The 225346-nt window shown below is 51.9% G+C and overlaps 35 protein-coding genes and 1 non-coding gene across 36 annotated transcripts in view; 14 read left to right on the forward strand and 22 right to left on the reverse strand.

Moving 5' to 3' along the window:
* Window positions 1-501: 501 nt before the first annotated feature.
* On the forward strand, window positions 502-4015 carry TGME49_261710 (ankyrin repeat-containing protein). Its single transcript, XM_002365262.1, has 8 exons — window positions 502-1023; window positions 1320-1464; window positions 1900-1969; window positions 2195-2345; window positions 2456-2567; window positions 2792-2928; window positions 3151-3192; window positions 3417-4015. Exons 2-8 carry the CDS (start codon window positions 1428-1430, stop codon window positions 3540-3542), a joined length of 675 nt encoding a protein of 224 aa, XP_002365303.1. The 5' UTR covers window positions 502-1023; window positions 1320-1427; the 3' UTR covers window positions 3543-4015.
* Window positions 4016-4287: 272 nt separating this feature from the next.
* On the forward strand, window positions 4288-5316 carry TGME49_261700 (hypothetical protein). Its single transcript, XM_018781271.1, has 3 exons — window positions 4288-4764; window positions 4818-4882; window positions 4939-5316. The coding sequence occupies exons 1-3, from the start codon at window positions 4414-4416 to the stop codon at window positions 5042-5044; spliced, it is 522 nt and encodes a 173-aa protein (XP_018637106.1). The 5' UTR covers window positions 4288-4413; the 3' UTR covers window positions 5045-5316.
* On the reverse strand, window positions 5241-7230 carry TGME49_261690 (hypothetical protein; the record flags this gene model as incomplete). The annotated part of the gene is made up of 4 exons (XM_002365260.2): window positions 5241-5845; window positions 5987-6203; window positions 6569-6702; window positions 6984-7230. The coding sequence occupies 4 exons, from the start codon at window positions 7228-7230 to the stop codon at window positions 5739-5741; spliced, it is 705 nt and encodes a 234-aa protein (XP_002365301.1). The 3' UTR covers window positions 5241-5738.
* A 2353-nt stretch (window positions 7231-9583) lies between these two features.
* TGME49_261680 (hypothetical protein) lies at window positions 9584-18529 on the reverse strand (the record flags this gene model as incomplete). The annotated part of the gene is made up of 11 exons (XM_018781270.1): window positions 9584-9697; window positions 10148-10519; window positions 10787-12201; window positions 12656-13413; window positions 13935-14045; window positions 14285-14393; window positions 14791-15008; window positions 15401-15487; window positions 16061-16170; window positions 16760-16892; window positions 17493-18529. 11 exons carry the CDS (start codon window positions 18527-18529, stop codon window positions 9584-9586), a joined length of 4464 nt encoding a protein of 1487 aa, XP_018637105.1.
* A 5192-nt stretch (window positions 18530-23721) lies between these two features.
* On the forward strand, window positions 23722-26128 carry TGME49_261670 (ribonuclease H1/H2 small subunit protein; the record flags this gene model as incomplete). Its single annotated transcript, XM_002365258.1, has 3 exons — window positions 23722-24899; window positions 25470-25548; window positions 25831-26128. 3 exons carry the CDS (start codon window positions 23722-23724, stop codon window positions 25879-25881), a joined length of 1308 nt encoding a protein of 435 aa, XP_002365299.1. The 3' UTR covers window positions 25882-26128.
* A 1816-nt stretch (window positions 26129-27944) lies between these two features.
* Window positions 27945-36698, reverse strand: TGME49_261660 (hypothetical protein; the record flags this gene model as incomplete). Its single annotated transcript, XM_018781269.1, has 5 exons — window positions 27945-28040; window positions 28505-28645; window positions 29396-33627; window positions 33948-34742; window positions 35300-36698. The coding sequence occupies 5 exons, from the start codon at window positions 36696-36698 to the stop codon at window positions 27945-27947; spliced, it is 6663 nt and encodes a 2220-aa protein (XP_018637104.1).
* A 3010-nt stretch (window positions 36699-39708) lies between these two features.
* Window positions 39709-47541, reverse strand: TGME49_261650 (hypothetical protein). The gene is made up of 10 exons (XM_018781268.1): window positions 47247-47541; window positions 46825-46962; window positions 46533-46603; window positions 46324-46384; window positions 45887-45952; window positions 44383-45704; window positions 42724-42819; window positions 42109-42172; window positions 41575-41675; window positions 39709-41400 (listed from the first exon to the last, which is right to left on the reverse strand). The coding sequence occupies exons 1-10, from the start codon at window positions 47392-47394 to the stop codon at window positions 40060-40062; spliced, it is 3408 nt and encodes a 1135-aa protein (XP_018637103.1). The 5' UTR covers window positions 47395-47541; the 3' UTR covers window positions 39709-40059.
* A 1211-nt stretch (window positions 47542-48752) lies between these two features.
* On the forward strand, window positions 48753-50805 carry TGME49_261630 (gamma interferon inducible lysosomal thiol reductase (GILT) protein). The gene is made up of 9 exons (XM_018781267.1): window positions 48753-48961; window positions 49021-49051; window positions 49107-49182; window positions 49246-49306; window positions 49362-49433; window positions 49485-49567; window positions 49626-49659; window positions 49719-49835; window positions 49892-50805. Exons 1-9 carry the CDS (start codon window positions 48819-48821, stop codon window positions 49998-50000), a joined length of 726 nt encoding a protein of 241 aa, XP_018637102.1. The 5' UTR covers window positions 48753-48818; the 3' UTR covers window positions 50001-50805.
* An 87-nt stretch (window positions 50806-50892) lies between these two features.
* On the reverse strand, window positions 50893-54342 carry TGME49_261620 (hypothetical protein). The gene is made up of 5 exons (XM_002365253.1): window positions 53136-54342; window positions 52572-52669; window positions 52128-52301; window positions 51655-51722; window positions 50893-51352 (listed from the first exon to the last, which is right to left on the reverse strand). The coding sequence occupies exons 1-5, from the start codon at window positions 53416-53418 to the stop codon at window positions 51211-51213; spliced, it is 765 nt and encodes a 254-aa protein (XP_002365294.1). The 5' UTR covers window positions 53419-54342; the 3' UTR covers window positions 50893-51210.
* A 1112-nt stretch (window positions 54343-55454) lies between these two features.
* TGME49_261610 (hypothetical protein) lies at window positions 55455-62494 on the forward strand (the record flags this gene model as incomplete). Its single annotated transcript, XM_018781266.1, has 5 exons — window positions 55455-55658; window positions 56328-56428; window positions 57530-58310; window positions 58822-61812; window positions 62237-62494. 5 exons carry the CDS (start codon window positions 55455-55457, stop codon window positions 62405-62407), a joined length of 4248 nt encoding a protein of 1415 aa, XP_018637101.1. The 3' UTR covers window positions 62408-62494.
* Window positions 62495-64561: 2067 nt separating this feature from the next.
* TGME49_261600 (creatinase domain-containing protein) lies at window positions 64562-72528 on the forward strand (the record flags this gene model as incomplete). The annotated part of the gene is made up of 13 exons (XM_002365251.2): window positions 64562-65396; window positions 65880-66143; window positions 66284-66360; window positions 66915-67069; window positions 67858-68191; window positions 68784-68954; window positions 69223-69293; window positions 69456-69615; window positions 70074-70182; window positions 70552-70622; window positions 71423-71535; window positions 71770-71878; window positions 72194-72528. The coding sequence occupies 13 exons, from the start codon at window positions 64562-64564 to the stop codon at window positions 72383-72385; spliced, it is 2661 nt and encodes an 886-aa protein (XP_002365292.2). The 3' UTR covers window positions 72386-72528.
* Window positions 72529-74501: 1973 nt separating this feature from the next.
* Window positions 74502-77161, forward strand: TGME49_261590 (ankyrin, putative; the record flags this gene model as incomplete). The annotated part of the gene is made up of 5 exons (XM_002365250.2): window positions 74502-74642; window positions 74874-74972; window positions 75563-75670; window positions 76209-76307; window positions 76766-77161. The coding sequence occupies 5 exons, from the start codon at window positions 74502-74504 to the stop codon at window positions 76883-76885; spliced, it is 567 nt and encodes a 188-aa protein (XP_002365291.1). The 3' UTR covers window positions 76886-77161.
* A 454-nt stretch (window positions 77162-77615) lies between these two features.
* On the reverse strand, window positions 77616-78023 carry TGME49_261580 (histone H2AX; the record flags this gene model as incomplete). The annotated part of the gene is made up of 1 exon (XM_002365249.1): window positions 77616-78023. The coding sequence occupies one exon, from the start codon at window positions 78021-78023 to the stop codon at window positions 77616-77618; it is 408 nt and encodes a 135-aa protein (XP_002365290.1).
* A 3420-nt stretch (window positions 78024-81443) lies between these two features.
* RPL7A (ribosomal protein RPL7A) lies at window positions 81444-84724 on the forward strand. The gene is made up of 5 exons (XM_002365248.2): window positions 81444-81599; window positions 82615-82793; window positions 83111-83483; window positions 83723-83818; window positions 84303-84724. The coding sequence occupies exons 1-5, from the start codon at window positions 81597-81599 to the stop codon at window positions 84480-84482; spliced, it is 831 nt and encodes a 276-aa protein (XP_002365289.1). The 5' UTR covers window positions 81444-81596; the 3' UTR covers window positions 84483-84724.
* A 3298-nt stretch (window positions 84725-88022) lies between these two features.
* TBPIP (Tat binding protein 1(TBP-1)-interacting protein TBPIP) lies at window positions 88023-90376 on the reverse strand (the record flags this gene model as incomplete). Its single annotated transcript, XM_002365247.2, has 7 exons — window positions 90259-90376; window positions 88859-90177; window positions 88699-88806; window positions 88563-88641; window positions 88479-88508; window positions 88327-88422; window positions 88023-88273 (listed from the first exon to the last, which is right to left on the reverse strand). Exons 2-7 carry the CDS (start codon window positions 90113-90115, stop codon window positions 88023-88025), a joined length of 1821 nt encoding a protein of 606 aa, XP_002365288.1. The 5' UTR covers window positions 90116-90177; window positions 90259-90376.
* Window positions 90377-91172: 796 nt separating this feature from the next.
* TGME49_261550 lies at window positions 91173-91245 on the reverse strand. Its single transcript has one exon. It is a non-coding gene; the product is annotated as a tRNA-Glu (tRNA).
* Window positions 91246-91501: 256 nt separating this feature from the next.
* TGME49_261540 (DNA-directed RNA polymerase I RPAC2) lies at window positions 91502-92469 on the forward strand. The gene is made up of 2 exons (XM_002365246.1): window positions 91502-92057; window positions 92236-92469. The coding sequence occupies exons 1-2, from the start codon at window positions 91805-91807 to the stop codon at window positions 92370-92372; spliced, it is 390 nt and encodes a 129-aa protein (XP_002365287.1). The 5' UTR covers window positions 91502-91804; the 3' UTR covers window positions 92373-92469.
* Window positions 92470-92921: 452 nt separating this feature from the next.
* Window positions 92922-99102, reverse strand: TGME49_261530 (eukaryotic aspartyl protease superfamily protein). The gene is made up of 4 exons (XM_018781265.1): window positions 98243-99102; window positions 97206-97296; window positions 96311-96418; window positions 92922-95360 (listed from the first exon to the last, which is right to left on the reverse strand). The coding sequence occupies exons 1-4, from the start codon at window positions 98838-98840 to the stop codon at window positions 93392-93394; spliced, it is 2766 nt and encodes a 921-aa protein (XP_018637100.1). The 5' UTR covers window positions 98841-99102; the 3' UTR covers window positions 92922-93391.
* A 2863-nt stretch (window positions 99103-101965) lies between these two features.
* On the reverse strand, window positions 101966-109785 carry TGME49_261520 (nucleolar GTP-binding protein 1, putative; the record flags this gene model as incomplete). Its single annotated transcript, XM_018781264.1, has 13 exons — window positions 101966-102351; window positions 102822-102987; window positions 103436-103561; window positions 103799-103971; window positions 104220-104322; window positions 104730-104989; window positions 105236-105428; window positions 105894-105983; window positions 106644-106774; window positions 107360-107462; window positions 108032-108232; window positions 108471-108668; window positions 109756-109785. The coding sequence occupies 13 exons, from the start codon at window positions 109783-109785 to the stop codon at window positions 101966-101968; spliced, it is 2160 nt and encodes a 719-aa protein (XP_018637099.1).
* A 3408-nt stretch (window positions 109786-113193) lies between these two features.
* Window positions 113194-116207, reverse strand: TGME49_261510 (hypothetical protein; the record flags this gene model as incomplete). Its single annotated transcript, XM_018781263.1, has 3 exons — window positions 113194-113349; window positions 113816-114675; window positions 115502-116207. 3 exons carry the CDS (start codon window positions 116205-116207, stop codon window positions 113194-113196), a joined length of 1722 nt encoding a protein of 573 aa, XP_018637098.1.
* Window positions 116208-119071: 2864 nt separating this feature from the next.
* Window positions 119072-123928, reverse strand: TGME49_261500 (hydrolase; the record flags this gene model as incomplete). The annotated part of the gene is made up of 7 exons (XM_002365242.1): window positions 119072-119872; window positions 120570-120793; window positions 121473-121574; window positions 122239-122469; window positions 122901-122990; window positions 123294-123492; window positions 123869-123928. The coding sequence occupies 7 exons, from the start codon at window positions 123926-123928 to the stop codon at window positions 119273-119275; spliced, it is 1506 nt and encodes a 501-aa protein (XP_002365283.1). The 3' UTR covers window positions 119072-119272.
* A 5396-nt stretch (window positions 123929-129324) lies between these two features.
* On the forward strand, window positions 129325-139831 carry TGME49_261490 (hypothetical protein; the record flags this gene model as incomplete). Its single annotated transcript, XM_018781262.1, has 7 exons — window positions 129325-129537; window positions 130038-130705; window positions 131015-136344; window positions 137147-137609; window positions 138034-138118; window positions 138486-138561; window positions 139274-139831. The coding sequence occupies 7 exons, from the start codon at window positions 129325-129327 to the stop codon at window positions 139507-139509; spliced, it is 7071 nt and encodes a 2356-aa protein (XP_018637097.1). The 3' UTR covers window positions 139510-139831.
* Window positions 139832-140986: 1155 nt separating this feature from the next.
* Window positions 140987-148344, reverse strand: TGME49_261480 (phosphatidyl serine synthase; the record flags this gene model as incomplete). Its single annotated transcript, XM_002365240.2, has 9 exons — window positions 140987-141402; window positions 141892-142015; window positions 142606-142824; window positions 143341-143681; window positions 144419-144583; window positions 145291-145398; window positions 145712-145862; window positions 146421-146528; window positions 147287-148344. The coding sequence occupies 9 exons, from the start codon at window positions 148342-148344 to the stop codon at window positions 141205-141207; spliced, it is 2472 nt and encodes an 823-aa protein (XP_002365281.2). The 3' UTR covers window positions 140987-141204.
* Window positions 148345-148775: 431 nt separating this feature from the next.
* Window positions 148776-150069, forward strand: TGME49_261475 (hypothetical protein; the record flags this gene model as incomplete). The annotated part of the gene is made up of 2 exons (XM_018781261.1): window positions 148776-149192; window positions 149764-150069. The coding sequence occupies 2 exons, from the start codon at window positions 148776-148778 to the stop codon at window positions 150067-150069; spliced, it is 723 nt and encodes a 240-aa protein (XP_018637096.1).
* Window positions 150070-152539: 2470 nt separating this feature from the next.
* TGME49_261470 (U6 snRNA-associated Sm family protein LSm6, putative) lies at window positions 152540-154056 on the reverse strand (the record flags this gene model as incomplete). Its single annotated transcript, XM_018781260.1, has 3 exons — window positions 152540-152577; window positions 153154-153267; window positions 153960-154056. 3 exons carry the CDS (start codon window positions 154054-154056, stop codon window positions 152540-152542), a joined length of 249 nt encoding a protein of 82 aa, XP_018637095.1.
* A 3228-nt stretch (window positions 154057-157284) lies between these two features.
* SSRP1 (transcriptional elongation factor FACT80) lies at window positions 157285-165844 on the reverse strand. The gene is made up of 12 exons (XM_002365238.1): window positions 165120-165844; window positions 164263-164454; window positions 163510-163615; window positions 162938-163061; window positions 162497-162590; window positions 162065-162237; window positions 161138-161328; window positions 159935-160121; window positions 159178-159310; window positions 158017-158164; window positions 157517-157626; window positions 157285-157340 (listed from the first exon to the last, which is right to left on the reverse strand). Exons 1-12 carry the CDS (start codon window positions 165237-165239, stop codon window positions 157299-157301), a joined length of 1620 nt encoding a protein of 539 aa, XP_002365279.1. The 5' UTR covers window positions 165240-165844; the 3' UTR covers window positions 157285-157298.
* Window positions 165845-168120: 2276 nt separating this feature from the next.
* TGME49_261450 (hypothetical protein) lies at window positions 168121-175235 on the reverse strand. The gene is made up of 8 exons (XM_002365237.1): window positions 174171-175235; window positions 173319-173492; window positions 172250-172801; window positions 171505-171671; window positions 170809-171075; window positions 170283-170413; window positions 168733-169779; window positions 168121-168233 (listed from the first exon to the last, which is right to left on the reverse strand). Exons 1-8 carry the CDS (start codon window positions 175066-175068, stop codon window positions 168134-168136), a joined length of 3336 nt encoding a protein of 1111 aa, XP_002365278.1. The 5' UTR covers window positions 175069-175235; the 3' UTR covers window positions 168121-168133.
* Window positions 175236-178104: 2869 nt separating this feature from the next.
* Window positions 178105-185843, forward strand: TGME49_261440 (ARM repeats containing protein). The gene is made up of 10 exons (XM_002365236.1): window positions 178105-179557; window positions 180160-180238; window positions 180832-180917; window positions 181263-181362; window positions 181847-181920; window positions 182205-182259; window positions 182469-182594; window positions 183005-183071; window positions 183346-183493; window positions 184891-185843. The coding sequence occupies exons 1-10, from the start codon at window positions 179528-179530 to the stop codon at window positions 184948-184950; spliced, it is 825 nt and encodes a 274-aa protein (XP_002365277.1). The 5' UTR covers window positions 178105-179527; the 3' UTR covers window positions 184951-185843.
* A 1361-nt stretch (window positions 185844-187204) lies between these two features.
* Window positions 187205-191196, reverse strand: TGME49_261430 (hypothetical protein; the record flags this gene model as incomplete). The annotated part of the gene is made up of 2 exons (XM_018781259.1): window positions 187205-189165; window positions 189939-191196. The coding sequence occupies 2 exons, from the start codon at window positions 191194-191196 to the stop codon at window positions 187205-187207; spliced, it is 3219 nt and encodes a 1072-aa protein (XP_018637094.1).
* A 1705-nt stretch (window positions 191197-192901) lies between these two features.
* Window positions 192902-197333, forward strand: TGME49_261410 (protein-tyrosine-phosphatase; the record flags this gene model as incomplete). The annotated part of the gene is made up of 6 exons (XM_002365233.2): window positions 192902-193886; window positions 194578-194628; window positions 195497-195585; window positions 196205-196284; window positions 196578-196635; window positions 197274-197333. 6 exons carry the CDS (start codon window positions 192902-192904, stop codon window positions 197331-197333), a joined length of 1323 nt encoding a protein of 440 aa, XP_002365274.1.
* A 390-nt stretch (window positions 197334-197723) lies between these two features.
* On the reverse strand, window positions 197724-204005 carry TGME49_261400 (hypothetical protein). Its single transcript, XM_002365232.2, has 4 exons — window positions 202424-204005; window positions 201525-201968; window positions 200376-200774; window positions 197724-199555 (listed from the first exon to the last, which is right to left on the reverse strand). Exons 1-4 carry the CDS (start codon window positions 202644-202646, stop codon window positions 199233-199235), a joined length of 1389 nt encoding a protein of 462 aa, XP_002365273.2. The 5' UTR covers window positions 202647-204005; the 3' UTR covers window positions 197724-199232.
* Window positions 202616-203362, forward strand: TGME49_261390 (hypothetical protein; the record flags this gene model as incomplete). The annotated part of the gene is made up of 1 exon (XM_002365231.1): window positions 202616-203362. The coding sequence occupies one exon, from the start codon at window positions 202616-202618 to the stop codon at window positions 203360-203362; it is 747 nt and encodes a 248-aa protein (XP_002365272.1).
* A 1966-nt stretch (window positions 204006-205971) lies between the features above and the next one.
* On the reverse strand, window positions 205972-208533 carry TGME49_261380 (ribosomal protein S8, putative). Its single transcript, XM_018781258.1, has 3 exons — window positions 207443-208533; window positions 206598-206843; window positions 205972-206130 (listed from the first exon to the last, which is right to left on the reverse strand). Exons 1-2 carry the CDS (start codon window positions 207623-207625, stop codon window positions 206637-206639), a joined length of 390 nt encoding a protein of 129 aa, XP_018637093.1. The 5' UTR covers window positions 207626-208533; the 3' UTR covers window positions 205972-206130; window positions 206598-206636.
* A 2147-nt stretch (window positions 208534-210680) lies between these two features.
* TGME49_261370 (hypothetical protein) lies at window positions 210681-219251 on the reverse strand (the record flags this gene model as incomplete). The annotated part of the gene is made up of 8 exons (XM_002365229.1): window positions 210681-211362; window positions 211895-212045; window positions 212446-212587; window positions 213146-213494; window positions 213952-214139; window positions 214589-214679; window positions 215107-215255; window positions 215602-219251. 8 exons carry the CDS (start codon window positions 219249-219251, stop codon window positions 211226-211228), a joined length of 4857 nt encoding a protein of 1618 aa, XP_002365270.1. The 3' UTR covers window positions 210681-211225.
* Window positions 219252-219406: 155 nt separating this feature from the next.
* On the reverse strand, window positions 219407-221330 carry TGME49_261300 (hypothetical protein; the record flags this gene model as incomplete). The annotated part of the gene is made up of 2 exons (XM_018781257.1): window positions 221109-221330; window positions 219407-219771 (listed from the first exon to the last, which is right to left on the reverse strand). The coding sequence occupies exons 1-2, from the start codon at window positions 221188-221190 to the stop codon at window positions 219407-219409; spliced, it is 447 nt and encodes a 148-aa protein (XP_018637092.1). The 5' UTR covers window positions 221191-221330.
* Window positions 221331-224158: 2828 nt separating this feature from the next.
* The window catches only part of JMJD6a (histone lysine demethylase JMJD6a), a gene marked incomplete at its 5' end in the record, with an annotated part of 6725 nt that continues 5537 nt past the window's right edge, over window positions 224159-225346 (reverse strand). The window contains one exon of the mRNA XM_002365228.1: window positions 224159-225088. Within this exon, the coding sequence (XP_002365269.1) occupies window positions 224350-225088 (739 nt within the window). The 3' untranslated portion in view covers window positions 224159-224349. The remainder of the gene's footprint in view (window positions 225089-225346) is intronic.

Below are 225346 nucleotides of genomic sequence, written 5' to 3' on the forward strand. Positions count from 1 at the left end.
CTGAGAGAAAAGCTCACAGAAAGCAGGTTTTTTTCGCAATGCAAAACGGCCAAGGGTGCTACATGGCAAGTGACACCTATGCTGCCGTCAACAAGCAGCTGCATTGGCAAACAGGCGTTGAAAAGGCACGCTAGTCGCACGACACACACGCAGGTACGGCCTGATGTCCGCAACGGCACACACACTGGGCGAAACTATAAAGATGAACCCAGGTTCTCGCTCCCCCCTTGCGCTTACGGCAATGCACGACTTGGTGTATGCACGGCTTTCTCCATGGAACGGTGCTTTCTGTTTTGGTAAGGAAAATGGAGAAATGCCCACTAGAGAAGGACTCTTTCAGTTTCCTAACAGACCATTGGTGACAGACCAACCGAGAGGAAGACGCGCTTCAAGTGTTCGCTCTCGAGTCCGGCGCGCCCGCGCTAACGCAACCCATGGACGTTTCACAATTACGCATGCTGCAACAGGTAGGTGGGTGCCTTCCGACCCAATCGAGCACCTGAGTTCCGAAAATGTAGTTGCGTAACCTACCCGCTGGGATTTTGTAGAACGCGGAAGGGTTATTGAGGTCACGTTTAGGATTGTTTACTGTTCTGAGACGTGTACCGGTTCGTGCTTGTGGCTGTTCCATACAGCGGGAATCCGCTTGTTGCTGGTCTGTGCTAGCCCACGGCGAATTTTTTGCCTGGCGAGCTGCTCGCAGCGTCATCCGTCCCAATCAAGAGAATCGTGATGAAGTCCGACAAACGGAAGCCGTTTCTTTTTTGTGGACGAACCATGTGCTGATCTTGTGGAAATTTGCTTTCGCAAAAGAGAAGCCCTGCTGAAGTGCCTGCGGTCGAAGAGCACATTCCAGCTCCTCTACCAAATCGCGTTTCCCACTGATGACTTGCAGCCGACTGTTTCGCGTCGATTGATTAAAGTACATTCTAATTGCTGGAACGCCCAGTTTTCTTTCTCACGTGCAAGAGGCCGCCGATTGTTGTGACGACGAGGAGACGCGTCAAAGCATGCAACTGACCAGTGCGGACCCGATCGTTTTCTTGGATCTGACGTGATAAGAACAGAATATTTCGTTGTAAACTTTTGTAACCGTGCGCCCGGCGCATGCTCTTCACGATATCGTATACTGCTTGATCAGGTGGGGAGTGGACAACCTTAGAAACCAGTGATTTTTTTACGCAGTTTCTTGCGAATCTCATTTCTTGCACACCCGTTCCTCCCCTGCTTTGGGTAGCCGTCTCGGGCAAGCCTACTGGGGTCGCGCCTGCGCTGAACGTTTTTGGGCAACATTATTGGTGTGATTGTCCCTGTCTCAGTCCGTAGTAACGTCATCAGTAAACAAAACGCAAAAGAAAGAACTTGGGTTATTCGAAGCCCCCAACCCGGCCAACTGAAGTGACGTTTTCTCCGCTTTCTGCTGCAAAATGGCGACCACACACCTCAACAAGTCCGTCATCGCGGGTGAGTGGAATCTCATGACGGTATAAGCCTTTTTCGGTCGTTTCTACACTGAATGTATCATGTTAAGGAATTGTCTGTGGTTGGTTTTCATCAATTAGAGATCCCTCTGTAATACCTCCACCGATTGCAGCTGGGACATTTGACCCGCAAGTCACCAGCTTTTATCTCGCTGTCAAGTGGGTTTCTTCGTGGAAATTTGAGTTTCCTCATCGTGAAGAGAGACTATGCAGCCGTGGCGGGTTTTATTCATGAATACAGTGGCCTTTGCGATGCAAAACCACTTTTTTGTCAGGAACTTTCCTCACTGGTGGCTGCCATTACGACAACACCGATCAGAGCTTTACCACTGTACGTTCTGTGTGCTCTGGTGTTGACACTGATCCAAGGAATGGTTCATAGTGAGCGTTTGTATCGGACCGGACCTTATATGCTCAGGCGGAAGTATCAAGACCATTAAAGCTCTCAAAAAGTATTGGAACTCGCCGGTGTCTGATATCGACGACAAGTAAGCTCGGAGAGCTCTACCGCATTCCCAACAGCGTGTGCGATAGAAGTGTTCGGTTGGTTTGTTTGCTAAACGGGCCCAGGCCTCATGTTCACTTCTTTGTGTATTCCCTAGTTGCCCGCGGAACGCAGCGACCAAGGATTCATCTAGGATGATATAAAATTCTGTGCTACGGTGCGAGTCATATCCGGAATGCCGTGGGTTTCTTCTGTGGTGTTGGTGCAGCTCGAGCGAGGCCAAGTATACCATGCTGCAGATGGCTATCCTTTTGAACAAGAAAAACGTCGTAGAGTATCTGATCTCGCAAAAAGACGTGGATTTGACTACCCGAGCCACAGACGGAACCACGGCGCTCATGACAGCTGTCGGGAAAAATGTAAGATACTCCGGAATCGAAACATGCCGTTGCTCCAGGCATCTGGCGGAAACACGCTTTTCCACTCGTACCATCTGTCCGCAATCCTGCCCATACTTTTTTGCCTGCAGGTTCCTGTAGATTGGATACGAGCGATGCTCGAACGTGGTGCGGCCGACAATATCAACGTAGAAGACAACGAGGGCCATACCGCTCTTGACAGATGTGAAAAGGACAGCGAGGGTGAGCTTCAAAATCCTTGCTATCTTCGCCGAACGTTCTGTTTCTTATCGTGTCAGTTATCCTTACAAACGCACACATCATCCGATAATGTGTTGCCGCTTTGCAGCCACCTTGAGCCGGTGTCTTTCTGACCAGGCATCTGGCAGATGAAGTAATTCAATGGTGAAAACGATGTGTTTCATATGTTGGCAAGGGTTAATTGTGTGTGGAGAATTCTGATTCAGTATACAAACTGCTCGTCCAACACGGAGCGCAGCCAAGACCTTCCCCTCCCCCTACGCCGCCGCCGGAGCCTGACGTGGCTGGTGGTGCGGGTTCTACGGACACCAATGCTGCAGGTCAAAACGGTGCTTCCAAACCGGTACGGTTCAATGCATTCGAGCTGTTACACCCACTTCTTAGACCTAAGAGAATTGTGTGAGTGTGAAATGGCTCACCAGGTGGATGGTCTGGCAAATCCGCAAGCGTGTCAGTGTTGTGGGGTTGTTGTGATGATGATAGTGGACTAGTATCCCCATGGAGGAGAGACGTGGTGCGTCAGTGGAATGCGTTTGTGTTTTTTTACTTGTGTGCTTTTTGGCAGGTGGACGGAATAACAGGAGTTGGTGGCATGTCTCCAGGCCTGGTATGTCTAGGCATGCATCCATCATGGCAGCGATGGTGCGAAATGCTTTTCGTAAAACATGAACCACCTGGCTTACAGATGTATTTGCACGTATCACTGTCGCTAACAGCACGCAGCGTGTTCATTCCATCTTTCGAGTCAGGATGCGAGAGTGGATGGACGCAGGTCAAAGCTGTTTTCTGTTGAATGCGCCAGCGTGGAATGTCCTTCTCGGCTTGTTTCAGGACGAGCACCCAGGCATATGGGCTACAATGTGCGGCTGCGGGGGACGGCAAGGAAAAAACGGAACCGAGGTTGTAGAAGTAGTCGACGCGGGTAAAGCGGAGCTGAACCCTGCTCAAGCTTCTTAGGATACACATCAAACTCGCCACAAAGAGGCAGAGTCTGCACCGGCTGCCGTGCCGACCGGTAAATCACCGGACACGGGGGATGTGTTTGGATTTCTTTTAGTAATATTGGCGTTTAACCGATGGTCTTAAGCTTTTGTGCTTTCGCAAGAGCGTTCATTCGCTAGTGAACTTGTCAATACCGTTGGTTGGTTCGTGGTCTTTCCTCGTTTGAGAGTTTTTCGTACGCCCGACGGGAGTGCACCGCAAAGGCCAAAACAAAGATTTGTCGCTCGCCTGAACGAAGTATGAAGAGTCAGTCGAGGCGGTTGTGCACGGGAAACTGGTGCTGGCTCTTACAGTGCATCGTACGGCCCTGCCTACGGAAACCTAGAGTTGTTAAGTTCTAAAGAGACCACCTCAACTACTTCTGCGTGGCGGTTGAAAGCTGTCAAAGACTCAAGCAGTTTCCTGCCCCCTAGGGCCTGGCGCCCAACGCAAGCCAATTTTGCGTGCGGAATACTGACTCAGTGTTGCAGAGTGTACCTCTCGAAAAAGGTGTCTGCGATTATCAAGAAACCCGCTGGTATAAATTATGTGTCTCAGCTCTTTTTTGCACCCTGTTTCAAGCAGGGCAACCTTCATGTGAAAGGATGCCTTGCGGCACTCTACGACAGCGAAGACATGAAACACGCAGGAAGCTGATCAGCTGCGATTAACGTTCGGTGTATGTACAGCTACTTCATTGTGTCCCAAGAGTGGCCTTGCTGAGATGATCCACAGTTGTGGTTAAAGCATTAATGTGCAAACACACCGAGACTGTTTTTGATACCGCTGTGGACAGCCCGTAGCTGCAACTTGATAACCTGGAAGTTTGCTTGTCCTAAGTGGGGCGATGACACAATTAGCAGAGAGCCGGCGGGCACTTGTGAACTGTTGGGGGATTCCAGTCGTCCTCTGGACTGCCGTCAATTTAATTGGTCTGTCTGTGTCCGCCGAATATAACCTGAGAACTGTTGCGGGTGGCCATATTCGAGAAAGGAATGATAGACAACATAATGCAGCACAGTTGCCGCGGCGTACCGAACCGACACCAGCTGCATTGCCAGTACTCGCCTACAGAGACGGCCGTCGCTTCCAACGAATCTCTCGTCACGATGTTGTTATGCAGTCGGCACGCGCGAAGGAGCTACCGAATGCTGACGTTACACCACCAGTGAAACCAGGGTTTCACCCCGTATCGCCGGTGAGCCGAGTAGTAACCTGAATATGCTACATATAGTCACATGGGCTCATAAGGAAGTGCAAGGTGAGATCAAGGAAGCTGAAGCAAGACAAGGAGAGAATCGAGATTTCAGAGATTGGTGAGCCCCTTGACTCAGCATTGGAGCTGAGAGGCCATCACACTCTCGCCCATCAGGGACATCGGATCTCACCATGACGTCGTGCAGAAGAATGAACATACACTGGGGGCCAAACCCCCTAACTCCAGTTTGGCTCGTGGCCTAGCTGGGGCAAAGCATTAACCGGCAGGTTTTGGTGACCCTTTTCACCGTTTCCTACCATTCTGTGAGTCAGCTTTAAACATTCATGGGTAACCATTTGCTGCGTCCCTGAGTGCACGTTAATAAACTTGGGATCGTTGTTACTGGTCTGCAGAAAAATACATTTTTCTGAGCTTCATCTTCCCTCAGAACATTTTCTGGATTGATGATGCATTAGCTGATGAACGCATCTTGTGCTTAGAGATCATTGGATTCACCCCCTGCTGCGTGCTTTGCTAATTAGTAGTGCTCCATTCTGGCATCAGTGTTGCCGTGTGCAAAGCACGTGAAAACTTGCCAGCTGAAGCGAGGGACTCACAAACGATAAATGTCCTCACTGGATCACGCACCGATGTCCAATCAATCTAGTAATTTGCCACTGCTACTTCCTGTGACACTTGGACTAACGATTTCCCCTGTGCGTAAACGCCACACAGGCGAGCACATCCTGATTCATTCCCTCAGCGTTGCTACGAGTAAGTTGTAGTTGATACGTCCGACAGATGATTTGTCGGAGGCTGCAGCTCTGCTTTGCTGCGAAAGATAAGACAAACCAAACAATAGGACTGACTCTGCCACACGGTGTGTAAGGCATCAGTTCTGTTCAGCAAATAAAATGCTTTCTCTGCCTGTCGGGGCAGAAAGCATATATTCATTGGAATTTCTCGAAGCGCTTTCATAACTCGTCTTTCTTTTTGTTATCGAACAAGGGGTCGCCTTCGTACATCGCTCTGATTCTCTTTGCCCTCTCGCCTTCGGTGAGATACGGCTCTGATCGCCCGGCTGCATGATCAAACAAAGCCGCAAACACGAGCTGACAAAAATGGTATTGGAACTCCCAACCGCGCCGAAGCATTCGGTTGACCTGTCCTCTGGCGATTGCGAGCAATCGATAGCTACAGCCGAACCTTTTTCCACACTTACGTGGGAAGAAGCGATTCCCATCTATCGTCCAGTAATCAACATCGGGTTGCTGTGCTAGAAAGCGCCGCACAATACCGATATCCGCAGTATTTCGGAGATTGATAATTGCTCGGGCTGACTCGACCGAATACACCCGGACATCAGCTTTTGCATTCTTCAGCATCGCCACCCATTTACTGAGAACGGCTCCTGTGAAGTCAGGGTCTCCGTACAGCTCCTGCATCCCGATAATCCCAGGCAAACAATGAGAAGTTCACAGCTCCAAGAACCATGTTTCATCCCCCGTACAGACGGAGCAACACAGTAGGCCTGTCAACAAGCCCACTTCCGCTCAAGCACCGCGGCGTTTGCATTCTGGCGTAAATCGCGATATGCCGGATACAGTGTCCAATTCCAACCATGATGGAGGAAATAAAGCAAGTTAGGAATGAACGATGTCGCAACAGCACCTTTTGAATTAACTGTTATCATGCAGCTCCACGGACGTCATGAAGGAACCTTTGCAAAGAAATGCACTACTAAACCGAACAAACCGTGTGAATCAGTTCTTCCATATTGCCTCTGAAAATGTGATATTCTTACGAATTCGCCGTCCAGCCTTAGATTGACAATAAGCAAGTGTTCTCCAAAGTGTGTGCCCATCGTTTGTGCCCAGTCACCTTCATCGTCCATATCAATTCGAAACGAGTCTGCTGGAGATGCGCTCCGGGGAAAATCTGACACAACAACAAGGAACCCGTAGCATCTACCAAGACCTTAAAAGGCAGTCCAGTTAGGCGAGCGTTAGCTTCACAGGTGGATACCGATGATAGCCTCAACTTCAAACCTCGCGTAGAAAGTGTCGTTCCATCCTCGCTCCTCCTGTCCCCTGCAATGGATCCAAAACATGCCTGTTGCACTGATTCGACACATCATCGTGAGACATACCGCCGAGATGAAACCTCGACTGGGCGTATCAAGCAAATCGTATCGCCGCCCTGGTACTGAGACGACCGACCTGGAGGCAGGTCGATCTGGTCGTCGTTAATATCTCCAACGTCCAGCTCCTCAATGTCCTTTGCAGCGTCTTCAATGATAAACTCCTTCCAATGTTTGCGTGGCGGTTGGTACTCTTCCGCGCGAGCACAAAAGTATTGAAGCCTGCCGGCGGTGCCGTTAGACAAGACGTTGAGCACGTGAAAAAGCAACGCCAAGACCACCCAGGCCTGTTCAGCCTGGCGGCCTTCTCTAGTCATGCGATCCATGAGAAGTCACAAAATTGGCAGGACGGATGAGGGACTTCGAGGAATTTTTTTTTAACGTCGCAGTCTTGAGACATCAAAACGGCGGTAGATGGCAGAGCGGCGTTCCTCAGTCAGATGTGGCAAATGACGAGTCGATCTCCCGCATATCAACTGTCCTTCTCATCCAAGGCTCACAACTTGAAAACGTTGCGCTGGAAACACACACTGCGTGTCTAACTCGTCGTCTGTGCGGTACACTCTTGTACAGGTCAACAAGATGTCGGCTAAGAATCCGCATGTACTCGCAGCTTGAGAGTCTGGACGGTAAAACACATGACATAGCAAAACGACGTGACTGCCGCGAGTTAACTCCCTCGGCTTGTTGAAGAGGACAACAGAAGCTTCATTACTAAATGGGACCACAACGCGGTCTGGTTCCACAACGGCTTTAAGCCTGGCTGAGGTGCTAGAGGGCGCACCACCTCTAGGTGCCAGGCAATCACGCGAAAGGCATGCACACGCCCAGCCCCAAGGCCGTTAAGGCCGGATTCCCTGTGCGTCCGCGAGCGTGGAACTTCTCCACGGCTTAGGTGTGGACGGAAAACTGGAGTACGAGTCTCCGCAGCATTTCCTTCCGAAGCGCACGAAACGGCAAAACGTGCACACCAGCGGCATGCACTTGCCTAATCGAGATGCTTCGACAGCTAGATAGGTCGCATGCAACATGCAACATTTTGCTGCGTCAATCGGTCCTTGGTAATCGATTCCTGTGAGTTGTTGTCAGCAAGAGTTCCCAGCGGCGTGTGCTCACTATTGTGCTCCGTTTTCTGCTGAATAAATTAGCCACAACTTCCGCATGTGGGATGAGGAATAGGCTGATGGTGCGCAGAAAACGGATGACGCCAGGTGAACGATCTGACCGTCTTTTCCATGCGCAGCTTGAAAGCGCCCTTCAAAACAATTTGTTTTTTTCTTCAGCAAGTCTTTTGGACTCTGAAACACAAGCTGACAAAGTCATCAACAGGTGTATCTCAAAGAAACAACCTACGAAGCAGGTACTCTCAAACAAGCAGCAGGGTCATTTTGTTTGTCACGAATCGAAAAAAACCCTGGATGTGGCAAAAGCATGCGGGGGCATAAAGAACTTGGATAGACACCACACTTTCCTTGCCAAAGAAAATCACTCCCGCATGCGACAGTGTGTGTGAGATAAGATGAATACCTGACAATGGTAGGCACCTAGTGAACCAGGCAGTGTACCTCAGAAGACTTCAAGGAAGCGCTCTTCAGTGGTGACCATCATGCGCTCTACTGGTTTGCTGGACCCGCGAAGATCTAAAATACTTGCCTCCTCTGCATAGATTATTTCGCCGAAAACTCGTGTTAACTGCGGGAATGCCACTGACTAAAATAGACAAAAATACACCAATAGCACACGTCATACTGACGGTTCTCGAGAGACGGCCGTGTGCAACATGATTTGTGTAGTTCTTTTAGCCAATATTTTTCCATGGTCAAGATTTTGTCTCTGTTTCGTGTTGGGATTCACATGTGTGCATCCAAAAGTGTCTGTTGCTCTGTTCGCCTACGGAGAAGAGACACTGTGGGAGGGCTCTCTGTATTTCGAGTGTGGCGATTCGACGGTGAAACCGGTGTTAAATCTACTGCCGCAATCTGGAGTAGAGGCAGAAGCTGTTGTGTCCCGAGACGCGATTGCAACAAGAAGCTTCTCCTGCCGTTCGGCCCGTGAAGGGAGCAGAACAAACAAGCAACACAGCAAGAACTCACGGACAGTAAAGGATCATTTCCACATCGAAATGTGTACCCACTCCTGCAAATATTGACGCAAGAACATAAAGCAGGAAATCCGCCTCAGCGACAGGGTTCGGGAATTTTCGTTCGCGACACGGACGAAATTCTCAATCGGCCGTCACGTGGGAAAAAGCCGTGAAGGGTTCCCTTGAAAAAAAAACGTTGCGAAACAAGAACGAACAACTTCGTGGCCATATCTCTCAGGAAGAGCGAATTCTTCGCCCTTCACATTTGCCGAAGCAAGTGAGTTCCCTGTCTTTGCGAGAGACGCACATCACGGAGGGTAGGTCGGTTCCGACGTGAAAACGTACCCTTTTCTCCCTCTGTATCCCATTGATCCATTTTCCCTCTTTATAAGGAGCCAACTGCTGAAAACAATTGCCAGAGTCGCGATGTGAGAAACAAGCGCATACAGTACCCCTTCGTCAGATAGCATTCATGCAAGCGCATATCCATGTGGACATGTTTATGCGACCGAGAATAACAGGTTGCGACTAGCAGAGCGAAACATGAGGGAGAAGCCAAAAGACAACTGTTCAATGACAAAAACGGAAAAGGCTTTTCAGGCCTCAAGTCCCCGAGTGAAGTGCTCCTCCAAGTCCGAGCTCATCAAGATAGGCTGGAGACGCTTGATGGCCGCCTCGATAAGGGCGGGTGACAGCTGCAACTCCCAAGCCTGAGAAAACGAACAGAAACAACACGCAAAAACAACCGCGACTCGCTTACGACCAGTCGCCTTCTTTTTCTAAAGTTGGAGGGATGGCGACAACCATGTGGGAGATTCGAGAAAAAAGGGCAGCTGCTGCGGCTGAACAGCAAAGCACGCCAGAGTCTACCTCTTTCAAGCAACACCCACTGCCGGAAGACAAAGAGGCTAATGTCCCTCGGCACCTTTTACCAAGTACGTAAGCAATTCAGATGCATCGAAACGGTGTCCCACCCCCATGGTATTTGCCTAGCTACAGGTCTGCCATCGCCTGAGTCACCGCTTCCTGTGCAGTGGGCACCGTTCTAATGATCGTAAAGCCGCATTTCAGTCTCCATATGGAGACTAGAAGTCATCGTCTGGGCACAGGTCAAGTGGTTTTTGGACACAAACTTTGCGTTTCCTCTGTCTCTTCGGTACCTGCTCTCGTTCAACAGTGAGTTTTGCCTTGAAAGCTCCGCCGGCGCCCGCGCCGCCTCCACCCATGCCGACAAAAAGCCCCCCCGAGCTTCTTCGCGGTCCTCCTCCGAACGGCCCGAAAGCCCCAAACCCCCGCGCGGAGCCGCCCCACATGCCCCCCTTCAAGGGACTTGAAAGCGAGGCGCCCGTGGCAGGGCTGGAGAGGCCCGAAAGGCCACTCGCGGCCCCAGACCCCAGCACGCCAGGTCGCTTCGGACGCATCAGCCCCATCTGCTCAAATGCCTCGAGCGCGTGCCTCCAACAACTCGTAGCCATGTGCTGACTCAAGAGATATCCGTTCTGGAGCTCTTGACAGAGCTGCCGGTACTGAACCTGAAGAGAGGGAAAAAGGGGGTAGTAAGAAGCAGAGAATCGGAAGGAGTGTGAGGTAGGCGACCTCCGTAGGTGCTTGAATCGACACCGCAGGTTCGAAGAAATTCAAGACTCAACCGGAAACCGGAACACGACTCACACCAAAATCGTTATCGCCGAGAAGTCTTATCATTTCCCTATTGCTGCGAGTGTCTTTTGCTTCTCGCCTTCTACTCACGCCGCCCCTCTCTCTTTGGGTTTTCGCTTCCCATTCTCTCGCCGTCTCACCTCTACGTCGGTGAATGTGATGTCGACGCTGCCTCCGCAACCCAGGAGTTGTTCTCTCTGTTGAGAGCTCACATTTTCTTGGCTGTGTCTCCCCGTTCCTCTCTCCTCCCTTCCGGTCGCGGGCTGCGACAGCCCCCCTGCGTTCGCCTCATGCACGCGCTTCAAGGCGCTTCGACAGGCGGCGAGGAGGTACACCTGGTGCATGAGAGGTAGGCCTTGGATTCTGGCCACGACGTTTTGCTGGTCGTTTCCAAAGACCGCACCCGCTCGCGCATTCATTTCTCCGACGCCGATCACTTGGGTGACACTCGCACGCCCTTCCCACGCGGCGTTAGGTCCCACCTCGCCCGACCGCCGACTCCCGCACCGGCCGCCGTTCTCGCCGCCGTGTGTGGTTTTTCCAGGCTTCACCTCTGCCGCCCCCCCTTCTCTCCCAGTCCTCCAGGTGTCTCCACTTTCTGAGGCGTTTCGCAGAACACCCCGGTTATCCCCCGACCGCGAAGGCTCCCGAGACGAGAGTGGCGAGTGGCTTGCGCGCGACGACGCCGAAAGAAGATGGTTAAGAGACGCTCCTTGCGACGAGGCACTCTTCAAATTCTGGATTTCTCGCAAGCCGAGAGAACGCGAAGGCGAAGAGCCGCTGCTGCAGCTCGAGGGCCGGCGGCTCTGTGGCGGATCGACGCTTCCTGGCGGCTCTTGCGGGGCCTGAAGAAGCTTCAGAGCAGACAGCTGGCTGCCCAGCCGCCTCCGGTGCCCGCTCCCTTGACTGTGAGAGCCTCGCGGCACCTGTCTGCCTGTGGCAGAAAAGAACGGCGACAGCGGCGGAGTCGCAGTCGTGGAGGGCGAGAACGACGAAAGAGACAGCGGAGATGGTGGAGAGGAAGGAAAGAAAGTCGCTGCAGGACACGCCCCCAAACTCCTGGGCTGCGTTGTCGACGCAGACAGCGGGGGGTCCACGGAGGCGAAGGACCGGACTGACGGCGACATAGACGCAGAGAGAAACGCCTCGGACCCAACTTGAGAGTCTCTACGAAGCTTCGGCTCTTGCAAATCCTCTCGCCGGCACGAACTCACGTCAGAAGAGACCCTGGGGAACCCTCGAACAGACTCCCGCCTCCGAGTCGACTGCCGGTGTCTGCCCTTTTTGTCCTTCTGCTCCACCTCGAGGCCATCGGCGCGGGGATCGGAACCCGAGCCCGAGCTCTTATCTTCACCCTCTTCACCCATCATTGTCTGTGCCTCGCCACCCTTCGCGGAAGAAAGGCACGCGACACATGGCAAGCTGTCCACCTCCATCTGGCTATCTGCGTCCAGAGGAGATTCGCCGGCCGGCGCATGCAGAGGAGACAGTCTCGCCACTTCCATGCATGCTTCAGACACCGGCGAACCGAGTTCAACGTGGGGAGAGTTCGCATCTGCGAAAAAAACAGACACTTGAATATCGTGTCAGACGTAGAGAATCAAGCGTCCCCGACCCTGAGAGAATCGGAGGCCATGGTGTACGTGGGAGGCGAAAACAGCATGCTGAAAAAAAAGTCTGTGCGTACTTCAGCACAACGCCACTGTCTCCCGGGCACAGAGCTATGCGGTAGGAATCTTCAATAGCAAGAAAAAGGTCTTGTCGGTGTCTCCAAAACGAGGGGGGTCTTATGCAGGGATTCATCTCTGTCCTTGAACCAGTACATCTTTTAGCTGTTTTGAAAAAAATACGATGTCAAAACAACGGATGACATGGTCGACACTCGACTTGTCTGTCTTTCTCAGACTTCGTTTTCCTTGGGAATCTGGTTGGATACGCTTTCCTTCTTCTAGCTTTGCCATGATTGCCCTAACAGTCCATCTGCGTCTCGTCTGTCTCGTCTGTCTCACCTGTGTAGCTTCCCGATCGTCTGGCGGTTTCTGTTGCTGCTCCATCGTCGCCTCCTCCTCTTGCAGCTTTGCGTGTCGCATGCATGCATTCTTGGGTGGCCCTTCGAGTGCGCGCGCATGTGCCACCCTCGACCCCTGCGTCCTGTTCGTCACTTCTCCACGAGAAATCCAAGTGTTTTCTGCGGGCGTCCTCCATCGTTTGCGAGAACCTTCCCGGAGAATGACAGGAGGAAGTGAGGGGAGAAAGCGACGACGTCGAGGCGGCTGTGGACGGGGAAGTTTGCTGCAGGTGCTGCGGCGTCTCGCCTGTCAGCACACTCCGATTGAGAAGAGCCGAAAATGAAGGCGTCGGCGCCTGTTGGCAGCCTTCCTTCTCCCCCTCTTCTTTCCGCGAAGGCAACGCGATGTGCTGCATCGGAAGCGCAGAAGAGGTCTTTTGTTTCGTCTGTGCCAGCGCAGCGGGAGAACCGGGGGCCTCGAGCTGCGTCCATGCATCATCGAGTTTACCCTTGCTCGGCGACGCCCCGGTGTCTGCCGGAGGCAACTGTGCGCCGCGTTTCCGAGATTTTGAGGCGACAGTGGAGTCTGGATCAGAAGGGAGAAGAGGCGAATCGGGAAATGCTTCGCCTGTCATCGACCGGCTCGGAGGAGCTGCTGTTGAACAGAGGGAAGCGCGAGATCGCGACCGAGAGGCTGCCGCTAGCAATGCCCGCGCTCGTTCCTCGTGCAGAGATCCCAGTTTGTCTTCAATTGCACGACTGCGAAGGCATTTGTAGACAAGTCGAAAGAGACAGAAAACATTCACGACATCCGGTCTGACAAAGGTACATGTTTGATCTACAGCGCAAGGGACCGAATTGATCCTTGCACCGCTTGTGCCTACTTGATTCCGCAGTTCGAGGTGAAGATACTTTGTTTTGAAGGATCAGGTTGTGTATTCTCTAAGAGTTGATTCAAAATTCGGATGTTTTTCGTGACGGGCGGTGAATTTTCTAGCAACGCAGCGGCAAAACTCTTGCGGATGAATCTGCTTTCTCTAGAATGGAAGCACCTCAACGCTGTCTCCCACGCCATCACAGTCATTGACTGGTAAAGCGCGTTGGGGTACACGCGTGATTTTCGCTTCATCTGCAGCGACGGGAGCACTGGAACGGGAGAGGCAAGGTGTCGCTTCTCTTTCGTCATGGTCAACAGCTCACGGATTCGGGGGTGGGAACAGGAACTTTTTCTTTCGTGAGCCCAGCTGATTCTACGACCTCATGCCGCGGCAAGTGCTCACCAGAAGCCACTGAGGGCCATGCGAAAGTCGCCGTAAGTGTTGGCAGCTTTGCGAGCAAAGACCAAAATCGCAGGCGCTGCGAAGCACTGCTGACCTCCCAGAACCTCGAGTCTGCACGCAGGTGTCGACCAAACGCACGACAGTTTGAAGCGCGGTGGTGACCGAAAGCTTGTCGCTTCACCGTTCCGTCCAAAGGCTCTTCCCCCCTTCACAGAGCACCTCAGATCTGGCGACGAACTTCTTTTCTTCATCCGAAAAAAACACGTGCGTCAGGAAGATCGCCTCAGCGCTAAAGCACGAATGACTGCTCTAAGTCTTCGACGTGAAGAAAGAAGAGAAAAACGACTTGCCTTTTCAAAAGTAGACTCGTCAGCTGGCGCTCGGTGTACGGACAGAAGGTGAGGGACGGAACAGGAAGCCCCGTGAAGTGCTGCGCGAGTTCCGAACTGTTGCTGATAGCTGGGGAGGCAGCGACAAACACCAAAACGAGGAAACGTTTTTCGCCCTCGTTTCGATCTTTGTCGCGTCCACAAACGCCGCGAGCGACCTGCGTGAAGCATCGCCTTCTTGCGTCTTCTTTCCACGCAAAAGAATCTCCGATCTCTTTGCCTCCTCCCTTAGCTGGAATTGAATGTTACTCCCCTTTTCTGTTGACGAGAGTTTGGTCTCCGCCAGACACTCAAGAAGACGCGTTTGACTCAACAGTGGGCAAATCAGAAAAAGCATCCGCCTGCAAGCGTCTCTGTACCTTGACCACCCATGTGCAAAAGTCTCGATTTGCTCACAGCCTGAGACGCGCCACTCCACACTACAGAGCTCCATGCACAACTACGGACCCAGTTCGTGTTCAACCTACCGACAACGACGATCTTTGACTGGGGATGCGTCGCCGCCAACGCGAGAGCCATGAGAATGTCCTGCTGTAAAGCATTTTTGTGGCTGGCAGATCCGCAAGTCGATCCATATCCTCGGCCTCCTGCACCACCCCCTGACCCTCTGCTTGGACAATCACGGACATCTGCACGAATCTTCCCCGTCGTCGTTAAAAAGTCAACCTCGTCCACAAGACAGAGCCTGGAGGGGACACGAAGAGACAGAAACGCACAAACGGAGATTCAAGAGAACTATGAACAGCTGCGGACAAGCCAGTACCACGGTTCGAAAAACGACTTCATATCGTACCTGAATGGTACCTGCTGGTAGAGTATGCGATATCGAACGTGTTGCTGTATCACAGATAGCTCTCTTGCATTCGAGACTTGTTCCGAACAACTCGCTCGTGTTGGCTAGGTGTTCAGACAGCTACACAAGAGGCAACAGCCGAAGAATGAGAGCATAGCGGAGAACAGTGGAATACCAACGGAGCCACGAATGCAGTTCACTCGACGGAGGCACTATGAGGGCAAAAATAAATTATGAAACGAAACGCTTTCAGCCACGTCGGATGCATGCGTTTGCAGGCTCACCAGAGCTTCTCGAATCTTTTCGTGAAATTCGTGAAACGCGTTACCAGCCCTCCAACGCCTTCCTTCAGTAGTGCAGACTTGAGGTCTCTGAAGGCAGGAAATAATTCACCGACAAACACAGAGGGGGATCCCACAACGATCACCGAAGTGGCGTTCAGCTACACCTCCTGAGTGGTTCGGGAACCCCTCAACAGGAAAACAGGTGCAGGGCAACGACGAGGATCTCACCAGATGTACTGACAATCTGTCCAGGTTGCGTACTCTCAGCTCACGAAAAAAGGCGTTTTTCAACCATGTCTCCGTCAGTGGAAAAACGTTTGTGGTACGTGAACAGCATACTATATCCTCACTTTTTTAAGCGCATCATCGACCTCTGACTGGTGGCGGTGAATAAGGAAATAAAGCATGCTGCCTCTCCGCGGATACAGGAGAATCCACATAAAGCATTGCATTGGACAACAAGCTTTGGCAGTCACACTGAAGGTATAGTCAACAGTGTGGATGAGAGGAGCAAAAGCCAAACCAGCAAGAAACTGAACCTCAAATGACCCTGCTATGGCCCGCTTGCTGTCAGCAGTTTGCTATGCATGAGCCTTCAGTGAGAAGCAGATGGGCAGCGGATCGAGAAACATACAGAAAAAGAGACGAGTGAAGACTTACGAGTAAAGTGCCCGTTCGCTTGGAAGACTCGAAGAAGGCAACATTCGCATGAGCATCTCGCAGAACAACTGAGCGTCCTTCTCGCGGTGTGCGCAGGAAACCGTCACCAGCTGAAACGCGGAATCGCGAGGAACAGGAATTCGCGAGTTAGACGATCAAGAAATTCAAGAAGGTGACCGTTCACTCGCCCGACACCAAAAGGTGGAGAAAACAAGGAAAAGAAGCAACTTTAAGCGAGGAAGCTACAGCTGAAGAGTTGCTAGAACGCACAGCCGCCATGCATCACAAGTGCGTCTCGGCCTTGGGCGTTTCCCGGAAACACGTACACCATGGTGTATCTTAAGGGGCTATCTGTGCTGTCGGTACAGCGGGAAACTCTGATTTGTCTCTTCGGTGTGCGGGCGAGAAGAGAACAGCATGCGCCGAAAGCCGTTTTAGAGCCTGCTGACCCTCCATAAACTTTGATCAAGGGCGATATCGACGGCCATCTTCTTTTCCACACTGCCGCTCTTCAATTAACTTGAACTCGCGGTGTTTTCCAGGCCGGTTTCGCACAAGAAAGGCGTCGCTCCACAGAGGCATGCTTGTCGGTTTTCCGGAACCTCCACACGCTGCCCTCTTCGTATGCCCTCGCCTCCCATGTCCCCAAACACACACAAACCTTTGCGGCGGCCCGCATGCGCGTTTTCTTCGCCGTACCTCTTTGTGGATTTTCCCGCGGTGCTTCGCCTCCTTCAGTTTCTGGTCGAGCACATGCAAGGCCGTGCATGTCTTCCCCGTTCCGCTGGCGCCGCACAGGTAGATCATGCCGCCGCGTTTTCGCGCCAAGAGTCTGGGAAGGCCACCATAGAATTTCGGCACTTTCGATCGAACTCGGAACGTGTTCGCCTAGCTCATGCATCGAACAGAAGGCGGGTACACGAGAGATGAGTCCAGTGCTCCACATATGTACCAGGCGAAAAACTTTCGCGAGTTACCAACTGGGCACCAGGCCAACCCAACTCCGACTTGACAATATTCCGTACAGACTGGAGACCTCAGCACACAAACTCCTGCCGTCGGGTGTCAGCAAAACTTGCCGACTGAAAAAGTGAAAACGAACGCTCGAAAGCACGAAACACACGTTGGCTGGACGTCTGGACTTCCCCGTCTGCAGATGTAACGGTCGTCAAGCCAGATACGTTTTGTGAAGCCTGAAGTCTGTACAGAATTCGCCAACTTTTTCTGACGCAGAGAAGACACGAAATACAACAGTGAAGCGTCTCTGGCGAGCCGAAATCCCGTGGGAATGGACGCTTCGTCTGAAACTGAGTTTGACGATGTTCGGCGCTTCTCACAAATTTACTTCATCTCCACACACAGGCCTTTCAGGAAATCAAAAGTTCCCAGTTCCCCCCCCCCCCCCCCCACCTCTCCCCGCCTGGGCTCTTACTTGTCGATATGGCAGCCGATAGCCTGGACACTTTCTTCCCGTTCTCCCGCGTAGTCTCCGACAGTGGGTCGCAGGAGACTGAGGGCCGCCTCAAACTTTTCGATCTGGCCATCGAGGTCCTGCAGCTTCAAGTCCTCCTCCGCTTCGGAGTCGAGGTCGGAGACGCCATCCAGGCCTTCTTGCGACGCTTCCTCCGGCGCCCTGCGCTGGCCGTCTTCCGGGCGCTTTGCAGGACTAGTCATTTCCACTTCCTCCTCTCCGAGAGCGTCTCCCGTTCTTCTTCTGTGCTCGCGGACGCGTTCGAGGCTGGTCGACCCTTTGAGCGCATGCAGTTCTCTGCGTTCTTCAGCTTCCCGCTGCGTGTCCCGCTGCTCGATGCAGCCACTCTTTCTCCCCCCTCTCCCTTGCTCTGCCCGCCCCCTCTCGCACTTCGCCTCTCCCGTCGCTCCTCGGCTACCTGCTGCCTTCTGCTGGGCCTCCAGATCTTCCTTCATCATCTGCCTTGTGACTCGGCGCGGGGGCGGAGTCTCGGCGCGCTCTGTATCGCTTTCCGGCGAGTCATTTTTGGACGGTGAAGACGGTCCGCCCACGGCGAGCCGCCCCTCTCCTCGGCCTTGCGACACACCGTCTGAGCGCTTGATGAGGGTCTCGGAGAGAGACGGGGGGAGGGAGAAGGAAGGAACGCCCTCGCGCGCTTCCTCGGAGCCTCCGTTCAGCGTGTGGCAATCGGTGCCCCCCGAGGAGAGCGAGAGGATGCGCGCTGTCGAGTTTCTTCTCTTCTTCGAGTCGGGGGCTTTCCGCTGAGACAGCGGCTCTTCCTCGACCTCAGAGTCCTGCGAACGAACTCCCAGCACAGGAGGCTCTCGCCTTTTCTTCGAACGGGAAGCGGCAGACAGCGGGGAAGACACAGATGCAACAACGGCTTGTTCCGAGACCGCGGCCTTCTTCCGGCAGCTTCGCTGAGTCGACAGGTGAGAACCAGGCGAAGTGGGCGCCGGGAGAACTCCCGTGGAGACGGGAAGCAGTCCTCGAGGCATGATGTCTAGACAGAATGCGAAATGACTGACAGAGGAAGGGCAAACGTGTGAGTCAAAGGGTTTGGGGAGGCGGCCGAAACCTGCACCGCTCTCGTCTGCACAGGGGCGAGCAACACAGAAGTGACAAGTAGCGGAAACGCTTCGTCAGAGGGCGCGAAGCGAAAAAAACTGTAAAAACTCATACCATTTTGCATGGGCAAGCTACGAAAGAGCGGCACGGGAAACGAGACACTCGACACAGTGACAAAAACCTACGAAGCCAAAGCTCCGAGATGCGGCGATAGACAATTAGTCAAGAAACGTTTTAACTTTTAGTGTTCAACTGCCATTGCAGGCTGGGGTGTAACGACTGGAGGAAACTCTACAGAGACGGCAGGGTCTCGTGCCGTGCAGGCCAAAGCAACGGGACAAGAAGACTTCCCCGAAAAAGAAAAGACAAAAAGAAGCGTATCCGTCTAAAGACAGACCGATTTATGTATGTGCATTGGTACACACCGAATGCTGCTGCTCAGACCGACTAGAGTTTGGTCTGCATGGGTCGGGGGGAAAGACTTAGCAGACAGCGACAGCAAAGCTTCGCTTGCGCGTGCGACAGCTCGCTTTCCTAAAGAACGATTCCCTCCAAAAGGTACGATCGAATGTGTCCCACTTAACGAGCCAAAAGCGAAAGAAAACGTGCATCTGGCATTCCCTAGGTAGTGGAAACGATGAGATTGTCAAGACGTTTGACGAAGACGATCCGAAAGGTGAGACTCCCACGCTACCTCCCTCGCTGCCTGCGATAAAACTGATGCAAGAAACTGCAGAGTGAAGCACGCCAATTCACAACAATCACACATGCAAGCCGCGAAAGTACGTGAAGCCCTTGGGCGGACGCACCCGGTGTCACTCTACAGGAACAGGTTTGGTATGACCCGCACCTGCCGCGAATGGTCCTGGCACTCTTTGCACCACAACTAGGTGATATCTGTACACGAACAGAACGACACAGTGGCCAGAGGGGTAATCAGAGTTTTCTGAAAACCATGATGACGCCCTCTCGCTTCCGAAGAAGCTGGGCCCGTGGACGGCCCGCCAATTGTGTAGGCAGTTGCTGCCCGCGGGAGCCTTTCGCGACCAGCGCCGTCGAAACGGTTGGCGTACCGCCCTCTTGCAAGTCTTCTGAGAAGTGTACACCTCGGAATGTCACGAGAAAGAGAAAGAAGTCCACTTTAACAAGGGTTTTTGGTGGCGCTTTCCACCAGGTCTCTGTACGAAGGGTGAGCAGAAGAGGAGGGCAGCTACCGTGCTGTAGTAGAGCGGTGGGTGTCACCCTGGAGAGCAACGCCAGACAAAGAATGATTCGCGCAGACACACCGAAAGGAGGATCGAGAAACGCTACGAAAAACGAGTCTTCACATTAAGAAATCGAGTTGGGAGACGAGGATTCTCGCAAAATACCGTTTTCCACACCACCCACCACCCACCACTCCCCCCAACCCTGGGTCAGCGTGGAGAGTTTCTCGCGCGATGACGGCCCGTCGGCACCTGAATTTCAATTTGCAAAAAAGCCGATACACTGTGTTCAAAGCCCCGGGTTTGGCGGCACTGTCACTGGGATCCACCGTTCCGTCTCGCAGAATCCCCGCCTCGACTGAAGGCCACGCACCTCGAGACACACCTGGTCGTGAAAACTGTTCACGGCATAAATCGACCTTGGGTCTTTGTGGACCGCGATAGAACAAAAATCCTCTCAGACACCCAGCACATTGTTCCAGTCGACCACACGGTGCTGGCTACGTTGCCAGCTGCAAAGCGACCGTCGAGAAGGAAAACGGTAATGAAATAGGCGGAAATGACTCACTTAACGGACTATCAGTTGATGCTGTCAGAGTTACGTTTTCTGTGGGGTTTCCGGGCTAATCCTTGTGTACGAGCTGCGGCGTTGTCGTAACCCGACGTGTCTCGTAACTGCCGCAGTCTTCGAAATCAGCCGCTGTTTGGACGGCATCCACGTCTTTCGGCCTGCCTTATGGGAAGGTTATTGGGCGGGCGTAGAACCGTGTAAAAGGTGGCCTGCGCTCCCTCTCTCTTGACTACCCTCAATGTGGCCGTGTTTGTGGAATTATACGAAGAAGCTTCCTCGCTGTAGCCTCCACGTTCGGCTTCCTCTGCTACCTGCAGTGACACATGATATACAAATGTTCACAAAATGTGCGCACAGACTCTTAGCTAGAGAAAGAGTGCCTTGCTCCGCTGCAACGTAGCTCCACAAGCAAGTCAACTAGTCACATAGAAATCAGGTACAGCGTACGCGGCAGCTGTAGAATAATGCTTACCAGTTGAATTCCAGTCTGTTTCTGGCTGTTTCCGTTCTCAAGGCAGCTATTAATCTTCGCCCCGAAGCTACAGGATTGTTTTGCCGAGTTCGTTAATGAAATATATTTCGTGCAAACATCAGGAAGTGCCAACAACGGAAGCTTTGAACGAATCGCATTGGGGATACGACCATTAGACAGGGATATTGCGGTGCGGGATCAAATGCCGCATCGTAAACTAGTTGTCTTTGTGGAAGTCTGCCCTAACGTCGCAGCCGAACCAGTTGAACATCAGTGTTTCACTCGTCCGCAGAAACCCGTGACTCTTCTGTTTCCTTTCCTTTCTCATTCAGTAATAATATTCCGTGGTCGGTGCAGCTTATGCAACAGCTTTGCAAAAATGCCTAAGGTTTTCTCAGCCGTTGTTCGATAAAAATGGTGCGCTTTTCGGTTGAGACATCACGGTTCACATCGGGAGCACAGGGGGCTGTAACACACCAATCGGTTTTCCAGTTCACGTTCGGCTCCGTCTGCTAACTTCTGGTGACGTTTAGCATGAACACACCATCGACAAGGAAACAGGGAGCAACAAACTGCGCGCGGTTGGCCAATAACATGTTCTTTTTATTTAGTTTCAAGCATGCACAGCAGGAACGAGCATTTTCGTGGATGCATTCTTACATGCAGCGCAGGATTCCCGCAAGAGGACGACATAAAGAGTAGATTGTCCCTGGTGCCATTGCCATTGATTACAGTGTCCACTCTGTCGATGGCGTATTTAAGAGTGCGAGTTCGCTCGTGCGTGGGCGCACGGCGTAAGAGTTCTTCCAGGCATATTGGTCGTATGTCTTCCTCGTTAAGTCAAGCAAGTCAACGTGAGGGCAGGACTAAAGAATAAGACCGGACCTACATGACGATACAGAATAAGTACATTCCTAAGGTCGTGGTTTGCTTGGCACTCGAACTTGTCGACATGTTTACCTGCCAGAAGAACTTTGTCTTCGTCCAGACGTAAACGGTTCACTTGGCCCCTAACTCGCTCAAGTGTCCCAGGGGTGCATGCCATAACCCGCTCAAGTGTCCCAGGGGTGCATGCCAGTGAATTAAGTTTGCCTTTCTACGATGAGCAGCTCATGCCCATCATACACCAGCAACCTCCAATCTAATCCTCCTTCTCTTGGCTACAATGCCGATCAAAGGAATTTCCAATGGACAACAAAGACGGTTTTCTTCACCATGGCCGGCGGACTGGACTGTGAAAATCTGTCGTGAGCTCCCGCAGCATGCGTAGGACGGGAAGCAGACAATCACACGAAAGGAAGCAAGAAATGAGTTCAGAGAAGTACGGTATCTCGCGAGCATTAGTTTTATCTTCGGCTCCGTACCCACTCTTCTGGACGGGACTGCGACAAAATTACTGCTGTGTGCGGAACGGCCATAGAACACTGATGTCGCAACACTCTCTCAATCCTCGCGAACTCGTGCGCTGCCACGCAGTCTAAATCTGGCATTTCCAATCTCTACACTTTTCCTCACCACAGGTGTGACTCCAACACTATTCGCACTCGATAATACAGTATCGATTGGTCTATCTTGAGAAGACATTTGGGAGGGGTAAATACTGACCCAGCTACACCCAATACGGACTTGTACGTTGGAAGTCTCAGAATGGGTCTTCGTGTGCATATGTAGTGTTCCGCGAGTGCCAGCGTTCCCCTTCGGCAATCAACACTTCTTGTTACTCGAGTGCCCGGATCGTGGTGGCAGCTCAAGTGACGTCGCTGGTTTGCTGTAGGCTGTGGTTAGTCACAGACCATAGGAAATTCCGACATGAAACTCCTGTTCCTCCGTATGGGTTCCAAAATCGAACGGTGCCGCTCAGGACGATCCTGGGATCCTACAAGGGACGCGAGGTCCAAAGCAAGTCTTCGCACCCAATCTTCCAGCTCTAAATACCCTGCACTTCTTCCCTGCATGTCTGGGGAAGGAAATTACTTTCAGCTCCCGTTTCGAAAGCATTTACCGTATGAGGTTTCAGCTGTAGCTACATTGTTTTTCTTTCGCTCCTTTCGTTTTGCCTGTAGATGACGGAAAGTTTTTCTTTCGATCTATATGTGATGAAGTAATTCGTGCGTGAGGGGCACGGCAGCTGGCGTTTTTCGCACAGCGGGTTGTCTTGTGATTTCTTTTCGCAAAGAAGCCGACCAGAAAGTGGGTCGGTGGGAGGGAGAGCGGGCAAGGCGCGTGATCACAGGATTGTGTGTCTCCTGGGACAGCAGAGGCTCGGGAGTCTAAACTCTTCACTGCAAGCAAGGAGAAAAATTTACTTTTTCGCGAACTTCATGTTGCTTTTGGGCTCCAGAAGCAAGGCAGAATTCTGGACGGTCTGCAGCATGCATGGGGGTTGGCAGCATTCGGCTTCCATCCGTCACTTGCCGATCCCTGCACACTTGCGACCGTACTAGGTGTGCGAGACGGTTTTCTTCGCTCTTTCTTCTTTTGTTGGGGAAATAACTCTTGTTGAACAGAAGACGGTTCCTTTTTCGTTTTGGGGGAGGCATTTCGCCCTGCACCTTCCCGATTTCCGAAACACGCTCCCTCAAAAGTCTTCCCCGAGCGGCTTGTTGCCGGATGCTCTACCCCCTGGCTCTAACTCCCAAGGGCATGAGGCCGCTTTCTTTCGCTCTTTCTCCTCAAACCTCTCCCCTTCCATGCACGTCTTTTTACACATTGATTTCTGAATTTCTTCTCCCGGCTGCCTCCCCCAAATCACCACGCGCTCTCCCGGTGGCCAGTTCCGTCTCATTGTGCCCCAGCCCACTTCCTGCGGAGTATCTTCTGTCTGTAACTTTTTCTCACATTAAGGTTTAAACCTTAGACACGACAGTACTCAGCATGGCAGATAGAACAGGCGAGGGACCTCCTGGAAAGCCTGGTACCGTCGAAGGCGCTGTTCTCTTTGGCGATTCCTCTTGGTGGGAGGAGTCCTCTTCATCTGGCGTGTCCGCAGGCGGCTTCGGTATCTGTGCGAGGTCCCGCAAGCGCACGTCGCCTTCGAAACGCACTGCCTCTAGTCATAAGCCAGGCGAACGTAGTGACCCAGACAGGAAGACCGCAGATGCTGGCGCTGCTGAGGAAGGGGCAAGTTCGCCGTCTCCGACCCCGAAGAGAAAACGGAAGCTGTCAGCTGCCCCCTCAAGCGTCATGGGTGTCAGCGTGAACGCTGCAGCGTACTGGAGCGCTGCTGCCTCTCAATGGCGACGACGGCCACGCGTGTCTCCAGCCTCAGACTCAGCGTTTTTCTCGTCTCGCGTCTTTGGCGACGTACCCGCACTCCCGCGAGACGAACGACTCGGAGGAGTTGCCGCTGCACATCTGCTTCCCTGCAAAATCTCCTTCACTGGAAACGCGCCCGTCAGACGACACTTCCGGCCTCAGGTCGCCTACGCAGTTCTCGGTGCAGACGAGGCAGAGGTACCTGAGGCGCAAGCAAAGGAAAAAGAGGATTCAGACACGGTTTCCACGGGTGTCGAAGACTCCCGTGAGTCCGAGAACCTTCCGCCAGCTTCTCAGTCGACACGGGTGAGGGATCCTAACTGTGCGTCTCCAAGGTGTGCAGACGCCTCTCTGGTCAAGAAGGGCGAAAGTGGAAAAGCCGGCGGCGCGAGACAGGCTGAAAACGGAGCTGCACAGACTCATCCGCTGAGCGAGACGGCACCCGTCGTTCTCGAGGCCCTTCTTCACGGCCGGCTGCTTCGCGGCCTGTCTCTGCCACTTTCTCACCATGCCCTTCCTTCGAAGGGACTGAAGAAAAAACCGGAAGGAAGCGCTGACTCTGCGGACGCCTCCCCTGACAGGGGAAACGGATGGTTCTTGACCGAGGGTTGTGAAGGCTTCGTGGTAGCGGCTGCGCCAAGACAGGAGCCAGACGAGCAAGTGGAGATCGACGACGACGACGACGCATGCGAAGAGGCAAATTCAGAGGGAAAAACGGAGAAACTGCAGACCGTTGAGAACCCGCCGGTCGCCCCGAGAAAGGAACTTATTCCTCTAGGTGCACTGAGTCACCTCTGGTAAGTGTGGTACAAAATGTCAAACCTCATACAAACAAACTGAGTTCTTACCTCCCCACTGCTACAAGGGTGTAAAGAAAAAATTACGTGTGTCTGCGCTGCAGCCATTCTTGCAAGATGGCGTTCGGATGAGCATCTATATCTACACGTCATGCCAAGAAAGACTCTCAAAAGAAAGCGTTTGAAAGACGCGTTGCACCTCCCAGAGTTTTCCTAAATACATGTAGATCATTTGGCTTCAAGGAATGTATCGCCTTTCTAGGATTCCTGTACGGACATCGCCCTGTGCCAAATGCTCAGAAATGCACTGCCCTAGAAAAGCCACTGATTGTTTGACCCCTCTCTCCAAAGACACCTTTTTCTTCAAGACCCAGCTTCGCCTGTGAGGCTTCAGTTACGCTCTCTGGCTTCATGCAAGACAAACGTCTGCAGTGGTGTGACAAATTCGTTGCAGAGCGCTTTATGCGCGAACATTCTTAAATGTGTACATAGATGCGGAGCAGTTTATGTCTCAGTTTAGTGAACTCCTTTCTGGCGTTCTGGATGTTTTTTGTCGTCGCCCTTTTACAGCTACTGGCAGCAGGAGACGCTGCCCAGTCCCACGGACGACGTGATGCAGCTCTTGTCATTTATGCGGCTGGCGACTGCAGTAAGTTCTTAGGTCAGTCAACGGCCCCCTAAGCTGTTGTTCGATGTTTTCTGTTTGTTGCCGCTACTCTCGATTCTGCAAATCTTTTGAAAGTCAACTTATTGAGCTTGGTTTGTAGATTTAGAGTGTTCCTAGACGTGGTCGCACGCTGGAAGTCCCTTTCGGTAGAAGCCGTCGCTGCGCAGGGTGCGTGGCCATGGGTTTTCGTTGACAAGGAAAGAACAGAATCTCCATGGAAAAACCTTCAGCCAGACTTCGTGTGCCTGCTTATGCGATCTCCAGATGCACGACTGGCGAGACGAGATGCCCACGCCCGAGACGACTGAAGCATGACACCGACCGAATCCCAGAAAGCGACAAAGAAGACAGGGGGAATATCTACCCCCTTCTTTCTCATTTCTCAACATTTTGCGGAAAGGCGACTATCTGCAATATCTGCAGGCCGTTTTTGTCGATCTCATGTTGAACCAGTTTTCGTCCTTGTTCCTTGTCTTTTCCCTAGTCGCGGCTGCTATCTTTGCAACTTCCTGGTTTTGCTTATCGCGCTCTCAACTGCATGCGCTTTGATTGGAGAGTGCCCTCGCCTGCTGTGACACGGCTGTACCCAAAAGAAGAGCGAGACACAGAACACCAATTCCGACAGTCTCTAATTCCCCGGATTCTTGTCGGGACCACGCTTTGAGTTAAGTAGATGCACTAGCCTTGACAAGCGCTACTCGTTTTATACATGACAAAGAAGTCGTGATTGTCGGTCGACTGGTAGAATGTCGAACCTCGCTTCCACAAGACATGGTTTGAATCACGTGTACCACCGCTCTACAGTTAGCCACAGAGACTCATGCTTGGAGAATTCTGTGCAATTCTGCTCGACTGATTTTGTACAGAAGACCGCTGGAAGCAGCCAGTCAACAGACCACGTGCTTCCCCCAATCAGGAGCGAATCGTTTGCGCGTTTAACTTTTATAAGAATTCCTTTACAGGAATTAGCTCGTATGACAGGCACCTTGCCTACCTATCGCACGAGACAAGAATGGGAACACTTTTCGGAGCAACAAAAACTGATTCCTACCCAGAAAACAAAGCTGAAACTTGCCGCAACGGCAGTGCCGAGAGCCGGCGCCTTGTCCGTACATACAGCGCGAGCATGACGGAGAAGCGAGGAAGGCATGTACATTCACGAGTTGAAACTCTTTGAAATCGAGCCGGAAAACGTGATTTCCGTGACATTGACAATATCTTAACTCCTCAGAAAACAGTCTGTGCACGGAAGGTAGGCGAATTGCGAAAGGAATGGGATTGCTAAAAAAGCGAGGGATACGGAGTAGAGATCCACTCGTCTACCGAGCCAGCCCGCAATTCAAAGTTAAAAAAGCATGCATTGTAGGCGCCGTCCGCGTCTGCCTGCTTTTCGTGTCGAGATCTCTCCGAAAAAGAGACACAGAAGAAACCTATTCCATCTCGGAAAGTGGGATGCTTGTCTCACTCATCCTAACCTTGTAGTCACCATACCAGCGAAGAGACACTGTGCGTTTCTCTCGATGGCGTATAGCCGAGCAGGTAGAAATGCAGGAGACTCTTCTTCCCTTAAGTTTTCTTCCTCTGCCTGTTCTTCACCCCATTCGCAAATCTCTGCAGCGTCGTCTCTTCCCTCTGCAAGATCTTTCTCCTTTCTTTCTTTTCTTCCATCTGCTTTCATCAAACTGAGTGACATGCCGCGACGCCGCGTGTCGAGCGACGCGCGGAGACTCGCTAGTCGGTGGCTTCCGCTGAGCCGCCTGTTTTTCTCAGTCGATGGGTTTGTCTCCTCGTTCTTCGACGTCCGCAGTGCATCCTGCTTCTCCTTCAGCCCAAAAGGACGTCCACGCTTGTCAAAAAACGAGGAAACATCCTCGCCCTGACAACAGACAGCGCGAGGGACTCGGCTCACCGCGGCAACCGAGTCCGGCGAAAGCGTTTTCTCTTCTCCCGCATGCGTTCCACAACACGCCGCTTCAGAACTAGAAGAGGAGGCTGTGGCACCGTTAGGAGTTGAAGAAATCAACTGGTAGGCCGCAGAGGGCGACGAAGGTTGGAAAACTCTTTCATTCCTCGAGCTGAGAGAATGCGTAGTTGGAGAAGACGCAATTTGAAAAATGTATTCGACGGCAAAGGGTTTGCATGCGTCTTCGTCGCCTTCTGCGAGCACACACTCGGCACTGTTGCTTTCGCATTCCCCCCAGCCCCGGGTGGCGGCTTTTTCGGTATCCTTGACGTAAGCAAGGATCGCCCGCTCCTCGTCTTTGTCGTCTACAGGGACTTCCACGTCTTGCGCGAACTCTTCGAGCTCAATTGGCGCCGGGGTTCGGTTCGAGAAGCAGGGGCTTGGGACGCATTCAAACAAACTCGGCTCCAGCTCCTCAGTCGCTTCGCTCTCCAGGTGGCGGTTGAGGACGCGCTCTGTGAGCCGAAGAGCAGCCTCGCCGAGCAGGCTGGGCAGGCCTCGAGGTACGCCTCTGGAGAGAGAAACATGGGGCAGATTGTCCGCGTAGCGATCGAACTTTTGCAGGAGAGAGGCCGCTCGAGCTGCTGTCACCTCACAGCGGAGAAACGCATCAAAGAGAGAAAGAGACGGCAGAAATGCACACGGAGACACCTCGTCCTCAGGGCCGAGCGCCGCCTCTGCTTTCCTGGAAGCACCAGAGAAAGACGAGTCGCTGGGCAGCGAGGTAGGTGCCAAAGCCACCTGAAGGACAGCCTGTCTCTGCAAGTCTGAAACTGCGCATCGAAGCGCAGGGAGTTCACAAGGAAAACACGGAGAAGCAGCGGTGGGCGAGGTCGAAGAAAGATGAGCAGACCGGTGAGGGGACACGTGAGGAGACAAGGGCGATAGGAAATGGCGGCAGCCACAGAGACAGGCGAGTTCCTGTCGAGGAGTTGCGGGCGAAGGGTGTTTTTCGCCTGACAATCTTGAGTCTACCACTGCGGCATCGAGGAGGGAACAGGCGCAAGCAGTTGTCCAAGTCTCGACGGCGCCCGTCATGAGACAACACAGCAGCTGCTGAAGGAGGTCGACGGCGCTGACGCTTTCCAAATAGTGCAGAGCCATTTCGCCTTCGACCTGAAAACAAGCAAGAAAGAGAGAAGGTATGCTCGCGGGAATGCAAGGGAAGCATGCGTTGGATTCAGGTATTCCTTCTGTGCCAGACAGTTGGTTGATCAAGACCAGGCTGCCTCTAACGGGTCTCGGAGTCTTTGCTCTGACGCATTTGGGGAAATCGGGGAACAACCGGTCTGTCGGAGGAAGCCATTCCACGGTAAACTTAGGGTAGATCGCAAAATCGCTGACCCAAATCAAACCCTGTTCAGCGCCACGCGGCCCATTCGGTCACCAGGCGGGAGTGATAAACTCCTCATCCGTTCTCACATAGAACCATCGAAGTCGGAGAGACACCACAGACGAGCAACCACCGTTACCTGCGACCGAGGATCAACCTGGCACAAATGTACAAATATATACATGAAGGTTCTTCCTCTATTTATACGCGCTGTGGTGCATCCCCTACTAGCCAGTCCCCAGTTTAATGCACGATTACAGTGTGTACGAGATGAACGGGGGGTACGCCGTCTTCTGTCTCGAGTATGACTTGCTCTCCCATCGCCTTATGTAAAAGGAGAAACTACACGTTTCACGGTTCTTTCAGAGAGTTCAGTCCGAGATTGCCTTTGCCAAGTCGCTTGTCAAATGGTCTCTCCAACACGAGTCGTTTCGTCAGTCGCCCACGAAGATCTTCACAGAGGTCGGGATTCACTGGAAAGAAATCCTCTTCGACCTTAGCCCCTTAGGAAACAGCGAAGACAGACTGCTTACCACAGCATCGAAAAAACGGTTTGGTGGCAGCGAGTGTTTGCTGCAGTCAGCTTCGCTCCAGACCCTCTCAGCACCCCTAGCTCTCACGGTCTTCGCTTCTTTCCTCACACCTTCCTTGTTCTCCTTCATCTTAACGCCGTGGTTAGCAGTGGCCTCCGCCGCAACTGCGGCAGCTCTCGCGACAGCCACAGCTGCGTTGCTCTTCATGCAAAGTTTCCCCGCTTTATGCGTGTTGCCGTTTCCTTCCTCGGCGCGGCCAGACGGTGGAACGGACCACTCTGACTCTCTGTCTTTCGCGGGAAAGTCCTCATCTTCCTTCTCCCAGGGAAAAGCAGAGAAAGAAGAAAGGCGGGCGGCCGTCTGTCTCGCCGCAGTTAGCGCCGCAGTACGCATGCGCAGCAGAAGCTCCTGGCGATCGAGAAGAGCAGGAAGGTCGCAGGAAGAAAGAAGAAAAGGGCCCAGCGCTCGGAGACACCATTCGCTGAAGGCCGGGGCCATAGGAGACACCGAGGGACTGCCGAGATGAGAAGCTTGTGCTAGTTCGCTTTTCTGTAGTCCTTTGAACTCTGCCGTCCGAGCCCTCTCGAAGGCCCCTCGGCATGCTCTGAGGTAGTCAAAGGAACCGGTATCTGAACATCCAGTCTTCTCTCTTTTCTGTTCCGCTGACGTCACGAGCTGTGCGTCCAGGCGCGCCCGATGAAGTGCCAGAGTGAGCTCCGTGACGGGGGGCATTCCTGGAAGGAGAACAGGCACCCCTCCACTTCCTCGTGTCTTCCGATTGTTTGCTCGTCCCCAATGTCCGTTTCGGGAGGTCCAGTTGAGGAATCTATGGCTCTCGAAGGGTCCCGTGGACTTCGTGTCGCCCATGTAAGCGGCGGACGGGTTCTCGGGTCTCCGCAAGCTTCCTTCGTCTTTCTCTTGGCTAGCACCAGTCACGCCGTTGTTGTTCAGCCTTTCAGAGCCTTCGCCGAGAGAGGCACTCCTCGCCGTTCTCTCGTCCTCCCAGGCGACGACGCGGAGCTGCTGAATCGCGCAGTTCAGCTGCTGAAGGTGCTGGAGAAGGAGACAACCTCGGAAGTCGGGGAGCCCAACGGGCCCGTCCGGGGCGCAGGAGGCCCCAGCAGCAACCGCCACCGCTGCGGCTGCCTTGGCAGCCCTTCCGGGAGATGCAAAGCGGGAAGAGAACGACGGCGACGACAGGCTTGACGCGTCGACAAAGAAAGCAGTTGAAAGCAGAGCGTCTGTCGCAGAGCGATCTGCAGGCGATGATGCGAGAAAGGGGCTCGAAGCGGTCGGAGAGTTTCCGGATCGCCTGTCTTTGGAATGTCGACCAGCCACCACAGTTCTGGCGAGGGACGATGGAGAACAGCGCCACCGCTGCAACTTGTCTTTCAAGCTGTCGGAGCTGCGTCTCGAGAAAAATCCTTCTCTCTGCTTCACGATATCTTCCCCTAGATCTGGATTTCTTCGACAACTCTTCTCCACGAGCCCCCGCGCTCTCGGCCCCTCCACTGGACTGCCTGGCGAGTCGCGGGCCAAGGCCGCGTCTTTGCCGGCTGCTGCTTCGCCAGCCTTGAGGGTTCTCTGGGCGCCGAGTCGCACAGGCGAAGGATGCGCGGCAGAGGCAAGACGAGGGAGAAGCGAACGCGACTCCCAGGCCTTTCGAACGGCAACGACAAAGAGGCTCCAGAATCGCTGGACGTGGAGAAGCGTCGGGAGACCTGCGACTGCCAAAGCGAGCTCGGACAGAAGACAGTTAGCAGGCGCGCCACGGACGAGAAGAGAGAAGGCCAGGAAGGTGTCACTTTCTGAGGAAACACGGGGTGAGAAAACGCTTCGTGCATCTCCTCTGGAACGCGGCTGCTCCCGCTCCACGAAACCTGGCCCTTGAGCTGCATCAGAGTGAGCCGCGTCGCTCGCTCGCAGGTTCTTAAGAGCTTCAACAATAGCCAACTTGCGGGACTGGCGAAGTAAGTGCGACTTGTGCTCTTCAGGTTCGGAGGGACGCAGCAGTTGTTGGACAGCACGCTGCATGAAGAGTTCTTCGTTGGCAGAAAAACTCCGCTCTCGACGAAACCCGCCCGTCTCAAACGCCCCAAAGGCGATCTCGCCTCCAGCCCAGAACGACGTGTCTCCACCCGTTGTCGACTCGGCCGGCTCGAAGGGAAAAGGAATTTCCCATGCAGACAGAGAAGGCCGAACGTTCTCCTCACTCGAGGATGTTTGACTCGTGTCTCCGCCAACACCACTCAACCTCGGCTCCCAAATCTCCACTGGCTCCCGAGTCGTCTTCGTTCTTTCCTCTCCTCGTCCAAGGTCTCCGAGAAGTTGCACCCGCTCACTCGAAAAAGCCACGCCGATCCGACTTTGCGGGCTGCTGTAGCCGCTACTCGCTGGAAGAACAGAACCACAGCCAGATGCGTGAGGAGGAGCCTCCAGAGTACCTGAAGCCGATTCTTCATCTTTGGTCACCGCTTCTAGAGGCATGCAGTCAAGCGTCTGGCAGTCGAGGGCGCCGCTAAAGCTCGCGGATACGTGTCGCTCCCTCGCCAGCCTTCTGGTTGCCTTCTGTGTGTACCATCCGGTTTCCTCTGTCTCCAGGAACGATGCTTGCAAGGGTGAATGCGTCTCCTGTCCGTGCAGAGAGGCTCTGCCACTTGGACCTTCACCAGGCCTCACGGGAGTGGGAGGAAGGAAGTCCCTCGCTCTAGTCGATGCACCCGAAGAGCTGTCCACAAACGGAGAGTTGCCCTCAGGGCGCCCTTCAGCATTTGTGGGAGCCCCCACAAACTGGGAAAAACTGTGGGTTTTCAACTGTGAAGCCTGAGAACGTGAACAAGAGGCCGCCGCCGGTGAGAAAGTGTTGTCCAGCAGAGGTCTTTCACGCCATCGTCGCGGAGCTTCAGAGTTCCGGTCCTCGGCGTCGAAAGCGAACCTTCCACTCGCTTCCAGGGCTTGCCCGAACAGCCGGCTGAGGCCGAAAAGCCGCGCTGTGAGAGGAAACGGAAGTGCGCCGGGGTGTCTCTGCGTCTCGAGCACTCTCAGAAGAGACTGACGCAGGCCTGCTTTCGCTGCGGGCGAAAACTCCGGAGCCGGTGAAGAAAAAAACAGTTCGCCAGTCTCCGGTGGGGGCGGAAGCCGACACAGAAGAGGTGCGATAGCGGCTAGGGCCTCGAGGCGAGCCTTGAACTGAAACTGATCACTCCTCTTTGTTTTGTCGGAGTCGTCGCTTCTTTCCACTTTCGCCTTCTCAGCCTCAAGGCCTCGCAAATTCGCGAGCCCGCCGGCACTAGCAGGCCGCCGCGAAAAAGCCAAGGAAACCTCTGAGCGGTCACCGGCTAGGTTTGCTTTCGGTGGCTGTCGAGTCTCGTCTCTGGAGGAGGGGGAAGAGGGAGATGCACAGGTGATACAGAGCTCACCCTGCAGCAGAAGACGGTGCAAGCGATGGATACGCTGAAGGAGAGCCCGGTGAGCTGTGAGACGAAGGGTGCAGGCGAATAGGGTCGCCTCCGGAAGCTCTTGAGGCCCTAACCACTCGCTGAAGTCTCCTGTGAAGCAACTGCGGCCAGACGCGTTGCTGCCTGAGCTTCGGTAGGCGAGAAGAGGACGAAAGGGCAGGGAGCGGCAGAAATGGAGAGAGTCGTAAGGGTCGGGCGTCGCCACGGAGAGCAGAAGCAGGAGATCTTTTCGGATGAGGACTCCAGAGGCTCCTCCACTTTGAGATGTATGCAAAAAAACAGAAAGCGAAGGCGCGTCAGCCCGCATGTCGCCGCCGCCGTCCGCCTTGTCACTCGATTCCCCCTCACTCGCGGTCTTCCATTCGTCTCCGTCCTGTTCCTGATCTCTTGACTCGTCAGAGAAGTCAGTCTCTTGTTTAAGGAGAGTGGTATCGCCCCTCGTCGTTCTCTCCATCACGTTCGCTGACTCCCAGAGCTCCTCCACGCCTGCCCCCCCGATCGAAGACGGTTCCTCTTCCTCCACAACGCGATTCTTTCCACGGTTTTGGCGCCTCAGTTCAGCGGCAGATTTGGCAAAGAACGTGGGCCGAGGAAGAGAAGCAGGCCGAGCGGGAGGACTCGGAAGTTCTGCGACGAAGTAGGTAAACCGAAGAGACACGCGGGTTCGCTCTTGAAGGGCCCGAAGAAGCGACGCCTGCCGCTGGCGACCCGAAGGAGACAAGAGCGCCGGCGGAGTGCCCACGCCCACAGTGCATGCAAAGTAGTTGAAGAAACCTACGGGAAGGCAGGCGCCCACGCAAGCAAAGATGGGCAGGGTGACAAGCCGACAATCTGGGAAGAGACGACATTGACAGGAGTCTCGCCACGGGTTTAGTGTCAGCCGAAAACGCAGATAGCGCAACACACACATAGGGTTCCATTTCCTCAAGTGTGGTGTCACCGCGTAAAAAAGAAGTCTGTACGACCAACAGTGTGCAGCGGACTCTACTTTGTCTGTTTGTGGAGACACGTCGGCAAGCAACCAACAAAAACTAGCTTTACTCTCTCCTGAGGGTAGCTCCACTTCATCCCCCCCAAGCGCTGCGCTGACGCACCTGTAAGACCAACGTCTTGATTTTCTCTCCTCACGACGTTGAAGGCGAAGAATTCGCACTGTCCTGACACTGTCGGAAGCATCCAAGGTGCACCATGAGATCTCTGTCTCCGAGGAATCCCCTGCTCTGGTATCATCGCCCAATGATTGTGTTCCTTTCTTTCGTAAGGAGACACCGCGCGTCCTTCTTCGTCACACTGTCCACAGATCCGCTGATATTGCTCTCCTTGACTTCCCCTCCCACTTCTCTCAATCCAAATCTCGCTGAATGTCCGGCACGCGGGGCTTGAAGCCGGCACCTGACCGCCGAGCGGGAGAGCCTCTTGAGTCGATTTTGAGGCCCACGAGGTGTAGGAACCGACAAACAAATCCTGGTCCGCATCTACCACTGCGAATACCGGCAGCTCCCAGGATAACTGCTGCTGTTTCTCGACGGTGTCGCTCCAGCCCGCGTGTCTGGCGCGGTTACGCGAAGAAGCAGACTCTACCTGCTTGCGTCCGTCGTCCCCACCTTCGTCTGAAGGCTCAAGCGTCCCATCTCCTGAGAGTCTACGCAGAAGGCGTTTTTGTCTAAATTCGTGGAATTGGCGACACTCCTGATGTTGCAGTTCAACCACCGCGAGAGACAGGGCATTCTGCAGCATCCCAGCACTCGTTCGCGTCAGCGGAACCGGCTCCCACGACCCACATGGCGATGTATGTACACCCGAAGTAAGACCGCCATCGCCGGCGTTGCTGTCCGCGTGCGTAGACTCGGCATACACCCTCACGGCCTCAATGGTCAAGTACTCACCGACTGCGGTAGTAAAAAACACAGAAACGTGACTGCATGCCAAAGCGTTTGCCGAGCACAAGAGGCACATGTGGCAAATCACAGAAAAGCGAATCCGACGAGTCTGTTTGCAAAGCTTTGACCGTGAGAGTGCGAAGAAGCAGGTAAGAACGAAGTCCTCGGGGAGCGTTCATAAACTGTAGATTGTGTGTCGGCAACTCTGGAACCGTGAAAACGAGAGAAAACTATACAATGCTGAAAAAGTACGTACGCGGATGTATGCCCACGCCGAGGTAGGAGAGATTGGCAGAGCGGTGCGAAATCCTGCAACAAGCCGGCTAACAACTGGTAGAATGTCAATGATTCTTTAGAGACGTGTCATCGGAGACATCGAATCTGGGCGACTGTTGCCCAATCTACACAACTGCGCACAGGACCAACGCAAAGTACTTGCCTGATTCCAAGCAGCCCCTTGGAGATATGCACACTGGATGTTCCCCCTAACTGTATGAGAAATCCCGCGCCCACCTCGACAGCAATGTACCTCTGCCTGGAGACAAGACGCTAAAGTTACAACTTACCTCCAAATAGTCGGCGAATGGAAGTACAGCGGCTAGGGAAAGAAGAAGTACATTCCCGGCGCACTTCAGCTGCCTGAGCTTTTCTTTTAGCTTCCCACCGCTTCCTGCAGTAGCCTTCATCTAGCTCTGGTACATGTGATCCTGTTGTATGAGCGCCACTTTCAGTGTCTAACAAGTGTCTTTCGAGAGACGACAAGGACGGATTAGGATAGCTCTGAAAGACCTTTGTCTCGTGACAATTACGAGCAGCAAACGCGGTAAGACCGAACCAGTCTGACGAACCGCGTCGCGTCCTAGCTGCTTCTGCTGGCGCAGGTCCAACGCAGACACCAGCGTCTAACGTGTACGTACACCTCAGAGCGACGGGTTGCGCAGCACCTGCCGGTTGTTGAACGGCTGCATGTCTCGCTGCTGTAGAACCGAAAAGGCCACCAAGAAGGCCGGTGGCCTCAGTCCTGTCCTCATTTCTAAGCTGAAGAGGGAACGGTGCTGGAACTATCTGCGAGAGAATCAAGGGAGGCTGCGGTCGACACCGGATAGGAAGCACGTCACTAGCATGCGGCTCCGGCTGAATAAAAGGTCCCCGGCAACAGCAGAGCCCAGTGGGGAGTGACCTCGCACGTCCGTCATTGATTCCTTCATCTCGAGAAGAGTCATGGTAGCATCTACAGATGGCAGATTTGAAGAAACCCTCACGGTGCTCGGTTGTACTTGGATGCAGCCGAAACGTGAGAAGTGCTTGAGCAAGATATTGGACGAGAACCTCGAAACTTGTGGCCCTAGTAAAATCAGCGAAATCAATTTGCCTCGAAAACAGAGAGAGCCCCCGGGCGGCTCTACAAAGCTGTTCCCGGATATCATGTTCTCGAGCATTTTCTCTGCGCTCGCTTGTCTCCCCTTCTGTGGTGACGGGAAGAGAGGAAGAGGACCACGCATCTGTCTCGCCGAAGGATGAAGGTTCATCTCCCCTTTGAGAAGATGAGGCAGACTGATGAACTGAAGGGTTGTGTAGTTTTGCTCGATGCTTCCGCGTAAAGGAACTCCATCGTCGTGAGAAAAGAGAAATGGGTGACGGCAGAGGAGCAAAATGAAGGCTCAAAGTTCGCGCAGAAGATGACTTCCTCTGACAGGGAACAGACCAGGTTGGTGTCGACACCGAAGACGGTGAAGGAGGAATTGGGGCAGCCACAAGCTCTTCTCTACTGTGGTGACAAACGGAGCGTCTCGAGGTTAACAAGCTGATGCTCTTCTTTTCTTGTTCGTCAACCCTGACGCCAGAATCCAGGCCGCCTCGGCCTGCATCCAGAGAACCGCTCACTGGCGGTGCGTGCCTGCTGGATCTTTTTTGCTCTCCGCGGGTTTTTGGCGTCCTCTCTTCTGCTGATCGCAAACCCTCCATCAGATATGACGGATGCGGGAGGGATGAGAATAGTTCTAACGGGAGGTCTCTTGGCAGTAAAAAGTCACAGGAGCCTAGGATGCTTTACGGTATCGAGCCGACAGGCCATGGCTCGATACAGCACCTGGTTGCCGATAAAAATCGGAGCGGCGAACTACAGGAAATGAGATGGAAAAAACGAAGCTTCGTAGAGCGAAAACGTGGTAACAGCTGCAATGTTTGAGGCTGAATCCACATACTCGGTCCGAACTGAGCGGATACATGCGATCCCTCGACAAGATGTTAACCGCCGGGGCCTCGACACGATCGAACTGCTTTTACAAAGATTCACTAGTGTGCGCCAGATCATCTGTCTGGCACGCGGCATCGAAAGTGAAAACAATACGCCGCTTCTACCTCCCTGGAAATGATAATAGATGGTCGCTGCCAGTTGCCCCGCGAAACGCCAAGGTTTAATACCGGGGAAAGAGACACGGAAATGCATGCGAACCCTGTCTCAAGTGGAAGTGCATTATAACATTGCACGACCCGCCCAGGCCGGTGCACACGTGGTCAGGAAAAAATGATTCCTGAAAGCAGATGCGCCGGTTGGTTCCGTATCATACTGAGGACGGCCTGTTAGAAAGTGATGCGCTGGCTGCCAGGTTGCCAGGTAAAAGACTCAAGCAGTAGCATGCAGCTGCGCGTGTCTTCGCGCGACCGAAAGAACTGCAGGTCGTCGGGTCGCCATGCAGCAAAGCGAAATTGTATGATGTTCATCTGCATCTGAGAAAGCTGGGGTTTTGATAAGGGATAATGAATTACACATTTTCTACGAATAATGGTTTCTGTTGTGTATGAGTCTTACTTCAGAGTCCGTGTACGTTTGGCTCACCTACACTGCAGCAGTGGGCGGTTCCAACAACTCCGTCTCGCTGCGACAGTACGCGTTTCGAGCAGACTAACGTCAGGAAGGAGACTCCCAAAGTGCATATCATGATATATGTGTAACCTTTGAGTCAAGTAGGGAGAAACCGTCAAGATTAATTGTGTCCATCGGGGTTCCACTACAGTATATCACTTGCCAATGGTCATTAAGCAATCTGATCTATCCTGCAGCATTGTTCGAACGCGCAGCACCATAGCTCTCTACATTGAACATACGAACTAACATCCGCATGCTTCAATCCTTCTGCATATTCCCACCCATTAGCATGAGACCTGATCTCATGTCACAAGTTTTCCCACTGCATAAGCGACTGGTGGATAGTGGGAGTCGCGGAATGCTGGAGAAATAATAGCGAGTCGTTTTCTCTGACACGTTTTTTCCTTATCACGGCCAGATGACAGTTGAAAGAATTAGAGCAGCTTGTGAATGTAGCATTCTCTTGTCCGCACTCGACAGTTCCCTGTGGCATACGCACCGTTGCGACTCGCGGACTGTTGTTGTTGTGCTTCCACAGCCTTCAGAGTTTTCTTTTCTTCATGGATCTCTCTCCGTTTCTTTCGCTCGTACCACCTGACTTTCTGTTGGGCGGCTGATGCCTTCGTGTCGCCAGATACACCTCCCAGAAGAAGTGATCCAATCCTCATTAGCTTGTTGGGCGACAGTAATGAGGTCATCCGTGTCGCTGTTGAATAGCATCAAGTACTATGGACTGCGCCTACCGTCATAGAAAAAAACTTGACACCGCTGTTTACGGTTGACAGGACATTGGGATAACAACAGACGGTAATCAATCGTCTCTGTAAATTCTAGTATACGGAAAAGCTGAAAAGATACGTCAAAGATATTCATGCGGACCGAAGACGCGTGCTACTCTTGACACCAATTCTCCGTCGTTCTCCCCCCACATTTGATTGATTCAGCTATACTTGGTGGACGACCCCATCTGCAACTAGGCATTCGACTGTCAGCGGCGCCCCTGGTGTTGCCCAGCAGAGCACACTGCTCGGAACTGTCTACACTTTTTGGAGCACAGTTTGTCTGAAACGCAAAACCGATGTTTGCTTCAGGAAAAGGGTCCCGAAACAATCGTGTGACCGTTCTTGCGCCGCATTCAATCGAATAACTCGGAGACAGTATCGACCCACGCTCAGCTGCAGCTGAACAAGCCTTGGTTTTCGTTTCCCTTCAGTGCCAGGCATGCTCTGCCTGCACAGGGCCTGCTTGTCATGAAAGAACGGGAGCGCTGCAGTTCACGCAATCGAGCCATGCGCCGTTTCGAGAGAGCGTTACCAGTGTGTCGAGCTTCTGGGGCAGACCTGGCTTCGGAGCCAGTTCCGCTCTGAAAAGCTGCGTTGTCGCTGCTCTGTAAGCTGGAGAACACTTTCCTGTAACTTACACAATACGCTGAGAAAACGTGTTTCGCCTCACTACTGTCAGCGGTTTCAACCTGAAGGACATTGATCTATTTTGGGTGCCTTCATTGTTTTTTTAGCCTGAGCCAGTAACTACGCGCCGATTTCCTAGTTCTCAAAATGCACAGTTCTGTATTGGTGTACGTTTCATAAACCGCAGTATGTCAGTTACGATGACGTTCCTGTCCGCTGCCGCGCTCCTCTTAGGAACGGTGGTCCTCCTGTCGTGTTTCTGTTACGCTCGGGCATTTCAGACCTCGAGGACGAGACTGCGGACATCAAGTTTTTATTTAAAGCGGAAAATAGTATAGTTGTTGTACATCACAAACAAAGAACAGCACGCACACGTTACAGCACCGCCACCAGTTCGTTACGCTCAAAACGCTACGCTTCCCACTGTCAGTCAGCAAGTTCAGTAGGTGGACCGTACGAAGTTCTGAAGGTGGCTGGTGTAAACATTGTATCCTCACATTGCGAAAGGTTTGTCCTTTCTGCTGCTTTGAAGTGGTCATGCCACGTGCTTGACGGAACACACACCAGGGTACCAATACGTGGACGGCAGGGAGCCTGCCCATACGCCACCTACCTCTGTAGTCCATTGCTCGTCGCCTTCTTCGCAATGCGGCAACCAGCACTTCCCATTACTCACACACGTCAGACTGTTCTCCTCCGGATAAGGAAATAGGAAATCGGTGGCATTGGGGGATCGGTGACGGAAAATCTCCTGACAATACCAGGCCACAATCTATTGTGACGTCTCCTTTACCATAAGATAGACTTCCTTCTTCGGCGGACTGCACGCCAACCTTTTGTTGCAGACGACCAGCAATAAACAATTGGGACGGAATCTGCGTTACCTTGCTGTGCAGCCTGTTCGCGGAATTACACCGGGACTGGCAGTGACGCTCTACTGTCCAAAAAGGAGCCTGTCTCTTCCGCCCGATCCACTCAGTAGCACAACAAAGGCAATGCTGGGGAGGAGGACTAACTCAAGGCCAACGGTCCTGCAGTCTTATCCTCTCTAGTCCTCCTCAGCGATAAAAAAGCGCCACGGACCGGCTCGTATATGGCTACCGGTACTCTGCTCGTCTTCAAGGCGCCCGCCTTCTCTGGTAGAACCAGGAGGGAGAGGACGACATTGCTTGCCTTCACTTGCTGGTTGTTGTCCCCTTTCCGGAACAACTATTGATCCTTCGGCATTCACGTTTTTCCAACTCTGATATCCTTCCTGATCACCTTGTTGCGGTACCGCGCGACCGCAGGCTTCTAAGGGCTCAGTTGAACCGTCTGCAAAAGCTTGTGAGTTGCTACGATGATCTTCCACGTGTTCATCGCCGAACGGGAACTGCCTGCTTCGAACGTTGGCGCCGTGAGATTGCTGTCCAGTTGCGTTGGGTGGCATCGCTTCTGTACTTCCACCTGGCATCTGTTGTAGAAGCCTTCTAGGTTCTGGATTACCATGAGTATTGTGCCCTCGTTCGTCGGACAACGTTGGCATTTTCACCTTGGGATTGTTGGACTCCTCAGACTTCGAATCTCTCCACGCAACGTCTTCGTGATCGACTTCTTCCTCGGAGACTCCTGGCAGTCGTGGCAGCAGCGGCGCATCTGTACCAAACTGGTACTTTGGCCCTGTGGTATATCGGCGAAGACCAAGAGCAACAGCAATCCGGGGACGGTGTCTTTCACTGTAAGGAGAACCACCTGGTGGCTCGACGCCCTCCGTTGATGCTGGAACTTCTTCAGGCAGCTCATACTTCGGCATGAGGCCGCTTTCTTTTGATGGCGACACACCTGTCTCTTCTGTCTGTTCGGTCTCTTCAGACTTTTCCCATGGTTCGGTTTCGGAAGAAGCAGCCGCATCCCTCACCGACAGACCTGCCTTTTCGGGCCGCACTAAACGGTCCTCTGCCGCCTCTCTCGGCAGCCGCCACCACACTTCTGGCGGATGTGTCTCGGCCTTTACTGGCACAGTGGTTGCCATCGTCGAAGTAGTCGTCGTCTGAGCTGGAGCAGCTGTGACTTTTGCACGTTCCTTTCCTGTAACAGCGTGCCTGTCGGCTCCACGGAGATGCCGAGCAAGGGTGCTCTGTGAGGATGGCACTGAGTCACGTACGATGGCCGCCTGTGATGGTTGCTGCGCTCTGATTCCATCGCCGTCATGCGTATCCATCTTCCGTCTGGCTTCTTTGGATGCAGCTTTCTGCTGGTCGATGTCTGACGCTCCTGCATCCGTTGCAACGGCGTAGGTCGCGCCTTCACGTTGAGACCTCCGCTCCTTCTGCAAGCCACTAGGCAACGTTGTATCATGGTCTGCCTTCTGTTCTCCGCTCACAACAGTGGTCTCGCACCTCAACCAATCCTGCTCCACGAATTAAAAAACAACACAAACCACCAACCTCGAAATCACATCCAGTTGTCTGAAAGCCGCAGTCGGAACGAATGGAACATTTAGTGGTAAACAGCGTCTATTTGGGACAACATTTGTGTACGGATATATCACTGCGTCGGCTTCCGACTTTCAGAAAACACTCACTGCGACTTTATTCCAGAGTCCTTTTGGGGTGCTCGCTACTCTCCACAACAGGCTCCTCTGTGGAGGACCGGGGTTTGCATCTCCACGGCTGCCGGCCTTCTCTGAAAACATCGCACAAGGCATATCATCACTTCCACGTGTCTGTCTCACTGTTTTCGATGATCTAGAGCACCCCTCTTCTCAGTGCGACAAGCAGGTGGTTCAGTCCAGCATTCTTCACGCTGCTACCCTGTTACGTGGTCCAGCATGACGTTGAAGCCGCGGATGATCACTCTTTATTTTCGGAAGTTTGTAACAGGTGTCGCTCACAGGTGATTCATGGTTGCTCAGAGACGAAAGATGGCGTCTTTATCTGCTGTGACAAAATGAAGAGCGGATGTTCAGAACCATAGACAGTCTACTGTTTCTGGAGAATAACCACTGCCAGCGGCAAGTCGCCTCGGTTGTGTAGGAGGAGCCACTAGACGCGGAAACGCATATGCAAGACCAGACCAGCTGCACCGAGATCGCTCAGGCATTTTTATTGACTCCCACCTTCAATAACTCTCAGCTGATGCTTTCGGAACATGCCCACCGGCTGCCACAGACTCACTTGTGTCTGCCAATGGAGGAGACGCGATAGTATATACAGCCGCCAGAACAGCTAGCGAAAGGAAGAGTCGTTGGCAAAGAAACACTTGCCTCATTGTGAAAGTTGAGACACAACGTGACGGATAGTAGACAAGCGGATCCTCAAAGCCCTTCTTGTGCCACAGTTCAAGCCGTGTCTTTCCGCCCGGTCAAAGCACAGCTGAGGACAGGCTGAGGCGCACACGCCGACTGTAATGACGCAACCTGGCAGCTGATTGCTAGTGCTTAGGTTCCAGAAACGCGAACTAACGCTGAAGAACAACTTGACGTGGCAGTTGTTGGTGAGGGCTTGTCTCATGTCTCTTCGTGGAATATCGCTGTGCGTGGGCGTTGGAACGGAGACAGCTGCGGGGCGAGGTACTGGCAAAACCGAGGGCGTCACCGGTGTCGATGTCGCCTCCGCTCATTTGCGGCGTCGGAATGTTGCAGCGACAACGGAGCACAGTCAAAAAAGTCGAATGGTCTGCTTTTGAGCTCGTGTGATCAGGTGAAGCCTACGCAGTGTCTGGCCCTCCGTACCCGTTCATCACAAGTGCTCTTTGTCGTTCCGCGCTGAGACATCAGCCCGCTGGTCATGACGCTGGAGACACCACGAGCGCGGCTCGATAAGCATAACTGTACAAAACTGCCGAGCGCAAGAGTCAAGAATGAAATAGAAGTGGAAGGTACGTGGCTGTCGTTGGCAAGATCCTTGGAATGGGGCGTCCACAGCTCAACGGCAAGGCAGGGTCAGTTTCTTCGATAACACCGTGACCTCAACTCTGTCTAGCAAGGGCTGAGAGGCAGGAGCACGCGTAGAACGATCGGCTCTGATGGAAGGCCCGCGACTGCGTGACATCTCGCGCTCACAACGGGGCGGGACCGGGAAGGATGCCAACTCTCTATTCAGGGATATGGCGCTGCGTGCACTTCGCATTCGCTGCACACACTGTACACTGTGGGCAGAGGTGCTTGTATGAAACCAAAACACAGCCGTACATGCCTGAACTCGTTGTGACCAGCGGCGCTCCCTCCGGTAGAAACGTACGAAATCGTTACTTGATCGGAAACTAGAGGATGTGCTCAGGCGGCGGCCAAATCGTGTACAGATTGTCGTCTTTACGCAACTAAGACTGTCATGGACCATTTGTACGCCGTCGCTTCACTATTAGGCTGTGGTTGCCGATGTTTAGGTACCCCCATGGTACCGGGTACCTCCATTGCCTACCGCGTGGGGCGAAAGTGCCACTACATCGATGAATGGTGGTAACGAGGGTCAAACCAAGGATTTATGACAGTAACTGAACACGTGGAAGTGATGCGTCCCCGTGGTTCACATGAAAAGTCCTTCAGCAAAAAGGTAGAAGCTAAACAAAAGATCCCTAAGACAATTCAGGGTACTCTCACCCCTGTGGTTTCCTTTGTATCGCGAAAACGAAGCAGAAGGAAGAGGAACTTAATCGGAGGTGTAGGCGCATGTGCCAAGCATATTCTAGAGTGGCTCCTCGCTCGTACTCCATTATTTTCACTTCTCTCTTCTGTCAACGTTGCTGCTACCCAGCATGGGTATTTCCTGTGTGCGGGATAGAATCGGAAGACGGGGTATCCTGTCTCCCCAGAAGCAGGTAGAGCAGCGGGAAGTGGGACGTGTTAACGTAGAGACGCCGAGTGGTTGAAGAGAGTGTGTCTACTGCCGATCTCAACTTGCTTAGACAATGAGGCAATGAGGGCGACTTGTGTTTGCAGCGTAATGCAGATGGAGTCGTCTTGCTTTGAGCGTGTGACGTCAATCGACTACGCTCGCGGCGGCAAATTGTGATCAATTTGGACCGTCGGATATTGAAGTTAATCACGAATATGACATACCGCACTGCGTTCAATCAAACAAGTTTGCTTAATGATTTTTGCGTCAACGCCACAGAAATGTTGCATTCTTTTATATTCGTCCAGAATACGAACCAATCGCCATAAGTTCTTTCCTGGGCAGCGATGAATTTTGTATGTTCGGTGCGTGGTGAGTACCATTCGGTAACAGTTGGCAGCATGAGAGAAGCCGGCATTCCGGCGAAGCGCATTTGCTTCTCGTCCCAACCCCCCACAGCTTTACCGGAATGGGCATCACTTTACATGAAATCGGTCATTCCAGGGAGGTCTGTCATTTGCGAAACTGTTTTCCCGCCGATCGCCATGGGTCCGCACGGGTTTCTCCCTCTGGCAAGAGCTGCTACTGGTGAGCTGCCGGTGGCAGTGGCTTAGCGGCTTGACTTCTCTGTTCTGCTTCTCCCATATGGACATATCCTTGCATACGCGGTCCAACACCTCGTCTACAACTGCATCGACGCCAGTCTTTATGACCTGTTGTCTTTGGCGGTCGCCCGCAGTTTGTTTGAGACTACGGTGCATGCAGTCAGTTTTCCCCTCATACCTGTTGTGACGGAAAGGTGGCGGGCCTTCACTGGCATTTCGAGTCTGTAACGTAGGGTAAGGCGGGTGCTCGTAGTCAGGCGCACCAATCCGGGGTTCTACTGGCCAATTAGGATCCGATAGGGACGAAAACGGGAAGTCGTAACCTGACCAATTACCGTCTGGCATACAGCGGTGCCGCAGCATTTCCAAGTACGCGCAGCGCTGCGAGGCATGGGCGGCCGCAATATCAGTGGTGGTCGGTACTGCTACTTCTTGCAGTTCCCAAAGGTGACACATAGTATCATTGCAACAGCTGGCAAAGATAGGCCGCCCCATCACAACCTCTGAAGGGACTTCCTGAATCCAGAGGGGACCTCGGTTGCCGTCCAGGTCGTACACGAGACGAACTCGCAGTCTTTGCTGTATACTGTCTGTCTTGTCTGGAACGTGTATACATTCGAGAAACAGGATGCTGCCTTTGTCCGTGCCCACGCATAGGACCATCCTTTTGTAGGGGGCCTCTTGAGTGGCTCCATCAATGCAGGACAGCAGCGACGGTGGTGGAACTGGAGAAGGATCGTGAGTATTGTCTTCGGCGGTTGTGCTGAGTCGCGCTTCTTCTGGGGGATTAATCCAGTGAACGGACGTGATCGCGTCCTCAGGTTTCACACCCAGTTCCATCAGTGTGGCATGTATTTGGCATCCAGGGTAATTCTCTGCATCCGGCTGAAGGCTTATTAGGGCAATTTGGCTCTTTGTGTCTGCAGATGCTGCAGCGAGGATAATAACTTGCTGATCATTTATGTGTTGTGGAGTTGCGGCCAGTGCATGAAAAGCTCCGGGAAGAGCTCGGACTGAATGGACAGATACGTCGAAGTGATGAGTGTACTGTGGTTCGACAACGATCACATTAAAAATTAGAATTCCTTCCGTTGGTGAAACTGCTGCAACATGGAACACGTCAGCGTTTGGGGGGGCCCTTGGGTGCAGCAGTATGTCTGGGAGGAGGATAGCATCCTCAACGGGGGCTTGAACGTCTGAAAGCCATGGGACGGTCAGGTAGGAGAAGCAATTGTCATACAGGGCGCTCCACACCGCCAGGCGGCTTTGTTTGCCTGTAAATGCACGAAACACTCGTACACATAATTGCGTTTGTGTCGCATGCTCTGTCATTTATATTCTGCGTCTTTCTGAGGTCATTCATGCCTGTCTGCCTTGAAGGCTGTCCTGGAGGGTACACGCAATGATTTGGGGTGGAGGTGAGCTGGAAGTACGAGTGATTTTCATTCATGCTCACCGACGGCCATGACAGAGCGACCTCCTCCGCTTACGAGTAGAGTTTGTACTTCTTGCCCGAAATACACTGCATTCCATCATCAACAAACAAGATTCTGCAGGGGCGGATGTGGAATTGTGTGGCAGCAGTGTATCAAGTGGAGAACCTGAAACGTGTCATTCTGCTGCCCACATTAAGCCAACGTTCTGCATGGTGGGGAGGACGATTTACGGTGCGTGCTTCGCTAGTGTAGCAAAGAAGCGTAGTGAAGTGCGACTAAGGCAGATATATTGAGATTACGAGGATACTCAAGCCCGAGAGTATTGTGCTTACAGCATATACAACTGTCTTCGTCACCTGTCTGTGATTATGTGTGCCGTTCACGAAGCTCCATGTGTATGAAGAATTGAGGTCGGCAGACGGGTGATGTTTCCGCTGGTACGGAAGAGCAGGCTTACGGCAGTCAATCTGGATCATCTCCGTCATGTTGCGAATGAGCCATCGACGTAAATGTCCATCCTGAAAATATAACGGAGAACCCATGAGAGTCAGTAGTGTTCCTTTTCGTTCAACAAGTCAAAAGCTTCGATTGAGCGTAATTATAATTTCTTCCAGGCAACGCAGAAACTGAGCATCAGTTTCATCCTCCACATGTCACCATACCTACATCAAATGCGCCATAGAGAATTTGCTCTCCGAATCCGTTCTGTGGTCCGAAATGCATCGATCTGACTATGCCTGTAGCACCAGGAAAGCAGGCGCACGATTACCCAGTTACGCTTGCAAGGGTCAACGAGCTACTGTGATATTCACACGTCACAAACTTCGCCCACGCGCCACTGCCGTCGCTTGTGCCTGTGAATCTTAACCCTGTGTTTGGAACTTGCTAGTTGAGGAGGGCTTATATCGGCAATAGGTACTGTTATACACCGCGTAATGGTGCGCAGTTTTTCTTTTACCGATTAGCTCAGATGGTGCAGCCACAGAGGCTTCTGGCTGCGTGAGGTCAAAAAGGTAGACACCTCCAATCTCGACCCCGACTGCAAGCAGGGGTGCATCTTTCGAGAAAGCGAAGCAAGTCACCTTTGACGAAAATTCTGCAGACAAGGAGAAGAGTCCACAATTAGGCAACCTCGGTGTGCCTGCCTTGAGTGAGTTTGTAGTTAAGTGGGCTAGTGACAGGATACTACTTTTTCGGCATGCTAGGCGTTGAGCCTAGCTATGGTCTGGTTGCTTCCAGTACCTGCGGTTCCGGCAATATAGACGAGAACAGGACGGGTCTTCCCACCCCTGCCCCTTGCTTCTGTCTTCTCTGCTAACAGACTAGGCATGAGTGGTCAGCGAGGATATACCAGAAAATGACTCTTACGCCTCTCCTTACCAAACGTATCGTAACGACTTGCTCGGTAGCTCGTGTTTGTTTCGAACAAATCCACGTCCAGTAGAGCTTTCGTTTCGTTGCCGTCAGACGGGGCTCCGTCGCCCTTGCGGGAAGATCCCGCTGATCTGTTCGATTTCTTGCCCGTCATGGTAACACAAGGATCAGTTGCAGTTCTTTACGCTTGCCCAGCAGTAATGCGACCAACGAAGCCCTCCATGCGACTTCCGTCAGCTTCCAGAAACGTCACTCAGCTTTAGATAATGAACAGTGTAGATCCAGTAGACGCCTAGCTGCTTCAGTTCGTGGGGCGTCTTCCCATACATGGTCGGGGCAATAGGCCACGCAGTACGAGCGTAAAACAGTCAAAACAATGACGAACCCTCGCCTTGAGGAAGTGATGAGTGACCTGTAGCATATGCTGGCAATCGGAAGCCATAGCCCGCCAGAGCATGTGTGGCTGTTCGTGTGGGAACATAGTTTAGAACAGCTGTGCAGTGCGCGTTACTTGCAGAACCCCAAGTGACAGTAAATCACAGTCGAATGTGGAACGTGATGAAGGACTGATTACATCGATTTTAAATCCTAACCTGAAGCAGACCCTTCGATTCGGCAACAGCTTACGACTAGATTTCGTACGCATGCAGTGTGGGTCCGCTAGGTTAGGAGAGTGCAATTGAAAATGCCAGGAAGTACAAGCGAACACATTCGCGCGACAGTGTTAGCAAATCCGATATTTTTCCTTGGTCGCAGGAAGAGATAGCGTCACACCCAAAATTTTCGAAGTATCTCAACAATCTCCTCGACGTAGGCTGCATAAGCTGTCACTTGCAGGTGGTGATTTTTGAGAACAATGAGACGCCCGCCGCGCCGCCGCTTCTGAGCACTGCCAGTGACTCGGATGCAATCATTTGAGAGAACATCGTGATGTGTGTCTGTCTTCCCCGTGACGTGCAGCATCCAGGTCATTTGTCATGTTCAAGGATGAGTGCGCCACGGGTCAGTTCTTCCGTATACGTCAATAAATCAAAGCAATCATAAAAGGGCTTCCCAACCAGAAGTCGAGCAACCGCGGTTCAGCGTATAGTACAAGGTAACCGCCTGTGCACTCTTCTCACACGCTCGAAACAAGCAAGTATATGGCTTCCTGAACTCGGCCGTTCCCTCGTAGAACCGAGTTACCGATGAAGTAGCTGTACACTTTGGCCGATCTGGCTCTACTCATGGCTCAAACCACAGAAGAACACGTTCGGTTTGTGCCGTGGGAACGCTGGCGTCTTCCTCACTGCCCGCTGCTTGAACGATCAAACAGTTTTAATTTCTTACCGGAGACCTGTGTTTATTAAACAATATCCGTTCAGAAGATACTTTACGGAGCAGCGTGGGCGCAGTCATCCTGGTACTACAGATGAAGTGAGAGCACCGCTGGCGGTACGATGCTCATCGGACGCACACCGTGACTGTAATGACAGTGCTTCCTTCACATGTGATTGAGATATGAACCGCTCCCATCACCTGTGATTTGTGTTGATAGTCACGTTGGCACGAAAACTCTGTTTTGATATAGCGAATATCATGAAACTTTCTTGGCTTCCTATTTGGGCTACGGCCACCGGCTCTTGTACTGGAGTCTGCGCAGCTTCAATTAGAGTCGAGCCTCGACACAACCACTCACAACATAACAATCGGAAAAACGACAGAGTAAAGGTTGACATCATGTAAGGTGTTATTTTCATTACAAACCGCCTATATTCGAATTCGGCATTTGTGCAATTAGGTATGAGTCCATGTGCCCCTTCTGTCAGAGAGTAAGCTTTGTGAGCAGCAACCGACATTTTTGAGTTGCAAACTATACGGCCACAGCTTATCACACAACAACTGTCGCACATTATGAAGAGTGATATTGCTGACTACATCGACCTACGCCTGTATCCGTATGGTAAGCGTAGATGCTCGAATAAATCCGGATACTCTGCTGCGCGGCATTCGCCAAATGTCTTAGGCAACGCACTCGAACGCGGCGGCGAGATCGCATGCCAGCATGGTCCTGCGGAATGCTTGCTGTACGACGAAACTCCAAGCCGCTTTAAAGCCAGGAAGAGACTGTGGTGTTTATAGGAATAAGGTGTCCGCTTGTGCAATCAGGGAGTTGCACACTGACTCTCATCAGATCACGAACGTTCTCACATGGTAGGCTAAAGTAATTTGCTGCTTTCTCATTCATGTGCCGTATTTTTTTAGCCTCGAGAGCATCGCAGGAAGTCCCGACACCCAATGGCGACAATGCCTGACTGAAGCCGGTGGTAAAAAGGCAACCATACAAGGTAGAAAGTGGCTCCTTATTCCGCCTTAATGATATACAGCATCAGCTGCCGTATGCAGACTGTGTCACCTCCGTGAAAGGTTCAAAACTTATGTAAGCAGCGCACAGGTCATGCGGCTGAAGTGATAACACACATCTGCTGAAACGATCAGGAAGGCTGTCGCTGCTTACTCCAAGACTGTTGGATATGAGTATGTCCCGTGGATCGAAGTAGACGGAAGACATGCCAAGCCAGCCGAGGAGAATCTGACAGAGTTCCTTTGCAGGAGGTACGACCGGTGTTGGTTACCATCTCTTCTTATGGCGTAACTGAAGTATGTTTCAGAATCGGCAACAGAGGGCCACACGCCTGCGCGATGCTATCTCTCCTAGATACGACACATGTTCTCCTTGATCACCAGCGATGCTTCAAATACCCAACTGTCCAAGGCTGAAAGTTCCGATGGGATATTGCTTATCTAGAGTGCACTGACGTGTGTCGAACGGCTGTCGCCACAGGCCTGCAGACGACAATGCTCGCCAATTACTTCTGTGCAAGTGACCCACTACAAGCACTCACAATTCCTTGTTCTGCGTTGAATCAACGTCAGTCAATGCCTTGAGGTTGTCAGAGTTTCATAACTCTGAAAAATGTATACTCTTGTTTGGCATTGAATCAGGGTCTCGACAGTTTAGGCCGACCAGCTCATACAAGGCGTCATACTTTTCACTTTTTAACACAGTGGCGCTAACTTAGTCTCCGCTTTCGCATCAGAACTTTCCCTAATCCTGCCCGGCAGATGCGATCGCTTGCTTCCGGCCAGCAAATAGCGTATCCAACGTTCCATCTGATTGCAGTGCACAAGCAACAGCCAAGGCAAACTATCACTGCAGGCGACCCTACCGGCGCCAACGTATGCAGTGGAAGTTTTCTGCCGCAACACAGCATCTTGCGCTGTATGTTGTAGACAAACACCTTGGCAAAAGAGGGGAAGCGGCAACTCTCCTCTTCGATGGGGTCACTTAGGCACTGCGTAGTGTGCTATGGAAAACTTTCATGTATGGTCCGATACGAAGTGCAAAGCCAAGACCGTTTGATCGGATTATTTTGTTAATCAGTTGATTGGATTATTTTGTAAATCGTGCTACGGCAGTGGAACTTCCGATTTACGCGAACTGAGTGGTACACTCCCGATAATATGCTGAAACAAATGGACGAGCCACGGGACAAGAGAGAAACGGGCACCTGATTGAAAGGCATCCGCTCACCTTTTCTGAAACTTGTTCAGTGTGCTTTGAAATGATCACGAGTGGCTTGATTAAAAGCTAAATCACACATCGACCTGCGGAAGAGCCCTGCCGTGCGAGGCAACATTCCACTTATGCATCGGAAGCAATACAGTCCTGACGATAAGCTGTTGCGGCTGCTCGGCCCCCACCAGGATTAATAACACGACACCGCTGATGAGCACTAAAGTCCACGAGACCCACCAAAATGAGCCTAAAACGGCAGCAAAAGACAGGAACTCACGTGTTGAAGGACGTGTCACCTCTTACCGCGCCTGCGGTCTCCAGATGTCATTTGCCCTATCCACAGCCGGCTTTCTGAAAAACATCAGTTCAGCCATTTGCATATATTCGGAACGAATGACAGAACTCAGGCAGTTAGCATTTCTTCAGTTTCTTCAGTTTCTTTTTCAACTTCTTCTTCTCCTTCTTCATCTTCTTCTTGCACTTCTTCTTCGCCCTGTCGCGCTTGCGACTTGGTGACGAACTTCTGGATGTTGAATCCGCCTTTGGGGTGAGCCTGAGCGTCACAGGGAGAGCAGAGTGTTACAGATCGGCCAGTTTTCCTGAGATGGAAAAGGTCATCATTAGCTTCTGTGTGGCACAGCCGCGGGCGGGTCCGGTATGTTGCGAACAACATTGCAAGTCGAGAACTTGCCGCACTCCTGTGCTCTGTGTTTTGCCGAAAGCTCTCCAGTGAGCTACCAAACGGTAACGTTTAGGACTTCTGAAACGCCATATTTACCAGCTCTGATTTATGAGCAAATAGCTGGTTGGTCGTCGGCAAGTGGACGATTGACATTATCTTCGACAGTAGCTTACTCTCCTTCGCTTGGCGGCATTAACAAATTTCGGGCCATAACTTCGTATGGATTGATCCAGGGTTTCTCCTGATGACACCAAACAGCAAGGAACAGCCTCACCTGTGGAAACTCGAAGAACACTGCACAATCGTTGCAAAAGGACCCTGCACAACAAAAGGGTCACTTGACACGATGTTGTACACACGATTGCACAAATGAGCACTTCTCTGTACGGCCGCCGGCTGATGCTGCGTCAGTCCCGATCATGAAAAACCCAATTTGCAAAAATCATCCAAAACCACAGTGTAGCAGGCACTTTTGGATCTTTGCGTATGCTGTCGTTTTTCTGGTACTTTTTATTCGCTAGATTACTTGCTAAACCAACTCTCGCCATGAGACGACCGTAGGCACCCGAAACCTGCAGAAGCGGCTGCGGTTGGATTCTGAGCTGTCTTAGAGGAGACAAATCTTCCAAAGCCTTTGATTCCTCACTGTCTTCAATTCATCGGTATAGAACTTGTCCGGCTGCCAGTGGTCAGTTGATTCGTGTGTAAGCTGTTTAAGTCGCTTCTTCTCCTTTTCCCTAGCGTTCAGAAGTCTCTCGCCGGCGTGCATGTCGAACCCGCTCAAGGAGGTGCCTCCCGACCTGCCTCGCAGGCCCTCGTCCTTAACACACATGGACCAAAAAACATTTCATGCGTATAACTAGGGAAAAGTTCTACGTGCGCTTTGAAGCCCCCGAAACGGGTGAAATTGCACAAGACAGGTGTTGGGACTGGAAAATCAGGCCCCCTCGCTCTCAGTGTCATCATGATGGCACGCATTGGATACGCCGAATATTTCCTCCCAACGTGTATCCCACGCGCAGCCGGCAAATCAGACATTGTCCCTTAGAACACGGGATACAGTTTCGCATTCGTAGCAATTCCGTCTCACTTCCTTGAAGCTCCGATCTGTCCGGGGCTGCTTTCGATGCGACATTCTGTCGAAAATGTCTCTATCACCACCACCATAGTCACGCGAGAAAATTCCGTCTGAAAAAAGCAAACGGAAGTTCAGAAAAGCATACATGCACGCCAGGGATACTGCTTCCTCAGGCAAGAGCTTCCAAAACGCGGTGCCAGACAGTTTGGCGAGCCTCCAAATGTTATGAGGTCACTTGACCCAAAGGGATCGCAGAGCGCATGCAACGGAGACGGGAGGGACGTACGAACCCGTCCAAAAGAAGCAACATTCACGGTCGCTATCAACCCCTGTAGCATGACTAATTACACGGATACCCTACAGAGTTGTCGTGACATGATGCAAATAAATACTCCCACCACGTAGAACCCAGTACATGGCTATACTGGTGGGACGAGGTGTATTTCCACCGCAGAATACTCTCGGCACAGGGAGCACGCGTCACACTGAAACGCCACTTCAAGACCAGAGTATATCGTGCTTGTTGGGGACTCGCATCTACCATGTCGTGTTTAGCATGCCACTGTTCCCACTTACGACTTTCTCTCTTTTTCTTTGCACGCTCTTGCTCCTCTTTCTCATGCTGACTCCACATCTGCCGCTTCTCCAGGTAGCGGTTATGGGCATCCACTTGGACAACATGTCTCTTAATGACCGCCCGCAATTCCGGCTCCAGCCTCCCTCCTCTCGACCTGTCGTAGGATCTGTCATCGCTTTGCCGAGAGGACGCAGCAAAACATTCAAAGCCCCGGGGGCTTCTGCTGCGGCTTCGGCTGTTATCTGACGAAGCAGCCGCAACCATCGTGGCAGACAACTCCATACTTCGATGGCATGCCGCGAATAAAAAAGTGGAAGGAAACAGAGAGGGGATTTTCTGTCTTCTCCTGTTCGATCGCACTCGAGATGCAGCGGCTGTCTGGTTAGGTCCTCTACCCCGGAGCGCCGGCGGGGGCAGGGGGGGAGTTGCTGGGGGAAAGGCAGCGTCAACTTCTGCAGGGTGACAAACGACGTCGTCGTACGTGTAGATCTTGCTTACGGGATGAAAAAGCTGCCCAAGGCGGGGGTGTTACTTTGCATATCGGGGAAATGGTCTGCACCGGAACGGGATTATTGCCAATGTGCTGCGGCCCGAATACCACTATGAAGCCAGCATGCCTTGGACAGAAGGTTCATCAAAACTCATCAAAATGGTTCGCTGTGGAACCGATTCAGGTTAAAAAACCATTCCCGTCAGGTAGTTGGTGAAGGTGGAGCAAAGTCGAGGGGAATATGAGTAGGAAAGCTGCCGCCGTGTGGCAAGCGACATAGGACCTAGGAGGCAAGCATCGAGACACCGTAAGCACGCGGATAAGGAAGGGATGAGGAGGGGGAAATGATGGGAAATCAAAGTTGACAAGAGGCTACAAAGCCGTAGAAAAGATACGCGACTTATTTGACAGGGACAATGAACCAGACGAGAGAAGCCTCAAGGTGAGGTTTCCTGCGGTTATACGCGATGAAAACGACGGGGCCTGGGAAGTGGAACCGCTCAGCTTCTTCGCATTGGGTTCGACGAAGATGATATTTTTAGGAGAATTCTGTGAAAATGCATTTCCACTGGAGTCGCGTTTTATTAAATAGTTAGGATGCTGCGTCGCGCAGAGTGTCCACGCAACGACTGGTCAAAGTAACTGTAGTCGTAGACATGAAAGGAGCGACTTCAGTCTCCCCTTTCAGTTCGGCATCCCGGCGAGATTATTACGGACAAAGTATTCTTGAAGACAAAGACAATAGGGGCTCTTGTAAGTCGTCACAGGTCTTCCAGACCTAGGAGGCGAAGCAATATACAATTCCGTGTGCTCTGTGGCTGCCGGGCTGTTTTTCCTGAGGCATGCACATGCAGCTTTTTTTTCAAGACAATCGGGGAGCAGCGCTCGAAACCGCAGTTCCGTCAGAAGAATGCCTCCAAATGAGAATCACTCCTTGTGTGACTTTCACCCACATTGTGGATGTCCTTTTGGACACTTGAAAGTCTGGCTCAGAAAACGACTAGGTACTCCGGTCCGCTCTTATCGACATGCACAGTGCCAGAGCCTGCTGCCAGGCACACCCCCCCTCATAAGAGAGCTGAGAAGACAGCTCTCATCCTGGCAGTATCCTTGTCCTTTCTTTGGCCTTTTCTCTGCTAAATCACGCGTTTCGTTTCCTTATCGATGAGTCGATGATTTAAAAACAAAAGGATGTGTCCCAGTGGAGGGACCGGGCGACCAAAATAGTCGGTATCTCCATCGAGTTCACTGGAACTTGTGATTCCAGAACAAGGCTTGTTTGCGGGTCACATTCTCTTGGCACACCGGTGTTCTGACCTCATCCGCTTCACATCCTTTTTCTGAAGAAGCTAGGCTCCTCATAAAGTACCTTTCAGCGTTTCCAGCGACGAAACCGTTCTATCCGGTTGAGCTGCCGGCGACTCACTGGCTTCGCCGCTTTCGGGATCAAAGGCTTTCCTGATTCAAGTGACCATGCAAGTCCGTTTCGTTTCTGACGACCGATAGAACCAATGTAGACTATGCAGCTGGAACCCCAGGGACGCCCCTTCAGTTTCCTTCTTCAGGCTCTCCGTTTCGGTCAGAGCCGATTCATTCTATTAAAAGCTGTTTTGGCTAATTTTTTGTGCCGTTTGTACTACCCTTTTCCTAGAGTCCAAGTTGGGTGCCAGAGCATGTTGTTTTCATGTTTCTTCACGGTGCATAGCACCTCATCCATTTCCAAGCAAATGCGAACACAAGCTTCCGAGATTTTAGGTTGCTTCCGGTAGATTCCACAAGACGCATCTTGACCAACACGGCTTCTTATCGAAGGTTGCATGAGACCACTATGGAGCCGATCGGGGAAGAAGGAGCTTTGAGTAAAGATGGACAGATGTTGAGGCAGAACAAGAGGCGAAGAACTCGAGATGGTTTCCAAGCACTGGACCGGTGGAAAGCTAAGGTTCATCCGGAGAATTGGAAAATTTTCAATTACTTCGTGGAGGCGCGGAGAAAAGCAACGACTGCGCGCCAGTTCGAAACATACTCTCGGGTGAGTTTCTCACAGGGCTTCCTTTCAAAGATCGTTGAAAAAGAGGCTTCCGAAAGGGCGGATGTCTAAGACGTTCACGACCTCGTCCAAATCCCCGTACCCAGCAGGCACTGGCACCAAGGGGTAACGCGAGCAGATTGTCTCTTGACTACAGCATGACACTATGGCTGCTGGAAGCTTCAGGGTTTGTCTACACTCAATACATCAGGTAGTCTTGGATCTCCCGCTTTTTCGGAACCAGCTCTTCCACGAGAAAGTCTAAACAACTCCGTGTTTGCGATGGCTTCAGCCCACCACCCCCGATCGCCTACTTCCTGATCAGAAGTTGGGGTGTCGCTCTTATTTGCCTAGGCCGGTGCCTCTACCCTCCCAGAGCAGCGTGCATCCTCGATTCGTGGCTGAGAGGCATTGGCGAGTCCGCAAGGCTACCAATTCTCGGGGGCCCTGTCTGCTGGAAATTTCTCACTCTGATTTTGGACTCAACAGTAACACGCTCAGTGGAGATCGTGTAGCAGGTCTCATCTAGGTGGAACGAGTTTGCCGAAATGCTCCGCGTACCACAGACTCCATCCTTTCGTAGTCACAGAGAATGCAAGCGGTTCAGTTACGACCCCTTAGTTCCAACCTTGGCAAAACTCAATGTGTCACCTTCTCGAGTCTGTTTACCAGGTTCTTCGGGCTCTCCAGTCCTACCCACTTCCTTTGTCGACCCAGCAGGAGGCCGAGCAACTCGACGGCGTTGGTGACTACCTCTCAAGCTTCTTCGGCCGGTATCTCGATGGGCTAACGGACTCATTGTGTTAAGTAGAAAGGACTTTTACTTTCCAGAAAAGCGTAAAAGAAATCGTGTTTCTGATTACGCCCAGTATGTTGGTACTGAGTAGCATTCTTGTCAAACCCAGCGGTGTTCAAGACACTTCCACACGCCCTAGCGTTCGTTTCGCGAACCACTCACAGAGTGCACAGAGAGGAAGAAATCGAAATAAAACGAACAGAAAGAAAGAGACGCAGAGAAGAGAACGAACTCAGGAATCTTGGCGAATGGCAGGGAAAACGAAACTGAAAGAGAAGGCGGAAACGCGAGAATGCCAGCAACGCGTCAGCCGTAAGTTGAGAGACTCTCTTGATCGTTCAATTGCTCGTGTTTGGCTTTGGATCTTTATGAGAGGAGCCGAGTGCTCTGACAATGCTGTGATGTCTTTTGCATAACCGGTGGATGGCTGCATGCAACCATCGAAAGATTCTCGACCTGTTAGGGGCCACGTGGACCTATATATATATATATATATATATATATATAAAAGCAAGCGTCCATCACACATGAACCTTATTTGAGCTGCACGCAATTCGCATGTGGACCCACCTTCCGATCCGCGGGACGGTTTCTATTAGAAACATTCCAGATCTGTGTCGCTGTTTTCCTGCAATCTGGAGAGGCCGTTACAGGTGGCAGGGTCCACTTCAGACAGGAGGTTGATAACGATACGGATTTCAGTCTGCATTCACGGAACGCCACATTCCGGCCCTTCTGCCTCGGGATCAATGTCAAAGTGAAGAGTGTTCTTTTCCTCCGTAGCAAAAGAGTGCTGCACGGAAACGTGTGGGACAAGGTTGCCTTTGAAATCTTGGATGTCGTTGTCGAGAATCTCCAAGTCGTTTCTCCAATTGTAACGTACAATTTGTGAGATGGCAGAGCCAGGTTGGGTGGGACGCGCATGCGCTCAGAAGTGTCCATTTCCAAGACACAAAAGTGCTTCGGCTGAGGTGGTAAATGACAACAGCCGATGAGATATGTTCTTATTTGGGCGGTTCCGACTCTCGCGGCTGCGCACTCGTTCTACTTGATTGAGTTTCTGTGTCACTTTCTGCAGCATTCTCCTCAACCAGACTGCCGCCACACCTGGTCACGCCTGCCTCCCAGGAGCCAATGACAAGGCCGACAAAACGCCGGCTGCTTTTCCTCTGCATTCGCCAGCCCCAAGCATCTGCACATCAGGAGACAGAATCGAGGGCGGAGCTGGACACGTTCTGGTTTCGGGCCTGTCCTGCGAAACTGGTAACGACTCCGAGGAAGGTTCTCCACTCAGTTCACTCAAGATTTCGACGGCCGTTCAGGTTTATATAGAGGGCCAACGCAGCGCAGCCGAGCGCCTCGCTGCGGTGCTCCTGAATAGGCATACTGGCTTGAAGTTTCGCCAGCTGCCTGGGGCGGAAGGCACCGAAAAGAGCCATAACAGAGGAAGCGTAGGAGATGCATGCGCGGTTCTAGACATTTCCAACGGCCGCGGGAACGTGCTGGGACGAAAGAACCGTGTCCGAGTTCCAGAGAGAGCCGGCGCCGTTGAGTCAGTGAACGTCGCGAGAGATGGGGAGTCTTCGCGGCTCGAAAACGGACGAGAAACCTCGGAGAAGGAATCCACATGGGCGGGCGTTTCCGACAGTCGCTGCCCGGCGGACATTTCAGACTCTCAAGCACGAAACGACGACGAGATTAACTTTTCAAAGGGGAAGGGAGGCGAGTCGCGAAAAAGTGGTTTCCGAAAGTGTGCGAGTGCCTGGACCGCACTGGTGTGTCTGTACAGACTGAAGGCCTTTGATCAGAAAGGCGTCAGTCGAACGCAAATACAAAAGGAGCAGGAAGAGCTCTCCAAGGTAAGCGAAATGAGAGGAGGCGAACCTCGAAATCTAAAGGGATTTCCAAACCTGCTCCGGCCTAATGAATTACGTTCCTCAAAGCACCTTCTGTTTTACGCGTCGCCTTCTGTCAGTGTCGTGAAGAAGCGAGAGAGACCTGGCCGCTTGGAAAGACGATGTCATGATGTTGATGGTCCCGTGTATGTACTGTAGATAGTGTGACACGGTTGTTTTGGAATGCGGGTGTCCATACACGGTACGGATGTTTATCTGGATGTGGCGAACGTCTTCTCATTCATAATCCGCGTGAACAACAGAACGCGTAGTCCCTGGGGCGATTTCCTTTGAAATCAAACAAACGAATGAGCTGTGTCGGGCATTTACTAAACGCAAATCACGTTATAATCACCAATCGATTCATGAATTCATATATATATATATATATATATATATGTAGATAGAGAGATATACGTGGAGTGGCCACTAGTGCCACTGTTGTGAATCTGTGTTCTTTGTTTCCTGGTTTCAGATCTATCCGTGCAGAGTTGTCTCAGGAAGCGTTTTGGAGACATTGCGGCTTGAAAAGCTTGTGGGCGTTAGCCAGCCTTCGGCTGCCGCCGTTAGGGCGGCCTCCGTGGCTCTGGACGAGCAGCTGGACTCTGCTGCTAACGCCTCTCCTTTCCTGATTTCCAGTGCGCATCAACTGTCCTCCAGTACTGCGAAGGAAGCGGTTAAGGAGGAACTTTTTGATGGCCGTCTTCGGCCAGCACACGCCTTGAACGACAGACCCGCTGAGGAGGAGACAACAGCGAGGAGGCGGTGTGTGATTCTGCGGAGAGGTGAGGACAGAAATGGCGATGGCACAGAGGTCCGTGCGGTGGGCGCTGTCGCCTCTCTTGACCAGGAAGCCCCACGTTGCCAGACAGAGAATGACAGAGAAGCCGCGAAACGCCGCCTGCTGAAGAAGTGTTGTCACGATCACCTCGAGCGACTTTTCCTCACCGAAGAGGGGAAAGCAGTCGCAGAGCGTTTGGTGGACGAAAGTCCGGGAATACGGACTTCGTCCGCTCACGCCCCAGCGTCTTGCCTGGGCGTGGAGGCACTGCATCGCGTAGAGAAAGACCAGTTTCTTCATTGCCCTTCCGATGCACACGCGAATCCGCGCAGGTTGGACGCAGCCGAAGGAAGAGGAACCCGCGGAGAAGTGGGGAAGGCAGATGTCCGGAAGTCCTTTGAAGAGCCAGTGAAACGTAGATGCTTCGGAGCGGAAGAGGCTTGTGGTATCTCTGTGGAAAGTTCGAGCTTTGAGTCGGATGGAAGTTCCAAGTCCCATGACGAAAGGGATGCCAGGGCTGACCCTTGCCACGTTGCCTCTCTTTCCGTCAATCGAAGATCGAAAGCCGCACAGGAAATCAAAGAAGGAGCCTCGGTACCTTCAGAAACCAAGTTCGGCGATCACCAGCCGGGAAAAGGTGCGGGGTGGCAACTCAGTGACGAGGACCTTTCCTCAGAGAGCAGCAGTACAGACACTGCAACTGCAAGCCTCACCAGCAAAGGAGAGCGGCAACGGCTTTGCGGATCATTCAAGAAAGATGAACCACATGTGGTGTCGGACGAGGAGGATGGAGAAGCGCCAAAGAAGTTTGGCGGGGAGTTCGAGCGGCGCGGGGAAAGCTGGAGTCATCGCTTCGGCATTCCAAGCACATTTAATTGCTCAACACCGGAACGTCGACGCCCAGAGGACGGGCGGGAGCCCCTTTCAACGACAGACTCGCCGTCACCAGTAAATGTGCCCGGGGAATTCCGTGCTGGCACTGAAGAGGCAAAGGGGGCATGCAGAAGAGACAACGGGCCCCGGGAGTGGCGCCACGTAGGCCATGCCTTTCAAGTTTGTTTGGTTCTTGACAATCGCGAACGCGTCGAACACGGCGTCGGTGGTTGGGGAGGTGGGATAAACAGAGCAGAGTTTCTGTCTGCACAGCTGCGAAGGAATGGTGTTCTCGTCGAGTTACGGCCTCTTCCGGTGGGCGACGCCATCTGGGTGGCTCGGCAGTGTTCCGGTGCCGCTGAAGCGGCTGTGACAAGCCCCAGAGACACTAGGGACAGAAGCGCATCTCTGGAACGTTCGATCGCAAATGCACCCAAATTAGTTTGTAGGGTCGGGGCCGCTGTTTCGGCAGAGACGACGTCGCCGATGAAGAAAGGCGCATTCGCCTTACCGGCGGAGTTTGTGTTGCCTCTCATTGTAGAGCGCAAGACCCTCCGGGACCTGAGCTCGTCGATCCGAGACGGCCGCTACGAGGACCAGAAGTACCGTCTGATGCGCTGCGCCGGTGTCACACGAGTTCTATACCTCGTCGAGGGCTTGCTTGAGGCTTCGCAGTGTCCCGCGATTCCGCTCTCGACGGTTACTTTCGCGGGCCAGAGACGTAACCCTGGAGGGTCGGGTCCAAGTGTCCAACGCTTTCCCGGATCTCAACGCCCAGGCGTTCCTGGCGGATCGACTAGTCTCGCCAATGCCTCAGGCGGCCGAGCGTTTCTTGGCGGGCCTCTGTCGACGTCTGCTGCTACCATGGCGGCTGAGATTGCCGCTGTACGTACAGCGCAGGTCAAGACGCAGCTCGTCAATGGCTTCTCGCTTCTAAACACCACTTGCCCAGCCCATACGGTGGCCATGTTGACTCGCATCCACAGACGGCTGGTGAGACAGTTTTCTGCCGACGCCGTCGTTCCCCAAAACACTCACAAGTTCTGTTCGGAAACAAGTGCACGAGGGGCTGAAGCGGCCGAAGTTTGGCGGAGGTCTGATGCCGATGTTCATCAAACAGTACTCGACATTGAGACGTCACGCTTAGAGGCATCTGGAACCGAGGTGTCCGGGGCGTCATCGAGGAAGGTGATGGAAAGAGTGATTCACCTGTTTCTCCTTCGCAAGAAACAGGACGAAACAGGTCTCTCAGGTGACACCCTTGGGGTGTGTCCGATGGACGCCGCCGGGAACGCCCAAGTCGTAGAACTTCTCTCTTGGTCAGAATGGCTCGAGAAGAACCGGCAGAGCGCAAAGTGCACCGTGCAGGAGGTTTTCTGTAGACAACTGAGTGTGTTGCCATTTCTTGGAAAACGCGGCGCAGCTCACATTGCGAAAGCGTGTGGCCACCCAGCGGCTTTTGCTCGGTTGCTCAAAACCCACCCCGACGACAGACACCTTCGAACAGCTTTAGCTTTGGCAGCGCTTGCAGCGGACCAAGCGAAAAGCGGACAGGGAAAACCCGATGCGGAGAAACGGAACGAGAATGGTGATACGTTGCTGCTAACACGGCAGAACCGCCAGACTCGAAGAGTGGGTGAGGAAATGGTGGAGGACAAAAACTCGGAAAGCGAACCTCGAGAGCCAGGCGAGAGAAGCACCGATAGAAAGAAGCGGAAACGCCGCGATGGCCTGCAGCTCGACTGCCGAGAACAAGGGCGTATCTCAGCCATTAACACCGGATCTGCTCGGCCACAAGCTATCAGCAGCAAGGTAAAATTCAAGAAGGCAGTTCTACCAACCGTTTCACAGAGAAACTGTAGCAGAGATGACGATCTTATGTATACAAAGTTATACAGAGTGTACGCGTGGAAGTGCCTTGCAGCAGAGAAGACAACCTAATGAACATACAGTTAGTTGTACAGGCGTGTGTGTTTAATTATGTGGTAAGGGTCCCAATTGAAAGACCGTTGCCTACCTGAACGAGCGTCCGGTAGCTGGGACTCTCCATTGATCCCTGCCGCGAGTCTTCGATGAGAGTTGCACCAGCGTAAGCTCAGACAGTGTAGAGAGAGCGTCAGGATACGAATAGGGTTTGCAGAATGGTCTTTGCCGCACCTAAACTTTTCTTATCTAAGCCTTTCAAGCCTATCTTGGAATATTTCTCAGTCTTCTGTTCTGCGTGTTCCGGTTTCAGGCGTTGGCGCTTTGCAGGCTGCTTTACCAGGACGAAGTTCCTGCGTCTGTCCTGGACGCAATGCAGCCTTTGGCTGTTGCTGCCTCGACAGTTCTCGAGAACAAGTGTGCAATGGCAGCAGCGTTAACGCCCTGCAGGGAGCAGGTGGAGAGGGAAGGAAATATTCTCTGATACGTGGAGGCAGAGACGCAGGTTCTTCCCGTCACCATTTTGCTCCATTATGGTTCTGGGTTTAGCAATATCTGCTGATCCAGACCACGAAGTCAGACAGCCCGTGCGCTGCTCTAACTTGAATGGAGTCTTCTTATCAACGTATCTCTTCAGATCGGCTGGACTGCACGCCAGAGCTGACTTCATTCGCAGCTGTATCGCCCCTCTTGTCTTAGGCCGATACCAAAATTACTCTACACGAAAGCTAGGCCTCCCGCTTCAGTGTGCTCTGAAATGCTTTAAGAAAGATAAACCTGGAACTACTGTCGAAAGTATGTAGTCGAAGGTAGACAGCGAGTCCCTCTCTGCCCCGTTGACCATAAATACCCTCCACATGGTGCATCCACTAAAGACTAGGTAAGTCGGTTATTTTGTGGCAGCAGAGAAAAATGAAATAACGCGGTTCTGATGTCCGGAGCCAAACTGCTCGCTCCTAGCTTTTGCACAAAAAGGCCAGCACTATAAGTGGCGTTACGCGTGGCCATGAGCTTAAAAGAGACCCCCCCAAAATTGCTCAGTGACTGTACGGGAACGTGGTCCCGGTAAAATAGGTCACATCTGTTTTGTGGTTCCCACACCTGAGCAGTGCCCCTCAACAGATTTTAGGCGGAGGACGGATAGCCAACATCCGCCAGTCTCAGGGCGGAGGGACTCTGTAAGAAACGCCTCAGCAGGACCTGTGACAGAAACGAGCGACTGTGTCCATTTGACACCGCTGAACGATTTCAAAAACCCGCTTGTGTGGCGCCGGAAAGCGTGCGATGTGTAGAGTATTGATAATGACACCACCGCTTTGCACACGGCATGAAAGTCAGCACTGATGTCAAGCATCGGAGTTGTACTGGTCACATCACTCCACATGAATTAGAGCTTTAAGAGCATAGGGACTTTTCTGTACGCTTCAGTGACCACACGAAAGATGCCGCGTGTCTTGAAACGAGACACGGGAGCGCTAGTTTTTCGTTTATCGCGCATCAAAGAGCCAAACCATAAACGACTGAATATGCCGCTCTGCTGGAGTCATCCCGGAAACTATCGTGATGCTTTGTAACACAGGAAACACGTTATTATGCGAGGACGTCTGTGGTTTACGTCTTAAAAATCTCGTTAGCTTGAGTCATCCGCTCTTTTGGATCGGCTGCGTGGTTACTGTCCATCTGTTCCACAGGAGTGACTATATCCTGGCTATCCGTGTGTGAGTGCCCGATGCTGTGGAACAACAATCACGCCATCTCAAGAACGATACACACAAAAGTGAGGGGAAGCAGCTCGAGGCAATCCTTTAGGAAAAGTTTGATGAGCAGAAGATTCTGTTGCACCGAAGGCTGCCATTTAGAGCGTTTCGGGGGAGGACGGCTAACTTTCAAGCATTGAGCACTGCATGTGCATGGACAGGGACGTTTGTGTCAACCAGAAACCGTTGCCTTGTATGCCACTGCTTGAACCCTGCAGGGAGGTCTACAGGAGAGAGAAAATAACAATGTTGGTTCTCAACCTTGTGTCCCAGTACTCTTAAAACGGCCGTTTCAGGCTCCATTAATGCTATTCGTTAGCGGGACGAGTTCTTCCACCACGCCACCGCATTATTTGCGTTGTTCTCTGTTTCCCTCTAGATCATCTTGGTGTCTTGCCCTTCCGGCAGCGTGTGCCCGGACTTCATGACGTGTCAAAATTTGTACCTTTCGGGAGAGGCAGAGCAACTCAATGAAACCTGCTTGAATGAACGGCATGCTGAAAGCATTTTAGGATTTGCTAGTGGTATAAACTGTTGGTCCCAAGGAACGCGAATTGACGAACGCTTGGGGGTGCATCGAACTTGAGCGGGTGAACAGGCCGCTACGGGCGTCCAGAACTCTCCGTCGCACAGTCGTCGCCTGGAGTTACTGTAACGGGCGTTTGCGGTCACCCTCATGGAATGTTCTTTACTTCAGTGCTCGCTTGTCCAGAGTTGTAGAAGAAGTGTTTATCGCTTTGTGAGGCTCACTTTTGCTGTCAAACTGTCCATGTCTGGTCGTGTTCCGCGCACTGGTTCATTCTCGTGTGCGGCCTTTCGTGATGACCAGGACTCCCGCGTGAAGTGTGTCGCGATTTCTAGCGCTTAGTTCTTCACGTCGAATGATTCCGCTATCTTTCCCGCGCCTTCGCCAGGCCGGTGGCGGGAACTTTCTTCGTCCGCAATACCGGCGTTGTCGAGGTCACGTGCGGGTTTCTACGAAAGCGCTTTGGGGGGGTTTCCACGCCGCGCATGCGCCCGCGTTTTTTCCGGGAACTCTGACCAGCACGGTGAATCCTTTTCACGCACCCCTGACTTGCTTACCTCACCGAACAGCTTCTTGCCTTTCTTTCCAGGGGTCCTCCGCAGCCTCAACTGGTTGCCCGTTCTGGCTCGGCGCCTTGTCTGCGGTGTTCAGCCTCCTGACATTGTCAGGACGCGGTGTTTCCTTCGTTTCTCGCCGCGCTCTCGACTCTAGTCGTCACTGCAGTTCCCCAAGCGCCTGTCTTCACTCTACCCTCCATGGGCTACCTCCGTCGCAGTTCCTCAGCTCCGGAAACTTTCTGCAGAGTCTGCAAAAGCCATCGCTGCGCTTCTGTTCATCAAGCATGGCGCGAGATGGCCAGAGTAGCGACGCAGGCCTGTCGCCGGGAGAGAAACTCTCCCAGATGCGGACGCTCATGAAGGATCGTAACCTGGACGCCTTCGTCGTGTACAGCGGAGATGCGCATGGAAGTGAAATCCCCGCACCATCTGACGAAAGGCGGCAGTTCCTCACCGGGTTCGACGGTAGCAGCGGCGTCGCCGTTGTCACTGCGGATGAGGCTCTCTTGTGGACAGACGGCAGGTACTTTGTCCAGGCAGAGCAGCAGCTCGACGCTTCTCTTTGGACGCTCATGAAACAGAACACGCCTGGAACCCCGAAAGTCCCGGAGTGGCTCTTCAACAACTCAAAAGGTGTGTTGCGAACCCTGTTCAACAAACCACTGGGTTCGAGCTTGAAGGTCTTTGTTTACCGGTGTTTACTCGCGCTCGGGCGATCATTTGTCTCTCTGTGTTTTAGCAAAGGGAACGCAGTGTCACTCGTAAATTCCTGCTACTTCAGCTGCCACTTATCCTGTGCCAAGCGTGCTCCTCCAGAGAAACGGTCGCGGTGTTTGCATCTGGCAAAAATATACACCCAAACGCAGCGCACGCAATGTCAAGAGGCAACTGTAGCGAGACTCCCTGTTGCTCACCATAAAATTCAAACGGTGTGTACCTTCACCTCTCTCACACTGCTGCCTCCATGCGTGTTAACAAGCAACCGCAACCTTGGAAAGTAAATCGCGGAACTACGAATTTGACTTTCCTGACATTCCTATCTTTGGTATGTGGGCATTTTTTCTGGATTTCTTCCTCCTATCCCGTCTGAGTGTCTGCTGTGTATGCGTTTGCCAGTGAAACGCGTGGGCATCGATGGCCATTGCACTCCCATCTCGGAGTATCGGCAGTTGCTCCACGCCGGTTTCTCGCCTCCTTCCGCTCCTTGCCTAGGCGCCTCAAGCAGTCTCTCTCTGAAAAATGACGGCGCGTCTCGCCCTTCAGACATCGCGGAATCGAAGGAACTCATCCTTTCTGAGAATCTCGTGGACCTTGTCTGGGGGGCGGCTCGACCCCCAGCTCCGTGTGCTGAGATCCATGTTCACCCGCTTTCATATGCAGGCAAGTCTGAGATATCGTCGTACCCTCAAGGGGGTTTCAGCGTGTAGCAAAAGGGTGGACTGTTTTGAGCTGCAGAGTCGGCATCTCTCAACCCGTTGCTGCATTGGCAATTCAGCGCTGTCGGATACGTTTCCTGTCAGGTGCCACCACGCGAGAGAAGGCGGCACAGGTGCTTCAACAGATGGCCGCTGCTCGCTGCGATGTTCTGCTTATTTCCGTAAGAACAAAGGAGTTGCATATGGAGATGGGGTTGCGAGTAGTCAAGGAATGTGTGTTTCTGACTTTCAGGCTCCACGGCTGTGCAGTCTTTCGATCCAACATTTCGATTTGGCAGAAAGCGAAAACCGCGTTGCCCATTTCTAGTGAACCCTGAAGTGGCAAAGAGACCAGAGAAACCCTAGAATGTGGACAACGGTCTCTGGCCAAAGGTTTCGGAAAGTTCTTTCAATTGATACCTTGTTTCAATAGAAAGCATGTTAATCATGTCTTCAATTCTTGAGCATGCTGCTCTTTTCGTGAGCCTGCTGGTGTGGAATTAGGGTTACAGCGTTTCAACGCAAAATGTTAGTTCGTTTTCTTCGTTTCTTGGACAAGTTTGCGTACGCCTACTTGCACAGACTCGAGACCAGCAACGAAGATGAGAACATACCTAAACTTCTGAAGGACGCGGAGGTGTTAGGTGAACAGCAAGAAGGCTAGAAGCAGTTTTCGTGTGAATAGCGACTTTTGCTGGGAAAGAACTGTTTCAGGTGGACTGCACATTCCCCGCAGGCACTCGACGATGTGGCTTGGTTTTTGAATCTCCGAGGCGCGGACGTTCCTTGCTCTCCTGTCTTCCTCTCGTACTGCCTGATCGTCAACACGGCTTCCGCCTCTTGCCCGCCTGAAAGCGGCAACCCTGCTCAAGACGCCTCGCCTCTGATTGTGTACGTGCTGTCCTTGCTTCTGTTTCGGCAGCCGTGAAAAAAGCTTTCTCTGGGGGCTTGCCCACGCGGATTCAACAAGAGACTTTTGGTGGGGAAAGTGACAGACAAGGAAGAAAGAACTGATACCAAAGAGCAGAAATGAACTGCATGCACTGTGTTGCTCGCAGTTCCAGCATCGCAGCCGGCCACATTTTTGGAACCGCTACAGGTGCTGCTTTCCACTGTTCACGCAGCACGTGGGTGCAAAGCTCTGAGTCACACCTTAACCTCAGAAACCCTGATAAAATCACCCTGGCGTCAACCTTCTCTTAAACTTCTCTGGAGAATGACGTGGTAGAAGGATCTCCAGCGGGTGTTGGCAAGGGGTTTGTTCACCAGGACACGGCACGATCCTAATTGTTGTGATTCTCATGAAGGTAGAGAGAGAGAAAGGTTGTCATGTATCTTTGAAACTGTGTGGCTAGCGATAATACTACATGAACAGCGGATCTATGGGCCGCCCTTGGTTCTGTGTTTGTTTACTTGTGAATGTCGTAGCTCCCCACGGTTCCAACACTGCGTGAGTATGCTCGCCTGCAGTGTCTATCCGCTCCTTCAAACAAAACCACTTCAGTATGGTTGCTGTCGGTTCTGCCTTGGAACTCTTTAATCAGGGTATGCATAGCTCTCTAGAACACACACCAGTGTCTGTGGGGTGACTGTGTTATACGATTTTGATGTCTGTAGCGTGTTTCGGGTGTTCTTCGAAAGCCCCGTGTGCCAGGTGTGTGACGTGTCTCTTTGTCCAGCCTTTACACAAACGAAGCGCGAATCAAAGGCGCCGTTGCTGAGGAACTCGCCAAGTCGCGTGTCTACGTTCGGCCCTACGCCAGCGTCTGCAACGACCTGCGGCATGTCCTTCAAAACAAACCTTCCTTCGTAGACTTCATTCGAAAAGCGGGCCAGAAGGGAAACGCGGAAGCGGACGTGGTCAACCGACAAAGCGATGACAGATCCAAGAAAGAAAAAACGGGTGCCGAAATGCTTTGGCTCGACCCAACTGCCAACGTCTCCATTTTCGCCACCGCCAACGAATGCGACACCCGCGTTACTCTGACGGTGACTCCAGCTGCGAAACAGAAGGTCCGTTTTCCAGGCCACCTTTTCCTTGGCGAAAAACCTGGGGGGTTCCTTAGAGCTTTCTCGACTGGAGAGAGTAGTTTGCTTGTCACGTCTAGCTTTTGACGTTTCTGCTTGGAAGCGCCTGTGGGTTTCTCGTGTCCTGAAGCCGAGGCGTGGGGCCCAAGTCCCCCGCGGGGGTGGAAGGCAGGGGCTGAGAGCGTAGCTCGCGCTGCAGAATTGATTTTTCCTTGCAGAAACAGGGATTGTACCGTGTGCACTTTGTTTCTACGAACATAGAAAACTCTGGTGAACCAAATAAACTGTGGGCATCTTTTCTCGATGGTGTAAATGAAAAGCCATACCGTATAAAGCAGGAAGTCCATTGTTTGTTGCCTTGGAGTCTAGAGAAACCTACATTTCCTCCTTTCCCAGGTAATCCACGTGGATCTTGGGTGGGGGTTTACCGCGTCGGGGAGGCATCGAGCGTGCGTGGCATCTGTTTACAATCGAAAGGTGTTTTCCTATTGCCAGTTGGATCATTTGTTCGAACCTGTATATGCACATATATGTGGAAAGGGGTGGCATCCGTATCTGCGACGATGCGTCATTTCAGGCAGTGAAGAACCCAGCGGAGCTGGAGGGAATGAAGGAGGCGCATGTGCAGGACGGCGTGGCTTTGGCGAAGTTTCTTACATGGTTGGAAGAGAGAAGCGAGGACCCGCAAGCTGAGTCTTTTACTGAGTGGGAGGTGGCCCAAGTCGTGGATGGCCTTCGAGCTCTCTCTGTAGGTCACGCTGACTTTCAAGGTTTACGGCTTCGTTTATTTTTAAGAGCTTCGAAGTTCGGGGACAGCCACGTGAGGGCTTCTCTGCCGCCTCTGTCAGACCTTCGTGTTGCGTGTACGGCTCAAGGAAAGTGGACAAGAGTGTCAGAAACGGAGGGACTTTCCTTGTCACTTGGATCAAACCCAATCGCATGCATATTGTTTCCTCACGTGTGTACCGCCCTCTCTGTGGACTGCTGTGTATCCTTTTGCGTGGCATCGACCTCAGCCGTCATTCCGGGGAATTTCGTTCTCCACTATCGCCTCTGCCAACGCCAATGCGGCCATCGTCCACTACCGGTAAGAGAGTGTGTACGGCTCCGGTCGCAGAAAGTAGGAATGGAGGCGCCTCTCGGACCGCGAGTGTGTTTGAATTCAGGCTCGGGGTTCCGTGACGCACTTCCGTGTTCACCTGAAATCAATGTGGAGTCAGTCTTTCCGCATTTCTTCGTGTGTTTGTAGGCCTATCAGAGAACACAGTGCACCTGTCACCTCCTCATGTCTCTTTCTCCTCGACAGCGGCGCCCATTACGCCGTTGGAGGGACGACAGATGTGACGCGAACTGTGCACACGGGAACTCCAAGCGAGAGTCAGAAACGCTATTTCACTCTGGTTCTCAAGGTGAGGAAAGCGACTGAAAGTCTCGCACAGAGGCTGGCCAGGCGTCATGACAGTCTCTGTGTCACCGCCAATGTCTGTTGAAAAAAGTGGACGCAGGTTTCCAAAAATGATGCAACGCGCACTTTGCGAAATTTCCTTCCCACGGTAAACCCTTCGGCAAAATCGAGGTTAATAAAGAAATACAGTCAGGCACACTTCCTAAATGAACTGGCGCACCTCCAGGTTAAAGAAGTCGGTCGTGGCGATCCTCGAAGTCGTGGACTCGTCAGTTTACGGATCGAGCCCCGTCAAGGTTTTCAGCTCTGCCGTCGAATGTGTTTGGGGGGGATCGTTTCCTTTGGTCGCTGTGTGGAACTGAGTCGCGAGATCTTGGCTTGTTGGCGGCATGTTTGCACGCCGCAAAGGAGACCGGCGTGTGGCTCATCCATGTAGTTTAGTTTGTCCTTGTCTTTTTCCAGGGATTCATCGGCTTGTCTCGGCAAGTGTTTCCACAAGGGACGCGAGGACCGCAGCTGGACGTTCTCGCGCGCCAGCATTTGTGGGCCTCTGGTCTGGATTATCGCCATGGTGAGAATGGAGTTCCGTCGTCAAACTGTGAAGGGATATTGAGTGTTCGTTCTCTTCCGTACCAGCACCTCAGCAAGGTGACGCAATACAGAGACGCTGCGTGAGTCTGCAGATGGAACACCGTTTGTCAGTGCTGTCAGTTTTTGTCAGTGACTCCGGCAGCGGGTGAACGAGGCGTAGGAGCGGTTGGTTAATCTTTCTGTCTCCTGGTTACTCTTGCCACAAAGACGTAGGTATGCATTTCTTCTACGTGATTGTAAACGGTTCTAGCACGCTTGGAGGTGCAGATCTTGGGGTTGGAGTTCCCCCACAAGAACTGCCGTTCCTGCATCCTACACACATGTCTCGGATTTCTCTCCCTTCTGCCAGGTACGGGCCACGGCGTCGGGAGCTACCTGAACGTTCACGAAGGGCCTATCGGCATCTCTCCGCGTCTCATTGTACGTTTTTCAACGACGGGAAGTTTGCGTTCTGACCATGACCAGTGTGAGGTAGTCGACCGACCTGCTCGCTTCTCGCGTGCTCCTTGCTCTTCAACTCAACTCCTTATGCCGTTATTTCAGATTCATCTGCCAAGGCAACCAGGATGAAATGATGTAGTTCACCGTTACCGTCGTGATTTCGGAAACCCGATATCAATCTGGGAAGGCGGGGGATTCTCATGTGATTTGGTGCGTCTCTCTGGACTTTTTTTAACGGTTGGAAACTTGAATGATTGGTTAAAAAGGAGGACCGTAGTATTTGCAAGTCTCCTGTACCAATGTGGTACATTATTTTCAAATATAACCCCTCTTGGACACTGCTAGCGTGGGTCACTGGGTGTCTGGACGTGTGGCGCGCCTAGCGGACGCAACACGACACATGTCGGCATGAGTGAAACAGGTGGATACAAGATACGAATGTAGACTGTTGCGTGTGTGTAACACCGAAGGAGACACATCAGACTAGAGAAGAAACCAGTGAAAGCCGAGAACCCAATAGCAACGGGATAGAACAGGCAACATGTAAAACACGTGTCTATACTGATATATGTCATTTCGTGAATGTATCTAACCCAACACACAGCAGTGCTTTTCGTCTGCTGTACAAGGCACGAGTGGGACAGGGGCAGTGGGATTTCTGTGTTTTCCAGGAAGAAACTTGGGGACCTTTTGGTGCGACTGTGCGTTGACTGCTCACTATCGGGACACGTGAGGATTGATATTTCTGCGTCTTCATGTATGCTCGTTTCTGTACGCAGTGTCAAGCAGGCGAGACCGATCTGGCGGAGGGCAACGTGCTGTCGGTGGAGCCTGGATTTTATCAGCAAGGCAGTCTTGGCATCCGCATAGAGAATCTCGTTTACGTCACAAAGTAGGCTCGTGAGATAACCTCACCCCGCGCATGGGCGTTCAAACTCTCGCAACAAACTACTAAGCGACCCGTTTTGTACGCCAAGGTGCTGTTTTTACAAGGAAAAGCGTTTAGTTCACGTAAGAGAAATTGTGTGCACTCACCGGCTAATGTTTTCCCGAAACACGACGCGCGCGAGACCGTTCAGTGTGAATTGGGGTCGTCAACGGTGCGACTGCGATCTGTGGTGCACAGAGCAACTCCATCTGAGAACTTCGAAAACATGAGGTTTCTCCGCTTCGACCAGCTTACTGTGGTCCCCATACAGAAAAAGCTGATTCTTCCGTCTCTCTTGACAAATGAGGTAAATATTCATCACTTCTTCCCCTGGGATGTAGCAACAGGAGTGGCTGCGGCATGTCTTCAAGAGCGTGCAGTGTAGTAATCTGTCTCAGTAGATTCAGGTCTTTCCCCAACGCAAGCCCTGTCGTCGAGATGAAAGTGTCGGCGGGAAAAGTGCCAACTGCAGCTCCACGCAGTGAATTCACTGGCGAGTGTGTTGAAACTCCCAGGAAGAAAAGTTTAGCTACTTCAATTTTACAGATTCCTCTTCGTGTTTTCTTCTCTTTTTAACCTTGTTGTCTTGGCTTCCCTGTCCTCTGTGCACCCTGCGACTCAGGAAATTCAGTGGCTGAACGATTACCACCAAAAAGTGTGGACGCTCGTCGCTCCTCGACTTCAAGAAGAAGCCAAACAGAATAATGCGGTCACGTCAATCACTGTGGGGGGAAACAGACTAATGTCAGTGCCCAGTCCGGACCACACCCTTAGCTGGCTCGAGAAGGCCACAGCTCCTTTGCCTCTCCACTAGCGCAATCCATCCGCGGCTTTTCTGCATGCAGCCGTCTTGCACAGATTGAAAATTTTGATTGAGCGGGTTCTTTTTGTGTGAGGGACGAGGGAACTTGTTTTAATGAAGGAAACAAGCGAATCAGGGGAAACGGCGGGTGAGTGCGGACACCTGGCACCCAGTCTATGTGGCAGCGATGAGAGTGACAGGCTTCCTAGCACTGAAGGAAACACCTTTGCGAACAGTTCGTTGTACAGAAAGAACGGAACTTTTCGGTTTACAGGGGCCCCCAGTATTATGTAAAATTTTGCGTTTCCAGTCCGTGTGAGGTCGCGGACACGCTCATGCATTACCTTCGGGACTCGTCGCGAAACCACATTCGTGGACTGTGGGGTTCCGTTACTGAACATCAGAACAAAGCGCTGAATCGTTAGTTGTTCCGTGCCAGCATATGGGCCGAGAAGTAGCTGTAAGAGCAGCAACTTCTGACTGTACAGAGTCTCAGCTGATGGCAAAACTGAATCTGGCCTGTACCGCAGCATAACCAGCGCGTGACTGGTGCACTAGATGTCCACAAATTATTTTCGACAGTATATATATATATATATATATACGTATAAGGAGTGGTGAAGGGCAGAACTACAAAAAGAAATCCCGGTCAAAGTGTAAGAGGAAAAAGCCGGTGACACAACGGGTAGAGTGGGTACCAGCAGTGCAGAGAGTCTATTGCCAGTGTAGGCGTGTTTCAATAAAAAAGACGGCTATTTCGTGACAGAAATAATGTCATAAATGTCGGGGTCGGTGGGCCAGGATGGAGACAACACGTGTGGTGCTTCAAACCCATACGCCATAACCGAGAGTCAGGAGGCCCTTTTCCCCAAATAAGAATAAAGCAGGCGAAGGTCTAACTAGTGGAAGGGGAAGAGTGTAACTAATAACTGCCCCTGGCATCGAAACAAATTTGTTCTCAGGGGAGCCGAGACAAGAAGTACTTTTGCTGTTGACCTTTCTGACTTCTTTCGGCATCTGGAATGCTCTCTTTAGCTCAAAGGCCGGAATCATTGACGACGGTACGATTGAAGAACGCGAATTCGCTAACACGTGAACCAACTCAAGCGGGCTGGTACTTGTCTCTGTCGAGGAAGTAGTGTCACATTACTCCATTGGTGGCATCCTTGTCGTGGTTTAAGACGCATCCAATTTCTTCGTAGAAGATAAATCTGGTATGCCCCAGTTTGGAGGCTATTTGAATAAGCCCAAATGGTGTCTTCCGGAAGGGCAAAATCGTGCACACCATGTTCCCAGCGCCGCCGCGCCCTCCCTCGTCCGAACAGTGTAGACACTGAATTAATTTCGGTTAGCAAAAATGTTTGCTTTCCACGTGTCCAATAAGTCTGCGTTCACGACACTGACAAGCCACCTTCTGGTACGAAGTGATTCGCCTAGTTTCGGGTACGCTAACCTGGAACGGGTGGGTCACTCGGACAGGACGAGGCGTGAGTATCGTGCATGCGACGAGAGCCAAAACGTTGGCATGCAATGCAGTTAGCTGACTGCCTCGCGCTTCGTGCTGCACTCTTTCGTCGACAAAACCTCTACAAAATCTGTAAAATAAAAGAATGTTCGCCATTGTTCCCGAATCCGTTATTTGATTCCAATCGTGAGTACGATGAGGGTGCACTGTGAGTACCTCCGTCGACGGAAATCGCATGATACCTTAACCGAGTTACTTCAAGAGTGAAACGAGACAAGTCTCCACCATCGTGAGAAAACTTGCCTTATCGGGTGACAGGAAATCAGCTGACGCGACCTGTATGAATGCAAATTCGTGCTGTCCCTTCTTCACAAGCTAAATTTGAGCCGGAGGAGAAATCCTTGTTCGTTGCGACGACACCACAAGGAGTCAGGGTGCCTCCTCTCTGATATCCAGCCTTTTTTTGATGACAACTGGTCAGCGGTCCACACCAGGATCGCCACTGGAGGAGAAGCGTAGGGTTCCTAACGTTTTCGATGGTGCCTTTTCGAGTCTAATGCGTCCTTTCTGTCGTCCAGTTGGAGCATTGTCTTGGCCCATTCCGGCCGTTGTTGCCCGTTGCTCGCTGAATAGTGGTCAAAGCAGTTTTTGCCTTCAAAAAAGATGGTGCTATGTTGCTCGCGAGGTGCGAAACACGTAGGAGAGGATGTTTGGAGCGATCTTGGCAACGCTGCGTACACAGGCAATTTGCCTCGCATGATACAGCAACTGAGCAACGGCGGCGATGTCACCGCAGCAGATGCGGTAGGTTCCCCGCGGATTATCTGCACGGGTTCACCCCGTTATATAATTGACAAAGACGCTTCATGGTGTACATACAGCGGAACGGAGGCGCTTGCTTAACACGGGAGAGGCTCACGAATGACACGGTTTTGCATCTTGCGCTGTCGATGGAACAGCCTCTTCGAAATAGGGACCGTTCTCTGTATGACAACCAAGTCCGGATTAGGTGTGTTACGGTGTCTTTTTCCTCAGAATGGTTTCACTCCAATTCATCGTGCAGCACAGTCGGGGAACTTCGAGGCAGTGCAGCTCCTCTTAAAATGTGGCGCTGACGCCCGTTGTTCAGCAACGGTGAGATGATTTCGAGGTGACCCCCACGATGTTGCGATGCAGTCTTTCGAGTTAACAAACACAGTCAAGTAAATTGTGCAAATAGTGACACAAGCATCTCTATTTCATAAGTGTTGCGTAGGGCTAACTGTTTTGCCGTAGAAAAGGCAACTATGGCGGTGGCAGTAGGAGCATGTTGCGTGGCATCCATCTCGTTCCACATCTGCACGCGTACGTTGAGTGCGTGATGGGATGTGCCTGTTTGCGCATCTGTAAAGCTTTATTGAGTTATCGTGACGATATTCTGTGCTCCGTATCTTCGCTTCGAAAATGTAAGCGGTGGCAAACCAGTGAATTTGGCAATTATGAATCCATGGATTAGCAAAAGCGATGATCTGGGAAATTTACCCACCGTAGTTGTGCGTCGTCAGGATGCATGAACCCACTACTAAGTAGCAACGTCTTAACGAGAGGATCTGCTGCACGTACGCTGTAAATAATGTAGCACGCGGTATCGTGTTCGCGTGTTCCCTTGTCCTACGACTGAATCAACAGATGTGCCGGCATCGTTCAAAGGCGGGCTCTTGTTTGTCGTGTCCGTCTGTATTTAGAATGGAGAGACGCCTCTTCACATTGCTGCTTTCCACAGAAACGCAAAAACTGTCAAGCTCCTGCTGGAGACGGACGCGAAGGCGGACGTCAACAAGCAAAATACGGATGTCAGTCGCCTTTCCTAGGCTAGTGGGGACAGCGCGAGCGTGCTGACCGTCTCCTGAATCACCTTTAGTATTTTTTTGAGTAATGCTCAGTTGTCGGTTTTCACTGTGGACTCGCGAGAGTCGCGAAATGACCAAATGGGACAGTTCCGATTCTGAACGCGAGGTATAATACAGTTAGTAAAGAGGAGAAAGGAACGACGGGACATGTGTACGAAAGGCGATGGAGGAAGTAGCATCTCGGCAAATGACTTATTTAACATATGCTAACCGTACTGTTGAGGGGTTAACTGGACCATATTGTTCGAGCATATTAGTAGAACGGCAATCGTTTCACTTTGGTGCATTCATTTGGTGGCTTAAATCCAGCCGAGCTTGTCAACATGTGCTTCATCTTCTAGAGATATGAACATACATATACACACATTTGTGTCATTGTCGCTTTATTTGTTGTGTTCGAGCGGTAGATGGCGGACCCTGTGTTCCCGTTATGTCCGTTTTGTCATCGAGAATCTGTGGTTCTCTCTCGGTGTGTCTACAGCACGGCATGACGCCGCTGCATGTTGCAGTCTACAGGGGTTGCCCCGAAATTGTCGACCTCCTTTTGGCAGCCGGTGCAAATCCCGATATCACTGCAAAGGTATGTCTGCCGTACTCGTGACACAGCTTATGCGACAGCAACCCTCTCAGTGAAGTTTCGAAAAAGAATGCCGCCACGGATTACGGGCAGTCTACATCAGAAGAAATAGGTTGAAAGCCGAATATACGGTTTCCTTGCCAGGGAAAGTGCACCGGTAGACACAACAATGGCTAAACACGGAGGAAATATTTCATGGTTTGCTCATATTCCTATGAATATTCAGTTCATGGGGATGCCGGTGGCTAACATAGCGCCGCTGGACACCCAGCATTGGTAATGACTACCACTTCAAAGCAAACATGTATTGCGGGAGGACAATCAAATTCAACACTTTTAGCTTTACCGTGATAGCCGTGCAGGTGGCAAAACCAGCATAGGTTCTGCGTCTTGTAACTGTCCGGATAACCGAGGCTTTAGCGAATGTTAAGTTTTTGCTTTCTGTGATGTCTTCTGCACAGGGCCAGACGACCCTGAACTTAGCGGAATTTGGGAATTCACAAGAGTTGCAAGGACGCTCTTCACCCTCCGCCAAACACCACGATACTCTTCTTCTGCTTCAGAATCGACTCAAGTCTTGAACCATGTGATTTCAGAGAGCTTGAATCGAACGCGACAAAAAGTACACATTCACCCTTGGGCGCATCTGTTGGGGAAAGGATAGCGCTTCAGTGTGGGACGTGCAAACGCGGGTTTTGCAGAGTTTATCCCGACTTGTGGACGGTGCCTTGTGCGCAATGCCCCGGCGGGGGTGCAGCCACCACTGAGTCGTCTTGTTTCCCGCGGTGTTCTTGTTCTGTCGGCAATTCATGCAACCGCTGCAATGGAACCCCGTAACAATGTACTTTTTTGTTTTACGATCACGTGTTCGTAGAACACGTCTCTTACCACGTTAACTCTCACGCCCGACACGTGTAGCAGCACCACTAGATCTGGCTCGACTGTCGATACCGAGCAAGCTGAACCTGCAACAAGCTTACGTTTAACGTCGATTGGGGAAGCACTTTGAATTGGTGAATTCGGCTCTTTGGCGACGTTTGTTTCGAGTTATTAGGGAGGATAGCCATTCTGTCTGGTGGCTTCTAGTGAAGCCTAAAAGGCGGGATACGCGTTGCTACACAGCAACCGGTGTTTGCCCACGAGCAGCCCTCGTGCAGAGCACTCTATCCCAAGCCATTCCTTGGCAGTAATACACTCGTCACTCTCTTCAGGCTCAGAGAAAAGCGTAAGTCCTTGATGTACCCCTGTTACGATACCCTCGGCGTTCCATTTAGTAGTTCCAGCGTAGACGCATTGTACGATGGCACCAGCTTAGAACTCCTGGGACACACCATGCTTGCCCTTGGACTTTGAGTGCTTGGGCAGCAGAACGGCATGCACATGGGGCATCACTCCTCCGTTTGCAATCGTGACCCCTCCAAGGAACTTGCTCAGTTCTTCATCGTTGCGCACAGCGAGTTGGATGTGGCGGGGGATGATTCTCGTCTTCTTGTGGTCACGTGCCGCGTTCCCCGCCAACTCGAGAATCTCGGCGCAAAGGTACTCCAGCACCGCAGCGAGGTACACGGGCGCGCCAACGCCAACGCGTTTCGCATAACGTCCCTTCTTCAGGTATCTTCCAATTCGGGACACGGGAAACTGCAGACCAGCCTTGGCCGAGCGCGACACTTTCTTGCCGCTGCTGGTCTTCTTACGACCTCCTGCACCTTTGGCGGACATTTTGATTGCGTGGAACTGGACACACCGGGTGAAATTTGAGTGTACACACGAGAAAACTCGCAGTTGTGCGAAAAATTCGCGTCTCTGGTGGTATTGGATCTCGAATTCGAGAACGCACTCGGACTCAGCTCTGAAAGAGAATATTTGAAGCTGCACTGATTTCGCCTTCTACACGATCGGGAACGTTGGCCGCGACCTGGCGGTGGAGCCACCGGTGGTTGTGTCTGGAAATCGACCCTGGTTTGGAGGGGTGGGAAAAAAGAAGCGACCCGCGTGTTACGCCAGAATGCACACTTGTGGGCGTCGCTTGATAAGTACGGCAAGTGCCCTCGAAACTATCAACGTTTCTGCAGTTTTGAGCAAAGAGAGACAAATCCGGTGTACCGAGTTCCGCGTCTTTCGATACCGCTGTCTTACGAAGTGCATAGGGAGGATGCCCGTTCCCGAGGCTTCTCTTCCGACGAAACTGAAGCACGGCACAGCAATCGCAAATGTTGAGCGGTGTGTGCAGTTGAATTGTCGCTGATTTTGGGCGGCAAACGTTGAGAGTGGCGAAGAGTTCGCCGAGAGTCATCATCTGACGTTGACTCCAACAGTCATTTGCGTCATGTGAGGATGGGTTGACAGTGGTTCCTGGGGAAAATTGGCGAAGGTGTGTTGTGCAGGCAGTTGGGGCATAGAAATACTTCACTATAGGGTCCCAGACAGTTATAATGCAAACTGGTTTGACGGTAGCCAACTCGATTTCATCAGTTCACCCTTAGTTCTTGTTTGATCGTATGCACAGCCAGAGGCCGCAACCCAAATTTGCACCCGTGGGCATGCGCGAGAACTCTGAATTTTGAAGACACACTGAAGGCAATCCGATGAGTGCCACGTTGTCCTCCCTAAATCAGGAACAGGGTCGTTTCATTGTCACGCAGTGAGGGCACATCGCGTCTGTGACAGCTGCATGTGCGTCATTCGTTTCGTTGGAAAGCATTTGCCGGATGATTCCAGCCGATGTGCACCGCAGGTCAACAACTTCGCTGGATGAGAGATGGCGTAACCTGTGACGCGAACGCCACGACATTCGAACTACAGCACCCTAAGAATTCCCGGATGAGTGCCATGACACAGAAAAGTGTTAAGGCAAGTACGCGGCTTTTGCCATTCCGTAAAGCTATCCTTGTTCAAAGCGTTCAGCTACTCTGTACGAAGGAAAATCGTGCTCCTGCTCAAACGAAATGTCGGCTCAAGCTATCCTCCTCAGGTCGGCTCTGTGTCCACTTCGGGGGCGTCGCCCAGCTTGGAAAACGGGACGTTCAGTTCCACAGATACTGCTCGTTCCTACCCACGTATGGTGTTTGGACAGAGAAAGAAGTGTAGTTCACACAATGTATCTTTCGATCCTCTGATCGGCTATCTGTCGCACTCATCTGGTAGTTCCCTGGCGTCTACTGGGTCGACTCGGAGTCGCAGCCAGATGGGAAGCAGGAGTTTCAGAATGGTTTACTGATTAGAAGTCGAGGTCCAACCTGTAAGAAGATAGGAAAGCTAAAATGTGCTCATGCTGGCTGCCGAAGGTGGCGAGTCTCTAACACTATAATACAGCAAAGGAGAAGTATGACACGGCAAATGTACAAATGTTTAACGCAAAGGGAGTTGCGGTTCGATATTTTTTAAAAGCAAGAACAGGGTAGCTGACTGCTCGTGAGGCGGGTGCAACCGAACTCGATCAGCCAAGAAAGCTGCACTGTTTGTCATCTCTGAAAGGTGGGTGTTCCTGTCTTCGGCCCACCTACCCACTGGAGACAGTGCCGCAATGTGCCAACTTTTCAGAAAAAAGGAGACAGGCCTGTCTTGAACGACGTTGCTGCGTTCTGGCGCAGAAGCTTCCCATGCGGTAGAGCCGGGACATCGGCGGCAGGAAGGGGCAATAATGGGGCAATGTTACATCGTACACCTTTAGTTCGAACGAAGTGTGGTGCGGTTCCAGAACGACTTCCGCTCAAAGGCACACGCGCCCCTGATAGTGCGATGTGCGCTTCATCACTGATTGTGATGCTTCGCATGGTTACAAAGCTAGGAAACGATAACCTACCTCGTGGATATCCCTAACAGAGTCGACGCCGTTCGTAAGCCGTTTCAACGTTTGTCACCATGTAGAAAATGGGTTCCACCACATGCATGACCTATGTGATGCCCAACAGGCCACCAACGCTCACGGAATCATAAGGCTCTCCACTAAGTTGGGGTGCTCTTTGGCAAGAAGCCTGGACATATCCAAAAACGGTCCCAGTGTCATTTTGAGGACCGTTATGAGAATAGGCGCTGCCCCAGAACTCTGCTGCTGCTTTGCTCATGAGTCGGGCACGAAAAACAGGTGAAAATATACGAAGTATCGATAAATTTGCACGGACAACCTTATAGACCCGCATGAAGAACTCTTGGAATGGCGGCCAACTTCATACTCAAGGTGGCACGTTTCTCCTCGGGTCCGGTTGTACGCAACAGCCTGTTTGACACAATGAGTATATATCGGACCGGGTTCCCACTTTTCCCAGTCTGAGAGGAAGGAAAATGTGAGGTATTCACTACAGCGAAGAACACGCAGATGCTCCTCAGCCGTTCGCTGCAATACCAACGTCGATATCAAGATAGCACGCCCACTGGTATTTGCAGTTGGTAACAACTGGATTAAAAGCGATGCTTGTGACGCAGAAAAGCCTTTCTTCATCACCCGCACATGCCACCTTCTAGGATGCTCTATCCGGGTGACAGCTGGCCTCACTAATCCCTCTCTCTCTCATACTGTTGAGTGTAGCGAATCAGGAGTTAATAATTTAGACAGCACTACTCTACAAATGGGTCTTGAGGGGCGGCTCCTGTGGAATATGGGACGCAGAAGTCTACCGAACACTCTAAATGGTTGTTTCTAGTTAGCTCATATACCAGCATGTCGAGCCTCGGTGGTTTGTCTGCCCTAGTGGAGAGACCTAACACAAAGCGTCTGTGTTTCGCTGCATATATAATATTTTCGGTCTTTTTTCCTAGAATGGTGTCCTTCTGTTCAGTTTTTTAGACAGGAGCTTTCAACATCTCCGGTCTTTCCTCGTTATAAGGTTTCCCTGCTAGTTGAGATTTTTAAACACAGGGGCGCCCTCTCCGCTGCTGTATCATTTCAAGAGAACAGTAAATAGCCCGCCTGAGGGTTTCCCCGCTCCCGAAAATTCTCAGAGGAAAGGCGCATGCAGCCAATCGTGACGCAAAGTAAATCGAGACGCCTTTGCGCCTAAGCCCTACTCGGACGAAATAATTCTCGACGGCTGCACATGCAACAGAGTATTTTCCGCTGAGGGGCTGCGCCGAAAACGCGGGGGTTCTGTGGGGGGGGAGACTGCGGCAGGGAGACCATCGGACTGGTGCGGCTGCGCTGTTCAGCCGCGTTGATAAAATCCCCATTTAACGCGTTCTCCTTTCCCTTTCTGGAGGTCCCTTCCCTTCTTGTGCGTCTTGTTCCGGCGGTCGCAGGCCGCCAGTTTTTCTCCACTCAAACCAGAGAGGGAACGCAGGAAGAGAGACTTCATCAAAATGGTACGCGCTCCGGGGGCACCACATTCTGCCGTTTTTCCCCTCACATGCTGACTGTGTAACTGTGTCGTTGCGCTGGAGAAAGCCCGTTTGATTGGCAGTTATGCCGGCAGAGAAATTAAGACAACAGTGGAGCAGTCAATGCCTGCCTTGATATCTCTTTTCTGGGCCGGTTTTTGCTGCAGTTGTGGCTTCCGGGTTCGCGCATGTTGTCTCCAACACTGGAATCCCCCACGTGTTTCGCTCCGTTTTTGATAAGGGAGAAACACTTGTTTTGATGGGCCTACTCCAATGGTTATGGGAGCGTTTAACATGCTTTAAAAAGCTTGTTTGGTGATTTTGCATGTCCGTTGTTTTTGTCGGCGTGGGGGGCGAGGTGGAGAGACCCTCAGCGACTGGCCGGCACAGTCTCCCGAAGTCGTGGGCTGCGGCTACACGGCCAGATCTTGGTGAAAGCGGAGCTTGCAGATATACTGGGGATTCACGATATCCGTTTTCTTGTTTAGGCACTTACCGCAAAACTGCCGCGCATGTTATACGCAAAGAATCACACGTCTCTGCAGTTTCAAGAGCATGCGTCACATTGACACATGCAGCCGGTTCCCCGGGATCTGTGCTCTCTTGACACTGGATCATCGTATTGTTTCTCCACTTAGGTGACATGTTTGTTGTGCTCAGAACTGCTGAGGAGGGAGTAGAGTGACCGTTATCCGTGTGCGTGTTTACAACAGGTAGCGGCTGCATCCGCCCAAAATGTTCAAGTGGGGCAATGCGGGGTGCGGTGCTCTCGCAGACTGGGAGGGGAAACCTGATTTGTTTTGCGGAAGGTGCATGATACACTGTTTCGTGGGCTGTGTAGTCTTCGGAGTCCTTGGCTTGTGTCCACCTCAGCTTCACGGTGACGTGCAGGGTTACACAAGTCGGGAAGCGTGTGTGTCACGCTGGGCATGCGAACTGTGGCAGGCGGCGATCGCGCTGTATGTACCCGTGATACGTCTCTGTGCACCTTCGTCTTCAGGCGTCCATGAAGAAGGGATCGGCTGCCGCCAAGGGTAGCAGCGGAGGGAAGAAGAAGCTGCCAGCGGCGCCCTTGGCCGGCAAGTCTGGCAAGAAGGTCCAGAAGTCTCCGATCTTCGCTAAGACGCCGAGAAGCTTCCGTGTTGGTGGAAACATCCAGCCGAGACGCGACCTCAGCCGGTGAGTTCTGCTTCCAGGCCTCCTTTGGCAGCATATATCGGGAGCGCGTCACGGGCGCGGTCCACCGATCGACACACATGTCGTTCATGCTGCGCAGTTATTTTTTTTTCACACGTTTTCGGGAACGTGTTGTTTACAAGCTCCATTCCTGCTTTATGTGGTGAATACATTCGCTGGATGCTCGAGCGACCCCGTAACTTGTCAGCTGGAGACCGTCCGAGGTCTTTCACGTTTTGTCAGTTTGGACGAGTTTGGTGTAGAGGTCTTTTTTTTCTGAAAAAAGACCAACAACGCCACCGACGTGTCTCTGTCTGCAGATTCGTCAAGTGGCCGAAGTACATTCTGCTCCAACGGCAGCGCAGAGTGCTGATGCAGCGCCTGAAGGTCCCCCCTGCGATCAACCAGTTCACACACACTCTGGACAAGAACCAGACCTCTCAGCTCATGCGTCTGCTCGCCAAGTACAAGCCTGAGACTCGCGCTGAGAAGAAGCAGCGTCTTCTGCAGGAGGCCGAGAGACAGAGTGCTGGCGGTGCTGCTGGTGGAAAGAAGCCCGTCATGATCAAATACGGTATCAACCATGTGACAGATCTGATTGAGATCAAGAAGGCGAAACTTGTTGTCATCGCGCACGACGTCACCCCCGTCGAGCTTGTCTGCTTTATCCCCCAGCTTTGCCGCAAGAAGGAGGTGAGAGGAATAAAACCAGGCTGGACTGAGCACCACGTTCACAAAAGGAGGCATCCTAAACATACTAGACGGCCTTCGTCACATTGACGAGTGGCGTAAGCAAGTGAAAATCGACTGCGTCCCGTACACGATAGGAAATGCGGCTCGAAGTGTCACGTTCACCATGAAGAGAGCGAGAGTGTGTTCTCGGCCGTCGATAGAATCTTCTGCCCGTCGGTGTTTTATCTTCTGTCTCGCAGGTGCCGTACTGCATCGTCAAGGGCAAGAGCAGACTCGGACAATTGGTCCACCAGAAGAACTGCCCTGTGCTCGCCATTGATAACGTCAGAAAGGAGGTAGGAGGAGGATTCGTTTTTCGCCTGGCCGCGTTAGAATGTGTTGACATTTGAACCTACATGCTGGGAAGCGTTGAGTAGTTATATATCTTCGAGTCTGAGAAACTGCGTGTCCCGAACCAGTTTGTGGAGGTTTCTGATACGTGTTGGGAAAAGCGGAGCCTTTGATGATCCTACCTTGACGCACGACTGGCGACTGCTGTTGCCAGCCATGGGTGAACGTTATTTGTCTTCAAAGTTCACTGAGGCTCTTTCCAAAAAATCTTGTGTGTGCACATTTTCGCTTGGATATTTAGTTGCTGTGAACTCATGTTTTTTACTGGGGCACTTGTTGCTCTGGCTTTAACACTTTTTCGGGCCTCGAGTCAGTACTCACTTCTTTTTAGTTGGGGGAACCGGCTTGCTCCGTGGCGAGGGAATCCGAGTCGTTATTGGGGAGCACCAAATGGATATCGTACTCTGTATTATGGACTGTGACTCGCAGGACCAAGCCGAGTTGGAGGCACAGTGCAAGATCTACCGCGCTATGTTCAACGACAACTCCGAAGTCCGCAGACGCTGGGGCGGTGGCATCAACGGCATCAAGTCGCAGCACGCCCAGCAGAAGAAGGAGAAGCTGATCAACATTGAGTTGAAGAAGAAGATGGGTCTTCAGCTTGCTTGAGGACGGTTTGTTCTTGCGCGTGAATCTGCTCTGTGTTGACATGTCAGAAGGAAGGGGGTCTCGGCTGAACGGGGTTGTCGGCGTGCAGAGCAGCTTGTGTGGTATGCCTTCACTTCCTCGGTGCGAACAGCAGCTGAGACCTTTGTTAGACTGTCTCTTGCTTCTGTGAATTCAAGGTGACTTCGCTCGAAGGCAGTCTACAAACAGGATTGCCGACTGATGATCATGTGGTGCTGCTGTCGAATGTTCGTCCGAACTCCGTCCAGCCCACTCGTCCACCGACAATAATGTCGGCCACTTGAGAGCGTGTTTCAGGTTCAGTTTCCAGAAAACTTTGTCACTGATAGCACACAGAAGATACCGAGGTGAGGTCCGTTGTTGGAGCACAGTGAAGCCAGTTGTTAACGGAGTCAGATTCAGTTGCAATTGCCACCCGTCGTCACATTTTTGCTAATTTGAAGGGATGTCCAATCGTCTGCAGCCACTGGACATTGTCTCGCTGCTACTTGCCACAGAGTCAGCTCGGCATCACCAACCGAGGTTAGACTCTGCCATTTGCAGCGTATACTGCAATGGCGTTCGCCGTTCGACCGGATAGGAACCGCCTCACGAGTTCGATTTGGTGAGGGAGGCGGGCTGACAACGTGTCGGCATCGAAGCACTAATGTTGTCCATATTTGGTCCATCTCGTTGCAAATGATTTCGTGTGTTTTAGACGTTCGAGCGTTGGACGATGCCATAAGGAAGCATTGGACAACGCGGTGTCCTGCGATAGTGAAAGGCGTCTAACGTGATTCTCTTGTTGGCTTGGCTTGTAATGTAGTGAACGGTTGCATTTTTCGTGAAGTCAGGTGTCTTTAGTCACAGGTCGATGGAGCTTGATGATGATTATTTATTCCGTGTTTCACCTGAGCACAAAGTGATGTGCAAACAGTTTGTATTCCCTGACAGCTCCGTTGGACGCAGTTTTCGGAAGATGAGGACCGCTTCCACATTGTGGCACGCAAGCAATGAGGAAGCAACCGCACATCTGTGCACCTGAGTCTGAGTGACGAAACCCAGGAGACCTGAACTGAGGCTTGCAATGCAACTCAAGCGTGCTATGTGGGTGTGGAAGTGTCCCAGAGACACCTCAACAGTTGTGTTTTGTGCCATAATGTTGCGGTACGTCCGTTTTACACAGCGACGTGGTGGTTAGCGTATCGTCATCTTTCATAGTGTTGACTGGAGTTAGGCTTCCGTGGCTAATACTCGGCAACGGGGCCAGATCGAGCAATTTTCGTGCAATGCCTGTTTGACATGAAGAGGCAGTCCCACGGCAATGATTTATATAATGTGGGAAACCGGCTGATAGAGTACCGACACGGGAACATTGTATCTCGCTGCTACTTGCCACAGAGTCAGCTCGGCATCACCAACCGAGGTTAGACTCTGCCATTTGCAGCGTATACTGCAATGGCGTTCGCCGTTCGACCGGATAGGAACCGCCTCACGAGTTCGATTTGGTGAGGGAGGCGGGCTGACAACGTGTCGGCATCGAAGCACTAATGTTGTCCATATTTGGTCCATCTCGTTGCAAATGATTTCGTGTGTTTTAGACGTTCGAGCGTTGGACGATGCCATAAGGAAGCATTGGACAACGCGGTGTCCTGCGATAGTGAAAGGCGTCTAACGTGATTCTCTTGTTGGCTTGGCTTGTAATGTAGTGAACGGTTGCATTTTTCGTGAAGTCAGGTGTCTTTAGTCACAGGTCGATGGAGCTTGATGATGATTATTTATTCCGTGTTTCACCTGAGCACAAAGTGATGTGCAAACAGTTTGTATTCCCTGACAGCTCCGTTGGACGCAGTTTTCGGAAGATGAGGACCGCTTCCACATTGTGGCACGCAAGCAATGAGGAAGCAACCGCACATCTGTGCACCTGAGTCTGAGTGACGAAACCCAGGAGACCTGAACTGAGGCTTGCAATGCAACTCAAGCGTGCTATGTGGGTGTGGAAGTGTCCCAGAGACACCTCAACAGTTGTGTTTTGTGCCATAATGTTGCGGTACGTCCGTTTTACACAGCGACGTGGTGGTTAGCGTATCGTCATCTTTCATAGTGTTGACTGGAGTTAGGCTTCCGTGGCTAATACTCGGCAACGGGGCCAGATCTACCATCAGGCTATACCGTTTCGGTCGTGGAGCAGTTGCACGACTATCAACTAGTAGGGGAAGAGGGATGGCAACGCGGCGACGCTGCGAACACGTCGGTGCATTGGTTTTAACATTGTAGATGCTGCGGGATTTAGAGTCAGGAGGCTCGTTCCTCTGCACCAAACTGCAATGCCCGAATGACGCAGTGGCGGTCACTATGAGCAGCCTCAGCGGCCCGAAAGAGACAGACGACAGCCGCAGCCCAGTGACGGGTAGCCACACTGATACGATTGCGGTCTGATTCCCCAGCGTCTTTCAAGGCACCGTACAGTGCATGAAGGCTTTTTCTCCCCTGAAGCCGTGTAATTCCGACAGCTTTCTCACGCCGTTCAGATTAACGAAATGGTAGTCTTAGGTTATCCGGCTGACTTGGTCTCCAACCGTCGAGTGAAAGCTGCTGGAAAGGTGCTATGGCAACTTGGGATATTTGGAAGTGTAATCCACAAGAGATCCAGTTTGTCTTGGGACCCATTCTAGTCCACTCCACTCTTTCTTGCTTTTGTTGATAGCTCAGATTTAGTTTTCCCTATTCCTAATGGCGTTTGCGCCGCCGGCGACTGTACCCGCGAGCAAATTATAGCAAGTGAAACCGAGGAGCACTGATGTATCCAGCTCGTCTTCTGTGAGAGAACATCGTTTTATATAAATCGAGGAGAACTGATGTATCCAGCTCGTCTTCTGTGAGAGAACATCGTTTTATATAAATCGAGGAGCACTGATGTATCCAGCTCGTCTTCTGTGAGAGAACACCGTTTTATATAAATCGAGGAGCACTGATGTATCCAGCTCGTCTTCTGTGAGAGAACATCGTTTTATATAAATCGAGGAGCACTGATGTATCCAGATCGTCTTCTGTGAGAGAACATCGTTTTATATAAATCGAGGAGAACTGATGTATCCAGCTCGTCTTTTGTGAGAGAACATCGTTTTATATAAATCGAGGAGCACTGATGTATCCAGCTCGTCTTCTGTGAGAGAACATCGTTTTATATAAATCGAGGAGCACTGATGTATCCAGCTCGTCTTCTGTGAGAGAACATCGTTTTATATAAATCGAGGAGAACTGATGTATCCAGCTCGTCTTTTGTGAGAGAACATCGTTTTATATAAATCGAGGAGCACTGATGTATCCAGCTCGTCTTCTGTGAGAGAACATCGTTTTATATAAATCGAGGAGCACTGATGTATCCAGCTCGTCTTCTGTGAGAGAACATCGTTTTATATAAATCGAGGAGCACTGATGTATCCAGCTCGTCTTCTGTGAGAGAACATCGTTTTATATAAATCGATGATGTGCCAAGCAGTGCCGGTCGAATTCGAGGGAGGACGTGGTAGCAGCACGCATTCATGAGTAGGACGTATATGCGTCATCGGGAATGTAATCTTCATCTATCTCCACACCTAACCGCTGCACAAGTTCTTCCACACTCTGGCCCGTAGCCTCAGATATCTGACCCAATATATCCATGCAGATCTTCTTTCGGCGTGCCCATTCTGCGTGCAGCATGCGGTGTGACACCTTCGTTTTATTCATGTCATCGGCTGTCAGCGCAGGTGCGCTCAGGTTCCCTGTGGCCTTACACAGGACGACCTTCACTGTGGCAACATGTATAGCACAAGCACATGCGTTCGGCTGCAGGTAAACTTACAATCGTTTATTTCTTTTTGAATGGAATCACTCTGTTCTACTGCCGCAGTGTCAGCTTCACGCTTGCTTAAAGATGCCTTCTGTACTCTTAACTCAACTGCACATATCGGAGCGGAGTTAGTAGAACAGACCATTAGTGCGTTCGGTATTCACCTTCGATTTGTTGAATCTCTTCTGTGAGCGCTGCAAAGAAGCCTTAGCACTTGCTTACAGCTGAAGCATCTACACTTCTGTTACCGCTTATTTGCCTGTCGGCAGCACTCATCTCCTCGGGTGTCATCTTGTGTCCAAACTGGGACTGTTCGTACATATAAACCTTCATTATGCTGTATGATTGTGCTGTTGTTTTTGAGACCAGGTGCCCTTAGCTTACTTTCATTTTCCCGATGTCTTTGACGATCAGCGAGCCTTGCGCCACCAGGTCCTCGAGAATTCTTTCGACATCCGGTTTTTTTATTGATTTTTTTAGGTTATCAAAAACCTGTTAAACGGTCTGACATCTCTTCAGACACAGGCATTGTCACACGTCTTACGATCTGGGCGTTGTATGGACGATTTTGTTCTTTCATGTAGCAAAGGATGCGTTCAGACGGTGGGAATGAGTTATTCACGTTATCGTTCTTGTCGGTCTTCTGACACTTAACGCCAGCTCGACTACCTTTGTGCGTCTTTTTTGCAGCGATTGTGCTAATTATATCCCCCCCTCCGTTCTTCTCCAACTCAGGGGGACGCTTGATCGACAGTTGTTCTTGTGTAGGAGTGTCTATTTCAGAAACGGTATCGTTTCCTGTTCCACGGCTTTCGTCTGAAGACGTTCTCGTCAAGCCAATTGAAGTCTCTTCATTGGAAGGGTCATATACATCTGAATGTAGACGATGACTGTCAACTCCTGACACGGTTGGAAGAGATTCCACACAAAATTGTATTCCTGCCTTTGAAGACGATTCGTTCTGTGATGGTAATGTGCAAATGAAGGGAACTTTTTGATTCAGCAGGTTCTCCTTTTCATGGTGAGTATCTGTTGTTGCATAATCTTCACCATGGAGTGGTCCATGAGTGTTAGTGCTTGCCGATGCGGACCCAGTAAAGCAGTTTTGTTTCTCAGCACGAGCACCAGATATCTCATTTGGCAATCCTTGCTTCTTTGTTGACCCCTTGGTCCTGCCTCTTGGTTTCGCTGGTTTATGGGGCTTATCAGCCACCATTTCAGTAAGGTCTTTCCGGATGTCTGCTGTGGGCTTCCCCATAGATGAACAACCGTTGCCGGTCGTAGAGGCAGAATTTTTGTGTTCGACTTCAGCGCTTTGGGGATTGGCTGAGGACAGTGGCAACTCGAGTATGTGGTCGGATGCGGCTTCAAGCGTCACGTGATCGGCGTCGGCTTTGTCCGTCGGGCTGTTTTTCTTCGAACCCCTTACAACATGTTGATTCACCTCGTCGCCATCAGGATCAGTACTTTTTCTTATGTCTTTGCTTGCCCCACCTTTCTCCTCGGCCACAACTGGATTATTTCCTTTAACGGGTTGATTTGCTGTTTGCTTCCCTGAAATCATTTGCTCTGGCTCCAATGGCGCCACGGTGTTCCGTTGGCGTGGACTTGTATCCTTCCTGCTGTAACTGCTCGTGCCGCCAGTACTACAATCCACGCCTTTTTTCTTGGACTTCTTAACTTTGTCTTGTTTGTCTCCGCTCTTGGTGTAGGTCCTTTTCCTGCCGTTGCTGTTGAACTCCCTGCCACCGGGAATGGTGCTGTTCTGGGGCGGAGCTCCAGTGGTCTTCTGTGTTCCCATTTTCGTCGTTAAAGAAGAAATGTAGAGGAGGCGTCGTGAAGTTCACTGCAGGGGACGGTGTTCTGGATCACAGAATGTCGCAGGTACGAATGTGTAAGTGAAGCCGATGTCATGAGTTCGTAAAAATATGACAGAGAACTCACCAACAATACCCGGAAGAGTAGCCGCTGGTCTGGAGATGAGACTACAAAACTAAGAGAAGCTGTGCTTCCAATAATCACCGTGATACGCGTCTGCTTGTACAGCCGAAACCTCGATGTCCACTGATGCAAGGGATGCCAATGCTTCTGGAGTTCTGCTTGTCGGAGTGTACGTACTGCAAGATTCGGAGGGAAGGCAACCTGACGCCACAGGTACTGACATACTAATATCGGTGCTGCCCCCTTTACCGCATGGTGAGGAAATACATATGTATCAGCGCATTACAAAGGTAACGTCCTCATCCGGGCTTCTTCCTCGCCACGATGTAGTCGGGATTGCCGGCATGCAGCTGCTGACCGTACGACGTAATCAAGCGAACAAAAGACAGTGGTTTACTGCTGGTCCGCAAACACAACCACTCATAAAACATTAAATATATAGCCACAAACATTTATGCTAGCACTACATGCCAAACAAAAAGGCTATTATTATGGGGTATTGCGCTGACAGTTGGTTCTCGAACAAAGCTGATTTTCGAGCCTCTCTTCCATTCGAACAAACGGAAGAATGGCTGGCGATTCTTTAATATGGTGCACGTAGCGACTTCATCGCACCGAGTGTGTAGTGAGCTTCATGGCAGTAATTGATAAAGGCAATAGAGTAACTTCGAAAGATATCCATTAAGGGGAGGGCGAAAAGCGGCTACTAGCTAGATCATTCTGTTTATAGTCGTGTTCTATTTATGGCGGACGCGAGGTGATTCAGGAGCAGCCAGTGAATTAATGCTGTCCAGCTCGTATCCCAACATTTAATTTGAGTCTTTAAGGTGGTACAGTTGGTTGACATAATATCTAGATGTAGCCGCATTACGCAAAAAGTAGAAACTTCTTTTTAGAAGGGGAAGAGTATAAAAGGTTTCCGCCGCCGGGACTTGAACCCGGGTCGCGCGGGTGAGAGCCGCGTATCCTAACCACCTAGACTACAGCGGATGCAAGGTCCCAATCTGTGGGACGTATGAAGAAGTGAAACGTGAACAAAGCGCCGCGGTATGCAAATTTTTTTTCTTTGCGTATGTCCACACCAGTGTAGCCTGCTGGTTTTCTACACCGTCCGGTTGCGTTTCTGTGTTCTTTTATGCTAAGGTGTCGTGACATGTCGATCCGCCCCAAGTCGATTTGCCCCAAGTGCTCTGCATGCGCATGCGAAGCTCGGTAACAAAGCCCGTCGGATACTGCGGCACCGTTCATATTGGAAGTACTCTCCGTACTCTCGCCTCTGCCCATTATTTTGTTAAGTAGAAGTGGGACCTTTGTTGCTTCCCGGTGTTATGACTGACGCGGTGAGAGAGAGGAGTGGGAGAAGCTCCAGCAAGATACGTGTGGCAGCAGCAGACTCTGCGACACAGCAACAACAGTCGACGGCAGGAAAATTTGGTAAAGCGAGTGCTTTCTGCTGCTTTACTCCAGTCGGATCGTAGACTCGGTGACGGCCAGCGACACGTGAAACGTTGTCGCGTGAAAGCTTGAGGAAAACTGAGGCAACGCTATCATGGCGGATGACGGTGCGGGAGGAAGCTCTTGCGGAGCTTCCTCCAGTCCGTCTGGAAAAGCGTGGACAGCGGGTGTCCACGAGCAGGAGGCTTGCAAGGCCTCCCAGTTGACCTTTACCCTTACTGGCGAAGACCATACGTTGGGTAACACCATCAGATCTATCCTTGTTCGAAAACCCGGAGTGGAGTTCGCAGGCTATTCCGTTCCCCATCCAACACAACCGGAGATGAATATCCGCCTCCAGACAACAGGTATGTTGATAGCTGTGCTAGTGCCACCGACACGAAAACATGAATTGTTTTTCGCCAATACCACTGGAAGGATAGCGACGAAAACTGTAGTTACGTATGAGGCAGCTGCGCGGTTGCACCGGCTCTTCAACGCTGAAAATACTGCGCAGAAATGTATTGTTATTTCCGGTACATGCAGGCGAATCAGCAATGCAGCTGTTGCGAGAGAGCTTTGACGACCTGGCGAGCATATGCGATCATCTGGATACGCTCTACGATGAAGCTCTCGAGGACTTCATGAAGAAGCAGGGAGAGTCGTCGGAGATGACCTCTTGACTTTCTTTCTGAATCTAAGTCAAACCCAAAAGTGACCCCTCATTAACAAGTTCGACGTGGTCTATTCGTCTGAGTTTTGGAATGCTTCCAAGACTTTGCGAAGTGTCAGAGTGCTCCTACGATCGAGGAGTAGTGCACTCGGTTATACTGCGAGAGAGTTTGCTGCTAATACTCGCCAGGTTGTGCTCGGCAGACGTAATGCGGACACTGTTTCCTGAGACAATGCAGGTTTATCTTCATTTCCTCGTGCATAATCGGCAAGACGTTCGGTGGATTCTTTCAACTATGTAGGGCGTGAGCACTAGCCAGCATTGTCGCTTCACATTTCATCTGTCCGTGTGGTGGTGTGAGCCCGGGAAACTGATGAAATAATCGTGACACGATGACCCATTGGAGCTGGTCTTTTGCTTAATGTATGTGCGTCGATATGCGTGTTTGAGCTTGCTGTTGTTATGTTTTATCAGTTTCTCTATGATACTCAAGTAGATGTTTCAGAGGAGCTGTGTACGTTACTGGTAAGCGGTACTAATTTGCCAGCTGGCTAATACAGAAACATGAAAGTGAATTAATCGCGATATCTATCGCGATCGTTGTTTCTTGCTATTCTGACAATCGAACCATGGTGACCGTTGTAGACGCGACGCTTTTACCACACCTATACGAACCTTTTGTGTGACAAGTATCACACAGGATCTGACCAATTTTTCAACTGCTTCCATCACCACCCTGCGATTGGAAATCAACTGGAAACTGCAGGCCATGAAAAGCAACGGCAGTTCTTTACTGCATCTGATTTTTGGGGATTTTTTTAAGAGGGTCGCCACTGGTTGAGCGACCCTTGTTTCGCTGCGAGCCTGATAAATGCGCACCCTGATGATGTATCAGCAAGTGAAAATACACTGAAAGTGGTTAGTAGAGAAAACAGAAGTTTCGCCCTCTGAAGATAAGCATCTTTTCTCTGCGTTCGTATTTCTGTTTGGGACGAGAAGATGATCCTCTTGGCACAGCCGTTAACTGACTTACATGGGCAGGTCCTTGGGCCGATCTTTAAGTTTGATCCCTGGACAACTTGCCTCGGCGATACCAATCATTTCATGTCGAACATCGAAGATGAGATCATGACCGATGAAAAAGCTGCTGCCCAAGACGCCGGAACTGTCGGCTCTAGGATCGTCACTCATCGCCACGCATCGATAATGCTCGTTTCCTTTCGTGTACAAGTAGCTTGCGGGTTGCCAGCGCACCCACCCCGAACCTGCTTTCTTATTTACGCTGACTTCGTTATCTCGGGCATCTTGCACTGTTGTGTCATCCCTTCGGAGAGGACTTGCCGCCCCACCATTCTGATGGGGTGGAACAAAGTGCAGCCAGATATCTGGGAAGTAGGACAGGTCGGCCCGACCCTTGGGCAGATAGAAACAAAGTTCACCAGCTGTGCTTTCCACCTTGACCGCCTGACTCTGTCTCGGTGAAGCTGAGGGCGGCAACAGCTCATACGCGACTTCGTCGTCTACGCTTAGTGTGGTGATAATGTCGCCAATCGCTTCAGCTTCGCTGTCTCTCACCTCCTCTCCCAGCTCCACGCGCCTCGCCTGACGACGCTGCTGTCTCCGATCGCGACCAGGAGCGAGATGCTTGTTGTGGCGCGGTGTCTTCGAGTCTTGTCCCCCTGCTGCAGATGCTGACGTTGAGTTGTCAATATGCTGCGTAGCTTCGCTTGTTGCTGGGATCTTTGCTAAACTGGGAGTGGGGCGCTCCTGACGTCGGCGCTGCGGGTTAGAAATGCTGATTTCACCTGGGGCGGCTCGCCTGATACCTTCTGCATTTATCGTGCCACTAGTTTCGACATTACTCTTATCAGTAGTTAACCTGTCCACGAAGTTTATGATAAGCTCGTCGTCTTGCTCAGCACTCCAAGCCGAAGCAATCTCGGAAAAGTCTTCCGTACCAGTTGAAAGTGTTTCTTGTTCAACGCCCAACGGTGTTGTGGCCGCTAGGTTTCGCGCCGTGGCTCGTTGCTGTGCCGTCACTATGGAGTTCGGAGCAAATTCAGAACCTGAATCGTGTTCTTCCCGGCCAAGTAGTCTGATAAGTTTTCCTCTGGTAGGGCTGTTATTTCCACGAGCCTCCTTGATCGCTGCTGTTAGTTTCTCCCCGGCACCTGCTAGTCGTCTTCGATCATTCCCAGTTCGACGGCCACCCTTTAGTTCTGCGAACTCTTCGATAGCGCTTACTATTTCGTCATAAATTCTTGTGGGGAAATAGCTCATCGTGGTACCCGAGTCAAGCAGCACCTCAAATTTAGTCGACGGATGCGGCGTGTGATGTGGAGGATTAGGCCGCTCATTTCGGGCTGGACTGCTACTCTGAAGAGCGCTCCCTCGCAGAGTCTGAGGCACATTGCTTGGATCGGTTCTCTCATCACTACTGTTGCCGAGAGATATAATCTTATCACCAACGCTGATACCGGAGAGGTATGCTGAATAGGACTCTTGATGTGGAATAAAGTTCGTCGTTACTGTATCTGAAGTGTGCAGCTCTCCATTAGCGTCTCCTATGGAAAAAGCGCCGCCATGCTCCGCAAGACAGAGGGCAAAGGAGGTCGCTCCGTCTGGGAGGGATGCGGGGGTAACAGCCCTACTCCCTTTAGTTGAACTCAACAAAGTACGCGTCATGTACGTTTCCGGGCCGAATTGACTCCATATTTCTAGCCCCCAAATTCCGCTTGCCTTCTGGTCGACAAACAGTTCTGTTTCCTGTACGTGACAACCAAAATTTGTTCTGACGGGCTGGGTTAGGAGTGATGAAGGTCCAGAGTCGTCTGAAGAATGCACCTTTCGTTGAGCCTGAAGAAGTTGACTCTTGATATCATAAAACGACTGATTATTTCTTGTCACTGTCCGAGGTGGGGCCAGAAGCCGGAACTGGTCTTCATGCCAAAAGCCTTGCAGACTGCTGCCTTCCATGTACGACACACGGTATGCACACCTGCGTGATAGAAAAGAACAGTGGGGAAAAGGGTGCTCTGGATACAAACGTTTTCCTCGCAAAACTCGGCGTGCGTTCGACCAGGAAGCTGTTTCCACTCAACTGTCCTAGTAGTAAACACCGCAGGGAGAACTACTAAAGATACCCAGTTACAAGGCCCTCCGTTGCTTTGCCCCTTTGCGCTGACCTAACTTGGCGATGCCTTCGCATTTTTTGATGTAGTTACAATGGAATCATAATCTTTGCGAACCGATTGTTCCCTACGCCTGTTTGCTTTATCGACTAGAACATCTACGATCGCTTTGTATTCCGTAGCTGCGAGCCCAGCAAATCTGTCTGACTGAAGGCCAGCAAAGGTGATCCGGTTAAATCAGGAACATGTACTTTTTTGACGCATCCAGGTGCTAGGTCTGCCAACGCGAATGCGTTACCATGACGGATGTTAACTCGATGCATAGCCTTCATTTTAATTAGCCTCCTGGTCTCTCTAATGCAGGAATAACCGTAATTCCCAGGTGACGTCAGCCTGGTTCCCGGATGTGTAGTTTCCTAACATAAGTCCCACAGTAATCCACTCTGAGTGACGGAACTGGACGAGAAACAGGGGAGGGCTGTTCAATTGGAGGCTGATCAAGGAACGGTTGTTGTAAGCAGGAGCTGACGTCAACCGTCAGTCGGAGGCGCGCTTTTTTAGCGTGGTCCGATGTAGATTTGGCCTCTATCACTGTTTCAATGGTTGTAGTTCCCTCTAATTGAGTTTTCGTATGGCCGTCACTCTAGAGCTTCCTTGTGGGCAACCCAACTTCGTCTGTCAAACTCGAAGGTGATGCTCCGATATTTTGAATACAAGGGCAATAAAGGACTGCAAAGGACAACACGAAGTATGACCAGCAGTTGTGTTTATAAGGTACCCCTCTCAAATGCTTCGGATTCTGGGAGGAAACACGTACCTTTTCTGTTTCGCATCACAGTGAGTGCAGGTCGAACTGCACGGGACACTCTTGCATGTGGAGCTTGAAGAGCAGTCGAATGGAGGGTCCATATGTCTACCGCACGACCTGCCAACAATTTTGTCCATAAGAGAGCTCGGTAATATAGGAATTTCGAAATTGTTTTATATGCTGGGACCCCTTGTTTCACAGGTTAAAAACTGTTTGTCAATTTTTTTCTGTCCGGTGTTAAGGCGTAGCTGGGTACCAAAGCGTCCTATTGGACATGCCTAGCGCAGACGGGGACTTGGTGAGTTTTTTGATAGCCACTCAACAACATGACCTGCTCAGAAGCTTGTAAAGTGATGTAAGGATATCAGTTGACTTGGGGAATTCTACTGGATCCAATGTGGCTTGTTAAATTAGACATACAGTATGCCCGTTAAAGCTATTGCTGAGGGACCCAGTGCCACAATACTTCCGAGAATATATAAAGCGTAAACTGGCAGAAGGTTCTCATCGAAAAGATGTCTTAAGGCTCCGCGATCATATATTTTACAAACAGACAAGGCACTGATGACACCAGCCTCTGATCTGAAGGTGCCTTCGCTGCATGCGGTACGCGGATGTGACGGACTTCAAGAAGCATCCTGTCGCCCCCACTTCTCCACTCCACCGGCACTGGGTTGTTGACCACCTTCTCCCTCTTTTTCATGACACGCATTACGCGTGCAACGTTTCAACCGTGCCGCAAAATCTAGCACACAACTTCTAAAGTAATGCATCTCTACCGGTCAAACCTGTACTCGTAACGCCGATGAACGAAGACAGGTCACTCATTGAAAGATTGATACGCGGTGTACCTTCTCCGCGGTTGCAGACTGTCAGCGACAGCATTGTGGTCGGATTTTCTTACTTGCATGACGTGCAAGGGAACGCTAGCACAGAAGATCCAGTGTCGAGGATGAGACTTTGGCGCTGCACCGCCGGAGTACCAACTACTACGTCTGCGAATACCAGCACACAGCCGACATACAAAGAAACGCATATATGTATGTCTGTACACCAGCATGAACATGTGTTCAGCCGAGGTGGAACCACCGACGAACACGTACATGAATAGATTTTGCGAAAGCCAACCGTGGAGTCAATAAGGCACCTGTTTACATATATAAATATATATTTATGTATACATCTGTGTATAACGCATAGTTGTTCACGTACTCGAATTGCGGGGGCATATCCCTATATACGTAGGATGCATGAAACCGCGTAAAATTTCAGGGCATCATGCAACGAGAAGAACGATTCTTCGGCGAAATCTGGCGTTACGATTTGCCTGTCGCTCCTACAGTCATTCACGTGGTCACACGGTCTCCTGGAGGAGCGTACTAAGTCAGAAAAATTCCTAAAGTACGTTTACTTGTTGGGCTCGGTATCCGACGCACACGGTGATGAAAAGGGGCAGTGTTCCATGTATACGAAACATTCAGCCAGTGAGGATGCGTTGTATTACTGATACATGATTTATCGTAGAACGTGTGTTGCAGTGGACTGTCCTCAGGTGGAATTCCTCTTCATTTTTGACAGTTTTTAATGAGATAGAAGCACAACACGCACCATGTTACCTTGCTGCCACTAGTTCAAATTTGGGATAGTCGATGAGGGAGTGTCACTAAAAACTGACTGGGTTATTGACATCGTTCACGCCGGGTGTCATAGACACGAAACGAAGTCAAGAGTTCGTAGCAAGTCACTAGCAGAGTAGTTTGTCCAGCCACTTGTGCCAGACTTACTTCTCGAACTACAGTGATAAGGGTTGCACGGCAGTTGGGCCAACGTTGTGAGCTATCAGACATCTGCGTCGAGTTCACTTCCTCTGTTTTCACAGTAAATCTGTGGAAAAACTGCCTGAAGGAATGCGGGTCTTACAACTTAGCGAACGACTCATACCTGCAAAGTAGTACGCTGTTTGATGGATGTTCCCATACGCATAACTCCGGAGTGGTAGAGCCGCCTTCTCTTCTTGCATACTTCTTTTCTGATAACTTGAGAGGTTTTTTGAAGATGTCTGTTGGTGTTTATTTTGTTTCGACCTCGCTTGACGAGAACCTAAGCTCATCAGCGTAGACTTCGCCGTCGATATGGTTTGTTGAGGGCTGTCACCTGCTGCTTGCGAGCCGTTAGACTCCAGCGGGTCCATTTGGGTTCGGTCGTTGTGGTGCCGCGCGTCTCCTAAAGTACCTGTTGTCTGGTCTACAGCGTTTACAGCTGGCAACTCTGAACCTAGAACCAGAGTGGTCACTACACCAGTTCTGTCAGGGTGCCAGGTGCAGCCCGCGCTCGCGAACAACGCAGCGGCCAGGTACGGTAGTAATTTACTCCATCTCCAACTATTCGGACGACCGGGAACAAAACGGGTTCGAGCGGCTTTCTGTAACGTCTCCATGGTGTCCGAGCGAAGTAAAACGGGCTTAATCGGTCGTTGCTTTCCGTGACTCTCAGCGGTCCAACCCTCTCTGAGGGGCACAGAGCACCACTGTGGTGCCATTCCGAACAGGAACCAGAATTTTTATATGGCTGTGTACATGCAACCTTCCGACGATAATGTTGATGAGAGTTCACTCCGTCCGAATGACGCAAATGGGTCCTCGGGTCAAACAAAGGTACACGAGTATGGTGTCTCTGCAGATACGAACGCTCTCGTCTCGCCCGGTTACCTTTCTCTTAATCCCTCCCCGCGGGGTTTGACAATACACCACGCCTCACCAATACCTCCCTCGAAATGGTAGAATAAGACAGCATGTGCCTGCATGTATTTACATATATGTGCACTCACGTCACGACTATTCCCTGTGTATGTGGATCAGCAGCCGCCGGGCAGCGCCGGAGAATAACAGTGGATAAGCGTACAAGCATATGTGCATTTATACATATCAAACACATAGGTGAACTTTGGCTTTCTTGTGCAGGAATGACTCAGAATCCAACAACCGTCCTTTTCCGACACTGCTGAGCGACCTGTGACAAGTCATTCAGCACTGATCCGAGTGATCGAGAGGTTTACAATCATGAGAGGTGAGGCAAGACGCGTGGAGGAAGGCGCGGGAGTAATCCATAACAAGAAGCTCCGGTGCTCCTTTACGCACCTTAATAGGTGGCGAAAAAAGTCAGAAGACAGTCTTCGTTCAGCCATTCAAGAGGAAAGGCTAATCCCAAACCAAGAGAGACGACACACGTCATCAGACCTGTGCTGAAACACGAGACATTTCCCTCCGCTTCCTGCATGTTCTAATCACCCAGTCGGCTTGCGAGGCAACAAAACACGCTGACCAGTTGTTTTTGCGTGGAGATATCCACCTGATATAGGAAAAATAACCACTTTCTGCGAATCACGCGAGTTAATTATAGACAAGAAACGAACACGGGAAGAGCTTTAACGCAAAATTTGAGCCGGGAACGAAATCCGTGATCTAGAGCCGACAGACGCCCTCCACTGACACTTGGCTCTTTTCATGAGTTTCGTCCCCAATCTTAGAAGAATATAACAACAGGGAAAGAAAACCTGCCCAAAGATGAGTTTCAAAAGAGCGGGATGAAACACAAGCACCCTCACTTGCGCCATACACGAGGTGCGATATTTCCGAACGCATTTCAAATATCCGCCACATCATTAGTCTTCGAGCTCACAGACTACTCGAAGAAAGAGAAACACTTACAGGGGTGCGGCTGCGCTCAAAAAACCCATTACAGTACAAAAAAGACAGCGGCTTACAGAGCGCGAATTCACCCACCGCTACGCCCCCGGGCACAGATTCTTTTCCTACGTAAATGGACACCCGAGGCGCTCCCTCCCATCTTGAGCTATCTCCATCCCCAAACAAGCTCTTTTTGGGAGCTTTCAAGTCCAATTTTCAATTTATATACATTAGAAGGTGTTGTAACCAATTAGGCCAAATAAGTGGCGAACCGCCTGTAAACGCATGGACAACGACATTCAGCTGGAGTTTTGGGAGCCTGAAGAATCTGAAACCTGAGAATCTGTTTCTTTGTAGTGAGGGGTCAAGAGCGAGGAATATTGCTATCATGACCGCTGAACCACATCGATGACTCCAGGTGGGTCACTCGTAAGGGGCTTGAATGAAGCCGGAGAGGCTCAGTTTGATCCGTGCACTGGCCGCGGCATTAAAGATGATCACTAAATAATCAAAGCTGCTTCGCAGTGATCAATCATCAGTGATCAGTTCAGGAATGGAACTGCCAGAAGCCTTAGTTCACAACCACCATTCGACTGCGTCAACTTCTTCGCTGAAGCAGAAACCATCGCTGTGCGTAGCCGAAGCTGACGGCCAAACTTGATTCGATCGACTGAAGCGCATAAATAAAGCTGCGGAAGACTGTTTTTTGACCAGTTAAACAGTTGCTGCGTGTGCTTGGAGTAATGCCTGTGGATTCCTACCGCAGTGTAGACCTCCTCGACAGCCCAACCGCATGAACTCGTGTTCAAGTACACGTGTGCGTCATACATCGTAGTGTGTTTCCTCCTATTGGGGGGAATCGTGAAGGCCCCTCCAAAAGCCGTCACTACTCTCTGGCGAGGAGAAAAGCGCTAACGCGCCGAAAAAATATAATTGAATCACAACATACGTATTCTGCCCAGGTAACTTTAACAGGCGTGATCAGAATAAAGTATTTTAACTTGTGAACCATTGCTTTCGCGTGCTGAGAGAGAGCGCCGGAGTTCCTTGGACGGATGACACTTCAAAAATAAGGGTAAATCGAAATCCTTGTCAATTTTGGGATCATCGGGTTCTTTGCATTACACATTTACACTTCTGGAGAGGCGGTACTGTGCCACATTGTCTAATATCTTATAGTGACAAGTTTTCGGTATCACTGTGTTTTTTTCCCGAATGCTGACCACGTGCATACGATAATTTGACACTGTGTAAATGAGGACGCGAATTTACATGAACTAAACAGCTAAGCTTGTAGAACTTGCTTGAGAAGACACCAAATTGGGTGCGTCGCCGCTTCTACGGTATACTCAGACTGGATATGGTTACACTCCTCTTCTGCGTATGTGAATGAACCCACTTTTAGTTTTTTTGTGGCCTCTGGTGAACATGTAACATCCACTTCGCCGCTGGGAGGTGCGCACTGTAAAAGATGCATTTCCCAGTCTTCCCTGCAACTCTGGACTGGGTTTGCTTGAAAAAACTCTGAGTAGTACCGACGGCAAATATCGGCCTGTACGACTAAAGCGCAGCCTTTCGCACACATGTGCAGTGTGGCGCCGATTCGGGTCTTCTGTCTAACCCAAGACAAGTTCAATGAGGACTTCGATTAAATCGTCAACTGATGAATCACAAACAGAACATGCCGAATCGTTAGCAGTGTTGATCACGTCCTTTGTCAAATGCTGGCCACTGAGGCAGTTCCGGCATCTGTTACCTCAGCGAAGCAGAGCAATCACATTACGCATGCACGCGAACACAACAGAAGAACATACAGGGGAAAATGTTCCCAGCTAGTAATACGAGTGAGGCGATCCCACAACGCATCTCTACATCCACCTATGGACATGCACGTGGAGATACACAATACCAAGAGACGAGCGCTTATCTGTGGAACAGCCGCTCTTGTATTCCTTCGTTCCCGAGAGTGTTTGTTTTTTCATCGTCTGTCCGTCTTGCCGTTGCTGCGCTTTCCAGAGAAGAGATGCTTGGGCAATTTAACGCTGATGTGGCGGTCGGCCTCTCCTGCGCGGCCGCGAATGGGTCTGTCAGCGGCAATCTTCATTTTCCTTGCCTTTCGTTGCGCCACACCACCAAGTCTTCGAATCTGGCCAAGAGCCGCCGGCCCTTGCTCGCGTTCCTCGTCTCCTTCTTCTCCCTTTCGGCTGGCTGATCGCGCCCGACTCGCTGCCCGCTGACGAGCTGTTGGCTGGACAGAACGAGAACGGCTCATAGCTCGAAGCTTCTTCTTCAGCCGACTGTGGCCATCTGCTTCGTCTCCGTCTGCACTTCCAGCAGATGGGGACCGACCACGACGTGCGCTCCCTGGAATCAACACACACACACACATGCGTTTCGTTTCTAGTCGTCACCACCCGCAAAACCACTAGTCCATTGCTCGTGTGGGTACAGAGAAAAAAAGATACAAATTCGCAACCGAGGCAGTTCTTCCCTTCACTGTACTACCCGAGAGCACCATCCATTCGAAAGATGAAAACGTCCTCCTCTAAATACCATGACCCCTCAACATTTGTGTACATTTGGGTTCCTGGCACGACCGCAGATCCAAGGGGGGGTTGACGCAGTCGTGCTTTGCGTAACTATGCGGACCTTCACAGACTTTTGACATAACTGTGCCTATAGCATTTTTCAAGGTTGCGTCTCCTCTGCTTGTGCGTTCGACAACTCCATTGCCATAACACGACACACACGGTACGTCGCAAACGACTGCCACAGAGAAGACAACTCCACTGACTGTGCGGAGGCTTTTTCTGTTCCATCTGAAAGCGTCTTACTCTCAAGGGCTCTTCCTCGGGTCATAGATCCCGCATCTGTGCCCCGATCCACCGACGCAGCTGTGCTTTGAGCTTCAGACATCGCATCTGTCATATTTGCTTCGCCTCCTGTCTGGCGAGCAGCCTCAAGGCGCCTCTTCTCGCGGATCTCCTGGAGTTTCGTCTTCTGAAAGGGGGGAAAATCACAGGCACAACAAGAGGAGGTGCATTCTAAGAGAAGACCAGGAACTTCTTTGTACAGATCTCTACTGGTGGTTCGGAACTCGTTTCCTAACAACTACCACGACCTATTTCCTAGTACCATCAATTGGTGAACCGTTTTGGTAGGAAAGGGGTGCACTGCCAGAGCAGGCGAATCGGCACCATGCAGCAAATGAAAACACCGGATGAAGCACGCTGACATGGATGACCGGGAAAGTGAGAGAACAAAACGAAGAGCAGACGACACGGCAATACGGCTTTTCGGCGTTTCCGTGTGACCCTTGTTGCCGCTTGACGTGCTCTGCACGGGTGCCATTATATTCCAGAATGAAACCCAAGAAGCAGCTCTTGCTCGCATCAGCATCACTCCGTCTGCGCCAGTTTGAAGAATGAAAAGAGAAATAGCAGCCTACCGGTTTCTTCAGCAGGCGCGGTCCATTGCGCTTCTTCTTCAGGCAATTCATGAGCCGCTGCCGCTTGATTCCCAAGTGAAGTTTGGCCATTTCCATCTTAAGAGACGCCAGATTATCCAGCTGCTCCTGGAGAGAAAACAAGTAAAACAGAGTTGCGCAATTTCAAATCAGCTCATCAATACAGTGCATCATTTATACATAAAATGATCCGACAATCAGATAGGCTGGCACACGCTTACGCACCGACATCCAAGGAACCGAGCGTCGGCATACATGTAGTAGTACCTGCATGCATCCGTTCTTCAGTCTCCCGGTGAAGAACAGAGACGGCGGTGGCTGCACTACTCGCAAAAAAGGGCGTACCTCGAGATCAGGTCTCTGCATTTCTTGCTGCTGCAAAAGAAAAGCTTCTTCCTCTTCTAGGAGTTTGAGCTTCTCCTCGATGTCGACGTCCACGAAATCTCGAACATTCTGGCCATTCAAAAATTCCGGCACCACGTCGTATCTCCACTCTTCCTTGGCCAAAATGTGCGATTCTGCGCGCCGCACAAAATTCACAAAACATGCTTTTCTCGCGAAGCAGCCAAGAGTCTCAAACGTAAATATCCTCTCTGGGTCTCACATAAAACAATTGAAAAAATAAGTAAGAGACAGCGCAGGAGTCACAGGAGTCAAGAATCCACACCCACCTTTCCTCCCTTCCTCGTTTCTCCTTCGCTCCCTCTGCAGCAATCTTACAATTTTCGATTCAAGGAAGGCATGCAAAAAAGCTTCACAGTCTTACTTCGCAGATCGACGCTGTATACTCCGCTGCCACCATGTTCTTCCTCCAAGTCCCTCTCCAGCACGCGAGCGGGTCGCCGGACAGCAATGTCGCCTTCATCTTGCTGAGAAACAGGGGAAAACAGAACAGTCCAGTTTTTGGAGGCCAACGAACAGGAAGTGTATTGAAACCTTCTCAGACGGTACTCTCCCCACTTTCACGGATCTTCGTCTCCACCAGCGATCTCTAGATTCTCATCGGAACAAAAGAGACACCTGCGCCCAACAAATCCAAGCACGCAAGCTGGTGAATTTGACGCGCGTTCGCGCATCTGTAGAGACCCACCTGCAGCGCCTTTCCAAAAGAACTTTCCCCTCGTTCCAACCACCAAACCAAGTGTACCCGAGATCTTTTCGGGTCATTTCTGCCTTTGAAAGTTCTTCTATCCACGAAAACTGCAGCTTTGCGCTACGTGTGTCAGCGTATCTCTGTGTCTGTGTGTGTGTGTGCGGCTCTTGCATCCGAGCCTACCTGTCTGTCTTTCTGTGCATCCAAGACACTTTGAGGTACGAACGGTTGGCGGGGATTGTCAACTTTGGTGACGAAAAGTTTGCCGTCCAGTTGCTGCTGCAGCGACGAAGACGTCGAACTCGTCCCGCCTACAATGAGGCCCGTTGCCAATTGTTTCTGCTCCACGCGTTGCTTCAAGAGAAGTTCGCATGCGCGATTCTTAGCGTCGTCCACTCCCGCGCCTGTGAGCGTCGACGCCTCAACGAACTCCACAGTGCGATCTGAGGGGAGAAGACACGACGGCCCCCAACGAGAGAGAGAAAAAAGCCGCTGCATGCATCGAGAAAAAAGTACGCTTCCCTCGTCTTCATCTAAAGAGATGCAACGGTAACACATGGAACGACGAGACACCGGGAAATTGAACTTTCTTCTCCTCTCTCGCTGCTGTATGCGCATTCGCTCCTGCGTGACAAAGCGAGGAAGAAAACGGCGTCAAGAGGAAACCTTCGCTCTTCAATTTGCCGTACCTTTTCCCATGGTGCGAATGATCTCCTGGTGCTCGGGCGAGAGGTTCGCAAGCCGCACTTTGTCTGTTTTGTTCAACACCACGAGAATAGGCTTGTTCTTGAAGAGAACGAGGAGCGACTGAAAGAGGCTGACTTGGCTCTCGATCGTGTACCCACACTCTTCGCTGATGTCCAACATGAAGACGACGACGCTCTGAGGGAACACCACGCAAGACCCCCAGCGAATCGGAACAGGCGAACCCTCTACGCACAAAAGTTGACATCTCGTCTGCGTTCCCGTGGTGGAGGCACAATCAACGACTCGGGGGACGAGGTTTCGGAACCATCGCGCTAAATGCACTGCGGACGACGGCGTCCGTTCGACTGGGCAACTGTAGAGGCCGCAAAGAGACAAAGAAGCCTAGAAACGCCGAAAGAAAAACAAAGCAAAGAAATTGAAGAAGGGGACACAGACACACGAGCAAACACCAGAACGGAACAGAAGAAGGCGCCTCGAAAGAAGATGGACAGGAATGCGGAAACGCGCAGAACGATGACCGCTCAAGACGAAAACACAGAGACAGAAGCAACACGGTGTGCAGCAGCGGAAAGGAACAAGCGAGCGAAAACCCACTGTTGACAAGAAATCAGGAAATCAACGAGCGAAACCGACTCTCACCTGAATGTGCGTCAACGCTGTGATTGCCAGCATTTCAATCAAGTTTCTCTCATCCAGAGGATGGTCAAGAATTCCGGGAGTGTCGATGATCTAAGAAGGGAACGCAGGGAGCACGGAAAGGAGAATAAACAAAAGCCTCAGACCCTGAAAATCCCGAGGTCCGAAGAACACGAGGAGTTTGTACAAATTCCTCTTCATTTCTGACAGGTTTGAACATATCTTAGGTGATTGTAAAAAGGGTATTACGATAAAAATGTCAACAAGTACTGGAAAACGTTCAGTCTCCCTCGAAACGAAAATGGCTTCGGCCAGTAAAGTACGCCACACATGTCTGTCCCGTCACGGAGGAAACTGCTTAGTTCCACTCGGGGTCTTCGCTCCGAAAAAACCATCCCTTCTTTTCAGTGAAGAAGATGTGCAATCTGCATACGTGAGAGTTCCTCTGCGAGAGACCTACAGTCCCTATACACACACATTTACATTCAGATTCGTCTACAAACACATATACATATAAATATATATATATATGATATATATATATATATATGATATATATATATATATATCTGACGTCGAAAATAGAGGGGGGGCCACAAATCTGGTCACGTATTTTCCACGCGCAGAAATCTGGAAAGAGATGAATGTTCAGGGTTTGGGATTTACACAATGTCCCGGCGTACCCCGTTGAGCGTTTTCGGTGCGGCACTTAGACTTTTTTTCGTTCCGCACATTGTCTTCGAAAAGACTCACCTGCCACCGGTTGTAGAGAAAGTCAAAGTGGCCGACGAAGAGCGACTTGGTCGTGAAGGCGAACGGCTGGACGTCCACATTCGCGTTCGACACGCTATTGATGAAAGAACTTTTCCCGACATTTGGGTAGCCTGTCAAGAGAAGCACACACAAACGGTTAATGGTCTTCGCAGAAAAGAGAAAGAAAGCGGCAGCCTGCAGACAAAGAGGGGTCCGGCAGACTTGCACTCCAGGCAGTTGAGCTCATGCACACGTTCTTCGGAAGCCGAGACACAACCGAACGCCTAAACACAGCACGCGCCTAGATACGCATGCATACATGCATGCCCGGAAAGGCCCTCACACACAAATCCACCAATACCCAAATTATATACATATATATATATATATATAACTATCTCTCTCTCTCTCTCTCTATATATATATATATATCTACCGCTGTTCCTTCATTTGGCTTCGAGCCTTTTGTCTTGAATACATACCAGTGCGCCAATAAATGTAGCTGTTTCTGCTGCTTCTGCCATCGTTGACTGTGTTTACCACGGGGCATTGTAACAGAATCTCAAGTTCTTTGCACCAGCTTTCTACACAGGATATGGTAACTTCTTTGTACCCATCTACTATATTGGCGGTTCGGAAGTCGTTATGGACTTCCAGCTCATTGTCTTTATGCCTTTTGCGTGCAAGCGTTTCTTCTCTTTTTTTCTCCTACATACCTGTGAGAAGAAGCGTTCGCGTTACTGGGTTGATCGAAGGCAGACGCGACATGTGCTGCCGAACTTCTTCCAGGTACTGGAGGGGTTGTGCGAGTTTTTTCACCTACCAAAAAGAAGAGGAAAAAGGAGCAAAGAGGAGAGGAACGGACATAAACAAGACTACGAAAGAGGTTGGCCAAAGTCCCGGGAAAAAGGCGGAATCAAGTGAACACCTGAGAGTCGACGGAGACAGACTTCCTGAAGAAACTGGAAAACCACACTGTTGTCCATCGTCTCCATTCTCCGCTACCCTCTCTTCTCTGTCTCTTCCTCCCTTTGGTTTCTCTTTTCCTTTCCCTTCTCTCTCTTGCTGTCTTCGCTTTTCTTCTCCTCTCTGCCTCAACTCTCCGTTTTTCGCTGCGTTGCTTGCAATAGCGCAGGCACACGCTTCTTCCAGTGTTCGTCTCCCACTGTATTCCGAGATGGATCTTCTTCAGAAAGCAGACAGACTCCACGCGCGCCATGAGGTGGAGTCTGACCCGCTCGTTGCTGTCGTCTGTGTTTTTGTTCGCCCCCCTGAGGCTGCTGTGTCTGTCAGGCGCCGACAAGCGTTTTCCGAGTTAGGACAGAAGTCTCTTCCCCCAGTCGATCCAGTCCATCCCAGTCGCTTTTCCTGAGAAAGGCGAAACTTACAAGAGTGCACATGCGCCCGAGAGCAGCGACCTTCAAGCTCTTGCATTTGTACAGTCCATCCGCGTACTTGGCCAGCGTCACGTACTCCTTCGCAATCTTCTCGATCCGTCGCACCGTCGTCGACAACATACCCAACGCGAGTTTGTAGTGATCCCGATCGTACAAAATGTTCAACAAGTCCGAATAAAACGGATGAATGCTCTGAAACACACAACCGACAGAAACGTCCACATATGCATATCTATACAAATATATAAATACACATATAAATGCATATGCAAATACATATATATATATATATATGAATTTATGCATGTATATTTGGTCATCGACCCTTTTCTTCATCGTGTGATTTTTGAACTGGATGGTTATTCTTGGAATGTTTGTACTTTGCGAGAGCATCCGACGGCGTGTCAGTTTCCTCTCCTCTGTGACTTACATCGAGTTTGGGGAATCCGTCGACGATTTCTTTGAGTTTTTCCACGAAGGTCTGAGATCCGAACTTGATCTTGCGCATGTAGAACTTTTTTATGGCGGCCAACGCGCTCTTTCTGTGTATCTCCGTGGGCGTTTTACGTTGCGTTTTCGACAGACAGACGTCGATCATACTCGCCGCCGTCAAGACGGGAGGAATTTCCTGCGAAACAAGCAGACGAAAAAGATCCGTGAGTCGCGGTGTTGCGAGCGCTTGACCAGGCCGAGGCCACCGAGCACCACAGACGCAGGCAAAAGCAAAGACATTTGAATCTCGGAGATCTACGAGGCATAAGACTTTCGGAAAGAGAAGCGAGCTCAGGTTCCTTGGTCTGTGAAAGGAAACGATCCATCAGGGGGTCTACACTCTCCAGAGGAGGCAGACCGAAATGCCCACTGGGCAAAGTCTCCCCACACAAAGAGAAAAAACAGGGAAGCTCTAAAAACAATATCGAGGAGGGTCGCCGCTTCGCCGCGAGAGGAAAACAGGAAGTCGAGGAAGGAAATCAGGCGAGAAAAAGGAAGGAGAAATCATGAAGCGAGGAGAAAAAAAGAGGCAAGGGAAAAGGACAGGAGGAGAGAGAGCGACTCTCCATTGAACAAGGGTGCAGGAGGCAGAGAGAAGAACAACAGTGTACAAGCTTCAGATGAATAAACTTGCCGCTTTTTTCATAAGAGAACCAAAACCTGGTACGGATAGATGAGGAACAAAGGAGTCGTTTAGCAGCAGACCCGTGAGGCAAACGATTTCCACAGTAGTACACATCCACATGCAGAGTCTGTGGTGCAGCAAAACTGCAGCGTCTCTGTTCGAGTTGAGTTGTGCCAGAGTGATCGAGTTCCGATCGAATACAGCCATCCACACACAGAAGAAGAGAAATTCTTTTGGAAGCAAAGAGATATGAAAATCAATGACAGATAGGAAGGCGAAAGGGAGACAAAAAAGACAGAGCGAAGCACGAAGAGAGGGAGGAAGAGAAAGAGGTAAGGAGAAAAGGGGAGGGAAGGAAAAGTAAAGAGTGAAGGAAGGAAACGAGAGGGAGCACGAGCATACAATCGCCAGGAATAGCTGCGTTGCCCTTGAGAGAGGCCTAGGCAAAAACGCAACAGGAGGAACACAAAGCGACGGAGAAAATGGGGACGAAAAAGAGAATTGGACGGAACTCCGAAAAGAGGAAAGGCGCAACGAAGAGACAAAGGGGGGAGGAGAGAGGACAGCACAGTGAGAGCACGCCTTCGCATCTTTGTACCTTCAGCCGGAAGAAGCTGCCTGCCTCCATTCTGCCTCAGAGCGGGAGGAAGAATCTGGAACGGAAAGAAGAGAACCCAGACGGCCTGCACTCTTTGATCTGCTCCGACGCACAACTCTGATCTTCGTCTCTTCTGCGACCTCGCCTGTTGCGCGTCTGTCTCGACCAGCAGTCAGTATGAAGCAGCGAAGAAGGAGATAGTGAGGGTGGAGAGAGGGAGATCAGGGAGAGACAGGAGAAAGGCAGAGAAGAGAAGACGTAAATCGAGGAAGAGAGGAAGAAAAGCACAGGAGAGAGAGAGGCGGGAGAGAAGGAGAACAAACCCTGGAGACAGCGAAGAAGCGCTATAAAGAAGGCAATGACCTCAAAGCCCAGCGCAACGCATGGAGAGCTGGACTTCTCCAGCGACTGTCCGAGACAAACGCCTGCGCTCACTTTCTTAAGGAGTCCCCGTCTCCCCTATTTGGGGAAAAGGACAAAGGGGGAGAGGCAAGAAAACCAAACTTTTGCCTCTTCCCCCAGACAGAAGGGCAACTCAACAGCGGTCCCCACACAGGCAAGGGGACGCAGACAGTTTCAGAAGTCTAGGTCTCCTTCTTCACTTTCAGCAAGACCGGAGCATCCGAGAAGGCGAGTAGGGAAAAAGAAGACGAATCGTCCTCACTCTTCTTTTTGTGCAAAGGAGAGGAGCTCAAAACGAGAGGACAGAAAAGCCAACGCCGCGCGAAAAGGCCCCGTTTTTCTCACTCAACAACGCTGCATGCGCACGACTCGGCGCAGCTCGACGCGGAGAGAAAAAGACCCGGCAGGAGACGCCCTGGAGTCTCTTGGGAGTCTCCTGGAAGAACGAAGTATCTGTGGTGTTTCGCCGTTCATCCCATCCAGCTTTCGAGGAGAAGAGCGACACAAGCTGGACTGTTCCAACGGTTTGAGAAAACGCGTTTCTCCTCCTTCCGCGGGGAACTCGTGACAGCAACTCCTTCTCCTCTTGCTCGTGTGATCCAAACGCATACCGAGATCGGGAGAAGGGGAGACGCGACGGAGAGAAAAGAGCAGAGACCGGAGCTGTAGGATTCTCCATTTGGCGAGTTGCGGCCTTCTCGCCTGTCGGCAAGTCTCTCCTCAAGGAACACTGACCATGAAAAGCGAATGCGCCTCGATGTGGGCTACACACGCATGTGGATGGTTTCGTGCGAGGCTGTAAGACTTCTTTCCAGAAAAAGACCGAGACGAATTCTTTCTTTCTCGAGGCAGCAAACAAAAAACCTGGCCGCTCCATCAAGCTGCGTCTAGGCTTCGAAATCGCCTGTGAGGTAACTGTGTACTCCAACTCCACTGTCAGGACATCTTGGTGTCGGGCGAAGTTTTTCTTCAGAAAGTCGTGCCACCACAGAACGAAACAAAAGACACAAAATCCACCGACATTTGGAAATCGCTTCCTTCCTTCAATGTCACCGTCTCTCCTACTCACACGCGTCTGTACAGGTCCAGAGGGGTGGTGGTGTATACAGCAGCCGTAAACAACGCCATAGTTGGATCCACATTCAGAATCTACTTTCTCCGCTCTCGAGGGTCGCGCTACTTCATTGTTCCACCTTAAAATCCTCTTCAGAACGCCTTCCTGCTCTCGCAGTTGTGCGGGGAGACCTCCCCTCTTCTGTGTGTGAGAGCGTGTGACCCAGACGCATTCCACCGAAAGTGATGCCACTGTTGCCGTTGGTTTGTTTGGCGACATTCTCGTCGCGAAATCAAGCCTTTCTGCTTCCCTGTTTGCTGTCAACACTTTCCCAAGTATTTCCATTCTAAACGTCGCAGCAGATCGAAGTCCGACACTGTTAGCTGTCTTATGTCGTCCAGTGCTGACTTGCAGCAGCGGAAAGTTCTTCCCCGAACATCCGCTCTCTGCCTCTTACTCGTCTACGAGTCCTTGGGCAGTTCAAGACACGTAGGCGACTTCTTTTCCCGTATGCACTTCCGGTTCGCGTCTGTGAGTACATGGAGCCCTTGAAATTTGGATTTCTTTTCCGTGTACACCTAGCAGGACCTTTAGAAGCCCACCTCTAAAGGAGGGGACATTCAAGGATAGCTCCAGTAAACAAAGACCCTCGAGATCTAAACCAGGAGTCCACCTCGCTGCATGTACTCTTCGGGAAAAGGTTGTTTATACCGACCCAAAAATCCCATTTTATAATGTGTGGAGTTCAGGACTTCTCGGCCACACCTTGAGTGACTGCACCAGCGTGGAATCTACGGAGGGTGACAAGCCTCCAGGAAAAACGAACGAAGTCCCCATTATAAACAGTCCATGAGTGGCGCGGAAACCAGAAACTTTAAAATGTTCAGTCGAGTCCCTTACGAATGACAGACAACTGCTCAGCAGCTTCAAAATCTTGAGCCATAGCAACTCTTTAAGTTTTCGAGGAACTGGATGGGCTTGGGTGAAGAAGCTGTCGACACTGTCCTCCGAACGAAATAGAGAATTTCCCATGACAGAGAAATTTGCGGAGCCCGGGAAAGGAACCTGACCACGGACGCAGGGAACCGCCATGCTTTTTTGACTTAGCCCTTTTCTAAAAAGTGTGTAGTCTACGAGTTGGACTTCCGGATAGGATCTTGAATGCCTTTGTTTACCGGCTTCAAGTTCTACTGTGCTTTTCATGACCAGGTGAAGGACAAAGTCCAGTGGTCCCCAGCGTATACTTGCAAGACAAGCGTGCTACTCGGACTTTCCAGGAGCGTTCAGTGCAGCTCGCAGAACTTGGACCACGCAGTAAACAGATAAAAGATGCGATTCTTTTTCGACAGAGAGAACCGGTGCTTTCGGTTTGTCAGACTTGAAGTGCCCTCAGCAAACGAGTTCTTCTTTCCGTGCAATTAGTGGGCTTCTTGATTCCTATCAGAACTCCGGGAATTCGCAGCCTGCTGAACAAGTGTTTCAGGTGCTGTTTTCGATGCATGCAAAATTGCATCCTTTGTTTTCTGGCGGCTGCAAAATGAGCCAAAAGCCAAGCAGACACACCCCGCAGGACGCATCCAGTTTATGCAGACGGCACACAGGCGCTCGTGCGCTTCATTCTATATGCCTCGCGTAAACGCCACCCTGGAAAATTTTCACTTTGCCCGAGAACCGCCCAAGGCGCATGCATGGAAGCAAAGAAAGCCCACGCAGAGAGTATCCACGAAGACCGCGCCCCCTGAGTTCGAGGAAACAACCAAAAAACACGCATGCAAAAACATACACCTCCTCGCGTCTAAGCTGTGGACCTGACCAATGCTTACATACAATAAACATATATATATATATATATATATATATAAATGTAAAAAAAATCTAAATGTATGTATAAACATATGTATGTGTGTCTTTTGTTCCGTGACGAAACGAATCGCTGTCACTGGGAGAAGTGAGTTGTTACAGAAAGTTCCGGATGCCGAGCTTCAGAGGTTTGCTTCTTCGATGACGGCGTCGGACGCGCCTCTCGCCTGCAGGACTTGGATCTTTCGCCGGCGACAATTTTCTTCGTACTTGCTCTTGAAGACTCGCCGAGCCAGGCAGTAGTCGAATTGCCGCGTTCGATCTAGCCACTTCAGTCTCTGAGAAAAAAGAAACATCCACGCTTCCACTCAGCAACTTCTTGCGCATATACATATATATATATATATATGTATATATATATATAAATGTACAGATATCTATCTATATATGGCTGCGTCCACGGACTGGAGGACTCACACAGGCGACACGTACGTCGCTGCATGCGTTTCTTTATCGCTCTCTCTGTCTGTCTGTTTGTGTGCATCTACACAAATGCGTATCTGCTTGTCGATCTCGACGGATATCGTCATGTCCGTTTATGAACGAAGTTGAAGATCCGGAGGAACACCACACCCTTCCTGTTCTCTAGGACTGTGATCTCTGTGTGGGTCTACAGGGCGAGTGCGCCTGCGTTGTTCGCCGCGGTGAAGTCCTTTTTCGGTCGAGGGGTTTTGCGATTCGTTCCTCGTTCCTTCCGTGTTCCGAGTTTCCGCGACCTCCCCGTTTTTTCTGTTTCGCGAGTACCTTTCTGTGGAAGAAGCGCGTTTTGCTGTCGAGGAAAGGGTACCAGTCCCGCACAGCGTGCAGCCCGACGCGTTGGCCGGCGAGGGCGAGCCGCATGTCGGTGGTGAGGCTCCTGGGGACGTGTTTGAGGATGAACAGTTTGTGAAAGTATTCGTCCATGGGATATTCTCGGAATCTGAGGACGACGGCGAACTTCCAGGTCTTGATCAAGTTCACCATGCGCAGCCTGAACTGCGGTCTCTTGATCTGGCCTTGGATGTTCAGCATGTAGCTCTCCACGTACACCCGAGAGATGTCTCCGCCCTGCTCGTGGATCTTCTTCCGCGACGCGTTCAGGAGATTCAGTAAGTAGTTGACCCGGTGCAGACAGAGCGAGGACAGCCAGTCGATGGCGTCGGTAATCTGCAAGCCTTTGATGATGGTGCAGTAGAGCAGCAGCTTCTTCTTCCCCAGCGGGATGTTCGCCTTCCGTTCCTCCCAGACGCGCCCGCCTCCCTTGCCTCGCCAGACAAAGTCAGCGTCTTCCCTCGCCTTCTCCGCCTCCTCGGCTTCTCGCACAGCTTTGCGCCTCAGCTTCAGTCGCTTCTGTCTGCTCGGCAACGCCGCGAACGGATCCAGCTTCGCGCCTTCGACTTTTGGAACAAAGAAATTCACCGTCTGACCGGGGTAGCGCCCGGTCTCCGCGACGATCTCCTTGAAGCGCTTCGCCTCCGCCTCCGCAGCGTCCACGAAGGAGACTGTCTCCGTCGTGAAACGCGGAAACAGGTGCCGGCGAAACGCGCGGCTCCGATTCATCGCCTTCACTTCCTGCTGCCGCCACCGCCACCAACCGGAGCGACGCCAAAACGGGTCGCGAATCCCTGGAGAAGGAAAAAAACGAACGAGAAAAACGCAAAGACGACCTGGAGGAACTTCCGTGTTGGATCCCGACGGAACCCCAGACATTTTCACCTGCTCTGGACAGTCCACGCGGCCGGTGCTGGGCTGCAGACACCAGTCAGAACTTGGGCATGCGCAGACCGAAAGTCACAGGCAAAACGGTAAGGCAGAAGAAGGACTGTGGCCGACAGTGAGAGAAACGAGAGCCCCGAGGAGAAGGCGAAAAAAACCTAGAGAGAACGAGAGCAGAGAGGTAAAACGGAGAGAGAAAGTAGAGCAGAGGATAACATCGGTCAGATACAGCGGTGTGGGCCTTTCCCCGTCTAGGTAACCGCCGCTTCGGTTCGGAACTCGAACGCTGTTGCCTGGCGTCTCCAAAGTATTTTTATGTGACATTTTCCCCCCTCTGTTTCTCAGACGACACCACCCCAGCTGAAAACCTCCACATCTTCTCTCTCGTTGCATGCGAATCAAAAGACGCGTTCCCAATTACTGAGATTCGCGAATCCTTGCTCGCATGCAACCTCAAAGAGACTTCCACGCCATGCGTAAATTCTTCCATCTCCTCACTTTTCACACATGCCCGTATATGTACACGGGACACAGCACATATACAAATATATATATATATATGTATATAAATATATATAAATATATATATATATAAATATATATAAATATATATATATATATTTATATATATATATGGATAGGAACTTGTGAAAGGTATGTCTTACACCACTACGGTACATGCAATGTCTCGCAAGCGCTGACGGCGACGGAGACTTGGGCGGGTGTGCGACTTACGTCTTTTCGTATTTGGGAGTCCAGAGGAGAAGCAGCGAGTGAGGAGGAGAGAAGCGGCCTGGCTTCTGTCTCGAGCACCGCAGAGGGCGGGAGAAAGCAGAGAAGAGAAGCGAGCATGGCTTCCAAGAGAAACGCTGCGCATGCATCTCGTCGCACTCCACTGTTCAGTCCGAGTCCCGGAAAGCGAAGGATGCGAGGGAGAGAGGAGGAAAGACTGAGAAGAGGAGAGACAGTGAGAAGACCTGGAGACGAGGGAGGACGTCACGGCAGCTGCGGAGGAAAGAGAATCCGAGACACGAGGATGCGCTGCGCAGACGGTCGCCGACACTGTTGTCACACTCCTGTCGCCGCACACAGCTTGGCGGAGAAAAGCCGAACGGAGAGAATGAGGAGAAACGGGAGAAAACCGACAGGCAGCCTCCGGGGAAGGAGACGAAGGAGGGAGAGAAGGACGACGAGGATGGGTGCGACACAGCCTGGGCACTGGATATGGAGAAGAAGACGACAAAGCAGAGAGAGAAGACACGAGAGAAGAAGAAGACGAGAGAGAAGAAGAAGACGAGAGAGAAGAAGAAGACGAGAGAGAAGAAGAAGACGAGAGAGAAGACGAAGGAGCAGAAAGAAAAGAAGAGAGAAGAGAAGAACGAGGCGACCAGGGTCGAGGTATGAGAAGCCCCGGAGAGGAGGGGCGAAGGCGGCTTGCCATCTTTTGTCACTTTCCTTTTTAAAAGATTTGAACTGACATGTCTTTCTTCGAAAGTTCTTCCGTCTCGCTGTGCCTCTCTCTTTGGACCTCTGGTTACTCGCTACTTGCTCTCCTGACTTCACTTCCTGCCTCTCTTCAGTCTCTATAGTGCCTCCGCATAAGTTCTACTCGCACAGAGAAAAGATGACGAAGAAGACGAGGAGAGGAAGGAAACGAGAGAAAAGACGAGAAAGAAGACGAGGGAGAGGGAGAAGGGAGGGGGGGAGAAGACGGGCAAGGGGAGTTAAGTCAAGCGAGAACGGAACAAGAAAGAAGCAAAAAAAAAGCGACAGACGATGGAGAAGACGAGGAGGGAAGGGAGGAAGAGAGAGGGACCCGAGGAAATGGATAAAAATGTAAATTTTGGGAGAGAATAAGTTTTTTTCTCAGGTTTTCAACGCGTGGCGGGAGAGACAGTTGGCGTCGCCCGCGGAAATGTACGTAGAGCGAAAAACGACCAACAACAGAGAATGGTGTGTTCCTTTCACTCTTTTTCAGAAAAAGAGAGCTCTCTGTTGTGTGGAGAATTCCTTTTTCGCGTCAAGGGAACGGACGAGGACCAAGCAAACATGGGTCAACGCACATGCAATCTGCATGCTGCTCGATCAGCGTCGTCTGTCCGCGGCGACGAGGTTCCTTCGAAACTCTAACACCCTTGTTCGTGATCAGATCCTCTTCCTGCAGATGTCTAATTTGCTCTCCTTTCCCCCCTCGGTGTGCTCTGCCTCGACGAACATCCATGAGCAGTTCCTCACCGGTTTTAAGGGGGAGGAAAGACAGCATGCCGTCTCCGTGCTTGGGACTTCCTTCTCTCTGTTTTTCCACTGCTGCCTGGGAGGTCCCCACCGGTCTCCTTCTCTTCAACGTTTCCTTCTATCGTGCGCTATCTCTTTCATCTGTGTCCTTCCCTTTTTTCTCTCGCTCTCTCTCTTAGTGGCTCCTCGGTGTCTTTCCTCTGTCAGGCTCTTGCGTTCTCGCCTCTCTCTCCCCCTCTGTCTCTCTTCTGTCTCCTCTCTTTCTTCTCCCTCTCTGTATCTCTTCTCTCGGCGCTCCGGCTCTCTTCGCAGAGAAGAGGCAGTGAAGCTGCTGTTTGCCGCTCCTCAGCACACTCTTGCGACTCCTGCTTCCTGGAACCGGAGAACGTGGACGCTGAGGGTCGCTGAAAGGCTAAACGTTCGTTGACTTTCTCTGGCATTTATTTCAGCTGAGAACCGTAGGTGAACTCGAAATGTCAGTTTCAGCGCAGACGCCCTTTTCTGTGCCCCAGCGTGGAAGTAATCGAGAAAAGGTGCCTTTCCCCGTAGAACGCACGGAGTGCACCTCACCCTTAACTAGAAAGCCGCATGTTCTCACTCCAGAAAGGCGCTGGCGACCAGAGAAGTTCATCTGAACTGGTTGTTCCAGGCTCAGAAGCCTCAGCGCTGTTGCAGTTCGTCTTTGACAGTTGTGCAGCAGGACAGGAGACAGTTCATTTGCCGCTTCCATTGTACCTCGTTGACGAATAGTCGCACAGGCGTTCTTGTCGGTAGACGGAGGACAACACTATTTTATCGCACGGTTTTGCCGTCTTTTCTCGGTGTCGAAGTCGCCTACTGAGTGGAACTCCGAAAAGAGGCAATTTTTCTTTGAAAAAAGCGTCCTCCCACTTAAGCCCAGCTCCCCCCCCCCCTCGTCGTGCGCTCTGCTCGACTGTGGGTGCGTAGTGACACGATCTCCGACGGTTTTCCTCTGTTTCCGAAAAGAGGTACAGACCAACCGAGGAACAAGGCATGCACTGCTGCGCTGCGTAGATTTCGACTTCTTTTGAGTGTACAGTCCCGAGCAAGTTCGAGCTCTACCCAGAATTCTTTCGGGACTGCGTGCCAAAGATAGCGAAGTGTGCGGTGAATCCAATACGCGAAGGGCGCTGGCGGAAAAAGCTGGCTGTTGAGAGATTTGCCGCTTCTGTGTTCGCCCACATGGACTTTTGATGTGACACTTGTAAACAGAAACAGAAGACTCTACAGAAAGGGAAGTCACGAAGCGTAGAGGCGCGAAAGATACGTGAGAAACGGAGCGCCGTTTCCGAGATGAGGAAACGAGGAACATGGAAACGCGCAGAAGCGCGCTGCGAACCGCCCAGCCGCAGAACAGCCGGCCGTCAGAAACGGCGAAGCGGCTTCTCAAGAAATCACCTAAAGTGTCTGGGAAGTGTGGATGCTGGCTCCCGTTTGTGCAGTGCCTCGTAAATCCACTACCGTTTCCGCGTTCCTGCAGGCCGCAGACGCCCACAGTTGTCCGTCAGACTCCTTCCTTGTTTCCCCCTCAGCGTTTCGACTACTCAGTGTGCTCTTTCCATGCACTCTGTTTTCCTCGCGCATGCAGTCTTGTCCGTAAACTCTCGAATTCCAAGCCCACGGCCCTGCCTTGCAAATGCCTCAGACACAAACCGATGTGTGGAGATGTCTGGTGCTACCTTTGTGATTAATATCGGTAGATGCGCACTGACGCATGCAGATTTGTAGGCGCCTGGCATGCAGTTGTGCATATCCCGCGAGTTTCCTTTTCCTCGAGGCTGCATGTCGATGGCGACGGAACACACTCAAGAGGGACTGCGGACATTCTCAGGACCTAAAAATAAATTCAACGAAAAAAATCCTCTAGTTGACAGGCGCATCCTCCCCAAGTTCGGATGCTGCAACCACATCTCCAAAGACAGCGCCTTGCCCCCACTACTCCATGTGTCTTGCCGCACCAGGAAGTGCATGCGATTCAAAAACCATTCTGTCCAGGTTGCTTTGTCTCCGACTACACCTTCTCTCGACGCCATTCCCCGCCTTCTCTCTACCTGTTGACCTCTCTTTCTCTTTCTCTAAACACATACACACATATATATACTTGTATATGTGCATGTATCTATGTATCTATGTATCTATATACATATATATATATATATATATTTGTATATATGTATGTATCGAGGTCAGCAACTGTTTGCCCCCTTTTCCACGCGTGCGCTGTCTCTCTGTCGATGCGTAACTTTCTTCTTATGAAGTGTGGGCGTTTTCTGTTCCGTCTCGGGTGACCTCGCGTAGCGCTTCACCCCTGATTTCATCGAGAGAGCCTTTAGAGAAGAGTCCGCTTTCGAGTATGTGCGAGAAACGCCTGGACGCGGCGAGGCCGTCTTCAGAGTCCTTCTGCGCGTTCTCGTCGCGTTCTCTCTGACCATGTGTGAGTGCGACGTCTCGCTGGCCTCCCTTGGACCCTGTCGCTGTGGCAATTAAGTTTCCGAGAGCAGAGTTGCTCCGGTCGACCGCATGCGTCGTCGCCGCCACGACCGCGGGGCCTCCGCGAGAGGCCTCAACGACCGCCTCTGTCGCAGGCGACTGAGAGTCTTCGAGCGCTTCCTTCGCCTCTGCCAGTCTCTCTGGAGAGACGGGAGAAGAGGGCAAACTCGAGAGAGCTGCACTTGCTGCAGAAGTCGCTGAAGCTGCTTCCGCGGCCGGCGAAGCCCCCGAAGCCTCAAGGGTCTGGAGCTGCCACACCGGCGCCTCCCTCACGTACGCAGGAATCGAGACCCGCACTGCAGGCGCATTCGCGGCCAAACTCTTGTCTTGCAGAAACGTCTCCATCGGCTTGCCTAGGTCCTGGGGAAGAAGGACAGAAGACAAAAAACGAGCCTCTGGGGGCGCAACAGTGTCGGAGACGGTTTCCGCCAAGGTCCGAGGGAAACCGGAAAAAACAGACGCCATGGAGGTGACGGAACGGCGGAGAGAGAAAGAGAAAGGCGCGGTGAACGAGAGAGGGCAGGGGCAGAGGAGAACGGGGAACGAAGAGAGACGACGAAGGAAACAGAGACAAACAGGGAGAAAGAAGCAACAGAGACAGACAGGATAGAAAAGGTCCCATGGAAATCAGAAAGTCTCGAAAGAAACTGGAAACGAGAAACAGAACCTCGTTCCTCGCCTGGTCGACACTCACCGACCCGCCTATGCCGAGACGAGTCTTCCAGCCTTCCACTGTAGACGCCAGGAGCACATCCCTCGGACCCCGAAAACCATATTCACTCTCTTTCTCTCCACTGCATGCTTCAAAATGTTGAGTCAAAAACACGGTTCTCTACTCATCAGCTTTGAAATACAAATGCGCAAAACCTAAATACCTAGATGCATATACAGATATACGTATATGTAGACATATTCAATATATATATATATATTTATATATTTATATATATATATATATAAAGTATGTAAGCACTTATACCCATCTGCATTGGTATACATATGTATATATATATATATATGTAGCATTGTGGCTCGCGGCCCTTTGCTGAGTGCTTACATCGATGATGTAGTAGCTGTTGTGGGAGGAGTCTGCAGGGAAGAATCCCTCTTTTTTCTCGGATTTGTAAGCTTCGAAGAGTCTCCGGCCGTGGCTGGTGGGGATGACCTCGTCGTCCAGTCCGTGGACGATCAGAAGAGGACAGGAGGCTGCCCCCATTTTCTCCAGGTTCGCTGCGTTGCTCCAGTGATTTGAAATCAACCAGGTCCCGAGAGAAGCATATTCTGAATGCAGAAAAAACAGTCTCCAGTCTTTCTTCGAGATACGCGGGCAACAAAGAACTTCTGTATACTCACACAGAAGGTTTCATCTCTCGCTCTCTTTCTAGGCATCTCTCGCTACTGAGTTCTCTCTGCGTCTCTGCAACTGCGCGTATGAATCCGCCAGACTCTCTCTCTCTGTGTCTTTCTACGCGTCTCCGTACACCCCTGTCAGCCTCTACGTCAAGACAGTTTGTGTATCTCCTTCAGGTACCAGCATCTGTATGTCTCCACGTCTGTCTGTCTCCCCACTTTTCTCTGCGTCTTTCGCCCAACCTGTCTGTCGAGCTCTCTACGCATCTCTCTGTCCATGCGTAGATGAATGCATGCAGAGAGGAGGAGCGACAGCAGTGGATTCCTATCGTGAGAAGAGAAGAAGCGTAGCAAGAGGAAAGGAGTTGAATACAGCGAGAACGGAACCGCAGTTCCAGCACGGCCAACAACGCCCTCATCCAGGTAGCAGACTGAGAAGAGCTCCGGGCCGCAAAGCGATCCATTTGGTAAAAGACTGCGTTTTCTGCCTTGGGGAACTCTTCTCGAATGGCACGAGAGGCCACAGACAGAGAGAGAGGGAGGGAAAGCCAAAGAAGCAAACAGGCTGGGAAGCGACCAGAATACAGGCAGCCTCTCCGAAGTCACTGACCTTGTACGATCTTGTGCACAGTGATGTAGGGCGCATGCAGAACGACGCCTCCAATGTGAACATTCTCCTCGGCCAAGGCCGCCGCCAAGTAGCTCGCTGGGCCTGCGAGGAAAAACCGCGAAAACTCCACGAACATGGAACGAGCTGCGACGGATTCTCTGGGAAATGAAGGCCGTTCTTGCCTCGAGCAGTGCCCAGACGCTTGGACATCACTGGACACCAACTCCACAGAAGAGACGCACGCAGTTTCTGTCTCCAGGTATTCCGAAGAAACCACGGCGTCGACCGTCCGAGAAAAACGGAGGACAAGGCACAAAGAAAACAAGAGACACTAAAAGAAAGAGACGCAGCAGAACGGAAGGAAACAAAGGGCGGAGAGGGACATAGAAAGAGAGAGATCGACAGAGAAGGAGCTACAGAGAGAGAAACAGCGAGGGAGAGGAAGGAAGAGCGGAAAAAGAGATCGACAGAGAAGGAGAAAGAGATACACAGAACTACACAGACAGAGACATAGAAAGAGATAGGAAGAGACAGAAAGAGGACACAGTCAGCAGCGGGCGGGGATGATACGCCGCTAGACATCAGGCAGGCTTTGGAAAAACCAATTAGGCGTTGACTGTTTGAGTGTGTCTTGCTTGTTTCGACGGAGAGTCTTCTCTGGAGTTTCGCCGTTGTTGCCGCATATTGGCCTCTCTGTCCCTTGCGTCTCTTCCCTCAACTGTCTCTCGCTCTTGTCTTCTCTTTTCTTTTTCCTTCCGACACACACCCGTTCCGATGCTTCGGCCAAAGCAGATCACACTGGCGGGGGCGACGCCCAACCAGATGAGGAAGTTGAAGGCCGAGCGACTCCACTTGTTGATTAATTCCCCCATCTGATTTTTCGCGAGTCCAGAAGTTGTGCGCCGGGGCGCAGCCTCGCCAGAACTCTCTGCGCGGATGGCCGCCGCCGCGAGGTCTTCAGGTCCAGGTCCATTCAGAGGAGGCGCCAGACCGTAGCCTGAAGAGGGCGGTCGAAAAAGGCAAGTCCAGAGAAGGCTGAAAACTACGCGAGAAGAGCGACGGAATGCTAGGAGAGAAGATGACACGAAGGAGGAGGAGCAGGAGGAGCAGCAGCGAGAAGAAAGAAGACGAAGAGACACGACAGAGAAGACACAGCGGAAATACGGAGAAACAGGAGAGAGAAAGAGAAGGAGACAGAAACAACGCGGAAAGAGATGACAGAAAGCAAAAACAAACACAACGCCGAACTTCACCATTATTGATGCGTCTCGTCTTCCTCGTTGAACTGGACGCTTTTCACTCGCTTCTTCTTCTGTCTCTCCTTCTCTTTCTCCCTCTCCGTCTTTTTCTGTCTCTTCTGCTCTTTCTTTCGGTCTCTATTCCCTTCCGCTTGGCGTTCTGTCTAAGTGGGCTTTGTTTGCGCTGTACCTGGAAACTCGATTGCGAGCACATGGGCGTTGAGAAACTTCGAGAGGACATCCATCTCTTCGTAGATCTGTCCAAGGTCGCAAGAGTTGCCTGCCGCAAAAAAGAGAGAACAACGGAAATCTCCTGGATGTGAACATGCCAAAGCTCGCTGCGAAACAGTCTCACAACATGCGAAGGGGCATAAGCTCGCCATCTGAATCTTCTCTCTCGTCCTTCTTTCTCTTCTTTCTTCCCTTTTTTGTCAGCTTTCTTCTCTTCTTTCTCTCCCTCTTTCTCGTCTTCCTTCTCCTTTTTCTCTCTCTGTCTCTCCTCCTTCTCGTCGCCACTCCTCCTCCCCGAGTCTTCTTTCTCTCCTGTCTCTCCAGTCTCTCTCTTGTGTTCTCGCTGCCTCACCATGCCAGTAGAGGATGGTGCACTGACTCTCCCCGCCAGGAGCCTCGATGAAGAAGGCGGGGAACAGTCTCTGCTTCGCGCGTTCTTGCCGGTGGACGGCTTCTTGCTCCGCCACCGCCTCCGCAGAGAGACTCCCGCGGGGAACCTTGGGCTTGAAATCTTCTTCGATCCACAGCAGGCCGGGAAGCTGAGTGGCGTACTGAGAAAAGCGAACGCCGACCCGCGACAGAGCCGTGAAAGAAGAAAAGGAAGACGAGACCGGACAGCAGCAGAGAAGAGAAAAGAGAGAAGAGAGAGGAGAGAAGAGAAAAGAGAGAAACGCGAAGGAGGACGAGACAGAAGAAAAACAAGGAAGAGCAGATGGGGGAGAAATACGGAGAGAAAGGAGAGACACGGAGGAAGAGACGCGGGAGAGAAGAAAGCAGGAAACGAGCACGAGAGGCTACTAACAAAGGGGAACAGAGACGCAGAGCAGCGAGAAGGCAAGACAGAGCGAGGAGAAGCGGCGAGGCCGACACAGGAGAGGAGAGAGCGATCTCGACTTCTGCCAACAGAGAGAAAGAGGGAAAACATACCGAAGAAGCCGGAGCAGGGAAGAGGATCGCATCCCCCAGATTGCTCGATGAAATGCCCATGTTGTTGACTTGAGAGCAAGCGTAGACTTGGCAGCGAAGCGACAGGACCGTGGCGGCGAATTCGAAGGAGAAGAGCAAGGAGAGGAACGGCGACGGAGCCCAGGAAGAGGACAAGGGAACTGTCCGCTTCGCAGGCTTCTGAGGTCGAAAGGACGAGGTCTGAAAGCCAGGCGTCTTCTCTTGGGAGGCGCCGATGTTCAAGAACTTCAAAAGAGCAGACGACAGAGGGGTGCTGAGGCCCAACAACTAAAAGGAGAGGAAAAAAGGCGCGAAAAGACAAGGGGAGTCGTCCAAACACCTATACATCTCGTGCTCCTCTCCGCTGTCGCGACGCTCGAGAGGGCTTCTTCGAGGCAGGCTACGGTTTTCGCGTCACTCTCTTCGTCTGACGGAGTTACACAGCTTTTCCAGAAAAATCCGGGGATACCAACATGCCCCGAACGAGGAAAGTTCCACCGGCTATACGCAGGCTATACGCCGGAAGTCGAGGAACCTAAAGCTGTCTATATTCATATGTCTCTTCCAATCGACGTCTCCTCTACAGCTCTCTACATCATACACATGCAGGTGGATGTGCATAGACATACATACTTTAATATATATATATATATATATATATATATATATATACGACGTACACGAGTGGAGACAGAAGTGGGTAGAGGAGTAACTGCGGCAAAAGTGTAGAGGTAAGAGAGGCAGAAGATGTGCAGCGAATACGAGAGGGAATGGAAATGTCCTCGTGGAAGACAGCGTCTCGACGTTCTTCTTCACATTGGAGGGGGCGTGCGACGTTGCACTGTTGGAACTCGACACAGGCGCGGGTGAAGTCGCAAAGCGCAGATCGAGGAAGCGGCAGATTCCTGGGAACGCCTGCCTTTCTCCATCGACTTCGTGAAGCAAAGTCGACGGCAGTTCTCTGGAAAACGAAAAACGGAGAAGAGTGCCCTGACGATGGCTCCGAGAGAAGTCGCAGCGCTTAGAGAGGCGCGCTCCTCCCGCGCTCGCTGACTCGTGAGGCACGACCCTCAAGGCAAAACCCGATTGAAGCAACAGCGTGTTTCTGACGAACGAGGGCAAGAAAAGAAGCAAGGAAAGAGGCGAGAAAAGAAGCCGTAGAAAAAGCAAGCAAAGGAGACAATCAAAGGGGAAACGACGAGGTCCGCGCTGTCGGCCAAGGGCAGCTGATTGATCTACGCAGTTTCCCGCTAGGCACCCCTGAATGAGAGACAAGAGGCTCAAACGCGCCCAAAATGCGCTTGGCGTTCCACCGGCGAGCTGGGTAAGGCAGTCTCTCGTCTTCCGCATGCAGAGAAAAAACTCGCGGAAAAGAGAAAAAAGATCGGATCCCAAGAGCAGAGAACGGTATGAAGAGCCGCCGCTCTTCCGCGTTGGACGGAGGCCGCAAGACAGCGTGCGCGAGGCAGCGGACACTGCTGGATTTGCGGCAGACGAAGCCGAGACCAAGGCCTGTCATCTCGAGAAAATGCAGCTCCTCTACTCTTCTTCCTCGAGAGAAAAGCAACTACTTTTGGCGAAAAACGCGCCCGCCGCGCCACTCAGACGCTCTGTTCCCAGGTGTACATACACAGGAGCTATCTGGCATGCCGCGCCCTTTCAGTTAGGTTTTCTGCGAAGACGTCCGAGCGGCGGTTTCCCCCTTCTTCGGGTTGTCTCAAGGATTCGAACGCTTCTCTTCAGTTGAAGATGCTCAGACAGAAAGGAGGAAACGGCCACGTGTGCGTTGAAGGCGTTCTCTGTGATTCGAAACCTTCCACAAACCGCGTTCGGTGTCGATGCCGGCTGTCGCATAGAGTTGAGACAAGCGGCAAACACAGAAACGCCTTGGCGTCCTGCTCGCAGCTTTTTTTCCCTTTGACACTGTGCTGGGAAGCTTGTAGCACTCGAGCTACGAGAGAGTCGCAGGGTGCGGCGAAGCGTCTATTTGAAAAACCGGCACCTGCATTTACTGTCTGGACACACATCACGACTTCCACTTGGCGGTCTCCTTTCTAAGGCTCACATGTACGGCACACACGCACCAGAATCTTGTTAACCTGGCTCCTGTTGTGGGAAGCGGAGGATCGCCTTTTAACTGGATCACACCTTGAAGATCCCTCTTTGCCGGATCCAAGTTCTAATGTGTTGGCAGAGCACGGTTACTATGAATATTGAAGACATCGAATCTGGGATGCGTATGACTCGACTCATGTTTGCCCGACACACAGCTTCGGTGCTTGCCAACTCCTTTCCAGGGCAACACCTTACGATGTTGTGTTCACTGTGTTCGGGAGAGGAAAAGCGAGACAACGAGAAAGGAGAGAGAGGGGAAAGAAGCGGGGAAGGTGAAGGAAAAGAGTGGCGGAAGGGTGGAAGGGCAGAGTATCAGTCAGGAGATTCGTTTCAGCGAGTTACTCTTCGAGTTTGAGGGCCTTACGCGTCGACAACAGGGAAGGTGTCCACAGCATGCGAGACCGAGCTCAACCTAACTGGAAGGACACTTTCGGAAGCCCAAAGAACTACCATAAATCGGCATTTATAATTTTTTTCTGGGGTGTACGGAGTGTTGATTGCACCCAAGACGATGATACTGATAAAACTAGCATCTGAGCAGTTCTTTTCACTCGCTCATAATACAATTGATGCACAGGAAACTGCTCTTCGTGATTCCGCTGTCTTTTTTTCCCTTCCTCGAATCAGCTTGAGAGGTGCCACATGCAAAAGAACTGCAGTAAATGCATGCCTTGTCATGCATTGTGCTGAAAAGGGAGGGGTTGCCTAGAGCTCTACACGCTCACATATCTATATATATATATATATATATATATATATATAAATTTATACGTAGACCAACATGTGCATGGGTATAAGTATTTATAGAAATACATGTGTGTACATAGTTTGTTGTAGATGTACCGATACCCTTTGAACACTTAGGGAGAGTGGAGAAGACATCTGTGGGCCTGCCGCACTCTATTTAACGATCGATGTGTACGCAGAGTTGCATGTACACACGGGGTGCTGCAACAAAACCGCTAATCTGCGGACTTCTGAGATAAAATAAAGCGAAACTCACAGACATGCAGAAGTAGTCGTGAGTATTGTTGTAGCTCTACGTATCTGCATTTAGAAACGTTCTCGTATGCAAGCTTCTAAATGTATATACGTCTACATAAACATTTCTCATTTGAAAATCGGGTTTGCTGGATGTTGGAGACTCTGCAGCAGAAGGCAGGTGGCGAGCGCGTGACGAATTGAATGAAAAATCTGTTTTTTTCCTCAAGTGCACACCACATTTGCTTCACACAGCTGTGGATTTAACCTGTTTTTTTGTACCCTTTCTTCATGTGCATCTACATAAATGCATCTCTCTCTGCATACATATACGCCCACTATTTTTCCGTATACACATATATAACCTCTATCTCTACAGATGGTTTCTTACGTCTGTCCCTCTCTCTTCACAAGTCTGTCTGTATACAAGAACGTCTCTTTTGTTTTTTCTCTCTCTGTCTGTACGGCTCTTTCGAAGCGTACATGTATTTCCCGAGGTCCGTATGTCTCCTCCCTCTTTGTTGCGCGCAGTTGAAGGAGACTACAGCACGAGATGTTTACATCGAAGAGAGACAGTGTTTTTTCTTTGTTCCCAAGAACCGCGAGAAAAGAACTATGAGACGGTCGGTTCTTCCGTGATAGCTTGAGATGCATTAGAAACATGTTGCTCTCGCGTTGGCCGTGACGACTTGTGTGCAAGGGGATGGGGGTATCGTGAGGAAGGCATCTGGAGATTTTTTGGGTCGAGGCGCTTGCCTGTAGGAGTCTCTGCATTTGAAACAAATCTGTTGAGTTGCATTGTTTCAGACTCATGCGGTTTTGTACCGGCCTCCTCCTCTTCACTTTCAGGGCCTTGCTGCTTCGCACAAACAAGGACGCATCCCACGCTGGGTTGCCGCCGGCAACATTTGGGTTTGCATGTTCTGCTCCTCGGGAGAAATTCGTCTCCTTCTTTCTCTTTCTGTTCGCAAGAATCTCTTTCTCTGTCCAGACGGTCTCTTCTGTCTATCCCATTGGTTTCCCCGCTTTTTTTCTCTTCAGGCGTTTGTCTGAAACCCCCAGAACATCTCTTGTTCGCTGCGAGACGACTTGCTTTCTTTTCTACGCGTCCGTTCTTCTACTCTTTTCTTCGCTTCTTTCTCTGGTTGTTTCTCCGTTTCTCCTACCTTTTCTTTCTTCTTTTTTTCTTTCTTCTTCTTTCTCGCCGTCCTTCTTTGCAGACCTCTGTCTACCGTTGTCTCCGCCGTTTCCGCTCCTTTCTGCTGTCCCGGTGTCGCGAAGAGAGGAGGGGCGACGTCTCTCTCGCCGTCGGCATTCTGCCCTTCCTCAGTGTGAATGCAGCCTTTCAGCTCTTTCTTCTCCCCCTTTTCTCCATGTTCGCGCTTTCCCTCGCCGGTTGTTGGTATGCGCTCTAGTCGGGTGTCTCCTCGGCCGCGAGCGCCGCCTGTCTCTCTCGAGTGTCGTCTCTCTGTTGTCTGTTCTGTCCGTCGCTAGCGCTCTCCTCCCTTTTGTTCACGAACCAGGGAGCGACATCCCAAATCATTGAACTCGATCAGCGCGCGGGGCTCTCCAGAGAGGCAACCTCTGTGTCGTCGTCTATACAGCGCGGGGCGCAGACTCGCGTCGATGCGCCACCCCATTTGACCAGGGGCGTAGACAAACTAAAGGGAGACGAGAAAGAAAGAAGGAGACTCAACGTCCGGGCGGCTCTGCGTCTGCCTTAACCCACATCAGTCGCACTCAGAGGAACAGACGGTGGGGATCTCACGCAGGCGAACCTTGTTTCTCCGTTTTTCTCTCGGATCTTCATCTGCTTCTCTCTCGCCAGACGGCACACAGAGGAGAGAGACGAGGAGGTCAGAGGTCAGAGGTCGCCAGAGCGAGCGGTCGAGGACGAGACAACGACGTCGAGAGAGAGCTAGAGAGAAGATGAAGAAGAGGAAAGCCGCCCGACGGGAGGAAGAGGAAAGGTGAGGACTGAGGGGGGCAACCACAAATTTAGTAGACGCCATTGACGGTGAACACAAGTGGAGCAGAGCCAACGCGCGAAGGGGCGACGAAGACAGAGAAAAAAGAAGGTTCTGGAGGGTGCGGCATGCCAGACAAAAGGCGTGAGGAAACGGCGGGGACGAGAGCGAGAAGGAGAGAACAAGAGAGAAGTTCGTGCTTTCTTCTCAAGGTTCGGAATCGACGGTGGACACTCCCGTGAGTTTTACACCCTTTTCATTATCCCCCGATCGTCTCTTTCTTTGCAGGCCTCGACTGACAATCTCTTGGCCAGTGGGAGAAGCGAGGCTCTGAGAGCTTGTCACGTTCGACGCCTCCGCCTCGAAGCTTCTCACATGCGCAAAGTTGTCTCTGCTCTTCTCCACATTTTCGTCTTTGTTCTCCCGCACTCGCTGTCGTTCTTCCCTCACTTCTCAGAGGGGCTCGGTGAAGACCCGAAAGAGCACCGAGAGGAACACACCAGACAGAAGAAGCGGAGTCGACTCGAGCGAGTCCTCTCGGTCCGACTGGGCTTGACGAGGTTCCGGAAGAATCTCTTCTTCGCAATGGTGAGAAAAAGAAGAATCCTGGGGAGGGGGGGGCTCTGGAGAGGGAAAGGTGACAAGCTGACCTTGCGTTCGTCTCTCCGTTTCCGGTGGAGAAGGCGGAGCGGAAAAAGTCTTTCTCGACCTCTCGTTTGTCCAGGCGTTTCAACACCGAAAACGTTCTCAGATTCTGGCCCTGTTCTTCCTCTCTGTGTTGCCTTTGCCTTTCTCTGTCGTGTCTCCTGTTTGCCCTTGTTCCCGCTTCCTTCTCCTCCTTCTGTGTGTCTCTCCCCTTCCCCCGCCGTCTGTCTGCTCTCTGAAATCCGAGAAGGCGTCACGCAGCTTCTGCCTCTCAACTTCCCCTCAACGCCGTGTAGCGACATGGAACTTCTCCGAGTGACCTTCTGGAGAAGAGTTGACAGTCTGGTCGAGTTTTTCTTTATCGTGAACACTGTCCTAGCGACAGGCAAACACTGTGGAGTTGGTGGAAGCAACGCGCGTCCCCCTCCTTTTTTTCTTCTCAGGCGGACTCGCGTTTCGGGACGCGAGAGTCTCCACGAACCCACTCTTCTCGTTCTTCGCGACCCCTCTCGCTGTCTCCGCCGAGAGGAGACACGCGCCCGTCGTCGCCGTACACCTTTCGGGGCTTTCCACATGGGCCTTCCCCACATGGGCCTTCCCCACATGGGCCTTCCCCACATGGGCCTTCCCCACATGGGCCTTCTCCACGTGGGTCTTCCCCACATGGGCATTCCCCACATGGGCCTTCTCCACATGGGCCTTCTCCACATGGGCATTCCCCACATGGGCCTTGCTCCGGTGTCTCCTTCGGAGGCGCGGAGGTGCCGCCGTACCCTCCCTCTTTTCCTTTCGCGCCGTACGAAGAAGAGCGGAAGAAAGGGTGTGTTCTGACAGCGAGCAAGTACTCCAGCACCCCACTCGCGCCTGGAAGGCCCTTCCCGTGCGGGCGAGGCGGCTCTGCAGGCCCCGACGCGGCCTTCGCGTACTCTTCTGTCTCCTTTCCCTTTCAGCCTCTTCGGCGCCCCGGGAGCACATGCACCCTGCGACCTTCTCCCTCGTTCCTCTCTGAAGCAGCCGGGGGGCGAGGCCCGAGCCGCAGAGAAGGAGACAGAGACAGAGACGCCTGGTGGTCCGGCGAGACTTGCCCGAGAGAAGGCGAAAAGAGCAGAAGGTGAGAGACCGCGACCAAGGCCGCAGACACGGTGGCAAGACCGACACAGAGAGAGAGAGAGAGAGAGAGAAGGGTGGAGGAAAGGGCGTGAGGAAGGAAGGCGCAAAGGTGTGGAAGACGAAGGGAAAAGGATATGAAGGTAAAGTGAGGGGGAACGGACACCCCAGAGTAAACGAGCAGGATGTTCTTTGGTAAGGACAGGAAAGACGAGTCTGTGCTTCGTAAGAAGATCGAAGAGAGAAACGCAGGACGTTCTCCTTTTTTCTTACTTCCCGCCCTGTTTGTTTCTTGTTTCTCCTGTCCTTGCAGTCGCAGCGTGAGCAACATCAGTAGTCGCAGCGCGAGTTCTCTCTCTCCGCCTTCTTCTTCGTCCACTTCTTCTGGCACCTTCGCTCTCGCCAAGAACGCGCGCGGCCGGAAAGAACCACGAGAACGCGAGGGGCGAGCCAGAGGGCGAGGAGACACCGAGGAGAGAGAAGCACCTCCCCGGCCAGGGCCTGTCGTGCCTGTTCGTCTTGTCTCGGGTCCCCGACGAGAAGATGCAACTCACGGGAGGCGAGCGGAAGGCCGAACGGAAGGCCGAACGGAAGGAAACCTCGGAGGACAGAGTGAGGGGAACAACGCGAGAGGGGGGACGGAGTCTGTGGCCTCGCCTTCTCGGCCCGCTGGTCGAGGACAAGGAGACGCAGAGCGACGCGAGAGAGAGACGACTCGCAAGGGGACGCGGCGGCGGGAGAACGAAGGGAATGACACAGAGAAGGACGAAGCCGGAGACATGCCACCACGGCATGCAGCTGAGGACGCCGGAGAGACTGCCTCGAGAAAATCTGAAGCAGCAGATCTCGCAGCGAAAGAGGCAAACCCCGCGAGTCCAGAGGCAACGCAGACGCAGCCTGGAACTCGCCTGTCGGCTCGTGTCGACAAGGCAGACTTAGCCTGTACTCGAGGCACCGCAAGTGACTCTTCTTCGTCGTCTTCCTCTTCTTTTGTGTGTGTGAAACAAGCGGTCGACGAGGTGCCTGGCGAGGCAGGCGACCGATCTGGGTCTTCTCATGTCGCTGTGGGGTCGAGGGCTCCTTCGCTAAATGCCATGGCGTCTCGTCGTTCAGGGTCTCCAGCGTCGAAGGCCTCTTCCACTTCCTTTCTCTCGGAGTGCGAAGCCGAAGACAGAGAAGGGGAGTCGAACTTCCGTTCGGCCTCACCTGTCTCTGTCCGTCGCTCGCGGTCTCCGGTTTCACCCTTCCGCGGGCCGGTAGAGCCCAAGGCTCGGCGACACCCCTTCGCCGACCGCGCGCTTCCCCCGCGGCGGGCCTCTCCCAATGCCCTCGACAGGAGACGCGTACCGTTCGGGGGCTGCATGCGGCCGCGGGAGGGTGACTCTCGGAGTATCATCGATTTCGAGGCGTCGCGCCATCTGAACGCCCTCCCTCAAACCTTCTCCCCAGGCCGAAGGGCACCGGCTCCGCTGCATGCGCGCCAGGGCCTGCGGGGCGAGGCTGGTCTCTCTCGCGCGTCCTCGCGGTCGCCGTCTCCGCTGGGGAGCTCCGAGCGAGCAGAGTCGCGGGAGCGAGAGGCCTCTCGGTCGCTGCGGAAGTTTGGGGACCCACTCGACGAAGCGGCTGCGTTCCCGCTGCGGAGACTGGGCCTGGAGGCGAGGTTTGAACCTGAGACAAACTCGAGGTTCTCCTCGCGGGACCGCGACCGCAGACTCGAAGACGAACGCCGACGCGTAGGCCTACACTCTGCGCATGCAGTGCAAGCATTTGGGGCTGCTGGAGGGTACGAAGAGGCGCCGCGCTCTTCTTCTCGCGAGAGACCTATCGACGAGCGCCGGCGGAGTGTGGAGGATCGCTCGACTTCTCTGGGGAGAGACCGGCCGCGGAAGAGACCATACGCATGCAGCCTTGGATCGAGTTTCCGCGAATGTGCTGACGAGGAACAAAGTCGCCTCAGAGAGGAGGAGCGACAGTTTGGGTCCTCACGCCCGTTTGTACGGCCTCTCCTGCCTGCAGAGCCTGGATTCGGTCAGTCTCAAAGTCTCCCGCGCATCATCCCGCCCCCCGCGTTCTTCCCCAACTTTGGGCTGAACAGCGGAAGCGCGTTCCCCGCCTACTCGCGACTGCCGCCTCTCCTGCCGTCGCCAGACGCCGGACTCAGTCGCTTCCTCGCATGCGCCAGTTCGCCAGACACACGCTTCGGACCTGCGCGCGGAGACCCTCGAGAAGCAGAACGCGGCAGGCGAGACTCGGGCGGACTGGACCGGATGGAAGGCCGACTCGAAGACTGCAGAGACCTGGACGATCCGCCGAGGCGCCCGAGGGCTTCGGCTTATATTCGGAGACGCTCAACCTCGCCTTTCCGGGGCTCGCCTGCGTCGCCCGTTGTGCTGGGCAGGGAGCGGGAGGACGCGTTCCGGGACCGGAGGAGGGAGGAGGGAGATTGCGGGCCGCATGGCTTCGACGAGGACGAGAGACCGGGAAGAAGGCGAAGAGAAGCAGGACAGGCTGCGGCTGCGCTGCCTCCGCTGCTGCCCTCACCGCCGTACAGGAGTTTCTCGCCTGCGAGACGCCGGGAAACGCTGAGCGGTCGAGGAGCCAGGAGCGCCCAGGCGAAGGTCGAAGTAGCGCCTTGTCTCCTTGGCCGCGACGGAGACACCCAGCCGGCAACGCGGTCTGCACGAGTCAACGAGCGCAGCAGCAGAAACCGGTCGCCCTCGGCCTGCTCTTATCGGAGCCGGTCGCAGGCCTCTGAAGCGTCGCCGAGAAGCACCCGCAGAGCCCGGGGCTTCCTTGGGTCTTCCGCGCATGCGGGACCGTTGCGAGACGCAGAAGAAGCCGGCGAAATGGAGAGAGAGAAGGCTCGAGAGAAGAAGCGAGAGCGGGAGAGAGACAGCGATGGAGAGTTCGAGAGAGAGGAAAGAAGAAGGCCTTTCGAGAGGCCGAGGGGTGCCCGCACCTTGTCTCTGGAGAAAGAAGAAGAGGAACGGAGAGAGGGCAAAAAGCGAGAGTCGAGGCGAGACGAGAAAGACGACGGAGAAGACGGAGGAGAAGGCTTTCAGGGACGAGGACGAAGCCGCAGTCTCCTCTCGGCAGTCGACCCGGAAGGCGAGGCGGTGCCGGCCGCGTCCGCGGGCCGGTGGCGAGGAGGAAGAAGCGAGAACGGGGGAGAGGAAGGCCGGAGAAGCGGCCAAGGGTGTCCGGACCTCGAGAGACAAAGGAAGGCTTCTCTGTCTCCGTTTTCAACTTCGTCACGAGACGGCCGAGACAGAATCCGCGAGCGACAAGGCCGAGACAGAGATGAACCGTCGGGGTCCTACGGTGCGGAGCGACGCGGCGCGAGAGGTCGCGAAAAAACGAGGAGACAAGACACCTTGTGGGAGGGCGAGGGGGCACCCTCCGGAAAAGACAAGCTACCTTGGTCTGGTTCACGGAGGTCCTCCCTCGCTTCACTACCTGACAAAGAACGAGGCAGAGAAGAAGCGCGAGCAAGAGAAGGACGAGGACGAGAAGACAAACGAGGAAGAGAAGACAAGCGAGGAAGAGAAGAGAGGAGACGTCGGCGGCTGTCGAGCACAGGAAGCGAGTTGGGAGGCCTTGCGAGTCGAAGCAGACGGGGATCTGCTTCTTCCTTTGTTTATGAGAGAAAAGAAGCTAAGCGTCGTTCGTCTCGGTCACCGTCATCTGCGTCTTTCATTTCGGGAGCCCCAGTCGGCCGCCGCGCGGGAGAGAAAGAACGGAGACTCGAGGGAGAGATTCCATCCACGAGGAAGAAGATGGAGCGCGACAGAGACAGTCCAGAGCCTCATGGAAGAGAGCGCGACGACGCCGGGCGGGCGGCGCGGGGGCGAGGCGACGCAGACGAGCGAAAGAAGGCGAGAGAGGCGCTGGAAGCGAAACAGACTCTGGAGGCGTCCGAGACGCGGCTCGGCGCAGGCGATGCCGACGGATCCCGGAAGCGCGAGCGAACGAACGTCGACGGGAGGACGTTGAGGAAGCGAGGAAAACTCGACAGACTTTCCTCCGCGTCGCTTTCTTCGTCGTGTACAGCTGAAGACAACGCGCGATTCGCGAGGGGCTTCTCCCGATCGCCGTCTGTGAAAAGCCGAGGAGAGAGGCGAAGACGGAGAAGTTTGGAGGCGACCGCCGAGCCTACGTCTGCTTTTGGCGCTTCACGACAAACTGGCGCGGACCGAGCTTCTCTTGGAAGAGACGAGGAAGCGTGGACGGGCAGCGGCCGTCTCCCGCCCCAGCGGCCGTACTTGATGATTCGCCGAAGCGGCGACGAAGACGAGTTGGAGCGGACTGCATGCAGGGACGGAGACACTTTGGAGACGGGCGAGACAGGGACGAGAAAGCGGCTCGTCGCACGCCTTAGAGAGGCAGACCGGGCATCCCGCTCGCAGTCGCGAGGGCCGGAAAGGCCGTCAGGCGGCGGTCTCGCGGAGTCCAGGAAGGGAGAGAGACGGAGACACTTGTTATCGCCTTTGCGTCCTGAGTCTCCGGAGCGCCGCCCTTCCTCGCAGCGAAGACTGCGAGAGAGCGACGACGGAGAAGACGCAAGAGAGGGAAGAAGCGCGTTTCCTCGGGGGCGCTCGCGGTCTTTTTCAGGCTCGCGAGGCGAAGAAAAAGACAGCGCGAGTCGCCCAGGCACTTTGCGCAGGGAGAGAGCGGAGTCAGGAGAGGAGCGAGGGCGACGAGGAAAGCAGAGAGATGACTTTTATCACAAGCGAGCGCGAACGGTTTCGCTGTCTCGGTCTCGGAGTCCGCCCTCCCCCCCGTCACCGGAGGCCGCTCGGTGGTCGCCTGTCTCGTTTCCACGTCGCTTTGGACATGGAGGCGACGCGAGCGAAGAGCGGCTCTCAGAAGAGCGAGACAGACGACAAGGTGCAGGCTTCCCCTCGCCGTCTCGTGCTGACTCGCAGGGCTCCTGCCTGCGGATGTCGACCTTCCGCGAGACCGGCGCTCCTGCCGAGCGTCGACTCACTTCTCAGGGATCCACCTCCCGCATTCACGAAGAGCGAGAAGAGCTCTTCCTCGAACAGGAGTTGCTCGGTGAAGAGAGAGAGCGCAGAGAGGGCGCGGACGGCGAAAAGCGTGGGTCGCGGCTCTGCGGGGCCTTTTTGCGGCGCGGCTCCGACGGAAAGAGATCCGCGAGGCTCCTGGAAGAAGAGCGACCTCGGGAACGCGCCGCACATGCAAACCTCTCGGCGCGGCACCCGGGAGACTCCGGATTCCACGAAGACGGCGACGAGCACTCGGGAGTGTCTCCGCTGGCTCGAAGGCTCCTGGACGGTTGGGCCCTGCGGGGCGGAGTCCCGGGAGGGTGCGAGGAAGGAGACCGGAGACAGCTCGCAGAGGGTCGGGAAGATGACGGGGAGAGGTCGAAGATGGCCGAGCGCCGCCGGCGCTTCAACGAACTCAAGCTTTCGTCTTTCTCGCGCCGGAGCAAGTCGCCGTCCGCATGCGGGGAGGCGCGCGGGGTGGGGACCCGCGAAGAGGTCCATCGCGGGCGCAGACACGCAGAGGAAGAGACCTTCATTGACGGCAGAGACAAAGAGCGGCAACTGTCCGACAGAAGACTTGAGGACAGACGCAGAGTCGCCCCGGAGGAACAGGGCCTTCTAGGTCCCCCCCCTGACGGTGAGTCGTTTCTCCTTTTGAAAAGGATTCAAAGATTCAAAGATTCAAAGAAAGTTGGCGCCTTTCACGCGTTCCTTTGTGGCTTTTCGCGGTGCCTGTGGCGCTTCTCTGGGTCGCCATGATTCTGCAGGGTGTCGTAACGAGAGGAGTGACAACGCAGGACTCTGGAAGTCTCCGTTTCCTCAGGCGTTTCTCATTCGCAGTTCGTTCTGAAATTCCTTCTGCCTAACGTTTTCCTCTGCCTAACGTTTTCCTCTGCCTAACGTTTTCTTCCTCTGCCTAACGTTTTCTTCCTCTGCCTAACGTTTTCCTCTGCCTAACGTTTTCTTCCTCTGCCTAACGTTTTCCTCTGCCTAACGTTTTCTTCCTCTGCCTAACGTTTTCCTCTGCCTAACGTTTTCTTCCTCTGCCTAACGTTTTCTTCCTCTGCCTAACGTTTTCTTCCTCTGCCTAACGTTTTCCTCTGCCTAACGTTTTCCTCTGCCTAACGTTTTCCTCTGCCTAACGTTTTCCTCTGCCTAACATTTTCCTCTGCCTAACGTTTTCCTCTGCCTAACGTTTTCTTCCTCTGCTCGACTTGTGTGTGCTCTGCTCTCGAGAATATGTCTCCTTTCATCTCTCTTTCGCGCATGTCTTGGTCTCGCTCGCGTCTTCCCGTCGGTGAGTTTTTCCTGCGATGCCACTCGAGGGGTACGGGCGTCCGTTTGCGCTGTAGTGTCTGTGTTCACTTTTGCGTTTTTCTCCACTTCCCCAGTTCTTCTGTCGAACGTCTTGTTGTGTGACTTCTTCGTTCTGCTCGCAGCACCAGGCTTTGCTCCAGCCTTGGGCGCGTTTGGGTCCTTTTCTGCGTTTTCCTTCTCGCACTCCTCGTCTGCGCCGCCCTTGCTCCTGCGTCCGCCGCAAGCGGTGCTTTGTCCGGGATCCTCCTCGTTCGATTCTTTCTCGCCAGGACCCGCAGGACCTTCTCACGGCGACTTGGGGACGGTCGCTGCTGGCGCGGCTCTGCGCCCACACTCGCCCTCTCGGCCTGCGCCGCCTCCGGTGCCTCCCCTGGGTTCGCCTGTTCCGGCGCTCGGCAGTTCGCGCATGCACTCGCAGCAGAGTCGCGGCTTGCGTGAAGAAGAAAAGGAGAGGCGACGCGCCCGCACAGCCTTTGTGTCTGTCTCCGTCGTGGACATCTGCACTGGGAAGGTTGGAAAGGCCGAACCCAGGCCCCCACACGCTCCTGCGCAGGACCACAAGGCCTTTCTGCGCCTCTTCCGAGCGTAAGAGATGGAGGACAGATCGACGAAGTCGTGGAAAGAGCGGCCTGTGTGTTTGTGCGTTCGTAGAGCATTTTTGTCGCACGTTTCGGTGGCTGGAGACTTCCTGTCCGTTGAAGCGTTGCCGCGCGCGCTTGTCTTCGCGCGCGCTTGTCTTCTCTTTCCTTCGATGGTGCGTCCTCGGCGACGGGGCCGAGGTTTTCTTTTGGAGACTTCTCAGTCGTTGATTTCTGTCCTCGCTCCTGTGCAAAGCGCGTTGCCTCGCTCAGCAGAGACAGCGCTGCGTTGAGTCTCTTGTCGCTGTCTCGACACAAGGCTGTGTCTCCCTCCGCGAGTCTGTGCGGACGATGAGAGTTCCTGCGTAACGGAGCTCGTTTCTTTCTGCCTCTTCTCCCCACCGACTCGGCTTTCTTCTCTTCCTTTTCAGGCGACGCGAGGCGAATCAAAGGTGGGCGGCGGCCATGCGTGAGCTGCGGCACCGCGAAATCTTCCAAGGCGTTGCGGCTCTGGAGGTGAGAGAGCCTCTCGAGAAAAAAGACACTGGTGACTGTCTTCTTTCTCCACTCCCTTGCGAATCTCTTCCCCGCAGCAAGTTTCGACTTCTTCTGCCTTCTCTGTGTGTCGCTCTCTGTCAGTCAGCGTCTTCTTTTCAGTTCTCTTCTTTTGCCGCTCGCGACCCTTCAGAGCGTGCAGCGAAGCGCCCAAGTGATTTTCTCTTTCTGCCTCTTTGTCTCTTTTTTCCTCTTCGTCCTTTCTCCTTTTTCTCCCGCTGTTTTCCGTTTTTCGTAGTTGTGCTGCGGTGTGACTCTCAAAACTGCGGAGGAGATATTCTTCCAGTTTTTCAGTTGCCGCGACCTGTGTCGTTTTCTTCTTTCGCAGTCGATTGAGCGTGTGAATGCGGAGTTGCAGTGGCTGAGTGAGGCTGCACAAAAGCTCGGAGCTGCTGCTATTGGAAGTAAGACAGAGAATGAAAAGGAAGAGATGGCGTTTGCTTTTTCTTCTTCCCGATGCTGTTCCTTGCTCTTCTGTCTTCCTCTCTCTTTCGTATCTCCATCCTGGAGGGTCTCGGATATCCTCTTCCTTGCTGTTTTTCTGCGTTCTATTCTTCTGTTTTTCCTTTTCCTGCATGCACTGTGCCGCGCCATTGAATTGAGGTCTTTCTCGGAATCTTGGAAAAGGCCTTTTTTAGAAGCGCGAGTGCGTTGCCAAGAGAACTGGTCGAACGTGTGACTTCGGTGTGGCGTCGAGTACATGAAAGTAAAGGTTTCATGCCATTTGTTTTGTCCGCGCTTTCGAACAAGGCGTCGAGGACAGACAGAGAAAGTCTGAGAAAACGATTGCGAGGAAAAGTCTCTGTTTTTTGTACCATTGAGAGACGCTGGGTCTTTCAGGATTTCAGGACTGTCTTAAGCTAGAAGTTTTCTGTCTCTATTATCCAAGCGCTTTTGAGTTACATGAACGGAGTTCCTACGTCTTGGATGATCTGCGCTTCCGTGGTCTGCAGTGACGCATGACACAAAAAGACATATCTAGGCTCCAGCTCAAACGCAGTGCAGCTTGCTTCTCCTGTTTTGTCAAATTCCCGTCGTCGAAGTCGATCTTTTTCACGGACGTCAATCTCGCAGTACGTACGAACTTCCTTCTGTTTTTTATCTTGTGCGTTTCAGCGCGAGCTTCACCCACATCGCCGCCTTCCTGCGCCGCCGAGGCTTCTCTCTCTTGTGGTCTTCCTGCGTCTCTCGCCTTCTTTTCTCCGTCCGGCTCGCCAGTGCCGAGCCAGCCCCCTGCCCTTTTTCCTCCGGAGACAGAGAGGAGCTCCAAAGAAGGGAAGGAGAGAGACGGACGCAGATCGAAAGGCGAAGACGCGGGAGGCGTGGAAGCGAACGAGAGGAACGGCGAGTAACGCAGGTCGCAAAGAAGCGGCGAAAGCGTCGAACTCCTGGCGGGCAAACCGAACGCGCAAGGCAGTCAACAGACAGCGCGAACGAAGAAGGAAGAAAGAAGAGAGCGGGAAGCAGCGAGTAGGGAGTTCTTAAGCGAGCGTTTTTAGCGTCCGAAAGTTGATGTGAAGAGAACAATGCAGTATATCGTTCTATTGAGGATGAGGCAGAGTATGAGGTGAAAGGGAAAGCAGATGGGGAAGACATGTTTGTGTTGTTGTGTTGTCGGAATAAATGCCAAGGCAACAGACTTCGTTACTAAGTGCGTCTGGCTCGGCGTTTTCTTCTCTCTGCGTCTGCCCGACAAGACGCAACAGCTAGCTTGAAGAGACACAAGGACCTCAATTCGCAGCGATCGGAGAGAAATCGTGCATGCGACCCTACTGAGCATTGTTTCGAGCCTTTTTCTACAGGCCGTGAGAATGGATTCTTTGCTCTTTGAAAAATGGAACGGCCTCCAAAATGGAGACAAACACCGCAGAGAGATTTGCAGAAACCGTTCGAGACACGAGACTCTGGAAGGAGAAATCCTCTAAATCTTCAATTATGAAAAATGCTGCTTCACTCAGTTACGACGTACTCCCCTACAAATATATATATATATATATATATATATATATATAGGCATGTATGCATATCTGTACGTAAGCAGATACTTATCCGCATACGAATATATATATATATATACATATATATACATATATATATATATATATATATATATATATGTGTATATGCACATGTATAGGTATTTGCGCGTTTCGCTGGAGATTGGGTTATTTGGAGTTGATCGAGTGGAATCGGTGGCAGCCCCTCTGCAGAATTTCACACATCTAAAAGAAAGTGTAGAGGATGACGGTGAAGCCATGTCTGTCGACTGGCTTGCGTCTGCCTTGTGGCGTTGTACAGAGGGGGGACGAGATCGTTCTCCAGATCAGCAAGTAGACAGGAAAACTCTCTCGTTGGCTTGTGTCGACTGGGAAGAGTGCCGTGCAGACGCGTTCCCCCCGACAACAAAAAAGGAACGGCAATTTTCTTTCGCCTCTGGGGCGAGTCTCCCCCTTGACGCCTTGAATTGCATGCGCATGCATGGCGCGATTTGTGCATTGGGGGATGGCTGGGAGCGAACCGGTTTGGAAGCGGCCGCCGCATGCGCGACTTGCCTGCGTCGTGTGTTTTGTTTTTCTGCTTCGACTCTTTTTCGACAAAGGAGGCACCGGCGAAGGACCCAGCTGCCTCACAAAGAGACAAAAAACAACTCGCGCGAGTGGAGACCGCAGAGCGCTGCTCAGACACACGGCCCGTCTCCCCCTGTGGAAGGCGGTTCCGCAACGCCCGTCTCGAGACAAAAAGGGAAGCGCTTTCGTTTTCTCTGGTGTTTCCTCTTTGTGCATCCCAGCAGGGTGGAAAGGCCAAGACAAAAACTCCCCAGAAAGCTTTCGGGATCGGTCTCTACCTCGACGCATGCGCATCCCTGCACACCACCACGTCGACAATTGCATGCATACAAATCTAAAAAAAAGCCGGACATCCAGTTTTGGGTGGGCAAGTATTTCTCGACGCGTATCGATCTGTGGGAGGTTTCAGGTTCTACGTTTGTGGGGACAGTGTAACTCTACGTGGAGAGAGACGAACAACCGATTTCCAGACTCGACGGTCTACTCGTCTTTCTGGCCTTCCAACAGAGCCTTTGGCGAATGCGACTCGCGAGAAAGAGTCTCTCTTGCAGACAGGGAAGGTACCTCTGCACTAAGAGAGCTGCTCGACATCCTCTTCAGACTCGACGGCCGCGGGCGGCGAAGCAACAACCACGCAATCACCGCGGCCAAGACGCAGACAATGCCAATCCAAGCGACCTGGAAAAAAGAAAACAGACGCGCGCAACGCTTCCAGAGAGACGCTGCAGGACCTCCAGTAACACAGCAGAACTCAAAGTCAAAGAAGAGGCAGTCCAGCGCTGTTTGGAAAACACAAGAGTTCGGAGTCAGGAAAGCAGAGGGCGGACGAGGTCGAAACGCGTTTCCTGAAGCCTCTGTCGAGACACCCTCAAAACCATGTCCACAAACAGCGCAACGCAACAGAGAAGTTCGCACACAAACACTGGGAATCCAGAAACATGACAGCGACACCCACAACACAGAACGAACATATCCATATCCCTATCTTTGATTCAATCGACGCAGGCATGCCTTTAACCCCATTCGTCGTCTGTACTCGATGCAGCGAAATAGGAATGGAGCTCCGCATGCTTCAGCCCATGTGGAGGAGAGCACATGCATGCAAGTAGACTTGAGTCTGCGTAGACACAAATCCTGTGAAGACTGTCCTGAGTACGCGGTACCTACAATAATCCACTGGGGACAAGGGTCGTGAGGTTGGAGGCCGTGGAACCACTGGATCGAGAGGAGTGCCTCTGTGCTGACGACGGCGAGGTCAATCCAGCACTGCACTCCCATGCGTTTGCAGTTTCTGAAAAATCCAAACACACCACCGCAAAAAAAATCCATAAATTCACTAGAAGGAAAAGGAGACGTCTCACGCACAATGCCAAAAATTCAAAACTCCCCGGAAATGAAGCAGAAAAGTTTAAGAAGTTCACAAAAAGGTCCTTGTCATCTGCCTTTTCTTGGCGATTAAGTGAGAGACCGCTCTCACCTCACCTCTCTTCACAGAAGCAAGGCGCAGAGAAGAGGAGGGCAAAGCGACAGACACCGAGCGAAAACGGAATCGAACCAACATGGACCAGTCACACAACTGCCACAGGAACAGACACAAGAAAAAGGCGACCTTATGACTCTCCGCTCTTCCCTCCACTGTCCATGCCAACGGACTTCCCCGTCTACACATATCTTTGTACAGGAAGTTATATATATATGTATACACATATATATATATATATATGCACATGTATGGGCAGATCGATGTACAAATAGAGATACAGGTAATGGAAGATCTGCATCTGCGTGATATTGTTTTCTCGGATATACACGTCAGGATGCGGACGCTTCTGTCCATGCCCGCGAGTGGAGAGGCCGCAAGCGGCCTTTGTTTGCACTCACACATCTGTGACGAATTCGTAGTACTCGCGAGTTCCGGCCGCCGCCATGAAAGTCCAGAGAGTCAGACGAGCAAGAATCAAGCCGTGGGCAGGCTGAATCCAGAGCTCTGCCTTGAGGAAGAAAACGTTCAGGTCCAGCAAAGTCACCGCGACGCAGAAGAGCAGGAGACTCACAAACGTCGAGGCGCTTGAAAACAACTTGGGCCATTTGTAACCCGTCCTGGAGACACCCAAAGCATACATATATAAATATATATATATATATATCTGGTCGCTTTGAGTTGCGCAGTTCTGGATCGCGGATCCTCTGTGTACAGCACCACGATCTGGTTATAACGGGATATTCACAATCCACGGTTTAACAATTGAATATGCCCTTCTCAAAGGTATCTCACGCACCTGCCCCATCTCTCCGTCTCTCCAGCTGTCTCCGTTTTCGCGTATGTTCTTTATACTTCGTCATCACTTCTCCCTTTCTGTGGATGCCTCGAAACACGGACATGCCTTCCTTGCGCTCTGTCGTTCAAACTCATCACTCATATATTCGTGGATAAACAGATCCATAAATATATATATATATATATTTGGAGAAGTCATCTACAAACAAATATACATACACATAAAGATATAGATATATTTGTTTATATTTTTTGTGTGTATTGCGGCTGCTTGTTTCTACTCCACGACAGAGAGTTCGCAACGGAGGCGACGTCCTTCCCTCAGGCTTTATCTTCACCATTCGTAAGGAGCGAACTGTCGGAGAGATCCAGGGACGACGCGGCAGCCTGAGCGTCGTGAGCGGACTGGACTGGCGGATCTTTTGCGGCTTCGCAGTTCGTTTTCCGGACAGGAAGACGGCGACGACGGCATATTTGAGGCAACATTCGGTTCGATCTCCTCCTCCCTCGCATCCCGACAGGAGGAAGACGTCGGAGAGGGCAGAGACGACTGGGGGCAGGACGCCGAGACCAAGGAATCGTCGTCATGCCAGAAATACTCCTTCATCTGGAACCGACGACAGAGTGCGAGGCCGAGGTACATGCCCAGCAGGTTGCAGCCGAAAACGTCGAGAATCAGCTGAGCATACAGCAGACGGGCGGGAGGGAAGGAGTGAAACAGAACCAACGAAGCTTTTTCTGCCGGTCTTTTCAGCAGCGGTCGTTATACACTCGGGGACCTTGTGTGTTACATCTTCGTGACAACTCGATGGGGGCGTATTCGGAAGACTCTGCCCACGAATCTTCTCTCCTCCAGGTCCGTCGGCTACGCACAAGCGTCACACAGCGGCTGGACTGCATGCGTCGAGAGATAGGGAGGTCCATGTCGAGAAGTTCGCGCGCGGAAGGTGATCTGCCTCTTCACCCGTCGCTTGTCTCAAGCTTTGTCACAGGCCGACCCAGCCGGAGTGCTCTTTAATGGTAAACTTTTTTGAAGAGTTCGCAGTCGCAGAGAGGCGGCAGAGTTGTGAAGGAAGGACAGACCAACTTCTGGTCTGCATTGGAGAGCTAAACAGGTTGGCACTTTCCTATCTGAAGGCGGTGCAAGAGAAAAACGCGCAGCCACTTGGGGGGGCGAAGAGGCACCTGAAGACGAGGGGAACCGTGGAAGGAAAAAATGGGCGGATGCCGGTGCGACACTGAGGCGATGCGCCAGGCGAGAGGATAAACACTCAGTGAATTCAGGGAAGTCACAGTGGGAGGGAAGAGAGGAACTCAGAAGCAGCTCCACACGGATGAGAATCGCCGGAGAAAGACAAGTTGAGAGCTCGACAACGACCCGAGTAGAGGGAACCAGCGAAGAGCAGCTAGACGTACATGGTCCCACCAACACTCCCAGAAATTGGGGAGAATGTGCCGGAGCGAAATTTCCATCCACTCAAAGAGCACCGAGAGAATCCACAGGAGTCGCGCGTCGCGAATAATCAGCGCCTTCACCAGCCAGCCGAAGAAGTGAGCCAACACAAAGACGTCCATGGAGCCCTGAGGACAAGGCAGAAGAAACGCGCAGAGGAGCGGCGTCTGCACAGAGGCCAGGAAGGAGTGAGCGGCGGAGAAGGAAAAGAAAGGAGCGACGGGATGTTCCGTCGAGCGAAGAGGAAGACTAACGGAGAGAGTCAAGGGAAGGACAAAGTCACAGGACCGGCGAGGCCTTCTCACGCACTCTGTCGACGAGGACCACGACACCCAGAGCGGAAGGATCTTCCGTGACAAGGCAAATGAAAGAAAGCGAAAAAAAAGAGATTTCACCCCGCAGCAACAGCAACACACAAGAAGCCTTTGCCAGCACGAACAGAGAGACGACCTCCGCTGTCGACAGAGCCACAGAGGAGGGAAACGAAACGGTGAAGAGCGCAATTGCGAGAAAAAGAGACAGAAGGACCGCAATTTCGCTCTGAGGCTGCTCGGTCTAGACGACGAATGCACGAAAGAGAAAGAGAACCTTCGACTCCTTGATTCGTTTCGTAAATCTCAGCATGTACACAGACGCGAAAAGAGAGACGTGAGAAAAGGCGCTTTGAGACAGAAGAAAAACGAGAAACGAAAACTGTTTCCAAGGGAAACGAGTGTTCTTCGAGGCACAAACGAAGGCAGAAGAGTCGCAAAAAAGAAAGTCGAAAAACGGTTTATGGAGAGACATGTAACGCCGTGCTTCGAGTCAACAAAGAAGAAGGAGGCGCTTCTCTTACCGCCAAAGTCGAAAAACTGTGACAGTTCTGCGCGTAACTCTTCTCCGGCAAAGGCTTTCCTAAATTTGGATCGATGTACCGCAAGCCACGGCGAACATCGTCCAGGTCCTGATCGAAGAAAAAATCAAAATCTTACACCTCAAGCATACTCACATATATATATATATATATATATATGTATATACCTGAATGAATGAAAAGAGACGTGTGCACATGCATATACACACAAATATATATATGTATATATATATATGGATGTGTGTCTATTTTTATACATGAATACAGCATAGGTGTGTGCATTTGTAGACGGGAGGGTGGAGCTTTCATGAAAGATCGAGAGACGAAGAGGAGCAAGTGAATCGCATCGCGACGGAAGTGGAAAGACACAAACTTTTTGCGAGGAATGGATGAGTAAACGAACCTGGAACAGGAGGAAGACGAGGAGCACGAGGTAAAGCACAGAACAGCCTTTGATGAACCTCCAGAAAATTGGAGTCGGCCGCACAAGCAGTCCGTCCGGAAACTGCAGAGTCCCGAAGATGAGGAACATAGACACCGCCGCGACAGATCCGCTGAACACAGACAGACGCACAGAGTTCGAGATCCTGTCAACTTCCAGTGCTCCAAACGGGAGGGCCGTTCATCACGCAGCTGAAACCCGGTGCAGGCAAAGGCGAACGCCCTCTCTGTCTACGTAGGTAAGTCTAGAAATGGAGTCGTCTTTGCCATTTACAGAGACTTCCCATATATAAATACATACATAAATATATACATAACTATATTTATATATCATGTATATGTCATGTATGTATCTGTGCAGATGTGCAGACATGCGGAGAAAAAACTGTATCCGTACAAATATGGATGAAGCTCCACGCGTAGAACGACGCAGACGCATGCAAGTGTGCGTACGCGGAAATGCGGGGAAATTCTGTTTGTGGACGTTGCTCACATGAAAAAAACAAGAAAGGCGACTGCGCCGAAGCTGAGAGGACGCGGACAGACGCGTGGACCGGAGGACCGGACTCCGAGAGTGCAGGGAAACAGACGAAGACGAGGAAAACGGAAACGACGAAGCTGAAACTTCCGCGAGACTCCCATGCAAACAGAAGCAAGTGAAGAAGACCTACCAGGCAATTCGCCATCTTAAACTTTCCGGTTCCGACACCGAAGACACCAATTGAGAAGCGACGAAAATGATGACCAAAGACGTACACAAAGTCGACACTGTCTTCGGCCTGCAAAGAAAAGAAAGACAACTCTTCTCAATCAGTTGAGGTCTGCATTCTTTGACATCTCCACTCCTGTGTAGTTATAAGAATATGTCCACGTACGGTAGATGAGTACAACGCAAAGTCAATGGAGTCCCATATATATAAATATATATATATATATATATATATATATAAATAGATATGAATACATATCTGCTAAAGTCATGCCCATCGAAACTCACATATATCTATCCGACGCACATACATTGAGCCCCCCACCTTGATGCCTTTCTTAATTATGCATCTATACGTAGGGGGAGAAAGCCGAGTCTATAGGAGGATATATACATTTACATGCACATATATGCAAATGAAGGCCTTCATGCTTAAATACACTGACCCATACGTTACACATATATACAAATACATGTATACACACATACGGCGCTTACAGACACACGGCTGCACCTACCTTTGTATCTTTCGACATTAACTTATTTGTATGTATCTATACGACAGAGAGAGAAAGAGAAGAGTTTATGGATTCCTGTGTCCATATCTATACATTATATGAATACCTACGGAGTGGAGGAAGCATACCACATATACACTGATACATGCATTTATATATATGTATGTATATATGTATGTATATATGTATATATATGTATATATATGTATATATATGTATGCGCATATGTATAAAGAGGCAGGGCAGTGTTTTGTGTGTACTTTGGATGGTTGTTTTTTGTGGACTTCGTTGTGTCGGAGAGTTGGCTCACCTGTGCAGCCACCCTTCCTTGAAGAATTCTGGAGCTTGAGAAGCTCTCGCTTGTGGGCTGATGTACTCGCGAGTCGGCACAGAGGTCTGCACACCGACGCTGCGCCTCAGAGGCTGAGAACCTCTCTCCTGTTCAGAGAAGGCGTGAGAGGCGGGAGAAAAGGAGGAAGCGAACGCGGCAGAGACGCGCGGAGCGGCGGTCCCCGACATCTTGAAGAGACGGGAGAAGCACAGAGAGAAAGAAAGACCGAGAGAGGAACAGAGACAGACAGAACAGACGGAGACAGCGACAGAACAGACGGAGACAGCGACAGAACAGACGGAGACAGCGACACAAACGGAAAGAAGTCGAGATGGAGGCACACAGACAGAAAGGGAAAGAGGCAGAAAGGAAAAGGAAGAGCGGCAGCTATGGAGACAGGACGAGAAACAGAGGAAAAGGAAGGGGGAGCGAAGACCCAGAAGACAGAGTAACACCGAGTGTTTCAAGCTGAAAGATGAGAGCAAAAGGATCGACGACAGCGTTTCTCCCCGTTCTTCTCCTGTCTTGTCTCCTTTTTCTCCGTTCCCTCTTTTCCTGTCGCCGAGAGGATCTTTCCCCGTTCTCGATCTAGGCGATTCGCTTTTTTCCTCCGTCCTCTTTTCTACGTTCTTCCGTCGAGCTTCACGACGCGAACGCTCCTCGCTGGGCCGCCGTAATTGCCTGTCGCTTGAAACGCCGGCCTGTCGCCATGGCAGGCGACGCACAGACAGGGAGCAGAAGTCTCTGCCCGGTCTGGAAAATGGAGGCTGTTGTCTTCCTCCAGGAACTGAAGAGACAGAAGAAAGAGAAAGAATAGACAAAGGCGATGAAAGCACTCTGCTTGGCCGCGACGCCGTCGCATGCAGAGAGCCGGGAGACGGTGATGTCCTCTGCATGCACGACGGAGAGAGCCGGTGCGCAGTCGAGTCTCGGAGATCGACAGAAGCGAGGAAACAAGTGGACCAAAGAAAAAGGGAGAAGGAAGGGGAGAAGATCCAGGAGGAGACGGAAGAAACAGAAGAGCCGCTTTTCACCATCGACGCGCCTCTCAGAGACTACCTCTGAGTGACGAGAAAACGCGAGAAGAGAGAGGCGGGGAAGAAAGCAGGACAAAGTCGCCCGGAGCGCCGGAGACGAAGGAAAGAGTTGAAACGCGGAAGGCAAAAGTGTGTCAAATGGTCTTGCATTTCTCACTATCTCAAATGCCTTGAAGTTGGGTCCACTGCCGGGGGAAAGATGACAATCACTTGGTCGCACATACCTTCTCGCTCTTCCTCGTCAGTGTCTCTTCGATTCTGTCTCTGCCCCCATCTCACGTTCCTCTCTCCTCTTCGTCTCCTGTCCTGTCGCGCCTTCGCTGACGCACCTTCGTCGTCTCTGTCTTCTTCCTCTGCTTGTTCTTCCTCTGCTCGCTCTTCCTCTGCTTGTTCTTCCTCTGCTCGTGAGGTCTACGCTTCAAGAACTCACCATGGCGCTCTCGGCGTATTCGCTCCGTTCGCTCATAGTCACGTACAACTCCCGTAACAGATCTTCAATGAACGCTACCATCGAGAACCTGAAGAACGCTCTCCGTTGGACGTCTCCTTCCGAGTCTTCCTCTCCTTCTTCTGCTCCTTCTTCTGCTCCTTCTTCTGCTCCGTCTTCTTCATGGTCTCCGCCCTGGCCTGTGCCGCGGCGCGTTGGGCGGCGGCAGTGGCGAGTGACGTATCTGAAGTCTCCCTTCAAGTACAAATATGCGTTGAGACACTATGTTTTCGAAGACCATCGATACGCCTTCGCGTTCTACGACGTCAACAGTGTGCAGGAAGTCGTCAGCGCCGCTCTCGGCGCCATGGCTGGCGAAACCTGCTGCTCCTGCCGCTTCTCATGGCGGTTCGCAGGAAGGGTAAAACGGAAAAAAACGAACCTTTTCCGAGGCAAACGTCTCTGCGCGAAACGACGTTCTGCGGACAGCCAGCGATCCACCCCAATGCACACATCAAACAGAGCTACTCCACACACCTACATGCATATATATATATATATATATATATATATATGCATGTGCATATGAATACACCGTAAACCCTGTATATATATATATATATGCATATGTGTGCCTATGCATATGCAGGTAGTTTTGTAGAAAATATGGAGTTCCCTATACGTATATGTTACCAGACAACACTCTACATATATATATATATATATATATATATATATATATATATATATGTGTGTGTAGATATTAGTGAACGGAAGGTGAGTTTATATCTGCCTGTGTATGCGGATAGGTACCTGTGGAGGCCTCGTTTTGTTTCTAGACTTTAGTACCTTTGATTTGAGGTGAGGGAGAAAGTGAGCAGAGTGTCGGAGAGTTGAAGCGAAAGGAAGGTTTGATCTGGGCGCATGTGCCGCCGCACACGGAAGGTGAGAGCTGTCTCTGCTTTGCTGTCTCCTTCGATGTCTCTCCTCAGCCGCCAGTCTCTCTCCCCACACCTCCCCGTCTCGTCCCCTCCTCTCGCGCTGCGTCTCTCTTGTCTTCTCGCTCTTCGTCAGAGGACGGAGAGGTCAGTAGAGAGCCTGTCGAGGGAGGAGAGAAGACCTCGGGTGTGAAGAAGGCTCCACACTTGGCGACAGTCCTTCGCGGACACTGCCCCACAGACAAGGAATTTATTCGAAGGGCGCTCGAGGAAGAACAAGCAGTCGAACGCATTCGAAAGAAACTCGACAAGAAACAGCTGCAATGGTTCCCTGGAAAAACACCCTGGGCTCCAAAATGATCAAAACGCTTCCCACTCTGCGTGTTCTACGTATATAATATATATATATATATATTATATTATATATATATATATATATTATATTATATATATATATATATTATATATATATATATATATATACATATGTGCATATGTATGTATTATTGTATATATGTGTATCGATGTTCGCACAGATCTCCATAAAAAATTTATGCATGTGGGAATGTGATCAGATGCTGGTTCCTGCGTGATCTCTGTATGGGTGTGAGTGTGTACGTGCATGCACGCAGTGTATAAATAAGTACGGGAGAAAGCATGTAACTGTAAATATGCGTAAATCTGTATGTATCTGGAGTTGGCAGAGAAAGGTCCGTGGATGTTGCAGCTGTCAAAAGGATTTTGGGGTGGGCGGACACACAGCTCCAGCACTCGGTGGCGAGTCTTGTCTGCATTTATTTCTTTCCTTTCAATGTCTGGACAGAGGTCTCTGTTTCTCGATTTTTTTCGCATCTTTCCGCCTTTGATTAGGAATAGCTCTCTGGGCTGAGACGTGGATTTTCAGAGCTCAAAAAGATTTCTGTTAGAAAAACGGTTCCGGACGCGGAAAATGGAGTGACTCAGGCTGGGAGAAGACAGCACAAGAAAGTTGGATCTGAGAAAGAAACCGAAGGAGAGATCTGAATCTGATGTCCATCGCGCACTGGATTTTCTGCGGAAGGAGACTCGAAAGAATCCTCAGACTCTCTGCCATATGTAATATGTTTCTCAGTCGTTCTCTAGACTCGCCTCAGGCCCCCTAGTATGGCGACATAAAACACCGATGACCGTCGATCCGACAGAAGGAAAATCTACAACGTTGCAGATGTAAATCCACTGTTCAACGCGTAATACCTTCTCTTCAAAAACAGGGGAGTTTTTGACACGGAAAAAGTTCACTTGATGTGCAGCGCAGGAGGTCTCTCGCGGAAGGTTTGATCCGGCGCTTGAGCAAGCAACCCTCCTAAAAGGAAGTCACATCATGTGCAGTTGTGCTGTGGGGACAGAGTGCAGTCTCGATGGCAGTTCATGGAGACTTTCTGCAGTTGTGAGAGAGCAAAGTACACGAGGGGAAAGAGGGACTCCGACATTTTTGTGTTTTCTCGTCTGTCGCTCCGCTGTGATCTTGAAGAGCTCCTTTGGAATTCTTTTCAAAGTGGAAACCTGTCCGTAAACGGTTAAGAAACGCGTCCCGAAGTCTTCCCCAGGTGAAACACCGAAACGTTACAGAAAAGAAACACGAGGCAACTCGCGGGATTTTTCCGCCTGGCTATGCTGAGGTGCATTTTACTCCGCATTCACCACCCGGTGGATGGCCTGTTTCCCGCACAAACTCTTCAGACGAGAAACGCAAGCAAAAAGCAAATCTCTCCTTTTGTTTTCTTTCCTCTCTGCTCCGTCTCTATCCCTTCGCGGCACTTTGTAATCCAGAGTACACTAAGTCACGATGTACAGAAATATATATATATATATATATATATATACATCTACGACATATATATATATATATATATATATATACATGTATATAGATGTATGCCGGCAATGAGGATGTGTGCATACCTGTATGCAGAAGAAGGAAAACAAGACTCTCTATCTCTCTTTCCACATTGAGATAAAACGCTGGCAGACATGTACGCATATATATATATATATATATATATATATATATACATATGTGCATATTCATGTGCGTAGTATGTGCATAGTGTAACTCGATAACTTGGTTTGTTCAGCGTGTCTTTGATAATGCAGCTGTCTTTCAGGCTCGGTAAAAAAAGACGAGTGAGGACGCCGGACCTCGGAACCAGCAGGGGAGCCCCGTGGGTTTCCGAGAAAGCGAAGCCTTTCGTCAACGGGGAGTTGTTTCGGTATCAAGCGCTTCGTCAACGGGGAGTTGTTTCTGTAACGGCCGCGAACTCCAACAGTGAATCGTGATGAAGGTAAACACTGAGTTTCACACTCCTTTGCTCCAACTTCGGCTCTCTGTCTTGCAACGTTTTCCTCAAAAAACGGTGTTGTCTCGGACTGCTTGTCCATGACTCGCACGCGCATGAGCAGCAGGGGGACATGCAGAAAGAAAGCAGTTCTCTCGCTCCCCGTTCTCGCGCGTGACTTTTTCCTCTCCTGTCTGGAGAGATACAGAGAGACGTTGCTTTGAGCTGCTTTGCGCCCGGACATGCCTCGGAGGCCGCAACGGGAGCTGTCTCTTCAGCCTCCACTTCTCTTCGCTCGCGTGGATCTCCCCTTGGTTCAAACGGGAGAAAGTCTTCCCCGCAGAGAGAACGCAGCGGAGGACTTGGCATAGCAGCGCGAGAGCCGAGCGTTGGACGAATAAAGAGAACTCGGAAAAAGGAGAGAGCACGCAGACGCGAAGGAAAGACGGAAGAGGCGAAGAGGGAAAGGAAAGCGACTGTGTGACGGAGAAAAAAGGAACAGCTCCACGCTCGGTCTACGAGTCCGCCTCTTCCACCGCGCTGATGTAAAGCACTGCAGAAGAAGAGAAAAAACGAAAAACGTTCAGCGCTCGCTTCTCTCCCCCTACAACAGCAAAGTGGAATACAAGTCCACGCACATGCATGTAGGCCAATAATGAATCGATATACAGAGAGAAATAGACAGAAATAGACAGAGAGAGGTAGCAATAGATCAGAGAGATAGCAAGACGTAGACAGAAACAGATCAGGAGACTAGCACGAAAACAAATATAGACAGCTATGGTCAGCTACGTAAAAAAGACCGGCAGCGAGAGCCACAGAGAGAGCTCCACAGAATGGAGAGTTACACAGAGAGCTGCGTAGAGACAACTCCTATATAGATGTATCCGGACACAGGAAGCTAGAAAGATACAGAGATAAACAGACATGTGTGAAACTAAATGTATACACCTATTCGTAGACAGAGAGACGCGAATGTGTATATTTATAGCGGAGGCGTCGCCGCGAAAGTGCATGCATCGAAATGCAAGAGTATCAAGGCCGCGGACTGCGGCACCAGCAGATTTCGGTAGGCGCCGTCACCTCTAAAAACGCCTAGGTTTCTCGACGCTTCTCACACGCTTCTCACCGTTGTTCCCGCGAATCAGAGACAGGCCGTAGGCAGCGACGAAGTTGCCGTCAACGAACTCCTCTGCTTTGTCCATGGCGATGTTCATGCGGTCGTCGAGGCAGGTCAAGACACCTGAAAGGGAGAGAGAAACAACAGAAGAAACAAGCTGAAGAGCGAGAGGGTACCAATAAAACAGAAGAAAAGGTGTAGATACGAACTCCCGACGAAGTCGCATAGAACTCCCCAGAACAGTTGCACGCCCAAGACAAAGGAGAAAGCAGGAAAGGTTTGCGGCGCCAAGATGAAAGCAGGATGGAGAAGAGAAGAGACACACAAGGAGAAAAGAAAGAAGGTGTAGACAAGAAAGAAGGAAAAGTAAATCCGGCAGAGAGATGAAAAGAAGCCCCAGAGCAAGCAGCGATCGAGAACAGGCGCGACTCGGAGAAAGACCTGAAAATGTCGAGAAAACAACGTGGAGGAAAGCATTTGTCCGAGACGGAAGGAGACTCTTTGGCGTAAAAAGCGAGGAGTCCTTCGACAGCGTTTGCGGTAAAGAACAGAAAGAATGCACTTTGATGAACTAACATATTCTACACTTGAGGGAAAAGCGTCTTCACTACTGTAGGGCATTAAAATATATTGATATTCTCAAACGGCTTCCATACGCCTCAGAGTCGTCCTCTCAGTGTAAAAACTGCTAAAGCAACTGGGGTGTCAAGCCGCGGAGAAGGAGAAGAAGAGACGGAAGCAAGAGGCAAGAAGAGGGAAAAAGCAGAAATCCACCTTCCAGAGACACAACAACTAGGAGACAAAAAGAGCTGTACCTCGGTAGTCTGTGCCATTGCTAAGGCGAACAACGACGCGTTGGCCAATGACTTTCTGAAGAAAGTCGCTCGGGGATTTCTTCGCGCTCGTCGCCATCTTGTTCTTCCTTGCTTTCCTTCCTCTTCCTCTTCCTCCTCTTCCTCCTCTTCCTCCTCTTCCTTCTGTGGACTTGGGGTGTCTGTTCTTCTGCTTGGTTTATCTCCGCTTGAAAACGGAGAAGCAGACAGAAGAGCAGAAGAGAGGGAACAAGGAGAGAGAAAGAAAGAAGAGGGAGAACGAAGAAGCGCGAGTGAGAGATGGCGAGGAGGCTGCCGAGAGGGGTGACGCAAGGGTGAGCGGAAAATCTGAGTTTGCCTTGAGATGCACCTCGCAGAGGCAAGGGAGAATGTCGTTCAACGTATCTTTGAAAGAAAAAACGCAGACAGAAAAGGCATCCGAGAGAAGGCAACGCTTCAGAAACGCTTCTTTCCACGCGCTTTTCAGGTCAGAAAGCAGCGTCGGGGAGAGATGCGCAGGCAAGGCCGCGATAGACGGAAGAGAAGAGGACAAGTCGAGATTCAGAAAGAGAGGAAATCCCGGCGGGGAGACGAAGGACAGAGAACACGATCACGCACCGAAGAAAAAATCTCTAGAAATCTCAGTTTGTGCATGCAACCGGAGAAACGAGCGGCGAAGAACCTACGGAGGCAGAGGCTGCTGACGCGGAGAGGGGAGAGACCGGAGGCGAAAGTACGAAAAAACAGAACATCCCTCGCTGGCGCGTAGCAGAGAAACAAAAAAGCCAAGCCGAAAGAAAAACACAGTTACACTCTCAGGTCTCTGAAGCCGAAGCGCTGTGCTTGGGTGTATCGAAACGCGAGATGTACTTCTTGTACGCGAAAAGCAGGACGGACGACCTGTGAGGGAAGTATCGTTTTTCTTCAAAACATTAAAAGAGCATTTGCTTCGGGGAAAGAAGACGAAGAAGGAACAGAGAATTCGCGTCGAATGCTGAGCTGCACTGGGGTGTGTCGCGACAGGGATGCATGCAAAAAAAAGTTGGAAAGCTCGGTGTCTCTCAAAACAGTCTTGGCCTCTCCGGGTCCTCGAATTTCTCGAGTTCCTTTGTCTTCCGCCGCTCCAGGTTCTTCTTCTTCACCGAGGAAGATGCACTGGTGAAGTGAAGAGAGTAAGAGCGCTGGGTCTTGTAGACACTTTGCCTGCCCCATGGAGGCGGACAGCGAAGACTCAGGAAAGACGCGAATCTCGTTGCCGCTTCTCATCTGCAGTTCCTAGATGAAATTGAACAGGAAATCTGTCAGTTACTTGCAGAAGAAATCACCCTTTCAACCTCTGTGTGTGTCTCCCCAAAGTTTCACAGGGTAAGGGTGAAAACCTGAACACTCGACGGAGCGGCAGAGTCGCAAGTCCGGAAGAAAACGTTGTTTCTCGTCGAAAAGCTCTTTTTGATCTTTAGCGTTCAACATCGAGTTACAGGAATCTCAGCAGGATGGAAATCTAGGACGGTGCACGCTACAACAGCCCCGATCGTATTCTTACTGTTTCAAATCTGGAGTTGTGGTTACTCAACTGCCGCGGGCTTCTCCATATGTACGGCTTGTACCTCCTTGTTTCCTCAGTTTACGCAGAAACTAAGTTTATCGGGACGCGCCCAGACATAACCGATGTGAAGGAGCATTGATTTCGTGGGAGAGAACCATTTATAATCTTTTCTAGGGAGTGTATACTACCAGTTCAACCACTGGTTCAAATCGAGGTGCCAGAAATACCATCGCGGTACGAATAATTAGAGAGCTGCGATGTTAAGCAGAGAAAACGGTAACGGCTATTCAAACACAGCAGTTGCCGTCTTGTGCTCTCTTCAGCTGTCCAGTCGAATGCTGTCCACGCGAACGCCCTAGACCTAGAAATCAGCGTTTCTGTGTCGACTGCTATCGAGAGGCGTTGCGTCACCGATTTATACACATTAGGCATATCGTACATCTTCTTTCACATGGATATGTCCACGTTCAGACACCATATATATATATATATATATATATATAAACTAGCGTACATATTTAAGTATACGAATATATATACGTACAAAGATATATAAATATATACACGTAATATATATATATATATATACATGTAGACTTCCGGATATGAACGGTGTCAGTGCTTGGATAAGATCTGGTTGGTACAGTGTGGAACACTGGAACGCTTCCCTTCCGTTGACGAAAGAGGTTCCAAACAGTCTTGACGGAAAAACTGGCAGGCTGCACGAGCCGCAGCTCGCGGCTTCAAGTGACAGTCACGTTAAAACAAGCAAGAACAAGCAGGTTCAATTGTCTCTTCAAGGTATCCACAAAATTCCATCCAATTTGTGCATTTACATATATACATAGATATATATATATATACATATGTAGAATACCCATATATATACATACATATGTCATAATCTGCAATTAAACACGTACATATATATTTTTATATATTTATATATATTTATATATACATATTTGTAGGGATATATTAGGAACTCCAGTTTTTCAGATGTTAAGGTGGATGTGTAGGCGTTTTGTGGGATGGCGAGATGATGGTGTTTTCAGATCTGTGCCGTTTCGAAAGCCTGTTCTCGATGTCTCTTTCGCGATCTGCAGAGAAGCGAAACGGTGAGGAGAGAACAGGAAGACAGAAGAAGAGAGAGAAGACAGAAGAAGAAGAGAGAGAAGACAGAAGAAGAAGAGAGAGAAGACAGAAGAAGAAGAGAGAGAAGACAGAAGAAGAAGAGAGAGAAGAAGAAGAGAGAGAAGACAGAAGAAGAAGAGAGAGAAGACAGAAGAAGAAGAGAGAGAAGACAGAAGAAGAAGAGAGAGAAGACAGAAGAAGAAGAGAGAGAAGACAGAAGAAGAAGAGAGAGAAGCATTTTCAACAGGAGAGAGAGCCCGCGGCGTTGCTGTGCGTCTCTGTCATGAGACCTCAAAATGATTTTCTGGGAGAGAACAGAGAGGAAACTCAAACTTCGCAGCGGATACCGGGCCGACGTCGTTTCTTGCTTCTCTGGAAAACTCGACTTGCAGCGTGTGGGTATCATTCTCCGTCTATTATGCGAAAAGGTTTGCGTTCTCCGTTACTACGCAAAAAGAAGAACGGAACTCTCTCTTTTGGTTGATGGGAAACGTTTGTGTGGGGAAGAGACGCGAAGCCGTGCATGCATGCAGACACAGTTCGCTCCAAGACGCTTCATTTCGGAATTGTCGCCAAAGCAAGGTTCACGAGTGAACATGTTGACACAACACAGAAACAGGAACATGCAACCTTTGTGAAAACGGCGTCTTCTCCTCGTCCGCCTAGTCTCTCTCCTTCTTTCTCTTCTTCTCCTTCTTCGATTTCTGCAGACCAAGACATAGACAAGTGCACCAGCGAATCGGATGAAACCTGTCTGCATGCGCAGGAGAGGTCTGCGCTACACACTGGCTTTGGGCGGCTCGGCAAGCGCTCGGCAGCGTCACTCGACCACCGAGAGGGAGGCGCGTCTTTCTTTCAAAAGCCGTTTCCGCGGTCTCACCTTTTCTTTCTTCTTTCTTTTCTTGGACTCCTTCGAGTCCTCCTCCTCTTCCTCGGAAGGCGATTCGCTCGCGTTGTCGTCTTCGTCGTCTTCCTGAAAATCTTCGTCCTCTGAACAGAAAAGCACCCACACATCCATGAGCCTTCTCAACGCTCCACTTCGCGACGAACGCCTGAATGCGCCTTCTTCTCTAAACAGGTATGCAGATACACGCCTACGAAACCGGCCTCTCATACTACTTTACTCACACATATGCATGCATCTACAGACACATTTTGACGCATGCAGAGAGATAGTGGCATGTTTCTTTCACGCATGCACATGCCTCTATAGGCCTTGATTGCTATGGACACTGTCTTTCTTTCCACGAGGTCTTGGTGCAGACAGATTCCGGCGCGCGTTTCTTCCTCCGAAAGATTCGAGAGGAGGCAACGACGCCTGTGAGGCCTGTACACTTTCCCTGGATTCGCAGACGCAGGCAGAGGAGTGAGGGGAGAGACCTGAGTCGGAGTCGTCTTCGTCATAGTCGTCGTCGTCTTCGTCGTCCGAAGGCAGGTCGGCTGCCTCCAGAGCGCCTCCGCGCGAAGGCTCCGGAGTCTCCATGTTTTTGATGCGAATGCCTTTCTCCATCAGAAAGTCCACCAGCGGCTGGAAAAAACACAAGCAGTCGAAAGTCTGCTCCTCGCCAGACACACCGCGCGAGCTAAATTCGGACGAGGAAACGCAAACGAGAGACGGGGAGAGCGCAAAAAAAAGAGAAAAGGCGCGGAGAGGAGAAGGAGGAGAAGGAGGAGAAGGAAGAGAAAGAGGAAGGAGGCGCAGGGAGGCAACAGCAGAGAAGGAAGCGAGACACTCCCACCCAGAGAGGAAAGGAGAGAAAAGAGAAACGCGGAGAAGATGGAACAAAGGCTCAGAGGAGAAAGATTGAAGAGAGGTCGTGTGTTGTCGACTCAACGTTTTTTCCTTATTGCCGAGAGAGCGGTGTGCCACAGGGCATAATGAACCACCGCAGGGGAGAAGGGGGAAAAAGAGCTGCTCTTCTGCATGCAGAAATTTCCCTCTTGAGGCGTGTGCAACACGTCACGCGCGACAAGCCACAATGCCGAAACTTCTGAACTCTGAACAACTCCTGAAGTGTGAAATCGACGACACTGTCACCACAAGTATCGTTTTATCCTTTGCTGCGTTGTTGAAAGGAACATTTCCGAAATGACGATGCATGTCAACTGAGAAACGAAGTTCTTCAAGCACGAAGCGACCCAGAGTCTCTTCGCATGCACCCGGCCTTCGTTTTTCAGACAGCAAAGCTGAAACTGCAGACGACGCCGGCATCGACATCGAAGGAACTTCACAAGCTGAAAAGTCTACCAACGATTGCATTCCACCTCCCCAGGTCTTCGGCGATCTCCCGTTGTGCTCCGAGCAAGATTCCAAGAAGAACACACTCTCCAGAAACGAAAGCCGACTGCTCTGAAATCATTTGAGACGCAGAGAAAAGACGCCTCTGCTGCTCTGCGCGTGTCTATACACTCGCCGAGAACTCGAGAGTCTCCTTCCCTCCGTGCTATCCAGAGTTCGAGAAAACGCTGAAAGGCGTTTTCTCTGGATGACGCTCTGCTGCGAATCTCACGCGCAGATCCATTTTCCCCGCACAAGTTTACCTTGTATTCGTTTCGGTCGATGGAGGTAAATTCGTATTCGCCGCCACCTCGAACAGAAACTGTGAACGCAAAGAAACGATTTGTCGTGCTCGCTCCCGTGCGACTGAATTCAACGCTGACAACGTCGTCGTATCTGCGAAACAACAGGAAAGATGCCCCACAAAGGACTCGAAAACGCATCCACCACACACCGAAAAAACCTCACTCTCTCCACTCCTACCCAATACACTCCACAAAACATACGCACACCTATACAAATATACACATATACACAATCACATGAATATATACATTCATATATATATGTATATATGTATATGTGTATGTATGTCTATGCATATATACATGTATGTGCAAGTGTGCATGCGTAGATAGGCATGTCTGGCACATGCAGTGCAAGACGCCTGGCCGGTTCGGCAAGTTTTTTCACAGCTTCCGCAGCTGCGCATGCACAGACGCCCCCTATTTCCACGAACTGTCCAGCTACATGGACTCGGTAAACTCGAGAAGCCACTGCGTTGCTTCCCTAGATCCACATTCACTCAGACGTTAACACATGGGAGACACAAATGAACATACATACACATACATACACATATACATACACGTATATATATATATATATATATATATATATATATATATACATACATATACATACATATATACATATACATATATATATACATATATATATATATATATACATATATATATATATATATATATATGTCGCGTTGTGAGCGCGGATGTGTACCTAATAAATATGACGGGTTTGACGATGAAGAGGAACGATCGATTGAGAGGGTACAGGTGTCCGGACTGAGCTCGGTAGCTGCATGCAATTCCGAATTGCTGCTTCACACTCTTGAAGTCTCCCGGAACAATGACGCTCTTCCCCACCAACGCGCGAAAGAGCCTTGTTACCACGTGGAAAGTTTTTCCTGAAAGGCGAGGAAACGCATCGTCCGTCTGTGTGCTGTTGAGAGAAGAAGAACAGCGCCGACGACAACGAAGACATGCCACGGACGCACAGCGAGTCTCTACAAAACATCGTATATTTATATTTATATATATATATATATATATTTATATATATATATATTTATATATATATATATATTCATATATATATATATATGGATGCAAGCACTTGACACATCAGAAGCCTGATCCGTTCCAAGAGAACTCCAGGTCGAGCGAGACAGTACCTTCTGCAAAGGCTTGCAGCAGGTCCTGTCTTGAAAAAGCAGTTGCGTAACGTTTTTGCGAGTGAGCAGCGTGCACAGCCACGATCACACAAAGACGATCTCGAGATGTGAATGCAGATGAATCGATTCAAGAGAAAGACACAGAAAGAGACATAGAGAGAAGACACAGAAAGAGACATAGAGAGAAGACACAGAAAGAGACATAGAGAGAAGACACAGAAAGAGACATAGAGAGAAGACACAGAAAGAGACATAGAGAGAAGACACAGAAAGAGACATAGAGAGAAGACACAGAAAGAGACATAGAGAGAAGACACAGAAAGAGACATAGAGAGAAGACACAGAAAGAGACATAGAGAGAAGACACAGAAAGAGACATAGAGAGAAGACACAGAAAGAGACATAGAGAGAAGACACAGAAAGAGACATAGAGAGAAGACACAGAAAGAGACATAGAGAGAAGACACAGAAAGAGACATAGAGAGAAGACACAGAAAGAGACATAGAGAGAAGACACAGAAAGAGACATAGAGAGAAGACACAGAAAGAGACATAGAGAGAAGACACAGAAAGAGACATAGAGAGAAGACACAGAAAGAGACATAGAGAGAAGACACAAACGTGAACACAAAGATCGAGGCCGAAATGGAGATACACGCAAATACCGACGCAAAAAAAACGAGCACAGATCAATGAGTCGTGACCTGCAGGACAGACTTCCACGGACGATTGGGCGTTCTTCGAAGTACCTTCAATGAGTTTTTCAAGGCCTCTCTGCTGCAGCTCTGCCGGCTCGAGATTTACATCTACGCTGTGCACACTCTCGCTGTCGAACTGCATGACGACGAAGGGATATGACGTTTGTCCTTGACGCATTGCATTTTCCAGTGAGAGAATAAAGTTGACATGTGGAGAATTTGGTCGTGGAACGAGGAACATCCTGGACGAAGCGCAAGAGACACGGAGAAAACAACGCATGCAGTCCGCAGAAAAGCGCCCTTTCCTGAGTCGAAGAAGCGCATCTTGAATAAACTCCGGTGTGCATGCGAGCTGTACAGATATCGTTAGACGCGTTTTTGGGTCGCCATTCGGGCATTGGTCAGTCACGAAGCTTGTTGTCTGCCTCTTTGGATCAAGGACATCGACGTGAGTGAAAGCGGTTTGATTGAAAGGTACGCATACAGAAGCAGAGAACGCGGCCGGCACTGAATAGCGCGGAAGAGGCCCTGCCTCTGCTTCAAGAAGACTTTTTTCTGGTTGCTTTGTTGACAGACTGAGTCGCAAGTGCAGGCAAAGCCTGTCGCAGAGCAGCGGAACTGCTACGAAATACAGAAACGTCACACAGCGATGCAGACGCCTTCACCCCTGTGTAGACAAAAGGAGACAACAAGGCTACACAAATGCACCGTTCTCGATGTGCACACTAGACGCACACCGATTCACATAAAGATATCCATATAAATATAGAAATATATCCATATAAATATAGAAATATATCCATATAAATATAGAAATATATCCATATAAATATAGAAATATATCCATATAAATATATAAATATATCCATATAAATATATAAATATATCCATATAAATATATAAATATATAATTATATATGTGTACATGAATGTGGAGAAGGGGATGGAGAGAAGGCCCGCATGTGCGAAGCGTCTGACCTGTTGATGCTGCTGTACTGAATGGTGTAGTCGTAGGACTTCCCGTGAAACTTGAGCGCCCGCCTGCCAATGTCGATTTCGTAGCGTCCGCGCGGTACCAAGAGAGGCACATCGTTCAGCAGAGCTACACTGTCCATCTTGGTCTCGGCGACGCCGCTTTTCTTGACCAGTTTCTGCGAGAAGGCAACACCCGACAGAGACGCCGTTTTCTTCCGGCGCCCTTCTCGCTGTCGCCTCACTCTTCTTTTGTGTGTGTGTGGGGCGAGGGCATGCATGCAAGGCTGTTGAATGGTCTCCGTGGTTCCCTCCAGCTCGACTTTCGTTTCCTCGGCGCGGTCGGTTCACGACGAAACTCGGAAACCGAGTCGCTCTTCTGCATGCAGTGGCGCAACAGCCAGAGAGGTCGAAACGCAAGCACCGAGTTTCTCCTACCTGCTTCAGCTGCTGCAGAGGCCCCTCGGCGTCGTCGTCGCCGGCAAAAGGCTGGTAGAACCGCACCTCGAGGAGCTGGTCTTCTTGTTGATCTCTGAAAGCGGCGGGAAAAAAAAGGATGGAAACCGGGGAGCGCAGAAGGAGAAAAGTAAACCAGGTAAAGAAAATCGTAAGGGGAGCTGCGGTGGCAGACGCAAAGTGACAAACATGCAGATGCTAAAACGAACGGCGCTAAGCAGTGAAGGCCAGCAAGAGCGTCAAGAAGCCAACAGACAGACCGAGAGGAGCGGGAAGAAACCAAGAGGCAACAACTTGCTCGCAGCGACTCCAAAATAAAAGGTCTGTGCCCCGCAGGAAATCCGTTCCTTCACTCGGTGCACAGCATCGGAGGGCATGCGGATTTTTTCAGCTGGAAACGCCTGTTGGCGTTCATAGGCGTACCGAGTATCGTCTTGAATGAGTTCTATCGCCAGGTCGTTCTTCGACGGCGTCGTCACTTGAGCAATTTCCTGTGCGTGGATGTCGAACGCTGCACATCCATCGACTGTCAGCTGCAGATTGTTTCCTGAAAAAGGAGAAACGCGGGCCGGACACACACAGAAGAAAATGCTCGAACATCCAAGAGATGCACAGAGACCAGACGAAGAACCGCAGGAAAAACGAGCACACAGAGAACGAGAGGACCGCGAAAGAAGCCGTCAAGCATCAGAGCGACGCAGAGGCAGGCAGGAGGAGAGAAAGGAAGAGAAAGGGAGAGAAAGGGAGAGAAAGGCAGAACGACAAAGAAACGGAAAGTGGAAAGCGTGATTCACAAGAAGAGAGGGGAAACGAGAGCAACAAGGAGAAAAGGAGACGGAGCGCGGGAGGAAGCGAGCTAGGCAAGAGAGAAGAAAGAGATGTGAAGAAGAAAGAGATGTAAAGAAGAAAGAGATGTAAAGAAGAAAGAGATGTAAAGAAGGAAGAGGAGATGGGAGAAAAGGCGAAACAGACTGGAGACTTCATTGGCTTGATACCTTCCATTTTGACGTCTCCCCAGTGCCAGCCTCGGTAGGCTTGCTGGCCCCTCTGAAGCTTGACTTTGAAGTGGGCGTCAAAGTGTCGACTGAGGTCCGCAAAATTCTGAAAAAGCGCAGAAAACCACGGGATTCCGTCAGTGTATCGCCGAGACAACTCTGGGCATCGTTTGCTCTTCTAGAAAAAACGAATCTTTCGTCCTACCCAACATCCCAGGCCTCGCACCCGGTCCCCAGAAAAGCGTGGAGCCGCGGAGAGTGACACCGATCACATTCTTTTTACATGCTGTCTCAGAAGGAGTCACGGTTGACGCCGACGACTGAACCGAAGAAACGTCCAGCATGTATGAACGCATGCAGTTCAACGCAGGGGAACTTTCGTTGTTTCCTTTGCTGTTTCCGGACCTCCGACTTGTGCCAGAAATGGGCATTCAGTGGCATTTCAGGTTCTGCTTCGCAGAACGTGGAGACAGCTGCCATCATGCATGCTTCTCCCCATGTCGAGGCCGACAATCTCAGGCGGGCAACCAAGACGGCGGCGAGCTCTACGCCGACATCTACACGGTCTGACAGATCCCTTCACAGCCTTGTTCTGCAGACTGTGTCTACGATGACGAGTTGGAAAAAAGGTCTGGGCAGTCGAACGGATTGCTGAAACACCATGAACTGTGGGGACTTTTTCGCGAGCGAACGACGCTCTTCAGGCGCTGTCTCGAGAGACCGAAGTCGCACTTGACAGGTCGCTCCAAGTACCTTTTCGTGGAAGCCGTCAAAGCGAACCATGAGGTCGTTCTTGTGGGGACCGAGGAGAATGCGGAGCTGGTAGGCATCGAAACCAGTCATGATCCAAGACGCGCTGACAATGTCTGCTGCCTTGTACTGGTGAACGCTCCCAGTCTTCCGATTCTTCCATCCAAACAAGTCTCCACTCATCTTGAAGAGTCCCTGAGACGGCAAAACGAGCGAGGAGAAAGCAAAGTGTACGAGCTGAAGACCGTAAACTCTCTCACTCGAAGTTCCGCCCTGCCTTGGCTTCACCAAAGATCAACGACGCCTCTGCTGATCCCTCGAAACCGCAAACGGTCTCGCGCGCACAAGAGCCAACGCAAATTCTGTGGACCTACCATGCGTCGTCGTCAACGCCTTTCAAGAAACGAGTAGAGGAAAGGCGACACCACACAAAAGACGGCGAACTTCAATGGCATTCAAGGCACCGAGGCCGCCCAAGTCAAAAACGCGCAACACACTACATAAATTACTCACATAAATACACATATATATATATATATATACATACTGTATGTATATGTGAGAAGAAGTAAGGATATACATCTGTGTATGCACGGGCGTGAAGGTCCACATACAGGTGCATGCATATGTGTGTGTGTTTCAAGTTTGTACTTGACTCTGTACACATCCACATACGTATACATCTGCATGTTTGCCTGAATATATATATATTTATATACGTATGTTTATATATATATATATATATATATATACGCATATGGAGCTTGTGTGCACCGACGTGAGGAGGTCTGGGGCCTTTGCATCGGAGCAGCAGGCGCGAGAAAAGACAGGACAGGATGTTTCAAGAAACGTTTGCCTACAATATCGTTCCGCCCAAAGCCTCGAATGTTGCCGAGAGCGATTGCAGGACCTGCTGAGCCTCCAGGCGGAGCCGACGCGGGGAGCGGAGCCGCCGCTGGAGCGTCCGCGGTTTCGGCCATGAGTGAAGGAGCGGGAGAAAGAGGAATTCTTGAAGACGGACAAGGAGGGCAGAGAAGATCTGCAGAGAAGAGAGACGAGAGAGACGCCCGAGGAAGCAGCTCCGCAGCGCGACACAGGCGTACTATGAAGGGAAGACAGAGGGAGGAGAGAAAGGGAATGGACAGTGCGCGTCAAGAGAAAAGTGAGAAGGAAAAGGTCAACGGAGGAAACGAGAAATGCGGACAGGAGAAGACGAGGGCGAGGCGAAGTGACGCAGAAAAACCGAGACAGAAAACAACACCAGCACCTCAGAAAGATGGAGAACGCGCGCGTGACGGCCAGAAAAAAGCTCAGAGAGCAGAGGGGAGACTTGGAGACAGCAGAAGAACAAAGCGAAAAGAGAGAGACGGGAGAAAACGAGAAGCAGAGGGGCGAAGGCGAGGGGAAATGTGCGGCGAAGACGAAGAGCCTCCCCCGAGAGAATCTCGCGGAAAAAAGACGCGCAACAGCAGGCTGCCGTAGCGAAGGAGCAGAGAAGGAGCGACAGTGTGGTTCTGTGGATGCGACAGCAAAGGGGAAGGCGCCTTGAGAAGAAGACAAGAAATCGAAGAAAACCAGGGAATCCGCGAACGAGAGACACACGGTGGTCGCCAGAGTTGTTAGAACACAGGCGATCCCTTCGCATGCACACAGTCGGTTGTGTGTGCGACAGCGGGCACCGTCCGGTTGCCGGGAAAAAGCTGGAAAGCAGAGGCTTGTTTGTGTTTCTGCTCTTCTCTCTACTCTTCGCATGCAGCCATCTTTCTTGTGGAGAGGTCTTTCTTCTGCAAAGGTACTTTTCCCCAAGCTTTCATCGGGCGCAAGCTGGCAATGGCATGTGTGCCGTCTCGAGGGCAGCGGCCAAAAACACCGTTTCTTCTCGAGCGACCGCGGAAAAGAAAACATCTGAACCGCAGCTTCCAAGACACCGAGACAAGCGAATCCGTCACAAGGACACCAGCAAAAAGTCGGGGACAAACTCACAGGAAGATGCAGTCTTGAAGAAGACCCTGGCTGCGTCCTTTGTTGCCACGGAATCCTGCACGAAGACGTCTGCAGCTATCCTCACATTTGGAATTTAACTTGTCAGAGAAACGCAAAAGACAACGAAGAGACAGAAAATCTACAGCGGGAATAAAACACAAATACAAACGTAGATAGATACATGTATACATACACACAATATACATACATATATATATATATATATATATTGCTATATGTATGTAAAAGTATATTCGAAGTCTTTTTTCGGTGAAGAGGCAGATCCGTTTTCGGCGGGTGAGACTCAGGATTCGAATTCATTCCCTTGAACAGTAAAGTTTCGAGTTTCCACCATCCTGAACTTTGAGAATTCCGCGTGCATCTTCCAAATTTCCTACCATGCGAATTCGCGAGATTTTTTTCTCTCGCTCGTCCTGGAACTTGTGTTGCCAAGTTCTCGAGTTTCAGTGATCGCGTTGACGAGAAGTTAGAGACTCTTTTGTCTACACATCGAAGTCTCCATCTACAGGTCTCTGTCCTCCGGTGCAGACGACCCAGTTCTAGACGACTGCTGTGCAGAGCCACTCTCACTGTACGACGGACGCGCGAGTGTGACGAGACAGAAGTTCTGTGGAAATACTTCAAGAGCCTAGAGTCCTCGTTTCGCCGCCAGGAAGCCTTAGATCTACTCGATTTTTCGTATTCCTGCCCTCGTGTTCGCGGGTCGTCCGTTCCGCAGAAAACCGTGACTCAAAGAAAAGGGATGTTGACATGGAAAGCGAGATTCTGACGAATGTGACTAAAGAGCAGCAACTTGCGCTAGGCGTCACAAGGAGACCCTGATTACCTCAGTTCATTTCCACGGCGAGTTTTCACTACAGCACGCAAACAAGTCAAGGCTTTAGGACCTTGTTGAAACTCTGAAGCTAAAGAACGCACTGCGCCGTTCTTTTTCCTCTCCAAGATTCGTGAGAGCATCAGGACGCAGAATCTCAGCAACTTTCTTTTCTCAGAGGCCTCCGACTTCGCTTCTTCCACGAAGGTGGAGGAGTGGTGCGCATGCACTGTCCACGGAGCACGAAGGTACGGGAAGAAACTGACAATTGCGGATGCGGAGAAACCGTCTGGAACAAGGAAACAAGTTCACGCACAGACACACGGTCACCGAGACAAGCGAAGCGGGCGACGAATGGAGAAACGGGAAGTTTTCTTTTCCTTTTTTCTTGTATTTGCGAAAACGCATCAGGCGTCACGACACCACGCGGTCGCAGCGCCCAGGCTCCGATTTGCTGCAGGGAGCTTTTTACGTCTTGACTCCCACAAAAACAACGCGACACTGTCGTAGTCACGAAGCCCATGCACCTCGACCCAAAGCTGAAACTTCTTTTGAGAAAAACTGTGGAGAAGGTCCAACTCCATAAACGAAGGCATGACAGAAAGCTGATCTCGGGAGACGGCGAGCATGATGAAAAAGTCTCCGAAAAACGCACGATACGGTCAGTCCCAGCCGCGAGGCCTTGCTCCGGCTGCACCACCAAGACGAAACATGGAGGCGCGTTCTGGCGTTCGCCGAGCTCGCTGACAGCCTCCCGCGCGCATGAAGTTTCTCAGAGGGTGACAACGGTCCACAAGCCGCGACGAGACCGACACACACAGTGCGCTCTGGTGCCCAAACAGATCCAGGAAATTGAAGAAAGTGGAAAATCTGCAAGCCTAATAAGTCACGAGAGAGAGACACAGAGTAGACTCAGCTGTCTGCCGACCGATAGGAGACACTGGAGTTTTTGTGAATTCTGTAGGTTGACAAAGAGCCAGACTCGAGGCATTTTTAGCGAGCAGCTTTGACGGCAGAAGGACAGTCATCTGTTTTTCTTCTCCTGGAGGAGAAAGTTCACCGGCGCGACTTTTTCTTGTCTTCATTTGGGCTCTCTTTCTTCGAAGCCTTCTTCTCCTTCTCGCTGCTCCGCTTCTCTTTGTCGTGCGTCTTGGTCCTGCACAGACACAGACACTACAAGCGCATCCGGTGGAAGGCTGGAAAAGCAGACAAAAGGCAAACGCGAGAAGGATTTCCACCTCTTTCGAGCCGCTCCACGATGGAAAAAGCCACAACTCGGTCTCTCGCACACGGTCCTCCCTTTCAGACGTATTTAGATATATATATATATATATGAAAAGAGATACATAAGCAAAGATATAGAGAGAAAAATAGATAAATAGATAGACATAGACAGTAGACATAGTAGACACAGCTGGATCAAGAAAGAAATAGGCAAATCGCCGAATAGACGTATATGTAGAGAAATAGCAAGGTGGACAGACACAGATGAATGCAACTACAGATCTCGAACAGCAAATATGCGGAGAGAGGTAGAAGCGAACCGTATTTTTTACATGCAGTGAAAGGTTTCACGAGACTACATCGTCTGCAAAGAATCCTTCGACTCGGATGGTGCATCGATGACAGCTGACTGACGGTTTGTGATTTCTTACTTGTGTTTTTTGTCATCCTTTCCACCAGCTTTCTTCTTTCTTGATGATTCTGCATGCGACGCTTTTTTCTCTTCCTTCTTGCTGGGTTTCTTCTCGTCTTTTTCTTTCTTTTTCTCCACTTCGTTCGACCCGTGCTTCTTTCCTTCGTCCTTTCGACTCTTCTCCTTCTCGCCACGCTCAGTTTTCCGGTGTTTCCTGTCTTCCTTCTCTTCTTCCTTGTCTCTGCGCCTCTTTCTCGCGGACTCGCCGCCGATCTTTCTCTTCTCCAACTCGCGTCGCAGCACAGCGCTCTGGCTGCTGTCTCTCTCTTCTCTCTGTTCTCTGTCTTTCTCTTCTCTTTCCGGCGAGCTTCTTCCGCTTCCTGAACTCGAGTTGCTCGTCACAGAGGCGCGTCGAGAACTTCTGTCTCTGCCCGGATTCTCGGTCTGCACGCTGGAGCCTCCGCTACCTCCTCCGCTGCTCTTCGCGGACCTCCTGGAGCTGAAGCTGTCGCTTCTCTCGGATCCGCTGCGCGACCCTCGGCTCGAGTGTACAGACTGCTCCCGACTCGACGCGTTTCTTCCAGAGCTCTTGTCGGAGTCTGCACTTTCTCCTCGCTCGTGAGACCTCGTTTTCTTTCCACTGCCGCGCCGCAGAGTCTGCAGATTGTTCACAGCTTCTCTCCCCGCCGCGGCTTCCCCAGCTGTCGCTTCGCGACTCGACGCCGAACGCGCGTCTTCTCCCTTTCTCCCGCCCAAAGCCGAAGAGCTTCTGCTTCCTCTTCCACTTCTGCTTTTTCCTCCACTTCTGCTTCTTTCACTTCTGCTGCTTCCACTTGAATGGGGAGAGTAGGAAGAGGCAGACGCGCTCCGGCGCCGGGGCCGTTCGGCGTTTCTGCTTCGACTCGGAGAGCGGCTGTCGCTGCTTCCACGACGGTAACTGTCTCCTCTTGAGGAGACAGAAGGCGCGCCTGCGGGACTCGCCGAAGAGACGCTTGGCGACGACCGCCCACTCGCACTCGAGCTCCGTGAAGAGCGGCGAACAGAACGGCGGCCGCGACTCCGAGACCTGCAAGCGTGGGCAGAAGCTGTTCTACTCAGTATATGGGATGAGCGAGCGAAAGACTGCAAAAGGCAGATCAACTCCGAGGTGTCTCCTGACATCTCACACAAATGCGAGGTCTGACGTGGAAAAGTGAGAAGCGGAGAGAACGAACATCTACATGTTTCTCGTCGCACAAGCCGCGATTCCTCGGATTCGACAAAGCGTTTCCTGAAAGTCACGAAAAAAAGTGACGTGTGCTTCTCCGAACAGATGGAAGTGGAGTCGCGCAGTCGCGCGCTCACGTAGCCACAAGTCTGGAGCTTTGGCGAGGTCCGTTGACGTCATTGCAACCGATCACTCATGCAAAGAGCCAAAAACGAGCAGACACCCCACCCGTCGCAGGAGACAATCTCGGCAGAAAAGACAGAGCACCTCGCGCCGCATGGCGGACGACGGCCACAAGACTGATCTCTCGGACTGTTCAAGAAGAGGAATTTTGAGGCTGGCGGCTTCCCCCGAACGCATACCTGCGCCTGCTGCGACTTCGATCACGCTCCACCTTTCTCCTTCCCCCTTCTCCTGCTTTCTTCAGCTTCTCAGGCAAGTCCGTGACATCGATGAAGTAGAGCCGAGGAGAGTCTCCGAGCATGAAGCAGCTCTGTGGGAAAGCAGACAGGCAAGAGTAAATCCGTGGACGACCAGTGACTTTCTCAATGGCCTGCAGCGCCTCTGCATGGATCTTCTTCACACTCAAGTGCTGTGCGCGCGTCGACGCGAACCTCAGGTTTTCCATCAAGTCCTTTCGAAAAAAGAGCCTCGCTCCTGGTGCCGCGCCCACAACGCGCTGCATCGTCCCAGCAGCAGCGGCTGAACTCGCGAGAGTCGAGAATGACGTTTGCAGACAAGACGTCGCGAACGTTCACTCAGTTCCTCAACAGGTGCAAAGCCGTACGCGAAAGCTACTGGTCTCTTTTCGCCGAACAGCTATGTCGAACTCGCCTCTGCATGCGTCGATCCCCGCGCTTCCTGAAGTCTCTCAAGAACAAAACCTACTCGATGGTCCATCAGAGCTACACGCTCGTCGCCGGCCTTCACACGAACGCCGTCGCCCTCCGCAGGTTTCCAGTGTGAGAAGTCTTCCGACTTCTTCTGACTTTTGCCCTTGAAGCGTTTCGCACTCTTCTCGGACTGCAGAAAAGGGACCTTCGCGTTGGGAATCAACAGCGCATCCGCCAGCGGACAGAAGAAGAAGCATCCGCCCTGCTGGTGCAGTTGCTTGACTGCGAAGAAGACGCTGCAGTGCTGCCCTGCGACCGAAGACTGAACAGCGCCGAAGGAAACGCGAGGACAGAAGGCATCAGCTCGGTCGCACAGGAGGACATGTCGAGCATAACCAGCTACGCAAGAGCGAGTTCGTGACGCCGGGGGTGAGGAAACACACAGAGAAGTCCCCACATGCAGCTGTGAAGGAGAGGCGCCACGTACACAAAAAGCGCATGCATGCGTAAACCTCTCCATGCATGCGTAAACCTCTCCATGCATGCGTAAATCTCTCCATGCATGCGTACACCTCTCCATGCATGCGTCCGCCGGGGTATACAGATACAAGAGCAGAGGCGATGGAGGTTGGAAATCGAGGAGACGCGTCGCTTGCTTCGTGGACTTTCAAAAAAGGGAAGAGACACGCGTTCTGGTTCACAGGCACACACACACTTGTTTCGGAGATCTTTGAGAAAACGGATGTCTTACATGGCGGTCGCGAACGTTGGCCTGCTTTCCATTGCTTCCCCAAACGAGGTGCGAGGCGTCGAAGGGAACGCGTCCAATTTCGCGTCCGTTCTCGTAAATGAATACGTGGAAGAGACCCGCCGGCGGCTGCGTAGCAATTGCGGGTGGTCGGTAAGGCCCGGAGACAGCTGCGCCCAGAGGAAAGAAAAAAACTCTTCGTGAAAAAAAGGCAAAAAACACTAAAAACCGGAAGAAAAAACGCAGAGACCGGAGAAACACCTGCAAGTGCGAGTGTGGAAACAGCTACATGAAGCTCGACAGCAAGAGAGCACCAATTCTGACCGTCCTCGGGAGAATGGTCCTCGTCCAGAAACGGGGACGCAGGTCTCTTTCCATCGTCCGCGATCTACGCCGACCCATTTTCGCTTCGAACCAAGCGTATTTGAGTGACGCACCGACGTAGAAGACCGACTGGCATCACGTTAAAGAAGCTGTACCCTGGATTCAATTTTACGGCAACCTAAAATACAGGCCTTAAAAAAGAGAAGACAAGCCCACGGGTCGCTCCGACCGTGGAGGTCAAGAGAGCTGTCTTCGTGCTACGTCTCTGTGTGTGTGTGTGTGTCTTTCGAAGAAGAGACTCTCTTCGCCACAATATATAGAAGTCGCACTCCTCTTGACAGATGATCCATCCCAGCATCTTCCACGAGGTTTTCCCGTGCTCTCGCTCTCCACTCCATCCACACTTTCTTTTTGAAAAACTTACATTCAAGAGTGAAGAGTCTGTGGTCGTCGTCTTCCTCCACGGTGTCGCTGTCGTTCGCCGCGGGTTCGTCTGCACTGTCTTCTTTCTCGCGTTTCCCACTTCGTTTGTCGGTTTTTCCTCGGGACTTCTTCTCCTTCGCTGCGTCGTCTCCGGAAACCTTCAAGTCCTTCTTCTCCGACAGGCGCTTCTCGTCCAGCTCGTTTCCCTCTTTGAGACCTGCGCCTTCGAAGAGACTCGCGGAACCGACGTGGAGCTTCAAGCCAATCGACGTCTTCCCCGTGATTCTCTGCTTTCTGCGGTAGTTGCTGATGGCCTCGCGCGCGACCTCGCGGAGTACGTCGTCTGTCACTGCAGAAAGGATCTCGGTCACTGCCTGCTTCACTTGCACCTCCATAGGAGGCAAGTTCGCACTCGCAACTCCAGAGGCTGCCCCCCCTGCGCCCGTGGAAGGAGACATTTCGGAGACACCCGTCGAGGGAGCCGCAGCAGCTTCGCTCGACACTCTCGGCGAATCCCCCGCTTCGGACGGCGCCGAAGGAGTCAGTAAGTCGCCTGGGGAGAAGACAGTTCAGGAAAGAAAGGAGGCGCGTTTCCATCGGAAAGACAGAGTCCTCCCTCGCCAACTGTGGATCACTTGGATACACAGATGCACGCAGAGCCGGAATCACGCATGCAGAGATCAGGCCGACGCCATCAACTGGAACTGCTGTATTATCCAGAAGCGTTTTCTCCAGAAATGCATCACGCGAGCGGAACTCCCAGAAAAACACTCAGAGGCTACGACGAGCATTCGGAAAAAGACGAAACGGCTCCGAATAGCTGAGAGCCAGAGAAAAGAAAACTTCACTTGAGAATTCTACACGATCCCGAGAGGAAAGAAGACATGCAGTGGACAAACAGAGCCGAAACGGAGAGACTCTGACGGGTGAGATCGTGGTTTGTCGATATGTCCAACGGATTCTCTATGAAGGCGGTGTCGGGACTTGGATCCGATATAGACATCCCCCAACATTGAAACAAGTAGTCCACCTCGTAGCAGAAACTCCCCATGTGAGAAAAAAGCTCTCACCTGCGTTGTCTTTGTCTTCCTCGTCTTCGCCTTGTTCGCCTCTGTCTCGGCCAGAGTCGGCCTTCTTCCCTGCCTCTCGAACGGCGTCGCGGAGCCACTGTGGAATGCCCGCCGCGGAGGGAGACGCGCCTGCAGGCTTCTCCGAGGAATCTTCCTCAACTACGTCTTTCGACGCTGATCGCAAAGAAGGCAGACAGAGCGTTGGAAATGCGAGATGAAGCGCGCCGAGCTCGAGGCGGAAAGCGCCCCTGGCTCCGTAAAACGGTTCACATCTTGTGCATGCAAGCATAGCTGTTGATTTGTTTGCGAGCTCATATCTGCAAGAGCAACCTGGAAAAGGCGAGAAAAAGGGATTTCTCAGATGCGAGTTCCTAGTGTGCACAATGTAAGAGGAAGCTTCGGTGGCGCTCTCCGTCGAGGGTTTGGAACTCGGTTCTCCACGAGGAAACGCAGTCTCCGAGGCTCGAGAACCATTAGGTTCTGTATGCGTAACTCAAAGATCTGTTCTGAAATCTCGAGGCATCTGCGTAGCGCGCCGATCACTCTCTCGCGCAGTTCACGGATCCAAGTTTGCAACCTCGTGTCTGTACAGCAGAGGCGTATGCACCACGTAGGGTAGCAGACTCCCGCAGGTCTGTTCTCCGCTGCGCTCGTTTTTCTCGTAAATCTGGCTCTGCACTTCACACACTCCCTCCTACATTTCTGAAGATATCCGCATTCGCACGAAGCCATCTACGCATCGGTGCATGTGTATCGGCGACTTCCTTTACTGGAAGGTGCTTTTCTGGACGATTCATTCAATAACAAAAGGCGTTTTTAGAGGGAACTGGCAGTTTACAGGCTCGCTCTTACGCGCGCAGTCGAAGCCGGTTTCCTTCGGAGGCGCGGGAGGTGGGGGCGCTGGACCTCCCCCAGTGTTGGGTGAGGCGTTCGGGAGAGAGACACCCGGCATGAAGCTGAGAATCGTTGGAGGAGGGATATTGGTACGGGGAGGTGGAGGGGGATTCAATGGAAATCGTCCGTTCGATTCCTGACAGGGCCGCGCCCCAAAGAGAGGGAAAGGCAGGGTGGTAGGGACCTGGGGGGCAACAGGAGGCTGCTGGCCGGCGGCACTCTTGAAGTTCACCCATGCTGCCGCCTGTTTCGCCCAGAACTCATCGCTTGCACTCAGCTTTTCCTTCGAGGGAGACCGGGACCGACTCTCGGAACTCTCAGACGCCTCCGAGTCACTCGCCTCAGGCGCCTCCGATGGCGCCGCCACGGGCAGCGGCTCCGGCCGCGCTGCACTTGCACCCGAAGGTCCGTCGGCCGCGGCTTTGCTCTTGGACCGGACCCTGCGGGATCGTGAACGAGAGGAGCCTGAAGACGAGGATCGCGAGTAGGAAGAGCGGGAGGAACTCGAAGAGGCGGAGCGGGAGGAACGGGAGGCGGAGCGGGAGGAACGGGAGGTGGAGCGGGAGGAACGGGAGGCGGAGCGAGAGGACCTCGAGGAAGCAGAGTGAGAGGCAGAGCGCGACCGGGAAGAAAGCGAGCGCGAAGAGCGTGACGATCGCGAAGAGCGCGAGGAGGACGAAGAGCGCGAAGATCGCGACGAGCGGGAGCGAGAGGTCGACCGACTTCGGGACACGGAGCGGGACGACGCAGAGCGGCTGGAAGCGCGCGAATCGTTCGAGAGCGACCGAGAAGACGAGGGGGATTTGTCCCTCTTCGAAGATTTTCTCTTCGATTTAGATACCGAGGAAGACGCCATCGGGACTGAGGGAGGGGAGAAGCGAGAGATCGGGGCGTCACGACAGACGAACAGCAACGGGGCTGCAGCGCGCGCGAGAGTCTCGACAGAAAACGTCCACGCGCGACGCTTTGCTCCGGGCGCAAGCGAAGGCGAGAAAAAGGTGACAGGAAAAGACCGAGATACAAACTTATGAAGAAATGGAGTGATCCAACAAAGAATCCCTGCTTGCCTTTGCGCGCAGTCGCCGTCCGGCGGTACGTCGAACAGGTGTTGACACGCGTAGCTTTTTTGCGCAGGTTTCAGCCCCGAGTGTCTCCACGAAGGGCAGAACTGCGAGAGAACCTGGTACAAAGTTGACAAAGTCTGTTCGCGGACGGAAAAAAGTGAGGGCAACCAGAACACTAAAGAGGAGCAGGAGAACCTATCTTCGCTGCGCCCACAGTCCGATCACATGCAAGAGGGAAAACCTCCCCTGTGGAGCCTCCTCGCTTCGAGAGCAGAAAGGGATTTTTTGCGTGAAAACTCGAGGAGGTCCAGACGGAAAAAGCGAACTGCGACTTGTAAAGAGTAAGCGCTTTCCCCTTGAAATCTCTTTGAGACCAAAACGATGCAAGACGCGCCGCTCTTGCCTGTCGTGTCGAACGGCGGCAATCGTGCTAAGCTCTCCTTCACCCGGTGTGTTGCCCGAAACTTGCGCATGGCCTTCTGCCTGTCTTCACTACCCCGTCGACCCGGGGGTAATTTCCAGTCCTTACAGAATAGCAGCTGTCCCGGCACAAATTCGGGAACTTCATACCGCGTTAAGTTCGGTGTGGAGAGGCCTTTTTCGCCCAACACAACACAGAAAACTTGCACGGTTCACACTGGTATACAAATTTCGTGAAAAACGTCAACAGGCCCCCGATTTTCCTGTACCATTGCAGAGAACCGCCCCTCTACGGCAAGTCGGGGTTTAGGTACCCGCCCTGATGTTTACTAAAAGTCATAGGTGAAGGTTCCTAAACCACATTTCGAAGGTGTAGAAGCTTTGAAAGCCAGGCAGAGTGGTGAAGGTTCCAACATATCGAGTGTTTTCGTGGTCTTTGCAGGCAGGACAATCCAGGCACCGTACAGGCGCGGAAGCAACAACCCCTAGCAGCCCGGGGGTTCGAAATTGATCGTCTGTATTGCGTACACAGCCCCTATAGAAAAAGGGATCATGCAGAAGCAACGGATAGACGTCTATTTGCTTTGAGGATCACCTTGTGGTCTGCTCTAGCGGCGGGGGGTCTGTGTTGACGACAGGAATTTTGATTTCGACAGGGCCGCCCAAGCGAACGTGTCGCGCATGCTCGTAACATACTGAATTAATCAGCTGATGAATCTCAGAATATGGTTTTTTCGAAAGGCAACCATCTTGTTCGAGTTCCGTGCGCACTCGTGGCCTTTCATGAAAGAGTCGGTCGCCTGATGGGGGGCTGATATGCTGTCGCGTAGCGGTGAACAAAATATACGATATGGTGGTACCTTGATCACGTCTTAATTTGGTGATTTTAGCTCTGCCATTATAGGTGGATGATTTCGCCAGCGGGAAACAAACACAAAGGACTTCTATTTCCATGGCGGAGGATCCATCTTCACACACCGAGGAACGGACCACACCTAGAATGTGCTGGATATGGACCAATCTGTAGCGTTGGAAATTGATAGTTCATGGTGTTGTTGTGGATTGTGGGGGACCCTCTGGGGTGGTTTGGCAGAGCAGGTCCGTCAGGAACAGTCGTTCCTGCGGAAAGTGTCGTCGCTGAAGGCCTGTCATGTTATTCCGGTAGGCCACTTCTGGCAGCCCGAGATGTGCGGGACGTTTGTAGAAGCATCTCCCTTCCTTTGATTTCCATGAACGGAGTTACATCTTATATTACCCGCTCCCATGGTCTGTAGTTAGTTAACATTAAAAGCAATCGTCAGCTTCCATGTTGAGTAGTTCGGACAGCACAGAAACGTAATTGTGACAGCAGGCGTTTCCAGCCTCCACTAGCACACGTGGCACTACATCTCTTCTGCGATTGAGACGCCATGTGCCTTTTGTTCCAACCCGTAGGTAGACCAGCCGTTAAATCTTTGGCCGCAGCACGTAAATGAACTTTTGAGTGGCGCGACGTACTGTTATCTCTGCCGTCGGCATGCTCTTTATTCATGGACCAACATCGTTTCGGATTACTGGATTCGAACTCTGTAGAAATCTGCACAGAGCCTCGCATCTGAAAGTCACCGTTGCAGTGCATTCTCTGGGTGTTTATACACCGCCAGTTTTAGCGGTACTAAGTCAGATCTTGAGTGGTGAGTCGGAGCGATATTACTCTGTGCCGGATCTTGGTCCTGATCCATGCCAACAACCGTAAGCGGCTTGCTATGATGAGACTGTTGCTCGTCTGGGACCTGCATGTTTTCGGCGTTGAACGCGGACCATGTCGATGTGACGGAAGCTTTGCTGTTAAGGTCACTACCAACTACGTAACGCCTACCAGGCTACCTGCGCCGTTGGTTTCTTAACGAGACACCCACTGCATCAATACGTGATGATGGGCGTGTGTCCCTGACCTGACACGACTGGACGCCACAAAAGATTTCCGGTTCCAGCACATCAGGGTCCGACGGCGCCCGCGTCCCCCCTCCCAGTCATTTTTCCCTGCGTTCGTGAAAAAACAGTGCACACGCTTAGCTTCGAGGAGGCAGGATGGACTCACATCGTACGTATCAGCGGGAAGAAGTGCACTTACGTGCCCGTTTCCCACACACTGTGCAGCATCGTGTTTCGACTCGCCACGCAATTTTTGCTACCATATGCGAGCAACGACCGAGATGTGCAAAAGTCACCTGCTGCTTGTGCCTCTCTTGTTGTGGGCTGCGCGCCGTGACCCTGCAGGGGCAAAGAGCACTTACAATTGCCCAGAGGTCTGCATACCGCGGCATGACTCCTGTGTGGCAGCATGTTTTGCGACGTGCTTCCACGATCGACTTGCGTGCGCGCCAGTCACAGCCCTCTCTTCGCCAGACTCTCTGCAAGTGTAGGTGTCTGTCCCATGATTTCACTTTGGGTCTTTGTCGGCGCAATCCTTTAAAAGTTTCCCGTTCCTGGTGTAGCGTTCTTGCCCGGACCTCATCGGTCACGTGCGCGGCCATCGAGCGCCATCATCGACGTCCCGCGGGGACTGTTGAACCCGCGAGAAACAATTGCACCATCGAAATCGATCGTGTCAGATGCGGCTGGTTTCCTGCAAACGTGTACGAGATTCATCTTTCGTGCACGACCGAAACTTTGTTCTCAAACTGCACAAGCGAGGAGCCACGCCACAGACTTGGCTGCGATACTCGGCTGCCACTGCAACGGTTGTTGAGAGCGCAGGGTCCGCGCATTTTCTGTGGCTGCCTCGGTGGAGAGCGCCGGGTCTTGCCGAGGGTGAAACTTCTTTCGCGAGATCACCGCAGAAAGCTTGTGAAGGAACTTCAGTTTGTCTCCGTAAACATTTTCCTGGTGCGATGAATTGAGTTGAACGGAGTAGCATGTGAATCGTTCTTGAGTTTTTCCTCGTCGCACTTTGCCTCGTCTCTCGAAGTCAAGCACTTGTTAACGCGTTCTTCCTCCCGCGAAGGAGGGATCTCAGGCTGGGGATTCTTGTATTTCGGCTCTCTCTGAAACGTCTCGCTTTTCAAACACAGCCCTCCTTCCCTCTTTCAGTCAATTTCCCGTGGTTTTCTCCCTTTCCCTCCTCGGTGTGTGTCTGCGCTGAACGTGGCCAGCTGACCAGCTAGGTCAAACCCGTCCCGTTCCTTCCAACATCTCTACTCGTCGCAGCTGCCTCGCGAGCGGGAGAGACACATGTATCGCCAGCAAGCCAGTCTCTGTAGTGCCGTTCTGTTGCTCTGAACCTGACAGCGTCTCTGCGTCGGTCTCTACTTCGTGTTCTGTGCTCCGAACCTCCCGCGTAGGACCCGGGAACTCGCCAGCCTGAATCCTGCCCTGTTGCCAGCCACGCCGCCTCCCTTTGCCGCGTGACCCAGTGTGTGTAGCTTTCCACGGTGTGCAGTTTGTTTTCAAAGCGTCTTTAGGCTCTGAGCAGATTTTTTCTGCCGTCGTGGTCTCTAGCTACCGGTCTGCGGCTTGGAGCATCCCACTCAAGTCGTAGCGAGGCTCTTGTTTTTCACTTCGTCGTCCACTTGGCCGACCCAATCTTCCCGACCCTTTTCTGCCTTCCTCCTTCGATCTTCTCTTCTGGGGGTCGCTGCATTACAGGCACCGCAAATGCGTGCAGTCGTCGTTCCAGTTTTTTAGAAACGCACAACTTCCAGGAGGCTCCAGCTCGGTCTCACTTCCGACAGAGCAGGGGCCCCGACAGCGCGTTTGGACAGGGACGGTGATCCAGAGGGAGCTTCGGCCAATTTGCCTGGTTCATATTGCCCGCCGCACTTCTCACAACGCATCAAACACACAGAGAAGATGGGGAACCAATGCTGCGCAGGCCGTGACGTAAGTGTTTTGAAGAACCCAGAGGGTCCAGGGGGCGCCTTCGAAGCAACAGAGTGACGACTGCGAGCAGCGACAGTCCTTAACGGTCGTAATTTTGTTTCTTCCCTTCCAAAGATCGTTAGGATCACGGCAGGAGCGTACACGCACATCTCAGGAATGACACGAGTGAATCGCTGATCAGCAACTGACTGACGCCGACGAGCGGTGCTACCCTAGACTTTTACAAATTTCGGTTGACAGAAGAATAGCCAATCCCCAGCTGGGAGTTTCAAGACCCTCTAAATGCAGCGCCGGCTCGTTGACACTTCAGCTGTTGAAGTCTGGCCCGCAAGAAAGTTGGTGCTTCCCGTAGCTAACACGGTGGATGTCAACCCTGTCCACATCAATGGGGTCCATATCGGCTTTGTGTGGAGCACGTGGAGAAGACCCACCATTTGTGTACAAGCTGTAGAAATATCATATACTACTAACTTTGACAGTCTTCTTCCTGTGAGCTTGTACCGTCATCGTTACACTGCGGACCATATCGTCATATTCGATGGCCTTTTGTGTTCACACTGCTGTCCCTCAAATCGTTTGGGTCTCTGCCTTCGCTTCATCAGAACGCGTACAAACGAAAGGCACAGGAAAACGAGTATGGGAACCGCGGGTCCTTCCGTCATATGCTGTCTTTCGGAGCAGGTAGGGACACAGGAATGTAGGCAGATCTACGCAAATCTGTGATGTGAGGAAAAATTCATCTGTCGGACAAGACTTGCGTTGCTCCAGATCGTTCGACGCGAATGGCCAATATGCGTGTCAGAAAGGCATGTCTCTTTTTTACGATGATGGATGTGGTGACGATCTATTTATAATTGGATACTTTTCAGTCACATTCTTGCCGGTGCTCCCGTGCGCCTTTTCAGTAAGGGTGTGGTTACCTTCCTGACTGCACACTGACCAGTTTCTCCCGTGATTAACTGGGTCACAAGTGTCTGCATGTCCTCTTCGTCTCTCAGGACGCTTGCCGCGAAGCGTTTTGGGAGACATACTTCCTGTTTTCGTTTTTAAAAGGAAGGAATTTCTTCCGTGATCGGCTGTCGTGGTTGGAGGTGCGGAGACTCGAATGGTTTCACTGGCATTTTTTTACCTGGCGAAGCTGAGTGAGGACGGGGATCTTTCAGGGTCTTCAGTGGCAGTTGTGTGGCTGTGGCCTAAAGCGTAACGCTGTACTTTCACTGTGATTTTCTTTTGACTTTTATTTAACCGAGCCATGTACCTCTTTCTACGCGCAGTTGGCGACGATGTAGTGCGGTTCGATCGGGCGTACGACAACAACGATATTGCGGAGTTCGTCAGACTTTGCAGCTCCACATGCGAGGTAAATTCACAGAACTCCAACTCAGAGTCACTGTTTCAGTCGACCTGTCGCGTAGTTACAGAACACGAGGAAAGAGTGAGCAGGAACATCCGCGTTTGTGTCGTGGCTGAGGCAGCTTCCTTTCTGTCGGCAGCTCTTGGATTCTCAGTTCAAAGCTGGCAGGGAACGCGTCTAGGGATTGAGAAAATGGTGATTTCTTGGTGGCTGCATGCCCGGCAGACCGGAGCAACCCGACACGGGAAATGGAGAGCGTCAGGGGGAGTAATGTGTATTCCGCTGTAGCCTTTTTTGTAGTGGAAACAGTCTTTGGAGAGTGCCAAGTGGAATTCACTTTGCCGTGCTCAGATCGAGAAGCTGGAGGAGCGCATGCACCCGTGGGCAGCAGACCCAGAAACCATCGGAGCCCTTGCTGCGACGCAGCTGGCGATCTTCTCTTCCCGCGAGCGTAAGAAACCACCTGCGGTTCGGCTGGGTGTTGTGGCGGCATGTCAAAGCAAGAGTGAAATCTGAGTCACGCAGCTTGTGGAAGAGAAACGCATCCCTTCGAGAGAACAAGGAGTAGCTTGTCAACGTGTGGAGAAAGGCTTCCTGGTGACCCTGTTCGGTGGTTTTGTGGCAGTGGGTTTTGAATAAAGTATTCTCTTTCAGGAATAAACACAGGGTCGTCTGAGTAGTCATTCTCGTGATGGTAAAAGAAGTTGTAAGACCAGTCCGTGTAGTACGCGTAGGTCGTAAGCGATGAGGAATACCCCCAGTGTCGCTTTTCTTGACGAACGTTGGTGTTTCGAGAGCCTAACGACCACCGTATCAGTTAACCTTTCTCTTTCTCACGTACTCAGGGCATGCAATACCTATCAGATAACAGGTGATTCTAGCACATGCGTAGAGTTGACGCTGTTATTGTGCCTTCATCTGATGTGTATTCTCAGAGGAACCGCATATGAAAGACGAAATCCGAGAAGCAGGAGGTATTGAAGCGCTCGTCAAATTGCTTGCCTCCAAGGTACGGTCGACATACAGGAAATTGCAGATGCAAAGAACCTGTACGGTGGCTTCCAGGCGCATGCCATGAAAGCTTTTGACACGGAAATTCTTGTTTTAGAAGCTTTCGGCTGTCCATGCAATTCAATGGAACTAGAAGATTGCAAATGAGATGACTCCTCTGGAGAGGACATTGCTCTCCGTTTGCGTTCCTTTCCTCTGCCCCTGCAGTGGAGTCGAAGGCAGCCTCGTCTTTTCCAGGTCGAATCGCAGCCGGTGTTCCATTTGTATCTTTTTCTTTCTCAGGAACTGGACCGGAAGCATGCAGCTGTTGTCGCGCTTTCCTTTCTCTCAGTTGACAGTGAGCGCGGGATCGGGGTCTGTCTGATAACACACCCGACTGGGCTCCCTTCGACGTTTTTTCTTCGAGAAAGGGATCACTGGCATCCTGAGGAGGCAAGGATTGCTGTCTACTTTTTTCCACTCAGGCCTGGTCAGGTGTCTTTTTTTGTCGAGCTGGCTTTGCTCATTCGTTGCCCTCTTGACGAGTTCTTTCTGCATCTGTGACAGATGTTGAGAACTGCATCGCCATGTACAACGCGGGAGCCCTGCCATACTTGATCCAGGGCATGAAAGGCGACATCGAAGGCATGCGCGCTGCATGTGCACAAACCGCTCGGAACATTTACGTCCTCGGTGAGCAGGCAGAATTCGTCGCTAGCCTATTCCCCCAGTTACGCATTTCGAATTCGAAAAAGAAACACGCAAGACTCGGAGCAGAACAGTTGCTTCATTCTTCGTAGGTAGATTGACAAGCGCAACAGTCAGAGCTGGACGGAAGGAAAAAGGTCCACAAAAAAGAATACATTCGTAGTGGTGGTGGCAGGCGCTAAGAAACGGTTTGGGTGCATCCTGAGGCGGTGTGGAACTGCGTCCTAGTATCCCGTTGGATACGCCGCGTTCTCAAGGAATGAATCAAACGATCAAGGGAGTCTCACGAAAATGTCATTTTTCGGATACTGGGCATCTTCGCAGAGCACTAGGAACTTAGCAAAGAAGAGCTAGGGCTATTCGCTCGTCGACAGCTTTGTTTTGTGGTTTTTCAGATGTCAAATATCGACGGGAATTCATGAAGAATGGTGGCGTGACTCAACTTGTCCGCTTCCTTGACATGTACGTCGCAAGGGGAGACAAAGCGTAAAGAGCATTTCTACACTTGAGCGTTCATCTGGTTTTCCTAACGAGCGAATGAACTGGTGGAGCGTTACCGCAGCAGCTGGGTATCGTTTTTCAGGATCAGGTGCAAATATCTTCTCGCGTAGAGGCCCAGAGTCGAGTCCTTAGAGCGCCCTGGAGGCGGCTGGGTGGCTGTTAAGGCCTGTGCCAGAGAGTGAAAAAGCAGAGCGGTTTGGAAGCACGATACGTACGGCAACGTTTTTTTCTGCAGAAACCCGGAGGCGACGAATGTCTACACGCAGTTGGAGGCGATCTATCACTTGGAGGACTTGATTGGAGACGAGAATGATGAAATCCCCGAGTTCGTCCAGGCTGTCAAGGCTGCAGGTGCCATCCCGAAATTGAAGAAGCTGCAAGACGTGAGTCTCTGTCATGTACCGAAAAAAGAAGTCGCAGTTGCATGCAAGGCTACACTTCACTCGCAGCCATTTCAGCCACGATGTCCACCGTTTTGGACTCCTGTGGCATGAGTCAGTGTTCCGACAGGAGCCAGATTTGGGATAGGCACGTAGAGCCGGAAGGGATAGAGGCCCTGTGAACAAGCCCCCCTCTATATTCAGACCTAGGTCGTACCAACAACGTAGCCGAAACAGGGCTTCAGAAGACAGGAGTTCCGCTCCAGATTCAGTTGAAGAAATGCCGCTGTCTGCGGCAAGGCTTCGAAAAAGTTTGAACCGCGTACGTGCTCAAGATCACCGAAGAACGGAAATCAGAGGAATGCAGAGTACGCAGCCTGAGACTGGGCGGTCACCGGATTGATGCCAGACAAGAATTACGATTGCGTCAATGCATGGAGCGAATCGCGTAAATAATCCTGTCTCAGAGATGATTACGACCAGTACGAGTGATTGCCGATGCAGCTGCGAGTTTTCTTGGGGGTGCGACTCTAAACGAAGGTCTTCTAGTGAAGCGTAGGGAGCAAGGGTGGAGAGAACCGCAAGGAAACTGTAGTCAGGAACGACAGCTTTTCCCGTAGAACTTTCGGATTTTGCCTATGGAACAGCGGCTTCCGTTTTGAGAAGCCCTGGCGAATGTGTGTGCGGTCGGAGGTGCCTTTTCTGGTCGCCACGCTTCATCCCGGAGTGAAGCGGGAAACGTTGAAGTCGGTTGGAGAGTTGAGGGAGAACTTTCTACGGTGTTCGATAGCAGATTAAAACCTACTTTGCAAAGGCAGCAGCACACCGGCTGCGGGAGAGGAAACGGGAGCTGATCAGTCAACTGTGCAAAACGAAGACGGTTTCGAGGGGGCCACTGGAGACCAAGGGACGTAATCTACGTTTTTGTGGCTAGAAAGTCACCGAAGTGTCGAAGCCAATTTCTAGTTCGAGTCAACAACAGCTCAAGGGTGTAATGGGTGCCGCGACAGAAGTTTTCTTCAGGGGGGGGGGGATGCCTCTCAGTCGTTCGAGTGGAGAACGGGTCCGGGAACTTCACGGGAACGAAAGCAGACGGACGTCTGTTTTGCGAGGAGGCTGCTAGAGAATTCCATCCACGAGGAGCGTTTTCGGATATGGCAAGACAAAAACAAGGCGGAAACTGTGGCAGGAATCGCGAGCCCGTTCGTGAAATCGCGTTTTCGGTGTGGGAGGTACACCATGTGTGTTGAGGGGGTCGGCTCCGCGCCACTGTGTCGTAGGCATTTTCGACATGTGAGGAACGGTGAAAAGTTTGCTTGCCTACATAGAGAGGTGGAAAGGAACCTGTCATACCCCGCCCCCCGTCTTTTTCTGTGGTGTTTCTGACTTGTTGTTCTCAGTGCAAAGACCAAGACGTCGCAGACGCCGCGAACCTCCTCTTGGTCCGGCTGTCGGAGTGACGAAGAACAGACAGGAAACGGACCAGTTTTTGACGTCGCAGTCCGCGTTAAATCGAGCTGCGGTGTCACGTAACTTGAGCCGCCGTCTCGCGCCTGTTTGTGCGCAGTGTTTTTGCAGGAGTCTCTTCTCCACTTGGGCTTTGTGAGGCTTTTGTTGTGCCGTTTCTTGGCAGGTGTGTCCTGACAAAGAGCGCGAGCAGATGCTGTCAATGAGGCAGAGAGAGCTGGGGCGGCGCTCCTGTTACTTTGGAACCTGACACTTCACGAGTGGTGCAGGGCCGTGTCTGCCGTTCTGTCAAGTTCATGACTTTTTAGCGTTTTCTGGCGGACGAAAAGCGAAAAATGGTTCGCATGTCCATCGTCAGCGCAGTTCTCCTGGCTGTAGAAAGTGCGGTTCTCCCATGCCAGCTTGTCTGAGAGGGTGAGAAGCCCGATGGGGGTGACCATCGTTTTGTGCTTGCATGCAGAGAGGGGAGAGTGGCGAAACCTCAAAACGGCCCTCCGTGCTTGTTACAGGCCAGAGCACGAAAACGCGAATATTTCAGGGAGTTCAGTGTTTGAGGCAGCGTGGGTGGTGCACTGGAGCTTGCACTGCACCTGTATGGGGCGGGGGGAGACTCTGGCGCAGGATCGGCATCTGGAGTTAAAACTGTTCAGCTGTTTGTGTGTGCTCTACCTGGCATCTGATGTGATGCCAACAATGCAGTGTACACGAAGTCAGAGGAAACGTAAAGTTCCGACGGGACGGGCGTCTTTCGTGCGAAACACCCAACTCAAAAACCAAAATGTTGTCTTCTAAAACGAATACGGACCAGCCGTCAAACGTCGACAGAAGGGGCAACCAATGGTCTCTTTCGGACCCTCCTTGTTACGCGACTCGCAGCCGCATGCGAACTAGCGCAGCAGACGTACTCATCTACATGAGCGTGAGAGACGACACCAAATGAACGACTCCCTCACGTCCGATCACCTGCCGCAGTCTCATCAGTTTCTTTTGGCCTAGGAAAGCAACATTCGCCTGTCTTGCGTTGCACTCGCTTCAAGCGCCACCCGATGCGCCTGGAAACTTCCATTACGGTTCTTATCAACGCGACCTCAGTTCCCGAACGCATACCTGGAATGTCTCATGTGCTTCGCAAGCCGTCGCCGACCTCTTCCAGAACACCCGATATGTTTTGCTACACGGGAGGACCACGGAACCATGCGACACAGACCAGAACCTTTTTACGGTGCTGTACCCCATCATCATCACCCCAGTGAACTGCTTAAGATAGCTGAAAATGGTGTGTGTCATCATCTTATTGCTGACTTAGTGCGGAGCTCTGCGTCCTTCTTGCAAGAAAACACCCGCCCCGTAGCGACACAGAGTTGATGTTGTAAATTTGTTTCTCCCTTTGCAAGAGGTCCTGTTTACCATGTCGACACCGAAATGTGTGTTCACGTAAGATTCAAAAACTCTGCGGATCTGCGTGGAACATCCTTTCACGCCGAGCATTTCCTTTAGAGGAATTCGGTGCAAATTTCCCGATGTTTCATCGAAGACTTCGCATCCACCCCCTGCACATCTACGCCTTCACAGCAGCTGCCTGCCTCGCTGTTCCTACGCAGGTCGACCTCAACTGCCTTTGTCGTCATGCGTTCTTTATATCACTTCTTCCGCAGTCAAAGCCGCTTTGAACGAACTCCATTTCGCCTTTTGCATGCACTCCCTTCTCCATAAAGAAAGCAGCCTCTGATCGAGACGTGTCTCTTTGCATGCGTAGACACATACAGACATGAATACCTGTCTATTTGTATAGATGCACGATATATACAAACAGATACATGTCTACATGTAGAGAGAGAAAATGTATACATATATATATATATATATATATATATATCTAAGCATGTATATATATATATATATATATATATTCTTATTTTATAAGGGACCAAATTCATCGTCAAAGTCAATTTCCTCTTGTTTTTTGAATCGCTCCCTTCGCGCCCTTGTGAACTACGTGAAACACCGAGACCCCTTGGAGACCGGTTCGGCCTCTTCTCTGTGTTGAGGCGAAAGCGCATTTTCAAGGAGCCCCTCTGTAATCGTTGTGAGGTGAGGAGACCCATCTTTGCATCCGTGTCTCTCCGCTTTCGATTCTTTCTTTGAACGCTTTCCTTCTCCCCAACGCTCGGTCTGCGTTTGTTTCCTCTTGCACTCTTGCACTCACACGCCAGGGCGCAGGCGTCAGCGGACCGAAACTCTGGAGCTTCACTCGTCGCTCAAATCATCGTCGACGAGGTTCCACTCCTGCAGAGCGTCCTCGCGCAGTCCCACTTGGGTGTTGTCGCTCGGCCTTCCTTTCGGCTTCGCGGGGCCCTGTCGTCTGTCCCCCTGTCTCCTTTCGGGAGCACTGGGTGTCTCCTCGACCGCTTCGCTTTGCTTGCATCCCTTTGTCGCACCTTTCCTTTCCCTTCCGTCAACTGTCTTTCCTCCCCGCTTGGCGAATCCCCGGCGCTCCTCCACTTGAGGCTTCACAGCGCCCTTCTTCTCGACAGAAGGAGCATCGGTTCGGCCGATTCGACTGCAACTTTTCTCGCCTGAACAACGATTCACTTCTCCCGACCGCGGCCGCCACACAGCCTTCACACCCCAACGTTCAGGCTGTCTCGGAACTCCCGCGAGTCTTCTGGAGTTCCTCCCTGCCTCGCTCTCTCGACTTCTCTCCTCCGTCTGTACACCCAAGCCGTCGTCTTCGTCCCCGCTGATCTCTTCGTCAGCCCACCGCTTTGCCGGCGCCGCCGCAGACACTCTTTGTTCACTCGTAGCTTGAGACGCTGCTCTCTCGCTCGCGGAACTCGGTTCGCCGCCTCTCTCCTTCTCCGGCGACTTCTCGTCTTCTCGGTCTTCGCCAGATGCCAAGATGCGCCCAGCTGGGTGCGCCGCAGAAGCGGGAGATGCCGCGCGTCGCGCAGTCCGAGACAAAGACCTCTCCCTGTCTCCTCCGTTGCAGTTGTTTGCTCTCGCTTCCGAAGACAGCGCGACACTCTCGCAGCGGCTCGGCCGAGCCTCTGGACTCTGGTGTCTCGACCTCGCGTCTGGGGTATTCGGCTCGTTTTTCATGCTCTCGCCTGCGCCTGACGCTTCCGAGTCGTCTTCCTCGGCGCCTGTCGGGCAGCTGCGTCTGAAGGAGGCGAAGAGCGCCAACAGCGCTGTCGTCCAACGCCGCCCCCGGTCCTCCGTTGCGTTCAGCCGGTCGGCGTTTCCCTCGCGGCCTGAGTGCCTGGCTGCTGTCTGCAGCGCGAGCGAAGACACGCGCGGCGAGTGCGTGGGCGGAGAAGCCTGCGGGTCTTGCGCATCGCTGGTCTTCTCGGGGATCCGAACTTCGGCGCCCTTGGCGAGGAACTTGACGGCGGCTTGCATGGCGACGACCGCGAGGAGAAGCGAACACGATTGAAAGGGCATGTACCGCAGCAGATTGTGTTCGCATAGCAGGACGTGGAGCGCAGAGACCGCTGAGGACGCGAGGAAGTAGAGCAACCAGTACAGTCGCTCCGGCAACGCCGCGGGTCCCGGTGCACTCAGTGAAACGACAGCTCCGAACAGCGGCCGGCCGGCTCGGAGGTACGCGAGCGTGGGCGTTAGCGCGAACTCCGGGAGGAAGACGAGGAGCACCTGGGGCAGGTGCAGCACCAGCGAAAGGAGACCGGACAGCCAGGACTCCGAGCTGAAGCCCAGCGCGCGACACAGTGCGTTCGCCGCATAACTCTTCGTCGACGAGACGAGAGGAGAGACGGCGGCCTCTACAGAAGAAGAGGATGAAGGGCCGAGCGTCTCCGGGTGCTCGAGAGAAAGGCTCGACGCCGAGACGAACGGAACGAAGAGCGAGAAGACCTGCCGCAGACTGCGGCGCACAGAGTTCCGAGGCGAGGCAGAGCGCGGAGGCACGCGAACGGCACTCGCCTCAGGAAAGTAGAAGATCCCGGCCCCGCCTCGCATGTCTCCTTGGGAAGGGAGAACGAGAGCGACGCCGAACAGACGAGAAGACAGAGCAGAGAGAAACCCAGCGATACTCCGAATCACACGGAACGAAGCCCGGTGGATCGTCGCCTGTGTCGGCCCCCCAGAAATCACCGTCAAAATGAAGAACAGCGACAGAACGTGGTGCGCCAGAGTGTCGACAAACGGCAAACGCCTCACCAGAGGCAACCAGGCGACGAAGTTGCAAGTGGCTGCGAAAGCACAGAAAAACAGACACGGAAACAGCAAAACGTCGAGGCGAGGATCTCAGCGTCCACTCTTTATGTCAAGCAAGTAGCAGCGAGCCTCGATCATATCTGAGACAACCGCGCCGACCCGAGAGAGAAAGACGTTCACGACTTGTGCGTAGAAGAAAGGAACAGACGGAAAACAAGGAATCTCTCTGTTCAAAGAAACCGTTCCTCTGGACTCCCGAGACACCACGACGCACGCGAGGCCGGCAAGGACGGCAGAACGCCTTTGGAGTTTTCGTCAGCGAGTTCGCTCCGCTGCGTTCAAGGCACCAGCAAAAAAAGCCAAGAGGCGCTTGCTGGCAAACAAACAGAGCTGCCTTCGAAGCCAGACAGAGCAGACACGGCGCCAAAAGAGTCGCTCGTCTCGGAACAACGCGCGTTTTCACCGTCTTCACAAACGATTCGAAAACCGTCTTGGCACATTATCGATTCTTTGTGTTGCACGGTCTTGTCCTTTATAGACTGTGTCACAGCAGTTCCGCATGTCTGTTCTTCCTGTGAAGAATTCCAGGACCCCTCTCTACGGTGAACCTGCGTCGTTCGTATGTGTGTGTCATCGGCATTTGGCCTCTGACACAGACTTGCTGAAGAGGTGCGTCTCTGCCGCCACTCACCGGAACCCACGCCGACTTTGCCATGCTAATAAATGCATCAAGAGAAACTGTCAAGCCTACTTTTCGCCGCAGAAAAATGGCGACGTCCACCCTTCTTTTCTCTCCCACACAACTTACTCATGAAGACCCAGACCTCCAGCCAGAAAGTGATCCTCATCCAAGCATTTCGCGTCTCCTCTGCATGCACCTTCGCGTCTGCCAGGCTCGAGAAAGTCGGCCTCGCGATCTCTGCACTGGCGACAACCCTCTCGCGTTCCTCAGTCTCCTCAGGCAACTCTGGCGTGCATGCAGTTTGGTCCACCGGAGGCAACTCACTGCTGCCGGGCCATCCCCACGAAGTCCAGCGCTGGAACGGCGCCCAGGAGTTCTCCCGAGCGACGACAGCTGTCTGGACAGCGGGAGCCTTTGGATTTCCCCGCTGAAGACTCGCCTTCTCCGCCTGCTGCAGTGCACGTTCACCGGCGCGCAGCTGCGAGCCCTCTGCGCGTTGCGGCGCCGCAGCGCCTGCAGAGGAAGAGACAGCGAGCGGAGAGCGGTCGCGGGTCTCTGGGTCCGCCGTCGCGAGGTGTCTAGACACCGGCGACTGGGGTCTGCAGAAGAGAAGAATTGGGTGGAGGCGAGGCAAGTCGACGAACCGCCAGAAACAGGAGACCGTGCCGCCGACGGCCAATGGCAACCACAGCAGCTGCTGAAGAGTCTGCAGTTGTTCGCGGCCGCGCGACCCGAGCAGGAGGAGAAAACCTAAGTAGAACAAGCACGCGAGAACGAACGGGGCGGACGCCGCCACGAGCGCCGTCACTCGGGTGTACGTACAGCTGATGCGGCGGCCGGTCCGGCGGAGCACGGCGGCTCCGCGGGATAACGTTCCGTTTAAGTGAAGGAAGAGAAGGAGAAGCAGCGAGGCGAAGATACCGGCCAGGCCGAGTTGCTGCATGCGCGGGAGATCGAGATACAGCTCCCACAAATGGAGGAGGACTGGGCGACAGTAGGGCCAGAGAAAGTTCGCCCACACGAGCAGGAGCCGGAGGGCGGCAACCAGACACCTCCCAAAGTCGAGGGAGAGCGAGAAGAAAGAGGAGACTGCATTGTTGGAGAGGATGAAGAGAGAGGAAGAGAGAAAGTGGAGAAGTTCAGAGGGAGAACAACCGAGAAACGCGTCGACGCTCGCCAGGTGCTCGCGGCTAAAGGACGGCGACCGATGCAGAAAGTACAGAATCGAGAAGAGCGGATGAACGACGAAGAAGAACTTGAAGAAGAGACGAAGTAAACGACTGACGGCAGACAGCAAAAACGAAAACCGTTTGAACGATTTGTGGGAGCCATGTCCACGGGCTGTTGATCGGGACTGGCCTGAACGGAACCGTAGCAACGTCATGGTGTCTCGCAGGAAGAAGAGGAAACAGAACTTCGATCTGGTCTATAAAGGCCTGCTTCAAGCTTTAGACCGGAAGACCGGGTCGAATCGCAGACTTGCGAGAAAGAGTTCCCTGCGACTGACGTCCAGAAGATATTCTTCGAAATCGTCAGTGACTTGGAAATCGCGCTGAGAAGGACCGGCACGGACTCCAGGAAACCACGTCAGCAGGTTGCTCAGTGCAGATGCCACCGAAGCAAAGATCTCCATGTCCAGACGTTTACGCAGTCGAGCTGTCGACGAGGAGAAGTGAAGCGCAGCAGCTGCGCTCTGGGTGAGGCGAAGGCAGAAAATACCAAGTGCAACAAGTCCAGTTTCGCGAAGGTACACCAGACTCGAAAAGCCGGGATTTCAGGCGTCGAAGCCTCCGCACCGTGTGGTGCATGAAACGAGCGCCCCGGACGCTGCCTTCAGTGAGCTCACATTTCCTGGGGAAACGTTCGCCTTCCGCCAGGAGAATCGCGGTCCAGAAGAGCGAGAAAAAAGTCTGCTTCGTCGAACGGAAGACACAACAACACCGTGCAGACAAGAACATCAAAAAGACGTGGAAGGCGCGTGTGTCGCGTAGAAGGCACTGGAGAGGCCGCGACGAAAGAACATCTGTGTCGAGAATGCCTTCCCTGTCGGCTTCAGTGCATGCAAAAAGGCGGGAGTTCGTGAGTCCGAAAAAACCAAAAACCTGAAGAAGTTCAGTGTCAAGAAAACTCGCGGTTTGTGCACATCGTCCTCAGTTCTCACACACCGCCGTAGAGTGCTCGCCCCCCTTTCCTTTCTCTGTGTCTTTTCATCGGGACAACTCTCTGCAAAAGACACTCTAATATGTGTGTTTCAAGTCAAATCCGGCGCTCCTGAGAAGCCGGAGTTTCCTGATTCTAACAGAAATGGAGTTGCGATCCGTTCAAAGCCGCAGTCGCTAGACATGTCCACGAAACGTCGCACTCTCCTTTGTACGAAAACGGCAGCTTGGATCGCCGTCACTCACTCAGCTGGGATTTCGCGCTCGCTGCTGATTGTGCTTTACCCGATACGAAAGAAACACCGAAAAACAGACGCAGGTTCCTTTCTCAGACGATGGAAGTTCTCGTTCCCTTTTTAAATTTACTGAAGTCGCTGTTCGACGTCGCGTAACGCGTATCCGTCACGCTTCATTTCCGGAGTCTGCTCCGAAACCTCCCGCCGCGGACTGGGCTTCCCGCGTTGAAAACTCTGTGCGGCGTAACCAGCCTCGAAGTCACAAGAAATGTACAGGAAACTGTTCATAGGCGTGGTTTTTCTCCTCTGCCTCCAAATTCGCTCTCTCTTTTGACCGGTGAGCTGAGTCCAGTCCCTGCTGTCAAGACCCAGCATGCAAACTGTTCGGCAGAACATCCGCGCAGCCCGGCTGCGTCTGCTGTTCGTGTAAACTAGAGTTTCTCTTCTCGTCCACCCTCTCGAAGGAATCAAAGACCTTTGGAACTTCAAGAGTGCGAGTCCGGCGCAGACCGCCGGAAGACAACACACGAGAAACTGGTGGACTGACCCAAGCAAGGTGTATGCGGTTCTCTGTTTCTCCTTGTCGTCTTGGGTGGTTCTTTTCATCGTTTTCGACTGTTGTCCGTTCCCTTCTGGAGAGCATGCAGTTTTTCGCCTTCTAGCTGTCGCCGTGCGATCGCTGTCTCTGTCCACCATGGATCTGAAGAACTGGGCGTCGACGCTGGCGTCTCGCGGGCAGAAGCTCGCGCGCGAAAGCATGGAGTATGTGAATCAGAAGATCGACAAGCAGACTCTCCCGCACTCTGTCTCTTCGCTCTTCCAGACAGGCGCTTCGACTCGCGTCGACCTGGACAGCGCGACTTCCCCTGCGTGTGCCTTCGTCTATTACACAATTCAAACGGAAGTCTCGCCTCCCCCTTTCTCCGCCCACGTTGGCCCAGCTTCTTCTGACAGTTCTTCTTTTTCCAGCTTGTCTTTCTCCAGTTCTCCTCCGTCAGTGGCTTCTCCCGCGCCGCCTCCGCACTTCAACGCCTTTCTTTTACCTGAGGGTGTCCCTGCGGATGCGGTGACTTTCTCGCTTTTCACTTCACTTTTTCCGGTTCCCGGTCACTTCGTTTTTCGCTTCAAGGTTCCCTCAAATGCCGCCCCCGCTGGCTTCGTTTGGAGACATCTTTCCAGGGAGGAAGAAGACGACTTTGTGCCATGTTTTCACGGAGCAATCGTCTGTCAGGCCGTGCAGATCCCTGCGGACGTTGCGGCGGGCGCAGACGCCGCCTTCTCCGTCCACGCCTGCTCGCAGTCTCGCTCGCCTCTCCCCTCTTCCGTCTCGCCGCAGCCGGTCTGCAGTCGGAGTCGCGACGGAGCCGGCGGGGGCCCTCTCGCCGGTCCGCCGGGAAGTTCTCCTGCCTTCTCTGAAGACGCTTCACCCTGCCGCGCGGACTCTCCGAAGCCGGCGTTCCACGGAAACGCCGGCTTCGGCGACTTGTGGAGCGGAGAAAAGGCGAAACGCAGCGACGCGGAGAAAGGCCCCGCTCGGGCGTACACCCAGACCTTCGCTTCGGGTGGACGTACACCTGGCAGGCCGCCTCTCGTCGAGATGCCTAACAGAGAAGACCTCGTCGCGGACAGAATCTCGCGGACGGAGTCTCGAATTCAAGAAAAACTCCAGGAGGCCCAAGGTGGGCAGTGGAAACAGCGGAGTCGCTCCGAAGGAGTCACTCTTCGCTCCAGCGTACACCGAGGGAAACAAACAACTCTCTCCGTGGGATGTAATTTTTTTGAGAGCCAGAGAGAAATCCACATAGGTAGATCGTAGAGACAGATCGGATACATGTGGAGATAGGCACGAAGCGCTTTCGAGGACTTCAAAATATACGTAATTAGATAGACCTAATGCATGCAGACTCCACACACACACACACCCAGGGAACAACAACTGTTTCCACGAAAACGTAAACTATATATACATATATACATTTATATATATATATATATATTTATGTATATTTATGTATATATGCATTTATGTATATATATGTATGTGTATATATGCGTATGGGTACGTGTATCTCTGTGTGAGTATGCATGTGTGTGTATGTACACGGATGCATGGAGGATGTGGGGGGATGAGAGAGAAGATTGGAAATTCAGAAGGCGGTTTGCTGCCGTCCCTATTGCCGAGCACTGAGAGTCGCTTTCGTTAGACTGTCTGTTCTCCACTGTTGCTCGACGTCAGAGTGGAGAGTTGCGTTCGGGGACAGGAGGCATTCGGAGGCAGACAGTTGAGAAAGACACAGAGGTCAGAGTTGGAGAGCTCGATGCGTTTCTCGTTTTTCCCTGCTGTGTGTTTCTCCTCTCTGCATGCTCCAGAGAGGCGTCAGCAGGAGCTCAGCAAGCAGCAAGAGCGACTAGCGATTCCGGGTACGTTCTCTCTCGGTTTCCAAGGAAGGCAAAGGGATTTTTCTTCAGTGTTTCATGGCTCTGACAAACTCCCGCAAAGTGTGGGCCCCCCTCCCCCTCGCTGGGAGTGGAGATCTTTCGCAAAAGGTCTTTTAACTGTTTTCACAAAGTACAGGCTCCGCGAGAGACAACAGCGGGTCGGGTGTCCTTACACTTGTTATATCGAGTTTCCTTGACGCCGGGAAAGCTGCATGCAAGCGCTGCCCTTTGGTGTTCACCGCGTGAGTCGCGAAAGAAACTCGGTAGAGCTCGAGGGCGCTGCTAAAAGAAATCTTCCACGAACCGCAGACTCAAAAATTAGGTGGTGAGCCTGTCCCCCCATGGAGGAGGTTCACACTTTCGCAAGGAAGCTGGGGAGGTGTCTTCGCAGAAACTCGTCTCTCTCTTTCCACCCTCTGGCGTCTTGCGTTTCGTGTCTCCGCGACAAACAGAGAACGCGAGAGTCAGGAAAGTGGAGATTCGTTCGCTCTGGATTCTCAGTTAGTCGAGAAAGTCGAGAACCTGAAGGAGACCCTCTGTGTTGAAGCGTGATGTCTTGATTTTCATCGAATCGACTCTTCCATCAAAGAAAGGAAACGGTTCAACGAAACGGAACAGGAGATCTCTCAGTGAGTCTGAGAGACACGAACTTCCAAGACAGCAGAGTGACCGGGAAGCGGGAGCTTCAGAGACGCTGCGTTGCCCCGATTCTCCCTCAATTCTCTCACAAGAAGTTCCACGCCGATCAGGGAGAGCATTCAGCGCATGCGTTCTGCATTCGAGGGTCGTTTTCTTCTGCTTTCCCGTCGAAACATGGAAGAGAAGACTCGCGCGTCTCTTTTTGCTTCAGATGAAGTTCAGACTCAGCTGGAGAAATGGGCAAAGTCGTCAGACGGAAAATACAAAGACGTTCGAACGCTGCTGTGCACTGTTCATGAGGTACGTTGTCTTTCAAGGCGAGAAAGGAAGGACTCGGTTTTCTTTCTCGATCCGTGATAAGAGGAAACAAACGGCTTCTTGCGAAAGCGACTGTTGCTTCTTTACCACCAAGGCGAGAAACAGTTGTGACGATATGCGTTCAGACCCAACCTAGGGAACCGGGGGATACGTCTCTCAGTTGTTCTCTCTGTCTCGCTTTCTCTCTCTCTATGTGTCACGTCCTCTGCTTCTCTTCTTCTCTCTTTTTATCTCTGTTTTTCTCTGTTTTAATCTCTTTTTTTCTCTCTTGTACTTCTTCTTTTCTCTGCCTTTATCTTCCTCTGTCTTTGCCTCTTTCGTTTTCTCTGCATTTCTCTCTGTCTCTTTTTTATCTCTGTTTTCTCCGCGTTTATCTCTTTCCCTACACCACGCTCGTTCTCTCTTCTTTTTGTTTCTGCCCGTCTCTCGCTTTCTCTCCGTTACTTGCTCTCCCTGGAGCTCGCTCTCTCTTCCTTTCTCTGTCTTTCAGTGTCTTTTTTCCGGGCGCGACGCCCCGTGTCTGCCTCTGAGTTGTCTCCTTTCGCCGCAAGCGGTTTTCTTTCTTCTCACAGTGGCGCGTCGAGTCTTGAGTGTTCTCTAGGTTTTGTGGCCCGGCGCAGACTGGGAGCCTGTTTCGATCAGCACTTTGATGATCGCTTCTCAACTCAAGAAACATTACCGGTGAGGAAAGATGCAGAGGCAGGCAACCACGCGAAGAAAAGGGCAAAGAGCGTAAAGAATGTAGAGAGCGTAGAGAGACGATGACTCCAGTCTCTTCGCTTCCGTGGAGACAGCTCAGTGAACTGTATTCTGAGTTTTTGGTGTTTCTATGAGAACGGACACTCGGTTTCCGGTCCTTTCTCGGCCGTCGATAGTCCTCTTCTGTGTTCTTCTCGGGAAGGAAAATGCAGGGCATTACCGCACACTTGTCAACCATCATATCACCGAAAATCTCTGCTTTTCGTGCTGCTCAGAAAGGCCCTGCTCCTCACCCACCCTGACAAACACCATTCGTCGTCTGCAGAGCAACTGGTGGGTCTTGTTCTCCTCCGTTTTTTTCGTTTTCGTCCAACTGCATGCGTGAACAGCGAAAGGAAATCGAGAAACATAAGCTTCGTTGCCTTCGAACCCTGTCGCTCGGAGATGGCCCGACGGTTAGGCCGCCGCTGCGATGATAAGGAGCAGAGGAAATGCCGCCCACGAAACTGGGATCGCGTTAGTTCTTGGAGGAAGGACTTCCGATCAGATGGAGGTCGATGGTGGTGTATCCTCCAAACGCAGCGGGTCCCAAGAAAATAAATTTGCCACGTTGATGGGGCGCGTAAGCTGAAAAGGAGACGGGTCTCACTGTTCCTCGCAGCTATGCACCTCGCTGCCGACTCGAAATCAGACCGGAGGAGTCGCGGATGATGGCTTTCGACTTCGAGAGACGCCTGTCTGCATGCAACCGCTTTTTCTTGAGGAGATTTGTGTTCAGAGGAGCAAGAAGAGTACGAATTACGAATCACTGAAAAGGCTTTGTGGACTTTGCGTGTTCGTCTCAGGTTGGCCACATCGCTGGGACTTGATGTTCCTCCTGCTTTCTGTGTGAGGAGAGGTTCACAACCAGTTCTGGCAAACGTGGTATGAAAAGTCTTTTCTGCTTTTTTTGTTCCGTTCTCTCTGTGCAGTTCCGGGCGGAAAAGATTTTCCAGGCTTTCAATGAGGCCTTCAAAGTCCACCCTCCTTGACGCGACGAAAAAACAACGTGGAAGGAAGCTACGGATTTACTTTCTTCAGAAGCCAAGCACACGGTGTAGTACACGTCGACCTGCATGCGCACTCACAACGATACAGTCTCCATCTCGTCATCTGCAGTAAATTGGCTGGTCCGCTCTCGGGTTTCCTGATCGCCTCTGCCTCCTCAAAAATGTGTCGTTTCCAAAGTCTCCGTCCCTCCGGAGTTTCTGCGCAGAGTCGTCGCGAAACTTTTCCGAAACGCTCCGCAAGGAGTGTCCGCCTTTCTCTGTCGCCGGGGAAATGAGAGGTTCCCCTCATAATTAAACATAAACACGTTTTTCTCAGCTGCAGAAAACAAAGAAAGCAACTCTACTTCACGTCAGCGTAGTGTTAGCTCTCTGAAACTCTGAAACCGATCGTGGCAGCCTTTGCTCACTGGATGGAAGTCCAATCGCATAAGCAGAAGCGAATTCCAGAGGCTTTGCCTAACCGCTCGTTGCGAAGAGCACGGGCAGACACGCAGTCAGACCACGAAAGCCCAACGACGTGTCTACAATAGCGTTTGTGTAAAAACGCGATTTCTCTAGGTCGTCGCGGAGTATCCACGAGAAAGACAGTTTGTGCAACAGGGTCCAAACGGAAAATTTCGTAGTACATAATTCGCAGAAAAAGCCTACAAATCTCAAAGGACTCAAAGGAATTGACTGGGGCTCGTACAAGAGGTGTGGGCGAACGGACCAAATATCCGGTCTCAAAAGCAACGACGCGCACGACGATCGTCCTGATAACACTGGTAGTCGTTTTCTCTCGATACTTTATGTGGAGTGCAGAAACAACGATGGAGTTTTGGAGGACGTTCAGGGGCCAGAAATTTTCTGGGGCTGCTCAGAAGGGGTCGTTTCCTGCCTCTTGTCGCGCACAAATGCAGCAGACACGTCGCCACTCGCGAAACTTGCACATTTCCTACAGGATACGTTCGTCTCGCTCCCGCTTTTCTAGGTCTTCCATGTCCCCGACTCGCCGCCAAACGCATCGAAGCGAGCGAGCAAATTCGAACAAAGCGGCAAAGACGGTCACTTCCTTTATCATTCCATTCTCTCACACTCTGTTTTCACGGGGAAAGCCCGCAGTCGGGCACTGAACCCGCCTCAAACTCGGCCACGTCTCAGGCTGCGGTCCCTGACACATGCAATATCTGCAACTTTCTGGGTCTGAGAAAACGTCTTGTCCCCAGAAGACGGCCGACTCGGGTCCACCAGCGAAGATCGAAAAGGAGCAGTGCCACGGGAACAGGATTTCTTGAACACCTTAATGGCTTCCAATCACACAGAAGCCTGTGAAAAGCTGCGAAAGGGAACGCTATCCAAACCCCGTGGTTTTTCATGCGGGAGTCCTTGACGCCCCTCTCTGTCTCTGAAACGCAGTCATCGTTGCATGCACGCTTCTCCATTGCCAAGTTATTCGGTACACTTACGTCATATATGAAAACAACATGTTGCCGGTACCCAGAAAACGGTGCGTGAACACGCTTTACACCCTTGAGCGTGCATTGTTGTAATACCATGAAACCGTCCATACCTCGGTGCAGGACGCAGCTACACTGGTCTGTCGCCTCCGACGCACTGAGGCCCGCCACAAGTCACCACAGAGGCAAACGCCACAGACGCATTCGCAGGGGCACTCCCTGTGTATCTCGTTCATGGTGCCGCTGTCAAACCATGAAAGTGCTCTCGAGTTTCCGCCCTTTGATCTGTTCGGAATGTACGCACATATCGGACGCCTGTTCGCCTAACTGGCAAGTAACTGGGTACTGTCTTGTACGCCGGGTATTAACGGAGACTTCCCTCTCATCTACTACCGATGGGCCGGTACTGCAAAGACTCTTCTAAAGAGTGCCGTCGGTGCGGGGTCTAGACGAGGGCGAGGGACGCAAACAGAGAAGTTGCGAAAATCACGCAAGCGTGAGCAACCAAGCCCGAAGCCCGCGAAGCCTGCACACTCTTCGTCTCAGCATCAGCTTCATCCAAGGACGTGTATGCATTCTTTGCTGCCTGCCGGAGAACAAGTTGGTGGTACAGACAGTGCGTGGTATCTGTCCGCTTCAGCCACGGTCCTTGAGCGAGGACGAGGCCGAGGTCAACCATCTCGAAAGTGTCGGGAATCTGACCCGCAGAACCCGTTCGAATGTTGCCCAGAATTTCCTTCGACGCAATGCGACTCTCCGCTTCCTCCTCTGCATAACAACACGGACGTCGCATACATGTGGTAAAGAGACAGGACGACAGGGCGCGGCACAGCATATCGCTTGGAAGTGCAGCACAGGGTTTCCGATTTAAGATACCGGACGCCACGCCATAAACAGCGACCGAGTAAGGAAACTCGCACGGAGTTATCACAAGGTATTGACGGGGAAAGCAAGAAAACGAAAGAGATTCCACAACACCCACACTTGTCGACAGAAACAGTTGGGTAGGGCGTCCAAATAAACTACATATTAAAATGATCGCATGTAAACTAGTCTTAAACACACCGGTCTTCACGTAACAAAGAGACATCACGACTTTAGATTGGTTGGTACGGAATATCGAACCTAATACTAAATAACTGGGTTTAATACACAAGGTTGAACTATGTGACTCTCTGGGTGTGACGGTGCCACCGCAAAACACATAGATCTTTTATGATCATGAAATTGGCCGAAAGCGACGACAGAGCAGCGCAGGTGCGCAGTGAACAAGGTTTGAAGAATGAACATGAAGAAAACGGTTGTGGTACGAACACACACAGCAAGCAATGATTTGCTCCAACGGAAGCAACATGACGTCCCATATGAGCGGACGCCGCTTTCGTCTCTCGCACTTTATCACATACGAAAAGAAGCTGTCGTCTGTTTTCTGCGTGTAATCATGCGAGGAGTCCCGCTACCAGAGCAGAAAAAAATTCATGATTCCGTGGAACTTCTGTGAGTCTCCCTAAAACCGTGATGTCTTTTCCTCGTTTATATAAATCCAGTAATGCTTGTCAGGCTCCTTGGAAGCCTCTCTCCAACGTACTCGACATGATTTCACCAAGCGTCTGTCTCGGGAAGAAGAAGTGGACTGTTTCGTAGTTCCCGGTGCTGAGGTAGGCGAGAGTGCGCATCGCAGGGTCGGAAGCCATCCTCAGAGTTCTCACAAGATCCTGGAGGGAACGAATCTTGTACTCCTTCAGAGTGAGGAGGTTGTTAGGCGACCCTGAGACAGGACAGGTGCGGTAGAAGTTGTTGACGTGACTCGTGCTGCCCTGCTGGTAAGCCAGAATGAAGTAGATGTCGGTCATGTGGGCAATGCCACGCGATACGCTGTTCATCGCGTCGTCGCCACGGGAGAAAAACAAATACTCCGGTCGCACAGGCTTCTTGTACCGCGAGCTAAGTTTTTCTGCAATCGCTCGCAGGTAAGTTGGGAAGTAACCTGGAAGAACCGCCATCACAGAGAAACAGCGGAACACAGTGCACACGCGGAGGACAGGAATGTCTTTCTTCTTCTCCCAATGGTCCAAATTTCCTCTCAGTACATGCCGCCCGCTTCTCTGCCCATGCTATTACCAATGGATCGTATGTGCCGGACGCAGATACAGATCTACGACAAAAAGGGATGTCTGCGGAGAAGTATCAGTATGTGGCAGACCGCGAAAGGGACAAAGAAGACAGAAAACACGGTAAGAAGGAGAGAAGCGGCAAAAAGAAACGAAAAGGCAGTTGCTCAGGTGGAGGTCGGAGTTTTTTTCGAAACGAAATTACGTGTGTCTGCGCTGCATGGACTTGTTCTGCTCTGGTGCACAGTGCTATCCCGTGTCCACCCGCTGCTGCATTTCGCAGTCTCTCCCCGGAGCTGTTCGTCTCGTGAGCCGTGCCGATTTTTTGCTACGCATGCTTGAAAGTCACTTTGGTAAGAGGCAAACAGCGAGCTCCGCTCTCTCCTCCAGCCTCTTCTTTTACCGGTATCCCTTTTCCCCTCTTCTTCTCTCCATCTTATATCTCTCCTACTCGTCTTTCCTCCATCTCGTCCTTTCCTGCTATCTGCATATTCTATCTGGTCTACTGTATATCATACTTTGTTCTTCTAATCCTTCTCCTTGGTGTTCCCTCCATTCAACCTTCTTGTTTCCCGTTCTTCCTGTCTTGCTTCGGCTGCTCCCTCTCTTCCACAAACGCAGCCTACCAATGGGAGGATCGACGGAGTAGTTTCCCTCTTGTCCCCAGTTGAAGCCGTGTTCAGTCTGTGCGCCCGCGAGTTCGCTGTCTGCGACGAGGCCGCGGAACTCGGGGACGCTGCGGAGGTCGGCGCCGCGAGGGCCTAACCCAGCGACGCGGAGGACGCCTGTTTTAAGCACGTCGAAGAGGAGATCGGATTCGTGGAGAGAGTCCAAGTCCGGCCACAAGGACAGACGGTCGCGCTCCAGATCCTCCCCAGTCGGACGTGCAGGCGTCTGCACGGCATCCGCGATTGGGGCGCCCTGGTCGTTGACGATAGTCGTCGTCGGGTGTGGCGGATTGACAATCGCAGGCAGCATGTCCCCCGATGCCGGCGCGGGACAGACGAGAATCGGAACGTACGGAACGTCGGGAAACTGAGGAAGCAACGTGTTGCCCACGTAGTGGTCGCCTGCACGCGGAAAGAAGAGGAAGCAAGATAAGTGGGAGCGGCAGGTCAGCGACCAGGTGGTATACTTCTGAATCTAACGCTGCACGCTGTACACACGGGACGCTTTAACGTACATTGACGAGGCATGCACTTCACAAACATAAGGAAAGGTTTCACGCTGTAGCCAGAAGTCTCTCCGGCAAACACGAGGGGTCGCGCAGGCGTCCCGAGGCAGACAGAGACGCGACACGCAACCGAAAACCCACGCTGTCCTCGAAGCGGGTCCTCTCAGAGGCACAAGCCCACTCGTCGCTGTAAGCACACAAGGAATCTTCTCGAGTGAAAATGTAGAATAGAGGTGGAGACACCGGTGGACACCGAAATGCATAGATCAGTATGGCGGCTACACAAAGGGGAAGGCAGCAACACGAAATTTAAATCCCCAAACACGGAGGGTTAAGTGGTTGCTAGCGTACCTGCAAGTTCGACGATTGCTGCGTTGATCGCCGATCTGAGACCATTTGCGCAGAACCCTTCTTCCGCCGCAGAGTCCTCTTTGCCTGAACCGACGGTACGCATCGCGGGACTCCCGAGAGTCGCCTGGGTGAAGCAGAGAACAAGAAAAAGGCTGCCTAAGCAGTGGAGGCAGGGACGGGCCGCGCGGCTCCATGAGAAAGACACGCGGGCGGAGTTCTCCATTCTGTCTGGAAAAAGTACGACCACGAGAAAAGCGATGCGGGCGGTGTGCACCTTCGATCCACTGGCGAACGCAGTGTGAAGGGCGCAAGGCTGGGTTTCAATCACTGAGAGGCCGGACGACAAAAATGAGTCGGTCGATGAAGAGACAGGCCGGCTGGGGTACACGAACGCATATAAAACGGAGACGAAACGGGAAACAATTTTCTCTTCCGGTCGAAAGATACAGAAAAAGTACAACGACTCTTGTGTCGAAGCGGTTGACGCAGAAATTTGTGTGGATTGCGTTTTCCCATGTGTACCGACACCGGAATGGGCCGACACACAGAACGGCCAAGTTCAACGAAGGGGCGGGCACTGTGTTCTGCAAGCGCCGTTCTCGAAAGTGTGGACAAAAGGGGCCTTGCAAAACGAGAAAAAGGGAAGACGTGGGATTCGCGTTAGTATCCGATTTTTATTTTACCACAGAGACCGCGTTCCTAGGTTCTATGCGGCGGAAACTGTCCGGGTCTGGCTGGCCCGTCTTGAATGTTGCCGCGTTTTTCCACGACACAAACCCGAGTAAAACTCTAGGAAGAGGGCATGTTCGACTCGGCTACTTGCGCACCTCTTCCACAGAGGGGCGAAGAACTACCCGTGAAGAAGAATCACGGTCAGAAAGGAAAAATGCCAGCGCGTTATGTCGATTCGGCTCACTTCGGCCGATTGTCACGGCGTGAAATTCGAAGTCAACGGCAGTTAAGTACGGAGATCTGACGCGGAGGACGCGAGCATCCGATGGAAATGGCTTCAGGGACCAGTACGTGCGGATCCAGAAATGCCCGAATTCTAACACGTCCTTCTGTTGCCGTTGCCTGCTCGCACGGGTGCCTAGAGGACGCGGGTCGGAACAGCGTGTCTTTTTTGACAGGCAGAAAACGACGGAAAGTGTCACCAAGAAAGCGGAAATGCCCTTTGTGAAACCGGACCAAGAAGCGCAGCTCGCGGCGTTCCTCGCCAGGGAGCAACTGGCTAAACGCGGAAGCAGGAAACTGCGCGTCAAGTGAAATGGTGGAACTGGAGACAGGCATAGGTAGCCAGCGATGAAGAAAAAGCGGATGTGCTTCGAAGAACAACAGAGGAGCGTTCTGTTGCTGTCTACTTGGAATGCGTTACCGCCGGAGTCGCCCCCGACGAAGGGCCTCACTCTCCTACTCAATAGAAGTCAGGTCTCTTTCTTTCGTTCTCAAACTGAAACGCACTCCTTCACATCTTTGGCGCGTACTCCTTCGCCGTGACGGTTGACAAAAGAGTCTCGTTTCTCACGCACTGTTGACCCAGCTGTCTCCGAATAGAGCGCGAAGAGTGCTTTCGTCACCTGCGTCTACACCTACACCACTGTCTATGGCCCCTCACTTTGTGCCTCTAAAATCGCGACCCGCTCTCGGTCGCCTCTGCAGCTCTGCTCTCCACTTTAGAAACTCTCTAAATCGGTGTTCCCTCTTATTGCAGTGGCAGTTTGGAATCGGGTCCCGTGAATTAGTTCGTAGACATCACAAGTCGCGGAGAAAGACAGCGAGAAACGAAAGTTCGCTCGCCTCGTGCAAGAACTCAGGCGGCAACCGGCTGCACAGACACTGACGCCTTACAACGGAGCGACCACGCGGCTCACCCGAGTGCGAGCTGGTTGAAATTTCTACTCTCGTTTGGAGTAAAAATTCGATTTCCCCTGTGGAAGGCACCACGGCACAGCCGCGCCAACGCTGAATGGCGTTTCCTATAACGACAAAAAACTGGCGCCGGCACCGATGTAGGAGACTCGGAAGAGCATCGATGAAATTTGACGGGAAACAACAGAGTGTCGGCGTTTGAAAAAGGGTACAATACACTAAGCTCGAGAAGTGACTCTGCGGCTTTGAATCACCTGACGAGCTCACGGTTTTCACTGGATAGTGGAAAAGCGTTTCATCTTGTTCTGCGAAACCAAACGGCACTAGATCTGGTGAGCAAACGTCTCAGTCGTCCACTGTAGCAAAGGGACTTCTACACAGCGGTGGACGTCTCTCAAAGGAAGAGTTGATGCATGAATGTGGCTGGTCGGATGTAAAAATGCTTCGGCTCACGAGTCTAGACTGCTCAAGAAAGCAGAAAACCCTGTACCAGCCAATCCCGATGCTGGTGGCACCCGCTTAGCAGGTTTTGCCGGCGGCATACGAAAATCTGTTCGGGTCCTTGTAGCGATATTGATGAAAGTTGGATGTGTGAGGAGAGTTTCGAGGTTCTTGGTGGAATCCACTGGGTTTCCATTTCAGGTGTTTTTCTTCCGTTAACTCGAGCGCGCTGTTTGTGCGTGTGTGGTGGTCGTTCTTACGCATGTGGCCGCGCGACCTTGACTCTCATGTTCTAAAGCAGTTCTATTTCGTGAAGTTCTAGATCAACCACATGTGGAGAGTTGGACCAACTCTTAAGTGAATATAACAGTCGATGCCAGATCCTGTCGTGCCCCTTTCTCACAAGGGTTTTAGCAAGGATGGGAACCGGCAGAAAGGTTGCCGGTAAAGGAGGTGGTGAGGAAGCAAGTTTCTGCTCATGCTCAGCCTGAAGTAGGTACGACCGTTTTCAAAATAAAAGACATTGGTTTGAAACGTTCGAAAGCTAGGGTTAATGATGATCCTGTCTTTCTGGAAATAAAACTCGACGTAGGAGCCTAAGAAGAAAATGCATTTTCCGATACAAAAGAATCTCCCAGGAAACCACGCAGAGGCCGCTTCGGAATCTCCGTGAAGCAGAGCGCTCCACGTGAACAGGCGATGCCGCCTACAGCAAACAAAAAATGCGAGTGGTTGTACATCGCTTGTTTGATAGATCGACAAGACTGATTTGCATTCTGTGGTAGCAATTTTGTGCATAAAATGTTCTTGTTGTGCGTTGACTTAAAGTGGGGTGTCTTGGTTGCACGGGGGAGGCGTGTACACGATGTTGACTTTTTCACTTAGACCTTGCACGTTTATTGGAGAATATTATAAAACAAAGATCAAGTTTGTTTCCTTGAGTTGTTTTCAGAAGTAACTATGCAAACAGATACATTACCATTAAAATAGGTCTTGTTGTAACAAATAAAAAGGATATTCTATATAAATTTATAGTATCATTCTTCGAAAAGTGTTCTCTTGAACTCGACTCCTAGTTTGTGTTTTCGGTTGCAGTTCATGCGGTTCAGAAGCTGCCTGGATATGCGAGCTCACAGATAGCCGCGGCGAAAGGAGATGCTAACGAAGCAGAAAAAACCGACGCCGGGGGCTTCTATCGGTCGATCTTTTCTCGCGTTTCCTCAAAAAATTGTCAGAGTCAAGAAAAGACTATTTAGCCAGGTCAGCCAAGCGGCTTCCGCACGCAAAAACGCTTTCTCTGTACACACGAAAGTCCTCGGAAACCGAGTCTCGACAGAAGCGGAAACAGTTTCCTCCCTGCGCGCAGTTCGCCATGTTTTCTGCATCATTCCCCACACCTGCAGAGCAAACATGCACGCGAAACAAATATATCTGGACATTCACAGCGACGGTTCTCAACCGCGCTCTGCCAACACAACAGAACTTGAATCCGCATGAACAGACCTTCACAAAGCAGTGGTCCGGTTCGGAGGGTCGACTCCCGAGGAAAAAAGAGTGTATCGAGACAGAGGAGTCTCATTGTAGAATGTGGCTCTGAATGACTTGTTTCTTTCTAATTGCGCCTTGCGCCGTACATGCACGCAAATGAACGTGAAGACACCAAAACGAGGGAAATCCGACGTTCATCGTGTAATAAACCGCTTTCTTGTCAAACCATTCACAAGTGCGCATACTGATGAGGAACGGGTCTTCCCGGTTTCCTTGCATTGTCTTTGCTTTTCTGTCTGTCGCCTTCGACAGACACCACCATTCATCGAGGCATAAGTAAAGCGAAGCCTGGGAAAGAGGTTGTTCGTGAACGCACTCTTCTAACTTCGTCAGGGCTGAACGGTATGGCGTTTCTTCAACAAAAATGTTGGTATCCGTTGTTGATGGCCATGAGCATCTTTCCACCAATTCCCATTCGAAGGCAGTCTCGATGAGAAATGACTCCACACGAAGTCTGCATGATCCAGAGGCCGGTGTTGAAACGCGTGCGAAATTTCAACTCATGTGGAGTCAGCCAAATGTCTCTGCTGGGTTTAGACACCACGCGAATGTTTCGAATCACCTGCAAACCAACAACAGAAAATGGCACACGCCTTTCTGCAGAGTTCTTCGAACTCCGCGCTCACATGAGGTTCCGAGCGAACGTGAGGACGGGCAGGCTATACCGGCATCTACGCTTTCGGCGAGGATCAACTTCAACGCACAGCTGTCCATCTCATCCGCGAGTCTTTCACCCCGTTACTCGCGTTTTTTAAGCAAATGCCGATGCGATGTCTCGTGGGCAGTCCTCGCAGAAAAGAGATGGAGACAAGGAAGTCCATCCAGAAGCTCTTTGTTCCCAGTGTTTGAGTCACCACCGTGTCACGGAAGTCAACGCACCTCTTCACACGGAAAAACGCGTACTCCAAACGGATATGCAAACACCCACAACAGTGCCGACAGGGGCACTGCTAAAACACCGCACCTGCATGTACTTGATCACATGGATATAGATAAACAGGTAAATAGATAAATAGATAGATACAGAGAGATAGAAAAACAAATCGATAAATAGATAAACAGATAGATACAGAGAGATAGATAGGCAGATGTCAATGTTGATGCATGTGTAACAGGACATTGGTGTTTGAGAAGATCCAGAGGCTGATGCGAGAAACTTACGGGTGCCCCCTTGTAGTGTTTGAGGAGGATGTCGATCTTGGTGCCATCGACTTTGAAACCACGAATGAGGCCCTCTCTCTGCAGGAGGTCGAGAATCTGGACGTTGAGCACGTGGAACGGACAGCGCTGCGAGAGGGCGTCCACGCGCAAGAGCGAAACGACCATCTCACACGCTCGTTGCATCTTTGGAAAAGCAGGAAGGAGAGAGGGAAAGCGAAAGGACAGGAGAACGAAAAGGCAAGGAAAGAAGGAAGAAGAGAAAAGAGAGAAAAGGCACCCACAGGTACCTGGGGTCAGGCTGCTGCCGGAAGAGAGGCCAGGCAGCGTGGAAGGAAAGGTGAAGAGTAGAAAACGCGACACAGATCCGCCGCCACAAAGACTTCACGCGACTCTATTTCTGTGCGTCTGGGAGAGAAAGCAGAGACGATAATTTGAGTAGAAGGAGCACAGAGCGGAGATGAGGCAGGCCAACAGATAAAGGACGCAACAAGAGTGCCGAGAGGGGATGCAACACCCGTGAGGAAAAGAAGAGGAACAAAGAGAGCAGAGGCAGGGAGAAAAATAAAGGAGACAAGAAGAAGAGCAGGAAAAACAGCGAGAAAAAGGCCTGACTGCCGCTGACAACGCGTGCTCCCCTGTCAGGAGGGAGCGAGGGCGCAAGTGACGCTCTCGCACTCCACCTTCAGGGGAAGAAGAATCGCGCCGCGAGAGAAATGAACGAAATGGGAGTAAAGTAACGAAAAACAGGAAGGAACGAGAGGGGGAAGGAGAAACGGAGAAGACGAGAAAAACTGTGTTGCCAGCCCACCCCTCCAAAGGCGCTGTGTGTCTCACTGGAGAAGGAAGAAAGAGAGGTCCGTCGCGTTCGAAGGAAAATCAGAAGATCAGACGTTCCACAGAATCCGCAAACTCTTGACACTTTGAAGAGGCTCTTCTCAACACAAGAGAAAAGCGCGGCCGCAAAAAAGATCCGACGGCTTTTGTCTGCAAGAAAGTCGCGCGTTTTGCGAAGAAGCGGAAAAAAATCTGCTTTCCCTCTCTTAGAAAAGAGCAAAGAATGGAAGGACTAAGAGAAGAAGAACCTTTTCTTTTCTCCGGTCGCAGAACAGCCGGCTTCTCCAAGTTCAAACGGGAAAACGCGAATTTCGGACGCGCCACATGCAAGTCGCGCCTTCTGGAACAGCGAGTGCATGCCTCCCAGAGAAGGGGTCGTTGAATGTGTTGATTTTTCCTGCCTCGCTCGATACAAAGCCTTGTCAAGGAAAAAGACAAGCGAAAATGGAGTCATAAACGAAGGGGAACTGCGCTGTCAGGTGTAGACGGCCTGAAGCGACACCGGCAGTAAAATGTTCAGAAAGAAGTCGCGCAAAAGGCAGAAATTCTAAAACTGCTCCTGTACACTTGGGTCTCGATGACAATAGAAACACGTGTATGCATGTACAGGCTTTTATTTAGTGAATGATACTCAGAAATACGCATTGATTCCACGTTTAGCTAGGAAGGATCTACTTGCATACGTATACCCACACATCTCTAGGTACAGAACGTGTACGATTGCATGAAATACACACACACATACATACAAATATATGTGTATATATATGTGAGTATTGTATATGCAAGCATGTATCTTTCAGATTTGCTTGTTGCGAAGAATAGAGCGGGCACGAGGTTGGAAGATTTTTCAGTTGGAAGTAACGCTTCGCAAGAGGAAATTTCACGTGGACTTTATTCCATTAAGGAGAGGCGTGATAGTGCTTGCGCAGGTGCACAGTGAAAGAAAGTCATTGACTGTGCATGTAATCCTTCGACTGTATCAGCACGTCCATCTTTTTTGGGAACTCAGCGTCTACGACGCACAACCGAGTAAAATTCTTCAGCTGGTTCTGCTTTCGCGGTTTCTGAGATTGTGAAGCATGCGTAGATCTTGCTAGGCACAGAGGAGTGAGGAAAAAAGCGGAACAATCAGAATACCAAAGCTCTGAGGAACTGCCGCAGAACTTTACCAGGGATGATAAGTACAACGGACAACGCTATGGTCAGAGAGTGTGTTTTGTTTCAGTCACCAACCGAAGCTGCAGAGAAACGGTTTTTGCGGTTGAACAGCTCCCTTAGAGCTGGTGAAACGTGGACTCTCTGTTCCGCACGTGGACGCGCAGTTTCTCGACGTCTGAAAACTCGCGTTTCCTCTACGGATGGTTACCAGTGCGGTCTCCACCACGCTGGAGAGGCGAAAAACACATCGCAGAAAGAGCTGACAGCGCTCTCGTCGCTGCGGTTCAACCGACTACGGAACAGACGCATGACAGTTTTGAAACACGACGGAAAATGACAGTCGCTCTACAAGCAGTGATCAGACTGCAACGTTCGCAGTCGGCTCACAACGCAAACACAGACGGTGTCCGGAACGAGCGAAAACCGATTAAGGAAAAAGCACAACGTGCACGGGGACTTCCAGACACTGCAGCTGCTGTACAACAGAAAAAGTGGCAAAAAAAACGAAGCGATACAGCTACCTCTTGAGCAGGTGTACCGACCTAAAAACGCCTCTGCAGCAGGGACGCTGTAGGCATCACGAAAAACTCCCAAACTGAATCTCACGCGAAACAGAAGGCGTTCTCTCTCGATGAGAGAAGCAACTGAGAACAACGAGAAACGTTCGACATCCGGAGATCCTGTCGAACGCCTACTCAAACTCAAGGGAGTGCCTCTCACAAATCCATGCTGTGCGCGTGGAGAAACGCGAACGGAAAAACGCGAGCAGGAAAGCCCTCCGCCAGACACGCTCCTTGTCGCACTGTAGTTCTTCACTGACAAGTTCCGAGTCGCTTCGTACCCGCCTCCTCTAGAACGTAGCTGGTTCTTTTAACAACCGGAGGCGCACATACACAAGGCTTCCTGAACGTGTTCAAAATTCAGTACCTCTTGAGTCCCTTCTCCCCTTCTGTTCTGTTAACACATTTTCCCCTGTCTTTCGACCGAGCGCACACGCGCTGCCGCAAAGAAACGCTGTCAACTGACACCCGACAACGCAAACGCCACTTCTCAAATATTGAGAGGAGCGCGGTAGCACAATGTTTCTTGTACTGAAAAACGACGCCATTTCAGCGGCGAATTCGTGAAAACGAAGCAAGTTTCGTCGCATGTGCCCGTAAAGGACTAGTCGTGCGACGAAACAGTATACAAGGCGCAAATCGCTGCCACTGCTTCTTGCTCGTCTGTCACGAAACTCCTGCAGTGCGTCCGCCGCTTCAGGTGTATGTACACCCTACAAAAGTCGAAGCCCGACTTGCAGCGCACTGCTACTATGAATATGCGGTCACAAATGCAGACATATAGAAATATATATATATATCTTTATATATGTCAGTTTTGTATGTGTGTTTGTATTTACAGTGAGCACACCGGAAACAGCTGGAGCGACGGGAAGACGACAGCGAGTCTTCTCCATTTCGTCTGTCCGTCTTGGGTTCAGATGAGCTCTTTGTCCATGCCTCCAAAGCCACTTGAAAGAAGCCACGCCTCCGCATACACAGAAACCCATGCCCAGCTACATGCACCGAGACCGCCACTCGCGTGCTTGTACGGAAAACGAAGTATCCTCGTTTCCCCGCCCACGGTTTCTGCTCTATTAACGCCTGCTTAGTAGGCACGAGGGTACATGTGTTTCTGTGCATGCGCGTCTGTATAAACGAGTTCCTCGTCTCCTTCCTGCAACGTCCGCCAAGCTCATGGCTGCGAGACGTCGTCTTGACTCCCTGTTGTCCTTGAAATCCAAATCCTTCATCCAGACCTGGAGTCGATGGCACTGAGAGAAAGCGGGGAAGCGAGGCTGATCTCGGACCCTCCCCAGCGTGGCTCTTCGGGGTCGGCGATGCGGCCGAACTTAACGAAATTTCCGTAGGTGCATGTCCAGCCCTCTGAAACACACAACGTTCGCATGACGTGATGAAAGAACAGGAAGTAACAAGACGCACAACTCACAGTTGGATGCAACCTCGCTGTCAGCATGTAAACGCAAGTGTCTACCCCGGTGTCTCTGTAGATATGTATCGTCGCAGACACGCATCTACACAAGCACTCATGCCCGCGTACACACATAAATAATATACATAAATACAAACACATGCACATATAAATACTTATGCATGCACAACCAGGCATACCTACATGCGTACACATAAACATATATATCTATATATATGTATATGTATATATATGTGTGGCTACAGAACAGATTGAGAGTAATCATGTAGTGTTGATGTATCGACTTGTGGCGAAGAGGGAAGTTGACTTATGATCCGCGGAATCTCACAGCTAATCTCTCTTCCCAGTTGTGTTCCAGACGGACTGACAGAGCCCCGTCGTGATTTTCGAGTGGAGGCATAGGTGTAACGAACTGCTCGAATGAGTCTGTGTATGTGTGTGTTGTCCAATCTTAGGAACTCTTACGAGGATTCACTTGCAGGAGACGCAGGGGTTCTGTCCACTCGGAAGAATCAAAAACGTCAACAACTGCGACGAGCTGCGCCTTGCTGTCGCGTTTGGTATCGAATCTGAGCATCTGGAGGCAGCCGTCCGCGTCGTCGGTCAGTGCGTACAGCTGAAACGTCAGGGAGACACGAGGGCGCGATTTTTCTTTGTTGCATGCACAGGGAGTTTTTCAAACGCATGAAAAGACGTGGACATCGGCAGCGGAAAGCGGAGCGGAGGCGGGGATAGCCAGAGAAATGTGTCGCCTGAGCTCGGATGCGACAATCTGCCGGTTTACAAAGCTGTCTGCACACGAGAGAAGTCCAGATGTCGAGATAAAACGAGTGCGGTCTGCCTGTAGAAAGCGAGAGAAAGACGAATCAGATATATGAATCACCACAACGACTGAAGAAGAAAGAAGAGTTGCCCAAGACGAGGAGTTCTGGCGGTCCTTCTCCTCGGCGTCGTGGCGTTCTGCGAGCCAACGCAAAGTGTGAAAACCTTGAGCGTTCGGAACAAGAATCACTTACAAAGTCGCCCATGACACGAATGTCTTCCACTTTCCGAGAAGGAAGAAGATGCACCATGCATGAGCCAATGCGTTTGCTTCCTTCCTCCGCCAGGCATGTGACGCTCGTGTGTTGCTGTGCACAGATGTCCGGCGACGGCGCTCTGAAGACAAAACGAGAGAGACAAAACGAGACACAAAATGGTTCTTTTGAAGCCGAGAATGCAACCGTCAAGTGGACACGCTGATGCATGCAGAAACGCATGTCGACCGACTGAAGACGTAAATCGAGATGTACTCGGGGGTGGGAAGGAGTATCGAGGAGCGACTACGGCAGAGAAAGGAGAGAACATCTGTCGTACATGAGCACCATAGTCGTGGCTTCGCTTGCCTCAGAAAACACACTTTCACGGAGAAGATCGCAAAATCCACGAAAACGCGATTGCCGCTTCGACAGACCCCACACTGCTTGCAAGCACCACCCAGGTTCTTCCATGATTTTTTGGTTGCATGCTGGCGACTGCCCCCATGATTCTTGAAAGAGCACAGGGTTCTTGTTGGGAGCTCGGAGTCTGTACAGACACAGGAACGAGCTGTCGGATCTCGAAAGTCCATCGCCCAGGTGAAGCGCAAAAAGGTCCTGGTCCTGGGGTCGAAACGTCGGTTTTCCATGAACGCCTTCTTCGCCTTGTGAAGCGCGTTATTTACTCCTGGAGACTCACCTCAAATCGATCTGTCGAACTCTGCCGCACATTTCGTTGGCGGCGAACACAGAGTTCACGAAGACGTTAGTTCCTTGCACTCTGAGAGGCCACAGCATTCTGCGCGTCTGCGGAATTTCCTGGACGACAGGGCGTCCGCAGCGCAGATCCAGTCGCAGGAGAGAGAAGCAGCCCGCAGAGGAACTTTCTCCGACTGCGACGAGACTCGTGATGCTGCTGCGGCGCCAGGGAGGACTGTACGAAGCAGCAGCTGAGTCTGGAGAGAACAAGAGACTGCGTCGCGCAGGTCTGAACGAGGGGAAGTCGAGAGACAAGTCTTGCTCCACATCCAGCGCGTGAATCCAGTTGCCTGCAAAAAAAGCAAACGGACGTGGACAAAGCGTCGCGGAACAGACGCGTTTCCTAGAGAAACGAGGTCCCTACGACAGCCGGAGAAAGAAGAGGCGGACAGCCACACGGGTGAGGCGCCTCACTCTGCTTGACGGGAAAAGTCTCAAGTGGAGACCTCGCTCATAAAAAACAATGTCCGACACAGGTACAGACAGAAAGAAAGGTTTCATTCACTCGAACGTGCAGACAAAAACACTCACATTTAAATATATATATATATAGATAGATAGATATAGATATAAATGTAGAGAGATATATAAATGTAGATATATATATATATATATATGTAGATGCGGAGATATCTCATGGAAGCCAATACAAAACCTTAAACCCTAAGCAGACGACGTTTTGTGCGTCTCACGTTTTTGCTTCACCTCGAATCATGTGAATTGTTCCATCCTTCTTTGCATCCTCACCATTCGTTTTCCCTGGAGTGATCGCAGTCGTCTTTCCTGTGTGCAAGTCGACGACTTCGATCCCCGCGGGGTACCGACTCGCAGTCCGCACCGACACGATTTGCTGCTCTGCTCGGCAGATCCGCAAATCATTCACTTCTTGAGAAGGTCCTAGCCCATACATCGCCATCATATTCACCACACCAACGCTGCGAGCACACACAACAAACACTGTCTACAAAAATAGGGACAGACAGATATATATAGATAGATATAGGTATAGATATACATCTGCGGGTATACAAACATATATAGATATCTGTAGGTATCATATCTAAACATATATACAGATATATATAGATATATATAGATATGTTGGCAGGTGCTTGACGGAAAGAGTGCTCTGGAGCTGGTTATACGCATTCACGTGAAACGCATTACATATTCGCTTACTTATATATACGTATCTGTAAATAAATATATTTATACACATATGCGTGTGTTTGTATTTGTGTGTCTTGAGATATGCGCGCATCGCGTAGCCCTATGAAGGCACATGAAACAGGCAGTTTGAAATGTTCCTTTGAATCTGCGGGAGGCTCTACATACGAAGACCCTGTGAAGCCGTGATTCCGAGCGCATTTTTCTCGGGTCGCACCTTGTGTAGCGATGGAGAAGAGAGTGCGTTCGGCGACTGAAGAGGCGAATCGTTCCGCTGTCGTCTCCGCAGGCGTAGAGTTCTGGGCAGACTGCAGAAAAAGGAAAAGACAGAAGCTCCGCGAGTGGCACAGCAACGCGTCGTGCATGTAAGAGAGAAGAACGAGCAGCGGAGGAAAGAGAAAAGGACGGAAAGTGGGTCTCCTGTATATTTCGAACCTCCCGTATTCAGTACGAGATTTCGTTCAGAACGAGAAAGGAGGAAACAGAAACAACGGCGGCATGCTTGCACAGCGTCCTACCCTCTGATTTGTAATTGACAGACAAGCAGAACTTATGAGAAGTCGACAGGGGGACTCCGAAAGCAGGCAGTAACATGTAGCCGCATATATAAGTAATTGTATGTGTATGTGCGTGAGTTCCCTGGGTGTACAGGTAGATACAAAAAGTAGGTGGTGCGTTGCTTTGACGAAGGACAAAGATCTTGGAGAGAAGTTTTTTTCGTTCTTCCTAGCCTACTGTCTAAGCAGTTGAGACTCCGCGTCGGAATCTGTTGTTCATGGACCACCTGCAGACTCTCCCGGTCGATGACCCGAATATACGACGACCTCTGGCCTCCGGGTGTCTCGACACCTTCGCTCGCGATCAGAATTTCTGCCGCATCTTCCCTGGAGTCGACACAGCACAACGCAAACGTCCGTGGATGGAACGAACGGCGTCCGCGCCCAGGATGCCTCCCGGAACTCGGCAGTCACTCGAAAACTCTTCGTTCCCCTCCGCGCACACTGAAGAGAAAACGAACGCCGAGAGTCGCCCTGCTCCAGACGGAGTTGGTGAACCACCACGGTGAGATTCAGGACGCGCGTCGAATCTGTCGACCGATGCTGCTTCTCCAAAAATACTTTTTCGCATCCGGGAAGCGCGGATATTCAGTGGGAACACGAACAAATGGTCTGACCCCCTCCCCCCCCCCCCCTACAAGCGACGCATCGGAGGGCTGGTTGTTTTCCTGACCTGGTATCCATAGAGTTGCTGAGGTGAGGATTGAGTTTCATTTTCGCGGTGGAGAATCTAGGTGTGCTCCAGGAGAATGAGTCCGAGGACGGATCTGCACCCTGGGAAGAGCTGCATGGAAACCAGCCGTTGCCGTCGCGATAGAGGCGCCGGTAGTCGTTCCGATAAGCGTGGGCATTCAGCCAGCGACTTCTTCTCATCTCCAGAGCCTTGACCTCTCTCTCGGACTGCATGCATGCATCTGTCTGGACGCCTTCTTGACCGGGTCTCAGACCGCACCGTGTCTGGGCATGCGCGTCTCCTTCTCCCGCGCGAAAGTGAAGGGTGGATTTCCCGTTGCGCGCTCTCCATGGCTCGACGACCGCCTCCTTGTGCTCTTCTTTCTCCTCTTCTACGCCCCGCGCAAACATCTCCCAGACGCGTTGAAAGTGTTCTCTCTCTGCGGCATCCCCTCGCGGCGCCATGTCACTCGACGTGCTCTCCGTCATCTCTTCCTCTCTCTCCCCTGCATCTGTCGAAGTTGACTGTGGCTGCTCCGGTTGCGCCTCTTCTCCCTGCTCTCCTGCGCCTGCTGGTTCTCCACCCAAGTTGCTACCTGTGACTCGGGTGTCCCCGCTTCGCTCCCCTTGTTCTCCCTCTTCTTCTCGATCGCGTCTTCTCTGTGGCGCGGGCTGCTCCTTCACCCATTCGTTCATGCAGAGTGCCCGCCAAACTGTCGCATGGGAGCCCACAGCGTACGCGCGTCGGTCCAGTCTCTGAAAAGCAACGAGATCTTCGACTGCGAGAAACTGGCAAAGAGTTGAAAGAACTTCTGCAGGCACACTGGTCCACCTCAAAGGCTTCGGCGAGTCCGTCGAGGAAGCCTTCCTGGAGCGAGTTGACTCTGGTCGCGGGACGCGCGACAGTTGCCCAAAAGCAGACGAGCCCACCTGTCGTTCTTCTAGGTTTTCTGTAACGACCGGATAAAAACTGCATGCGTGGCGCCCCGCGGGAGACTCCCTGGAGCATGCGTTCTCGAATCTCTCCTCAGCAGGGACGGCCGCCGCCGCTTTGGCTTCCTGCCAGCGACTTGGCGCAGACAGCGAAGAGGAATCAAGTTCTTGTGCGCTTCGAAGACTGTCCAGAGAAACAGAGCCTTCGACTCCTTCGCCTTCAGGCCCCTCGGCAGCGGCGCGAGTCGAAAACTTGGAGTCCGTTTCCCGTGGCGAGTCTCTCGGCCGCGTTCGCTTTCCGACACGCCCCGAAAGAAGGGAACCGGCGTCTTCTGGAGACGTTTTTCTCACCGAAAAAAAGCTCTCTTTCTCGCTGAGCCTCGAACTCCGCTTCGGCGGCGTCCGCGTGCTCTCCAGCTCGAAGGGCGCCGCAAGCGACGGAGAAAAGAACAGAGGATAAGGCGAGGCCCCCAGGCCCTGCGGCAAGGGCGACGGAGCCTCGCTCTCTTCTCCCTCGTTCTGTCGAGACCCGAGGGTGCTCGAGCGACTCCGACAGAGAGACAGCGCCGCAGACTGCGACGGCGAAGAAAAGCGAGTTTTCGGTCGCGCATCTTTTCGTCTCCCTTCTCTTTCAGAGCGACGAGAAGACGCGAGCTCTCCCTCGCTGACCCCCGGGCTCTCGATCGCTACTCGCAACCTGTGGAGGGAACCGTACGCTTCCCTCTCGCCGTCTCGATACTCGCCACGCTCTTTGCTTCTGGATGCCGCCGCCAACTCACAAAAACTCTCTGGAACCTGTCGAGACGGCGAAGGAGGCGACGAAGGAGAGAGAGGAGCGGGGGGAGAAGAGCGTTGAGTGGCTTGTTGGGCGCGCTCGCGTATGCGCGAGCGCGCCGAGAGAACCCAGGAGTTGCCGCGTGTCTGCGGAGACAGCGAAGGCGACGACACGCAAGCGTCCCGAAGAAGACGCGTGTGGTGTCTCTCGATGTGGGGTGAGGACGACCGGTCGCGAGATGCAGAAAGGAAGGACCGCGAAGGCTGCGACCGGATCTGCTCCCTCAGAGTCGGACAGGGCGAAGACCACGTTGTCGCAAGCTGCACAGGCTCGAGAGAGAGAGAGTCCTCAGTGCCCTCTCGACGAAAAGAGCGAGAACGCGAAGTAGGGCCAGACGAGAAAAAACACGAAGCAGGGGCAGAACGGCTTGGCTGTTGACGTTCGTGCGTATCGAGGTAGGTCGAGTTCCGAGGAGAAGAGAAGGGAGAAGGGAGACCGACGAGCATGCGCGGCTTCGCCTCCTTCGTTGTCTCCTCGTGGTGCGTATACGCCTTCTTTCTGGGCGGAGACCGAGACGGCTGGCTCTCAGCGCCACTCAAACTTTCTTGACTGACGGCGAGGACAGAAGGTTTGTCCGACTTGTCTTGGAGGAGAAGTTCTGAGTCGTCTCCTCGCAGATGCAGAGACGCGACAGGTTTCCCGCTTCCGTACGCGCGGCTGCGAGAGCCGAAAGACGTCTCCCTTGAGTCAAGTGTCTCGACCGTCATCTCTGTCTCTCGTGAAGAAGGAAATCGATGAGAAGGAGCGTCTCCACGCATGACGCAGGAGCAGCTGTCGCGTGTTGCAGGCAACCCAGAAGAAGCAGGCAACGAGGAGAAAGGCGACGTGAGAGCTGTGCCGTCATCTCCCGAGACCGCAGTGTCTGGCGGCGGGAGGGCGTTTTCCGACAGGCTCTCGCGCCCCCGCCCCAAGAGCAGAGACGCCGAAGAAAGTTGGGAGGGTGAAGAGAGAGGGAAAGTCGTGTCGAGTGCATGCGATGTTCGGAAAACATCGCCGTCAGACTCGTCGTCGCTCGGCAGGAGAAACGCAGAGAGTCTGTGGACCGCCTCCGACGCGACTTCCATCTGTGTGGGGGTGTCTCTGAGCATCTCGAAAAAGTCATCTTCGCCCTCGGGCTCGGCACTCGCTTCCTCTTCCAGAAAACGGTCAAAGTCGAACGAGTAGCTCGTCGCCTCGCGTCCCGCCTCTCCTCTCTCGCTGCCCCGTGTCTCCGTCTCCCTCGCGCTGGGACTGAGGCCCCGTCTCCGTTCTCTCTGGCTTGTCTCTCCAGCCTCACGCCTTCTGAGAGCCGCGGCGTCGTCTCTGTCGAACCCAGGTGCCTCGGACCTTCTGCTCGCGTCTCCTCTCTCTCCTCGCACTCGTCTCTCTTCCCTCCGGAATGCTCTGTCGCCTTCTGGCGCGCCGTCGTCCTCGCCGAAGCCGGACTGGTCGAGGACGGAGACAGCGGGGGCCCTGCCCACGTGGCGCGGGAGTTTCCTGCACACCCTCACTGGTTCGCTGGGGTCCCAGGAAAATCCCGAAGAGCCCAAAGTCGCGAGGTCTGCATGTGTGGCGGAGGCCTCCGAGTTTTCGCCAGAGTAAGAGAGATCTCTCAACGACACGAAACTTCCTCCACGACTCTCTGCGTTCGCTTCAGCAGGCTGGGTGGTCGGCGAGCAGTTGGGGAGCGGCGAGAGACTAGCGGAAGAAGATTCGGGCGCGGCAGTGGAGAGAGCGGGATAGAAAGGGACTGCAGACTCTTCAGACAATAGCGAAGAGCAATCACCGCCTTCTTCCTCGCGCCCCTCTCCCCCGGAGGAAAAAGGATCATCGTTACACGGAGGGAACGAACGAGGCGGAAGCCTACCCTCCCGAGGAGGGTCTCTCAAGGCCGGCCTCTGCATGCCCGGTCGCTCTGGGGGTCACGGCAAACGCCGCGAAGATGAAAGGAGAAATGAGAGATTTCTAATTCAGATATGGTCATAGATATGCATGAATATAACATGAATACGGACATCGGAAGATTCGAGAGAACGGGTGAGAGAAGCGGAGTTCGAATCTATAGGTATATATCCATATATATACACATGTATATATATATATATATATATGTAAGCATGTATACGAATACGCCCTCAGATCGGTGGGTGAATGAAAACGTATCCCTGTTTGGCCGCGGCTGCTCAGCAGCGCCAGACGAACAAAGGCGAAATGTGGACAAGTTCAGAAAAGTCCTAGAAAAGCGAAAACGACAGGGGATGCAGTGACGAGGCTCCGCGTGTCTGCTCTCGAGTGTCTGTACACAAACTGGCAGAACCGACAAACGGGGTGGACGACAGACTTGCAATAGACCCGTCGCGCGAGGGCTAGGCGAAGGCCAGCAAGAACCTGGGGACGGAAAAAATCCTTTAAAGCGGAAAGAGCCTGAAAAAAATGTTAACAGGTACGACACGCACAGCCACCGCGTGCAAACAACAGTCGCCAGAACAGGAGGGAATGCAATCGAAGGTCCACGAAATCTGGTTCAAATGTCCAAAAGTGTGTACGGGACACGACCGGAAAAACGAGTGTGTGTTCACCTGGAGACCACAGAACCTGAGAGTCGCGCCGGAAACAACGGCACAAGCTATTTACAAAAATAAAACGAAAAGGGAAACAAAACGTCGCGACGGGAGAGTGTACAGACCGCAGATCTGCGCTTTGTCGCACTCAACCTTGTGCGAACATTTTGGTTTCTGGAGTAACGCGTCATCTCTAAGAGGCGCCGCGGTTCTGAGCCGAAGCCCGAAAAGGTGAGAGCCGGAAAATGGCAACAGGAAAAAAACGCAACAGTTTGCGACGCTCTGTTGGTTCTGTCGCAGGGGAGGCGCGGAAGACAACAAGCCCAGTTCGAACAACGCGAAAAGGGTCTGACCAGACGCGCCACGTTCTCGGTCACCACCGAGCAGCGAGCGCAAAAGTGGTTTACAGAAGCTCGAAAGCGCCAGTGGAACTCGCAAATGACACGCGACAACTCGGGAAAACTCAAAAAGTGGAACTACATCTCGCCTCCACCGGACACACTCGGATACAGGGGAAATCAAAAAAAGATCGAGACGTCGTTTCAGTAGGGAAGTGGACACCACACGGAGGAGTTCGGTGCAAAAATCTCGCATTCTGAGAGTCTGAGTGCCCAGCGCGGATCCGCCCAGATGCTTGGCCCGGTCTACAAACAAGATCGCGAGGGCGTCTTGGGGGAAACGACCTTTCAAAAGGATTCCAGTGAGCAGAGCAGCTAGCGCAAATCAGAGGAGACGAAGGGAGAAAAGATCCGAAGACGGAGTGCGCTGGACCTCGACAGATGCGCAGATGCAGTGCAGGAACACAGGCACGGGGAACGAGCACGCTGAGAAAGTGTAAGAAGCTGCCGCAACTTTGCCGACGTTACCGCCGGAGAATCGAAGAGAAAACGCGAGTTCGGTGTCCGCTTTCCCGAGAATTTGGAGCGGCGAGAAAGATGGCAGAGAGACGGCGGCGGCCACAAGTGAAGAGACAAAATTCAACCAGGCAAAAAGTGTCGATTTCCCCAAAACCACAAGAGAAAAGCCGAGAAGAGTACTGCCGCCCACGGCAGGTCTTTTACGTGCAATCCAACGGATCGCGCGAGAAGTGTCGCGCCTTAGCTAGAAGGGGCCTTTTCCTGAAGTTCGCCAGACACGAAAGACTAGCAAAGAGGGCGTAAAAGAGTGATCCTGTCATGGAAAGGTGAATTCCGCACTTACCTTTCTTTGCGAAAAGAGTGGACGAGATGGGAATATCGATTTGCGCCTCGTAGGTGCTCGCTAAAAGCGTTCCGTCTCTCATGAGCTGAAAGCCGCACCAGCATACTCGTGGAAAAAAGTGGAAGATCTGCAGGTGTCGAGGGCGGCGCCTTGCGAGATACTCTACGAAGAGTCAAGACTGAGAGTCGGAAGCTCACGTGGCGAAAAAAAATTAACGGGAATGAACTATATACAGTGCAACTGCCGCCCTGTCTGCTCCGTCGTCCCCGCGAAAAGAGTGACAGTGCGACGCGTCGAAAAAAGTCTTGAAGCGAGCGAAGACGGAGACGGCGAGAAGGCGGCGCGAGCAAGCGAATTCCAAAAATGACGGAAACGGCTCTGGAAACGGACAGATCGGGAGCAGAGACGTTGGGGGTTCGGCGTCTCGAGCTTCTCCACGTATTTTAATGGCACGAGTGGCCTCTGACTCGAGCCTTCGCTCGCAAGGGAAGATGAAGCGGGGAACGCGCTTTTTTGTCGCGTCTGTAGACAGTCGAAGTCGGGGGTTTCCTCGCGAGCCGAGAAGCAACTGAGGGATCCAGCACGGAGAACGCGACGCGAGGAAGATTACTTTGATCTCCCTTCACTACCGAAAAAGGGGAAAGAGCGGCTTCGTGAAAAACGACGTGACCCCCACTCAGAGTTCTGTCCGGTTCCCTCGTGACAGCGCTCGGGGGTGACTCAAATCCGGCGCGGCGGTCAAGTGGCGTTTTCGCTAATTGGAGCACGATGTCTAGTTCGGCCCGGTCAGACGGTATCAGGACTTTGCCCGGAGTCAAATAGAAGTGGTAGGGAGATTTTCTTACGGAAACAGCAAAAATAGGCGTCGCCACAAGGCCTGCAACAAACGTGTTCAAACGGTCTCCGCTCGTGCACCGGGCACCGCGGCGCCCGGAAGATGCTGTTCGCGAACAACGCGATTGAGGACGACGCGGTACGGGCGCTTAACCGACTGGAAATGGAGAAGGGAAGAAGTTCGGAAGAATAAAAGGCTCAGCGAAAAGAGAAACTGGAGAAAACAGGGTCAACATGCGGGCCAAGCGGACCCGCGCGAACCCGACAAGCAGGAGCAAGACACGGAGAGTCTTGTGCGCGTCCTGGGACAGCCAGACGAGGTGACGCCTTTGGCACCGGTTCCTGCAAACGGCGTTTTCCGAATTATATTGAGTCTCGCATGTTTTTGTTGACGTGAAAGTGCCTCACCTGAGGCCTCCGCTGGCGACTTGCGCGCGTGAAGGACAAGAAGCCCTGCCCGACTCAAAAACGCGACTTCGAGCACTTGCCACGTGAGCGCGCAACAGTCCCCAGGTGTACAGACACCTGAAATGCGGCCGCGGACCCAGCCAAGCGTATCCCCGGTATGGCGCGTTTGAGTAAATCCTTTCTTGAGTGTGGCTAGACGAATCGAGGAGTTTTCGCGGCAGAAATGTGGCTTTTGTTCGTGGCAGTCTCGCGAAGTCCTTCGTGCGAGTCCGAAGAGGCGAAACGCGAACGAAATGCGGCAGAACGCGGCTTTGGTGCCTTTTCTGGTCGGGGAAGCCAAGTCTCGGCGGGATCCTCGACTCAGAGGAACGCACTGACTGAAGGGTGCCATTGCGGAATTGCGCGTTCCAGCGTCGATCGCGAAGTTCCAACCTAGCCAGGTAGGACGTCAGAAAGACGGCAATTCGTTTTGTTTCGCAGGAGACGCGGACCGAGGGAGGCAGACCCACATCCATACAGTTTTACTCGGTGGGGGTTGCCGTTAAACTGGCGCGGCAAAAGTAAGAACGCGGAAAAGGCCACAGCTCCTCGCTGGCACGAAGTTTTCACGGGATGTGCAAAATCTAAGGTACTGCCCAAGGGAGCACGTCGACTCTTTCAAAGTCGGGGGAGTTCGGTGCAGCAAAGGCGGGTAACTTCGGAAGTACTGTCTAGACTAGGTTCCGCAAAGTTTCCTCAGTTAGGTGTTGAAAGGAAGGGAAAAAAGAGCTTGGGACGAGCGCTGCGGCGAAGAAAGCGGAAAATGCGGGTACCTAGGGTATCTACCGAAACAAAGAGTCTGGGTAATATAGATCGGGTGTCTGTTTGCTACTGCACTCTGACGCAGTTGAGATGGACATACTGAAGGCTTCAAACGAACTTTTTCGTTCTGTAGACTCAGATGAATACCAAATGCAGCTTCCAGGAATAAGACCAGACGCTTAAAGAACTCAGAAGCGAACAGAAGACACTTCACTACAAAGTCAAACCCAAATGATGTAGTGGGCCTTCGCCTGACGAGCGAAGGAATGACTCCGTACACGGTCATCACCTTGCTCCAAGGAAACCCCACATAACGTTTTAGTTTCAACACATGTGTCTACTAAGCGAATGTGTTCCTAACTGTCTGCGTGTAAGTTTGCATGCATCTGCGTGAGTCTGCAAATCCATGCACTTCACAAGAGGCGTCAAATGAGGCCAGCCATCGGTTCTCTGTCAGATTCACTACACGGAAGTGAACATAGTACTCAGGATCCTGAATATTCGACTCCACTTATGGGATACAGTCCCAAGATCTTTATCATTGCTGTCCACCGCCATCCACCTGGAGTGTTTAAGACAGCTAAAAGTCACTGCCTGGACCAATTTTGCCGACACTGAGATCGGGGAAACTCGCATTTCCTCTTATAAACGCTCTCTGGCACGCTTCCGTCAGCAAACGATCATTCAGCACGTACTTTTCCATCAGAGAGAGGGAAAGCGAATCGCACACATACAGTATATATATATATATATACATGAATGTGAGGTATGTATGCATCGATCGACATCCCTAGAGGTGCCTGTATGTATACGTGGCACCGTGTTCTCTCTATTGAGAAACTGAGAGCCGAGTTGAGAATCACTTTGTCTTGTTCATCTCCTCTACGACAGTCCATGCATTTTGTTGGTTGCGCGGAAGCAAGTTCAAATATGTGTAGCAGTTTGTGAAAGCTTCGCCACCCAAAAGCTTTGACGAAGTCTAAATCGGCAGGTCCACTCGCTTGTTCATCCCCACTACGCAGTTGTGTTTCCTCTTGTTCGAAGAGCGTCTGACGACTGTTCATGCAGCGGTGGCTTTAGCGTGGACGTGCGTCCTGACAAGAGTGGAAGTGCACCTCTCGGACTTGGAGGCGCGTTTGCACCCAGAAGTAAAACCGGAATGACTCGTGAGTGAGTGTAGTTACACTGCACATATGGATTATTCCGAGGTGAGAAGGCGTGATTTTTTGGCGTTTTGCTCCTGAGCAGCAGAGCCGAGAGCGCTCGTCTCCCCCGTGTTTCTGCCGTTCCCCTCGACGCCTTTCTCAGTGCCGGCACTCGCGAGGTTGCGTCCAGCCTCATTTTCTCCAGTTCTCCTCTTTAGAGTTTTCTGAGCTCCACATGCTGCGTCGCTCTTCTCTCTACCGTCGGCCTGCTCGTCGCTTTCGTTGTCATCTTCGCTGGTCTCGCTGTCTGTCGACCCCGCTGCTCCTGGAGAGTTTGTCCCGTTCGTCTCCGGTGGCCTGGCGAGGTGTACAGACACCCCACTTCTCTCTGCATCCGCCGAGCCCCCTGCCCCGTCTTCCTTCTTTCCATCCGCGTCTGAGGAACGGGCACTCTGCGCCGTGGAGAGGAAAACATCACCGCTTCTATCTTCGAAAGATACAGACGTCACACGAGCCCCAGACGTTGCAGGAGAGCAGACCGAGAGCAGCTGTCTCCGTCGCTGCAGCAAGACGGCGTTGGTCTTTGCGTAAAGGTTCCAGGTGTCAGCGTCGACGCCTTCCCTCATCTTCGCCACTTTCTTCGAGATCTCTTCCAACTCGTCTTCGTCGTCGGAAGATTCGCTGTCGCTGCTGCTGCTCGAGCTACTCGACGAGCTGGATTCAGACACATATGCGCCTCTTTGGGTTTGCATGCGACAAAACTTCCCGTCGCGAACCTCCCAGCCGTCCAAGCTGAAAAAACAACGCACAAAACGTCTCGTGCCTGTACACCCCCGCTTTCTCCGTTTCTGTCTCGATGTGACGCTCCATAACACACCGCTGGTCTGTTGGTTCCTCCCTCTCCCACCTATTTTTCTCGGTCTCCTTCTCGCGTCCTCTTCGCCTTCTACTCTCCAACTTCTCCTTTACCCCCGGATTCTGCGCGCCGTGTTCTGTCTCTTTCCAGCTGAGATTCGTGTGTTGGCAGCTCTCCCCCCTCTCTCTCTCCCC

This window comes from Toxoplasma gondii, chromosome VIIb (assembly GCF_000006565.2).
Source record: "Toxoplasma gondii ME49 chromosome VIIb, whole genome shotgun sequence".
NCBI classification, from domain to species: Eukaryota; Apicomplexa; class Conoidasida; order Eucoccidiorida; family Sarcocystidae; genus Toxoplasma; species Toxoplasma gondii.

Coding starts and splice junctions, on each gene's coding strand:
- TGME49_261710 (XM_002365262.1), top strand. CDS start 1,428: ATGGCGACCACACACCTCAACAAGTCCGTCATCGCGG. Junction 2,929..3,150: donor AAAACGGTGCTTCCAAACCG/GTACGGTTCAAT, acceptor GCTTTTTGGCAG/GTGGACGGAATAACAGGAGT. Junction 3,193..3,416: donor GTGGCATGTCTCCAGGCCTG/GTATGTCTAGGC, acceptor GGCTTGTTTCAG/GACGAGCACCCAGGCATATG.
- TGME49_261700 (XM_018781271.1), top strand. CDS start 4,414: ATGACACAATTAGCAGAGAGCCGGCGGGCACTTGTGAACTGTTGGGGG. Junction 4,765..4,817: donor GGTTTCACCCCGTATCGCCG/GTGAGCCGAGTA, acceptor TGGGCTCATAAG/GAAGTGCAAGGTGAGATCAA. Junction 4,883..4,938: donor AATCGAGATTTCAGAGATTG/GTGAGCCCCTTG, acceptor CTCGCCCATCAG/GGACATCGGATCTCACCATG.
- TGME49_261650 (XM_018781268.1), bottom strand. CDS start 47,394: ATGACGGGCAAGAAATCGAACAGATCAGCGGGATCTTCCCGCAAGGGC. Junction 45,953..46,323: donor GATGATCCAGATTGACTGCC/GTAAGCCTGCTC, acceptor GATGGAATGCAG/TGTATTTCGGGCAAGAAGTA. Junction 41,401..41,574: donor GACTCTGGAATAAAGTCGCA/GTGAGTGTTTTC, acceptor TTCGTGGAGCAG/GATTGGTTGAGGTGCGAGAC.
- TGME49_261630 (XM_018781267.1), top strand. CDS start 48,819: ATGAAACTTTCTTGGCTTCCTATTTGGGCTACGGCCACCGGCTCTTGT. Junction 49,434..49,484: donor ATCACGAACGTTCTCACATG/GTAGGCTAAAGT, acceptor GTATTTTTTTAG/CCTCGAGAGCATCGCAGGAA. Junction 49,660..49,718: donor GTGAAAGGTTCAAAACTTAT/GTAAGCAGCGCA, acceptor TGAAACGATCAG/GAAGGCTGTCGCTGCTTACT.
- TGME49_261620 (XM_002365253.1), bottom strand. CDS start 53,418: ATGGAGTTGTCTGCCACGATGGTTGCGGCTGCTTCGTCAGATAACAGC. Junction 52,302..52,571: donor CAGATCGGAGCTTCAAGGAA/GTGAGACGGAAT, acceptor ATGTGTGTTAAG/GACGAGGGCCTGCGAGGCAG. Junction 51,353..51,654: donor ATGCCGCCAAGCGAAGGAGA/GTAAGCTACTGT, acceptor TGTGACGCTCAG/GCTCACCCCAAAGGCGGATT.
- RPL7A (XM_002365248.2), top strand. Junction 82,794..83,110: donor CCGAGACGCGACCTCAGCCG/GTGAGTTCTGCT, acceptor CTCTGTCTGCAG/ATTCGTCAAGTGGCCGAAGT. Junction 83,819..84,302: donor TTGATAACGTCAGAAAGGAG/GTAGGAGGAGGA, acceptor TGTGACTCGCAG/GACCAAGCCGAGTTGGAGGC.
- TGME49_261540 (XM_002365246.1), top strand. CDS start 91,805: ATGGCGGATGACGGTGCGGGAGGAAGCTCTTGCGGAGCTTCCTCCAGT. Junction 92,058..92,235: donor TATCCGCCTCCAGACAACAG/GTATGTTGATAG, acceptor CGGTACATGCAG/GCGAATCAGCAATGCAGCTG.
- TGME49_261530 (XM_018781265.1), bottom strand. CDS start 98,840: ATGGCACCACAGTGGTGCTCTGTGCCCCTCAGAGAGGGTTGGACCGCT. Junction 97,297..98,242: donor AACAGCGTACTACTTTGCAG/GTATGAGTCGTT, acceptor TGGTATTCGCAG/ACGTAGTAGTTGGTACTCCG. Junction 96,419..97,205: donor TTCCCTTGCACGTCATGCAA/GTAAGAAAATCC, acceptor AATTGTTGGCAG/GTCGTGCGGTAGACATATGG.
- SSRP1 (XM_002365238.1), bottom strand. CDS start 165,239: ATGGCCGAAACCGCGGACGCTCCAGCGGCGGCTCCGCTCCCCGCGTCG. Junction 158,165..159,177: donor TCGACCGAAACGAATACAAG/GTAAACTTGTGC, acceptor TGTTTTTTCCAG/CCGCTGGTGGACTTTCTGAT. Junction 157,627..158,016: donor CGAAGACGACTCCGACTCAG/GTCTCTCCCCTC, acceptor TTTTCTGTTCAG/AGGACGAAGATTTTCAGGAA.
- TGME49_261450 (XM_002365237.1), bottom strand. CDS start 175,068: ATGGCGTCTTCCTCGGTATCTAAATCGAAGAGAAAATCTTCGAAGAGG. Junction 172,802..173,318: donor GGAAGACAAAGACAACGCAG/GTGAGAGCTTTT, acceptor TCTTCTCCCCAG/GCGACTTACTGACTCCTTCG. Junction 168,234..168,732: donor AAGGATGACAAAAAACACAA/GTAAGAAATCAC, acceptor GTGTCTGTGCAG/GACCAAGACGCACGACAAAG.
- TGME49_261440 (XM_002365236.1), top strand. CDS start 179,528: ATGGGGAACCAATGCTGCGCAGGCCGTGAC. Junction 181,921..182,204: donor TCAAATTGCTTGCCTCCAAG/GTACGGTCGACA, acceptor TTTCTTTCTCAG/GAACTGGACCGGAAGCATGC. Junction 182,260..182,468: donor TTCCTTTCTCTCAGTTGACA/GTGAGCGCGGGA, acceptor CATCTGTGACAG/ATGTTGAGAACTGCATCGCC.
- TGME49_261400 (XM_002365232.2), bottom strand. CDS start 202,646: ATGGAGAACTCCGCCCGCGTGTCTTTCTCATGGAGCCGCGCGGCCCGT. Junction 200,775..201,524: donor CTCCGTCGATCCTCCCATTG/GTAGGCTGCGTT, acceptor CGGTTCTTCCAG/GTTACTTCCCAACTTACCTG. Junction 199,556..200,375: donor GCTTGGTGAAATCATGTCGA/GTACGTTGGAGA, acceptor GTTGTTATGCAG/AGGAGGAAGCGGAGAGTCGC.
- TGME49_261380 (XM_018781258.1), bottom strand. CDS start 207,625: ATGCAACGAGCGTGTGAGATGGTCGTTTCGCTCTTGCGCGTGGACGCC. Junction 206,844..207,442: donor AACACTACAAGGGGGCACCC/GTAAGTTTCTCG, acceptor GTTGGTTTGCAG/GTGATTCGAAACATTCGCGT.